The sequence below is a fragment of the Ambystoma mexicanum genome, chromosome 12, assembly GCF_040938575.1.
Source record: "Ambystoma mexicanum isolate Mex_15411 chromosome 12, UKY_AmexF1_1, whole genome shotgun sequence".
NCBI classification, from domain to species: Eukaryota; Metazoa; Chordata; class Amphibia; order Caudata; family Ambystomatidae; genus Ambystoma; species Ambystoma mexicanum.
In genome coordinates, this window is record NC_090936.1 from 773110520 (window position 1) to 773398877 (window position 288358).

Below are 288358 nucleotides of genomic sequence, written 5' to 3' on the forward strand. Positions count from 1 at the left end.
CCAACTTCCAGCCCCAAAATCCTCCACCCTTCTTTCCCCAATTCCCTGAGCCCAGACAACCGAATCCGGGAGAGGGGAGGCCAAGGGTGGAGGGGTATCCAAATCTTCCCAACCAGGGGTACTACCAAAGAAGGGATAGCTACCCTTCCCGGGATCAGCCCAGGGGAGAAAACAGGGCCCTGTATCAGCCTGAGCGGGTTTCCCAGTTAGAGCGCCAGGTTCAAAACATGGCGCGGGATCTGGGTCACATACTGAGGGCTCAGCAGAACCCTCAGATCGGCATGCCGGTGCAGAACGCACCCAACTCTGGACCTGGTGCCCCAGAACAATGACGGGGGCAGCACCCCGATAACTCACCGGTTCCCAGGGAGGAGGCACAAGGGGAAGGGGGGTGTAAAGCCTTGGAGGAAGCTTCCTTCCTCACTTGTAAACAGCCCCTGGAAACCCAGGAACCGGAAACAAAATCTCTTGCCCCTGAAAGTCTGCCTCCTAAGGAGCAGAGGGGGGGGGTAGGAGAAACAAAAGACCCAAACAGACTCAGTTTGAGGAGGAGGTACAGATCTTCCAATTTGAGGGAGAGGGATCCTCAGAGGATCCCGGGAAAAGGATCTTCTCCTTCAGAGAGGGGGGAACTCCTCCCAAAGAAAAATGGGTCCCTAGTAATGCAAATCCAGACTGGGGAGATGTGGAGACTGAACTACCGCCGCCCACCATCTCATCCCAGAACCAACCGCAAGAAAATCCCCTGGTTCAAACCCATCCTGATGACTGCCTCCAAAAAGGGGGGGGCGGCCCAGAACCCGAGCCAGGGGAACCGACAATGGCTCTGATCTCCAGTTGCCAACTTTTTCTTTCAGATTCCCAAGGCTCTCCACAGAAGTCTGCCCAAATTTCTTCTCTTGCAAGGTCCAAAACCAGAAAATTAGCCCACCAGTTGTCCAAAAATGTGCATTATCTGTGCCCCCTTGAGGAGAAGGAGGGAAGATACTATGCCCCGGTCCAAGTACAGGGGCAGGGTACAATTTTGGCGCTGGTGGACACGGGATCTCAAGCTACCCTTCTGTCCAGAAGGGCCTTTGACGAACTGAATGCAGGAAGGGAAGAGAATTACCAAATTCCTCTCACCTCTCTTCCTGGACAACTGCAGAACTTTGACGGGAAGGAAATTCCCGTTGAGGGGACTTCAGACTTGGACATTAAGATCGGGCGACACAAGGTGAAACACCCGGTCATAGTAGTGACTCCAGTGGGCACCCCTTGTTTACTAGGGAATGATCTCCTGAGAAGGTTGTCACCCCTAATAGATTGTGTAAACAAGGTCCTCTGGACCCAGACTAGCCGACCAATAAAATTAAAACAGAGTGTCAACCATGTTAGTTTAAACGGCACCTGCCACATGGTTGAACAAAAATCTGACCAAGTAGAATTCCACTTCCAGAATAACCAAATTCCAGACGTGACCGTAATAGCAGTAGGACAACAGACTGGTGATGGAGGGTCCTCTCTATTTCTGAAAATCAACCTTCCTTCCAGTCTAAAGTGGTACTCCACGCTGGAAGGAAACACTCTGAGATTCTATACTAATCCACAATCAGAAACTCCCACTCCTATAGTCCAGAAAGATGTGAAATCAGCTCAGAACCTGGCTGATATTCAGCAAATTGGAGAGCAGTTGTTCATCCCTGTCCAATTAAATGATGGGAAGGACTCTGTTCTCGCTCGAGTGTGTGTGAACAACGGTAAGAGCTTCATCAGCGAAGCCATGTTCCACCAACTCCCAAAAGACCCAGCCATTCCCACATTCAAACTGATAGACAAATGGGAAATGGACCTGGAAGCACCTAATTCCAAACAGCTCCTGCCAAGCAGGTGTATGCTCAAAATCTCCATTGGCAACAAGAGCATAGTCCATAATTGTTGCGTCGTGTGAGACGTCACTGCCGCCTTTTACTTAGGCAGTGACATTCTCAATCGCTTTGCCATTAGTTTGGACCTAATAAACTTCAAAGCTTGGTCCCGATTAGCGGATAATCCCATGGGCTTTGATGATCCAGAAAAAGCATTTAGGTCAGCTCAATTGCTACCTTATGCAGTTGAAATTCAGATCAAAGAGGAAGTCACCATCCCAGAAAGGACCCGACAATTCTCCCTGGAAGTGAAAGTTAAAAGAGGACAATATCTGCAAAACCCTGATGCTTACATACATCTAAACGCTTCTCTCCAACAGCAAGGGTTGGGGGTAAACCCAACTCCATTAGTCAACATAGAACATGACACCATTCCAATAGAGGTGGATAACAGCGACTTAAAGGGTATTACTCTAGCCACAGGCACCATTATTGGAATGGCGGTTGATGACCGACATTTTTCCATAGATTTAGGTAATGAACTGTTAGGGCCAATCCCCAAGGACTGCTTTGACAGTGACAGTAATGAAAATACAACACCAGACAGGATTTGTACCCGGCATGGGGGGAACTTCCTGGTGTACACTTCTTGCCCTTATGGTAAGGAAGATGTGACTTGTGACTTCAGGAGGGATGAGGTGATTTTCCAGGTCCATGAGGGCTGCCTTTCCCACCTGAAGCCTCCAGTCCAAATCAGCACTCTGACCAGGGACTTCTCCACCCAGCTGGAGGAGGCCGCTGAAATAGCCAAACCAGAAGTATTTCCAGGCTTCAGGCAGATGGTGGAAGAGAGAGTCAACCTAGCTGATGCCTGTGTGACTTTGGAACAAAAGCAAAAGTTGAAACAAGTTTTCTTGGATTTCCAAGATCTCTTTGCGGTAGACTCATATGACTGTGGTCGCACCGACATCCACACAACAACAATCCCCACGGACCCTGGCATGACTCCAGTGTTTGTGAAGCAATATCGCTTGCCTCTCGCATCAATGGAGTCCCTTACTGAAATAATTAAGAACCTTGAGTCCCGGGGAATAATCTGTCCAGTCCACAGCACCTTCAATAATCCGGTGCTGGGAATATTGAAGCCAAACGGCCAGTAGAGATTCTGCGCCGACCTCAGGGAGCTCAACAAACGGGTCCATACTTCCCGATGGCCTCTTCCCTACATTGACCAAGGGCTGGCCCAGATTCAGGGGTCACAGGTATTCACTGCAATAGACCTGACCAATGGATACTGGACCGTGCCTGTCAGCAGGGAGGACCAATACAAACTGGCTTTTACCTTTGGGGGCCAGCAGTACACATGGACCCGGACTCCCTTCGGATACCTCAACTCCGGCAATGAATTCAACGTTTTCCTACACAAGGCCATGCCCGACCTGGGTGCAAGGTGTAACCTGGCTTATGTAGATGATGTCCTCATCAAAAGTTCATCTGTGGAGGAACACATAGCGGAGATCCGTTATGTTCTGACCCAGTTGAGGGCCGCCGGAGCAAAACTTTCCTTTCAGAAAGCACAGTGGTGTAGAACCCGTGTTAATTTCTTGGGGCATGAGATTACTCCTCAGGGTCTCTGTCCCCAGGAAAAGAAAGTGGAAGCACTTCAGAAACTGAAAGACCCCACAACTCTGCGGGAACTAAGGAGCCTCCTTGGACTGACTAATTACAGCAGAAAGTTCATTGAGGGCTACGCAGAGATCACCAGACCCCTGATTCATCTCCTGAAGGGGGGGTCAAGGGGGAATGGGGTCCAGAACAAGCCGAGGCGGTAAAACAACTCAAGAGAAGCCTCTCACAAGCGCCTTGCCTAGCTTACCCTGTCAGAAACAAGGAGTTCTTCCTGGAGACGGGGTTCTCTAATACGTGCTTGACGGCAGTATTATACCAAAAGCATGACAAGGTCAATAAAGTAATCTCCTATGCGAGCAAAACTTTATCCTCTGTGGAGGAAAAATTCAACGATTGTGAGAAGGCACTCCTGGCAACAGTGTGGGCATTGAAGAATTACCGCCCGTTTATCCAGGGGGAACACATCATAGTGGAGACTCCACACCAGCCTCTGCAATATCTCCAAAGTGACAGAATCCGGGCCGGAAATGTGAGTAATTCCCGAATTACTTCCTGGATTCTATCAATGCAAGGCTTTCCTGTGGAGGTCAGATATGGCCAAAACAAGAAGAGTCCCCTCGCACAAGGTCTAGCTGACTTGCATGATTGTGCCAGAGAAAACTGTCTCGAGGACGAAAGTCTAAAAATAAAGGACAACATGGAGGCATACCTTAAGTCCCCCCACAAAGTCTTTGAAGAAGATAAGTGTGAGGGAATGCCCACTGTGTATGTGGATGGATGCTCTTACCATGTTGACAACGACGGGGAGAAAGAACTGGTTGCCGGCGTAGGGAATGCATGGGTGAATGAGTCCCCAGAACCCTCCGCTGGATACAAAATTGGTCCCCGAAGTAGTCAGGTGGCAGAATTGATGGCTGTGCATCAGGCCATCCTCACTGCTGTCCAGCATCAACTCCACAAACTGGTCATAATCACAGATTCAGATTATGTACGGAACGGGTTCGTGGAGCACCTGGTTAATTGGAAAGCCAGAGGCATGTTATGTGCTAACAACAAACCCTTGAAACATGGGAAGTTGATCCAAAACATTGATGATCTGGTCACCTCGAATGAGATGACCATCTATTGGAAAAAGATCAAGGGTCATTCCAAAGTAGAGGGACCAGACAAAACTGGAAATGACTTAGCTGATCAGCTTGCCAAAACCGGGGCCATCCAAGGGGATCTAATTGAGATTGAGTCCCTGTTGGGGGAAATCCAGGTCACTGCTATCACTAGGTCCCAGACAAATGCTCACAACGACCTTTCAATTGCACAATGGAGTAAGGAGACCCCTGATGCTGATTTGATTACCGCTCAGAAGGGGGATCCAATAATTGGTAAATTTTACCAGCACCTTGAGGACCCTGAGAACTTTCCCCTGACGGATACCGATTACATTGGGAAAGAGGACCTAAGGGTGTTGATGAAATGTCCAAAAATGTTCCGGATCCAAGACGGTTTGCTGGTAAGGAAATCCAAAGCTGGCCACGATCAGTGGGTGGTTCCTACCTCATTCCGAAGCCTGATATTAAGTCACGCCCATGATGCGGCCACCGCCGGTCATAGGGGGTTTCACACAACACTGGAAATCTTAAGAGTGGTTGCATACTGGCCACACATGGGCCAGGACCTCAACCAATATTTGAAGGGTTGTCTTGTGTTTGCACAATTTCAGCCAACATCCCTCACACACCGTGCGCCTCTCCAAAAGAGGGGGATGACCCTGCCATGCTCAGATTTACAAATCGACTTTGTAGGCCCCGTGATTCGCTCTGCTAGGGGGAATAAGTACATGTTGACTGTGACATGCTTGTTTACCAAGTGGGTGGAATGTCTCCCAGCCCCAAATTGCAAGGCAGAAACCGCAGCTGCCTTGATGATTAACCACATCTTTTCCCGTTTTGGTCTACCTCAAACGATTGAGTCAGACAGGGGTAGCCACTTCACCAGTGAAGTAATGACAAAGATGTGGGAGATACTGGGGGTCAAAAGGAAGTTGCATATTGCTTACCGGCCAGCTTCTTCTGGGGCAGTAGAGAGATATAACCGAACCATTGTGAGCATATTAAAGAAGTTTGTGGCAGATTCTGGGCCAAGTTGGGATATCCGATTACCTCTGGTCCTAATGGCCATCAGATCTACCCCTTCATCTGCAACCAAAATGTCACCATTTGAGTTGATGACTGGACGCAAGATGGTGCTTCCTCAGCATTTGCTCTACAGGACCCAAGAGCAGACACTGATAAATGCCTCCACAACTCATGAGTATGTGGAGAATTTAAGGAAACACCTTCAACATGCTTTTGCATATGCTCAGCGGAATCTAGAAAGATCAGCTGATAGCATGAAGACCCACTATGACCTGAAGACTTCCAGGAAGGAATATCAGGTGGGGGACCGGGTCTATCTATACAATTTCCAAAGGAACCAGGCCAAACAGCGAACATTTTTGCCTACGTGGAAGGGACCCTTTGAGATTATAGACAAAATCTCCCCTGTGGCCTACAAGATCCGCATCCCCAAAGGCGGTTTGGCAGAGGGGGAAGACAAGTGGGTCCACATAAACCAGTTGAAGTGTTGCCATCCCAGGCACACTCTGCAACAACTGGAGGAATCCTCTGGAATCCTAGAGGGTACTGTCTCAGATTAATTCAGTTCTAACTTAAAATATCCTACATATCGCCTATCAAATTCTGAGTTTCTCAATGTGGGTGTTTTCGTTTTTGAATGCAAAAAGAAATGTGCATGTCCATATGTTTTGACTATAAATTTATATGCCACCCCACTATATCAATGGTGGGGGAAAAATGTCTATGAATAGGTATTGCCGCTCTTCCTTTGTCGTCCTAGGAGAAAGAAAACCTCGAGACTGGCCAAGGAGGACGATCCGGAGACCGGGAGCAGAGACGCGAGGGGCCCGGGGTACCGCCCAATATTCCCATCAGGACCGGCGAGGAGAACCGATCGATCAGTACCGGATGGAGGAAAAGATGCTGAACTGTGCCATTTGCAGAATTGGAAGAAGATTATGCGGACAGACCAGTGCGTGGGTCAAAACCCTTGTGCACCCGACTCCCCATCGACTCAAATTCAAAGGGCAGTCACGTGGGGGGATCTGTTGGGTGTCCTGACCCACGTTTGAGCTATCATGCTGCAACATTTGGTGCTGTGGGCTTAGAAAATCCAAGATGGCCAAAAAGCCCACAAGTGCGCCAGAATCCAGGAGAACCACACAGTTTGTGCGCACACCAAAATGGTTACCTCACTTGCCACCCACCAGTGTAAAGAAAGATCTTTGTTAACAAAATCCACTGTTACTGGTGTCAAAAAGTTGCTGAAATCGTGGCTCACCAGACCACTTTAAAGATTCAACCCTTTTGTGGGGTTCCACATAACCATTTTACTGTAAGGAACCCCATCAAAACAATGTTAAGCAAGGATTTACTACCATGTAAGAACCATTCCTGTTTGGAATGCATTAATCCAAGAAAAATCCCCAAAAATGGGTGCATTACCAGTACTCACCACTATCAGAAAGCCGGCGTTTTAAAACAACACCAGACATTTGTGTAAAACTGAATAAATGAACCCAAAGCAGGCCAAAGAAAGACTTACTGAGGGGTGGATACAATGTAAAGTTATATTCTGAAGTGACTTGAAGGTTTATAACAAGACTGGCTGAGCTGTGGATTTCAGCAGTTTAAGTAAATTTGGACTGAAAGACACTAAAAATCTAAATGTTTAAAAGAAATGAGTGACCTACTTTTGAGTGTCACATAGGTTGCAATTGTTTAAATGTCATAGTTTTAAACTTAGAATCAGCATTTTAGCTGCATATGTAAAAATGGTTAGTTTTATTTGAATGCAGAAAACTGGGTAACTAAAAGTGACATTAGCTGGGGCCTGGCTTAAGGAACTGAATTCTGCCCACCAGCTACCCCCGACAGGAGATGAGACTTGCACAACAGCTGTGTTCCCAGGCCTAGCTGCCTTTTGCTGCTCCCACCAAAAGGGATATGACACTTCTCTGATTGAATTACCTGGGCTCTGCAGGAAATTGAACAAAGCCCTGTCCTGACTCAGGCAAATGTTTTATTATGGGGGCCGTAAAAGTGGCTTCCTCCTGGAAGGAAAGGGGAGAAGCACTGCCTGTGAGAGCAAGCTGGCTTGGCAGAACTGGAAAAACCAGAAATTCAACCTTGTGCTGGGGGGAAACCACACCCCTTTGGGGCCAGAACATAACTCTAAAAAGATGGATCATTCATAGAGTGGACTTGTGAAAATTATTTAAATGATACCATAATTCTTGTGATTTTTCTGCCCACATTTTAAGAGGTTTTTAGAACCGGTGGTATGATCTGGGGGCAAGCTAGCAGTTAAGAGGGTATTACTTCAAATGTATGCATGTTAAAAATCTGACACTTCATCAAGTAATGTCCATACTCCTTGCGCACATGTGTATAAATTTGGGGTAATGTCCGATATTACGAAACCAGTTAAAAAGTGCAAATGTTGCCATTTCTGAATGCAAGCTCCCAGGAAGAGCAGATTTGGACAGGGTATACCTCCTGTGATATGTGATGGGTGCATGTAATTTTAAACAAATGTGTACCTGTGCAAATATGTCTTTTGGGTCAAAATATAGATTGTGTGTAATTTGACAGGGGTGGGTTCTCTGTACCATAAACAGACCTCATCATGATGACACTTCATTTCATTCCCCCAATCAAGGGGAAGAGGATGAAGTGGCCAATGACAAGTGGAGAGGGGTAGGGCCTAGAAAGCTGGCCTCTCCACCCATTTTCAAAACACATAAAAGCAGACAGACAGGACAGATAGGGACCTTCAATTCCATTTGCTGCGGAGCATGCTGCCGGACCATACCACATCCAGAGATCCAGACTTCAAATCTATCAATATCCAGAACCAGAGGCAGAGCAGAGCTGACCCAGACCGCTGTTAGCAGAACCAGAGAGCTGACCCAGATCACTGTGAAGTGCCGAGACCAGACCGGAGTACAGTCCGAAAACCTGACCAAATCCGTGGCGAGGCCCATTCTATTTCTAAATATATTGTGAGTACCTAGCAGAACCGTGCAGAACCAATCTCTTAGTTAAAATAATATAATTCAATCTATTTTAATATAACCAGAACTGTCTCCTAACTGTCACCTGTCATTTTGCAAAGCTGTCACCTGTCATTTCTAGCTGCTAGCTGTCACTTGTCACTTTGATCTTTTAAAATTTCAAATCTGAAAAACGACCTTTACCATATCGCTCATATCTCCGTGACCGTTTGTCTTAGAGACTTTCAGTAACTTTCCTCTGAAAGCTGGGAATCTTGGCTTTTCAACGAACCTAGAACCGCATTCCTATTCCCGATACTTTTGCCGCAATCGCGAAAAACGCACTCGTGAATTTTGCCGCGATTTGCAAATTTCTCCACGTGTGAAAACAGAAGCTTCCTTGCTTTCCTTGCTAAAAATTCGTTTGCCTCTTAAGAACCATCCCTGAATCATTGCTAGAGTGAGCCTGGACTAATATTAACTTGACACCACTCTCCCTGAACCTCTAGAGGGAATTAAAAGCATTTTAGCATATTTTTCACTTCATTGCCAGCACATGTAAAAGCATTTTGGGCCTGTGTTTCAAACTTCTGTAGTCTAAGCTTGCTGGGGTGAACTGAATTACATTTGATTGGATTTCTGAGAACTGTGTGCTTTCCTTCCATTTCCTTGCATTGCATAAAGGGGGGGAGTGGATTGCCAGAGAAAAGTGATTACATTGTTTTGTTGAAATCATATTGAGTATTTTCTGTATTGCATTTTCATTCAACATTACATCCATCTGAACTTATATAAAGCATTCTCTACCACCTTATTCTTTTGTTTCTATTCACAAGTGTGCTAGTGCCAGACTATCCATTATTGATTACTGCGCAGCTTAAGTGTGATATTCAATTATTAATTATCATAAAGTGTGATATATATATATTGTTTCAATTCTCAAATAAACCTTTTAACTTGCAAAACAGAATTACTTCTTGGTTCAGTGGGGTCAGGGGGATTCCAAGAGAGGGGTGTTATATAGGGGTAGTCATCCAGAACGCATGAACTGGACATAAAGATATATCAATAAGGGTTTCCATTCAGTATCCCAGACTAGGCATTGACTTAGCTGTAGTGTTGAATTGAATCCTCTTACAAGTTTCAGTTTCAGCCCGGAAAACAGTAGGAGGTTACTGTGATGTGGGTCTTGTGGGTATTGGTTACGTTGGCTAACATAAGTGTAGGGGCGTTATGGTGATTCTGGCTCAGCAGGTCCGTCCCACTCACTGGCGAGCACTGGCATTTCCCGATGGCGGTGTGATCTTTGGCTTAGCTCCACACTCTTTCACAAAATGACCAGGTTTACCACAGTACATAGATAATTATTTGCGTCTTCTCTTGTCCTTCTCCTCTTTGGTAATGGGTCCCCGAACGGTTCCAATTTGCATTGGTTCTGCCTCGGTCGTTTTCTCATTCTTCCCAGTGGTAATCACAGGTCTTTGGTAATCCAATCTTGTTCGACCTGGTTTGTTCTCCCATCATCGCCTTTCTTTGCTTCTCTCACCTTGGCAGTGATCAAGACGCAACGCCAGGTCTATCAGAGCTGTACAGGTGTCTAGTTGTGGGTTGATCTGTGCTATGAGGTCCTTGAGTTAATTCCTCAGTCCTTGATAAAAAAGGGCCATCCGCTTTTCGTGCGGCCACTCTGCCTCTACTGCCAAGCGGTTGAAGGTAGTCACCTAGGTGATCAGATCTTTACTGCCTTGACAGAGGGCAAGGAGCTCACGATCCCTTATTAGCGAAGCTGCCCTACAGTTAAACGGTTAAACATTCTCCAAACTCTTCTTGAACCCCTCTACCCCCCAGTCATATAGAATTGCATCGTCCTTCTGTATTAGCGGTCTGGCCCAAGCCGCTGCATCTCCCGTCAGATAGGAGATGAGGAAAGCAGTGCGAGACTGATTGGACCGTAATATCGTGGGTTTGGTTAAGAAATGCAATTGACATTGTGTGATGAATACATTGAATTTTAGTGGATCCTCCCATATCTTTCAGGGGCTGCTAAGGGCATGGGTGGTTCTGTTGTTACCTGGACTTGAACAGGACTGGCAGGGGGATGGCTAGTATCAGGAAGCAGAATCCCTTGAGCAGTTAACACTTGTACCATTGTGGCCAACATGGCGTAATCCTGCCTAGTGGCAGCCAATTCGGCCTTTAGCTCATGTAGGGCCCGAGCTATGTCCTCCATGACAAGTTTGTGCTGCCTGGGCGCTAGTCAATACGTGGGTCCGTGCTTCTGTCACGGGCTATCCTCCAGCATGAAGAAGCACAAACTCCTGCCTCCCCTTGATAGTCTTTGCGCCTGGATTGTGTAGAACACAGGCCACCGCGACCACCACAGGGAAAGAGGCTTAGGGTCCACGGGTTGGATAGGTTGGGGGGAGTTTAGGGAAACCGGGTAGAGGGTTAGGGTAGGGTAACTGGGTAGTAAGAAGAGCAAGGGAAGGTATGCTCCTTGGCTCTTGTCTCCGCTGAGAGCCTTATTGTTTTAGGCTGTTGTGCTTTTCAGTGCTGATATCCCCTCACACTTACCACAACACCCCATTGACATTTCACATTATACCAAGAATGCACCAAGGTTACTGTTGAGACCAAGCACTCAGTATGCTTCTGCACTGAGTTGTGCCCCAGCAGTAACTGCGCTAAAATTGTAAGGGCTGATTCACCTCTCAGCACTTCATACTTTTAAAAAGCAATTAACACGTGGCACAAAATGATCCTTCTAACTAAAACATATGCACATCTATCAAATGCTTACATCTGTAAGTTCAGAACATAAATCAAATGCATAATTAGCAGCACTTAGCTCTGGTTTCTTGGTGTGCTTGAGCGGCACGGCTCTGTACTTCAAAGCCCCTGTGATCACAGGCCTCTGGATGGCATAACGCCTAACAAAAGGGAAAACAATTAGTGCATGCTCTGCCGCTATAGCGTCTTCAGAGCTTTCTTTTTAGAATGTTTAATAAGTTTGTTATGAGATCGGGTGCAGGTTCACATGCAGTTAGTATCCCAGCTCCTAATGTCTTAGTGCGGGTTAATCCCCCATGCATTGGCTTTTCCCCAGAAGTGGGCTCAAGTGTCACTGTGGGAACCGGGGTCCCTCCCAGCCTAGTATCATGTGTTTCGGAAGAGTTGCTTGTCACTACGGGAACCGGGGTCCCTCCCAGCCTGGTATCATGCGTATCGGAGGATTTGCTGCGTTCCCTAATACAACATGCACTTATCCTTCGCTTTCGCCGGGCAGAAGGAGTAGCTTTAGGCGAGGACAGGCCCGCGTGGAGTTTGTTTGCTGGAGCTCTTCCTTAGTGCGTCCGCTCAGGTAGGAAGATGAGCGTGAACGAAGATTGGCGGTTCGCGCATGCATGTTGGCGTGGGCGTTGCCCTGGGCATCGGCCCATGAGTTTGCAGGCCCCGTATGCCTGCCAATTCTTTCATGCTGCATCCGGGCTGCTGGGGCTGTATCTGTTGTAGATTAAAGTTGACCTGGATGCGTGTTGAGCTCCCTATGTGCTTCTTGTGGCCTCCTCCCGCAGACGTCCTCCTGCCACACCTAATGCACCTGCAAAGAGGGCATCACTCTTGCCACCACCCTGCGCAGCCCAGTTTTTATAGCTTGCTTTATGACAGGGGTAGAGAGGGTGAGCTGGGAGGAAAGGAGAAAGTGATCACTCCAGGAAAGAGTAGTGGTGAGAGGGATTGAAAGGGGAAGGTCTGAAGAGATCAGAACATCCAGAGTGTGCCTTGCAGATGAGTCAGGCCAGAGAGGAGAATAGAGAGTGAGAGAGAGTCGCAGAGGTTGCAAAAAAGTCCAGAGGAAGGACAGGAAGCATCCAGGTGGATGCTACAGTCTCCAAGAAGGAGGAGTTGAGTGGTAGAGACGAGGAGGGAAGAGGAGAGGTCCGCCCGCTCAGAGAGGAAGGAGGAAATCGGCCCATGTGGCCGATAGATAGTAGCCACAGTAAGGGAATGGCCAGGGGAGAGAGAGCCTGTAGATGAGGCATTCGAAAGAGGATTAGGCCTGAGTAGGAATGACAGAGGCAGGAATCCACTCCAGGAAGATCAGGGCTACACCTCCTATGGAACGGTTGGATCTGGGCACGTAGAGGATCTTGTAGCCATCAGGTAGGAGAGTGCCAAACCTTGTGGACCATGTCTCGAGGACATCGAGGTCAGGTTAATCCAGGAGGCGACAGATGTCAGAGGAGTGTTTGACAGCTGAGTGAGAGTTGAAAGTGGCAGTATGGAGAAGGTTGACGTCCTTGAAAGACTTAAAGGGAGGGTTACAAATCAGAGGTACACCCTGCAGAGGTGTAAAAGAAGCCAGAGGGGGGGCAGAAGAGGAAGGAGGAGAGGGCAAGTTAGCCCAGGAGGAGACAGCAGGGGGAGGCAAGTAAGCTGTGGGGAGAGGGAGGGGACAGTAGGAGAGGAAAGGAAATTGATGAGGCGCTGGAAGCGTCTATCAAAGAGGAGAAGGTTGGCCTGAGGGCCTTGGACCAAGACGGTACCATTCAGGTAAACATTAATGATGATCTTAGAGGAGTGGAAGGGGGCCAGGAGGGCCTCCCACCGGGTGCCACCATTGATGGGAGACGAAGAGAAAAGAGAAATCACAGAGGCCATATGAAAGTCCATAGGTCTGGCAAGGGAACGACAAAAGGGATGTCAGTGAGGGTTTGCCTGGAGGAGGCACTGGTATGGGTGTCAGCGATAGGGAGGCCTGGGTTGGAGACCAGGATGTCCTTTTTAAACTTCTTCCTACCAGATTTAGTGAGGAGAGCAGGATAGTTGATAGAGAAGCAGTTAGAAAAGACAGGAGAAACAGAGAGCACCATAGAGTAATTAGGGAGAGGAGAGAAAAGGGGGTTTGAGGGGGGGAGGCAGTGAGACACTAGGGAAGGATGCAGGGAGGGGTGCAAGCAGACGAGACAAAGAGGGATGAGACAATAATCATCAATTGAACAATATGACAAGAGCTAAGACAATAGTGGAGCAGTTTGCTAATTAATAATTTGCTAAAAAGACAAAACCAAAACAACAAGTAGTTGGTGAATGAGAGCCTAGAGGAAGGAAGAATGCAACGGAACACACAGTAGTACAGAATAGGACAGGGCAGTCAGTGAGGCAAATACAAAAACAACAGAAAACCAACATAGGAGAAATTGGCAAAGGCTTACCTAGATGAGGAAGTAATATAAGGAGAAATACAGGCAGTGTAAGCAAAAACAGTGAAAGCAGAGCCAGATGAGGGAAGGATAAAAGATAAATAGAGGCAATGTAAGCAAACAGGGCAGTCAGTGAGGAAAACAACAGCAATGAAGAGAGATGAATTGAGTAGGCAAGGATACAGCAGAAACAGGACAGTAAGAAAAGCAGTGATCAGGACAGTCCAGGCAGAGCAGAGGGTGTGTGTGAGTAGGAGGGATAGAGGCGGGCATGAAGAAGTGCACCGAAAGCACAAGGAAGTTGCGAGGACACGCGATAGGGGAGCTAGCGAGGAATCGCGCAGTCAAGGATTGAGGAGACTAAGCTGGCAGCGCGAGGCAATGCACAGGGCATGCAGTCAGGAATGCAACGAAGTTGCAAGGACATGCGATGAGGGAGATGTGAGGAACCACGCAGTCAAGGATTGTGAAGGACCATACGGGCAAGCGAGAGGCAGGGAATTGCGAGGAAGTTACGAGGACACATGATAGGGGAGTGTGCGAGGAACCGCGCAGTCAAGTATTGCGAGGGACCAAGCGGCCAGCCCGAGGCAATGCGTGGGGCGTGCAGTCAGGAATGCGAGGAAATAGTGAGGACACGCGATGAGGGAGATGCTAGGAACCACACAGTCAAGGATTGCGAGGGACCACATAGGCAAGCACGAGGCAGGGAATCGTGAAGAAGTAACAAAGACACGCAATAGGGGGAGTTGCGTGGAACCATGCAATCGAGGATTGCGAAGGGACCACACTAGCTAGGGCGTAAGGCAAGCATGGGTTGCGCAGTCAGGGGATCGTGGGAGGAAGGGAGGACATGCGATCAGGGCAGTTGTGAGGAATCTCGCAATGTAGGATAGTGAGGAACCATGCGGGCTGGGAGCGAGGCAAGCGCAGATCACGCGGCCAAGGGAATGTGAAAGAGTGACATGGACAAGCAATCAAGGAATTGCGAGGGTCAGGTGGGCTACGGTGCACACGTGCAGACAATGGGCGGTGCACAGAGGGAGTGGGAGAGGTCACGTGGTTGAGAGGGGCGAGAACGCATGCAAAGCGAGGGCGAGGGAAAGGAAGTGCAGAGCAGCAAGCAAGCTCCCAACTTCTTACCTGGCGGCCACAGATAGGAGGGTGAAACGTCCACACCCACAGTCTACGCCGCAGACCCCTTCATCCCCAAACACCTGCATCGCTCAACACCGTGGCCTTGTCCTACGAGGGCTTTGCCGCAGAGGGTCCCGAACCTCGGATTATATAGGATCCGTAGCGTGGAGCTAACAAACATGTTACGTGGAACGTCGGGCAGCGTCTCTTACACAACTGCATCGCTCAACACCACAGCCTTGTCATGCAAGGGCTTTTCAGGGTGGAGTCAGCCAAAGGGGGAGACTCATCTGCACTCAAAACATTCATTTCCATCCCTTTTGTGGGATGCAAATTGATTAGGTAGAGTAGCAGAACAGAATGCTACTGTATCATATATGAACAATGGCAGAATGGCCAATAATGACACTAATATGTTTCATATCTCTCCGGGGTTCCTTCCCTGCAAACCTTTGCCCCTTAGGTGAGTGGATGTATTAGCAGAACCTTTCGCATGAGGATAGCAACAAGGTTTATTATACCAGGGCAGGGCTCTTTACAATTTTGACTTTCAGCTTTTGGGTGCAGAAGAAAATAGAGGAATTCCCTATACAATCATGCAGTATTTTCTTTGGAACGACCACATAAGATAAGTACATTCTGAGGTATAATCAGTTAGGTGGATAAACAAACAGTATTTAAGATGACACTTTTTTATACTGTTACCATCGCATGAGAACATAATGTAAAACATTCAAAACTTTACATTTCAAAAGTATTTTGGCAAACTGGACACATTCTTAGAAGATTCAAATAATGTTAAAATGGTGCACTGCATCCTTGGATCTGATAGCAGTTTAATGATGTCAACATGTTACTTGGCTCTGCACCCTCCTTTCCCGCTTCTTCAATAGCTTTGGTTACTGGCTCGCGATCAATCCCTTTACTGAGAGCGAAGAAAGATGATTTCGCGGTCTGCAATGCATTGCTTGATCTCCATGGTTTGGTTTGTCTGTGGCAGGGTAATTTCAGAATAGGATTAGATGTGCAGCGTTTGGTTTCAGGGGCTCAACCATGGAGATGTTCTGATTGTGGGACTGTGTTTTTGCGGATAGCTGCCAATTAGAGGACAACCCATCTGGAAGCCAGAGCAAATTACACAACGGGAGTTCTAGAAAAGATCTATAGTTCAGTAAATGCATCCATGCAAAATGGATAAAATAGTAACACGTGATTACACCGATGATATCTGAAACAATACCAAGTTCATGTACCCCAGTGTAAACAAGACCGATTTGTGTTGTCTAATCAGCAAGTATTATTTCCTAAATTATACTGGATAATTCGCACGGAAGCAATTTATTCATGATAAAAAAGCATGCTGCACACGCTCTCAAAATAGCAGAGTTATTGCCCAACGCTACTTCCAGATTCATAAAGTGCTAGATGATTTAAAAAAGTTCGGAATTAATTTTAATACCGTACACTAAACAAAAGAAAAATGTGATCTAGAGAATCTTGCTTCAGTTTTCAATGTGCTAATTATCTCAGAACATAATATTGAAGGCAGGATGATATAACATCCCCAGTGTTTTAAATAAATTAGTACTCGGTTGAAGCCTCTTAATGTTACACATGTATTTCCAATTTTAGAAGGACGAAATGCAGAGTCCTCCTCATCCAACTTTTTACCTGCAGGTTCCGCTCAGATCTATACAAGAATTTTAGCCTGGCAAGAAATCAGACTATTGGCAAGTAGTAATACAAAGAGGGGAGCATGATATTTTGCCTATTTGTGTTGTTCATACCATAATTAGAATAATTTCTTGGCACTTTTGGCACAAGTCATATATATGATACATCTGAATGATACCTGAGGAGTAAGGCTGGGTGAAACTCCATCCTTACTTACTTGTTGCTCGAATCAAATATGAACCCCACTATTTACAGTTCTCAAGGAATCTCGCCTGACTCAATGGCAGTCAATACTCATGCCCATACACAACCCGCTGGTTTGGGCAGACGGGGTTCTTCTTCGGTCACCTAATCAGAGTCACTGAATCACCTGTTGAGATTTGGTGTGCGTTTGGTCATGTAGGGAGCCCTATATAAGAAACAAATCAATTTAATTTCAATTTTGTAATGCAGGTTTTGTTTGGATGCAGGAGTATACAGGTCAAACCCACAACTTGTGTTTTATGGAAGGTTTGGCAGATATTGGAGTCACTTGCTTATCTTTATTGACAGTGCCTTGGATTTGTCTGTTTTTTATCTATATGTGTGATGCTGGTTATGCATGGGATGGAAACAGCCTCCTTGTCCTTGTACTATATACATGCTTAAACTGTGTGTTCTACTTATTGTCTGCCAATGGGAGCCCAGTTTGGACCCCTGGCAGTGCAGCTCTTAATTTTGTTCTTGGTGGATAAAGACCCATGGGATACCCTTAGGGCACCCATGTGTAGGGGTGCACCCCTGCACCCCTAGTGCCTGTTTTTGGGCACGTGTGTGTTGCCCACAGAGCAGGGTATGGGCTGGTGGCAGCTACATGCTGACTTGGCAGTGGCTCTGGGCATCCTTCCTTTTTGGCATACCCAGACCTTGCCATATGAATCAATGCTTCCCACGCAAAGGCAGGATGGCCACTGGTGGCCAGTTACATGTCTTTATACTGAAATATTGTATAACGAACATTTTTATAGAGAATGCACTTTTTTCTTTTTTGGTGGGGCGGGGTGGGTGCGAGTTTGCCCCAAACCTCAAATTCCCACCCACCCCAACAGTTTCCCAAAAATATTTAACCATTTACCCCACCCCTAAATGCATTCTCTATATAAATGTTTGTTATGAAATATTCCATATATATTCTTTATAAAATATTTGATATAAATACTGCATATCCTGGTGAACTCTTGGTTACCTTTGATATTGCCCCTTGTTCCTCAAAGTCCTCAGAAGCCCTGACCCTGTTCCCTTCCCCTGAATGGCTGTTGGGTGGAAGGACAATATATGGCTCTGGGGCTGCCTCCTGACAGACTGTCTGCAGCCTTCCCAGGGAAAGCTTGTTGTGGGTACACCCTTGGGGTGGAGCCTGCATGAATGGAGTGAGTAGTCCATACGCATTCTCTGTTGTGGGTGTCTGGTTTTGGTTGTGTGACACAATGCCTGAGCCAGCCCTGATTGAAACTGGAATACATGCAGTATGGTGCACTGAAAGCCTGGAGAGTAGCCCCCAATCCACATCCTGTGTTGTGGGTGTCTGGTTTCTGGTGAATGGCCTGTATGATCGTGAGCCTGATTGGATGTTGCCTGCATGAATGCACTTGTGTATGATTGGCCGGCTCAGCCCGGATCAGCCTGCCCAAATGGGGAGTGTTTTGTAGAACAGGGAGACACACACTCACCTCATTGTTAGAAGCTGAAACAGGAAACCTGAAGCAGAAGTCATCTTAAACTTGCATCCTGGAATCCAGGAAGAAGTCTGCCACTGCATCTCTTCGTCTAATCCGAAAGCTGAAGGACTGAACCAGAGAGGACCTGGGTAGGTAACCTCTTTCTGTAGCGAGGAGGGAACTTTGTGCAATTGCTGCTCTTCACCCAAAGTGTCCTGGAAGCCAGTCCTCTGTGCTTGCTGTCCAGAGAAGGGATTTTCATGGGTACAGAAGAAGAGTGCCTGAACATCTTGAAGTCAAGGAGTCTGCCTGTGTTGCCCAGGTTCCGGAGTACGGTTTGTGACTGCTGGAAGCCAAGTTGCTGCATATCACCCAGAAGAGGGGGTACCCTGACATAGTGCTGATTGTAACCCAGAGCTGCAAAGGTTCCAGATAATTGAAAAATCCATCAAGCTGCAGCCCTGCCATGACATCGATCTGCTTTTCCACGCCAGAGGCAACCCAGGGACGTTGCTTGCAGAAGAGTGGCTGCTGGTGGGTTTCCACAGCTGGAGTAGCAACCCGACATCAGAGACCACCATGAAAAACCTGAATTTCTGCCTTTCTGACACTTCTTGGTTCCCTTCATTTTCTCGATACTGACATACCAGCAGCTCCTTCTTCCAAGGGGTGGTCCATCCTCGAGGGGTCTCGTAAAGTAAAGCCAAGAAACTCCCCCACTTTGCCTGCCACGGTACTGTGATGAGGAAGAGCATCTTCAATGCTCAGGATTTATCCAGGGGTCCAAGATTTGTCTTGGATCATGATCTTCTGTGGCTTACCAGGTACTTTGGGGTAATGTGATCTGGATCTGTAGAAAAAGAAGCAGACTATCAATGAACATATTTGGACTGGGCTCTAATATTCAACATGAAGTACACCTTAACCTGTCCTTACAGGTTGCCCAGGTGGGGGAGGATCCACACACAGTATTGCCTTTTTAACCTAATGAAAACATCTTGCCTATGCTCTAATTATTAACTGCCTTTCTACAATAATGTTCTATGATGTTAACCCTTACCTAATAGTTCAAATGCTTTTTTAATGACTGTCAGCAGTTGGTGCATTAGAATTGAATTTTCAGTTAAGTTACCTGTTTAGATTTCAAGTACAAAGTGAGCCTTACTTATTTGTATATACCTACCTAGCTTTGTATCCTTTATGGTAGTAATAAAAGGACTGTGTTATCACCTAACATAGTGTGTGGACATTTCATTGTGGGGAACTTGGGAATTCACTGCACCTAAGAACCAGTCTGCATCACCTCCCTTGAGTCTCAGTCTTGGTTGCTCGTCCATAGCTACACTACAGAGAACCTTGGCTGGGGTTCTCTGTGCCTCTACCCCAACTGTATAGGGGACAGAAATACAGTCTTTATAATATGTATTCCCTTTTGTCTGTGTATTTAACAGACTGTTTTGCAGCCATTGTTTTTTAATATTACTTTCCTCTACCCAGAAAGTGTTCCAAGCAAGTATTTCCCTCTGTTCACTTTCTCCTTTTATATCAGCCCACATTTATAAAAAAAAATGTCTAAAAAAAAAGCACCTTTCCCATTTGTATTGCCAGTCCCGTTTGGTTGAGCTTTTGTTGTACTAGCCCTTATGTGACTTGTTTCAATTGTTTCCCTTACCTTGCCTTTAGTCACCCACCAAAACAGTTAAACCACTGTTCCCGTTTATATTTCTTCTTGCTTGTGAAACCTAAACACAAATACCATCAGATTCTTTGATGTATTAGTCAACCAACTTCCTTTGTATGTTTGAGAACTTAATGTGAATCCATGTATTTGTCCTACTCTCTACCAGACCATGGGTCGCTCAGGATTCACTTTAATCCAATTGGTATTTCTCCCTGCCGATTCAGAGTCCTTTTCAGGCAGATAATATTATGTTACCCTGCTGTCAGGAGGCTTCCATCTGGTAACCCTTTAGGAATTCCTTAACCTTCCAGCTTCACTGTTGGGCCTGGGCGACCCTCTCTAGACACTTTCCTACATTGAGCTTGGCCTCTTGTGGGAATGTTCCCTGTGTTACTTTATTCCAGAGCAGCTGTTGCAAGGTTACCAAAACTTGTATTGGATTCAACAACATTGATGAAAAGGTAGCCACTGATTGTGGTCAAAATTTACAAACAATGGGGTTCACACAGTATGTCACCGGCCCTACTCACTCAAAGGCTGTATTTTAGACTGGGTACTTACTAATAAAAATACACTTGCACCTGGCGTTTTAGGTATTCAACCATGTTCTTATCAATCTATATTTACATTTGATATCCAAGAAGGCTTGATAAAAAGCAAGCCTAACCTTAAGTTGACAAACAGTCGTAATTTAAGAAAAATAACTTCCTCTACCATGATGCCTTTTCTTACTAATCTTACTGATCTTAATGTTGGTTCTAAATAAATTATTCTCAATGCTATACATAATACTGCACTTGACTCTCTTGCCCCTTTGTTCACAGGAAAGTGCATCCAAGTACACTGCAAAAAGCTTGGTTCACTGAACATTTGAGAAGTCTCAAAACAATTAAGCAGAAAGCTGAGTGTAAATGGGCCAAAACAAAGGAGGACTCTGATCATTGCCTGCTTAAAGAAGCTGCAGCTAATTATTTGAAAAGCATTTTAAATGCCAAAAGTATATACTTTGAGATGCACATTGGAAAGGTATTTTTTGTATTTGTATTTTATTTGTGTTTTATTAAGTGCCTTAAACCAAAGCGCTGTACATAGAATACAGATCAGTACAATAGAAATGAACAAACAATCAAATCCAGGAAACAATCACTCAAGGATGTTGGAGCAGATGAGATTTCAGAGAACCACAGAATCGAGAATAAACAGAAATAGAAAGGATACAGAGTGGAAGAGCATTCCAGTGAAGGGGAGCAAGAATTTCAAAGGGGGACATGGAGCCCCAAGTGAAAATTGAGAAGAGGAGCGAAAGGAGCGAGAAGGAATATAGAACGATAGTAGTGAAGTAAGATAGCTAGGAGCAAGGCCATACAGAGATTTGTAGACAAAACAAAGACAATGGGCCTCATTACGACCCAGGCGGTGAGGGATTACTGGCACCGGTAAGGGCATCGGTACCGGTAATCCCTTACCGCCCTATTACGAGTTCCCTTTGCGGGTCCTCCCTTAAAGCCTGGTTTTACCAGGCATTAAGGACGGGACCCGCAAAGGGACTTTGTTGCTAATAACGGTACTGCAATTTGCGCTACCATTATTAGCGCCTTCCCCATTCCCATTGAGCCCTTTGGGGGCTCAATGGGAATGGGGAAGGGCCCTGGTGAATGGGGAATTACCGCCCCCGCCATCCTTGGAATGGGGCGGTAATAGCTCCATTCACCAGGGCGGAGTCGGTAAGGATTTTGAGGCAGGCATGGCGCTAATAGCGCCATGGTTACCTCCCAACTCCTAATGACCCCCAATTACATTTAATTTGAGAATGAAAAGGCAGCCGACCAAGTGTTACAAGAGAAGAAGTGCTAGAATCCTGACATGGGGGAAGACACAAGCAGCAAATAGAGAAATTAAGTACTGATTTAAGGGCAGAAAGGCAGGAGTAAGGGAGTCCAAACAGGGCAGATGAACAATAAAAGAGTCGAGAAAAAATGTGAGAAGAAATTAAGAGTTTAGATGTTAATGTTAATGTTAAAGGTATTTGTATCACGCACCATCACCAACGGAATTGGTCCCCAGGCGCTCATGCTTGAAAGGTTAGAAATGGATGAGCTTTGTGAATATTGTAGAGATGAAAGTAGCAGGAACGGGAGGTCAATAAAATATGATAGGAGAAGAAAAGATTTGTGTCGAAGTAAAGACCAAGATTACGGGCCATAGGTGAGATTCAAAGCTTAGATGGGGAAAGGATATAATAGAGGATGGAAGATGGGGAGGACGAGTGTCGGCAGGAAGAAAACATTACTTTGATCTTCCCGGCATTGAGGGTAAGATAGTGAGAGGACATCCAAGATTTGATTGCAACCAAACAAGGGGAAAGATTGTGATGAATTTCAGGAGAAAAAGAGGAGAAAGAAAGAAAGAAATAGTTGGGTGCCATCAGCATAGAAATGATGAGATAGCCCAAAAGAAGCAGTGATAGCCGCAAGATAAGATGTATAGAGGGACAATAGAAAAGGGCCCAGCACCGACCCTTGAGGCACCTCGTGAGCCAGCGAGAACGACTCAGAGGACTGACCCACCCAAAAGACAGAGAATGTTCTTTTAGAGAGGTAAGAGTGAAACCAGAACAACACAGGGCCTGTGAGACCAAAAGATGAAAGAGAAGCCAAAAGTAGAAAGTGATCAACAGTGTCAAAAGTGGCTGACAGGGCTATAAGAATAAGAAAAGAAGAGTGCTTAGAATAGCGTGCCGAAAGAAGCGAGTTCAGTACAGAGACAAGAGCTGTTTCTGTAGAGTGAAGAGGACGGAAGCCAGACTGGAACTGCAGAAAAATTGAAGAATTCGAATTAGAAACAAACATAGAGATCTGAGAATAAACAAGCCGTTCCAGGTGTTTGGAAAGATTAGGCAGTAGAGAGAGACAATCAAAGGACCTGCAGTGGATTTCATTAGAATTGGAATAATAGATGCATGCTTAAATGATGCAGGAAATTGGAAGTAGAAAGACAAATGTTAAAGAAGCAAGCAAGATAAGGTACAAGAAACGGATAGACCTTGGCAATGAATGTAGAGGATAGGGTCCATAGGGGAGGCAGTAGGATCAGCAAAAGAAGGACGTCAGAATTACAAACCCGAGCAAAGTGAGCAATAGAAGCAAGCGGAATAGGAATAGGAATAGAGGGAGGGGAGGACACTTCGGGTGACTTAGAAAGTTCAATGTCATGATAGAGAGAGAGAGAACTTTAGAACAAAAGAAGTGAGCAAAATCAGAGGCAGATAGAGTAGAACTACCAGAACAATCCACAGTGGCAGGAGAAAGAAGATGTGCAAGAGTTTGAAAAAGGCCCCTAGGGTGAGTAGACTGAATTTGTAAAAGATCAGAGAAATAAATACACTTAGTAGAAAGTAGACAGTCATCATGAAGAGTGTGATGAGAAAAATAGGAAGAATGATTGGATGTTGATTTAGTCTTGAGCCACCGCCTTTCAAAGCAACGGAGAAGGTGGCGCATAGGCACAGATGAGAAGAGAGCCAAAGTTGGGAAGGTTAACGAGTGGGATGGAAAGAGGATAGAGGATGGAGTTGATCAAGAGAAGAGGTGAGAGATGAGGAAATAGAGAATGCAGCCTCATCAGCATTAAGAGCTGAGAAAGAAGAGGAAGAGGAAAGAGCAAAAGTACAAACAGTATTAAACAGTGAGGAGTTGATGTTTCATAGATCACGCAGAGAAAAGGTTTACAGGGGAGATGAAAGGGAGGAACAGCCAATGGTTGGTGGGAATATTGATACAGATAGTAGATAATGATCAGAGAGATGGACTGGGAGAGATGATACAGGAGAAGCGGTAAGGGTCAAAATAAAGATAAAATCCAACGAGGAACCAGACCTATGTGATGGAGGAAGGAGAAGAGGCAGAAGGAAATGAGAATCAAGAACAGGAAAAAAAGGGAATAGTGGACTGTGTTGAGGAGAAATGAAGATTAAAGTCCCCTAGCAATACAACAGGGGTGGCGGTTGGTAATATGTAAGACAGAAGATGGTCAACGTCTTTACAAAAGAGTCATTAGGAACAGGAGGACGATAGACAAAAACAAAAGGTTTAGAAAAGAGATTATAGATGAATTTGAACGAGGAATAAGTCGGGAGAACAAGAGGAGAAGAGATAGTAGAAAAAAAGAGCGATAATGTATACCAGTATTCCATGAGTATTGGGGCAGGGAACATGGCATAACGAGCTCTAAGATGTGGTCAATGAGGGAGCAGCTGTAGTACCATGGGGTGGGATCCAAGTTTCTGTAATGCACAGCAAATGTAAGTTCAGTCTTAGAAATAGGTCCAACACTGCAGGAGATGTATTAAAAAAAGACCTGGCATTCCAAAGACCTAGGTCAATGACTGGAGTGTTTCCAAGTCACAGGGGATACATGAGATTGCTGTGATTATGTGTGCAGATGAACTGTGCAGCAGAGTGATTATATTCCGGAGGCATAATAACTGGAACTGAGAACAGTGTGTATAATGTAGCCAGCAATTTGACAAAGTCAAAATTGGAACCAGGAAATGTATTACCTGGGTGAACTGGAGAGATGAAGCCAGGACTAGATGACATTGCTGGTAGTTGTTACACGTGCCACAACTGCACCGCGGACAGCCGCAGACAGCGAGGTCAGACTTAACCATGATTCTTTCACAGTTGAAAATTGTTCTATCAATACCTTGCACAAAGCTAAAGCCCTTAGAGTCACTCTTGATACGACAATGTCTATGGTGGGACATACAAAGGCCACCATTAGTTCTTGTAGTTATTATCTCTGACTTTTAAGATTAGTCCTTTGTTGCCTTTTCAGCATAGAGTTACTATTGCTAGGGCTATTGCCAATTCCTAAATTGACTATGATAATGCATTGCTTGCTGGCATTAAAAAGACAGATCTTAAGTGTCTGCAAGTGGTTCAGAATACTGATGGCAGGCTCGTTGCCGGTGTGTCAGATCCCCATCATATATCAGCAATGTTGAGAAAATTACACTGGCTATCGGTTGCAGCCAGAATAAAACATAACGTGTTTACCATTGCCTAATAATGGGCCTCATTCTGAGTCGGACGGTAAGGGTTAACGGTCACGGGTAACGAGACCGGTGCCGTTAGACCCTTACCGCCCTATTCCGAGTTCCCTTTGCGGGTTGGAACGTAACACCTGCTTTTTGCAGGCGTTAAAAAACCAACCCGCAAAGGGACCTTGGAGCTAATTACGGCACCGTAATTTACGGTGCCGTAATTAGCACCTTCCCCATTCCCATTGAGCCCTATGGGGCAAAAATGGGAATGGGGAAGGGCCCATGGTGAATGGGGAATTACCGACCCCGCCAACCTTGGAATGGGGCGGTAATTCCGCCATTCACCATGGTGGAGTCGGAGAGATAACGGCGTCAACCAAGGCGCTAATAGCGCCTTGGTTAACGCCAGGGTCGGAATGAGGCCCAATGTGTATATGGCAGTTGTGAAGAATCCTGTGGATCCCTCACTGAAACCCTGCCTAAAGTCTCCTCCCAGGTGGCATGGGGAAGCCAGACGCTTCCTGATCCCAATGCTGGGGGTGGTGTGCTGCGGGAGGATCACCTGGGAGGAGACAAGGCCCAGGGTGGTGAGGAGATTCCGTGGGATGAGACACAGTATTTTTCCTCTGATAGGATGATTCTTACCACTGTGTGCCAAAAGAGGGTATGGCTTATTGTCATTTTAATGTCTCTCAACCGCATATCAAATCTAAGGTTGTGACATCAAAGCACACTATACCAAAAGAAAGACCCTTTTTGATATCTAAAACTAAATGCCCTCCTCAATCCTAAGGGTGCAATGCAAATGATTGTGGAAATGTTATCTTCTTTGAACCATCTTCTTTAAAAGTTAAAACCCACAGCCCCTCTATTGAGAGTATTAAGAGAATAAAATCTACCCTTATAAATAATTTAGAAGTAGAAAAAACAAACTTTGTTAGAACAAACTACATGTCCCAGAATCCTAGAGGTACTGAGACGAGGATGAGGGCTAAAAAGGCATGTAGATGTAGGAGTCATGCCATTAAGTCTAGTAGCCATTGTAGGAGTCAGGCAATTAAGGTTAATAGCCTGCACCTTGAAGGCAAGTCCCACTTGGTGCACACTCCAGAATAAAGACAACCCGCTAGGGAAATAGGCCAGGAGGTAAAATTACAAGGATAACAAGGTTTAGTTGTACAGAATACAAATATCAGCAAATGACTCTGCTGCTCAAGAGCACTGTAATTCTTACAGTCAAAAACATATGGTACAAAAATGGGTGCTACTGATTGGAAGCACCCTACACACAAGCCTGCTCCATAATGGATGCCAGGCGGTAACTGGATGGTTCATCCCCGTCAGTCTGGTTCCACGTGGGTCAGATGGGCTCATCCTCACGGTGAAGGTCAGGGCACACATACAATACATTTTTCCTATCTAAGTTAAACACGCTAAGACTGAATATTAACTCATTGTGGCAGGCACCTGGGCGGCATGGGAAATGGTGTCAGGAGAAGGGCGGATAAAATACAATCATGCAGGCCCACACATTTAGGGTTTCATTGATACCACAGTTACTGCATTCAAGGTCTCCACCCTGGGGTTTGATCTTTAATGTATCTCTCCTGGTACCTCGCGTTACAAGAGATGTGTGTTTCTGCAAGGAAGTAATACAGTCGCGCATGCTTAGATCTTCGGTGGACACGTGATGGGGGTTGGGAACTGGCGGTGGCATGCGTCTTGAGGAATGCAGAGGTGAGGGTGTTGAGTCAGTGGTCTGGGGCTGGCTCTGGCCTGGCTGGGTGAGGGTTAGAGGCCTATTGGCAGTTTAGTGGAGATGGATGGACGCAGCACGGAGCCTGATGTTGTCTCACGTTCTTGCAGGGCACATTCCAGTAGAAGATACTAAATATTCACAACACAGAAGAGACAAGGTGGAATTGGACTTCCGTGGGAACAGAGCTCTTGTGTGGCTACTGTATTATACAGAAATTGGGCCCTGTAAACAGGAACGTGAACAGCACAAACCTGCAGCTTATCCCTTCTGGGCCTAATACAAAATGGAGTTGAGGACTATGGGCTTTTGTAGTGCCATGCATCTACTTCTAAGCACTGCAGGGCCTTTTCATGTTGTGGGAAGGCACAGATTCCTTCACCCTTGTATGTTATATCACCTCATATGGTGTTTGCCTTATTTGGAAGTGTCTAGGAGGGTGGGATAGGCTCATTTCCATCCCAACAACCTGAAGCCTATTGCCAAACCTTTGAAGCATGAAAGGCCCCAGCAGGAAAGCACTAGTAGAAGGAGCTGGAACAGGAGTTGGGAGGATGGCAGAAGTAATAGCAGAGGAGAAGCACAAGGCTAGCAAGACACAAGGAAGTGGGAGCATAGAAGGGACACCGGAATGTGCAAACAGCAGATTTCACCTGCAAGTTCTGAGAGGATCCTGTGATCCCAAAACCTGAATTGCAGAGGATGCACAGAGGAAGACATGCTGGAAGTGAAGTTTTCCCCATGTGGACCGTGTTGCTGTGATTGCAGAGCCGTGACTGTGCAGGAGCCCAAGCCAGAGGCAGAAGGCACGCCGAGGGATTCGGGAAGAAAAGAAACTCCCAACTGAAGTGGCTGACCAGAGACACCTGTGTTGGAGAAGGGTATGGTTCCCAAGTGAGCCAGAAGTAGTAGCAGTGGTCGAGGAACTCAGGGAAGCGAAGCAACCCGCAACTGCAGGGACCCTCAAGCTGGTCAGTGAAGCAAGGCATTCAGATTCACATCAAAAGCCTTGCCGGTAACTGTATCCAGCTCCTATGCAACTTGCACTCTGTGTAAAGTGAGTACAAATTAGTCAACATCCTTGAAGTTTAATTCACAATGGAATTGTAGCACTCACGCTTATTCTAAATGCTTTAACATTCACATGGGAAGTGAAAGGCAATTCAATCCATTGTTGAACACTTTTCTGACTTTCAGATTGTTTACGTGTCCTTAATTGAAGAGAAGGAACTCTTGTTAGATCATTCCCGAATACCTACTATTGACGTTATTCAAGTTACAAGTAACCCAAGTGAAAACAACATCAAAGGAACGTCGCATGCGGCCAATTGTGTTTACCAAAAGAAGCCAGAGTTGCATTATGTTAACACGTAAAAGACTGAACTGTATATTGTAACTAGAACTGACATTCTTTATAATTCCAAGAAGTAAGGAGGCTAAAATACTGAAGAGAAGAACAAGCATCACCCAAGCCAGGAAGTAAACCCTTTTCAGAGTAAAACAAGTTTAGTTAAAAGCTGAAGAGCTCTCCGCCGCTACTGTAACGTTGTCAACAGTCAAGTGGCCTATGATACAAGTGTGGCATTATTACCTGAAGCTGCAAGAGTGGCACTATGGCTTCTGGGTAATTACTTGGGCAGAAAAGGTGTGAATAAAGCTGAGGATGAGGAGTTAAAGGCTTGTGAAGAATACTCAGCAGTAATTTGCAACCTGGGGTGCCAAATTACAATTGAAGAGAGAAAGAGAAGTAATTCTTATGAGCAGAAGCAGGCTGTTCTTGTGGCAGTTAGACAGACAGCAGAAACAAAGAGGCTACCGTTTGTTTAGGAATTCATTAAAAGGAAGAGTGCCTTGCCTACCTGAAGAGGTTGAAGTGTCTTCTCAGACTTTGCCTGATAATTCAGAAGTACAAAGCAGTTGTAGTAGTACCTGAACTGTGGTCGTATACAAAGTTGTCAGCAGATTTCACATGGAAATGGTTTGAAGTAGTGGGATACTGTGGGACAATGGTGACTGTTCTCACAGTAACAATAGTAGAAGGGTGGTTGTTAAAAAGGAAGCAGCAACCCAAAGAGAAGCATCCTGACAAATATATTAAATGTACTGCAGAAGCCTTAACCAAATGTAAAGTTATACCAGAAGATGTCCTAAAGAATGGTGTATTATTGTCATTGAGGAAATATTTAACATTCTTTTGTACTATGACAAATTGTCTTGAAGAACAGACAATGGGCCTCATTAAGAGGTTGGAGGTAGCCATGCTGGTTATCCCGGCATGGCTACCCCCAAACTCGGGTCAGGCTCCTGCGAAAGGGGAATGACCGGGCCATTCCGACCTCGGCGGGCCCGGTAATTCCCCTTGCGCGGGAGCCGCAGCCGGTACATCCCCATACCAATTTGAGCCCCCATAGGGCTCAATAGGAATGGGGAGAATGGGACCAGCAGTAGCGTTCATGATGGTACCGTTGCTACCATCCAGTTCTGCTCGCGGGTGCCGCTCTGCACGCCTGGTTTGACCAGGAGTGCAGAGCGGCACCCGCAAGCAGAACTCGTAATGTGGCTGTACAGTGACAACGGCACCGGCAGCACTACCGGCACCGTTGTCACTGTACCGACACAATTGTAATGAAGCCCAATGTATCATTATAACCAGTATTAGGACTGGTGCTATTTTCTTTCCTGGGAATTGGAATGGGATCTTTAAAATCAAGACCAAAGAATAGTTACCAGTGAATTTTTGTTTGATGAACTTCTGCTTTGACTTGGCACTGATAAGAACTGGTTCCAGACTTTTCTTTTCCTTTGAACATTTTGAAGCTGACTTTAAAGACTGGAGAAGGGATCTCAGCCAGGACAGGTGATAGTCATTCAGAAATTGTTAATTATCTTGCATTGCTTTATAATTTACTTTGTGCGAGGGCCAGTTTTTCCATTCTAGAGATTGCTCCCTTAGCCTTTAGACTCGGTATGGAATTACTAGGTAGAGTAGGGCAAGCAAGGCTTTATTTGAAAACATTTACTTTAATAAAATGTCATCATTTTGAGAAAACTACAAGCAGTTGTCCACCTCGCATTACTGACCCATCACATATGGTAAAAACACTAGAGAGAAAGGAACTTTAACTTTAATTTAGTAGACCTGCCAACTAGGTAAATGTCCCTGCACAGGTGCTATCCGTAGTATGCGTGGTTGGACAGAGAGAAGAACTGTCCCTGTCTAAATTAGTTCTAAAAATACTTTGGTACCCAACTCGTCTTTTCTCATTTTTATTTTATTGACTGTTGTACCAATATCTTTCAAAATAATCTTAAACATTCTTTTCATTGGCAAAGAAAGAACACAGAAAGTGGGGGAGAGCTTTCCCTTTTAAATGTATTATCCTAGTTGTTTAGACAGTTGTGTATTTATGCCTCTACACATTCGTATTTGTCATCAAATGGTTTCGGTGGAATAAAGGTAAGTGTTACTACCTTCGTCGGGACAGTCAGTTCAAACATCAGTCACCCTAAAACCATTGCAATAGGAATAGGTCTGATATAAGTCTGATATAGAACATAACTGTACTACCACCACTACCACTACATGTATGCAGACAACAGCATTGAGGTTTGCCTTTGAATGACAAACCCTCTGTTTTACTAACTGATCAGATTACGGTAATTTATATACCCATGAAGCACATTAATGGAGGATAATGTCTCCTACACCCCCACAAAGACTACAAGGTACAGAGGATCGCAGATTACTACAGCCAAAGATAGCAACATATGGTGCATTGTTTATAAAACCACTACTCCTCTTCAAGACTATGATCAATCTGCTACATAAGGCAGACACCATGATCAATTATGACTACTCAGGAAACATAAAGACCAAGCAGACACTAAAGGAACACCTGAATGCTTCATAATAAGCACTTTCACAGGTGTAGCTAAACATCCTGTGTCTGTATTTGAAGATGGCACCCTGTTGAGTAACCATCAGACCAAGGAATGAATGCCAGCATGACGAGAGCTGTGCACTCATGATAGCAAATGAGACACGTGATGAAGTCCATGACTTCATAATGTACAAAGAGGATTATAAAATATGAAACTACGTTATGCAATTTAATATTACAAAGCCAGCATACCAGGCAGGACTTGTATGTCCTTACATAAATAAATACAATACAATAAAGATGAGATGGCATAAAATTAACTAACAGGCACCACACTGACTACTGTGTGTAGCACCATTAGAAAACAGTGCCACACTTTCACCTCCAAGATGGCGGCCGCTCATCATGGAGAAAACCGAGAAACTGAAAACCATGGGTTTGTTGGTTACCATGGTGACAAAATATGCTCACGCTGACCGGCCCGCTCAGTTGCAGACAAGCCGATTAGATGCGGAAGATTCAGTTGCACTGACTCCAGGTTAGACCTGTGAGAAACCTGAGGGTATTCTCACTTCTTCTCCGCTGGGATCCTCTGCGCAGGTGCCAGGGAAAGGCCATAGCTATTGGATCCTGACCCTGGTGGCGGAGAAGCAAGAGAGGATCACCTGTGTGGAGGGTCCTTGGGGATTGGGAGTGAGGTATACTCAGGCGAGATGCGGGAGTCCCCATTTCCATTCCAAGAAAAACCTTCAATTCTAAGGACAGCTATGGGATATTGTTATCCGTGTCCCAATGACCAAGAAAAGGATATGGGATACCATCAGTCCAGACGTACCAGAAAGAGGGCAAAAGGGTTAAAAGTAAGTTGGCCGAGACATGGTATCCTCCTTTCCTCATTGACAATCAACCTAACCCTCCCCCAACCTTTATGGGCTATTATAATCCCGATTCCCTTATTCCTCCACAATAGACTCTTGACAGTACTGGGATGAAGAAGAGGCAACTAAGAGCAATGAAGACTACACTCTTTCACCACTCTGGTACTAGACGAGGAAGATGCCTGCTAAGAGCTGTGTGGATCATGCATTTCCCGTTAATTATGGTCCTGCAGGACTAATGAAGCATTCACACCTGCAACCTCTCAAGGGGCTGCAGGTATATAAAAAGAGACCAGTCCCAGCAAGAGAGAGAGTGACAGGGAAAACAGAGAGACCTGTGTGAGGAGCAGCAGAACGAGAAGACTAGCAGGAGCTGTGGAAAACTGTAGGGAGCGGAGCGCGCCGAGACAAAGTGCCTTGAGACTGGCTTTAAAATTCTTAACCCAGAGTTTGTGCAGCGGGAAGCAGTGCAGCACTGGGCCAATTCCGTAATCGTAAAGATTGGTGATAGTTGACTCTGTGTGTGAGAGCCACGCAAATGTCTTAGGGGCAGACTTAAGACCCCTAATCATTGGGGTAGCAGTGGAAGCAGAGGAATCCTTCAGCGACACCGCATGTGCATCCAAGAGCTCAATAGCAGATGCGTTTCCCGACACACGGGAATCATCAAGAAGCTCTGCATGCAAGAGTGATATCTTGAGGCAACAGTATCAGCGAATGCATTGTCCGTGCTGTTAAACTGTAAATGCGAATTGCTACAAACTGACAAGCTATTGTTAAAGCGAATAGAAGGCTTAAGAAGATAATATCCGGGAACAAACTTTCCCATTTTGATTCAATTAAGTTTTGCACACAGAAAGCGTTATACACCTAAAACGGGAAAAGAAACCTATGCGCTGCCACAGAAATGGTTTGAGTGTTTTCTAAATTAACTAAAGAAATGCTGGGAAACCTTTCAAGAGAAATATAAATGGATGTTCCCAATGAAAGGCACGTTGTGAAGATTTATTGACTATATATTGCACAACAATTTAATTAATATCTTACAGTCAAGTACATTGTGGGCTGAAGAAAGCCAAACAGTGAACTTTGACTCAGGCGTTAGCATAGGGCAAGTTAGGCCTTCTACCATTGTGACATTTGAGTCAATAAATAAACACAGCCACAACCAATTTAGTAACAGCTGTGTAGCTGATAACACGCTCATGAGATACTCATGTAGTGCTTCTAAATAGAGCAGATAACGAGCATTACGGGGCACTCCTGGATCCTCCTTAAAACCTGTGTGTTTTTCACTGTTTTCTTTCATTGATGAAGGGAAAAATGAACACGAGGGACATCCAGCAATATGCAGTGGACAACAGAGAAATTAGGACTCGTATAAGATTCCATTAACATGATGGAGCACCAGTGAACAACAGCACTGGTAAGAGAGGACACATTTTGGCATCTGTTCTAACTGATTATATTAATGATTTTGAATTCATGACGTTGCAGTTCTAGTTAACATCTCTCTTTCTACCCTTCACCCTTGCATTCATTCATCCATTTAGCTGACTGAATGTGTATAAAATGTATGTAGGCATCAAAAGTATGTATATTTTTCCGATAGAGCACTATGTGTGTCTCTATTTCACGTTGTCACTCTATAGAGTGTGCAATGTTCAGAGCATGAAGAACTCACGCTATGGGGCAGTGGTAATGGCAAAAAAAAATGTTTTTTTAAATTTGATTTGGTTTGGAAAAAAACTTTCATAAAAATGAAGAAAAAAATGTCATTTCTCAACATACACTATAAAAGCAAGAAAGTTATATCTCTGTCATGGTGCTCCCGTCAACTTCTTCGAGCATATACATTTTCCTCCCCCATCTCAGGTAATTAGCAGAAGCAAATACACTACATCTGAACAATTATAGTTCCTCAGAGCCTTCTACTCCAACCTTAGTAATTTTTCCACCAATCTCATAGCTGTCAGAGTCATACATTAGTTCCCATCAAAAGCATCTCCCACCATTCATTAGCCATTAGTGATTGAAAGTCTTTAAAAAAACTCTCCAGATAATTAGTTATTATTGTCAGTTTATTACACTCTTCCATCAGGTGATATAAGGATTCACTAGCATGTCTATGTTCGCAATATCTACAATAAGACTGTTTTCTCTAACAGTAGCAGTTCTCTCGCTGGGAGCAGATTTAATAGAAATCTCAGAAATACATTGCTATAATGAGGCGAAGGAAGCTTAGAAAGGTAAACATGAAGTTAGTTAATAGCTCTTCCTTCATGATTTAGATTTAGGTTAAGACCATATTGTTTCCTTTTATCCTGCGTATGTATACAATCCTGCATCTGCAGTTTATTCTTAACCTTGTCCGGATTGACTATGAGCAATTCAGTAGACGTTTCTAATAGTTTTATCCAACCCATACATCCTTCTTTCCATTTTTCCAGGAAACACTGAATCTTAGAGGAATTAATTTTCCTTACACTTTCAAAATGGGGCAAGACATCTGACATCACACATTTCCTATATAACGATAAGATCTTCCACAAAAACAATTGCTCCCATCGACTGTAGGCCTAGTCCGCACCTTATTTTGCTAATCGGTAGGCTCTGAGGAAGTCCCACCACCTTTTTCCAGAAAAGACCTTCCAGCAACCCCCATACTTGCCAGGACAGATTTAGAACCGCTCTGGCTCCAAATATCAGAACAGGGACCACCTTCTGTTTATAGAATGTCACTAAGGGGTTGTACATTTTCTGTATCTATGCAGGGCCTTGGCTTGCACCCCCAAATTCATAACCTTGGCTCCTAATATCTCTAACCACGATTTCTCAATTATGCTCTTAATTATAAGAACCCCTACGTTTATGATTGAATCTCCTTGATCGATTCTTTCTTCTCCTGCATACCATTTGAATCCGTTAACATTCTTTTTCTGGCCAGCGCTCAGTAACAATATTTTAGATTTATTAGCATTCATTCTTAAATTGTTCCCAGTTGTGTAGGTCCAGAATTGGTTCAATCTTTCTCTGTAGGACTACTGGGGTCTGGTCAATGATGGCTAAGGATATGAGAGTCCATCACTTTAGGGGGAAATGCTTTAACAGAGAGATGCGATTACCTCAAGTCAGATATATATAAATTAAATAATATGGGTGCCAAGGGGCAGCCTTGTTTCAGCCCTCTGTATGTTCTTATATCTTTTGAGTACCCCCCTTGTGTTGTCAATCTAACCCGTACTGAGTAGAGGGCCATTATAACTTCCACTAAGTCCTGCAGGCATATCCAATTAAAATGTTTCCCCCACAAGCACTCTCTATTGACACTATTGAACGCTTGTTCAAGATCTATAAATGGTAAATAGTTTCATCATTTTTTTTTGCTCTCAGTTTTAGCATATTCAGGAGAAATATATTCAAATTGGTCCCAACTCCCTTCACAAATCCAGTCTGACGAGGGTTCAGTCACCCTGAGCCGGTCACCCAGGCATTTAGTTTAGCCAGGATTACTCATGCAAAGATTTTTCCCACTATGTCAAGGAGGGCGATAGGGTGATAGTTCCCAGGATCCTCCCTATCACCCTTCTTGCAGACAGGTATTATCAGAGATGTCTTCCATGACTTTGGGACTACACTGCTTATCATAATCTGTTAAAATAAGAGAGCAGTAAATGCAGCACATGGCTCGGAGGCCTCTTTCAGCATTGAATTGGTGAGTCCATCCGGAGCATTAAGATTACTCATTATTTGCTTGATGTCATCTTTATCCCTGTCAAAGGACCATTAACAGGCTCTCTTCAGGGATTTAAACTTTTCTTTGCTATCCAACTGGGCAAACAAGGATGAAAAATGATCTATCCATGCTGCTTCTGACCCTGTATTAGTCATTACTGCCTGTTGGAACGTCCCATCATTGTTAACGGTCCCCACAGGTTCCGGGTATTATTTTTACATATAATTTTTTTTTGCTTTAGATTTTTATTAGCATTTCAAGCACTCCAGGAAAAGGACCATAAAACAGATATTTCTCTTAAACTTAGAAACAGATCCTGGTAAACATGATATTACCCTTACTCCCCTCCCCCCACCTTCCCCTTAACCCAAAAACAATAACAGTGGTATCTTCTTTGAGGGAAGACAAATCAATGAAGTGACCAGTTCACTACCAGTCCTGTGCCCCTTCCAGGGGCTGTCATTCCCAGGCTCGGGGACACAATTTGGCGAGACATCCTTATGTGTCAAGATACCTTTGTACATTGAACTAGTCATTATTGGCTCTCCTTCCCATGGCGACTTTCCCTTTCTGGCCTTCCTTGTGAAGGGTGCTCTGCCTTCCTCCTTCTACTCTGTGTCGGAGTCTACCCCCCTTGCTTTGCGGCCTGTGCCAGAGTTCAGTCCCTCAGTGAACTTCCCATCCCCATTTCTGCCTTATCCCATCCCATGCTGCTCGGAAGCAGACAGATTCATCGTTAACCATGACTGTTAGTTTGTCCATTAAAAACATGTTTTTCAATTTTGATACCCATTCTTCTTTGCTGGGGGTCACAGGGAGACCCTCCCCACCCGCAGCATAGCCTCCCACATTCTAGGATATCTATATATTTCTGAGTCTCTTGGAGGTAAGCCCAGTAACATTGTCAACGGGTCCTGTGAAAGTGTTCCTCTACCACCTCGGCCATCCACCCTCACAGGTTTTCCCAATATACTTGTATCTGTGAACAGTGCCACCACATATAGGCCCTCAAGCCTATAAGGCCACACCTCTTCGGGTATCACGGTGAGGCTCCCGAAAAATGTTTGGATAGTTTGAGAGGTTCTCTGTGCCAACCCTGGAGAACCTTCAAATTATGCTCCATGTTGGCTGTGAAAAGGTTCCCATGGAATACTATTCTGAAGACTTTACTCCACACCTCCTCCGTGAGCTCTACTCCTGCTAGGTCGTCCCAGTATTGTCAGAACCCACGTCTCTCCTTTAAATTATAGGTGTTGAGCACTTTGTACAGCTTAGCTACCATTCCCTGCCTTGAGCCGGCACAGTCGAGAACTTTCTGAAAAGGGGTTAGGGGTCTCTTAAGATTTCTGGTCACACAAGAGACCGTTTAACCTCAGGTACTCGAATACCGTGATCATGTTTGGACCCAGTGCTTCAGCTATTCTTTTGTATGCTATGAATTCTCCCTCCTGGAATAGTTGGCCTGCACTTTCCAGACCTTTCTCTGACCAGTGTTGTGCATTTCGGAATACCTTGTCTCCCAACCTGATTACGTGACCCCATAATGATACCATCTGAGAGGGCCATGTGGAAAGACATTCCGTTTGCACGCCCTTCTCCCACAAGGACCAAAGTACCCCTAGTCAGGGGTGATCGCGTAGTCTGCCCGGGATATCCCTACGTGGTGCCCACAGAAGGTCCCTTAATTTGAGTGATGAGTATCCATATCCTCTAGATGGGTCCAGGAGGTACCCTTGTCATCTTTCGTGTGCTTGAGGAGGACCCAGAGTTGGGCCACTTTGTGATCGAAATGGAAGTTGGGGAAGCCAAAGCCACCTTTCTCCCTACGGAGAGCTTGCCTTGCCAAATGAATCTTTGCACCGCTAGTTGGAGCTCTCTCCACATATTTTCAGGAACTTTCGTGGGGAGAGCTGTGAATAAGTACAAATGTCTCGGTAGTATGTTGATCTTCACTGCCCTCATTAGGCCGTACCATGACAGAATCAAATTGCCCCATCGATGTAGATCTGTCTTAATGTCAGCAAGTAGGGGATTATAGTTTGCTGACGTCAGTGCTGTAGGTTCCTAGGGACGAGCACCCCTAAATATTGGATTACTGTTTTTACTACCCTGATCCCAAGAAATGTGGACTGAGAGTCTAGGAACTAATTGTGTGCTCGGAGGGGAAGCAAAATCGATTCGGATTTGTCAATTTTCAGCCCCGAGACGGCCCCAAATGTGTTAATCAAAGTGAGGAGGGGGTGAGCGACAACTGCGGGTCTACTATATAGCCCAGGATGTCATCCGCAAACAGGGAGAGTTTGAAATTGACCTGGCCCCTTCTTATCCCCTGAATTTCTGCACGTGTCCTCACCGCTATCACTAGAGGTTCCATAGTGAGAGCATATATCAGGGGGGACAGAGGGCACCCCTGCCTAGTACCATGGGTATGATTAAAAGACTCTGTGGGCTCCTCATTTACCTGTACTTTCGCTGTGGGGTCTCTGTATAGGCCTGCGATCCACTTCCTCATATGATCCCCGAATCACATTTTCTGAAGGAGGACCATCATGTACCGCCATTCCACTCTGTCGAAGGCTTTCTCCGAATCGAGGGAAAGCAGGCTAGCATTTAGGTCAGTTCTCCGTGCATAGTGCATCAAGTCTATGGTCTTCTGGATATTATGCAACCCTTGGTGATAGATAAAGCCCACTTGGTCTCCGTGGACCAGGGTGGGTAGTATCCCCTCCACCCTCCTACCAAGCACCTTGGCAGGAATTTGGACTTCTGTATTAAGTAATGATATTTATTTATTTATTTATTTATTTATTTATATGTTTAGATAGCGCTGCAGCCCACGGGCATCAGAGCGCATTACAAATAGACGGACGTAGGAGTTCAGGGAACAGGACAATGGCAAAGCCACATAGAACATTACATATTAATAATGAAGCATTGGCATTACTGGAGTATCTAGGTGTTGAGATCTTATTTGAACAGGAGTGTCTTTAGTTGTTTTCTGAAGCATGAGTAAATGGTTTCCAGTCTCAGTGCGGGAGGAAGTTCCATTTTAGGATGGCTTTAGTCGCGAAAGCCCTGCCTAATCCCATGGCTTTTTTGACCGGTATGACTTGGAGAAGGCCAGTGTTGTTTGATCTTAGGTTACGACATGATTCATGCCACTTGAACTGTTTTTTTAGGTATATTGGCGCTTTACCAAATAAATATCTATGTACCAGGGTGATGGTTTTAAATGTGATGCGTTCCTTGATCGCAAGCCAGTGTAGGTCCTTTCTGTCATTTGTGACATGCTCTCTTTTAGGTTTGCCGGTGATTGTTCTTATAGCGTAGTTCTGGATCACTTGGCATTGTTTTAGGCATTTGCTGCTGGCACCCAATAATAGGGAGTTTCCATAGTCTAACCGGGAGAGAATTGTGGCTTAGCTATGATTGTGCTGTTTTGTTGGCTCAGCAGGGGTCTGATTTTTTTCAGTAAATTCTGGTGATATTGGCAGTTCCTTTTAAGATAGGCTGTGTGGGCTTCTGCTCCCAAGGATGCCTGTAAATATATGCCCAGTGTCTAGGCTTTGTCTGCTGTTTTAATATGTGTCCCTTTGATGTTAAATGTGGTGTATTGTGGGCTTCGAATTTTCCTGGAATAGGATCATCCGAAGATCATGAGTTCTGTTTTGGTGGCGTTTAGGCACATCCAATTATCCTTCATCCAGCTTTCGATGATGTTGTAAATTCTCGAGAGTTTTTCGCTATCCTGTTCATAGTTTCCACTTAGTTCAAACACCAATTGGGTGTCATCGGCAAAGTTAGTGAAAAATATACCGAGTTGGGTCAGCAGTGTGCATAGGCAATGCATGTATAGATTAAACAATAGTGGGGAAAAGCTAGCACCCTGTGGGACTCCACAGTCCACTGGTTTTGGTTGTGAGTTGTGTTTACCCCAGATGATCTTGGATTGTCTGTCCTGTAAAAAGGAGAACACCCAATCTATGGCCTCCTGTGAGCAGTTCCCAGATTGGTTTAGGGCCTCTCAGAGCTTCTGATGATCAAGCAGATCAAAGGCTGCCGAGAGGTCCAATAGAATTAATAGTCCAGTCTTGCCCTTGTCAAGGATGCTCCGCATTTCTGTCTGGAGATCTAATAACGCAGATTCTGTTCTGTGGTATCGGGCAGTACGAGGAAAACTCTGTCAGGCCTTTACCCTCCTTTGGTAACACCACTATTATGGCACCCATCATCGTTTTGGGCAAAGACTCCCCCGTGAGTACTGCGTTAAATACTTTAGCCAACTGTGGGGCGAGGGTGGAGCAGAACAACTTGTAAAATTGCACCGAAAACCCATCTTCCCCCGGCTTGGTCCTTCCCTTCATTGTCTTAATCACCTGGACAATTTCCTCCACCGTTATGGGGGCCTCTAGATTATCTGCCACCTCTCTAGCTAGGCCTGCTAAGGGTATCTTTCCCAGGAACTCTTCAATGGGGCGTTGGTACCGTCAAATTCAGATTTATATTGCTTTTCATAGTAGCCTTTAAAGTCCCACCTATACTTGGGGTGCTGTAGGTTCACCCACCATCATCAGATTTGGTGGCTATTACCATTTTACTTTTCTGGGTTTCCCTCAATTTCCATACCAATATTTTGTCCACCTTGTCCCCCTTTTCATAATATTTTTGTTTGAGGAATTGGAGGTTTTTTTCTGTTTTTGGACAGTAAGAGATCCTTTAGTTGGGTTTTACACCGGTCCAGAACCGCTGCCTGATCCGGAGTGATAGACTTGCCTGGTATTAGGCCTGGCTGAATTTCAGCAATTGTATCCCAAAGGGCTTTTTCCTGCGTGTCCCTTTCCCTTTTCTTTTGTGCCCCCTCTTTTATCAGGACCCCCCAAATGGTGGCTTTAAATGCATCCTATTGTCATGATGCCTACCCCGGGGCATCAGGACCAAGGCCTTCAGCTCCTGGAGCAGGCATCCAGACATTTTTTTAAACCTCAGCAGCCCCGGCTAGGGGCTGTCTGGGTTCAGTCCTGGCGCCTTAGGCGCCAGGCTCATCATAGAAATCAGTCCTGGCGCCATAGGCGCCAGGCTCATAGACTTTACTTACCTGATGCAGACCATGCTGCAAAAGAGTCCAAGCCTACATGAGGCCTGGATGGGACTATTTTCTTACAGGGACTATTTTTTACTCAGGCGTGGCTCTAGGGAACTTCTTACCTGGAACTACTTTGGAGGCTATTTAAACCACACCCGAACAGCAGCACATGCTTTGCGTTATTCTGCATCCAGCAGCGTGACGCTCACCGTGCCTGCAGCCAGCATCCAGTCATCTGCCACGCCCGCGTGCCTGCAGCCAGCATCCAGTCTTCTGCCACGCCCGCCTCGAATCCGGAGCTCCTAGAATAAAGAAGAAGAAAAGGACAAGGTTAGAAAACAAACTTATTTCAAATTCCTCACCTAATTCCGGAACCATTTCATCTCCGGACCTGGAAAGTACATCAGTCCTGCACGCGTCACTTCGCCAGCTCCAGCACGGCGCCATACTCACCAGTTCTCACAGCATCTTTCGATCCGGCACTGTCTCCATCATTTCTTCGCCGTAATCCGGCACCTAGGGGACACAAGAAAAAACAAGGTGAGCCAAGGGAATCAACAAATACAACCTCTTACCACCATAGACTTACCACCGGCGGTATTATTCCATAACTCTCCACATTTTCATATGCCGCATCTGTAAAGAGGGAGAAAAACAACACGTTAACGCATGCAATAGTTACCGGACAGCGTTGGGTAACACAGACTCTTACCTGAACGCCAGCAGCAGCTACGAGACCTTCTTCTCACAAACTCAGTTGCAACTTAAGGAAGGAAGGGAACAAGAGTGAACATCGGGCACATTGAACTCTTTGAACTTGATACTTACCAATCCCGCCAGGGACTTCAGAGTCAATACTTACCGGAACTCTCCCAACGCCTTCAAACCAGTGAAGTAACTGGGATATACGCGCCCCTGCAAGACACGCAGGATGGAGAGCTCATCTTTTACTAAGGGGATATCAGAGGTGATTAGTGGGGGAAAGCGAGAACAGTTGGGAGGCCAACACTGAAACCCACAGGTGGTTAATCCCTGTCTCCACTTGCAGGAAAATACTTCTTCGGGTCCAGCAGACAAGACTAGGCGGGCCAGTCCAGACAGTCATCTCTGCACTACGCATCACGTTGAAGGAGACCGCAGCTGTCTGGGTCCGATCGACACCCCTGTGGGGTCCAGGTGAGCGTAACACCTATAGAATACATGGTCTGACCTCCCCATTATCATTCAATTCAAAGTATTCTATTATGTGGTCTAGGACTAACTTTGAGATCACTGAGTCCTTCAACAGGGCTTTATTACATTTACATCTGCCTCTTCGACCTTGCCCCCTGCCTCCCATTAAGGTGACCCTCACTACGTTATGATCAGACCATGGGATCGGGTCCACCCTGTGGTCCTTCGCGTGGGCTCGCAGAGAATTGTCCACCATGATACAATAAATCCTGGAGAAGTTGTCATGAATTTTTGAGTAATATGTATAGGCAGGGTCGCCCCTCACCGAGGTCGGAGTCTGTCTTCCAGTCCCAGCGCTTGGTTGGTCTTGCGGAAACTCTGAGACGCAGAGTCATCCGTATCCTGGAGAGATTGGGGTGCCATTCTCTTCCTGTCCGTTGAGGGATTTAAAACCATATTGAAGTCCTCTCCTGCGATTAGGGTGCCTTCCACAAAGAGTCTTAATTTGTCCCTTACCTCTTCCCAAAAGGATGCCTGACCTTCGTTCGGGCCATATATCAAAGCCAGGGTCAATAAAGATTCCTGGAACTTTCCTTAAACTAATAGCAACCGACCCTCCGGGTTCCTAATCGAGGCGTCCATTTTAAAACCTATCTCACTGGCCATGATGATCTCCACTTGTTACGCTTACCTGGTATCCACAGGGACGCCGTCCAGCTGGGTTACTCGCTGGTATACTTCTCAGTAGTGCCCAGATGTGGTCTGCGGCGAAGGTTCTGCCTGAAAATACAGGAGGACTGTGTTCAAGACTGGCCGACCGGGGTAAGTATCCTCTCTCCACCCCATATGATTTCAGCCCCTCTGGGCCCTCTCCTCGCCTCGTGGTAGAGTTAGGCGTGGTCTCCGTCCTGCCTTCTTTGCAGGGGCGCGTTGTCTTTCGTGGGCGTGTGCGGTCCAGTTACTTCACTGACTCTGGCCCGTTTGATATCGTTCAGGTAGGTCTTATTGCCGTTCTTTAGTATTGTTGCTATCCTGCATGGCTTTCTTTGTTTAATAATGTCTCTTTTTCTCCCTTAGGTATGCAGAGCTTCAGCGCGGCGAACTGGCTTGGTTGAGCCTCGCTGGTAAATGATGGCGCATTAAGAGCGCTATGATGCGGTAAGTAAGCGCTATGTGCAGAGCTGCGATGTCTTGCCTTTGCTAACCTGTTTTTTCCTTCTTTCCTTGTAGGTCGCGGTGTTCTTCAGCGGGTGTCGAATTTCCGGAGTGGTGCCAGCCGTGAGGCGATCAGCCAGGTAAGCCTTTAGAGCAGTTCGTCATTTGCAATGTCTCTTATGCTTTCTTTAATGTTGCCTCTATCTTCCTCTTTCAGGTCGTTCAGTCCGGGAGGCGTGCAGATTCAAGGAAGCTGTTCTCAGGAGCTGCGAGTAGCTAAAGATGAAGACTGCAGGTAAGATGCTGCTAATGATGTTCCTTTTGTCTCCTTGCAGGTTCTGCGTCTCCGAGGTTCGTGGGTATAGCTGGACACGGTCAGAGTCACGTTGCAAACTGCAAAGTAACGCGAAGCGTGTTGTCTTGCTCGGGTGTGGTATAAATATAAATAGCCCCAACAAAATAGTCCAGGTAAAGTAGTCCCTAGGCTCCCACACCCAAAACTCTGGACCGCATAGCTTGGTTCCTAGGAACCAAGCTATGTGGATGCCTCCATGTTGGCTGACAAACACAATAAAGTAGTTCCCAAGCACATGTTTTTCATGGTGTATGAGCCTGGCACCATAGGCGCCAGGACTGGCCTCAGGAGGGCTTTTGAAGAGGATGCCAGGCTCTAGAGGCCCGAGTCCTGACTCCACCTGGCCAATGGGTTTGCCAGAGGGGGTTTTGGGTGAGGGTCGTGATACCACCCCCTTTTTTCTGTGGAGGGCGTTTTCCAACTCATATGGTTCCGTCGACACTGGTGTTGATGCGTTAGATCTAGCTCAGGTGGGGCCAGTGTGTACATGGTAAGTGTCTTTGATGAGTGGATGCAGGACGGGCAAGGTAGACTGCTCTCCCCACTGCCTCTCTTGGATGTGGCTAGATCTGTCTTTATCCGCTCGTCCCCTTGTTATAGGTTTATTGGGTGATGGTCTCCTTCAAGGCGGCACACGCCCCAGAGACGCCTTCTGGGGGCCCTCACCTTGTATGAGGTCGATTTCTAATGCCTGAGGTTCACTTATGGTCCGGGGAATCCCATGTTAGATTTCCTTGGTTTACATGGTGAAGTGAAGTTTTCCCTTTGCCTTGTCCATGGCCCAATCTCCTGATAGCCCTACAGTTGACTTGAGCTCCCGTGCTTTGGTGTTTTCAAGGATTGTGCGGTGTGGGGGGTCACCCCATTCTCTACTCCTGGTTCTATTGCTGGTATGCCCGGTCTGCCTCACGCGTGACTAGTCTCCTCTCAGTTCCTCCTGGGCCCCTCAGGGTTCTAGACGGCTTGCACAAGGGGTTGGAGAGGGTCTCCTCTCCCTCCCAAGGGGTGTATTGTCCCACTGTGGTCCAGGCATTGGGCTTGTTTGTGGTTCAGGAGCTATCCTGGTGGATCTTTCCTGGGCGGGCACATGCCCCGGGTGCGATCCTGGGGGCCTCCACCCAGGATGTAGTATGGCTCTGGGATCTCTCCCTCTGCTCGATTCCACCAAACAGGTCGGTTGCTGTGTCACTCACCGAGCAGAAGTCGTCGCCAGTGCCTTCATATCCCGTCTAGTTTTCTGTGGGGTCCCATGTGACTAGGTCTCCAATGCGGGGGGAGGCACAGCGCCTCTTCCCGTCCCCCCAAGTCCGTGGGATAACATCTTACCGCTATCATCCCCTGATGGCGGAGTGGTCTATGGGTACTTTCTGTGGCGTGCTCTCCCAGTACCTGTTGTGATGAGGGTTGTCCTGGGTCTGTGGGACTCCCTCTTTCTGGCCCTAGGTTTGGTTGTCTATGGAGGGGCCTTCCCCGATCTCCTCTGAGACCCCGGGCGGTGGTTTTTCTGGGAAATAGTAGCCTAACAGGGCGGAAGGCTTGTGACCCTGGGCCCGAAGCATGCAGCCCATGGGGCCCGCTGCAGGAGTCTAATTGTGTGGGTTCTCTTCTGAGCCATGGGCCTGCCCCAGACCCGAGGCCCACACTCAGTGTTTAATGGGGGGGATGTGTGTGGCATCCCGGCAGCTTATCTCCCTGCTGCCGCCGTTCTGACCCTTGCGTGTACTCCCCGGGCCCCCTCAAGTCTGGCTCCCGGCTGCCGCTCCCAGTCCTCTGCCCGTGGCCTCGGGCAGTTCCCAAGAGTCCCGCTGTTCCTCACCTCGTTAGTGCTTTGGGCGGTGGGTCCTAGTGGGCGGTTGCCCAATCCTCGCTATCTTCATTCCTCTGATGGTGCAATCACCCTGCTTCCTTTTCGAATCACCGCCAGGGCCTCCTTGTGCCACCCCGGGCTCCACCGTCCTGATCTTTTGCATCCTGTTGACCATACTAGTTAAAAATCTGAAGAAGAATGACCATGTCACCACCGAGAGGATTTCCCTTCATTGGCTTAGAGTAGAGGAACGTATAAAGTTCAAGGCCCTCTCTTTGGTCCACAAGTGCCTTTATGGCAAAGCACCAGAGTATCTGAAAAACAGCCTAGTTCTCCACACACCCAGGAGAAGACTACGCTCGGAAGGAAAATGCCTTCTGGTTGTACCCAAGTTCAAGCTGAAATCTGGGTTGGGTAGATCTTTTCTGGTGCTGGCACCCAAATTGTGGAATAGCCTTCCTGATTCTCTGAGGTTAGAAGCAAACCACCTCGTATTCAGGAAACGGATGAAGACATACCTCTTTAGATAAGAATTGGTGGCGTCAGTGGCTGTTAGGTCTTCCGAGCCAACAGCAAGTGTCATTTCATGCCTGTCCTTTGTAGTCTGTGTTGTATTGTTCAAGCGCCCTGATGCCCTCGGGCTACCGGCGCTATATAAAAATAAATACATACATACAAATACATACATACTGGGTGTCCTGGGGGGCATCCTCCCAGGGCACGGGCCAGCCCGCGCTTCAATCGGCCCCGTCGCACCCCCCTTACCCCACGGACACTCCCACTCCGGGCCGCTCGCCCCCAGCCCAGGATCTCTGTGTTCCGGTTGGGTTCGGGGGTCCGGCAGAGCCATACTCTCCCAAATGGAGTGCCTCCTGGGGGGCTCACCGTGGCTCCAGCACAGCGCAGCCTCTCCCACTTGGCACCAGTCTTGGGATCCCTGCTCCATGTGTTCCACGTGGATTCTCTCTCTCTGGCAGCGTGGGACAGCGAGGACCCCTTCTCTGGGTCACAAGGGTCCCCCGATGTCAGACTTTTTCTCTCAAGGGGTGCCGTGTATGTTCACCTCACGGATTCCATGTTTCAAATCCCCTGAGGGGGTCTCCAAGGAGGGGCTCAGTTCCATTAAAGACCCAGCTTAGTTACAGCATGGCACTCAGGCTGCCATTGCCTGTGCGCCCCCTGGTGGCCTCCTTACATATAATTTTTAACTTGTTCAGCATCGTGTTCATCTCTTAGGGCTATAGGCGCGATCAGCCAGTTCTTATATTGCTGTTTCCTGATTATACTTTTGCCCTCCTCCGCACCAACCTTTTTAAACTTCCTGAGATCTAGTCATAAAGATTTTCTTGCTTCCACCACCTCTAGATTGTACACATGCTTGGGTTTGATCTCCCTGTTATCATATTTGGATTTAGCCTGAGAAGAGTCAGACAGAAGCCAAGTATATTCCAGGCCACCAGAATTGTTTTTTAAGTGATTACTAACATTTTCTATAATCCTGGGGACGTTTTGAGGTTTTATCCTCAACCTATTCATCCCTAGGGAAACCTGGGTCACACCATTCATTACCCCATACAGGGGTTCCAATCTTTCCATGCATCTCATTTCCAGTAACCTGTGATCACTGTTTCTAATAGGGATCACCCTAAATGGCACATATTGAGGGACACAATGGCAAATAGAACATACAATCAAGGTGGTTCATGACTGATGTTTGAACTGACCGTCCTGACAAAGTTGGTAACACTTACCTTTATTCCACCGAAACCAGTTGACAACAAAAACGGATGTCTAGAGGCATAAATATACACCATGATACACTACCGGGATAATACATTCACATGTGAAGGCTCTCCCCCACTTGCAGTTTTCTTTCTCTGCCACTGAAAAACATGTTTTAAGTTTGTTTTTAAAGATAGTGGTACAAGGGTCGATAGTAAAAATGAAAACAGACAATTTGGGAACCAATGCATTTTTAGAACTAGTTTAGACAGGGACAGTTCTTCTCCCTGTCTTTCACCTAGATAGGTGCCCCACCACCGCATACTAGGGATAGCACACTGAAACACAGGAAAAGTTAGAGTATGTGCAAGGACATTAGATCCTCCTTGACTCTCTGGCCTGGCTAAACCTCTGTTCTTGTTTTTATGGTGTATGTCTTGTCCTTGCGCTTCTATTGCCATGGGCGATGTTCCAGTGTGTTACAAATAAATAAAATAAATAAATAAATGGACCTAGTTGACAGATCTACTAAATTAAAGTTAAAGTTCCTCTCTCTGCAGTGTTTTCACTATAAATTTAGGGCACTAGACAGGTAACACGCCTTGCCCTGTGTTCCTATTGGTTTATTTTCGTTCCCTCACATATGGTGTCAGAGTGTGATCATAATGAGCTGATACAAACTTGGGATCCACAATGTATTTAGTAGACTCTGACCAAACTGAGGTTGAATCAGAGAGGACTTGGTCTGAGCCTATTCCTCCTAACCGTGCCACTTATACTTCCCATTCAAACCCTGGTTCTAATACCTCCCTCACTACAGAGGAAAGGAGCTTTGATTACTCTTCCATCAAAGGAGCTGGGAAGATTGGAGAAGTCCCTTGGAATCAGTGGCCTTTTAAGAGGGGTTTCCCTGCCTCAAAATAAAGTAATGGCACTGCCAGGATGTCCAAAACTAAATGTCCGTCACCTGTTATGTCCAAAAAGTCTACTTCTGTCCCTAACACTAACAAACTAATATACGTGTGAAGGGTTGTTCTCTTCTCAAAGGAAAAAGTGTTCTTTAGGTTTTCAAACAACTGAAAAGTTCCCAGTCTTGCTGGTTGAAAAAAGTGGTGCAATAATAATGTTCAAAAAGATAAAGTTCTAAACTTAGGTAGCTACTCCTTTCCCCTAGCTTCTTTTTTAGTCTGTGAATGTATTACAAGGAATCTAGGTTACAGCTCAGGTGTGCTATCAGTATAAGATTCCTCTACCTTCAGTGTTCGAGGTGTTGACCCGTGTTTCAAATATGTAATTATCTCTTGTTGGTTTTAGCATCCCAGACTCTTTTGGTTTTGCATTATATTCACTTGGTTTACTCTCCTGCAAACATACAACAGTTTTACATTAGATGTTCATTCATTATTAGGGTCCCAGACCCTCATGGTTTTGAGTGCGGGTCCCAGACTTGCAGAAGTGTGCTGTATTGGTTTGGTTTGTTCTTTTGCCAAACATAGAACTGTCGCTCGTTAGATGTAGGGTCCCAGACCCCTCTAGTTTGTCTCAGGGTCCCAGATGCTTGTAGTTTTGGGTGTGGCTCCCAGATTAGCACCAATATGTGGTATTTGTGTTGTTCAATCTCCTGCCAAAAATACAATGGGTTTTGGTTCGCTGTATGGTCCCAGACCCTCCTTCACCAGCTCCTTAGCTCACCCCTTCAGTTCCCCAGACCTCCTACAGCTCCTGGGTGCTCTGCATACCTGCTTGCCTCCTTTGTGGCAGTCTCTGTGGTCCCCGGGCAGCTGTCTCCTTCAAGGAGGCTCCAGCAGCATTCAGGCATCCAGCGTGGTCTACAGCCCTGCTGCAGACTAAGGTTTCTCTCCGGACGCATGTTCTTCTTCTTCCGCCATTCGTCTCGTGTCCATTTCTTTTTCCTGCTTTGCCTCTTTGGGGGCCGGCTTTCCTATTTGTGCGTCTTTCCAATGCTTTCATTTGAGCTTGAGCTTGAACTGCTGCTTGAACCGCGGTGCGACTCCCACATTGGATGGATATTCTCCTTCAAGCAAATCGCACGCGTCTGAACACTAGACCGCTCGATTGGTTGCTCATGGGTGAACTCTGTACTCCTAGCAATCTTCCTTGTCACAGTCCCGTCTGTCAAACTGTCTGCACATTATTTTGTATTATTAATGGTGTTACGCATGTTAGTTTCACTATATGCATTTTCCGTGCTGCTACGCATGTGGGTTTGATTATATGCATTTTCAGAGTTATTAGGCGGGTTAGTTTGTCTATATGTATAATACTCTATAATGTCTAGTTCTTAAACATTATTATTTAAGTTAGTTTTACTAACTTGTCAGTTTTAGCTAAATCGAGAGAGCGGAAGGTAGGACATATTCTTGGAACAGGGATGGAGTGATGTATAGTGGTTTGATACTGTGTTCCTTGATAATGATCGTCCCCAACCCCATAGGAGGATTTCTTCCCCATGTGATCCTCCCTCTGTGCATCACCCCCAGGGGGACTATTGTGCTATGGATGTACCACATTGGCCTCATGGGATAGGTCTCCCCCTAGGGAAGAACAGATGATATGCTCAGATTCATCACAGCCTGTAGATCATCTGAAGTGTTTTCCTTGTCTCTTCTCAATGTGGTAAATTGATCCACTACCTGTTGTGAGTTCTCCTTTCGTTCATCTACACTAAGTGGATTTTCCCTTTCGAGGTACTACATATTTTCCCTCTCCAGAACTTTGAAGGATGTTAAAGTAGGAATATCTTGGAGAGACTTATCTATGACAAGATTAACTTTCTTAGCATTTCACATCACCAGGTGGCAGTTGTCTCACAGTGAAGGATTAAATGTGCCTGGGTGTCAATTTCCTTTAGACACTTCCAATGTTAATGGAAACCCACTAGACCTAGCTTTCAGACTTTTAATGTAGTCTGTACTGGGTCTTCTGATGCAGAAATTTGTCAGCATATTAAGATTTGTTTTTGGAACATGAGCCAGATAACCTAACCTCTTAGCAATTGTAGACCTTAGCCGGTCACTCATAACCATCTCCACTTGTCAAACTCCATAATTTCTGACAGAGTACGGGTTGTGTTGGGATGCATGTGTAGATTGTCGGCCCTCCCAGACAATTTAGATTGCAGAAAATATATTAAAACATGGAGAATAGGTGAGGATGGTGTAGGGTGGAGGTGCTTTATGGGTGGGACTAACTGGTGGGAACGGGCAGTCATATAGGGAGGAACGAATCAATTTTTGCAATAGAATTAGTAGGATACATTACATATACATATATGCATATATACATGGTAATTACCACATAAAGTAGCATTGCATTTGAGAGTAGGCCTAAATCCTTGCAGGCCAATCTGAAAACACAGAACACCAAGGCTTCATCCTTTGTCTGACATTTACATTTCGATTCCTAGGCACAGCGAGAAACATGCACATACACCCACATCAGCATTCCATTTGAACCACCAGATGTGAAGGAAAATGGGTCCTAAATACTGTACTGATTAGTGGGACACTAGGTTTAATCATGGGGAGGAGAACTGATAAAGTGAAAAGCAGATAACAACATGATCTATGATTTCTGCTAGGGAGAGCCAAGAATTATGCCCATACAGTGGGGAGGGAATGATAGGGGTGCCAACATGTCTGGGATGAGAAAAAGGGCGGCTTTGTTTTGCCGGGACCAGACTGACTTCGAAGTCGACTGCTGTGTTCATGTTGATAACCAGGTGTACATCACATGATTAGGATTGAAGGTAAGGTGGTGCCAGTTGAATGTAACCAATTATGTTGCAGTATCTCAAGATGGACAAGGACGCTACCCATGTGTGGTGAAGATGGGTGAGAAGACAGTAGGACCAATTGGCAAATGAGCTGTATGTAATCATTAGCATGTAAATAGGCAGTAGCCAATGCAGGTGGGGGATTGACACTGCTATCGAGTGTGTCATATGTGATGATTTGTGTGTTTATAACCTGAGTCAGTATGGGATCCATGGTTTTTCATGGTCTCTGCTGTCTGCTAGGGATTGTGTCACACACAGTGCATTGAGACGAACCACCCACAATTCTGTCAGGTAATAATTTTACAGGTTTCACAAACCATATGGGTTCATGAACCCTGTCCCATGGGTCAGTGTCTCACTCCGATCCTTGGAGCATTCGTTTTCCGAACAGTGCCTTCTGTGAGATGTGGTCTTTTCCACCATCAGCTTTCAACGCATCTCTTTGGATCCCTCCCCACCCACATTTGGAGAAATGGGATATGGCAGGACCAACCTCTTCCATAGTTGCCCTCTGCTCCCACATGTCAGAATGCAGAGTTCCTAGCGATCACCACATACCACACACCTATGAACCCTTCCCTTTTTGCTAATGTTTCCCTTTTATCCAATTGTTCCTTCTCCTTCCAGGGCAATGTTCGGTTTAATCTTAACTAATATTAATTTCTCACTTTTCTTGCTCAGATTTGTTACGCTCCTTCAAATGGTTGTATGCGCTCATCCTATCCCACCCTAAAATATGTCCTCTTGCTCTATCACTTCCCCCTTCTCCTTTATTACATTTGTAGCTTTACACAGTAACTTCTGAATCAAATTTTAGGTATATTTGCAATATAATGAACTTGCAAATGTTCCTTTAAAAGTAAATATTTAATTTCTCAGGTTCTGTCCACATTTCTTACACTTTCCTGACAAGAACATGTACTCTATGGGCTATAACTCAACTACATAATACTTGAAATTCAAAAAAGTTACAAATTAGTTTATATTTTGTTTATATTATTTTATTGTCTCATCAGATAAAATGGTTTTCTTTCCTTGTGTGTTAACTAATACCAATTTCACTAATCATTGTTCACCCTTCATCAGGTAGCATTTGTTTGTTTAAATTATGTCAACCCCCTACTGCACTGCATTCCTCACCCAACATGGCCCTCAGACACCCCTTTCTCTCTGTACAGTTGCATACTGGTATGCCCGGCCCCATCATTTGCTTTCAGTCTCCATATACAATTGAGCACACAGATCACTTGAGTTTTCTCTGCAGCATACGGTAACCGGCAAACACACATCCCTGGAATGTTTACCCCTGTCACAGCAATTGCACATTATTCTGCATGCATCCCATTGGAGTACAACGGACTGACTCCACCCAGCAACAGCAATACTGGACTCAAAAGTGAATTCTGTCCAAGTGATCGCGTGAATCACACCACAACATTAAAACACCATGATTGTTAACCGGTGGTGGTGCCCCAGGCCGCCCCACACGCACGCATACATATGTCTGGTAAGAACACGCAGGGCACGTCTTGCTGGTATGGGGTCCCGGCGGCAACTGCCGTCTCGGGACCTCGTTTATTAACGAGCGCATGCGCGAGCCGGAACGAGGCTCACACATGCTCAGAACTATTGCGTACTACGCAACATCCCTCCTTTTCCCCCAAACAAGAAAACAATTAAACATTAACTATAACAACAACATAACATGAGTTAATACAAATGGTTCTCGGCCCGTAAGGACACCGGGTTCATGAAGTAGTATTGGAACCTCGCCGGGCGTTGGCGCCCTTCTCTGCTCGGGTACCTTTTGCTGCCCTCGAGGGGTGGCATGGGCGCCTCTGGTGGGGCAGAGCCCGCTTCATCTTCCGGTGCTGTGGTCGGTTGGGGAGTGCCTGAGGGCACACCCTCGTGAGCCATCGGATTCACTTTTGGCGGGCTGGCCTCTATCTTTTTGAAGTATGATACATTCCTTCTGATAGTCCCTCGCCCGTTGGCTGCTGTGACCATAGACCCTTTTACATGGGTCACCCCTAGTGGTTGTGCCTCATACATGAGGGACAGTTAACCCTCTGGACGTCTGTTTCTCACCAACACAGTGTCCCTTACTCCGATTGTCTTTTCCTGGAGGTTCCTCCGTACACTTTCCTTCTCATTCTTGATCCGTCCCTCTTGGCGGACACAGTCATTGTCGATTACCCCTGGTGTCCACCCTTCCATTTCTGGCAGCAGTCCCCTGGAGCAGCGGCTGAACAGCGCTTCTGCCGGTTCGACCCCGGTGGACTGGTGTGGAGTCGTTCGGTACTGAGGAACTCGAAGAGGTTTTGATGCAGTTCCCCTCCCCCGTTCAACGAGATTCTGAAGACTTTATTGAGAGTTCTCATGAACCGTTCATCTTCCCCATTTGCCCTTGGCCAAAGCGGCGTTACTTTCCTATGTCTGATGCCTCTTTCTTCCAGATACCTGGCGAATTGCTGTCCCTGGAACGGCGGGCCATTATCGGAGCATAGTTCAATCGGGAAGCCATGGGTGGTAAAAATCGTTTCTAGCGGCAAAATTGTGTGGTCACTCACCTTTGAGTCTACTAGTTCAACTTCCAGGTATCTTGACCACTGGTCTACAACGGCCAGGAAGTACATTCCTCTTCCCGTGGATCCAAAATCGGCGTGCACCATCCCCCATGGCTGTTCGCTCCTCTCCATGAATCTTATCGGTGGGCCTCTTTCCACCGGACTGGCCGTTTGGCAAGGAACACAGGCACACACAAACTCGTCCACCCGCTGCTCCAAGTCGGGGAACCACACTTTTAGTCTCAGGCGAGCTTTCGTTTTGGCGGCTCCTTGCTGTCCGTTGTGTGCTAGTTCCAGCACCTTGGTCACCAGAACTCACGGGAGGACAATCTGTCGACCTCGTAACAGGAGTCCATCCTCAGTCACCGAGAGTTCATTGCGTTCCCTCCACATCATCTTCAGGTCCTTCTGTGCATTGGCCTCCCGCCAGGCGTTGTTGGTGAGCACCTCCTTCCACTCACCGTTGCTCATTGCTGCTCTGATGACCTGGAATATTTTGTCGTCATCTAATGCCTCAGCTATTTCCTGCCACGACAGGGCTACCGGCAGAGAGGCCTCCACAACGTTGCAGACCATTTCAATGCAGTCCACCACCTCGACGTTGTCTTCACTATGACCGGCCCCTGGGTGCCTGGACAGGTAATCTGCTGGGTTATGAGTGCCTGGTCGATATTGAAGTCTTACTCCATACTCGATTAATGACAGCATCCAACACTCGATGCGTGGAGGTGGTTTGGAGGATGCCCCAGACATGATTGTTATGAGTGTCTTGTGATCGGTGATAACTACCACAGGCTTTCCCAAAATGTACAATCTGAAATGCTTGCACCCCCATAGTATTGCGAGAGCTTCTCACTCAATCTGAGAGTATCTTCTCTTGGTCTCCGTGAGCGCCTTGCTCGCGTACGCTATGGGGCGCATGTGTCCATGTGGGTCCGCTTGCATCAGCACTGCACCCAGTCCCACGGGGCTGGCATCTACAACAATTTCTGACTCCCTGTCTAGGCTAAAGAATGCCATTGTCTCCTGGCCCGACAATGCCTTTTGTCGTCCACGCCCACGCCACGTTGTTTCTCGTCAACACCCGCAGGGGCTCCGACAACGATGCCATATCACGAATGAACCTCCCGCAGTAGTTTACCATGCCTAGAAAACATCCTATCTCAGCTGGTGACTCTGGGGGGTTCGCCTCACAAATGTCTCGCACCTTCTCCGGGTCAGGAGAGATGCCTCCGGCGTGGAAGACAAATCCGAAGAACTCAATGTGGTCTTTGAAGAATTCACACTTTTTTCTGTGTAGCGTCAAGCCTAGGCTTTTGAGTCTTTCCAGAGCACATTCCAGCCTTTTCAAATGTTCCCATTCCGACTGCGCAAAGACCAGTATGTCGTCTGACATGTTGATGATGCCTTTGAGTCCTGCCAGGGCCCCACGGATGACGTTCTGGAACACCTCTGCCGCTGATGAGACCGCAAAACTAAACCTTTTGAATTGGTATAACCCTTCGTGGGTGGTAAATGGTGTTATGTAACGTGACTCTGGGTGGGGTTCCAGCTGGTGATGTACTGATCTTAAATCGAGCTTGGAAAACACCTTGGCCCCTTGCAGCTCACCCATGATGTCGTCCAACGTGGGTGTGAGGTGTCTTTCCCTCTTGATGGTGGCGTTAGGCAGCCGCATGTCTGCACAGATGCAGACTGCACCCGGCTGTTTGGGCTTGGGCGCCACTACTATTGGGGATACCCACGGCGTCGGGCCCTCTACCCTTCAATGATATCCATGTCGATCAGTGACTGAAGTTCCTTTTCTACTTGCTCACTTGGGCAGAACGGTATCCTTCTGTGCTTGAGGGCTGTCGGCCTCACAGACCCATCAATGTGCAGTCTAAGTGGGTCCCCTTTTAGCTTGCCCACCCGTTGGAATATGCTCTCAAATTGGTTCAGAAGGTGATCAATATCTGTTTGGTACACCGACATGGTGAAGTGTACAATGTCTAAGGCCTCGGAGGCGGCGCAGCTTAATAGGGAGTGCAGGCTTACATTGGTTACAAAGAATCTTGCCTTGATTGTATTCTGCCCATGTGAGGCACGTGCCACAAAGACTCCATGGATTGGCAGCGGTGTATCTCCTCAAAGGTATATATTCTGGCCTTGGACGGTTCCAATTTGGGAGGGCCTGGAAGACCCTCATAGTGTTCTGCTGCTAGGACGCAGACTGACGCCCCTGTGTCGATCAAAACAGGTGTCGGCACATCTTCAATGTTCACCGTGCAAGTCGGTTGCCTTCTATTTTTAGCACCTGTGGCAATGTTTGAGATGAAAAAGACCTCCTCCTCGTCTTCCTCTTCCTCAGCAATATCTAGCTCCTGTACCCCCTGTTCGACTGCCGACACACTCCTAAATCTCCTGGGGTTGCCCCCACTCACTCTTGCCGGCCCCCTTGACATGGCCACCAGAACCGTGGCTCTACACACCCTTGCATAATGTCCAGGCGTGATGCACCTTCCACAGACTCTCGATTTCGCTGGACAGTCACCTGTGTGAGGCAAATCCTACCCTCAGTACTGGCAGGACTGTGGGTTCACAGGTGATGGAGGGCCGTCCACCCTTTTCTGGCCCCAGCGTGCCTTCCCCAGCGCGGGCCGACCAACAGCGAAAGCGTCCTTGCTCCTCCCTTGGCGCACTGCCGTGTCCATCTTAGCACCCCTGTTCTCGGACAGTTCATATGCGCACCCAGTGTCCAGGATCTGTGTGAGTGTCAGGCCTGGCTCTTGAAGGACTTGTCTCTGCAGCTTCACTGAGCTGCACCCTTGTATTAGCTTGTTACGCACCATCTCTTCTTCATTCACCCACCTGCAGGTGCTTGCCAGGTGCCTTAGCCTCGCACAGAACTGGTCCAGGGACTAATCACCTTGCTGCTTCTCCACACATATAGCGAATCAGTCGAAGTCCACATTCGTCATGGGCAGGAAATGATTTTGTAGGGCCTGTTTCACAGAATCGTAAGTGATCACCTGAAGGTTCAAAGAGTCAAATATCTTGTGTACCTCTGTTCCTGCTGAGTACACCAGTGTGGCCACCTTTGCATCGTCATCTGTCTCTCCTGTGGCTCTGAAAAACATTTCTAGTTTTTTTACCCACAGCAGCCATCGAGGTCCAAGTTTAGAGGGGGGCCCTGATGTATCAAATTCTGTCATGGGTGCCAGAGTACCTTGTTGACTGCATGGTACTGGCACAGGCGCACCATCACCATCACCATCTTCCTGTTCACCCATCACAGCGATCTGTGTGCAGGCTGCACTGTGCTGTCAGCGGTTCACTTGCTGTTTGCCTCCAGCACAACTTGCCCCCTCACTAACCTTTTCTCCTCTTGGGCGGGAAGACTGGGTTCCAGCAGCTCAGGGTGATGGCTCTGCCAGATGGATGCTTTGTGTGCCAGCCAGAATGCTTGGGGTGCCTCTAGCACCTTCAGCGCAATATTGCCACGGCCATAAGACCTCTCACAGCCGTGGGGTGTCCAAAAATGTGCATAAATCTTGTCACGGACAGCGCACAAGCACCTTTCCAGGCCACAACCGTCGTGATCGCCAAATTTAAATGGCCGCCGGCTCTCTCTGCGTCAGGTCAGTGACTGCGTAGTGCGACAGATCACCCTCTCCGACATCTGATCGTCGTACAAGGTGTCACAATCACGCACACACGGTACTGCTTCGTCGCCAGGGTTAACCGATGGTGGTGCCCCAGGCCGCCCCACACGCACGCATACATATGTCTGGTAAGAACACGCAGGACACGTCTTGCTGGTATGGGGTCCTGGAGGCAGTATATAATTGGTATACAAATCCCCATACAATTTTGGCATGATAGATATAACAAAACCAAATACACATTGATAAACAGGACACTATAGACTCTCAGAAAACATACATTGTAGGACACATTGTCCCCCTGTCCCCCTTCCTCCCATATGTTGGAGACTTGAGACTGTGCCATGTTTGACACCAGCCATTGTGCCAATACCGCAGCGTGTGTTCAAAAGAAGATACCCTTTGAGACAACCATACTGAATGTATGTATCCCTGAAGTGATGAAAACTTAAGGGAGGAACTCTGTGAAGGAATATGAGAAAGAGCAGAGAAAAGAAGCCAGTGACATCACCAAAAGTATGCACGACGTCCTGAGATACTGACTGAAGAGAATGTATAGATCCTAAAGAAACTAATGAAGAAGTAAAGAATCAAGTGAACTTTTAAATAGAAATATGATTACTCATACACAAAGTGCTGCAGAAAATCAACCGTTCAATAAATGTACAGATGCTGAAATGCAAGGTAGACACACTCATCATAGAAGCTGGCTATACGTAGTGAATAGAACGCAGGCGAAGCCACCATTATATAGAAGCTGGACATCCGGGTTCATGAATTTAGTAAGCCAAGACCCATGAAGCGGGAAGGGAAAACTGTGTCAAAGCAAGAATAAGCAGAATCATTGAGCTGAAAGTCGAGGTTGTCTGGCCTGGAGTCAAGACTGAAGCAACCAAGGTCAGCTATCTATTCTGGAAATGAGAAAGCGTTTGGAGGATGAATCATCCCTTGTTAAGGTGCAAAGAAAGAACACCAAGAGTGCCAAATTTAATTAATTTAGAGCATTTAAAACCTGCAAAATGGACCATATCATGGTCTCTTGTCACTTGAGCCAAGGATGAAAATAGAGTTTGAACCTGGAGTCCCAGAACAAGATAGTGAGTGCTCCCACTCCCATGTATTATAAAAGACAAGGATGCTTTGCAAGGCAAGTTCAAAGACAATTTTCATGTCAGAAAGCATGGGCGGTGAGAGATGCTGGGCTAATTGGGTGGTGGGATAACGTCATGCCCCATCTCCTTGCACCTGGGTCTGGGCTTACGTGCTGCTAAATTAACCGAATGTTCCAGCCATGGCACAAGCATGTCAACCAATTATATTAGTCCATATAATGATGGACCTTATAGTTTGAAGACCAATAAGAAACTGTGTATTTAATGTTTCTGAATCACAATCCTATCTCCTATAGAGAGTATACTTAGATGTTTCCTTTAACCAATCCTGACCCTTGATAGGTTTTTATTATTACCAAGTAGTATGAGGTCACTTCTGATGTATTTTTGGTATAAAAACTATGTTTTCAGTAAAGATTGCTGAGAGACCGAGCTTACATCCATTGATGTTTGTTGTAAACTCCCTATTTTAAATAATTGTTCATAAAACAGTTCTTTGCCATTTTCCTGAGTTGGGTCGGGTTATTTGGACTCTGAATTATTCTGTGTGATCCCACTCATTACATATGCATGTGCCTAATGGGCCCTAAACTCAGTTTGACAAAGCAATCCAATTAGTGAACCATTAGAAAATGCACTGGATCACAAAATTCTCAAGTTGGGAGTGGAAGAGGGCCTTTAAAGATCATAAGCCTAAAAAGGTTAGGGACAGAATTGGGAATTATCCAAAGCAGAAATCCAGATATCCAATTAATTAAAACATAAGGAGACAGATGCCAACAGGTGAGGGAGGAGCCTATAAGCCATTTTGGCAAGGCCCTGACTATAATGGACCAGAGATATTGTAGTGCTTGAAACCAGAGCCAGAGTGCCCACAATTGGGTTTGGTTGATGGAATAAGATGATCACCCTGTTGTTTCCCACACTCTGAGGAGGGTTTTGACTGAGGGAATCATCAAGACTGACCAGAATGCAGAGAGCTCCACTGTCAGATGTCCTCAACATGAATTCCATAAATAAGTCAGCTGATCCCCTTAACATTTATCTATAATTTATATCCCTATAGAATCCAAAATAAATATGGTGCAGATGTTAGCTACGTTTTCTAATTAAGAATTAAGAAATCAGTTTCCTGGGGCAATTGCAGCAACTAACTGAGCTCACTGAATCTGTGATTTACGACTGGCCAGCTGACTTCACAGATGAAGTGGATTCAGAAGGATCTGAGAGAATAAATGTGAAGGCCCTAGATAAATAAAATTTCTAAATGAGCAGATTTTGCCAACCACACAGAAGGGCCAAAAAACAAACGGATGGTGGTTGAGGAAATGGCAATTAAAAGCAATACAGAAATTAAGGTGTTTTACCCTAAGTTGAGACCTGAGTTCAAGAGTGAGTTATTTAGTGATTTTTTACTGCTTTGTCTTTCCCAAAGCGTGTGATTTTCTGACATTCCAAAATAATGATGAAGAGTTTTTTGAATAATACTTTAAAAAACAAACTGACTGAAATGAAGCTTGGAATTTCACCTATGCCTTTTAAAGTCTAAGCCTTTATAGCCTATGTGTCAGAACCATCATTTGGCTGTTTATTGTCATTCCAAAATGGTATTGTTTATTTACTCAATAGAGAGAAATATCTAGGCTCACTGTATTATTTTGGTAAGAATGATATTGTGATCATTCAAATGTGAACAGTGTTTAAGGTGTTTCCCTTCATTGCAAGTAGGACATTGGCCCTCATTATGGACCCTGGCGCTAAGTGTTTAATGGCACCGTAAAAGGCTGCAGCACCATTAAACACTTAGCGCCTTACTACGAGGTCCCTTTGCGGGACCCAACCTGAATGGCTGGTCTAGACCAGCCGTTAAAATAGGGATCCGCAGAGGGACTCTTGAGGTAAGTACGGTACCGCAATTTGCGGTACCATACTTACCGCCTTCCCCAGTCCCATTGAGCCCTATGGGGCAAAAATGGGAATGGGGAAGGGCCAATGTTCAATGGGGAATTACCGCCCCGCCAACCTTGGAATGGGGTGGTAATTCCCCATTTAATATTGGTGGACTCGTTACGATACCGGCACCAACCATGGTGCTAATAGCGCCATGGTTTAACGCCAGTATCGTAATGAGGGCCATTGTGTGTGAATTACCTCAAGAGAGATTTTGAATCAAATTAATTGATGCATTACCTGAGGTATTGAGGTCACCCCAAGTGGTCTGAGTGAGCGCAAAGGGGAAAAAATGACATACTATTCACTTCCATCCCCATTTTTATGGTGTAAATAAAAGTGTTTGATACCACTGCTTCCTGTTTATTATACAGAATATCTGATCAAACAGCTACTTCAAAACAAAGCTCCATCTGAGCCTCAAGGTACATATTGATGCATCACTTCAGTGGGCATCTGCCGCAGACACGCCTATCCACCTGCATGCATCAGAATGCAGCAACGACCTACAACAAGAATTCAGGTCTAGCGGGACACATAATGTTTTGACTTCTTACAGCAGACTAAAAAACATAAAGCACAACAATTCTGCCATCAGAATTCAGTGACAACCGATGACAAAATGTGATCTAGCTGGACACATAATGAGCCTCTTGCACTTGTGCACTCTCCTGACCACCTCAGCAGCACCCATCCACATGCCTGACCTTCCTGGGTAGCCTACTGGAGCTCGGCCAGCCCACCTAACTCCCTATGTTAGCCAAATGCACACATGCATTCTAATGATTCAGACAATTTTCCCATACCTTGGATTTAGGTCTCCCGATGGCTTTCTCACCACAAGCGCATTGAGGCCATACTAATGGAAAAAAAAAGACACTATAAAAATGACAAACTACTACTACTAACAACACAGTTTGTTGTTACTGATTAATAACGCTAGCTCAAAGGGATCCCAGAACGATGTCCATGGGCAGTCAATGGGTGGGTAAACAACTAAACAAACCCCACAAGCTGTGTGCCGCTCATTATATCCCTCCTAACTATACTCCAATGCAATAGTTTTGGTTTATAGTAGCTAAAACTAAAAAAAAGGAAAAAAAAAGGTTGCAGCCACTTCCATTCCCTTCAGGACTTATATGTGGCTGATTTATGTATTTATACATGTATGTAACACCCAGACCCAAGGGTATCACAGCGTTGGTACAGCAGATAGGCAAGCAAATGAAGAGTCGAACGTGGTGTAGAAGGAAGTCATGAAGTAATAGTTGAGAATGCCATGGCGATTCAAGGCATGCGGTTACAATGGGATGCAGCTGAGCCTGGTGGGAGTTTAGTCAAATTTGTGAAAGAGCCAGGATTTAACAAGTTTTATGAAGGTGGTGAAGGAAGGTTCGTTGTGGATATGCGGACGGAGGGAGGGAGTTCCAAAGGAGGGAGCAGTGATGCAAAAGCTGGAGCCACCTGCTGGTTTGGTTCTGTATTTAGGGGTTAGCAAGGTGAGGTTGGAGGAGGAGCATAGAGGGCGAGATTTAGCTCTGCTGGTGATTGTGGGGGTTGAGATAAGAGAGGGCCGCATTTAGGACTCATCGTTGGGCGATGATCAGGATCTTGAAGTTAATATGCACTCTGACGGGGAGCAAGTGGGAGGCTCATCTGATAGAGAAGAAGCGGTTGTTATGTTTAAGGCCAGTGGCTGCTCTGAGTGCCTTGTTTGAAGTAGTTGGAGTTTTGTAAGGTTTTTTGAGGTGGTTCCAGAGAGGAGGGCGTTGAAGTAGCTTAATTTTCAGCCTGTGATGGTTTTGGCCAGGGTAAGGCAATTGGCTAGGAAGAGGAATCGTCTGCTTAGGGTGATGAGCTTAGAAGTGTGGAAGAGGCTGAGCCATTTCTATGTTTGGTCATGTTTAGTTTGGAGTCTAATTAGACACCAGGGGTTTTAACATGTTTGGAGTCTAGGGTGTTGGATCCATCAATGTCGAAGGAGGCAAACGTGGGGTCAAGATTTTTGGGATGGAGTGGGGAGCCTACAATGTGTGGCTCAGTCTTTTGGTCACCAAGGCACAGATTGTGGGTGGCCATCGACTTCTGGATAATGCTGTAGATCTAGTTTACGGTGATTGAGTCTTGGAGGTAGTTGCCCGAGATGGGTAGTAGGATCTGGTTATCATTGACAAAGTTGGTGTAGGTGAGGCCAAGGGTGTATAAGGGGTCAACTTGAGGACTGATGTAAATGTTATAGATGGTGGATTTGATGCAGGAGCCTTGTGGGACACTGAGTGTTACTTGAATGCGATTGGCGGCTGTGCCACTTGAGAAGACTTGTGATGGGCGGTCATTAAGGAAGGATTTCATCCAAGTGCAGTGTTTGTGGGAGAAGTTGACGCGAGGTGTTTCCACAGGATATTGTGGTCGACCAGGTCGAAGGCGGTCGAAAGATCAAGGAGGACAAGAATGGTGAAGTTACCGGTGTCTCGCATGGTATCTAGTTGGATTTTCAGGTCCAGGAGTACTGATTCTGTGCTATGCTTGGGGCGGAAATGGGATTTTCTGGTTCTTAGTAGGTGTTTACACAGAAGTGGTTGGAAGGATATGGCATACTAGTGCTACCCAATTTGCATCTGAAAAATGGGAGTGACAAAAAGAATGACCAAGGAAAGGCAATACTTGTTAGAAAAACACATAAATTGAGATACATACCCACAGAGTTGACTGAATCCCAACATAGCACCAATTTTTCCGGGTTGTAAGTTATTCTGTTCCACTCTGGCATAAGTAACTTATTAGTTCACTGGTATACTCTAACAGTGCAAAACGTATCCCACGATTGCAGTTCACTTTCTAAACTCCATGAAATACACATGATATTACATTTGTACATGAACATGCGCATGGGACTGTAGAGAAAATGTGCCCCCCTCATCAAACATTTTGGCGTGCAGTTTACATGTTGCCAAGAGGTTCAGTTGTCTTAATTTACACGCATACGCATTTTGCGACATATTTCATAAAAAGTGCATATGCTACAATTGACTGATTTTTACTTTCATTTTTTAAACTGTCAGTAGCTTCCCATCCTCTGTCACGATTATCGTAGGACCCTAGAACAGTATTAGAAAGCTGCATTGCTGGAACAGTTCTCCCCATCTTTTCAATCAGTACCATTGCCTATCATATATTAATGAGACATTTATACTTGTGCAACTACTGTAAGTGGTCTTTCCCTTTAGCAGGGGCTTGTATGAACAAGATAATTAGTGCTACAGTTAAGTGATTTCTCTGGAAATTACTGTTTGTTGCCCGAAGGGACTGATCCATTTTCCAGCGTGATGCGTGAAAAGTCTTTACTATGCATTTGCAGAAATGTATATTAGGATAATTGATATCATTTTAACACACAAGCCAAGATACTGCAGTTTCAAATATGTGCATTACCTATAATTATGCTAAATATGACTGGATTTATTTTAATTTCTTCAACCTTTCGTTTGTGTGAAATGTGCTTTATCTCCAAATTAAATGCCATCCCATATGATATTTCACTAAGAGGTATATTTTAAACCAGTTTATTGTCAAGTTCTATACACAGAAGTACCAAGCAAAAATTCCCCTTTGCCCCGTTTCACTGAAAGATACATTTTCGTTTGACGTTGTATTTCTTTGCTCCACAATGGAAGACGAGACCGACACTCCACTACACCGTCATGCTCTAATGGGGCATCCTTTAAACTTTACAGAATCCATTTCTACTAGGCCTTCATTCCAGGTAGTGCGTTTTTTGTTTCTAATGAACGCTGCTGGTCATTACTGTTCATGCAGGCAGAGTAACCTGAGAGGGTTCGCGTACCGCGCGTGCAGCAGTAGCATAGTTAAGCACGTCAGACGTTACGCACTATTTATTGTAAATCTGGATGCCTTATTTGAATGAATTTTCATTTTCCCATTTTCATCCTCATCCTGATTGAAATGGATTATGTACTGTTGTGGATTCTACTGCTACTATAATGTTTGTTTAAAATGCATAAAGCGATCAATACTGACGCTTCTCTGCACTACATTGCAAGCGGGGTTGGGGGTGACAGGGAGAGCATCAGGGATGCCTATTTTTTCGTCTGCTTTGGGGTTGGCCAGGCAGTAACCTTTCTCGTGCAGTGAAGGTGAGCAGTTGATTTGGTAGGTATGAGGGTATTTTGATTTAAAAATAAAAAAATAACACTTTTTTACTGTTTCTTTTAGAGGCTTGAAAAGGTTTAGTAATAAGGTGTCTTGCTTTTCCTTTGGGCCGAGGTTGTTTACTGAAAACATCATAAGTTGCTTTATTAGACTGTTGATTAATTTCTGTGGGATTGTTGTCAACACTTATCCATGAGGAGTTTGGGTCTGCTGTTTTCGGGACGTTTGATTCAATTGGACAGATGACATGCTCAAAGGCTGGAAGACTTGATGAGACGGTTGAAGGTATTGTCAAGATTTCCACACTCCTAGACATGTCATTAGTGAAAAAGTCCTCCCGTTGAGACCGTTCTCTCTAATGCAGATGTGCTTCAATCTATGAGGTGATTTGATCAATCTTTTCCGATTGTGAATGAATTTTTTGCTCAACGGTTTCGAAAAGCTTAAATAAGCTTTGAATAGTGGTGTTTACCGCCACCAACGTGATTTCCAAAAGCCCTGATTTTGCTGGCGTTACAGCTTTTTCTCTCGAGGAGGCATGGTGTCTCGGCGTAGGTAGTATATATGAAGCTGCCACAGAAATGGAAGAATCCATTGATGAACGTTGACGATAATCTGTAGCAGCAGATTGCGGGGACGGGCTCTTTCCTCCTGTAACGGTATGAATTGACACTTCTGAAAATACGTCTTCATTATCTTCATTGTTTTAGGCATCTGAGATTTCCTCGATTTGTTCTAATTGCGGTTTTGGTAACTTTTCTTGTTCAGATTGCTTAAGCGTTTGTAGCATGGTGTTATCAGACACCGGGAGTTCCTCGCCCATCTGAGATTCTACATCAGAAATCTTAGGAGTCTCTGAAAGTTTGAGTTGTAATAACGGATGCATAGGATCCTGTTCTATAAGTTTCAGAGGGGTTTTTATTTCATCAAGCTTCTGTGAGGTACTCTCAGACGAACCATTTGGACCTAAGAGAGGGGGCAAACCTTCTTCAATAAGTTGACCTTTCTGTGGAGTAGATATGGTGATGTTTTGAGGTATATTTTTCAGAGAGGGACAAAATTGCCTATTGTCCTAACTCTCAGCTGGTGTTTTTGGTCGAGATTTACCTCGCAGCGTTAGTGTAATTGTTGTAGATGATGAAACTTTTTTAAAATTATTTTTCCGTTTAGTCGAGTCCGCTCGCAAAGGCGAGCCTGTTTGTGTGACTGAATTTGACATATTGGATTTAAGAGTATAAGTAACATACTCATGATAAGGATGCGAGTAATAAAGCTAATGCAAGTCACGGTATTAGGTTGCTACAAGAGTAGTGTAATTATGCCAGGTAATGTCAAGAATATTAACAAAGTATCATACAATAGCATAAAATAAATAAAATCAACATAAGCGTTTAACCTTGCCGTGTATTGGTAAAAACGCAATAAACAACAAAAAAAAAGGATAATCATAAGAATAAATTCAATTCTCCCCTGGCCCCAAAGCCGCAACTCTGTGGCTAAGCGGCAAAGCGGGACTTGAGGGGAATTGCTTGGGTGCGAGCATGCGGTGCGCGCGCACAGCAGGTTTTATAGTCCCGTCTCTGTAGGCAGCCAAGCCTACAGGAACAAACACATAGAACGTTTTAGAAAGTTCTTTTCGCACTGTAAGTGCTAATATAAAAGTCAATGGCCCTCATTACGACCCTGGCGGAGAACCATGGTGCAATTTGCACCATGGTCCATGGCGCAAAGCTGCCAACTCCGCCATGGGGGTTGGCGGACTTACTGCCCCATTCCGACCTTGGCGGGGCGGTAAGTCCCCAATCCCCATTTACCCTTCCCCATTCCCATTTTTGCCCCATAGGGTATAATGGGAGTGGGGAAGGCGTTAATTACGCCACCGTAAATTACGGTGGCGTAATTAACAAGTCCCGTAGCGCCATGGATTTTTCCGCATGCAAAAAGCAGCCGTAAAAATCGCCATGGCGCTACGGGAACTCGTAGTCTGGCGGAAAGGTACGCCATGCATTACGCGGCGTAAACCCCTTTCCGCCAGGGTCGTAATGAGGGCCAATATAGGTTGATGGAGGGTTCACCTTCTGGTAAATGGAGTCCTTAACAGGCTGGTCTTCCAAAAGGATCCACAATAACGCAACCAAACACTGAAGTAGCAGCAGCAACAATCTCCCGCGGCAAAGCGGGACTTGAGGGGACTTGCTTGGGTGCCCGACTATTGTGCTCCTAGCAATCTGATTGGCTTACCAAGCAAAGGCTGGTACTAATGTTCTTTAAGGGCAACACACAGATGTTCTGAGTAGATAGTTAGATTCCGTTACCACAATCATTTTAAAAGAATGTACATTGCAATTTGGCACTTTGTGACACCTCAATTAAATAATATAAAATAAAATACAGGGGTTGCCATTTTGGGTTGACCTGTATATTACACAGAGAGGTTGCTTACCTGTAGTGGTGCAAATAGTCTTATCTGTGTTCACTAAGCAATTTTGTGGGTCGATGGTGGCCTGTCGCCCATCACTCTGGTCCATAGGGCGACTACTGTGTTTAATACCTGAATATTGTTGTCTATAGTCCCAGATGAGGCCCACAACTGCTGTTCACTCGCAAACCCATTATGGCCACCAATGCAGAATTCACATTTCTGTTCATTTTTTGGGTGCCTTTTGTTTTTCTTAGGTTTGGAGAAACCCAAAAGGAGCTATAATATGCCTGCTTCAAAAATGTTTGTAGTACAGATTCCATTCAGACCCACCAAAATGTCTGTTGCCCACAATGGTGGACCGATCAAACAGGTTTCCCTATTGGCCCTGGCAACCTTCAGAAAGCCAATCTTGTTGCCCCTTACTGGGCCTACAGAAGAAATTCCCGGGTCTTCAGGAGCAGGAATCACAGATCCAGACCCAAGTAACCAATAGGGTGGCCAAAAGCTGATATGTGGTCCATGGGTCATTCTGCATGTGCTCCTTACCTGTATAGCATTTTTGGGCATATTTTAGAGAAACAAAACAATGAATAGATTCACACAAATTTGCTAACACGTTCAGGAACAATGACACTCCTCGCAAAGGTTTAGTGCAACCTGTCCAGCAGTGCCGGCTGTAGATGAGAGCACATTTGTGTCAAAGGAGAATGAATTGTAAAACGTAAGCCGTGGGACGCCTACTTAAACTTTGCCTCCTAAAGTCACATCCAACTTTTCCCCAAAAAGTTGGGTATACATTTTTTGTGAAGATTTTTCAAACAGGTTTGTACGTCACTCAAAATGTGCTTTTGCTATGGGGAGTCCACCTTAGCCATAATTACACATTGCTATGGCTGTACAATATATATACATATGTCGGTGATTCATTTGGGCATCGTGGATGAAACTGCATGAAGTTCTAAAACATATTAAAGCCAGATGTTTATTTATTTGGAACATTTCATGCCGTCCCTCATTAACTTCAATCCTTCACCTGCATCTCCCCCCCCCCCTCTGATTCGTGTATCGCGTCCCTGTACTCCACCTCAGAAAACCTTCAAAGGTGGAGACCTCCTTCACTTGGTTACACTTAACGTCGGCTCAGCCAACAAACACTCCGCTGACATCTGTCTCCTTCTTGAAGACACTGACCTTGACATTCGCGATTCTTATCGAGACGTGGTTGAATGCCAGCTCAGTCACTGCTTTTGACTCCCTTCTCCCTGATGGTTTCAAGGTCATCTCCAAGCCACAACCTCACCGTGCTGGCGGTGGGGTTGCCGTAATGTTCCCTGAGTGGGTTCCATCCTCCGTCATACCCACTCAGCTCTACTCTTCCTTTGAGAGCCTGGTCTGCAAGCTGCTCATCTCTCCCTCCTCCTCTCTGACCATTGCTACCATCTACAGGCCTTCTTGAATCACCACCCTCTTCCTCTCTAAATGGGCTGATTTCTGTTCCTCCCAACTCTCAACCACCTCTAATCTCCTCCTCACGAGCGACTTCAACATCCAATTGGACTCCCTGGTCACGGTTCCATGTGATAATGTCCCAGCAAAAATGATGCTTGCAAAAAAGTCACAAAAAAGGGAGTTTTTTGCCAGGGACATTATCACATTGAACATGCGGGGACACACCCACAACCCCAAAACTTTTTTTTTTCAAGGGGAGTGGGGGTCACCCCCGCAAACTCCACTCGGCTTGATCCCATATATATGGTCACCTTATATAATGTCGCCATGACCTTTTCCCTGCAACATTATGTATGGCGACCATACATATGGGGATAATAATACTGGGTACCCTGGTCACAGCATCCACTCTCTTCCTTGACCTCTGCACATCACTCTCCCTCTCCATTCACCCTTCTGGCCCAACCAACTCAGCTGGACACACTCGGGATGCCCTCATCCATTCTGACATCTCTCTCTCCCCCCTTATGGTCTGACCATTCTCTCCTCTCCTCGCACCTGGGTCCCCTCGGCCCTATGACCGCCCCTCCAAAAGTCCTGCCAACCTCGTTCACGAACATCCGTCTGATGAAGCGAGTTTCAATTGCTGCATTTGCATCCACCTTCCTCTCCCCATCTCTCCCCCACTCCCTGAGTCTACCACTGACCCTTCTCTCAACAACCTCCATTTGGCCATTACCAACACCCTCGACATACTTGCCCCAGTCATGAGGATCAGTCTGACACCTGCCTCCAAACGTAACACCTAGTAGTGCAGAGTTGCGGAACGGAAGTGGCAAACCCCAGGCTCACCCTTTCAAAAAAAGGCCTGCCGCCTGCTCCAAAGGCAAGAAAGACTCTCTATCCATGCCAAGAAAAGAGCCCACATCCAGACACGGGTATCGGGTGCATCCAACAACATGTCTGAACTCTTTAAAATCTGCAGGGAACTACCCAACCCTTCCACAGTCTCCTCCTCCCCTTTTCTGTCCCAAGCCCTCTGCAACGCAATGGCCACACACTTCACCACTAAAACTGTGGACATACTTCACACCCTCACTACCCTTCTGGCCAAACCCTCCCTCATCCATTGCCTCCTATGGCTTCTCACTTTCCTTCTTCCTCTCTCTCCTCCTTTTCCCCTGTAACACCTGAAGAAGTCACCATAGTTGTCTGCTCCATGAAGGTCTCTTCCAGACAAGTCTCCCCTTGCTCCTCCAGAACCATCAAGGACAACATTGGCTCCCTTGCCCCTGCACTCACTGATTTCTGCAACCACTCTTTTGCCACTGGATCTTTCCCATACTCCCTTAAGCACTCCATTGTGCGCCCCCTCCTGAAAAAAACCTTTAGAAGACCCTACCTGTCCAGCCATTTAGTGCCCTATTTCTATCACCCCATTTATTGGGAAACTGCTGGAGAAGTTGGCTTTTCCACAAATCACCTCACACACTGAATTTGTTGGTGGTCTCCACAACCATAAATCTGGTTTCTGCACATTCAGAGGCACGGAAACAACTCTTCTGAACACCCGTGAAGAACTGCTTGCATCTCTGGACTCTAACTCTCCATCTGTCCTCATCCTACTCAATCTCGTTTACAGTTAACCATTCTATCCTCATTAAATCTTTCCACGATACCCCCGGTATCTCGGAGCAGGCACAGGACTGGCTTACCTCCTTCCCAACTGACCGTTTGTCCCAAGTCACTCTGAGCACCTTCTCCTCACCTACTTCCTTCTCCGCCTGTGCTGTCCCCCAGGGCTCAAACCTCTCCCCCTGGCTCTTCAACACTTACCTTGCTCAACTAGCACTCCTCATTATCCTCCTTCTCCGCCAACTTCCAGTGCTACGCAGATGACACACAACTATTCAAACTTCCTGCTGACACGCTTGTATCTTCCATCATCCCTGACTGCCTATCTGCCATCCAGTCCTGGTGTACTTCCAATGCTCAGAGCCTCAACACCAGCAAGACTGAGATCATTCCCATTGGGACCCCTGCTCCCTCTTTTTTCCCCTAATTCTGGCCATCCTCTATGGGCTCTCCCACTGCTCCAGATACCTTTGGGTCATCTTCAACTCCTCTCTCTCCTTCCTCCGTCACCCTCAGGACATTGCCAAGAAGTCCCACTTTTAACTCTTCCTTCTCAAAGGAATTCTCCCTTTTCTCACGTTCCCCCAGAAGCTCAAAGTTATCTGAGCCCTGATTCTCTCAAGGCTTGACTACTGCAATAGCCTTCCCCTGAATCTACCTTCTTCCACTTTACGTCCCCTCCAGCTAATCCAGAAAAGGGCAGCAATACTTATATTTGGCCTTAAACCCAGGGACCGCATCTCTCCTGCCCTAAAAACTCTTCACTGGCTCCCGAGTGCGGCACAGATCAAATTCATATCCCTTTGCATGATCCACAAGGCTGTCTGGGGCCTGGTATCACGCTATCTGCAACTTTCTCTTACTAAATATTCTCCTTCTAGACCTCTGCGGTCCTCTGGCACAAACTCTCTGTATGTAAAGCGTGTTGCTAAACAGAAGGCCGGAGGCCAATCACTTTCTTCCGCTGACTTCCTCTTATGGAACAGCCTCCTCCTTACTCTTCGTCTTCAGCAGGACTTCCTCAAATTCCGGAAGCTTCTCAAGATGTCCCTCTTCACATCCTCCTTCCCTTCTTCCCTCTTCTGCTAATCTCACAGTTGCTGTGATTGGTGACCTGGGCCCTTATGTATCCTTCAGGGACCTGGCCTCCCATATCTAATCACCCCAGCCTCTGCCTACCTCACATCACTTGCCTCGGCATCCAGCGGCCGCAATCCTGCATGCTTGCACTTTCTACCCAGTGCTGCTCCAGGCCACATAGCATTTACCATTGTATGCACTTCGCCTGCTGCTCACCCATGAGCACGGACATTAAAGTACTTACACCCACCCCCACTTTCCCCTCTTCTCGCAACACTTGCACTTTCTGAATACTAACAATGCATAGTGGGTTCTTCTTTATCTTCCACTGTATTTATTGCTTGCAATCCCAAGTACCCTCCCTGTTGCCCTGTGGGTGCTTTGAAACAGAATTGACTTACTGTATGAACGCCTACAAAATGCACAACAAATAAATAAAGTTCCATTCTCGAGGGGAAAGCTATGGCCAGGCTTGAAAAAATATCAAATTTCAATGATACTCTCATGGGCAATTATTGCACTCTTGATGAATCCACAACAGTGTCCATTAAGATATTGGTGCCTCAGCCAACTTTAACTTTTCACTTGTTTTGTTCAAAATCCATTTGCAGTTTTTTTTTTGACAAATCCCCAAATGCTGTGTCCATGCTGCATAATTCAATTGGGTTCACAAACCCACATTCAAATCACAATTCAGCACTGTGATAGATGGATAATCAAATCAGCATTTTGAGTCTGCCAGCGATTTTATGATTGGAAACTCAAATGTGAGTTCACAAACTTTGCAGTGCAAAAGCCTTTTGAGGGGACATATATCAGCTCCCTGGGGTGTCCCATAAGGGTATACAATGCTTCTTCTAAGAACAAAAACCCTGTCAAATATATTCGCCAAGTTTGTAGTTGAGCACATATTTTAATTGCCTTTCAAAGTTAATGTGACGGTTGGTAACTCAGAGTTTGTGAACTCATGCTTGGATATATGTACACAGGGACACCAAATGTCAACATTTGGAACCCTGGAAGGGCTGCAAAACAATGGTGTCAAAGTCATACATGAAAGCTTAGGAAATGGGGAGTTATGTGCTCTGGGGCCAGGGAACTCCATCTTCTCAGTGATGCCAACCCCTTCCACAGCATATGGGGGAATCCTCCAGAGCTTCTAACCCATTCCCAGCCTCTTCGCCCTACCCACCTATATCTCTCTAAAATGATGCAAGATATGCAACTCAGGCTCTGAATACTACACAGGGCTCACACAGGCCATGAGCTTGGCAGGAGAGGTTCACATAGGAGGCAATAAGGAAAGGTTCCAAGCAAAGACAGCATGTAGGCCACTGTGGACGCAAACACTACCATTTGTCTCTGAAGCATGGCACAAAGAGGAAGCATATAGACAGGGGGATCCGAGGTAACAATGCAGGCGAGCCAAGTGGATCACTCGTAGGATATTCATGGCAGAATCAGGAAGCTGCCATGATAGGGGGATCCGATTCCAAGATGGTGGCTACCACTGTCAAATGGTGAATACCGTTTGACAGACATGGCCAGGGTGAGGCTAGGTTGAGAGCCCACCAGCTCTGCACCAACCCAGTATGTTTACTGACAACAGGTTCCAGGCATCCCAAATGAATCCCTTAGTGCCCCAATGCCCTCATGAACTTGATTGATATTGATATTTTATTTCTATCGCGCTCGTACACAATTGTTTTAGAGCGCGGCAAGGGAGGGGAACAGGGGAGAACAAAACAGCGATCTTACTAGGCCCAGTGAAACTGTGAACGCGCAAGTGCATGGGAGAGGGGGAGGGGAAAAGTGCATGGAAGGGGGGAGAAGTGGAAAGTGCAAAGCAGAGGAGACACAGATAAATAATAATAAATACATAAATAATAAAGGCAATAAACAGTGGTAGTGCAGCCAGCAATTTGCAAGTGCTAGGTTTAAGGCAGCAGACAGGGTAGGTCTGATAAGTGCAGGAAGAAAAAGGGGGGAGCTGTATGGGTACAGATACAGACCCCAGTGCAAGGGGTGGCCCAGAGGCAATGTGGGAGGATGGCATGATGAGCAGGTATTTGAGCCCAGAGGACAGCGAATGGCCATGTGCATGGTGCCAAGAGAGAACAGATCAGCAGGGGAGAGGAGGAGCAAAGGCAGAAAAAAAGAGGAAGGTCTTGATGTGCTTCCGGAACCAGAGATGGTTCTCCTCAAGTTTTAGAGTGGCAGGGAGGCTGTTCCAGAGGGAGACCCCAGCCGAAGACAGAGATCCACCCCCAGCTAGTTTGTTTGAAAAACGACTGACCATGAGAGTGGTAGAGGTAGAGGAGTGAAGAGCTCGAGAGGGGAGGTATTTGCGGAGGGATAGCTGAAGGTATTTTGGACGCAGGCCCCAGAAAGCCTTGTGGACAATGCAGAGGGTTTTAAATTTCATCCTTGCATCCACTGGGAGCCAATGGAGAGATTTGGAATAAATGGAAGTAGGGACAAACCCGAGATGAATGAGTTTGGATGGTGGTCCATAGAGAAGTATTGTTTGCAGCATGTCATGGAAGCAGAGGAACAAAGGAGTTGTGAGTCTAGAAATTACCCTCCCATAGCATAGGCGATGTATTTTGCTGGCCGAAGACCAACCACATCATGTATTCAGCATCGGTAGTACAGACTCATGAGGATGACCAAAGTGCGTCCATTTTGATGGAATAGAATTCACCATTTTGTCTAATTTTCGCTTCTTGCTTTCTGTTCAAACTGCTTTGCTGTAAGCTTATTCTATTCCGCTATTTCATTGTTGCTCATGCATAGAGCAAGGCCACAAGATACATGTTGAAACACAAAGCAGGCAATCCGGACAGCAATGCCCGGTCTCCTCCCTCACAAGTCCTTGGAAGTAAGCAACAAGGCATTTAATCACTACGCAGGTGCCAGCTAGTTTCCCTGATGCAGTAGAAATGGTAGGACCGAACAATTAATGGCTTGAATTATGCTCTCTTTTATGGCCCCCCCTTCACCGAGCCCTGTAGAGCGAGTTGACCCCTAGCACACGAATAGAAACTAGAAGATTGCAAGGACTGGAATGTGTCTCCCCCTGCACGCAGCTTGCATGAAAGAACAAGAGCAGTGTGTTCCCTAAAACAAAGAATCATGCCTGCAAGTCTGCAGATTACAAACTGTTGCTAAAAATGAATGTCTGAAGGTGTCATATTTGTCACAATTGTCAATCATGGAGTCCATTTCAAAGGAAATACATTATGGGCAGTATTGAACATGTCATTACTGATAGTGAGATGTTTGTTTTGTATATATGTAACTGTTGTATAATGCTCGCTCTCTTGCGTCCCTCGTGGTCTGGGGACACACGTTGTGGGACGTGAGACCCAGTTGGCCAACTGAGACTATTTGCTTTGCAATAAACCCTAGCTTTTGGGAAATGAACCTTGTGTCTGGCGCATCAGTTTGTGTGTGGTGATTGTGCCTTGTTTCCATACGTGAGGGTACCCTAGGGGCCCCATCGAAATGGTGCCTGAATAGGGACCCTCCCCCACTTGTTCCATCGTGTACGTTGTAATATAAAGAAGGCGAGAGGAGAAAACGAAGCTAGGACGAGACGGTCGAACCGGGATCAAGAGGTGTTCGGGGCGCCCCTGTGAAAGTGATGAGAGACTCCTTTGCAGATCTGTACACAGCTGATCCCTGATCGACGTGTCTGGCCAGAGAACAAGGAGGCGAGGGTACCGAAACGAGGCAGAGTGAGCCAAGATACGCAGACACGACGATTTTTGGTTGCGTCAGAATATGAACGAATTGCGTCTTGAAGAGTCGTGCCCCAATTCTAAATAACCCTGATATTGGTTGAGAGGTGGTTTTGCAAAATCAAACGCCCAGGGTAAGGTTGAAATTAACCAAGGGAAAGGTTAAAACATGCCTTGGGTATTGTCTTCCTGCCTAGTGGGTTTTTTCCACTGCGGTAGACAATCTTTGTTAACTGGCCAGGTCGTGCCACCCGTGGGGTCACCGGCGTATGAAATGTATGTAAAGTATGGTGTAGGGGGGGTAATGTTTTGTGAAATTTGACATAGGCAAAACAGGCACGAAGAAGATTTACAATGGCCAAAACACAGGAGTTATGAGATTTCGAGGATAGGTTATTTGGAAAAAGTATTGCTGCAACAAAAAAAACACACCCTGCGGCATTTGACGTCATTAGAGATTGGAGGGAGGAAGCCATGCTTCATTGGAAAAGCAGGGAGAAAAATGTGCGCAGGCACAAGTCAAAAACAGAAAGAGTGAAAGAGCAGGATGAAAAGGAATGGGATGATAATTTGAGAAAGTCAGAGAGATGTGGTCAGTTGGGGGTAGACAAAATATATCCTCAACAAGAATTGCATTCATCAGATGAGTTCATAAATGAAATATTAACTGAAAAGAGGCAGGAGCGCTCAAATAGAGAGACTAAGAGGATTGCACAAGTGCCTATTGCTCAACTGCCTTCAGTTGCCCAGCCCCTCCCAGCTGCCCAGATCCCAGTGCAGCCGCAGATTATACAGCAAGCAGTGCCACGGCCTGCAACTCCAGCGCCGCAGCAGCCACTCCCCGTTCCCCGTCTGGTTGTTCCATCTGCACCTCCCTCCCAAGATATTCCCCTTCCCCCTCCACCCATTGAACTTGAATTCACTGTGATAAGAGAAGATGATAGAGGGAAAGAGGGGATGGCACAAAGTGAGTGCACTAGAGTAACCCATAGTGCGGTCAGCTAGGAGAGAAAACGAGAGTTGAAAGAACAGGCAGAGATGTATATAGACGGAAATGATGAAATATCAACGCTGGACTCGATGTATGATTTCAGGAAGAATGGTGAAAAGCAGGTACTTTTGGGATGCATGGGAGAATATTTAATGGAGAGATGGAAGCAGTTAATTGGAATGGTACCGCCACAGAAGTTGTGGGGTTTGATTGCCTTGGCACGATGTAGAGAGAGAGATGAAGAGATAAAAGAACATGTGGACAGGCTTTTTGAATTTAAAAATGAACTTAATGATGCTTATGCTGAAATGTTTGCTATGCCGGGGTATAGGAATAAAGATATAAGATGGGATAGGAAAGAGGCGGTGCCATAAGTGCAGCGGCAATTTCTTCTGTCATCAAGACAGACTATTGAAAAGCTGAAAGTATGTACACGAGAAGCGCTAAAATGGAGTCAGTGAGTGTTGTGAACGTTGATTGTGCCCAGGCTGAGAAGGGACAGGATTAATGTTATGATGACACCATAAAGGCATGTGATAATGAATGTCATGAGTGTGGGTAAATGAGGGTGTGAGAGGAGGAGCTTGGGTGGATACTAAGTTATCTGAATTGCCTGGGGAATCATCATTTATTGGCTTAAGTTAATGCTTGCCCCAAGAGCTCTCTAAAGCAACATGCACTGTAGGACTGTGGAGGCAACACATTCAGGAGCTCTTGGGGGTACTCAATGAAGGCCATCCAGCCACCATTTTTGCATTCTGCTGATCGGTACTGGGTCAAACAATTGAGCATTGTACTTTGGCTGAAAGAGGTATGGGGTTGGTGGGTGTCCAGAGAAAGAAACCGGGGATGGTGAGTGTGCATGCGGGGCCACACAGGAAACAGAGGGTTCCATTGGGGACCAGGGAATGGACAATACGGGATGGGATGTTTCGGGAGAATATGCTGAAATGAGATGAAGAGTTTGGGCTGGGTATATAGTATTGGTGGCAGTGTTTGCCTGTTTTAGAGCTGTGATTAGTTTATTTCTTCTCTTTTGTATCCAGAGATACATTTGGCAAAATACCAATGGTAGGGACTGAACCCCATTGGGGAAAAGGGGTACTCTGTAGGGTACGGGATTCCAGTTAACGTATAATGCCCGGTACTGGTTAGAGTATCAGTTTTGGTGATAGGGTAAAGCCCAGAATTAAATACTGACAGGTGGATGACTGCATGGTGAGAGCTCTTATCCCTGTCAGGACCACTTTGTGGTGTCTCTGGTTGTTAAACGTGAGTCCCCTTCCCTCTCAGGACTGCAAAGGAGTAGAGTCAAGGAACACTTGGAAGTGTGCCTGGGTAATGAGGCAAGTGACCATGAAATGCAGATTCAATTGGAAAAGGAAAATGGGCAAATGACAATTGAAACAAGCGGAGGAACCCCCAAAGGAGTTGCCTGCCTATTATATGTTTATGTATGTTTAGGAGTTTGTCCTTTGATTATTTGGACTCATGGCACTATTTGACCCAATGTAATAGACAGACTCAATTCTTGATTGAGGGGACGTTTAACTTGGATAAACTGGAAGCCCTTAGGGGATTTGGAGGTGGAGGTTACTAATATACCAGCAGTACAGTGGGGCGCATTTGCCAAACTGCTGATAGAGGCAACAGCCAGGAGGAATGATCGACTGAGTGGACAAATAAGGTTCCTGAGAGGCAGAAGGGGAACAGAAGGGGCTTGAATGTGCCACCAAATAATTCAGGATGGGGCGATGGATAAAGACATGTATAAGAGAATCAAGAAGATCAGATAGTGTAACGGATTCCAATCGGGCGTCACACACCGGACCAGGACTCTTGTCCTTATCCTCTGATGTAGCGCTTAATTAGAATACTTTTTCTTTATTTTCAACAAATTCAAATTTAGCTGGCACCCAACCCGTCTCACACCCCCCGTTACAAATACCCTTGGTAACAATGGACCATGAACTAGGCCGGTTGGTGGGAATACAATATTTATTTATTCTAAATCAAATGAGATCACACAATTTTAATATTGGGCGACAATCACCAATGGGGTGATAATTACAGAATAAATGATGAAATACACTTATTTTGACCTTCTGTTGTAACATATCTAAAGCACAAATGAATGGGAGCACCTTTTCTATTCGGTAGATAGCACCTGAGTTAAGATTTCCCACTGTAATGCTCCCTCAAGCCCCAATTAGTGAAGAGAAAGGAGCAGAAAGGAGTCAGGGATATCAGGCAGCAAACAGAATTCAAATCCAACCTTCCCTTACAAAATAAGAGGCAAACCCTTTGCAATTGCATAAAATGGCAAATAATAAAATGACTGTGCGCTTGAATCAAGGAGGTAAATATGATTTATCACAGTATCAGGGATGTAATATCACTAGCAACTACAAGGCAAGATATCAACAAAGGCATACAGTTCCAAAAGCAACTTGAAAGTAAGAACCCAGTGCAGCAAAATCACATGTTGAAAAGTTGCATTTTACACTCTTTTTTCAGTTTTAAATGTCAAAGAAATGTTTTTTTTTAAACGGTGAAATAGACAGAATCTGAATGCTGTTTTTGGGCTGGGTAATAGATGCACATCACAGGGACAGTATAGAAGTGAAAGAGTGACTCGACTCTAGCTGGAGAACTGGGTGAGATTTTCAAGGTGAAAGAAAAATCCAGTTTTGGTCAAATAAAGCAGTTAAAAGAGAAAATCGGTTTGGAAAGAAAGGAAAATATTAACCTAAACTAGATTATGAAGAAGTTAGCGCTGCCCATGAAACAGGTTAAGCAGCCACATTAACCCCCTTCACGCTGTGTGTCTCTTTATGTGGAAATGAATTGAATTATTCCAAATATGACTGAGGATTTATGCAAGACAGAAATTAATGGAAGAATTGCGCAAACACTAGAAAGTCAAGGAGAGGATGCACAGAGAATTCTGACAGTTTTGGACAAGTTACCAAGGTATGGCTATGATTACTTAGAGAGTAGGACAGAGACAAGGTATCAAGATGGGGTGGCTATGTGTTGCTATGGGATGGGAAATACAATCCGCAATTGAGTTTGGGATTTGGGACAGCCAACCAAGTTTCTGGACTCAAGGCAATATCTGGTCACTGGTCACCCCGGGGCTCTCCTAGCAGAAAACAGCTGGTCCTGTCTGGTCACAACACAGTGGCATGCAGGTAGTGGGGCAAAAAGCTGGTCTGGTCACAGGATACTCTCCAAAAGGGTACCACAGCATTTCCGCCTTCTACCTGAGTTAGTGGGATTGTGTTATGGGTGTTATGTATGAACGGTGGTTCTGCCTGGATAGGAGGGCCTGAACCAACTATCCCTTTTCTGGCAGTGGAGTCTGGAATCTGCATGGTGGATCTGGAATGTCTGGATATGCAGGCACGCGAAATTCAGGAAAGAGAGCCCTGTCTCTGTGAGCTCCCCCATATATATAAGGTGGGTGACATCACAGGATTTATTGTTGGGCAGAACTAAGCAAGACCTACCCCCAAGAACCAGATAGGTCAGCCTATGTGGTTGCCTCCTCAAGGAGGGGACTCAGTTTATGGGGTTGTGTTTTATGAGGTAAAAAGCCATCCCACAGTCCATTTTTGCAAAAATCAATCTTAACATAAATCACACATTTGTACAGTTCTGGCACTTTTGCAAATTACCTAGACAGATTACATATTTCACACAGAGCATGGCAGTCCAACTTCCAAGTTTGTTGGACTTTATTTCGTCCGTCTAATAATTTCTCATCATTTTCAATGATAAATATTATACCTAAAATTCTATAACTTTATACATGTGTACATATTATCATAAGGCATGTTAGTATTGAATTTCAAAGTGGCACCATATATACATTCCTCAGACTATCCAATTTTCTGCCATTTCCATCCCCAATATGCCAGTGAAGGCTACCACGTCTTAATTTAAAGCCACCAAAATTGCATCTAAACTGCGAAACTTTCGCATTTCTGCGTTGTCCAATTGCAGAGATAAAAGTCTCAAAGTTTTATTAATAAACTAGTCTTTTGAGCCAGATGGCCAGCATTGTCTTCCAAATAAGGGCATAGCTTACAAGGCTGTTCTGGAGTTGGCTTTGAAGCCCCACAGTTGAAGTTGTGGGGCAGTGTTATTTCCAAAAGTCACGCGTAGGTGTCCCAGAATCTATTGTGTTAAGCTGGAGCACAGACACAAGTCTGACGAGCATGTCAAATGCTTCCTCCTTGACCATTCAAAGTTTCCAAGAGCAAAAATTAACACATAGGTGTCCCAGAAATCCACTGTGGCTCCTTAAGGGGATGAAGCCAGCACACAAATGTCCTTGGAAGCCAGCAGAAAAACCTGTTCTGGGGCTTCCACAGTCCAGCTAATTCATTTATTTACATATTTATTTAGGTTTCCTGAGCCCAAAAGGCCAAGTTGTTAGACTCAAACATTATATTATCTTTTAACCAACCCCCCCTTACGTTTTTAGGCAAGGACAGGGCATTAGTCAACATTACACTTTCAAAACAGATATTTTTCTTATTTGCCAAAAGCACATTTTGACACATGGTGAATTCCGCTGGGATGTCCCTTTCAAATTCGGTTTTCTCTTCCATCTGGATTCCAAACCTTGTTTGCAGCCCTAATCAGTTTCTCTTACACAGCAACCTGTTCAAACAAATGGTCCAATGAAATTGACATATGCCCAGAGAGCTAGGGTTTCTTTTTAAGGGTTTCTTTTTGACACTTTATAGCAAAAAGTCAAGCATTTTTCCGTACGGCTGAGCGTAAAGTTGTTTGTGATTTTACAGATTTCTCCTGGCACAGCCTGTCATTCAGTGATACTGCTCTTTTCTGTTGGAGCACAATCTGAATGTGGATGGGCATAGCAGGATCTCATTGATAAAAGCAGTCTGATGTTGAACAGATGAAAAGAGCATCAGGGTGGCCTAATTTTAAATGTAAAATATTTCCTTTTTTTTCAATGGGAAACTTTGAGCTAGCAGCCAAGCAGCGCTGCTTTTCAATTCTCTTCTTTGGTGTACCTAAGAACACACACTGGCAGCCTTTCTCGGTGTGCTCCCTGTTTCATATTGCCCCTTAGGTGCTTGGCAAGACAGGGCAGCCATCATTTTGTAGCTGCAAAACACAGTTTTGATGCAAGGCAATGGTGCTCAAAGGAGCCAGCACAGCCATTTTGCTGGTAACTGCTGAAGTGCAGCTTGGTGATGGAGGGGAATTCTGCTGAGTGGGTCAATGTATCCCACAATAGTGAGACGCGAGAGGATATACTTGAATTTTTCACTAGTATGAGACCAATGACATGGCCGAGGCCAGAGGAGGCACAGCAGGTGGCACCCTTGGTAGAGATGTGCCTTTGGTGTCCTCTGCCCCCAGGATGTCAGGGCCAAGCTTACTGAAGTCTGCAGGTGCACAGGTATCCAGGGAGCTGCCTCTCTTGTATGCCCCCTCTGTGACAAGGGGAAACATTATATATGGAATGGATTCATAACCTTTCAAAGCTCCCGTCAGGCAAGTGCCATCTGATCATGAGGACGGAGAACAGCATCAGTGTCTGGACACTGTCCATGTACTTTGGTCACCCAGGGACCTTAGGACATTGGCAAAGGAGTTACCCAATAAGAGGGAAGAGCCCCAATGATTTGTGGAAGAACTGTAGACAGTAATGTAGTGTTATAGACCATTAAGACCATTATGGGCTGATATGAATCAACATGAGGGTAGTAATGCCACCAGAGGTAAACAGCAATTAGTGGAGCTGGCTACTTTACCAGCCGCCGATTCAGGCAAAGGGAATGCCCTGGTGCAGGCTAGGCAAAGGATAGCGACAGCGGTTACAGTGGTGTGCCCTAGAAAGACTGATTGGTCAGAAATATCAAATTGCAAACAAAATAAGGGTGCATTTCCTGCTGATTACTTGGATAAACTGAAGGTGGTGTTCATTCAGCACTCTGGTATTATAAAGCCAGAGGAGACAGCTCAGAAAGCCATAGCAAACTCGTTTGTTTCTGGTCTGCTCCCAAAGGTGCAGGTACAGCTTAAAAATGTGTGCATAGGCTGGCAGATCAAGCCACTAGCAAAGTAGGTAGCATTGGTGAATCATTGTGTCGCTTGCCAGGAACAGAAGAAGGAAACATTTGAGAACAAACTGATGATATTGCAAACGCAGAGTCTTCAGGGACATGTGCAGGCACAGCATTAAGGAATGGCGCACTATCCGGGGAACCAGGCCTGAAGGGGAGGCTGACAAAGGGGTAGATGCAGAGGTGGAGGCCAGGCGGGTCTGAAGGTATATCAACCTGAAACGTGGGGATATATTGGGAAGCCGCAGTAACATCAACAGTGGGGACAGCTCGATCAACAGCAGGCATGAGGAATACAGGGTCAGCAAGTGCAGGGAAATTGGAAAAACCACCAGGCTCCTAAAGCCATGGTGCCAAACCCTTTGATTTGTAATTATTGTAAGTAGAAAGGTCATTGGAAAAATAAGTGCCCATTTAGACAACACAGGCCATAGCCACAAGGTAATACCATTCACAACAACGCACAAATAGCACAGCAGGGAGGACAGGTCCAAATGCAAACAGCCCCAATTGTGCCCATGTATATGCTTCAAATTACAAATTTGAATGCTAACACGTTCATCCCTGGGTACCCACGAACGTCGGGAGGGCATTCAAATGGGTTCTGACAACCAGGAGGGGAGGGGATTCCAGAAGCACTAATGATTTCAGTAGACAAGGAAGGTCCGTACATGTAATGTCAGGCACAAGGGACACGGGTGACATGTTTGGTGAACACATGGCCAAATAAATATTGTTCCACATGTTCCCATAACAGGAGAAACAGTGGGGGTGGTAGGTGTATCGAATACTACTGTTGTACATCAGGTGACAGAGCCTCTTACTGTCGCTTTAGGGCCCATTGGCCTAAATCAACATGCATTTCTTTTAAGTCCCAAATCACCTGTACATTTGCTGGTGAGTGACCTGTTGTGTAAGATAAGGTGCACTATCTATTGCATACCTGAGTTAATTGATTCTATACTATAGGTGTTGTGGGCCACCGATGATAATGAGGTGGAGTATGTACACATTAATGAACCACTGAAGATAAAGGTTGATCCGTTTAAGAGGTTGCCCTGCACTCCCCATGTACTCTGTGCAGCCTGAAGCAGAGGTAGGTACCAGCCCAGTCATTGAATCATTACAGTCTGGGAATTATTGTCCTGACCAGTAGCCCATGCAATACTCTGATTTTTCCAGTGAACAAGCCTGGGAAGGAGGATTATCGTTTTGTGCAAGACATAAATGCTATCAATGCAGTGGTGATGATTTCCTTTCTCGTGCTGCCAAACTGTTCAGCATTTTTCTCTGTTCCTATGCATAAAGACAGTCAGTACCTGTTTGCATTTTTGCATAGAGGGTCCAGAACATGTGGACCTGTTTGCCCCAGGGCTATATAGAGTTCCCAACCCTCTTTTCACAACATCTAAAGAAAGATTTGGATGATATAACATTTCCAGGGAAGTCAGTGCTAGTACACTACTTTGATGAGGCTTGTAAGGAAGACACCAAGGTATTGTTGAAAGCATTGGCAGAAAAGGGGCGTAAGGCCTCAGAGAAGAAGCTACAGTTATGTGCCCATGGGGTATATTACCTGGGACATGATATTGTGAAAGGGTGTTGGTTGGTATTCGCTTCCCGGAAAGAGACTGTTTATAAAATTCCAAAGCCCCAGACTATAACTCAAATGCAAGCTTTCCTAGGGGCAGTCGGTTACTGCGGACAATGGATCACAGGGATTGCAGAAATAGTCAAACAACTTCAGAGTACATCAGTTTGAACACCATAGAGCCATTACAGTGGATACCAGATGTATGGGAGGCTTTTAGTGAGATTAAATGACTGTTAACTGAAGCCCTGCATTAGGACTCTGATTATAAGAAAGGATTCACGTTGCATTGTCATGAAAGGAATGGGTTTGCTAAGGCTCTTAATACTCAGAAGTATGGTATCCACCATAGACCCGTAGCCTATTATATTAAAGAGTTGGACCTGTTAGTGGGAATGCTGCCCTGTCTACGATTGGTGGAAGCTGTTGCCCTAGTGGTGGAACAAAGTGAGAATATTGTAATGCCATCATTATTATTGAAGACAAAGACTCAGCACATGTCTATTTCGAGAGCTACCAAATATGAGATATCTTTATTGAACTCATCCAATATTACTTTGACTAGATGTTCAGTTCAGCATCCTCTTGCCTACCCCACAGGAGGGAGAGCCACATGACTCTACCTTGCATGACTGTGTGTCGGTAACCTACTGGTGATGCCTCGAACAGACCTCCCTGATGTGTCACTGCCAAAACCAGTATTTTGTGGATGGCTCATGTTTTAGAAACCAAAGTGGGCAAATAGTTGCACGGCACACAGTATGTGACCCAGGGAGATGGTGGAGAGTGGAAAACTGCCCAAAGTAATGTCAGCGCAGATTTAGTAGCACATGCGACTGCCGATTGGTGGCTCAGTCGTCTGTTAATGTTTACACTGATTCACAATACACATTTGGCATAGCCCACGATTTTGGTCAGCCCTGGAAGCAGAGAGGCTTCAATGCCCTTAAATGGGTCACCCATAAATACCAGTTAGTATGTACTGGCCCTTTCAGATGCCATAATTTCGCCAGAGCAGATAGCTATTGTTAAATGTGCCTTCCACCAGGTGTATGATGACCCGTTTAGCTGTGGGAATGATATTGCTGATTGAACTCCTAAATTAGCAGCCACACTAGAGGACAATGATGTGTATGTCGGGCCAGTTCAAACAGTTTGTGAGGACTCTGTATAAAACCCTAGAAGACATTGCGCATACACAAGAGAATGCACCGTCTAATGAGAAGGATCATTGGATCAGATATGGTTGCCAGTTGCATGAGGACTCTTTTTAGCGAGACAAGCAGGGTTAATTAGTAGTTCCAAAAATATTACTGTCGCACCTCCTCAGGATGTACAATGGGCAGGCACATGTCGGCAGTGATGGCATGACAATGCTAGTTGGACATTCATGGTTTGCACCTGAGTTCACATCTATTGCCCAAAATACTGACAAAGATGTGCATTCTGTTTACAAATTAACATGGGTAAAAGTGTGACGATTAGACCGGGGACACACCCTCCCCCTTATGGCCCATTTGTGTGGTTACTGATTGATTTAATTAAACTACCGAAGTACAACCAGTGGCAGTACCTGCTTATGATAGTGGATGTGTTTTCTGGGTGGGTGGAGACCTGCCCTTATTTTGCAAAGATAATGATTCAGGAGTTTGTGGCCAGATTATGAATACCCCTGTGTATTACCAGTGGTCAGGGAACCCAGTTTGTTAACAACCACATTAAAACATTGCTATCTGCATTGAAGAGTCAACATAATATGTGTTGCATTCACCATCCGCAAGTGGCCAGAAGCCATCCCTGTGGTCTTATTTTTTATTAGAAACACACCTAATAAGACAACAGGGTTGAGTTCTTATGAAATTCTCGATGTAAAATCAATAAGAGCCTGTTGCACCACTGGTGAAAACTGTACCAGATAATTTGTTTTTGCCAAATAATTGATGGTTATACTATGTCAAGACATTAATGTCTTTTATCAGTCTCATTCACAATCAGTTTAAAGGTGCTCTGCCATGGAATCAGATTCTCCAGGTCATTCGTTGCAGCCTGGTGTCAGTGCCCTGATAAAGGTTCACCAAAGAAAAAATGCTTTAGCCCCTGGGTGGAAGGTGCCATACCCAATACTACTCACCTCAAACTCAGTTGTAAAGGTTCAGGGTTCAGGGGCACCTAACATGGGTGCATGTGAATTATTACAAATGGATGGTAACCCCTGCAGTGTTGTTCCTGTTGCTTTGTTGATCTGTCTATATGTGCTGGCTTACACTAATGTAGTTATAGGATAACATGACTCTACTGTAAAAGCTATTTTTGCCATGAACAATAACACTAAAGTTGTGACATCGGCTGATGTTAGGGCCAGGCCATGGTATAAGAAACAGTGGATAGTGCTTTGGCAAGTGGGAAACTGCGATCAAAATGTAGCCTGGGAATGTAGGGGGGACCTTTGATTAAGGATTTATACCACAGCCAGTCGAATGTTCTGCGGGCATAGTACCATATCCCTGTTGGGCTCTACTGAATTGGATGGGTGATGAAGATTATTTGAAAGTCTTCAACTCTGAATTGGAAGATCCCAATTCAGGCCCCAACCAACTGTCAGAGACAGAGGAAGACATTCAACTACTAACATACCTTCTACAATTACAGAGAGGCCACCTGCATTGTTCCCGAGCATCACATGTCTCTGATCTAATATACTATTGTCATTCTGTTCTTTTTACTAAGAGAAGGAATACAATTATTTTGAAACTCATCTATTGGTATAAGCATTGCACAGGAACCATGGTGGTGACAGCTCAAAGAGAACTTGGTGGTAATGGAAGTGTGGCTCCAGACCTGGTAAACGTTCCCATGGCTATGCACCAGGTGGTGGTGCCAGGGTATTGTGAATTAAAGGATCTCAGTGCTGTAGTAGGTAAGGGGAAAGAACACCCATCACGTTTGGAGTGTTATTTACTAACAATAGGCAATGGAAAGAATAGTACAAGGTCAGTAAAAGTGTTATTTAATTATACTGAAGCCCAGTGCCAGTTTTCTGAAAATTTAGACAATACAACATGCACTATGATTCACCATTTACAGTTCGAAGACATGGACAAAGGGGAAACTATGAAGTATACACAGGTATAATCAACGCTTGTTGTACAACACTGTGTCGATTATGGATAGGTCTGGCTATAGACATGGAGTGCAAAATGCTACTATAGCCACAGTTCTGTTTATTGTCATTTTGTTTGTGTTTGAGGTGACTACTCATTACCATAATTGCAGAAAGGAGGCTGGAATCTGGTTGGCACAACAGTGAGAGGAGTTGTTTGAACAATGACAGAAAATGGAAGTGCTGGATACAATGTGGATTGGGAATAATGATGCACTCACAACCTGTGGTATATGCAACAGTACAAATTTAGAAGGTCAAGATGACTGACTCAAAAAGTTCACCTGGTTCATATCTGGGGCAGAGCTTACAGGTAGTGTTGCACCCTCAGTCAACTTACCAGAGGTGCTCTTCAAAGACTGATAGATGGGGTGCTTGAAGCAGGAAGAATCCTGGAATGGGACATGACATGTGCAGAGGTGTAGGACTATCGGAACACTCAGCTGGTATCAATTAGAGAAGATGTGCGACGCAACACACCAAGATTGCTGAAGAATGACTGCCGGATACCTAAACATATATACCAATGAAGACTTTTCTGGACGTTTTAGGGAATTTGCACCTTCTTCCTAGAGGGTAGCAATCCCCTTTGAGGATAGGGAGGTGAGCCCACTCAGCAAAACCATCCCTAGTGGTTTGGGAAAGCGGGACCTCACTGGGAGTGAATCCCTGCAGAGGACAAGGACTCTCATTCCTATCAAGAACTCCTATAAGAAATACTTTGTCTCCCTATATGGCAGAAGAAGAAGACACTGATGTTATATCCATAAATAGAAACTTAAACAATACTTACATTGCTCTCGAACCTTTGGCTCAGGGTAATGTTGAACTTCCCCGAAATGCAGTAGCTGATGACAGGCACCACAAACCCTGAAAGTACGGCGCCAAGAGTAAAGGAACAAGCAATCAAGAGTGGAAGGTGATAAATCATACGCAGATATGATTCTCTGATGTTTCTACATCTTGGAAGGGCAGAGCCTCAGTGTACCACAGAGCTAGCGGTGGTGTGGAGAGACCAAGACAAGAGACGCCAGGAGGTCAACATTGAGGAGTGCAATATTGCAGAGATGGGTTCAGGAGAAACCCTGTAGTACCTGGTTGCGTGGCTACACTGCAGCCCTGGTGGTCCTGAGGCCAGAAAATAAGTTCTAAAACCAGAGAGCAATGGAAAAACAAATCGTCTGTTCCCTTTGCGAGAACCGAAGAAAGCACCGAAGCAGGCAAAATAAGGAAGCCAAATGCTTATTCGACAGAGATGTTGACGAGATCAAGGAACAGCAACATCCCCTGAAAGACATCACCCCACTGGAGCGCACCCAAAGTGAAGGTACCAGGGTTGCCCAGGGAGGAGGAAGGCAAGCCAAACAAAACCTGAAAGAAGTGGAATACAACCATGTATGGGTCAATCTGACTCCCCAGAGAGAGAATATCCTAGAGGGTTTTGGGAGCCCTAGAAACCTGAGTATTGAATATTGGCAGAGGCTCAAGAGACAGCCCCAAGAACTATGAAACTCAGAGGGACAGAGGGGCCTAGAGAGGCCCATCGAGATAAGTGGAATGTTGAAAGCTGCAAGTGAAAGGGAACCCGGGAGGGTTCAGTCAGTCAAGCCAAGAGTAGAAACAAGGGGAATGGGGACACTCTCTTTGTATACAATCAGAACATGAAAGAAAGTGACACGACTATTGGAGACGGTTAAGGGAATCATCCCACCATTTAGAGAACTTGAGACATTTGGTTGCTTCAAACACTTAAATGTTTCCTTGAGTAGCCCAGTGAAAGATTGGGGAACTTTTCTTTGATGAACTGTTACAACAAAAATTGGGATTGTGACACAGGCTCAGGAATGATTGGCACAAAGAAGCATGAGCAGAGGGCATAGTAATCTGCCTTATATGTAGTTTATTTTTCCTTAAAGTGGTAGGGCCAGATAGTTACTAGACTTTGGACTAAGCACTATTTTTATTTTTGACTGAAGATGACCACCCTTAGTTTTGTTGATAGGGAGGGAAATCCCTCTTAACAATAAGGATAGGCATATTTTTTTAAGTTAAATAAACCTCCTTGACATGATGTCCTTGAGTCTGATTAATTCTTCTTCTTTGCCACAAAGTACAGTGGCTGGTATTGCAAGGATAACGAGCGTTCGTTCACAGCACATGGGACAAAGGACTATGTGTGCTGGCCAGCAGAATACTGGCTGGGCCGTGGGCAGCATGCAATTGGGAGTGGGCGACACATCATGAAGTATCGGAAGTCAAACCACCCAACAATGCCTCTAGATAGCTGGTCTCTGCTCTGGACTTGACCCCTGATTTGTGTTGTGGTCTTGATTTAAATTGAAAACTATGGCCTTTGCAGCCCCCACCGTTGCAATGTTTGAGTAAATTAAGTGACGGACAGAGAGTGTTGGTTGGAAATTGAGTGTGCTAAGGAAGTTGACAGAGCTGGATATAGTGTAATAGGAAGAGGTTTGTTCCAAGGGAAGAATTGTTGTGTAGAATTAGTGGCACTGCCATAGTCCGATGTTCATTTCACCGTTCATACAGGTACTAAGCAGTTTCCTGTTTTCTGGCAGGCTACTGAGAAAGGAATGGAAAAGGTGTATGTTGAGCTTTTGAAGGGTTGGCCTAAGTTAGTGTTGCATAGATTTCAGGATCTTGACGAAGTGGAAGAAGCAGGCATGACAGATGTGATAAATAAATAGTTTGCACTCTTTGGAAACTGTCTGATAAACATAAACATGCATTTGAAGTGGCTCATCGTACAGCCATGATATGTACTGCAAGGCATGTTTTATATGTGCAGTAAATCCAGAAGTGTTTGAAGTGCCTTACATTACCAACACAGTATGCCTCAAAGTATTCCCTCTTATATTGACTCAGATAATCTGTTGTTGTAGAAGATGCTGTCATCTTCGGTTGGCCCCTGACCATTTGCCCCTCTTTTGCCTGGAGATAGAGCAGAAAACTGTGATGCTACAGAAGGAATTGGGGAGATTTTTGCAAACTCGTGAGGATGATCATGTGTATTGTAAAAAGTAATACTTTTAATACGTTTAATGATAGATAGGTAGATAGATAGATAGATAGATAGATAGATAGATAGATAGATAGATAGATAGATAGATAGATAGTTTATCTGCACAAATAAAAAGCAGGAGTGGCCCTTAGTTCAGGGGGGAATAGAGTACAATTCCCTGTGCAAAGGAAAAACAAGTGAATTGGGAATTAGTGCAGACAAATAAGAAGTATAGTTAAATTAGTTGTGCAGTAAGGGGTGGTCTGTGAATGTTTATGGCCCCTTAGGGGAGGGGAAACAGGATTTATGTTATGATAATGCCATACAGGAATGCGATAACAAATGGTTATAAACGTGGGTAAATGACGGTGTGGGAGGAGGGGCTTGGGAGGATACCCAAAGTGTCACTCCTTTCATATATGTCCATCAGGAAATTTAAGGGGAAGGTGAATTTGAGGCAGGTTGGAATAGCCTGGGTGGTGGGTTAGTGATATATTGTCTGTTTATTGGTTTGCAAACATGTAATAAATGGGATAGCAAATTGTCTATTCTCGATGAGACTCCTTAGTCTTTTGTACTATTTTTTGCATCGATAGTGTCTAGCCCACATAACCCCAAGTGAAGGAGATCACTCCTTTCCCCAAATAGAGTGGCTCATAGGATAAATACCTCAGGGTAGATCAGTTAGGCCAAAGGCAAGAGGAATGCCTGCCGGCTTCCCTGCCTCCCTGTTGGAGAAAGCCATCATGCAGACTCTGAGCCATGCGCATATAAATCATAAGTACATACCCTCCTCCAACCCCCCCTTTTATTTGAGCTCATCCCAAACCTGTGGTAATGTTCTTGCTGGGTTTGAACAAATCATACTAGAGCTGGAAAGTATAGATGGTGGAGATAGTCATGATACCACAGAAAAAGACAAATTGCTTACTCAGTCTTAGTGTCAAGTTCCACCTATACAGAAATAATTCCCCACGTTTCCCTCAAGGTCAAATACAAGTCCGCAGGGTCACAACCAAGTTCCAAAAACAAGATAGCTACACAGTTCCGATCCAGATCATCAGGGTTGCTTCAGCTCAATCGCGAATACCACAAAAGAAAAATAATGTGATCTTGGTGCTAAAATAGCATGTATTGCGCAGATGTTTATCCAAACAAATATGTGGAGCAACAAATTGTTGCGCTATAAATCTATACAATATAATATATTTTATTCTTGGATTAATGTTATAGTTCATGAATCAAATGAACATCCAACAACTGTTTCAAACCTGAAGGGTCTTTTTCAAGGCCACCTATGGGTCAGTTAAGAAGAAGAAATATATGTATCGTCCTAGTGACAAGTTCCTTAAGCAAAGCGATCTGTAGAAGAGTCAAGCATGGACTGGCTGATAGGCAAGCCATTACAGAATATGAGCGTACTCGAAAATGTACAGGGTTGTCCCTAGTGTGATGAATCTGGTGATGTCATCACTCCTTTCCCAGAGGTAGCCTCTCCTCATGTGGCCAAGCGACGGAAGTCGCTACCTGATCCTGACCCTGGCGCTGGCCATGCGAGGAAGGATCGCATGAGGGGAGGTGACCCTTACGGGGGGATATTGGCATCATCAGATGAGAAATGGTATCCCTTAAACCTTTTTAGGGATGTCCCCTCCATTTCTCATGCCTTAATAGCATACTGTGGTAACCCCCTTCAACCTCCCACAAGACTTGCTGCTGGCATCCCACAATATCTTGTAAAGACAAAGACTGACCATCAATCTCATATATATACGTCCTTTAAAGATACTAAAATTAGGAGGAGGAATGGAGTTATGAAGATCACTAAGGCATGGAAGCCCACACCACGCTCTAGTTGTTGGAAGGAGTGGTGCAATTGTAGGATCGTTAAATCCTCAATAGCTGATGTAGTCGCATAAACTGGCAGGACCAGGTGGCACCCTTTGGATGGAGAATGGCTCAGCGAGAACCCAGCTGCATGCAAGGCTCGCAGAAAATAGAGAAGCAGACTGAGTGTTGTACAACACGGAAGGTCTGCAGGTCCGACCGAGATGGAGAAGTGGGAGAACCAGAGCCTTTACGTTGCATGGGCAGTGAGAGCAGAATGCTGCCTCCAGACTGCAGAAGCCAGGTGATGAGTGGAGAAAGGACGGGACGCTCTCCCAGTCTACCAGAGTGTTGCAGCAACCACGAAGACCCAGCACATGTCTATTTCGAGAGCTAGCAAATATGAGATGCTTTTATTGAACTCTTCCAAAATTACTTTGACTAGATGTTCAGTTCAGCATCCCTGTTGCCTACCCCACAGTAGGGAGAGCCAAAGTGTGCTGAAGCAACACTGCTAATCTACTTTTCATGTGACTTGGTGCATTACCACACACTCACCTTGCCACACGCAGCACACCCATTTCTATTGGCACACCCAGCAGGACTGCTCATACTTAGGCACCATTGCACCAGCGGTATAGTGCCCTACTCCCTGTTTTTACAGTTCCAGTCCAATTGACAGCCCGAGGTCAGGATAATTCAAATCAGAATATTTAGGCAAAAGTATAATCAAAGAGCAGTCTGTATGAACAATCTGAGGTCAAATACAGTAACTATCAGAAAACAGACAGACCCAGAAATGCTTGGGTGGGAGCGCACTGGGAAATAGACGTGGCTTTTGCTTTTGTGTTGTTCCCATGCACTGACATTAGCACTCTCTTTGATGCACATGGTGCCCTTCTATGAAATGTAGTTTTTTGGAGGGGATGGTGCTGCTATGTAGATCCCAACTGGCAATGAAGGCAGCAACTGTTTCTACACCTGTTCATTGGCCCAAACCAGGTGGGAAGGTGCTGCACCCCTACAACGAGAAGACAGAGACGGGTAGGGAAATACCATGGAGGAGAAAGTAAAGAGTACTTTGGGAAAGGACAGAGTTTGAGGTGGGAGAGATTGAAAAGGAGGCAAAGAAAAGGAGTTAGAGAAGAGGAGAGTTGGAAAGGGATGTTGTTAGAGAGGAAGAAGTGGACACAGAGGTCTGCAGGAAAACCACAATTGGCCAAGTAAACAGGGTCAACAAATAGCTGGGGTGCTGAGAGGTGGTAGGTGATGGCAGCAAGCCTGAGCTGGGGTGAGGTCATGGTATAAGGGCTAGAGAATGGGAGAGCGATGTTAACCAGGGCCTGGATATTGGTAGGCCCAACCGATTGAAGCCCCTCAGATTGGTAGAGCGAGAGAGAACAAGAAAGATAGAGGCTAACCCCGAGCAATAACAATCGTTCACTGAATACCTAAGCAAGGAGGACTATCTAAGAATCTGAGCCATGATGGGTCATTGAAAATTCAGGGCCTGGGTGGGCCCATATGGGCCACTGCTCGCTGATAGGTAGGAGCCTACAGCTGGCTCTTGAGAAGATGAAGCCTGTGGTGGGCCCTGGAATGATTGGAGTGAATGGATTACATTTTACTGGAATCACCACACTCTGCTGAGGAGTATGATAAAGACTGTAGTCTGAAAATCCACCCCCTCAGATGGGGAAGTAATCATCCGAGTGGCCAAACCCAGGAGCGCCACCATTTATTTTTGACTATCATGCAATGGTCCTGAACCCTGGTACCAGGAAAGAACTGTGAGTTACTTTGTGATTCAGTCAGGCAACTTAACCTGGGGCAGGAACTGTGATACAGTAGGGTACTTGGACTTAAGATAATGTCTCACTCTAGAGCAGGACATCTGTCAATCATTTATCTCACCTGTTTTGTTCTCCTTGAACCCCACAATGTTATATAGAAATGCATCCTTATTGTGTGGCAACATATGACCTTGCCTCATGCCCTGTGTTTCGAACTAAATTAATATTTTTTGTTTGGAACCTATTTTCATCTCAAGACATCCTATAATCCCATCACAAAACTAATTCGGGGGCATCTTTTGACAAGCAATGGCTACCTCACAGAGTAGGATCAATGTTCCTGGTACAGTGACTATGTCTATGCCCTGGAACCAGGGACCTGTGGCCATTCTCTCATACCATGCCCATACCAAGTTCCTAGGGGAATCCAGTCGTGGATTCCTTGCAAACTATTCTTAGAGAGGCACAGGTCCACCCTAATGATGAGGTCCAACCAAATCGAAACAAGTGTCTGGGGTTGCTGTTGGTAGTTTTGTTCAGAGGAGAATTGCCTAGCATTTCGGTGCTAGACTGCCCCAGGGGAGGACAGAGACTGATATGTTTGGGATATTTATTCTCTGTGAAAGATAGTGAGCTAAAGACTCTGGTTAAGGCTCTTGTAACCAGGACTAATGTCTAGCAGAGGGACTCCCAGGACCCCCCCCCCTTGTTAATTTACTTCTTCAGCTTCAGACATGATTGCAGCATCTCATCGCTTAAAGCCTGCCTCCCCATTGGACCCACACCATGCACAATTCTTAAGCAAGTTATGCCTTCCATCGCTCCACTAGTCACTCAAGCGGTTAATGAGCCATTTGGTTCTGAATTTATCCCTTCTTCTCTGAAACATGCCCTGCTTATACCACTTCTAAAAGAGCTGTCTTTGGATACATCCCTCCCTGCTTATTTTCACCTAATTTCTCTGTGACCATTTCTTATGAAACTTGTACAGTGTTTGGCTACTCCTTTACTAAGTGGATTGCTGGAAAACTTTCATTTTCTTTGGTCCCTTTCAATCAGGCTTCCATCCAGGTAAGGGTAATGGAAGCAGTGTTGTTATCTGTGGTTGACAACCTCACCTGCCTTTGTGACCAGGGCAGAGTTGGTGCACTGATCCTACTTGACCTGTTTGCCGCCTTTGATATGATTGAGAATTCCATCCATCTTGGTCACCTAGCGTAGGCAGGTATTACTGGCTCAGTGCTGTCATGGTTTTGGTCTTTTTTATCGGACCGAGTCCAGTCATTTTCTTTGGGTCCCTACCGATCATCCGCAGTCCCTCTGACCTGTGGAGTCCCTCAAGGCTCTCCTCTTTCCCACATTTTGTTTAATGTTTATGTTCAACCTCTTGCCAAGCTAATGCAGACCTACTACTTCCAATGCTATTCCTACACTGATGACACCCAGACCATTGTCAGGCTTGACCTTTGTCAGCAGGACATGGCGACTCAGTTTAGGATATGCCTGGAATCCGTACGCAGTTGGATGATCAAAAACTGGCTTAAGATCAATGGGAAGAAGACTGCTTGTAGTGGGCCCCCCTTCAGTTACAATACTCTGGTCCTCCTCATTTTGGCCCCCTTTGTTACGACCCTCTCTAAGCTTGTTTGCATAATCAAAGACCTTCGCTTCAAGAATTTAGATTATTGCAACTACCTTTATCTTGCACAGCCTGCTTTTTTGATTAGGTGCCTCCAGATTTTTCAGAATCAGTCTGTTAGAGTTGTCACCCGATCGTCCTATCGATATCATGTCACGCCCCTCCTTTGTCAGCTTCACTGGCTGCCAGTACAGATACGTATCCAGTTTAAGTTGCTCTGTCTGGTCCATCATGTTTTTTATCGTTTAGGGCCAGAATACCTTCAATCCAAATTTTGTCTCTATCTTCCCTCTTCTACCTTGCGTTCTCAAGATGTACTTCTCCTTCAAGTCAAGTCCCAGGCTAGGCTGGGTGGCCGTGCATTTTCGGTCACTGTGCATCTTTGTGGAATTAACTGCCCCACCCGCTCAGTGCGACTGAGGATCGTTTGCTATTTCGCTGATTGTTTAAAAACGCATCTGTTTTATCAACATCTGTTATGCTGCTGTTTCTATTTTGGGTATTCACAGCACCAAGTTGCCTTGGGGTGTATGTTGCACTTCACAAATTTCCCTAACATAACATAACATAACATAACATAACATAACATAACATAACATAACATAACATAACATAACATAACACAATGGCATTGTATTCCCATTCAGCTGTGAATACCTCAGGCTGTTGTGTTCTTTTATACCACTTCTAGCCACCCTACTGATATTACAGGAGTGAACCAACCTAATAACTTTTAACTTTTGTTTGAAAAATACTACCACAGACATATAGCCTTATTACGAGGTTGGCGGTAACCCGCCGATGCTGCCGGCAGGTTGTCACCAAACCCATAACACTGATCCCACAGCTTGATATCCCCGTGCCACCGGGATATCACGAGTGGCAGCGGAACGGTAAATCCCCATTCCCATGGAGCCCCAGAGGACCAGAGGACTCCATGGGAATGGGGGCACAGAAGCACCGGCATCATTGCTAACAGTGCTGGTGCTTCAGTGGGAGACATTCTGGTAGGGGCCTGAAAAGCCAGCAGGTCAGGCATGCTGGGGGATCTGTGCCCCTACCGGCATTCTCATAGTATGGCAGTCTGGAAAGGGTGCTGGTTCATTGCTACCAGCCCCCTATTTCTGGACCGCCATACCTGGAATGAGGCCCATATTCAAATACATTGTTCAAACTTTCCCCTTGTTAATACAATGCATCTAACAACTCTGTCATAACTGTGTGGGGAAACATGCATGGTCCTTAACATACTTTTAGGAGGTATTGTTAACCCATGTGATCACCCTGCTGCTATAATGCTCTCTGACGGCACACCAATTAGTTATTCCATGTCCCAACAATAGTAAGATCAGAGCAAATATTGTTCATATAAGTAAAGATGAGGAATTCTTTGGGCCTTAATACGGGGACTTGTGAACCAGCTCTTTCGTTAACAACAAAACAAGTTGGAAAAAAATCAGCATTATTTTAGAAAACCAATAAGCTTAAAAGTTGTGATTTGCTTTTACTACAAGCCACTTCCAAATGATAGAATTAAAAAAATAAATTGCTCAACATAGTCATTTACATTTCCTTTATAAAATCTATTTTCCAGAAGCCAGATATTTCATAAATATATCTCCATCGAAAAGCAAACACATGTTGTGGTTTGTGAAAAACAAGAACATTGTGCATAGTTTCAGCACAATCCACTATTCGCTTTCTTTGGAGAGATTTCTCGCCCAGCCTTAATCAATGTGCACTGCATTTTTGTTAAATTGATACTCATTATTGCATTTAAGTGTTTCTTGTTTAGATTTCTGTGAAGCTTAGCATCTATTTGTGATGCTGAATGCAGACAGCTGCTGACTTGACTGATCCATGCTGACAGGTGATGCATATAAGAATATGCGTTTCTGCTTGTAATTTTGATTTCTGTGAGCATAATGGAATTAGCAATCAATACTTCATATGCATACTTAGTCCCCAGAAATAATGTTGTCCTGTTCTTTGTGGTTGTAATCCTCATAGTCACGTTTTCATATTGTGGCAAATATGTTTTGGCTTACCAACAACCGAAAGCTTAATTTGCTCTCTGTGAGAGGTTGCCATGATGTATGAGGTGTTGCTGTTCCAAAGAACCAATGGGTTTCCTGCTGATCCAGGAGATCTGACAGAGCAATGAGAGAAGGGAAGTTTAGTGCTGCATACAATGTGTATTGCCAAACTATACAACATACTTCATTCATTGTGCTGTATTTAGATTTTAACGATGTCCATGTCAATTTTCATATGGTTGTCAACACATCTTTTGGGGCACCTGTTACAAGATGTGACAAAAAGAGGCTTGAGATATGTCACTTCTTATGAAAATTATCCCTGGGATGCAAGTCTGAGCAAATGAATGCAAAGTTTTCGAAAGCTAAAGCATTGTTACATCTCTGCATAGTTTTGTCAGTTAGTCCAATACTAGGTATCAAGACCAGCATCTTGTTGTCAGGTCTCGGGGCTGCATTCTGTGACTGGCCTGATGGTACAGAAAACTTTTTTCCTGAGAGCTCTTTACCCAGGATAGAAATACACATGGTAAGAAGGGCTCAGACGAAACATCAGGAGGAGAGTGGATAGAATATCACTCAGCTGTAGTGAAAAAGAATGGACAAATATATCAGACAAGAAATCAGAAACCTACACACCGATTGTATTTTGTGGTCAATCTAGCGATCCTGCCACTGACTCTCTGGAGGGCAGCTTCTCTGATGTGGCCAGGGAAAGGCAGAAGCTACCTGATCCCAAATCATGGGGTGGCTATCTGCGGAGGACCACACAGGAGAAGACAAACTCCAGAGGGACAAGTCAATACTCAATCAAAATAACCTAGTAACCATAATTTCTGATGATATCCATGTACCTATACAACATACCCACATGGCATGTTGTGATATAAATAAAGAACATACAGATATTCCCAGTCAATCACAGTATCTTCCTCCACACCCCGCCCCCCCTGGCATTTAGTACTGGGATGAGGAAGAATGACGGAGTAATGAAGATGACTAGACTAGGACCGGTAAACCAACACAGCGGTCTAGTCTACGGACACTGTTCGGCAAGGCTGGGAAGTTTAATCTGCCACAGCTGACTGAACAGAGAGAGAGAGGCAGAAACCGAGTGACATGTTGAATGGTGCTTCTGCTGATCAGAAAGCTGAACGCGAGCAAAACAAAAGGAGAATGATTGTGGCTGACACAAGAGGCGTGTGGGGAAACAGAGTGAATGAAGCACACTGCTCGATTGGCAACATCAGCAGGAGCTGTATGGTGTAGGAAGATACAACACAAGGGCCAGTCAGATGATAGGATGCACACCGAGTCTGCGAACCAGAAAAACCGGGAAGCAGAGATGCGAGAGACACAAAAGACATCTGGTAAACCCAGGGATGCCGAATGGGTTACCGGATCACATGCAAGTGAATGCTATGTTATAGAAGGAGCGCAAGGAAGGCAGAGCGAGGGCTTTGAGGGAATTGGCATCTTTGCACATAATACTGATAAAGGGTCTGAAACCCATTGCATGAAGAGATGAGTCAATGTGAATGCGAATAATGGTGAAAAGAGGGCAGTGCCCAAACCTGAAAGATAGTGTTATGAACTTTGATAAAAGGGGGTCAGCAACCCAACATTGGACAAATATAATTGTTGAGAAAAGAAAGAATAATTGGCGAGGAGAAAAGCCCTGGCAGGTTGGTCCCATGCACACACATAGTGAGAATGAAAGTGAACTTGTATTTATGAAATAATGATATCCTGCCAGGAGAGTAAACCAGGAGTGAGAAAGAAAGCAAACTTGAACCATGTGAAATAACATCATCATGGCAGGAGAATATACCAGGAGTGGAAATCAAAGTGCACTTGGAAATATAAAATTGTAAGCAAGTATTGAAGGGAAGAAGCATATCCTTTTTTGAAAGATACATGAGAAAACCATACATATCCTGGCAGGGGAGTATACTAGGCGTTTGCAGAGGAATAATCACAAGAGAAGAGGTGAACGGTAACCCTTTGAAACCAATGTAAATACAGAATATGAGAAACTGAATGGGAACTAGGATTGAGTGACTTTTTGATTATCAGAAGAAATCTAGGGGAAGGGAAATCCATTTTCCTGGTGGAATTGTGTTGTTCTTTTACTTTATCCACATTAGCACCCTTTGTGTTTTGGAACTCGGAAGGAAACCCATGAGTGATAGCTTATGTTAATCCTTTTGTGTATGTTATATTAAGTTTAGAGTGTTAGGGTCAGTAGAGTTTGGACACAGGACAGAGGATGCTCTTTTTTGTTTAATTTCCTGACACAGACGTTCCTTAGTTTCGTTCAGGCAGGGAAACCCCTCTTAGAAGTAGGAATAGATAGGATTTCTCCCAACCCCTCTTACTTATTTTTATAAATAAAAGTCTATAACCAATACCCAACATGCCACTGAGTCCAAGTCTTACTCTTGATCCCTAACATATCTCAAGTTTTTACAGTACCAGTAGCCAACATCTTATTTAAAAGTGCAAGTGACATACATGGTGTTTTGCACTCATACAGTTTAAGAAGATACCATAATTCTCTGTGATGTACAACCAGCATATGTGTGTGATGAAACTGACCATCACATCTCCCTTTCTCAAGACAGGCCAGAGAGAGAACCAGAAGTCCAGTTCTTTTGCGAATGGCATAGTCATCAATTTAGTCATCAATTTTCTGCAGCATCTTAATTTTTTGTACAATTTCATTTTTGTGTAAGAATTGTAAGAATTTCTTTAAGAGTCCTTGACAATTTTACACAGGGAAGTACATTTCCGTACTATATCTTCTTGTCTTACTTGTAGTGAACTCTGGCCTAATGTATCTTCTTCATTTGCTCTTGATATTCGGATTTCCTCTCTTTCAGGAATCACATTACCTTTCACTTCATACCAGTTTCTGAAATAGCAAGGGTCATATCGTATTTTTGAATGTTTCTCTCTTCACAAAAACTCGTTCTGTATGTGAAGTGCGCATCGAATTTCTCCAGAAACATTACGAAATGTGTCTTGTGTAGTACACACATTTATTGAACTTTTTTGTATAATCTCTGTGTGATCTTTGTGAACTTTTTTAAATTGTTCAACACCAAAATGAACAATTTTCTTTTCACATGAAAAGCCTTTGCAATTATTGCCTCTAAATGTTTTTGTTGTTGCAATAAACGATTGGCATGGACATAATCTGATTTCACACTTCTACAAGGATTTGAGAACACTTGAAATCGAAAACATTTTGTATGTACATTCTTAATCCTGTCTCTTAAAAGTAAAGCAGGACTAGTTATTTTTTTATCTAGCCCCCATTTTAACATTCCCTGCAATGATGTTAATACACACTTTCTGTTAACAGTCTTACAAAAGTCAAAGTGGTTCCACTAGGTTTAGTAGTTGACATGGCTTCTCTCTCAAACTGTACATTGTTCCATACGTGCTCTTTACCATACATTACCAAATTACTTTAATTATAGCTTTGTACGGAAGCCTCAACATTTTCAGATATAGAAACTTTACTTTCCTGAAAAAATAGTTCCTTTTTTTCTGCTGTGTAAACCACATTTTTAAGGCATTCTTAATCTATACATCAGAAAAAAAAGAACATAATTAATACTTAAACCTCAAGAGCAATGTACACACATAGGAAACATTGCATATACAATCAGTTTAGTGTATGCTCTCAGAAACTGTAATTAACTAACACCAGCACAATGCAAAGATTCTACATACTGGTAATTGAACAGTCTAGGAGCTACTACTAGTCTCGGGAGGATAGCTCAGCGGCAACGTGCTCTCCTTGGAATCAAGAAGACATGGAGCAACACAGGTTCGAACCCTGGGTCTGCAATTAATAACCTCTGGTTATTAACCAAGTTATAAATAACCTATCATATCATATCATACTTGTTAGATATAGTTAGCACAAGATACTACAGTTGTGAAATAAAAACATACACTATATCCATTAGACCTAGTTTTCACACAAATAATCTTCTGTAACACAGATAGGATGCAAATATAATATAAAAAGGGAAACATAGCTGATGCATACTGATTGTTTATGTATCCACCCCTTCCTACTCCATACTATTCCATGTACCCATTCAGACCAACTAACTACCTCTGCATATTCAAAATGTATCTTCCTGGTAAGTCTTTCCACTCAATGCTTCTTTCATTAGCTGCACATTGTGTGCTTACTGTTCACACTCTATACATATTCTTCAAAGTAAGATATAGCAGACTGCGTTGGTGTTGATAAACCCAAACAAAAGTTTCCTCGACCAATGGTTTAATGCATTCCATTTTCACCTCAGTTCAGATGCACGCCATTGTATGAAAGAGAGAATGGCTATGACTGTACTTGCACTCAGAATATCTGCTGTAATTAATTAGCATTCGTACACACAACATATAGGCCCTGCAACCTTCAGCTTTCAATATGTTGTGGCTGACAACTCCCATAATTCCTCAATGTTCACTATACCAGCTAAACCTGATTTAAATTGTACAGCAAAACATTTGAGATAAGCAGATTTCAAAACTCAAAATACCGTCATTGGATTGTTGCAATTGAATCCTATTATAAACCCTTGGAGTGACCATCGCCTTATGATATGTAGGCCTAAGGATGTAGTAACAGCAATTACTCTTTTTATAAGTTCAAGTGTTATAATGATACCAACCTACAATCAATAGTAAGCAAGCAATAGGAATGGCACCAGTTTTAGATGTTTTGTTGAAATGAGGGATGCATTTGTCATGTACTGCCTTAGTGATGTAAAGTGGCCATTAATGGTAGCACCTGCAGAATGGTGCAAGTACCTGAGCACATAATAGCAGTGGCTGGCAAATGTCTAATAGTTATACATTTTTTTAAACTATTGTCTTTGTCAATGCTTTTTTCATTGTATACTGCATGTAGCTATGCTGCAGATCCCTAAGGGTTCCACCTATTGTATGCAGCAGCATGAAGCAGGTACCCCATAGTGATTAATTCTACATGCCCCATGCCATGCAAGCATGCCAGGGAATGTGCTCAATTATAATTAAACAGCAAAGTGAGGAGGGATGTGTTCTACTGTGTGAGATACTTTCACTTGGATACAGAATTTGTTGCAGCGGCTGCTGCCTTTTCTCCTGCTACCCCAGCTGCTATTGCTACTGTGCCTTTAAGAGGCTGTCCTTTTAAACACTTCCCATTCGCGAAGTGTCTCACGAAGTGTGGAGGGAAGTGTTCCACAATGTATGATATTTTCACTTGGACAAAGACTTGTTTGGAGCGGCTGCTGCCTTTTATCCTGCTACCTCACTAACCTCAGCTGCTATTCTTACTGTGCCTTTAAAAGGCTGTCTTTTGAAACACTTCCCATTTACGAAGTGTCTCGCGAAGCGTAGAGTGAAGTGTTCTACAGTGTGTGATACTTTCACTTGGACACAGACTTTGTTGGAGTGGCTGCTGCCTTTTTGTCCTGCTACCTCAGCCGCTATTGCTACTGCACCTTTAAGAGGCTGCCTTTTTAAATACTTCCCATTTGCGAATCATCTCGCGAAGTGTGGAGGGAAGAGTTCTACAGTGTTCAACATTTGAAGCAGCAAGCGGTGAGTGACAACTAACCAAAAGAAGTAAGCTTTTATAAGGACACATTCTACATTGCCTAGGTGTAACTGCACTTGGCTAGTGTGCCCTCCTCTCTGAGATTGACCAATACGTCTCCATCTTTTTTCAATCATTTTCACTCATTTTGCTGCAAACATTTACATCTAAAAACAACTGATTGCGCTCTAAATTCCAACTTATACGACAAGTAGCCAATCAGACATTGAAAGACATTGAAAGATCTGGAGTAATTACAGGCGAGTTTCAGACTCTTAAATTCGGACACCTTTGTGTTTAAAAGGACACAGAATACAAATTCATTTTTGAAATTCCAAAAAAAGTGCCTAAAAGGTTTGTGCTGTTTAAGATCAATCCTTTGAGTCCTGCGTAGGCATTTATAAAAACATCCGAAGTGTCAAACTTACTGATTAATGCAACCTTTTGCCTGCACCTATAACGGTGATTTGTGATCGTGATCTGCCGAGGTGACTGCTGGCGTTTACCGCCTTTGAGCCTGTGTCAGCATACACGATATATTCATTTGACTTTCCATTTACTCGTAAACAGCTACAAAGCACATTGATAAAGATAGCTTGTGAGTTCCATGCTGTTAAATGTTACAAAATCCAAAGTCGCAAAAAAAACACGCAACCACTGATATGAGTATCTACAAACTCAACAGTGATTGTTAATAGCTGGGGTGACTGTTGGCGTGAACCGCCTTTGAGCCCTGCATCAACAAAAACTATTTGATTACTTCATTGCTTTCTTGTTTTTATAATCGTTCATGACAACAGTTAGTAAAGTCAGTCTTGAGTCCTGTACTACTAAGAGTCACAATACTTGAAGTCGTAATAGAACCGGGTTACTGACATGACCAACAACAAACTTGAAAGTGAGATCTACTTGCTGAGGCGACTGTTGGTGTCAATCACCTTTGAGCCTTGTGCAGTCACTCTGCATTATATGTGATAATATTGTTGGATTGTTGTGCACCGCTTACCAAACCACCATCAAAAAAGTTTTGTCAATAGAGCAAAGTGTTCACTGATAATATCAGCTTTTAAGCTCTAATGAAATTTGTATAGAAACAGAGTAACATTGACTTCTGTTTTCTTGGACAAAATGTATAATTTGAGGAGTTCGATGTATAAGGATGATTTAAGAGCCCCAGATTACGCCTTCAAACAGCCCAGTAATGTCTACAACCAAAATATGGGATTTACGAAACACACATATTGAGAAAATATTGGAGACAGAAAATAGCAACGAAAATCAAGCTATATGCCTGCCCTCATTTTCTACATGGTTAAACACAGTAAGAAAATTAGATCCATTAAGCCTGCAATGACATCTGGTAAAAGACATTTTAATACACAATTTATGTTCTACAGTTTCTACATCAACAATGAAATGACATATAAACAACTGGGACAATAAAAAGCATATGAGATCACACAGTTTAAATGCTATAGAACAACTCTTATGGACAGCACATCCTATACAGTCAAAACGAAAAGAAACTCAAGGTCCAAATGACTCCTTTCCCCAAGATGTTTTGTCCAAAAATATTGAAATTCCGTGTACGGATCCCATACAAGATATTGCTGGAACCAATAAAAAAGATAATAGTCTGCCAACTCCATCTTCTTTAAAGGCACAAATAAGTACTACAACACCGAAAAGATCAAATATCGATATCAGCACTCCACCGAACAATTCCTCTCCAGAAGAGATTCTTGTTGACAAAAACTCACCTATTAATCCAATGAGACTTCAAGATCCCACAATTTCAGCATTGAGTTTTGTGCCGACATCTTTAGTCAACGTTTTTGAAACATTGAAAGGAGAAGTTAATACTTACTCTGGTTTTCTTATGGAGAGAACAAAGGAAATGAGCAATTGTGATTCTATCTTAGTTGGGACGAATACAGCGTTGCATACTTACTTCAAGGAACATATTGCACATACAACACTGAATGAAATAATGCTTACATTCCTTGCAAGTGAACTTCTCCAACTCAACAATAGTGATGAGTTAATTCAGTCTGACCTTAAATCATTATTGTTCTTACAAATTTGCAGAAACAACTGAATCAACCCAATTTGTCTGTGAATCGTGCCGAGGGTCGATACTCCGTTATCTGCCTCTACCCTTGAGGAATATTTAAGAATGGCACAAAATGCTGATGATCCAGGGGACGATTCATGGAACAAATGTGCGCCGAAAATCTTGGCGCAAGCCGTCGCAAGCGTGAAAAAGCAAGCGCACGCGTGCGATTCATGGAAGGGCCTGCGCGTGTTTACTGCGGGATATGCGCCAAATCCGAGCGTGGCACGCACGGGCGCACACGTCACAGCAACATCCTGAACGTCGGCATACACCAAAAAGGGGGCGGGACACAGGGCGTAACACGCGGAATGGGGAACAACGCTTGAAAAAGAAGGCGTAACTGTGGAAGTATTGCAGGGAAATTCACGGAACGCCCACAAACAACACGTATTCATGGAATCGAATACGGGAAACCCGCGCAAACTAAAAGACGCGCACAGGCGTCAACACGTCCGCCACATGAAGGCAGGTGGAAGCATCCCCACTCTCAGTATAAAAGTGCACGCAAACAGCAAACACGTATATACAGCTTCAATGAATGCCCCATTTGTCGAGACACTGATCGTGGGACACCGCAGGAGGAGGAGAATAGCCAGGCCCCGCATTTTTTTGCCCCGGACCAGCCTTCCTGGGATGCCTGACGACCAGGTCTATGGCATGTATAGGTTTCCACCTCGTATCATCCTAGACCTGGTCAGGGAGTGGGAAGATGACCTCACATCATCCACCCTGTGCTCCCAAGCATTGAGCCCCTTGGAGAAGGTGCTCAATGTCCTGCCATAGTGGGGGGTGTCTCACAGGTCACGCAGTCACGTTGCCTACACCAGGTGTTGGCAATCATGACTGCACGCCCCTCAGTCTGCAGGCACATATACATGCCCAGAACACCCGAAGAAAGGCAGGCCATGGTCCAGGACTTTTACAGGGTGGCACACTTCCCCAAAGTGCTTGCTGCCATAGATTGCACCCATGTGGCCCTACATCCACCTAGGGCCACTGAGCACATCTATCGAAACCGCAAGCACTGGCATTCCATCAACGTGCAGGTTGTATGCGATGCAAAGGGAATCATCACCTCTGTCTATGCAAACTACCCTGGCTCTACCCATGACAGTTTCATATACAGAATGTCTGCCCTGAGCCGGGCCCTGGAAGCTGGGAAGCATGGCGACACATGTCTCCTAGGTGAGTACAAATGCCTGTGCACATGCATGCATGTCACACACAGACAAAAACACAAACCCAACTAATCACAACCATTATCACCTCCCCAGGAGATAGTGCCTACCCTCTGAGCAACCACATGATGACGCCAATCCGGAACCCCACCACACCACCCCAGCTAAGATACAACGCTGCCCATATTGCAACCAGGGGCATAGTAGAGTGCACATTCAGAGTGCTCAAGTCATGCTTCCGCTCCCTTGAACGCTCTGGCAGCCAGCTACTATGTGCACCCCCAGTAGTGTGCAGGATCATTGTGGTAGCATGTGTCCTGCACAATGTTACAACACAGCGGGACATACCGGTGGACATGGTCATTCCCCCACATCCCCAACCACATGCACAGGCACTACCCATGGGAGGGGAAAGGGCACGAGGCAAGGCAGCCCGGACCCAGCTTGTGGCCACATTTTTCACCTAAACTCCCACCCCTGTGGAGTGCACACAAGCCTGGCACATACCAGGTGACAATCAATGATAACAAAGAGACAGTCAACTGTCACAACCTTACCGTCCTGAGAATGTTGACACGGAAGTGCTACATTGTGTGCATCCCTAGCTACTTAAACATAACCAATCCTGTGTGACCAAAAGGAACACATGCAAGGTGTGTATCACACCACCCCCTGTAAAACAGGCCATGGGAATCACTGGTATGTCACCCAAACCCTCCCAACCCACATCACCCTTGTCTGCCATACCATGACATGGCATGCAACAGCAAAAGCCCAACACATGACCAACAAGATACGAAGTGACATGTGATAAATGGAAAGTGGCCCGAGATAATGACGCCTGACATGGAATCAGATTAAATGACTGACCAACAACCTCCCACACATACCAAGTCATACACAAATGCTTTCCACCAGTGGTAGCATGAACAAAAGACTGAATGCCTATTCACATGCACATTGGGCAAGCCAAAATGGCTACTCACTAACCCGTGTGCTGTGTGTGTCTCCTGCAATACACTGCTCAGCACACAGCACAGTGAGCAGCCATTCTGTTGGGGATACATCTTGAGCATCACAACAAAAGGACAAACAAAATAAACAACCTATTGACGCATGTACACAATCCCCAAATGGCAATTGATCATGCGCTGCAGGGACACAGCGTGCCCGAGAAGGCAATCTGAAGGGTGGTGGAGCATTGTGTAACTGTGTGTGTCAGTAGGGACATGCACTCAATATATGCATGTGAAATCAAGTGGCCCTCAGTTTCCTGTACACATCACATGCGAACATTGCCCATGTGTACACCCCAGCATGTCAAACCACAACAATCCCCTGACACCTGAAAAGTAAATACAACACAGGAACAGCCATTGACCAGCAGAACACATCATGTACATAGTACCCCACAATGACAATGTCAGAGAGTGCCCAAACACTGTAGCCCAGGCTTACTGTCCAACAACAAAAGGCCCTCCCTCATTTACACATCACCATGGCCTTCTGAAGAACTGTGGCTGGGGTATGTAGCCTTCGTCCTTCTAGTCTACCTGGCTACAGGATCCCCCTACCCCTTGGTCTTCATGTTCCACCTTGCGTGTAAATAGGGTCCACCCCCCTCAGAGGCCACCTTGACTGGTAAAAATACCAAATCGCAGAGAACTCCAAGGAGCCAAACCCTCAAACCAGGGAAAAAGCCTCAAGGCACAACAAAAAAACCCTGGAAGGGTCTCCAGTAGATGACTTGAAGTAGCAACAAATGTCAAAGCACATGTACAAGTAGAATGATAGAACAACCAAGGTAGCACAGTTCAACAATGGTTCAACAGGATGGGTACCTTTTTCAGCACACAATATACAATGAGGATGCAACAAATGATGGGTAGTGTCACAGATCCGGTCTCCAGGCGCAGGAGTGGCACAAGCCAACCACCCCCTCTGTGATCTGGGTGCCTCCAAGGAAAAACTTACACAGGCTTCTGAGACCCCGGCGGGGAAAGAGGGTCAGGGATCCATTGTTTGGACAGGCATTGGTATTCAGGATAACCGGAAAGAGGGGCAGGAGAGGGGAGTTGGATTGGCAAGGGAAAGTAGGCAAAATCCAAAATACAACTATTGACAATAACACATACTCAATCAGAGAAACCATGTTCTACATGCACATTGTACTAAATGAGTGAAATGCAAGCCAAAGAGAGACTTATCTCTGGGGTGAGTCCTGCCTGCACACTCTCAGGTCCGGTAACAGGAGCAGTTCAATGCTGCAAAGAGAGCGTGAGTTACTAATCTGTGTGTGTTTACAACACACACACAACACCATTCATACCCCCAAACTAAGTGACTTCTCCACAAACAAACACTCTTGTCTGCTGTTTTGCACGTATATATTAGCTTGCCCCCGTGATGGTTCATACACTGTCAATGCAGTAAGGCAGGCGCACGTGGGTGCGCGGTAAATGGAAGACCAATGTGTCAAGAATCACACATGATAGAATGGTCCCTGGGTGAGCTGCTAGATGCGGATAGCGAGGTGCGACTTCAGTACAAGTCGTGTTCTGACAGCCACGGATTTCAATAGGTAGTGCACGTGGCAAATTGCACATGCAAATGTTATGCACTGCACTTGAGTCTGCGCCTCGCTTGGTGCCCCTGTGCGCTGTATTAGTTTCTGGCTAGGAATGCTATTGCGCTAATAACTCAGCTTCTATGGAGCAGGGGGGACTTGAGGATATGTGCGACGGCCCCTGTGTGTGTCCCTGACAACTTGTAAAGCTACTTGGGATTTGTTCCTCAACGCATCTTAGCTGTACTGTGCGCTTCTACAACAATGCCTGGCCAAGCTCCCCAGCACTGGCGCTACTTAGCAGGCATGCGCAAGTGGCCTGGTGGAACGTTGGCTGCGGTGTGGGCCCTTGTGCTGCTCACCTTGCTTGGAGCTCCTGGAAATACGTCTGCTTCTGCTGGACGTCTGAGCACAAGCCCTGTGCTTCTGCTGGCGCACACATGCGCATGTGTGCACCACCCAACGTGGCCAGGTTTCAGTAGTACTTGGCGCCGTGTCTGCTGGGAAAGGTAGTCTGGAGGCTCATTTTCCTGCGGAAAGGGCATAAAAGATATTAATAAGCCTGGAAAGTTCCCTGTGTGTGTGTCTTCATGCTGGTTGTCACTGGGCCATGTTTGAGACCTACATCTGAACTCCTCCCACCATCAGTGTGACTTTGACAGCCAAAGGGTGCAGGCTACTGTCTACAGAATGAAGTGCATCAAGCACATATACAGGGAAGAAAAGAACAAACATCACAATCCACATCAATTAATGGAGATATCAATCATGTACTCACCCAAATTGATTGCACACATGCCGTGGAGAAAACCCACTTAATCACCACTAGGGGTGTTAACACAAGTAGTACAGTAGCAGACAGGCCACAGATATGATGAAAGTCTAATGCCCTTGTGTAAATGGTTGTTACACCGAACCATCCTTGCGAGCCCATGGATAAGGGAAGCAGGAGTGGCATATGTGAGTCAGGACCCTAAGCTGCAAACACATACACGAGACAACCTTGAAGGGCCCAGCTGGAACAGAGTGTGGATGCTTTCAAAAGCCACAAAGCACCACACCATCACATGAATGCACAATAGGCAAGCAATTTTAAACTATATTAATTAATTAAACTAACTATAAAATAACTATATTACCTAGTTAAACTAACTATAATAAACCATAATAACTAATTAAACTAACTATAAAAATCAAAAATGGCCACATACGACCTGGGGGGGGGGAGGCAACCAGGAGGGGGGAGGTACAGGGTGCACCTCAACACCCACATGCGATGATGTTGAGACAAAAAAAAACCCTCCATGGGCTCAACGCCTGCACAGCCCGACCTGTGTAGAAGATAACTTGTCGTCCTCATCACCCTCTGGCTGAAAAGGTTGACATGGCACAGTACCCTGACCACGCCTATGCACAGCTTGCCCCTCGTCGGCAACAAGTCGACCGTGAGCGAGCAGGCCATGGACTGTGCCGCCCGCTGCTGGAGTTTCACCTGCCTAGCAGGGGGGCGCACGGATTGGGCCCCACGTTCCATGCTCTCAGCGATGTTATCAATTGCTGCCCCCTGGTGTTCTGAATTGGCAACCATGGCTTGCTCCCACTCAGTATACCCCAGTGTCGCGTGGCCACCGCATTGCTGGGCTTGACACCTGCGGGGTCCAAGGAGCCGACGTCCTTGTTGGTTTGGCACCGCCCGCGGCTGCAGGACTACATTCCTCTGTTGACGTGATGGCCCAGGCACATCAGCAACTGGTGTGGAGGATGACCCTGCGTCCCGATCCACCACAGGCAGAGGTCCCACCACCGTCTGGCCCCTCAGTGCAGGTGTCGCGGACAGAGGAGCATCCACATCAGAATAACTCACCCCAGACGAATGGACCCGATGCACATCCAACTCGACATTGTCATCAGAGTGATCATCCGGGCTAGACTCATTCCCAGCCCTAGACAAGATGGTCTGAAACACATGTGGGTTCTCATGGTCTACCACCCCACGACTCCCTCTTCTGCTGGGTTGCTGGTGTGATAGCAATCCTGTGCTTGGCATGACAACACCATCCTCTGGCTCCATTGCGTCATCATCTGAAAAGTGGAGAAAAATAAACATTAGTACACATGTCAGAAGCACATAACACACACACACATAGACATCACATTGACAGCCAACACATGAAGCAGACATGTCACACACAAATGAGAACCTGGCATGCATCCAGTGGCCTTGAAATGCAAACACATCCCAAAAACAGAAATGGATGTGTCTAAATAGCAAAGCCTACACAAGTACAAAATGTAGTATATGAACTCCATCAGACACCACCTCTGTCAGGCACATGTCACAGGCAGAAAAGACAGATGGCAACTAAGAGATGCAACACACCATAAGCATTTCTGAACTGCAAATGGACCACTGCTGCAAGTGAATCCAAACACACAATGACACAGGTAACATGCATGTAGACATGCATCACTAAAGCATCATCAGCAATATAGCTCAATCCATCTGCAGCTCGGCCCGTACCGGGTGGCATGGGCCATGTAGATATAGTGAATGTCCCAAGCAAAGCAAGGGCCTGCAACCAGGCATGAGGGATCATAACGCCCAGCATCGTCCGAGGTGCAGGACATGAGGCCTCCACAACACCCCTCAGGGCCTGATTGAGCACATTGGGCTATGAATGTGCCCTATTCCATCATTCCTTGTGTAAAATCTCCACGCCCAAGACCCACCATATTAGCTAAGTGGGCCTGGGCATACACATACTGCACAACAGTGAAACTTCAGGATCATGCCAGTTCCACATAATTTGCGCAATGCAGAAATCTCACCAGCATACACGCCAAACAACAACATATTAGTCAGTCAACAAAAAAGCTGCGGAAGACACATGTGTAAATGAACACTTTAACAAACACATAAGTGAGTACTCGCAATGTTGCACTACACAACATTGAAGCTGCTTGCATATGTACAAGTGAAAGCGTTCAAAAACACCCATTTCCCCATACACCTGTATTGTGAACATGACCAGCATCCAATACACCAAAGCAAGCAGCTACAACACTGCTTGTTTTGATGTATGTGGAAGTGCACACATACACACGTGAAGGAAGCTCCACAGTCATTATAACCCGATTGGTAGGCTACATTCAATCAGCGCCATATGCCAGTTGGTATAAACTGCAGATTGACCTATCAACTTATCTAAACAACCACTAGGGAGTACCAATACTAAGTACATGTGTCACAGGATGCACCTGTGCCTGTGGCATTCATGACAGAGAAGGGATGAAAAACTGACCATACATGCCAGGTCACTTTGAAATTGCATCAGTGAGTAGGCATGTAGAAAGGTGTAACATGGCTCAGAAGTGGGTTGATGCAGTGCCGAACATGTGTACGTTACCAACTACCTACATGAACAAGTACATTATGATGTCTATCAATAAACGTGAAGGCAGTGTAAGGGCAAGTTCAGGCATCACATGCAATATGCATGCAATGGGTTGCATGGCTACAAGCAAACCCCCCCCCCCCCCAAGTGAAAATGCAGGGAGGCATTGCATGGCAGCGAAAGGGTGAGCAGAGACCTGTGTATTGGCAGACAGTGTTGACTAGCGTCAATTGCATCATCTGAGTCAACTGAAAACACAGCAGATGATAATGGCACAGTAAGCAGGACACATGATGAACCCTCAGTAGTACATCCATGTGTGCAGAAGCCACTACACCAGTTGAACAGAGTCAGTGGGCCTAAAACAGGGGGAGGCCTGTGCCCCACACAGACTGTGACACCCTAAACATGTGTGTGATGCAGGACTGAGACATAGTGGGCATGGAATGGATGATCAAATGCCATGACATGCAGGCCATCCTGGACAAGTACTACAATGATCATCCAGTCAAGGACACATAGGGGCACATGGAGCATGAATGGGCACTCATGTCCATGCAGAGCATCTGCCATCTGCACAGTCCAAGTGAGACACCCTGCATCAAGGACAGAGGATGTACACCACTGTATGAGTCTGGCAGGTTGGCTGGTGGAAGTTTGCATGTACACAGGAGCCTTGAACAGGCCATTGCAGTACGCCAACATGATGCACACCAGTGCCATGGTGAAATTGGGATGCAGGTGGAGTTGAGGGGCATGGGAGCATGCCTACGTCAAGTCAAGTGCCGGTCAAGTGGCACAGCGAGTAGAGCGCCCGCTTTGACACCCGTGCAGAGCCTGTTAACGCAGGTTCGAATCCCGGCGGGGCCAAACTCAGCCTTTCATCCTTCCGAGGTCGATAAATGAGCACCACACACCGTGGGTAATAATAAGCAGCGCTCAGATACCTGAGGGTTTGTAGCGCTATATAAAAGCCTAATTATTATTATTATTATTATTATTATTACGTGGAGTACCCGGATGCAGGAAGAAGACACATGCACGTCAGTCATGCTATGACATAGTCCCAGTGCTGAGAGAAAAGACACCCCAGGCTGCATGCAGAAGGGCCAGTGAGCCATGGCAGCCGGGTGACTAGCATGTGAGTAGGGTGCAAGTGTGGTGATGAGGACAGTCCCCGTCTGCTATACGTGTCTAGCATCCTGCACAGCAGGCACGCATCAGTGAAGCATTGCATGACTTGCACACGAGAACCATGTACACATGACATGTAGTGGCAGTCAAGCACAACACATCACATCAAACAAGCAAACCACACATGGCCTCGACATACACGTGACAACACTCGCTGGAAGGGGCATCAAAGTCCAGCATCTCTCCCACTCCTTCGACCAATCCTGCCGGTATGAGGTATGAACTCCACAACAACTGACTCATGGGAAGTGAGGTCTTCCTGCTCAGGTGGTGGCCCACTGCCAGTCACCAGAGTCATGTTGTAATTAGAGGCACGCTTCACCTTAGCACTGTGTCGGAGGTCATCCCAATGCTTTTTGCACACTTGGGCTGTGCGCACCTCATGGTTGAATGCTCTCACTCAATCCGCAACTTGCTTCCAGTGGGACATACGATGGGCAGCCGTAGTGTGACAATTTGGCCCCACTAGCATATCACGGTTGTGGTCCTGCACGTAGTCCACAAGAAAGTCCAGTTCCTGCTTGCAGAAAGGCTTCTTCCTCGACGTGCCGGAGGCCGGAGATGTGTCTGGGGTCCCAGCCTCTACTGCAGGTGCTACCTTCCTCCTCTTGGACATTGGTCCGGACCCTGACTGGCAAATGCCGCCCAGATCAGAATGGGCAGTGGCGCTGGTGGATTGAACCAAGGGAGTGGCAGGTGGAACAAGGACGGAAGCCCTGACTTGCGCCAGTGGCTGCTGGGTGCCCTGGAATGGACCCTGCGCAGCAACATCCGCTGTGCCAGGGTCATTGTCCGGGACTGTCGTGGATGGTAGACCCAGAACCGGGCTGGTGTCAGCTGCATCTGCCCATGCACTTGACAACACCTGGCTGCTCGGGGCAGCAGATGACAATACTGCCCCAGGGACACGCGCCTCGGTTAGGGCAGCCCTGCGTGCACTTACGGTGTGCCTCCTGACCTCCTGGAAATCTTCCTGGGACTCTACAGGTGCCAACGCAGCCTGCGCTGGCAGACCCTGAGCCTGGGTGGTGGTGTCCACAGCTGCATCTGCAGCTACCTTTACCCTTGGGCCCATGGCAGTCGATGAAACGGACTGCCGGGTCACATGGGTGCCAGTGCCAGATGGAAGAACTGCATCTCCTGGAGCCGCAGGGGGTGGTGGCATGACTGCACCAACACGTGGCACAACATCATGCTGAACTGGCGCACCCCTGCCTCTTCCCCATTTGAAGCCACCCTGGACACCCTGGAGTCCCCCTACTCCCTGGTCACCCCGGCCACGTCCCTGACCACGCCCGCCACGTGGAGTATGCCCAGCTGAGGTGCCCCTCACATTTCGTGGCCTCCCAGCATTGGCACAGATGTAGTAGTGCCGGCACAGATGTAGTAGTGCCAATGGGAGGTTTACACAACAATTGTCCTGGGAAATTGGGGTGAAGGAGGTTGGATACAAGATTCTAACAGCACCCCTGCACCTGCAAGGCTGTATGTGACCCAGGTGATAAAGTGATGGGTCACACAACGCTCAGGCACCCCAAAACTGCAGTAAAACTGTGCATGCAACCCCCGGTAGCCCACGTGTGTAGAATTAACCTCCCGCAGTACGCGGTGGCACCCAGGGACACGAAAAACACGTACGCGTGGGACACGCAGGCTACTATGACCTCGAAAATGGTACGCGATACACAGGGGGGCCCGCAGTGGGAAAAATAGCATGCGCGACTCACCGTCTGACTAGCGTGATAATGGAAAAACACGCATAGCCAATACCCCGCCATAAGAAGAGATACGTCCTTGATCGACTGTGAAGTTGTGATGGTGCACAAAACAACACGAAGTAGCAACACACATGTCGGTCTCCACGAAAGGCACGTACAGGGAACTGCTGGCCCCACTCACCTTTAACCAGTGCTGAGGGAAACACCCGTGTGCATCACTTCTCTTACGCGCTAAGGCCCTTTCCTCGGATTACATGCATTAACACGCGTATGTGATTTTTTTGCACGTGCGGATGCACCCGTGCTGAGGGAAATGCCTGCGCATATCACGTCACATACGCGCTTACGCTCTAAGGGCCTTTCCTCGAATTACACGCTGACGTGCAGTTTTTTCACGTGCCAAATCACTCCGTATCAAGATGGCCATGTGACAACACATGGAAGACCACGCTGCTGCCCAGAAGGCCATTTTCCTGCCCCCCAGATCCCCGAGCACGCTCCCATCTGCTGCTGCCTGCCTGATGTTTACATGCCCTGCTATTTGGTGCCTGCACGTCAGCCATCTGCAGGGGTCCAGTTGCTCTGACCACCCCTGCTGGAACAGAAGACTCCCGACTGGTATTCCATCGCTCCACAGCCCAGCCCCAGGACCCAGTTGCCCACCCACACCTCCCTCGGGGGTTGCCATGTCCAACACAGCACCATCTGGCACCAGTGGCAACCCCTCAGCAGAAAGGCAGAGGGCTGCCAGCTTCACTGCCAATGAGGTTGGCATCCTGGTGGAGCAAGTCCTGGGGCATTATGATGCCCTCTTTGGAAGTTCACGCGCCAACAATGAAGGACAGAAGAGGATCTGGAAGGACATCGTGGCTGACATCCACGTGGAGGGGGTGGCAGCCTGCAACATGCAACACGTCCGGAAGCGCTGGGAGGACTTCAGGTCCAGGACCGTCAGCAAGGCCCGGCGCCTCTTGAAGGCAAAGCATGCAGAGGGGTGCCGGGTCTGCCTTAACAACATGCAGATGAGGGTCCTGGAACGCATACACCCAACGCTCCACCTCCAGATCCTTCAGAGGAAGACCCGTCCAGAGTCGAGCAGTAAGTGACCATGCGTACTGATTGGACGCTGTGCATGTTGAGGTGTGGCAGGAGTGTGCAGGTTGGACATATGTCTTGGAAGGCCCATGTATGGATGTGTATGTACACAGACATGAGCCTGCCGCATGTGAGTCCAGTCATGTGTGAGGCACATCAATGGTGTATGTGTTCAAATGCATGTGTGGGTGCACACGTTTAGATTTCTGCATGTACTGTGGCATGGTTGTGGTGTGACACATGGATGCTGGTTCCACCTATATGTATGTGCACAATGTACATGTGCGTGTGTGTGTATTTGACATGTGTGCCACTGTCATACACCATGGATGCATGTGACACCGACATGTAGGAGGCTGATTGGCAGATGTGACATGGATGCCGATGATTTCACTGAGACAGGTGATGGAGATGTACAGATGCATGTATGTCTGGTGGTGTGTGTGCATGTGTTCGGCACTCCCTGTGTTGCATGTGACGTCAGACTAAGCTTCGGATGCTCATGCTGTTGTATGTGTATGGATGCTGCTGTCTGTCGCAACATTCCTGTTAATTTGCACATGTGTATGGGTTCAAATGAAATGTGTGTTGGGGAGTGTGATGCCATGTGTGAAGTTTGACACTGCCACTTATGTGCAACTGTCATGTGTGTATCAGACCATTGTAAAGTGCCCTGATGCCTGTGTTCTGTCTCTCCCTGTCTGCAGCGTCAACTGATGAAGAGGGCGGAGACGGTGCTGTGGAGCACAGCGGCAGGGATCCCACCGCCAGCCGGAGACGCAAGGCCCAGCTTCACTCCCATGTTGTCATCTCGTTGGGGAGTGAGGAGTCTGGTGCCGCGTCCGAGGCCACAGCTGCCGAGGGTAGGTCCAAGAGGCGGAGGTCGGAGGTGGACTCCTCGGCAGCAGAAGGGGCAGATGAGACTCCACAGGGGCCTATGTAGGAAATGGCACGGAGTCATCCAGGTTGGTGGGGGTTTTGGTTGAGGAGGAGGGCGTGGAAGGTCCACGCACGGGCCTGGAGGGGGGATTCCACTAGTGCTAGTGGTGCAGTCCAGGGGCAGGGACAGGAGGCAACACAGGCGGCCACGGAGGTCCTGTGACTGCATCATCCGGCACCAGCAGGAATGCCTTCATCCAGACCCGTTTTCAGGGAGGGGATGCGCACACAACAACTGGCCTTCCTCTCCCTGCCGACGTGGCATCCGGGACCGTGTTGAGCCTGTCCTGGCTGGGGTGGCATCGCGTCAATGTGGCATTCGGGAGGACATGCAGGCTTCTGGTGAGGACACTGCACGTAATTCCGGATGCCTCGTTGACTGCGTCGACCAACTAGGACGGCTCACCAGTGCTGGGTTCCTCCGTGTGTTGGACCTTCTACCGACCCCCTCCTCAACTGAACCCCCTATGCGCCAGTCGTCCTCCGTGCCATCTTCCTGCCCAAGTAACAACTCGACACCCTGTGGACCTGCCCCTGACCCAGCGGCCAGGCTGGTGGAGGACACATCCCTGCCACAGTCGGGAGTCGGAGGTCCAGCAGGGGTGGCCACCAAAACAACTGGACCCCAGCAGGAGGAGAATGTGCAGGCCTCAACAGGCAGGGCACATGTACAGCAGCAGCAGGCTCAAGGTCGGAGCGATGATGGCTCAGGGCCATCAACATCAGAGGGGCAGGCATTAGCCAGAGGGCAGGAGGACCCTGGATTGGGAGTGTCTTCCATGTGGCAGCGGTTAGGCCAGCAAATAGATGCGGAGCGGCGGCGGGCGGAAGAGGCACAGCTCACTATGGTCAGGGTGGAGAACTGCATGCGCAGGGCGTTGAGGCGGGTTGAGTGCCTCGAGGCAACTCGCAGGAAGTTGGAGGAGGCCATGGCTGCATCCCTGCGAGACCTCAGGGACAGGGAACAGGCCCGCCTGCGGGACGTTGAACAGGACTTCGATGATGCCCTGGTCCGGAACATCAACAAGTGAGCCGTTGGACTTGCCCGCCGCCTTTGTAAATAGTTTTGTAGGTGTAAGTTTCCTTTCTATTTTCTTTTCCTTTGGGGCACATGGACTATGCCCCGCCTTTTTGTATATAGTTATTTATTAGGTAGGATTTAGGTTAGGTTTCCTTTGGATTGTTGGGCTCATGGACCCTTAGATGTTCATTTGTAAATAGTTTTGGACCTGGATTTCATTTTCTTGGACCCATGGTGGAATACTTTTCTTTTTGTGAACTCTGATTTCTGTTTGATGGAGGGACTCATTGGAGCCATTTTACTTTGGATTTTATTGTTTACAGCATTCATTTTTTTTTCCTTCTTTGGACTTCCGGACTTGGAATATTTATAATGTTATTATTGTCTGTTTTTGTTTTATTCATTTGTTTTATTCTTCAATACACTTTGTTTTCTATACTTTACTTGTGTGGTCTACTCAATTGTGTTTTGTGCATGTCATAATGTGGTTTTTACACTCATATGTCGTCATTGTGTGGGTCAGAGGGACATGTATTCATGGGCATGCTGGTTATTTATTTTCTATCATGACATTTGGACTTCAATGTGGAGTGGATGGAATGCTTGGTTGGGTGTTTGGACTAGGCTGGCGTGGGGTGGGATTTGGGTGGCTATAATTGCCATGGGACTGGAGTGTGATGATGTGTCGGGTGGGGGGACATGAGTTAGGGCCTGCTGGCAGGTGCCCGTCACTGCTGGGTGGGTGGGGGTGCAGGGGGACATGAGTCGGGGCCTGCTGGTAGGTGCCCGTCTGGGTGGGGGACATGAGTCGTGGCCTGCTGGCAGGTGCCCGTCACTGCTGGGTGGGTGGGGGTGCAGGGGGACATGAGTCGGGGCCTGCTGGCAGGTGCCCGTCAAGGGTGGGTGGGTGACTGGGTGGGGGACATTAGTCGGGGCCTGCTGGCAGGTGCCCATCAATTGGGTGGGGGACATGAGTCTGGGTCTGCTGGCAGGTGCCTGTCACTGCTGGGTGGGTGGGGGTGTAGGGGGACATGAGTCAGGGTCCTCCTGCCCTCCGGCCAATGCCTGCCCCTCTGATGTTGATGGTCCGAGCCATGATGCCTCCCACGCTGAGCCTGCCGCTGCCTCCGACGCAACTGCCTCTGCCAGCACAACGGAATCCGGGATGATGGAATCCACCGGCGCCGTCGTGCACTGCCTGATGATGCCGGCACATCCTCCATCCGCTGGGGTCCAATTAGTGGGGTGTCTACCCCTGCTGGACCTCCGACTCCTGACTGTGGCAGTGATGGGATCTCCACCAGGCTGGCTGTGTTGGTTGGGGCAGATTCACAGGGGCCCCTGGTGGCATCTGGGCCAGAGGACGGCATGGAGAACGACTGGAATATGGTGTGCACAGAGGAGGAGAGGGCTGCAAGTGTGGCCAACACATGGAGGAAACCCCCAAACATGGACCCTCCCAACTGGGCCACGTTGGCACACAGCTCTTCGTGATGAAGGGCTTGGTCCACCCATGAACCATGCATGTCATCACAAATGTCACCTGTGCGCAACGCGACACCAATCAGGACAGACTCCATCCGGTCATGGGTCCCCTCGTGCCAGATGACATGGACCTCCCCCCTACCTGCAGACAGGCCTGGGACGGGGCATCCCTGCTGGTGCATGGTGATGCAGTCACAGTGTCAGGGACAGAGACATGAACAGGCACCTCCGTGGCAACCTGTGCTGTCTCCTGCCCCTGGACTGCACCACTTGCACCAGTGGTACCACCCCCATAAGGCCCCATATGCGGCTCTGTAGCAGCCTCCTCCTCCTCTATGCCCACCACCAACCTGGATGGCTCTGCACCGTCTTCCGCCATTGCAGGCCCCTGTGGGGGCTCATCCGTCCCTTCCGCTGCAGCCGTAGTGGCAGACACGGCACCGGTCCCCTCGCTCCCGTATGGTGGTATTTCCTGGGAGGGTGACTGGGCCTCGCATCTCCGGCCGGTGGAGGCATCCCTGCCGTTATCCTCCACAGCGCCATCTCCGCCCTCTTCTTCACTCGCCGATGTGTAAAGGGAGACTTGAACACAAGAATCAGGGTACTGAACTATAGTCCCCTAGACACAAAGCAATGGCACATGAGTGGCACTGTCAAACGTCACTTCCATCATGTCCCTCCACAACACATGGGTCAGTGCAGGCAACACACATGCAGGAACAGGCATGGCACATGCAACATGCATTGGCATCCATATCCAAGGCACCGTAGTTGCATCTAATGGTGGGTTGATTCTCACATGCACCATGGGACATGCAGGTCACATGCACACGCGTCACCGGAGGGTCATGCATTTGGCTCAGTATATCCCCTGACACAGTGGATACAGGGATGACTAGGCAGTATCAGTGAATCAAAACATTGTCACCAACATGTGTCATGCATCCATGGCGCACACACTACTCAAACACATGGACATGTACATCAAGTGGTCAAGTGGCACAGCGAGTAGAGCGCTCGCTTTTACATCCATGCAGAGCCTGCTAACGCAGGTTCGAAATCCCGGCGGTGCCAAACTCACCCTTTCATCCTTCTGAGGTCGATAAATGAGCACCACACACCGTGGGTAATAATAAGCAGCGCTCAGATACCTGAGGGTTTGTAGCGCTATACAAATGCCAAATTATTATTATCATGCATGTCCATGACAACAGCACACATCTCCGACACCCCAAACATGTCAAATTACAGTCACAGGCATGCATACATGTGTGCGTTCTACATGCTGCTCCACATGATGCATTGTTACATATGACCCATCCATGTGGGTCACACCTGACTGGACTCACATGTGGCACCATCATGTCCCTGCACACACATATCAAAACATGACCCATTTCACACATGCAGCCAAGTAGCTAACTACCAGCACACAGCGACATGCCCTTTTTTAAACATAAGTGCATGGCCACTTATCGCTTGACTCCAGACCGGCCTGCATCCTGAGGATCTGGTGCTGAAGCACTGGCCGAATGCGCTCCAGGACCCTCATCTGCTAGTTGGTAAGCTGGCCCCAGCGCCCAACTGCATCCTCTGCTTCCAAGAGGCGCCGGGCCTTCTTGAGGGTCCTGGACTTGTAGTCCTCTCAGCGCTTCTGGACGTGTTTGATGTCACGGGGTGCCACCCCCTCTGCGTTGATGGCACCCACTATGTCCTTTATGAAAGAAATTGGAGTCAACAGCTACCCTAGTCATTGACGCTTTCAGTAGGATGCTTTTTAAGAGGTCACAGTGGAGCTAATTTAGCACATATCAGTTAGCTCATAACATAAACACGAAAGGATAAAGATATCTTTTTCAAACATTGAAGAATGAGATTTATTAGATTTACACAAGTAAAAAACCTTTACAAGAGTCGAAAGGTAAATTATGCCATCCTTGGCACAAGAAAAACAATTTGTTTGTATAAAGTTATGCAGTAATTGTACGCATAGGTGGGTTAGTACAACAATAGTGATTATGATTACATATACTGCTAATGTTATGGCAGTATGAAAAACTTGTCGACACACACAGAGTTCAGGTGTTTCTGGTACGGTGAGTAGATGGAAAAAACCAGCGGATGAAGGTTGTGGGACCTGCTGGTGATTGCACCGGACTGTCTTCAGGACTGGGGGATTTGTTTTAAAAGAAAACACGAAGAGGTTGGTGAAGTGCCAGGCACCTAGGGTAGTTGAAGCGTCATGGCTAACGTGGTTATTTTGTATGAGGCCAGAATCTGGGTGAGTCACTGGCAGGTGGTTTTGTCCAATATTAGGACAGGAGGTCTCTGGTCTGGTTAGCAGATTGAGCCCCAGGTTGTGAAAGATGAGAACAGATTTCTATCTAGGATGCGGGGTAACCGCGGTCTCTGTAGTCGAGCTTTGTTGGTGGCTGCCGGAGGAGTATGTGGCTCGCGCATGCGTATATAGATCGAGCAGTGCTACTCTAGGTGCCTGGCACTTCACCAACCTCTTTGTGTTTTCTTTTAAAACAAATCCCCACCGTACCAGAAACACCTGAACTCTGTGTGTGTCGACAAGTTTTTCATACTGCCATAACATTAGCAGTATATGTAATCATAATCACTATTGTTGTACTAACCCACCTATGCGTACAATTACTGCATAACTTTATACAAACAAATTGTTTTTCTTGTGCCAAGGATGGCATAATTTACCTTTCGACTCTTGTAAAGGTTTTTTACTTGTGTAAATCTAATAAATCTCATTCTTCAATGTTTGAAAAAGATATCTTTATCCTTTCGTGTTTATGTTATGAGCTAACTGATATGTGCTAAATTAGCTCCACTGTGACCTCTTAAAAAGCATCCTACTGAAAGCGTCAATGACTAGGGTAGCTGCTGACTCCAATTTCTTTCATAACTGTTGCCTTACCCTCTGGAGTCAAGCCCCCTTAGAAAAAAAGAGGGTTCCCTGCCTTATCTTATACACCCACTATGTCCTTCCAGATCCTCTTCCATCCTTCCTTGTCAGCGCACGATGGTGTGAAGAGGGCATCATAATGCCCCAGAACTTGCTCCACCGGGATACCAACTTCCTTTTCACTGAAGCTGGTAGCCCTCTGCCTCTCTGGCTGGGGGTTGCCACTGGTGTCGGAAGGTGTTGTGTCGGACATGGCAACCCCCGAGGCAGGTGTGGGTGGGCAACTGGGTCCTTGGGCAGGGCTGTGGCGTGATTGTACTTCAGTCGGGAGTCTTCTGTTCCAGCAGGGGTGGTCACTGCAACTGGACCCCTGCAGATGGCAGATGTGCAGGCAGCAAATGGCAGGGCACGGTGGCAGCAGGCAGGCAGGCAGCAGCAGATGGCCTGTGGGAGGCTGCTCGGGGCTCTGGGGGGCAGTAATTTGGCCTTCTGGGCAGGAGCGTGGTCTTCCGTGTGTTGTTGCATGGCCAGCTTGATACAGAGTGATTTGGCACGTGAAAAAACAGCACGCCACTGTGTAATTCGAGAAAAGGTCCTTAGCGCGTAAGTGTGTCTGTGATGTGACACACGCGGGCGTTTCCCTCGCTGCGGGTTGACGGGCACACGTGGGTTTGCATCGCTCTGTACATGCTCTTCGTGGGATGCGGTACGTGAATTGCGAGGGTGCACGTGAACTTTTACATGCGTTTTGGCTGGCGCGAGCAAGGTATGTGTATTTCGAGGGGTGCGTGGGTAGTTTTCCATGCATTTTCGATAGCGCGGGAGGCGTACGTGTATTCCAAGGGATGCGCATGGACTTTTACACTCTTTTTCGATAATGCGGGTGGGGTACGTGTATTCCGAGGGTTGCGCGTGGACTTTTCCATGTGTTTTCCATAGTGCGGGCGGGGTATGTGTATTCTGAGGGGTGAGCAAGGAGTTTTCCATGCGTTTTCGATAGCGCCATGTGGTACGTGTATTCCGAGGGGTGCGCGTGGACTTTTACACGCGTTTTCATGCTGGGAGGGCAGTATGCTGGTCCCCTGGCCTTTGCGCAATGTGTGAGATTTGTGCGATGTTTTTGGCGCACGGGGCAGGATTGGAGGCATTACTGGCGCTGCTGCAGAGTCGCTGCACCACTCTGCGCCACGGCTGGTTATGCATGTTAAAATCCATGAATACGCTGTGCGCTGAAATGAGTTTTGGCGCACGCGGCTGGCGCAGACTTCCGCACGCGCACACTGTGTGCCAGCCGCGTGTGCCACTTGTGCACCGAATTCTATGAATTACCCTGCAAGTGTCAAACCAGCCCCAAAGTTCAGGCCTCAATGGATCTAAAGATCTAGAAGAATCCTCTGCTTTACCCCCGGCATCAGCGAAAAACCATAAGATCATCTCTGCCACAGAAGAGTCTTCTGACAAACATCAGTAATCACAAAAAGAAAGGGAGAACAATCCCTAAACCATACCTTTTGAAGTTGTTGCAGTTGATAACTCCTCCAAGAAAAGGGTAGACAAAAAACAAATAAATGCTGGGAAAAGAGTTTTTTTTAAAGCATTGGACAATGTAAAAAAAAAACTGTCTTATGTGCAAAACAATAAAAAGATACTAGATCGGATACCACACAGGTTCCATCGAAAATTATTGAAAATGCCCAATCTTCTAATTTGAACAACACAGACACTTCGACAAAATCTATAGCAGTGATAGTGGTAAACAAAACAACCACTGGGTCTGAAACTGAAGATTCTTCCTTGAAATGTAATAAGACTCCACCGAAAGCACTGAAGTTATCTCCAATTTTTTGTAAGAAAATATACATAAAAACAACAGATAAAAGTACAATTCTGGAGTGTAAGGCTGACCATCAATCACAATCCAGTGAACCTGCAACCAGTGATGAAACAAACTGACTAAGGTTTCAAGAACTACCTCTTATTGAGTCAAGCAGTGTTTCTGTCAGCACAAAGAAACCATTTGCAGCACCCAAAGTGTGATTGAGGACAATAAATCAGATAAAAAAATCAAAAAGCCCTTAATACAAGTAATATTCTGACATACACAAAAAGAATACCGTATTTGTTCCTCTTCTCTTTGTATGATATAGAGAGATTGTCCTTTCCTTATTAAAGAATAAGATACATGGCAGAGCTAATCCTGAAAACCACTGAAGGGGCTCAAGCTCTTATATCATGTGCTAAAGAATGTAAAGAAGAAAGAATCAAAGTTTCAAACATTTCGCCAGAGCAATATCAACAACAAAGAAACTACGGTTCCCTCAGTATTGATACAGATTCTACAGAAAAAACAAACATGAGCAACACGTAACTGAGTTGAAAATTATTACAGTAAAGGGAATAAGTGCAGTCCATTCAAGCAAAAACAATGAACAATTATTATCTCTCCTCCCAGAAATTATAACACCAGTATTCCAGAGATTGACTAAGACAGACTCTCAGCTGTAGACCTCAGATTGCATCAAACTACTAAACTGGAACACACAAGGTCTCTTATCATTCCAGCACAAAGACATTTCTGAATTAGTATTTAAATACCATGATATAGTACTATTTCAGGAAACGTGGTTCACAACTGAATTGCATCTTTATGGCTTCTCAATTCTATCCCAACTAGCCCTAGGTTCCATGCATGGGCGTCCTTCGGGTAGCCTATTGATTGCAATCAAAAATATGACAGGACATAATGCTGAATGCATTAGTAATGAAATACAAGGTATTTTAGTGTCTAGGTGTAACATCAAGTGGGGAACAACAACTAAAGGGCTTTTAGTATTTAACATCTATTGGAATCCCGCATCCCGCACATTGCCCCCCTTTCTTGAAGATCTCTGCCATGTTTTCACTGAGACGAACACTAAGTTCCCGAATTATTTAATTGTCATTGGTGGGGATCTCATTAAATGTTGTGCACCTGTCGCAAGGTTATTTTCAAAATCCACAATTAGCAATCATAACAGTGAGTTATGGGAGCAATTATTCAACAATTGGAACTTACACATAATGAATGGTAACATTAGCTCTGATAGTCCTTCTGCGATAACTTGGTCAAATAAGAATAATAAGAATAATTCCTCTACGATAGATTATTCAGTTGTATCTTCAGAACTATTTTATCGGTGCAAATGGTATAGAGATTCCCCATGGAGATAAAGTGATCATCACACATTACAGATCACTTTCTCCCTAGAAAAATATACAAATATTGGGACTTATGATGCCAAACTCCAGTTGAACTCAAAAGGAAATCGAATAGTACATTCCATAATCAAAGGCCAGCAGCTTAACAACAAATTGAAAAACTTACTTATGCAAGGTTCAACAGAGGTAATAGACACACTAAGTGCACCATGAACAAACAGATTTTGATAGCAAGAGTTTTGCTCGTGTCATTCTCAAAGAATTGAAAAATTTGGTTACCCAACATCAAATTCTATCGAAATTTCAAGTGGGATATAGAAAAGGGCTGTCAACCATCTTAAATGGGTTGTCATTAAACATCCTACAAGCCCAAAGTAAAAAAAAGACAAAGGGCCTCATTACAAGTTTGCCGGTAAAGTAACAACGGTACCGGTAAGCTTGCGGGTATCGTTGTTACCGTACCGGCAAACTACGAGTTCTGCTTGCGGGTGCCTTTTCACCCACCAGGTCTGACCTGGCCGGCGGACCGGCACCCACGAGCAGACCTTGCCAAATGCACCAGCACCATTTTGAATTGTGCCGGTGCATCCTGCCTCCCCATTCCCATTGAGCGGTATGGGTCTCGAATGGGAATGGGGAGCATTTTTTGCCAGTGAGTGACCAATTACCGGATCTGGCGTGGTCATAATAACCCAGTAATTTCCCATTCCCGGGTGCCAGTAAAAAAACAACTCCAGTGGCAGCCGTGCCGGCATTACCGGCATGGCTACTGCTGAAGTCGTAATGAAGCCCAATCTCTTCCAACTTATAAAGCCATCCTTGATTTATCAAAGGCATTTGATTTAGTGAATAGGTCCAAACTATGGCTAAAATTAAAAGCATGGAATATTCCAGAAAGATTGCTACAAATAATTATTGCTTTACACAATGAAACTTCGATTCGAGTTAGAATGAATTTTCAGGGTGATCTTTCTTCAAATATTCATACTAACAATGGGGTGAAACAAGGGTGTCTCCTAGCGGTATTACTGTTAAATTTATATCTTGCAGATTTTGTCTCCTTTTTACAAATCTATACATTTGCTTCTCCCACAATCGGAAATTGTAAAATTCTTCTTTTTGCATACGTCGTTGATATAGCCTTAATAGACAATGCTCCAGTAGGTCTAAAACATCTTCTTTCAGCTATAGAAGCATATGCTATGACTAATGACCTAAAATTAACCCAACAAAATCAAATATAATCATATTTAGGAAACCAAATAATAGGGCTCAGAAAGCAAAATGGCACTTAGCAGAGCAAGCAATTCCGATTGTCAAAAAAGTAAAATATTTAGGAATCAATCTGAGACAAATCAGTTGCTTTGAATTCTAACCCAACAGTTAGAAAAGAAAATACATCAATATATGTGTCAACTGAAAAAAACGACTAAACACATATTGCTGTTTTTCTAAAAAACTATCCAAAGGGAAAAATAATTCCAGCACTGTTATATGGAATGGGATGTACTCCTCATTTGCGTAATATCTACTGGGTCCGCCAAGAATGCCGATTGTGGAAAAAGACACTAAATCTACCACAATCGTTACCAATTATTAAATTACGATATGAATTAGGTTTACATTCTTTACAATCACATTATTACTGGAAAACACTAACAATGCAAATATTGATTCTTGTACCACCAGATTGATTACTATAGGAAGATATACAAAAATATTCAAAGACTCGGAAAAATAACTTTCTCATAAATATACATGATTATGCTCAAAAGATTCTATCACAATGTGAATGCACATCACTGATTTTAATGGAAAATCCAGAGAAAGTGAAAGAGCGCTTAAGCACTCAGATTGGATCAAAACAAGAGCATTGATTGGTAACTTAAAAAGTAATAAAAATGTTCCCTTGTGAGAGAAACAAAGCTCATATGTGTTGCTATACATTAGAAGGTTTCCGAATTCTAAGTGGCAAAATGAGTTGTTACTATTTCAATTAGGTCAGACAAAAAACCATAGACAGATTGAATCTGGAACAAATCTGAACCTGGGGGAATTAAATCTTTGTGGAGAGGGATATCCACAGGATATGCACCATGTATGGATCTCTTGTTCATCTACCTTAATGCTGAGAGAAAAATATTTTTCAGCTCATGTACACGATATTGCTTGCATCTCAACACAAGATTTTTGGTATAGACTATCGTCAGGAAACATAGTCTCATTGTCTATTGCTTTATTAAAACTCCTGAATGAATTAAAATGCATATCTCTTCCATCATAATACAATAAAAAAATGAAATGAATGGTGCAGAATCCCACTGCTCTTTTTACTAAGAAAAAATGTATTGTTGTTTTTTTATTATGTTTTAACATAAATGTTTGGATTAAGTTAACATGATGCAATTTTATTGTGAATTCTGTGTTTTAGATGACTTTTAATGATGTATTTGAATGTACTTCATGAATTGAAAAATGTATAAAACGCACAATTAAAAAAAAACCTTCCCTGACAGGTTTCTATGTTGCTTACCATGCGCATGCACATGTATTGTTTAGAATTACAAATACATCTTTCCCAATATGCTATCATGTCTATAACAGTTTCATTTCTGTTCTGTTGTTAGTGCTGTTTACCATGTAAGTATGCCAAACAGTGTTCATAATTAAAAATAACCTGGCTACCATGTCAGCATGCCAGCTACCAATTACTCACTTTGCGCTATAGAATGCAAATGTGAAAACTAACCATGTTACACTTCATATACACTGACCTTTAATCTGTTGAGTTACCCCCACACAGTGCAAATACAAAAATGGGGCAACAACACCTTAGAAAACCTCACCATTACAATATGATGTCACCATCGTGAGATTATGTCTCAGAGCAACATTAGGTCCAATCAATTCAAAAGCATATTACACTACAAAACATCAACTGTGTAAAATAAAAGCCAGGAACTTACTGAGTTTAAAAGCATATTTAAAGCCACCTACCTCCTTAACAACTCTTACATATGCCCCATGAACTGAAGAAGAAAAGCATTTCAAATGGTTGGAACTATACTTTAAACGCTTCCACTCACACTACATCATGTTACTATAAATGCAAACACGCTATATAAAAGCGTAAGCAACATCATATCACATTTGTATCTTTACAAAGTGTTGGAATTGGCTGCTCAATGATTGTTCCTTCGAGTGGTGCGGCTTGACGCTTGACGATGAGTAGTACTTTCTTCTAGCTGCTGCAGTCTGTTGGTGTTATCATGTCCTGTGCTGAGCCCCGTGCTTTGTGCACCCAAAACAAATAGCTCCTTTCAGGAATAATTGACTCTTTTAGTACACCTAATATTCATGTGCTCAGCCCGCTTGAAGACCCATCAACAAAAACCACCTCACCCCGCTGCAGGTTATCCTCTTTCAAATGTAATTCTTTTTCCCTTCTCCATAATACGTGGTGCAATTGTGAACAATATCCTTAAGCTGCACCGGCTCTGCTACAAATGCCACAGGATTTACTATGTGACATTGCATCAGATGAATTGATGACCTCATACCCTGACACTCTCGGAGTCATCAATGTGTATTTAGATTGTTCTAGAATTGCAACAACAACATGCTCTACGTACAATATCACCAGGCAACCCATGGTAATGGTTAAAGACTTTCAAATTGCAAAATCTGCTGCCGCCAGAGCTTGTACACAAGGGAACTGTCCCTGCATCACTGCGTCTAGGAGTCCACTGTAATACGCTAAAAGTTTGTGGCCTAGCAATGTTTGCTGGGTCAGCACCTCTGTCCTAACCTGCCCATTTGAATGGGAAAACAGAAAAAATTAATTTGGGGTCACCAAGACTGGAGCATTGATGATCACAGCCTTGAGTTCCCAAAAGTAAGTCCCCATTTTCTCAGACCACTCTATTGAACTTTTCGTCTTTTGTACTTTCTGTAGACTGCAATAAGGGACTCATATGACTAGAGTAATCAAAAATCCATTATCTACAATAGTTACAGAGCCCCAAATACTACTGCATTTGTTTCAATGTGACTGGCTGAGGTGTATTCTGAACTGCGTTGGCTCTCTTTGACATTACCTTTCTTCCTGCGGGAAATATTACTTGCCTCAAGTAAATTACCCCTGTCTGACAGTATTGCAATTTCTCTTTGTCCACTTTGTACCCCTTCTCCGCGAGCAGGGTGAGGAGCGTTATTGAGTCTCCTCGACACTGTTCCTCTGAAGTACTGCAGACTAATAAACCATCCACGTACTGAATTACGGTAATAGACGCATGTAAATTCCCCAAATACATATGAACCACCCTGACCACAATACATAAATGCCATGAGGTACTGAGAATCGGTGTGTAAGGGAACAGAGAAACATTTATTTTTTAAATCAATTACCATGAAGTGTGTTGACCCAGAAATTCCACCTCAACAATATTACTGATGGAGCACAAATCCTGGACAATCCTCCAACTGGACCTCTTCGCCTTCTTCACAGGATAGGTAGCCATTTTGCATGGGGACACAGAGGGTTGTATTATGCCTTGCTTTAACATAGTCGTAATGGTATCATGAATCCTTTCATCTGCTTCCTTGGACTGCTTGCCCCATGATAATATCGCAACGAGTTTCAATTTTATCCTCAATGCTCAAACACTTTTTAGCAGCCCCACATCATGAGGATTGCTTGCCCACAAATGGACCAGCACTTTTCCCAAATCCTCCTTCCAAAAAGATGATGTATTCTTAGCAATGAGCATGGTCTGTGATACTTCCCTCTGCTCTATCGCTAGCTGGTAATGTACCCCCAATTTCATAGATCATCACCTCATAGAGAAACAATGCAGTATGCGCAGGAAACCCCCTAATCGTACTGCTGTTACAATAGGTCTGAAAACATGCTGCTTCTCTTACCGGATACAACTCTGGGGTGAAGCGTACAATAACATCAGAGATCCCTGTGGGCTGCTCTACTCCTGGTACATATTAGCACCTGGGAGAGAAAAAGGATATCCCCTGAAAACACTGGCTCCAGTATAGTGTGCAACTGTTTCTTGGGGTAAAGGATTCTTTTCCCATATCTGCACTGATGCTTAGGCTGGCATGGTTGGTGGGATTCCAAAGGTCTGTGAAGCCCCAGTCACTGGGTTCTGTTCAACGTATGCCTGCTGCAATTGCACAGAGCCTGGGGCATATGGCAGGGTTGGGCCTGCATCTGTTGAGCTCCCATCTTAAAATACTGTGGCTGTTCACGACAATAACTTGACACGTGCCCCAACCTTCCACACGACTAACACTGAATCCCATAAAAACCTCCATATTTATGTCCTGTTGGCCCATTAAACCGGGGACCCAGTCCTCCGACTCTGCCAAATGACCCACTTCCCCGTTGAACTCATCCTCTGCCCCTCAGAAACCCTCTCATTTGCCTTGTACCGGTAACATACCATCCACCCAACCCTGCGTTATACCCGGTACACTGTGTCCCTGTTGTCCCGTGTGCCCCTGCTGTCCCTCCATAGAAATTGTAATAATGCCCCTTCTAAACCAGCCAATTTCTTTTGAACAAGCTTATCCTATGCTTTTTGTGCCTGATCTACATTCTCCCTCTCTTTTTCCTGTCTTCTCTTGCGAGAATGCACAATGTGTGCCTGTCTTTCTGGCCAGTTCTTGGACTCCATCCCTACTACTTTATCTAAATTGTGCTGGACTTCTCTTGGAAGTCCCATCATCAGCATGTGTTAAACAATCACCACTTTCCTGTCCCATGCTTCTCCTCTTTTATCAAAATCCCAGTTCTTAGAAATCATAACTGATGGAGGCATTACCTGTGTCCCCTGGAGTAGCTGCTGGGGAAAATCGTGGTATGAACTCAGGGTCTGTGTACTGTGAGAAACCTGAAGGTGTCTCACTTACTAGTTCCTGGGGATCTGTCATCCAGGTTGCCAGGACACAGCCATTGTTATTGGATCCAGTCCTGGGGGTGGGCCAGTGCGGGAGGATGACCTAGATGGGGGGACCTCAGGGAGTGGAGGTGGGACACTGACGGGTGAGATGTGGTATCCCCTTCCTTATAACACCATTTCCCCATCCTACTCCTGTAAGATAATCAAACACTCTACCCACCTTTTTCCAACACGAACCATTTCGCACGCCACGAAAGATGATGGACAAACACCTGAGCCATTAACCTGACATGTCTCAACGCAAGAGTAAGGCAAAGTCAGGCAATTGACCAGAATCACACACATCTGACGGCTCTTTCCCTTCCCCAAAAGGATAAAAAGTGGAGTCGGGGCACAACATGGGTGCTCACTCTGGGAACTCTGGACGACTACCCTATTGTTGAAACTACTATTACCAGAAGGCCTTGGGAAAGGTGGGGAAGGGGTCAAAGTGGTCATACAGGGCTCTAGTAAAATCCTCTGTACAGTCAAAAGTATTTGACCATCAGATGATTGTGAAGCTAAGGGAAGTGAATCATGCATCGTAACAGCTGCTCAAGAAACTGTGTGATTGACAAAGATGTCAAGAGTGAACCCGACAGAGAGATGCTGATAAAGATGGGACGAAGCAGAAAGTCCTGATAAACAGTGTGTTGACAAGAGAGAACCCGGCAGAGGGTTGTCCACAGTGAACTGTATAAAACGATATTAAGATTTGTGAATTTCACAGATGAGATTGTGTTGAAAAAGCCGTAGTGAACTCAACGGAGGGAAGACAAGCGCTCGAGAAGGGTCTGAGCCAGAAAGAGGGGGATGCTGGGTTGAGAAGCCACTCCCCCACCGACACGTGAATGCAACAGAGAAATCTTTTGAATACAAGCAAGGGTGAACTCGATAGAGGAAGGCTTATATTCGAGAGAGGTCTGAGCCCAGAAGACGGGGTGCCAAGGGTGAAGAAATATCACCTCAACTAAAATCAGGAAGGAACTTTTGTTTATTATTTTGAACTCAGAAGCAAGATACTTAACTACAGATGGTCCTGATATTGCAAAGGACCTTATGGTGGATCTGAGCCCGCAAGAGGTGGATCCAGGGGTGAAAAGGCATCACCCAATGTAAAAGCAGAAAGGAACTTTTGTTTATTATTTTGGAATACATCTCGTCATCGGAGGCATGTGACTTTTTGTAGAAAAGAGACTTAACCAGTGAAGGCTTTGATAGCTGAGAGCAGAACTGTTGGCTCGTGCTGGGAAAGTTGAGTGAGTGCTGTGTTCAGGAGTCCCGCCTTGTCCCGTGCTCAAAACGTAGGGATGGGAGACCCCCACTACCACATCCTGACTTATTATTTGTGAACACTTCTTTCTTTCATGTGAACCTTATCCCACACTCTTTGTTTGTATTTAGCGTAAGAATTGGCAATAGTTTTTTCTTAGTATAGGCCCTTTTATTTTGACAAAAATACCATTAGGACTGCCTTATTATTATTTGATGGTTGTAGTTTGCTCCCATCTTAGATTTAGGTTTAGATTAGGTGTTTTTCCAACCTGCATAAACAGTTTAATAAACACCCTTTAACTGTGATCACTTGTGTCTGTCTTTACTGTTGCCACAATGAGTTCCTTACAGCACCCCTTTCTGAGTGAGAAAGGATAGCATCCATATGGAGGTGGTGCAGAAGAATTTTGTGCACCCTCCCTTTTCAGCCCTCTGCCCACAATTTCAACATTATGGCCCTGCCTCCTTTTTTCATACATCCTCCATAATTCCAAGACATTTAACCGCTTTTCAAACTTTGAGCAATTGTGCTTTGCAGTTCAAAAGTAATGCAGATTATCCAATTTCCCTGTGACACAGGATCCCTCAAAAGGCCAGGAATGTATAATTTTCCCCTTACTCTCCCCCAACCATTCCCTATGATATTTTAAAATGTTTGCCTTATAGCAGGGCAACACATGACACAAATGATTCAACAGAGTATACATACTCCAGCCAAAGTTATCAAAAAATTGTTTCATCAAAATCTGATACTGAGCCAAACCTATGGCACGAAAGAAATTTCCACACAAGAGCTCCTGTTTTACCCTTGCCCAATTCCTTAGTCACACTTCACAGTCTTCCACTGAACTCGCCTATGCCACAATTACCTCACTTCACTATATACTCCAATTCTACTTCTCACTCATACACAAAAGGCATCAACTTTTCAAAAACACTCCCTAGCCAATATTTCTGGGCTATCCTCACCACTCGAGCATAGGAGGGGTGCAATGCTTTCCACTAGAGCACTGCTGCTCTCGCACTCTTCATTGCTATTATGATTTTATCTAGTACAAAACCATATTTACTTGACAGTTCCCCTTCGACTAAGCAAGAAATTTGAGGCACGGGGCTCCGCCCACATGGCAAATACAAAAGAATGTTAAGGCCTACTTCAGAAAGGTATCTAAGGTATCTACGGTTGGACTTACCCTAAAATACCATGCCACCTTCAGGTGGGGGCTCCAGCCAAATAGACAAGCTAACTAAAGAGTATCAGGACAATCAAAGAAACAACCCCTTTTTACCCCTATTTCCCCCTTGTGTTACACCCCAAAGCGTGTACTCATGTGAACCTGAGGTGCTCTGACATGTCGCTTTGTCAAATTGTTCTGCACACCTAAGCCACGGCACCACATCTCTGGGGTGCAGACTGACCTTTAAGCATGATGCCATCTGCAGACCTCTTTTTAACTGTGCAGGGAAGACTGGTCCCTGTCATGAGGAGCCACAGCTGACAGGTATGGACAGAAAACCCCTAACTTCTCGGAGCGCCTGGGCTCCTATACTGGCTCGCCAAATGTGGGGATGGGCCTTTAATCACCTCAACCAAAAACATATAAATTCTAAACGATTGTAACACAAAAAGTAACACATCTCATCCATAATTAATTCCATTCAATTCAAATGGATTTGCAGCACTCCCCCAGTTCACTGCCATCCTGCGTCATCAATATGGTGTGCGCAACATGAATCCTTCGTAATAATGGGGACCCTCCTTGACCACCAAGACATCCACATCAGTCAGGTACTGGGACAAAGAAGAGACAAGCCAGAGCCACACATCCTCTGTTTATTGACTCATACAAACACAGACACCACTCTGATACTGGGACGAAGAAGAGGGATGGCAAGTACCAAGACCGTTATGCAGTAGAGGAACATTGCCTGCACCTGTGGCCAAGGGGTGATATAAATGGCCCGCTCAAGTGAGGCTACTGAGATCGCCTGTGGAATGCTTGCAGGAGAAGCTGGAAATGAAGCCAAGGAGATGCGTGCCCAAAGCGCCTACAAGCTGCTGAATCATTGTAGTGGAAGCGGATTGTGGTGGGAGCATTCAAAAGGCCTCTGGTAGCAGAGCTGGTCTACATACCTTCTGGAGAGAGAGAGACTCCTCCTCTGTACAACTGAGGTGGCAGAGATCATGTAAGAGAGGCGTACTGAGCCGGGAGCAGTGACAGCCACAGCGAGCCTGCTGCTGCTGAGAACAGCACCTGGAGACAGCATACCCAGTGAGTCAGAGAAGCCTGAGTGACTCTGGGACACTGTGATGTGGACCGCATGGTTGCTGCAGGTCAGGTCTCTAGCGATTGAGCGAGGGACCTTTTGAGCAATATGAATGCCAGTCAAGCTTGAACTAAATACTTTAGATAAGCATGATAACTGACTGAAACATGCAGCACAAAAGACGAACATCACTTGGAAAAGCTCCATCTGATGCAAAGTTAAAACCAATATCAAGAGCTTCTGAAACACAACAACAAACAACAGCACGACTTGCTAACCAGAGGATAAAAAGCAACTTTCTCCGAGGGAAATGAGCAAACTGAAGCAAGACTTGCCAACAAGAGGACAAGAGCAACATTCTCCGGGGCACATGAGACACCACTCAATCAGGACACTGGAAACCCTGGGTACCGCAGCTAGTTGATTATAAAGGAAAACTTGTATGATCTGAAATCAAGCAACTGAACTCTATGATATTAGTGAGATTGGTGAAAGGCAACCATGCCAGAAGAGATGGGAAGTATCACAAGGAATTGTGTTGTTTTGGAACATTGAGAGACTTGAAAGCCTGGGGAATGGAACCCGTGTTTTTGTAAACATGAACTATCTTGAATCTTGGGGCAGGGAAACCCCTTTTCCAACTAAGATATGGAAGAAGTTCTGAATTTTTATTTTGAACACTTCTCAGATTGTATATAATTAGATGGGAGGACAATTATAGGTTTTGGACACAGACAGGCATTTGCTTTGGACTTCCAGACACAGACAATCATTAGTTTTAGGTAGGTAGGGAAATCCCACCTTTTTCCAACCCTCTTTTGTTTTAATAAAGTTTATAGCCCAAACTTTATGCAGTTGTCTGTATCTACTTCATGATGACTTCACAGTAGCCAGATGTCATACTCATTCATTGCGGAGGTAATGATTTGGGGGAATGTATGATGCATGTCTTTGATCATAAAACAAGATTTGGAAAAATTCACACCACCTTTGCTTTTTCCAACATAATTCAGTGGCAAACACCAAATCTAACTCCAAAATAGAAAAATCAGGGATAAAAGTGAATAAAGAGATCACAAACATATGTGTATATATCCAATAACAACCCCCAGTTTTACATGTCTAATTTTTATAGACATGATGGAATATATCTAACTGATGATGGAAATGCACTCTTCCTTGAGAACATTAGGTCAAATATCCAACTATGTAAAATAATTACTATCAATATACACAAGAACAGTCCTTTTAAGGACTACCTATCACACACATATGTATACATGTAAATATGCAAAGCAAACTCTTCTTTTGCAATTACTGCATTATCACATTTATACCATGACCACATAATAAAAAAACACAACACTCACACTACACTTTCAAGACAATTAAATACCTTCTATAGGTGGCTCTTAAAAGAGCTGGTGTGTTTCATATCAAAACGATACCCAGAAAATAGCATGCTACTCAGAGAACCCTTCTCCTTCTCACATTCCACTACTGAATTCCTTCAAAGAATTCAAAAAAATCTGACAGCATTTCTCTGTGCTCTTTTCTTAAATGGTTTATTAATTTTCTTTTGCCAAACATATAAGTATTCTGTGATCCCAGTCAAACATATCTGTCCAGAGCTTGAACACATACCTCTTTCTTTAAACACTCCGTCTAAAGTAAAATGGCATAACCATAAAAAATGTAGTTAGTCAATGCTTTTCACACACTTGACCTATATCTTCCATATTACTGTTAGTTCCAATCTCAAAAATACATTTTCCTCCACAATCTTATGAACAGTCAGATTCATCTCTTGACAACCCAGTGAAGGAGTTGCAAAATCTGTTGAAGAAATTGTCTCAATTTTTCCACACCCAAAAAATATATCATAAACGTCCACCAAGAGTATGCATACAGCCTTCAACTCCACATCTGCAAATAACACACCTTTCCCTGAAGAAAATATAAAAGAACTGCCACCTTCCAATACCACACCTTCAATTGGCAAATCACACATTCTTTTTAGACTCAAAATCTCCTTGGTCTAACTTTTTTCCTTTGATCGTCGAATCAATGTTACAACATACACAGGTTGCATCCTTGAGTGTGGCTTCCATAGCAGCTGTTATAGCTGTGGATATCGAAGCGCACTGCAAATACATGACATACGATTAGTTGGCCTATAACCGCAGCTATTGTAGACCACATATACTACCATGGCTACACGACAGATCTAAAACAAACTTATTTAAACTGTTAAAAATTACTTTTCCAGTTTTTTTCTGCTGTTTTCGGGGTATCTACAGCTTGTAAACACTGCTGTGACCACCATTGGTTGCTGAGATCCCTGTGACTATGCGCAAGCCGCGATAGCAGCAGATATGGAAGCGTGTCGAAAAAACATAACATCCAATTGTTTGGCCCATAACCGTGGCTATGGTTGACACAGTATAACTGAGGCTACACAACCAATCTGAAACAAACATTAAAATGACACTTGCCAAATAAACAACTCCATGCCACGCCACAATCAAACATTGCCAATTTATTTAAACTGTTAAAAATGATATTTTCCTTTTTTCAGCTTTTTTTGGTTTCTACAGCTCATAATTGTGGCTATGAGAAGTGCGCTCCCATTGGTGGTAAGATTCCAGTGGTTACCTGCCATTTCAACCACATGTGCGATTCTCTCAGCTTGTTACCCATAGACGTGATAGTCCCGCAGCTTCACAGTCATTTTGTGATAAAGCTTAAAATGGCATTTAGAAGGAAATCCTACTTTTTAAAAGATTGTTTTTCGTTTCTCTACCCTATTACCGTGGCTACGAAACCATGTCTACTAAGTAGGCACAATGACACCTCCCAGGGCTCTGCAACATGGCTCCTGATTGGTTTGCATGATAACCGCAGTTATTTCACCACACCCAAAGGAAGTTCATATGATTCTTTCATTGCTTTCTTTTTTTGTTTTATACATGTTCTTCCTTGGTCCTCCATTTACCATCATGTCAGGACCATCCAGTGACAGCAGGGATGACTACATCCAACAAGTCATCATCCCACCAAAAGATGATGATGATGTTGTCTGGGTCACCTCTGCCTCACCACCCTGCAATAAGACAATGTGCATTATGATGGCATCGCATAGCTGGAGTTATTTGCTGGTGCCAGAGCACTACAGCTTGAAGGAGATGGAGTCGGTCTGCAGTACCTTCTGCAGAAAGTTACTACAACCGGGACCGCACAACCTCCCATTTTAGAGCCTGGCCACCTCATCCAACATCTGGTGAGGGTCTACTGGGATGAAGTGGATGAGCCCTCCGGGCAGACTCTGCAAATGGAGAAGGTCAAGGCCCACGGACCCCAAGCAGCCAAACAGGTCGAGAGTGCTGCATCCACCTCCTCACCTGCACCACCATCACCTGAGCCACAACTCCAGCAACATCCGGGGCCACAAGTACAGTGCCTTCAACAAGTGGGACAGTGGCCATACCACCGGCAACCCAAGCTGCTGTCATATGCCCAGCTATGAACCTGAGCGAGTGTATGATTTTATGCTTCGTTTGCCACAATAGGGTTCCTGCATGAGGTGCTACCCTAGACAAGTGGGCAGTTGCTATCGCAAACCGCGAACACAACTGCCAATACTCGGATTTTCTTTTTTTATGTCAATGTTATGCCCCCTTTTAAAACAAAATTAGAAAAATACAAAACCAATACAAATATATATATATATATATATATGTGTTTATTTGGTATCCCTTGTTACATGATCCAGATCTAATGTTCTTTGCATCTCAGTTCCCCCCTCCTCCTTTGACCCCAAAGGCTCTTTTAAGAACCACCATTAAAGCAATTAAAAATGGAGAAAAAAATCACAGTGATAAATGGATTGATAAACCGTGTATCATCCATTTTATACAGTGTATGTCACTACAACCCTATATTTTGACCCATTTTCCCATAACCATGGGCTTTAAGACTAAACTACCCAATAACCACGGTTATTTGATGGAAATCGCACTTGTGCATTTTTATTTGTTTGAGTACCTGAATTGCCTCCCATTGCACCCAGCTACCCTCCAAACACCCAAACACATTCTTATCCCCTCCTCATAATGCCATAGCAGTGCCTGTTCATATTCACTCAATCTTTCCTCTGACGCACTTGCATTTCACATATTTAACGTTTTTATCATGCTAATACAGCTGCGGTTATAGCTGCGGTTATTGTAAATTCCTTTGACGGAATCTCATTAACTGCTGCATCCTAGACTTGATAATTTCACATGGTATCATCTTTCCCCTACCCACCTGTAGCCTGATGCCATTTCATCAATGTCCCTACTCCAAATGCCTTTTTTTCCACTTTTCATTTTCAGCTAACACTGGATTAAAGGGGAGGTTTGCTCAGAAATGTTATTGTCCCAATCGATTAGGCATGTCTTTTTAAGCATACTGTAATCAATCTTAAAAACATTTTCCATGCATCTTATCTTAGATTTTCTCACATTTAAACATGCGAAAGAACAGGTTGGGCACTGCCATCTTGTGCTAATCTTATCCGTTGATACAACACCCTAAGTTCAAGTGCCCTTGCGGCAAGACTACATATCCCCTGCCCCTCAAACTGACATCACTATACACTGATGCCCCTTTACACAACGCCAATACACGTCTCGTGTCAACGTCCTCTGTGCACAAGCTATTGACATGTCTCCATGGAAATGCCAAGACTCCTCTTTCCTCAACAAGTAGAAACAGACCCTTTCCGATCACATAATTTAGGAGTTTCTGTTTCCTTTGTGTCAGTGTATTTCGTTTCAAGCCTCTGTGACTTGTTTGTGCTCTATTCAGCCATCTTCCTAGTTTGACACCCTGCGAACAAGTAGTTATACTATCTGAACTGATTAAACTCAATAGTTGCTTTTTATTTATACATTACTTATATTATGTGCAAATGTCTTTCCCAAACCATTTTTAAATTGTACTTTTACAAGGCTTGTTTTTTTACATGTGTGAGTGTGACATTTCATAGTTTGTGCCTATTGTTCATGTTTTTGCACTATGGGTTTTTGTAACATGGCAGTGTGTTCTCTTCTTCTTTGACAGTAGGCCTTGGATACAAACACATTCTTATTTTTCTGACTGTTGATTTTGTACTTATTCAATATTCAGGAACTATGGCAACAATACAGCCATACCAGTACAAGCCTGAATATTCAGAGGAGGAATTTATTGAATGGGAAAGAAGGGGAAATGATGGGGAATCGGATGAGAGTCATGATGATCAATCACAGGAGCATGAACCCAGTTGCTTGGAAGACATTTCCACCTGGGGCACCTGCGATGGTTGCAAGGGTATGCCAACCGAGGTGTAAAACTGCTGCTGCCCAGAAAACTCTGGATGCTCGGCCTACATATCCAAATAAGACACACTGCTGCTATGCGTTACCGAACTGCATGACTTCAGGGCAGTCTGCCTCACAAGATCTGTGCTGCGGATGCTGATGGTCCTTATGCACGAACTTTGAGCAACAGTTCTCGCTCGTAATCCAAGTAATGAGTATGTTTACTCTAGATCTGATGTATGTTTGACAACTGAGATGGCTTACATTTGATGTTGTTCTCTTACATCTTTGTAACTTCCATTGGTCACTGATAAATGTTTTTTTCTGTACATTGAACACATTCCTCATACTAATGTAAAATGAGCGTGTTCATCAGTAGATTTAACATCCAAACAGTTACATTTTTTTCACCTTGAACTTACAACAATATTGCCAGAGTTCCATAACTGTCCTTGCTTCAATGGGTGTTTATATTTGTAATTGTTTGATACTTCAAATAACAAGTACTTTATCTCGAAAGCTACTTTTTTAAGGGAAACAATGCTATCAAATGTATAGTGTGTGTCAAACTAAATATGTACAGTTAAGGCAACAGTGGAATCAGCTAGACACTTGCTTAGACAATGCAGTACGTTAGTATCCCTCTATGTGAGGGACTATCATAAGCTTGTGGACTATACTTCAGACCAATCTTGGAGCCTCATTTATGGAGCAAAATCCCTAGTCATGACTGTGCTGCATTCCACATATGGCAGAGTTGCTTTGTGAGACACTCTATCCACTGTGGACTTGCAAACATGGAGGGAAAACTGGACCTGTCACTCTTGCCCTGTGTACAACGAACCTTGTGGTTACGCCTGTTAAAGGGTGGTACATATAGATGAAATTGATTGTTTTAATTGTTATATTGAATTGCCTTGTTTTTAATTTTTAACTTTATAAATTTGTAAAAATTGTAATATGTGCAATTATTTTGAAGAGTATAGTGTAAAGGTCAGGTCTGACAACAAACACTAAATAAGAAAAATCAAAACTAAAAATAAGTACAGTTATCTGGGTTATTCTAGTAAAGAAATTCTGTTTCTTTTTTACAGGTGGTACAGGCTGGTGGCCTATTGTGCGTTTACATGGTGGATTCATGGAAGGCCTGGATTCCGCGTTTGACCAGTAATAACTGCATGTGTCGTTCAAGCCATTCGTGCAAAATTCCCCAGTGACAAAGGACAGTACAAGGGATTTTTACACACAGTACGGCAACCCTATCAATACAATTTGTAGTTTGTTTGTGCCATCTACATTATCAGAGTTAATATGGATAGTTGATTGAATTTGTCAGTAAGTCAACAACACGTCCAACCGTCTAGGAGTTTTAAGAAAGAAGTTTGATGGTTTTTTGTGCTCGACTCATGCCCATCCACCCCATTCCAGTATCAATGGCAGTTCGAACATATGACCATTCGCTCCCTCAGGGTTTGGGGGCATGGGTATGAGAATGTCAAACATTGGAATCGAGGCTTGGTAGGTGTCAACGAACACGTCACATATTCACATACACACACGCTATTCTGAGCCTTATTTAGTTCACTAGGGAACATCTCTGCAATCCACAAGTTATATCACCATAGAGAAACTTGTTACCTGGTTTGCTCAGTAAGGGTTGGTCAACTATTTTGTTCTGTAGTTTCATCGATCGCTGCTCGGAAATTTTTTATTGTTTTATACCCAATGTACACCATATTATCATTTTAATTTATCTCACTATTACAAAAAGGCTTTATGTATTTGATATCTCTGGAATTAGCACATTTGATTGCAGACCATTGTATCAGAATGTAATGTTTCATAGTTCATGTTTTGAATGCATGTTTACATTTGGTGGGTCAAAGTTTATTGAAAGGACTAGTAATATGATACAATTCATGGTATATCAAGGAGTTCTGGCTAATTTCATCGCTGTGATTATTAGACAAGGTTAATTCATTTTTTATTTTATTTAACACTAAGCTTACAAATAAAGCTATATGATTGTTGCTTTTCTCACAGTGATACTTTATTATTTTTAATAATTATTTTTTATTTCTTTAACAGATCTTACGGACATTACAAGAATGCCTTCATGTATCGTTTTTTGATTGCCCTAATGTGAGCCATGTCAAAACTCCTGGCACAGTCCTGCATCTATTCCCAAAGGATTTAGATTTAATACGAACATGGCTGTCAAATTGCGGATTTCCATTGTCCGAGATTGAAAGCAGAGCCAAGGATGTCTTGGAAGAGGTGAGTGGTAATCAATTCCCCATCTTCAACATGCACTTTTAGACAATATGTACAAAGCATCTTACTACACTAAAAGGCGTTGCCCTTGACACCTTTGAAAATTACTTACAAATGCAGTTCCAACTAAATTTCAGCACACACTAGCTCCGGTGAGTAGTGGACAAAGAATTTGTTAAGTATGCTGGTATATAAAAAGAGTGATCTCTATACATATGTCTTATAAATAATCTCGCAATTTAATGAATTAATGTGGGGAAAAGATAACATGATTATTATTTTTGACTTTTTGGGAAATATTTACATCGATGATATGTTACACAAGTTGCACTCGTGACTCAAAGCACTGTACTTTTAAAAAATGTCACTTCAGACAACTTTGTCTATCCCCACCTTTTCGCTTAATTTTTTTTACATTTTTTGGTTAACATGTCTTTCTTTATGTACAGCTCACTGATGCAAGTAAAGACCTTCACCAATGAGGAAACCACAGACATGTCGATTATCCCAATGGTGAGGCCAAGCCATACCGACTTAGCCTTGTTTTTGAGCGTTGGATGTGGTAACATTTATAATACTAACGTAACATTTCAATTAGACTCTTTTCTAATTACATACATAATATAAAGGAGCACGATTCAACATTGATCATTAGGAGTCAACAGCAACATCACTCACCAATCAAGTAATTATACTTATAAAGTAATTTATATGCGACTGAACAAAACATGCATGTGGCCTATTTCTAATTGAAACATATTGAAGTTTATTATGTATAATATTAGTTATTGACAAGTTGTGTCTTGTAGGAGTGTCTCTCAATATGGTCCATCGTCTGAATCTGATGTTTTCTTCTTAATTTTGCTTTTACATCAATATTAAAACAATTACATTGTTCCTCATTTGAAACCGGACTGGAGTATGAGGCATGCGTATATAGAATTGGTGCTATTTGTGCATCTACTTTATTTGGTTTGAAATTAAAAGTGTTATAGATTTCAAAATACTGTTAGAAAAGTGCAAAAAATTAAATCAACAACCTTGTTTTATTTATCGCCCATAGACATGCAACAACGAAACTAAAACCTCTCCAAAAACATTATATGAAACTGAAATGCATGTAACCTTTCACTGTATGAAAGTTTTCTCTTTTTGTTAATAATATTTAACTTCCTACCCAAAGCAGAATACATTAAAATGAAACCATTACAGTGCAAACTAATTTGGGAATGAACATTTTAATCACTATGTTTTGCAGGATGATATCACATCAACTCCATGTGACAATGTGACATCTCGGAAGGTGATAAGGTGAAATGTAAAATATATATGTTGAAAATGTCACACATTCCAAGTGTTCAAAGTAATCTTGCTAAGAAATTTCAAATTGTTTTACAAACACTAACCATAGCATTTCAGGATGACATTTATTTAAAACAACATTGTCGAGAAGTACTTTGTGAGATCAAAGATTGTACAATTATATGTGCTTGACAATTAACTTTTTTAAATCAATGTTTTGTTCAAGGAATTTACCACTGAAGTGGCCAAAATGGAACAGTCATATAGAACAGAGGTATGCATGATATAATCTGTAATTTCATTCATCATCATATTTGATTGGCATTTTCATTTTTATTGTTTTGCGTACATAAAGTAAATTCTATTTGTAGATATGTATATGTATATGTACAGTTGTTTCTTTGAGTGGAAAAACAATTTGCTGACATTGTTAAAATGCTTTTTTTCAGCGTGGTCTTGTGGTTGGCACATCAAAGTCCACTGTTTCAAAGAAAGTAAAGAAAACAAGGATAACAAAACGGATCAGTTTGTTTAGAAGTTTTTAAGTGCATATTTTGCTGATAATAAGCTTTTTTGTTTTTAATTCATATCTTCTGTATGTGTGATATAAATTGAGCATGTTTTTATTTCAAACTGTTAGAGGCCCAGGAGGACGAAGAGCATAAAGACTCATGTACATCAACAGAAATACATGATGTTGCTTGCCAAACGGATGTCACTATGGAGCAACTACTTTTTGAGGCTCAACACGGTCCAGTCAAGATTCAGAGTTGTGATGCAGATGTCCAGTGGCTGGAAGATGAATGTAATGTCACCAACAAACCACAGAGAGTAACCATGGATCATTGCTACAATACAAAATGTCACTGAGATGAAACTGAAGACAGAGAAGATATATCAGAAATGTTTGCAGACCCGATGACACAATCCACACTCTCTAAAAAACGTCCATCGATGAAACATTACATTATTGCTGTTTCTCCAATTCATGCAAAAATATCACAGCTCGAAATAACTGAAGCATCTTTGCAATTCATTGACGAATCTGCTCATGATCTCGACTTCAATTTTCCTACTTTGGGGAAATTGTCCACCACCATTGAATCGCAAACCACAGTACTGCAGGATGAATGGCTTTTAAAGGTGCAAAATACATTGATTTCAACTGCTGCCTGCTAGAGATTATACAAATGATTAAATGTGATCATAAATTAAATAGGAGGCTATGTGGGAGCCATTGATTTTACTTGTGTAGTCAAAGGCACCAACCTGAAAATGCAGGCCAGCTGTGTCCACACATTTTCATGGTCAGCACAACCATGCTTGGAAAAGTGCTTGCTGTAAATGTACTTTGTTCATCTGCTTTGCTGTTCAGTGGATCAACGTTCACTAAAATTTCAGGTTTCTGACAATTTGTAGGACTTAAGTTCCATCCGAAAACACAGTACTATAAATATCAGATGGATTTCTTGTTCACCACTATAAACCGGCCTGGAAACTCAATCAGATATCAATTGACAGTACACTCACTGGCAAAAGGGTCATGCTTGCTGGTGACGGACAGTGTGACAGGCCAGGATTTTCCACTAAATACTGCACTTACCATTTTCAAGACATTGAAAATAAAAATATTGTGAGTTCGGTCATCGTGCAGGTGTCTGAATGTACTTTATCTGTTGCCATGGAGAAACATGGGTTCATTAAATCAATCGAACTTCTGGAATCCAGGGGAATGCAAATAGGCCTGATAGCCACTGACAGGCATGTTGGAATAGCAAAGGCCATAACAGAGCATTTCTCACACATACAGCATCAATATGGTGTATGACACCGTGCAAAATCAATTTCTAAAAAAATTACATCTGCTGGTAAAAAACGGGTTCAGTAAAACATTTTAAAGTGGTCTCAGTCTATCAGCAATCATCCTTGGTGGAGCTCCAAAGGTTGTAATGGATTTGTAGAAATTCTGCTTGAAAAGTGGCGTTCATTGATGCACCATTGTTCCAACATACACTCATGGAGATAAAACATACATTATCATGATTGTGGGCATGGACCTATGACTATGAGCAGGAGAAAAAGTGGTTGATGTCAGGTTCCCCTCCTCACGCAGCACTGGAGAAAATTGTGTACAGCAAAATGCATTCGAGACACTTGAAGGGACTCACCGAATTCTGCCACAATGAGGATTTGGAGGTGTTCCATAATATGTGCCTAAAATACAGCCCAAAAAGTTGTACTTGTGCACAATGAGAGCTTTGGGAGGTTACAAGCAAAAACTGCAGGAGCTTCCCGAATGCTTTGTTACCACATGGCAATTACAAAATGCAGCAAACTGTGGGTGGCCAAGCCAATATTCCAGGAATTGGAGTTTAAATTTGTGAAAGATCTGACATTGAATGTGCCGGCCATGCATACACATGTAATGGATCTGGATTTTGTTTCCAGGGCCTGGACTATGCCACAGAACATTGCAAAAGAGGCTTGTCCTGTAAAGCTTGAACTTGTTGAGAGGTTGACTTTTAGATTTAAATGATTTGTAGCTGTCTTCACAAATATTTCACAAGCAAGTTTCAATATGTTAACCAATGTTTGGCCACTCTATCGATTTAAAAAATAATTTAATGGTTTTAAACTTGCAGTGTTAATGTTCAATAATGTATTTTTATTTCTTTATTTGTGGCAATGTAATCATGTTAAATATGCATAAATGGTTTCACGTTACCTTTCCTTTCTTTATGTTGCTTTTCCTCTGTCATTGTATACATATATATATTAAAACCTAAAATGTCAACATGATTATTTGAAATATGTGACTTTATTTCAAAATCATGGAAAGATTTTGGCGTTTGAAATTCTTGAGATATATGCTTTTTGATTCTCTAAATCTTTTTTAAAAGTCTGTGTAAAATGTTCATTACGACAAATTAAAAATCATCTGTAAATAATGCAATCACGTATTTGAATATTTACAATACAACAGAAGCAGAATGTGTTATTGACATTGTTCAAATCTATTGTGAATACAGAATAACCGCTGCCCGGCCTGCATACCAAAGTCAATGATGCTTCCAGACAGACTGTCACAGGCATCACCTTTGTCGCTCTTTGCCATTCCCTCTCCTGACATATGGGCTACCCACATGGTTTCTGTCCTCACCCATTTCTCTTCGTTGACCATTAATAGTAGCACCAGATGGGAAGTACTCTTGTCTATCAGATTGGGACCCTCTGACTGACCCTCACCACCTGCAATCCATGCAATTACTGGCAATTTGGGCCCTCTTCCCCAACCATCTTGTCATGTACAAATATTCTGGGTCATCTTCGACTCCGCTTTCTCCGTCACCCCACACATCATGGACACAACTAAGAAGTCCCACTTCCAGCTTCACCTTCTCATAGGAATTCATCACCTTCCCCCAGAATCTCAAAGTCTCCAGATCTCTGGTCTTCTCCAGGCTGGACTAGTGCAACAGCATCTTTCTCAATCTCCCTCTTTGCTCCCTTTCGCCCCCTCAAGCTAATCCAGAATATGGCTTCTAGACTTTTTCTTGCCCTCAAGCCCAGGTAACACATATGTCCTGCCCTAAAATCTCTGCGCTGTCTCCCGGTGGCTGCAAGGATCGAATTCAAGACCCTCTTCATCATACAAAGATGATCCATGATACCAGTCCATACCAGCACCCCTGCACCCCACTTCACTGCCATGCAGTCCCCTGCTTGATGCCACACATACCACCCTTGAGATCTACCTGTACTAGCACTAAGCCCGAGGTTCTCCTCCTTTGCTCCCCTTAGCACTTCCCTCCAGGGCCCTCCTCCAGCACTTGTCCACCCCTCTGATCCTCCTTCCATCTCCTTCACCAGAACCTCTCCACAATGTACTTGCTTAGGCAAATGCCACAAGGCCCAGTAGGACAAATAACAGTATATTACTGTTTTGCCATTGTTATTATTTTCCATGTTCTGTTCCCATCGAGCATTGTGGCGATTTGAAATACAATTCTTTTGTGTAGATCGCCTTACAAATGCTCAATAAAATAAAATAAAAACTAGATTAATATTGTTAACTGCTTCAATTCAACACTACAGCTAAGTCAAGGCCTAGTCTGGGATGCTGATGGAAACCCTTATTTATATATTTTTATGATAAGTTATAATCTGGATGATAAACCCTTATATAACGCCCCTCTCTTTGAATCCCCCTGACCTCACTGAGCCAAGAAGTAGGTTTGTTTTGCAATTTAAAAGATTTATTGGAAAAATTAAACAATAGATATATATCACACTTTTATAATAAATTAATATTTGATATCACACTTAAGAATATGATGTTGATCAACAATGGATAATCTTACACTAGCACACTTATTTTATTACTTAGGAGTTGGTATGGAAAGAACAAGGTAGCTGAGAATACTTTTATGATTTCAAGGAATGCAGTGATGGAAAAATGCAGCACAGAAATAAACTTGATATGAGTTCAACAAAAGATAATATGATCACTTTTTCTTCGACAATTCACTCTCCCCCTATGCAATGTAAGGAGATGGAAGTAACACACACAGTCTTCAGGAATACAATCACAGTACAATACAAATTCAGTTCCCCCCTAGCAAGCTTATAGCACAAGGGATGATTTTGAAACACAGGCAAAATACTTTAAATGTGGTTTGCAAAGAAGGGAAAGATATGCTAAAAATGATTTGAATTCCCTATAAGAGATTCAGGGTGGGTGATAGCTACCTTAAATTAGTGCAGGATCACTTTAGCAATGCTCTATGAATGATTGTCAGATTGCAAACGAATTTCAGCGAAGGAAATCAAGAAGCCGCTATTTTGACAAGTGAAGAAATTTGAGCAAAAACGCACTTCTTCCGAGTGCGTCGAGCGCGATTACGGTTCAAGAGATACGGACGATTTTATGAAGGTGGTTTTTCAGAAATGAAATAATGATTCAAAATGGCAAAATGACACTTTTACAGGTTTAAAATCAGAGAAGGGACACACGATTCCTATGATGCAGTTCTGGACAGGTTCAAATGTTTTGAATCAGATTATTTTAAGCTAAGATATTGGTTTTGCACAGTTCTGGTTGAGTACTCACACTATGAATTTGAAATAAGCTGTCAGGGTCTGGTCAGGTTGGGACTGGACTCCAGGCGGTTGGTTCTGAAGTCACAGCTATCTGGGTCAGCTCTGCTCTACTGGTCTGGTCTGGATCTCTGGTTCTGCTCACAGTGATCTGGTCTGGTCTCTCTGGATACAGCACTGCTTTCTGGGTCTGCTACCGGTTCTGGCAAAAGTTCTTGGCAAGAATCCAACAGCTCGCCCAGCTGTAGAATAGTTTGGTTGGATTGCTGGATTCTGAAGGCCTGCTGAAAAAGGATTTAGCTGGTGGTCCATGCCTCTCTGCTTCAAGTTCTGCAGTGAAGTTCTGGATTCTGGAGTTCTCCGTCAGAGTGCTGCGCAGGAATTCAGTTGAAGGTTGGAAAATGAATATCCCTGTCTAGCTTCCAGTGGCTCTTTTTATGTCTTTTGAAAATGGGTGTGGATGCTAACTTTCTATGCCCATCCCACTCACGATTTGATAGGTCAAGGATTCCTCTTTGACCTGATTTGAGAAGGGAGCAGTGAGTCAGAGTGAGTCAGAGTCTTACAGTCTATTAAAGAAACGCCCCTTTGCTTTTACTTAGAAAATGAATTTTCATAACTAAACACATTTCCCAGATGCACAAGTGGTTGACATTACATATACACATCATATATCACATAAGGTAGTTTCTGTTCCAACTCTGATGTTTCTAAGAGCTTGGATTAAGAACTGACAACATTTTGCGCTTTTTGGTTGGTTTACCAATATTGGATTTTTACCAAAAATGACACAGATGTACCCCGCCTCTCTCCACATATTCCAGTAATTTTTCATTTTTCTAGCGTGAACCCCATGTCTGCAATCTCCATAATTCATGGGGTTTTGCCTCAGAACATGGTACAGAGTTCTAACACCTCTTAAAATGTGCACAGAAAAATCACAAGAATAATGATATTAATTATATAATTTTGACAAGTCCGTACTATGAATTATCCATCTTTTTAAAATTATTTTCTGGCCCAGAGGGGTGTGGTTTCCCAAAGCACATGGTGGAATTTCTGGTTTGTCCACTTCCTCCAACTCAAGTTGCTCACAGAGGCACTGCCCCTCCCCGTTTCTCTCAAGAGGAAGCCATTTATGACCCCCCCTAATTTAACATTTGCCTGAGCCAAGGAAGGCTCATTGTTCAGTTTCCTGCAGTCCCCAGCTGCTCCTCCCCTAATCCAATCAGAGAGGTGTCATCTCCCTTTGGTGAGGGCAGGAGAATGCAGGCCAGGCCTGGGAAGAGAGGCTGAGCAAGTTTCAACTCCTGTCGGGGGTAGTTGCCAGGCAGAATTCAATCCCTTTAAGCCAGGCTTCAGCTAAATGTCACTTTTGTTCCCAGTTTTTCTTCATCCAAATCAAACTTACAATTTTTACACATGCAGGTAGAATGCTGATTCTAAGTTCAAAACTATGACATTTAACAGTTGCAAACTATGTGACACTCAACAGTAGGTCAATCATTTATTTTAAACATTTAGATTTTAGTGTCTTTCAGTCCAATTTAACTTAGGCTGCTGACATCCACAGCTCAGCCAGTTTTGTTATAAACATTGTTTTGGGCTCTTCATCTTTCCAGATTGTGTATGCACACAAGACTGCATTCTGCCAAATGTCTGCTGGTGTTCATTGAGATTTTTGAATATCCTGCAATGTTTAAAATAGGCGTTTTTAGCTTGCATTTCAGAGAAACAAAGGTGGTTTAAAAGCGCTTTTGAGCTAACCGGCCCTGCTGTTTTTCCCTGGGCACCACCTTTTACCCATGGCGCTTCCGGTCCATCACGCTCGCACTGGTGGGTGGCAGGTTAGGCGACCATTTTGGTGTGCGCAAAACTGCGCGGTTCTCCTGGATTCTGGCGCAACGTGGGCTTTTCGGCCATCTTGGATTTTCTAAGCCCACAGCACCAAATGTTGCAGTATAATAGTCCAAAAGTGGGTCAGGACACCCAACAATACATCACATTCAATTCCCAGCTGGCAGAAATGGTCACTTGAAGTGAGACAAAAGGCTAGAGGCACACTAGGTATAAGTACAGAGTGTTTTAAAGCCTCAATTTGTGGTGAGTGTGGCTACTTAACATGCAAATAAACACACGGGAGACATATGTAGTGTGAGCGTGCAATCTCACCCAGTATTGCTTAATATAACACATGACTGCTTCAGGTGTACAAGTGAGCATGAACAGACATGCAGGAATTAAAGTAAGAGGTGTACAATATATGCCAGAAATGTAGGTAGTGAACAAATGAATCAAGGGTGGAACAGGGACTTAGTAATGAAGGTCTGTAGTTTTGTAGGAGATTAGGTGCAGGGTATGCTTTGGGCCATGAAAGAGTGCAGGAAGAGCAAGAAGGGGTATGGAGCTCCTATAGCCCTAGAGGTAACAGCAATACATAATTTTCTGCTGTGTTTTCGCTCCCCTGTTGAGGCACACACGTGTGCGAAAGCAATGTCTTATGCTGTATCTTTTTTAGTGGTGTTCATGATCCAAAATGTAACCTTACCCTTGCTTGCTCAGAACACTGAATCCAGGCTGGAATTGATATTTGTCCTTGAATGAAATGCACTAATATTTTGAAGGACACATGGGCCTCATGATGACTCTGGTGATAGCCGTGCCGGTAAGTATGCCGCCGGAGTCATGCATTTTCCGATGCCCAGGAATGGGCAATACTTGGGCATTACAGCCCTGGTAAACCCGGTAATTGCCCATTCCCAGGCCCTGTCAAATATTAGTCCCCATTCCCATTTGAGTCCCATTGGACTCAATTGGAATGGGGAGGCCAGATGCACTGGAACCATTCATGAATGGTGCCGGTGCATCCGTCGAGGTCAGACCTGCCAGGCTGAAAGGCACCCTCTCACAGAACTAGTAGTTTGCCGGTCCAGAAACAACGGTACTGGCAAGCTTACAGGTACCATTGTTTCCGGACCGGCAAACTTATAATGAGGCCCAATATGTCGAATAGCCACAAAGAATTGATAACATTGTCTATATTGAAAGTGGGCCTACAAAACTTCAGTTTCTATTTCTGGGATCTGTTGTTCGGAGCGGTTGTTCTGCTTGACATCTTGAGAATGGAACACCCTGAAATTATTTAAGAAGAACTTTACATAATATTTGGGCGATTGACAATGGCACATGGGCTGTGTGCTTGATTACTAAGTGTGATGGAAGAATGTACTTTTTGATGAAAAGAATGCACATCGTATGTTATGTTATGTTGAAGCGTATGTATAGTGTAACGGTTTTATAACACGGCACACTCCAGCCTGGGACTCCTTCCACTGAAAATTAATGTGGCACACTTTTTATCTCTTATTAACCCTTGGTTCTTTATTTGAGAAGGCCCCCAAACCGTCTCACGAAGTCTGGGTTTCAGTGGATTGTCCCTTGTGTTCCCTGTCTCCCCCTTATATATATATATATATATATATATATATATATATATATATATATATATATATATATATATATATATATATATACTGATGTTTGCTCGTGAAAAGTAGTGAGATTTGAGCAGGCAGGTTATGTTCATGTTTTTGGTAAAAAATTACGCAGTAAGATTGAGGAAGATCTTATTACGTATGAAGAGGAGATCAATCAACGCAAACACAGGAAGTTTATCAGAGATAAAATTGACTATGAATCAGGTCGCATTTTTACTTTTGCTAAGCGATTTTATTCTCTGCGTAAAAGCTCCACCATTCTATCATCTTCTAAACAATTGGGTGAGGCGGAAACTGTCTCTTCAGAATCTGATGTTTCTGCGTCAGAAAATGATGAAATGCCTACAAAACTGAATTTTTTAGACGAAATGAGACTTTTATGTCAAGACGGCAAAAACCAAAAGAGGGGCAGAGGCCGTGGAAAGAACAGAGGAAGAGGAAGAGGGAGAGGAAACGATCAGAAGTTGTTAAAAGGAAAAAAACCCGTCGAGGTCGTCGTGGGAAGCGGCTCAGAAGTACAACAACAGGGCAGGTCGATGCGCTCTGGGGCGAAGTAGCAACTACAGACAATATGAATTTTCATCGTATTGTAAACATGTCCTCCCACACCCTCACGGGTCCACAAGCTTCATTACTTTCTTTAGGCTTGAATTTCTGTCCTACCACCCAGTTTGACTATGTTCAATCACGTTTGGACTTTGATAAATTCTTACGTAAAGTCAGACTAAAAAAATTCTTCTCTCTCAACCCTCCGCAAATTAAACCATCTGTGCCACGTCTTGGCCGTACTGACCTTCATATCTCTGATATTTCGACTTTGACAGACTTGGCCTGTCTCCAAAATGAATTATTTGATCCCTCCACTTTTGATCCAGTTGACTTCGATATTGATCCCAACTGGGATGTACGTACTAAATTGAAAAATAAGTCTAAGTTTAACCCACAATTCTCAGTAGGTAGTTGTATTGAGGCATTTCACGATCTATGTGTGAATGACTTTCGTAAACTTCGTAAGAAATCCTGTAACAACAAACAGAATCTTACTATCTCACAACGATTGGCCCTTAATGAATTGCAGAATCTGTCTAATATTGTGATAAAACCTGCCGATAAGGGCTCCAATATTGTTATTCAGGACAGGGAATATTATGTGGCTGAGGCTAACCGTCAGCTACGAGATCGATGCTGCTATTCCAGGCTTCTTAAGAACCCTTTTGTTGAAATACAGTTGGGGCTCACCACCCTATGTACCAAATGGGCCGAGAAAGGCCTTATTGAAGATGAGATTGCTAAGTTTTTGGTCCCTGTGAGTTATACCATTCCTACTATATACTTTCTGCCAAAAACTCATAAGTCCTTGATCCATCCACCAGGCAGACCGATTGTAACCTTATGCGGTTCCCTCCTTGAACATATGGCCCAATTTATCGATGAGACATTGTCCCCGTTGGTGTCAGTCCTACCTTCGTATCTACGCGATACCAAGGACTTCTTGAGTCATATCTCTGATATACCTTGGGAGGAGGGTCTAATGTTGGCAACCTTAGATGTTGTCTCTTTGTATACTTCTATAGATCACCCAATTGGATTGGCAGCCTGCAAATACTTTTTGGACACTCGTTCTTTGAATTATTTGGGGCACAATGGTATGATTCTGGGTATGCTTTTGTTTTGCTTAACTAACAATGTATTTCTTTTTGAGGGTTCTTTCTATCACCAAGTCAGGGGCACTGCCATGGGCAGTACCTTTGCGCCATCATATGCTAACCTTACTATGGGGTGGTGGGAGGCTACTTTCTTGTCTGAGCTACTTTCAGTTAGTTTTTCTACACAGGTTATTGGTTGGTGGCGGTATATCGATGATATTTTTATCATTTGGAAGAGAAACGAGAACGAGTGGGCATGCTTTGTGAACAGCATTAACACTAATGTCGTGAACTTGAGATTCACTGAATGCCACAGTTTTACTCATATTGTGTATTTGGATGTCAATGTAAGATTGGATAATTTAGGCATCCATACCTCCCTACACAAGAAACCCACCAATACTGGCCTGCCACTCCATGCTACGAGTTGTCATCCTCCCTCTTGTAAAAACAGCATCCCTTATGGCGAATTCATTCGCTTTCGGCGCAATTGCACAGACATTAAGGAATTTGATCATTGTTGCAAGGTGGCTGCAGCTGATTTCCTACTTCAAGGATACCAAAAAAAGATTATTGAGATGGCCTTTTTGAAAGCACGGTCATTCTCTAGAGAAATGTTACTACACAATTCCTCTAGTAGGATAAAAAATCAGGATCAGGACGAACCACGCCTTATTATTACATTCAATAAGGCCTCATGTGACGTCCGTAAGATTGTTGCAAAACACTGGCATATCCTTAGGTTGGATAAAGACCTTGGTCCACTACTTCCTAAATGCCCCACATTAACTTACAAGCAGGCACCCTCATTGAAGGACAGACTGGTTTCCAGTTATTTGCCCCAGAAAAATTCCATCAAGAACAGTTGGCTACCTGCCCTACCTAAGGGTTTTACTAAGTGCCAAAAATGTAAAGTCTGCCCTCATGCAACCATCTGTAAATCTTTTGAACATCCGGTCACGGGCATGGAATTTAAGCTGAAACATTTTATTAACTGTGAGACCCCGTTTGTGGTTTATGTTTTAGCCTGTCCCTGCCGGAAATGGTACGTGGGATCCACGACATGTATTCTTAAGCTCCGTATCTTACAACATCTTAGAGCTATTAAGAATTTTGATCCCACGTACCCTATGGCTAAACATTTTAGGCGGGAACACGACAGTGATGTCCGTTTACTTACATTTTTTGCTGTTGCTCATGTACCGGTTGACCCAAGGGGAGGTGACCGCACTTTAAAATTAAGACAGCTCGAAACCAGGTTTATTCTGGATTTTGACTCTAAGTATCCCAACGGGCATAATGTGGACGAGGAGTTATATACCTTTGTGGGAACTTAATTGTATTAATTATATCAGTTTCTTTATGTACCTACATACGCCTCTTATTTCTTTCCTGTGCCATGTCATTTGATCTTGGCCTTCTGTTAATGATATACTGCTTCGTGTTCTCTTTTTCTCTCATTTTACTTATTTGTAAAAATGTTTACTGATCTGGCCTGGAATTGCACATTCTTTTAATGTTTGTTCACTTATTTGGTGAACTTTGGCTGTCATGTCCCTATCTTTCTTTTGTCTTTAGGGGGTTCGAAGTTCGTGAGTTCATGATTGTATTTGTACCCTGAAACTCTAGTGGTTGATATTGCTCCTCCATTGCCCAACTGTTTGTATTTTTTTCATAATAAGCTCCAATACCATGCTATGCACTTGCACTGTATTATTACCATATCTTTTTCAACTAGGCTATGCTGCTTAGAGTGATAAGTTTATGACCTCTTGCCTTTGCACTTTACACAGCAGCCTGCAACTTGCTTTTATCTTAAAGACTGCATTCATTGATTGCTCAACTATGAATAGTGCACTTGCACTTTATGTTCATCCAACCATTCTAAACAGGCTGTGCTGCTAGTGTGACAGGTTTACGATCCACTGCACTTGCACTTTACATTGTAGTTCGCTACATGTTTTATTAATAAGGCTGTATGTACAGATTATTTTTAAATCCTTAATGTTATGCTTATGTTAACCTTGTTGATTAGGCTACCTGGCTAGAGTGATATGTTTAGGATTCAATGCACTTGCACTTTACATTTTTGTTTGCTACATGTCTTTATTTTTAAGGTTGCATCCGGGTTTGTTCGAGCTGTGTTCCTATCATGCATTATATATTATATACTGCCATTATTAGCGCAGATATGCACTTGCATCTCTTAAATGTATATCTTATATATTTTTCATGTGGGTTTTTAATGCACTATGCATTTTATTGCTCTGTCCAAGCTTGCACTCTCTATGGTTAATGCAGCATTTGACTACACTCTAAAATGGCCGCCATGGTGGCTTGCATGGTTGTGAGCCCAGTTTTGGTGACAACATGGAAGAAGGACCAATCTGCAATATCTACCTTCATTGTTTACTCGTCCCCCTAACGTGATCAAGCGCTCAGGGAAGCGCGAAACGCGTCGTTAAGGACACTGCCTAGGCGTCCTGTATTGTCTGCTGTGTGTGCTTGCCTCATATATATATTTTTGTACTTTCCATTAAACTCAATCTTTTTCATCTAGTTGGATTCGAGTTTTTTTTATTTTTGTTGGGATCTACTGACTTCATGCATGGAGTGCAGGTTTTTCTATCCTCCATGTGGTAACAATATATATATATATATATATATATATATATATGTATATATATGTATATATATATGGAAAAACAAGGAAAGGTGCGCATTTCAATTCTCTGCATGACCTTCCAGGCCACTGGTGTACTCCTCCGACCGGTTTCTGTGCCAATACACGTCATCAGGGAGGCTGGGTGGACTTGCAGCTCACCGCAGGTGCAGGTGATAAGAATCTGCTGCAAGGGCTACTGGTAGATGTAGTCATCTGGTCAGCAGAGAAAACGCTCACTCCAATCCCACAGTGGAGAAAGGGGGGGAGTGTAGCTCAAGTGAGGCACTCCAAAGCCGGGCATATATAACCCTGGTGCGGCACCTTGTCAGGTCTTGAGGATTCCTCCCCTCAAGGTCCTGCGAAAAATGGAAAAACAAGGAAAGGTGCGCACTCCAATTCTCTGCATGACCTTCCAGGCCACTGGTGTACTCCTCCGACCGGTTTCTGTGCCAATACACATCATCAGGGAGGCTGGGTGGACTTGCAGCTCAACGCAGGTGCAGGTGATAAGAATCTGCTGCAAGGGCTACTGGTAGATGTAGTCATCTGGTCAGCAGAGAAAACGCTCACGCCCAATCCCACAGTGGAGAAAGGGGGGGAGTGTAGCCTCAAGTGAGGCACTCCAAAGCCGGGCATATATAACCCTGGTGCGGCACCTTGGCAGGTCTTGAGGATTCCACCCCTCAAGGTCCTGCGAAAAATGGAAAAACAAGGAAAGGTGCGCACTCCAATTGTCTGCATGACCTTCCAGGCCACTGGTGTACTCCTCCGACCGGTTTCTGTGCCAATACACGTCATCAGGGAGGCTGGGTGGACTTGCAGCTCACCGCAGGTGCAGGTGATAAGAATTGCTGCAAGGGTTACTGGTAGATGTAGTCATCTGGTCAGCAGAGAAAACGCTCACGCCCAATCCCACAGTGGAGAAAGGGGGGGAGTGTAGCCTCAAGTGAGGCACTCCAAAGCCGGGCATATATAACCCTGGTGCGGCACCTTGTCAGGTCTTGAGGATTCCACCCCTCAAGGTCCTGTGAAAAATGGAAAAACAAGGAAAGGTGCACACTCCAATTCTCTGCATGACCTTCCAGGTCACTGGTGTACTCCTCCAACCTTTTTCTGTGCCAATACACGTCATCAGGGAGGCTGGGTGGACTTGCAGCTCACTGCAGGTGCAGGTGATAAGAATCTGCTGCAAGGGCTACTGGTAGATGTAGTCATCTGGTCAGCAGAGAAAACGCTCACGCCCAATCCCACAGTGGAGAAAGGGGGGGAGTGTAGCCTCAAGTGAGGCACTCCAAAGCCGGGCATATATAACCCTGGTGCGGCACCTTGTCAGGTCTTGAGGGTTCCACCCCTCAAGGTCCTGCGAAAAATGGAAAAACAAGGAAAGGTGCGCACTCCAATTCTCTGCATGACCTTCCAGGCCACTGGTGTACTCCTCCGACCGGTTTCTGTGCCAAATACACGTCATCAGGGAGGCTGGGTGGACTTGCAGCTCACCGCAGCACCCCCCCTTTTCTCCACTGTGGGATTGGGCGTGAGCGTTTTCTCTGCTGACCAGATGACTACATCTACCAGTAGCCCTTGCAGCAGATTTTTATCACCTGCACCTGCAGTGAGCTGCAAGTCCACCCAGCCTCCCTGATGACGTGTATTGGCACAGAAACCGGTCGGAGGAGTACACCAGTGGCCTGGAAGGTCATGCAGAGAATTGGAGTGCGCACCTTTCCTTGTTTTTCCATTTTTCGCAGGACCTTGAGGGGTGGACTCCTCAAGACCTGACAAGGTGCCGCACCAGGGTTATATATGCCCGGCTTTGGAGTGCCTCACTTGAGGCTACACTCCCCCCCTTTCTCCACTGTGGGATTGGGCGTGAGCGTTTTCTCTGCTGACCAGATGACTACATCTACCAGTAGCCCTTGCAGCAGATTTTTATCACCTGCACCTGCGGTGAGCTGCAAGTCCACCCAGCCTCCCTGATGACGTGTATTTGCACAGAAACCGGTCGGAGGAGTACACCAGTGGCCTGGAAGGTCATGCAGAGAATTGGAGTGCGCAACTTTCCTTGTTTTTCCATATATATATATATATATATATATATATATATATATATATATATATATATATATATATATATATGTGTGTATATATATATATATATATATATATACTGATGTTTGCTCGTGAAAAGTAGTGAGATTTGAGCAGGCAGGTTATGTTCATGTTTTTGGACAAGCTGCCAGTGATTGTGGAATAGTGTGGTGACTTCCTCTTTATGCTGTTTGGGGACGGCCTTTAATTCATTGATTTAAATACATTTGAGAACTGTCTGTTTCTTGTTCTGAATTGTCCGGTAGGGAATGTATACTATGGAGCATTAGATCAGCAATGCTGGCTTAGTGTAGAAGCCATACATTAGCCACAATTTATCTTACACATGAAACATGCATGTACGGATGGTCATTAATTGATTATTTACAGATTGGGGATTTGTCCTTTGTTCTGCCAGAGTTGGCCTCTTCTCCTTTGACCTTGGGAACAGGCCACCAAAGGTACAGACCAGAACCAGCTGCATTTGAAAACATGTTTACAGGTCTTGCAAATAACAAACAAGGCAATGGTGTGTGTTCGTTCTTCATTCACCATTTTATAAAGTAAAGTAATATAATATGTATACTGCTTAATTTTTTATTTTTTATTTGTTTTAAAATTGAATACACCATTTTTTTCAGCAAAAACTAAAACGATACAGTTTACTGTGCGCATTTTACAGGGTACAATTTATAATTTAAATCAACTTCTTATTGCATTTAAAATGCTTTCTTGCACATTTTAATACACGTATAAGTCATGTTTGTGTAATTTGAGGGAAGAAAGGAACATTGTTTTAAACTGTTTGCTTAAGGGAAATGTTTGTGAGGTGAAAAGGCTATGCGCAATCCGTTTTCTTTAATAACACATCTTTCAGTTACAGTCAAACGTACACTTTTCTCACCTGGTTTTGGGGCCGTTCCATTACTTCGGTTTCAGAATAATGCTGAAACCCTGCTGGCGTTTCTTCCCGGTGTAATGATAGGCTGGAAAGTTAAATGGAGGAGTCTGGGTTCCTCAAAGTGCCACAGGAAGCTGGGCGTTCCATCCCTCAAGTCTGAAGGGGTGATAGGGATGCAGGAAGGTTGAAGAGAAGCATGCTGACAGTTAAAGATAGGGGGTTGGGAATTGCATCATATGGGTGGACCAGTAATTGCGTGGTTTCGAATTTGCAGTCTCTCCTGCCCCTTACTAGGCACTGCTTTAGGAACCGCCCTCTGCTCGAACGCCCAGGACAGCTGTTAGCCAGAACTAACCAATGACACCAGGACAGGAGCAGCTTACACGTATGATCTTTAGGGCTGTGCTTTCAGAGAAAGGGAGGGGTTCTAAAGGATTATCATGTGCTCAAGATGCATGTCTCCAATGGGGCATCAGCTACCATCTGCTATGTGTACAAAAAATGGGGATTAAAGGAACATGGCCTGCCTTTCTGAGGTTGACTGGTGTGTACCCTAATATTTGGAGGAATTCATTTTCTTCCAACTGCGAGAACTTTCTACAGCTGTTTTTGCTTCCCAGTGATTGTACACCAATGTTCAACAGAAGTAGTAGGGGTCTGGTATACGACAAATGATATAGTGCTTATTCTTGCAAGTATGTATATGTTTGAATGCGCCCTATCACATTTATACCCCTCCACCGTTCCTGCTTCCGCCTTGAAGCTCGGAAGTGAATTCCTGAAGCACTATACAAAAACTCCCAAAAATGAATCAAATGCAGAGCAAATGATGGTCGTACTGCATATGGTGGAATGCGCTAGTAAATGATGTCAGTGCTTCAGCACAACAAGCACATATCTGGCAAATTGTGTGAATATTCGTGCATACGATTTCAATACCTGACAAACACAGAACACGTGGTCAAAATGAACAAGTCCAAGCCACTGGCTGTGCCAATATAGTTTTTTTTTGCTCGCATTCGTATGATTGCAGGTGCGATGTGCCCACCATACATTCAAGTCCGCAATCACAAGCAATCCTACGAACACACGACTGGGATCTCAGGTTCACTGCTGAAAACTCATTTCTGCTCTGACGTGTTATGTTCTATTATTAATTTCAACTAACACGCAGAGAGGGCCACAACGCATCGGGGGAGAGCATTTCATGGAGACACACCATGTCAATGGGGAAAATGCAGAATAGACAAGATTTTGAGGGGAACCAATTTCACTATAGGGCTCACTTTAGAGGGGAAGGAAGCACACGTTCCAGAAGACATACACACATTGCCAGTGGGATTTCCGGCTTTTAAAGGATACATTTCTTTCACAAATGAAAACATGTTCAGGAAGGGGCTTTGTGGCGGGAAACCCCTTCAGGAGGGGACTCATTTGAGTGGCGGCAATAGCAACGGCACAGTATCTCGGGTGAAAACACATTCTCATGTGGCACTTCCATTGAGGGCCATAGTTTTCATAGATGAAAGGACTTTACAAAAGAGCTATTTAAGGGGTGGCAATTATCAAAAGAGGGCACTTAAGCATAGCTGGGAGTAAGGTCCAAACATGAAATGCATTGTTGTAGAAATACCTACGTTCGGAGGGCAGCAAGTCTTCAGCAAGGGCCAAACATCCTCAGGAGATGAAAGGATGATCAATGCTGAGCGATTGAGCCAAACGATATAGGGAAAACGGGATATTTCATGATGGGGCTGCAGGCAGGTGCATTCCATTAAAGGCAACATAAATCCTGTTAATAAACTTCACTTAAATCCAAGAGTCACTGAAGCAGCCGGAAGTTCTTCAAGTCTTGGTTAAACAACAATGGGTTAAAATGAGAAGCACATTGCCCCCTTGAGCGGCCAGAATTCGAGTTCAAGAGTAGGGTTTGCTAGAATGTTTGTGAGACTGACAGAGTAAGTGTGTAGTCAGAATGACATGCAAGGACAAAGGTTTTATTGGGTTCTTTAGGTTCTTATTTGGTCTCGATAGACCTATTCATTGCTTTTGGGACACTGGACAATTGGCTGCTTCTAGATAGGTAACACTATCTGGGTCTACAAAGAAATGCTCTGAATTGGAAGGATTTCTACCTGACCTATTGTGTCCAGCCAGCTGGCCTGAGTCCTTATGAATCATGTCCACTGCATCTATCCTGCAGTGTTGTAGGCTTGCCATTGTCACTGCTTTCATTTAGTTTGTGTGTCCCCCCTGGACAATTTGGTAACATTGCTGGGTCTTTGCTTGTACACACATTGGACCACACGCACATGGTTGTCTGGGGATCAATGACAATAGCAACAAACATCCCACAATTCTGAATCGTGCCTGAGGGCAAAGGAACACTAGATGTGTCAAAACGAATGGTGTAGATAGGTTTAAATGATAAAACCCACCCACTTTTTACCAGGGCCCAACCTGCATCATTACATGCAGCGGAGGAGATGAGTGTGGAGGGGGGAGCTGCTGCTGTTCATGAGTTTTTACCGGTATATAAAATAACTGAAAACAAAAAAACACAAACAATCTAACAGGAAGCAGAAAAAAAGTACAGGATGAAATTGAATGCCCGATGCCCCCATCAAACATAGGGCTCTAACGCCAGGGCTTAGATAACATTATGTGAGAGCACTGCTTCATGAAGCAGTGGTGGATGTTAGGTGAAAATCCTGGATTGTGGTTTTTCCACATTAATAGTTTTACCAGGCTTTGGAATGTGTGTATTCACCAGTTACTTTTCATGCAGATTACTCTTATTTGGCAGAAGAGAAAGCATTTATAATTCCCATTAGGTGGGTTCAGGTATTTACATCACCAGAGATCGTTGTGCATCCTGCCTGCATGTATCTTTGGATTCTGACAGTGACATATATTTTGTTCATCTTAATGCAGAAGCTAAAATGAATACCATTAAGTTGGCTAATAATATTTAAAATGTTGTGAAGCTGCATGCATTCATTTTGATGCGGTGAAATGTATTGCTTGTGCCAGGTAGCCTTCACTGTAGTGGTTTTGCAGGAAATTAACTTGGGCGTCCATTTGGATGACTGTTTAAGAAGCGGGAGACCCAGACCCGATAAAAAATAAGGCATTTGACATTCTAGATATATTCTAAAACACCGTGCCTATGTGAGCTTTGGCCTCTTGAGGAAACAGAACAACCAGTGAAGAGATCTGACCATTGAAGAGAACATTTCATGTGACAAGTCTTCCTAGTAACTCTGAATGTTTGAATAATTCACAATGCAGTGGTTGCATTTGGGTTGAAAGCCCCAACACATCCCCAATCATCAATCTAATCTTCCAAGGTAACAAACTAATCACAAAGTAAACCCCGTTTATTTGTTTACATGTTTGGATATTTCATATTGTCTGCGTGTTACACATTTGAACATGGGTTGGGTTTTTTCTAGTGCTTGTATTTTTTGTCACATTATACACAAGCCAAATGTCCATGACGAACAATGATTCTAAAAATTTGCCCTGATCTCAGTTTCTTTTGTTGTGGGTCTTGAAAACTCAGAGGAGATTTGTTTGGGTGTCAAATCCTTTGACATTCTAGTATAAAGCAAGGGGGGATTTGGTTGAATTGGGTCTTAAAAGTATACAATACACTATGGATAATCAAGCTTTTAACTGGCCTGCGGAAGCATGCAAAAGAAAATGCTTCATTAAAATAGATGCATTTCCTTTCATTTTAGGTTGGTCAGACCCCCACCGTTGTTCCATCAGTATGTGGTGCTTTCCCACCCTCTCAAGAAATCCTGAGTAGACCACTGTTGAAAAACGCCTGAAACTAAATGAGGGTAAAGCATAGATTGTGTTGGTCCAGAGTTGTGGCCTCCTTGCTCTGTTAACTCCAGTGACAATTGTGAAAAATCTTTGCTCACTAGTCAGATCTCAAGTACACCGCATGGGATCTACGTGATTATTGTGACCCCATTCTGGAAAGAAACAGTCCACAGGTTGGCAGAGAAAGGGATCAGGATAGATGTGGAATCAGTATGGGCATGCTTGGTGGGTGAATTCCCTACACCACGTCAATTAAAACATATAAGTAAACTGAAGGACTTGGCATACATACTTGCCAAGCGTAGGATAGCCATGGGATGGAAGGCAAGCAACAGACCCAGGTTAGAAATATGGTGGAGAGACCTCCAGAAATGGACAGAAGCTGAAATGGCAGTGTGGCAAGAAGCAGGAAGTAGAGGAGGGGAGGAAGAGGCAGAAACCCTGATAGCTTGGAGACATTTAGTGGCCACACTATACGGGCCTGCCCAGGACTGGTCGAGTGACCAGTAAACTGTGGAGGATGAGGGAAAAGGAACCCCCTTGGAAGAGGAAGATGCGGATGGCGAAATTTAGTGAGCTCGTTTTGGGGGGAGGGAAAAGGGTAAGCCGTTGACACTGAAGGATATATGTATACTGTGAAATGTTAAAATATGTACTGTAAGTTTTGGTTGTAGTTAGTTTGTTTATAATAAAATCAATAAAAAATGTTTTCCAAAAAATATATTGCGACCCAAAAAAATTACAATGTCCGAAAATCTGCATGCAACCTTTTTTTCTGATTGGACTGCTTTTTTTGTGGTTGCTTTAGTGTTCAAATCACCTTGGCAAATACCTTTTGACATTATGATTGGACTACAACAATTAAGTGATAACCCCTGTTTGGGTGTGTAGAAGGCTGGTAACAGAGCGCTTGTCCTAGCCTAAGGTAGACCTGAGTGAAATGAGGAGCTCAGCGACAGCTCAGGGCCATTACTTGCCCTTTATTCCCACCAACAAGGTGGTGATCACTAGTCACACCCGGTAATACCTCTGGGATGCGAAAGTTCTAAGGGATAGTTTGTGCCAGCTGTTGGGCTCAGTACACAGTGCGTATGCCCAATCTCCTGTCAAAAAAGCCAAAGGTTACCACCGTCAGGGATATTATAAAAGGGAGTATGTCCTGTTTCTATCTCTATGTCATCGGTGCATGCTATATGGGAGCATGGGCGGCCATGAGAAAGAGGACTTAGGGTGAGGAGGTAAATCTGTGGGCTAGGTACGGAGGGTGAAAGCTGCAGGGTGCTAGGGCAACAGGGTGGGGTTCCAGATAGGGAGTCAACGAGAAGGGGACACCTGAGGGGGGGAATGGTGAAAGACAAGGAAATGTGCTAGTTTACTAGGGGAATGCAGGCGTCCATTGATAAGTTCGGTCTGCATTCCTGTCGCCTGATTGGATCAGCACACTCCACTGGAGCAAAGTTACTTTAACTTGGCCTTCCTTTTATGGCCTGTGGGATGTTTTTATCCACGCATCCAAGCCCTACCTCAAAACTGTGCAGTACTGACATGGAAAACATCATGATGGCCAGAGATTCCCAGAAAATGCCCAGGGAAGTGCATGAAGAATAGGCTGCCACCCATTTTGCTGATGTTATGGGCACAGAAGGGCACTGCCTAAAACCACCATTGGACTACCCACACAGTAGCCTGAAACCATTGGGAATGGCAATGCTGATTGCCAAAAGCAACCTAGAATTGTGGGGAATTCATTTTCTTAAATCCCAAAAATGGGTGCATTACCAGTACTCACCACTATCAGAAAGCCGGCGTTTTAAAACAACACCAGACTTTTTTTTTTTTTGTGTAAAACTGAATAAATGAACCCAAAGCAGGCCAAAGAAAGACTTACTGAGAGGTGGATCCAATGTAAAGTTATATTCTGAAGTGACTTGAAGGTTTATACAAGACTGGCTGAGCTGTGGATTTCAGCAGTTTAAGTAAATTTGGACTGAAAGACACTACAAATCTAAATGTTTAAAAGAAATGAGTGACCTACTTTTGAGTGTCACATAGGTTGCAATTGTTTAAATGTCATAGTTTTAAACTTAGAATCAGAATTCTAGCTGCATATGTAAAAATGGTTAGTTTTATTTGAATGCAGAAAACGGGGTAACTAAAAGTGACATTAGCTGGGGCCTGGCTTAAGGGACTGAATTCTGCCCACCAGCTACCCCCGACAGGAGATGAGACTTGCACTACAGCTGTGTTCCCAGGCCAGCTGCCTTTTGCTGTTCCCACCAAAAGGGATCTGACACTTCTCTGATTGAATTACCTGGGCTCTGCAGGAAATTGAACAAAGCCCTGTCCTGACTCAGGCAAATGTTTTATTGGTGGGAGTCGTAAATGTGGCTTCCTCCTGGAAGGAAAGGGGAGGAGCACTGCATTTGAGAGCAAGCTGGCTTGGCAGAAATTGGGAGGGGGAGAAACTGGAGACAGAGGCTGAGCTTGAAGAAAGTGGAAAAACTGGTTTCTGTACCATGTGACCTGAAAAGACACACCCCTGTAGCCAGAATATGGTCTTAGAAAAAGATGAATAACTCATAGTACGGACTTGTCATAATTATTTAAATGATACCATAATTCTTGTGATTTTTCTGCCCACATTTTAAGAGGTTTTTAGAACCGGTGGCATGATCTGGGGGCAAGCTAGCAGTTAAGAGGGTATTACTTAAAATGTATGCATGTTAAAAGTCTGATACTTCATCAATTAATGCCTGCATGCCTTGCACACATTTGGGTAAATTTGAGTAAGAATCTGATATTGGTAACCTGACCAAAAAGTGAAATATGTTGCCATTTCTCAATGCAAGCTCTCATGAAGAGCAGATTTGGACAGGGTATACCTCCTGTGATATGTGATGGGTGCATGTAATTTTAAACAAATGTGTACCTGTGCAAATATGTCTTTTGGGTCAAAATATAGATTGTGTGTAATTTGACAGGGGTGGGTTCTCTGTACCATAAACAGACCTCATCATGATGACACTTCATTTCATTCCCCCAATCAAGGGGAAGAGGAGGAAGTGGCCAATGACAAGTGGAGAGGGGTAGGGCCTAGGAAGCTAGCCTCTCCACCCATTTTCAAAACACATAAAAGCAGACAGTCAGGACAGATAGGGACATTCAATTCCATTTGCTGCGGAGCATGCTGCCGGACCATACAACATCCAGAGATCCAGACTTCAAATCCATCAATCTCCAGAATCCAGAGAGGCTAGACCAGCAGAGCAGAGCTGACCCAGACCGCTGTTAGCAGAACCAGAGAGCTGACCCAGATCACTGTGAAGAGACCCAGACCAGGCCGGAGTCCAGTCCAAAACCTGACCAGATCCGTGGCGAGGCCTAATTCAAAAATATATTGTGAGTACCTAGCAGAACTGTGCAGAACCAATCTCTTAGTTAAAATAATATAATTCAATCTATTTTAATCTAAGTAGAACTGCCTAAAAGCTGTCACCTGTCATTTTCTAGCTGCTAGCTGTCACTTGTCACTTTGAACTTTTAAAATTTCAAATCTGAAAAACGACCTTTACCATATCGCTCATATCTTAGAGACTTGCAGTAACTTTCCTCTGAAAGCTGGGAATCTTGGCTTTTCAACGAACCTAGAAACGCATTCCGATTCTCTATACCTTTGCCGCAATCGCGAAAAACGCATTCGCGAATTTAACCGCGATTTGTAAATTCTCTACGTGTGAAAACAGCAGCTTCCTTGCTAAAAATTCGTTTGCCTCTTAAGAACCATCCCTGAATCATTGCTAGAGTGAGCCTGGACTAATATTAACTTAATACCACTCACCCTGAACCTCTAGAGGGAATTAAAAGCATTTTAGCATATTTTTCACTTCATTGCCAGCACATATAAAAGCATTTTGGGCCTGTGTTTCAAACTTCTGTAGTCTAAGCTTGCTGGGGTGAACTGAATTACATTTGATTGCATTTCTGAGAACTGTGTGCTTTCCTTCCATTTCCTTGCATTGCATAAAAGGGGGGGGGTGCATTGCCAGAGAAAAGTGATTACATTGTTTTGTTGAAATCATATTGAGTATTTTCTGTATTGCAATTTTCATTCAACATTACATCCATCTGAACTTATATAAAGCATTCTCTACCACCTTATTCTTCTGTTCCTATTCACAAGTGTGCTAGTGCCAGACTATCCATTATTGATTACTGCTCAGATTAAGTGTGATATCCAATTATTAATTATTATAAAGTGTGATATATATATCTATTGTTTAAATTATCAAATAAACCTTTTAAACTTGCAAAACAGAACTACTTCTTGGCTCAGTCGGGTCAGGGGGATTCCAAGAGAGGGGTGTTATATAGGGGTAGTCATCCAGAACGCATGAACTGGACATAAAGATATATCAATAAGGGTTTTCATTCAGTATTCTAGACTAGGTGTTGACTTAGCTGTAGTGTTGAATTGAATCCTCTTACAAATCATTGATAAACTGTACATGCTCCAGAACCTAGCAGCTTTCCTTCTCTGAAAGCTGGGCTCCCACAATAATGTGTCTCTTACCCTAAGGTGCACACACTGACTTCTCTTGCACTGCAGTATCTAGCAAAAGGCACTCTGCCTGGTTTAAAATGCAGTCAAAGGCTAAAGTAAACCATTGTTTCACACTAAAACATTGCAATTGGCTGTTCCATCACTCGGTGTGCTCACCCACACCATCAAGCTTCTGAAACCACCACCATCTTGCCATACCCAATGGGCGGCACGTGATTTACTTGGCAGGGTGAAAAGCTCAGCATCTATCGTCCCCTGCGATTAGATCTATTTCTGTTTTTTCCTTAATTTCATGGCCTTGCTTGAAACTGGCTCTTGCCTTCATAACCACGTTATCTTTCATTCAGCTAGCTCACTTGTCAATTCTATCCTCACAGCAGCAAGAGGCCTTGTGGGCACAGGTTTTGCCCTCTATACATTTGGATAAATAGAAATAATAAAGTTCAAGACCAGACTACCAAACCATCTACATCTTTAGGACACGATTCATTGAATTACTTGCGTGGTAAATAGGGACATTGCGCGCCAAGCTGCATGCGAAATTCCGCTTGTCAAATCATGTAATCGAATGTGTGTCATTTTGTCCTACTTTTCAGGGACTTCGTGCAGGCTCGGGATGTCTCTGCGAGTGGGCGAGTCCCTTGCGCGAGACACCAGGCAGAGCATGGGCGTGGGTTGCACAAAGGCTAGCGAAGGGGGCGCAACTCGTAAAATAAGGAAGAACAACAGAAAATGTGGGCGTTATGAGGGAGTCCCTTTGCACGCCCACTATTGCGTGGAACAATACTTAATCAAGGATCCGACCACGCAACCTCTCGGCCGGGAAATGGCTATGCAAAGCCCTCATACTATCTGCCACCTGAAGGCAGCTGAGCAGACACTTGCATATAGGATTCACCATGCAGAGGTAAGATTGGGTGTCAGATTTAGGGGTGCGTGCATGCTTCCGGGCTTCCAGTCTAACTCAGTTGTGCGTGTATGCAGTGTAGCAGGGTAAAGGAGCAGTTTACAGGGGTTTACATATTGTTGGGGTGCCGGTAACAGTTACGGGGGACCCAGAACAGGGTCCCTGACATGCAGGACCGCTTGCAGTTGACCCCACACACTATTTTGAGGGTGAATGTATGAACACCTGGCGAGCACACAAAGGTAGCTGTTACTGGCTGCTTTTGCTTTGTGCTGGGGTGTTCCTGCTGCGACTTGCATATACGGTCACTTTGCGCTTACAATTCCATTAATACGTGGAATAAATTCTGCATGCTAGCTCGTGCAGAGGCGTTCTCGGCATGCAGGCTTTATGGGATTTCTGTGCAGTTTTTCATGAATCAGGCCCTTAATGTTTGAACCCCACTTCCCTGGCCGTCTCTGCTACCATTCATACCATGCGTCACGTGATTCTGTAGCTCTCTGTGCCAGTAGTAAGCAAAGCTCAGATGTGCTGCCACCTGTCTTGAATAGCCTGGAGCATCAACTGACACTGTTTTCTGAGCCATCTCGAGCAAGTGAGACATACAGGGAAATAAGGGTGCCAATAGCAACATACCGGCACCCTTTCTGGATCGCCACACTCTAACTCTGCGGGCGGGGGCCATTACGCCCTCCTGGTTTGACCTGCCGGACACAGCAGCCCACGCCCGCAGTCTTTAAGGAAGCACTGCACCAGTAACAACGGTGCCAATGCCTTTCTGACCCCATTCCCATGAACTCCTAAGGGACTCCATGAGAATGGCCACTTCCCGAATCTGCCGCCTGATATCCCGGGCTCCCAGATCTTGCCTCTGTGGCACCGGGATATCAGGTGGCAGTCTCGGTGTTCAACAACAGCGTCAACCCACCAATAGCACCGGTGGGTTACTGCCACCCTCGTAATAAGGCCCATTATTGTGAGCTAAAAACAAGGGATACATGAGCAGTTGAAACCTTCTCTCAAATGATAGATCCAGAACTCTCAAGGTTCCTTTGCTCTGCGTGAGAAGGGCATCCAACTGTTTTTTCCCTTTGAATTTTTGCAGCTATAGTTTTTTCTTTCCCAGTTTAGTTTAAGAAAACTACAAATTCCTAAACCTCGATATAGACCCATTACGCTCGCAATTCCCAGGTAGCACTTCTTGTTTATCTATGAGTGATTATTCACATGTAGAAATCATGATTCTGGGCAGATAATGACTTAGCATAAATACACGGTATCTAGTGCACCCATGCAAAATATGTTATGATATGATAGTCTATTTATAACGTGCTTAGTGCCCAGAGGTTTCAAAGCGTGGTCCCAGGATCGAACCTGTGACTCTCCGTGTGGTCTTGCTTCCAAGGCGAGTACATTGCCCCTGAGCTATCTTCCCTATACTATGTGGCAAAGTGTCAATTGTATGCTCCATCTCCCATTTTAACAACAAAGTCAATTGCTCATTTTTACCTTGCTTCATGCCGGATTCCATTAAACCTGGGCTGCTCAGCGTTGTCTTGTTTCCAAGACAAGCAAGTTTCCCCTGTGCTATCCTCCCACATCACAACCTGAATTCTGAGATACAGTCTGACACACCCACCTCATACATGCCAAATGACCCATGTCATTCGGCTGATGATGACGTAGCTCTGCTTTGTTTCTTTTGCATTCTGGGACTTATAGTTTTGCTTTCCCCATTTTAAATCCAGAAGTACAATTCTCAGAATGCAAAGAAAAAAACAAGAAACACACAGGGCATGTTGGCACTTCGTCTTTAAGATGCTGCCACAATAAGCATTCATCCCAATATGCCCCATTCCATTTGGGAGGTGCCAGTCCAGTGCTGATTTTAACTTTGCATTCTGTGACTTGTATTCCTAGGTTTAAAGTGGGTCAATCTAGGAGTAGAACTGCAAGAATGCAAAGTTAAAACCGGGAATGGACTAGCATCACCTGATTGGAATGGTGCATGTTGGCATTTATGAATACTTGTTTATGTTTAAGAGCTCCACTGCCCATCAGCGACACATGCACAGATATCAAATGCCTTTACTTTTAAAATAAAGAATAAAAACACGTTTCAATCAAGGTACAATCGGTCCTCCTTTTATCCATCAGGACAGGATGCCGAGCCCTGCAGCACACAATCTTGTGCATCCCAGTTTCGTCCCCCTTAAAATGGACATGCCGTGCAATGCCCCTTTAGCAACACACGGCACCCTAAATTTGAAAGGTTGCCCCTGGGTGGGAAACGGTTAACACGCGTTACTATTTTGTGAGCACTCTGAACCTTGTCACATGATGAGAGAGGCTTGTAACCTAGGAGATGGAGATTGGTAGGTGGAACCACAAGAGGGGGCTCTGGTCGAAGTTTCCAGTGTGTCTGATGCCGGGGACTGGAGAGCTAAGGAAAAGGAGTTCCTGTTTCAGCTAAAAGGTTGGGCTGCTGGTCTTTTTTTTTATCCATGGCATTCAGCACTAAGTGTCACAATTAAGCACGCCCGGAGGATATTTGGAACAAGCTGGGATGGCATCTGCCAGGTAAGGTTGCGTTTCTTTTCATTCAGTCGCTGGTGGGAAAGTTGCGCTTTATTATAGGGTAGCCAGGCGTGTTTATCCTAAGGATCGGGGAGGCGCGGGTACCTTCTCTCCGTGTCTTTTGTGTGTGCCGGGTCTCCATCTAAGAGTCCTTGCCGGGCATATCCTAATGTGTGGAGGGTGGGGTGCTTCCGAACGGGAGATTGTGGCACACAGATAGAGCCCGGCTTCAGAGCAGATGCTGAGCTCCGGCGCTGGGGAGCATTGTGAGGCGTGCAGCGTGTGGAGAATAAGCTTACAGCACAATGCTTCTGCATGGGGACCGTGTATCGCAGAGTGATGCTTCCAGCGGCGCCGGGGCAATTGGATTTCTGGCATCCTGGGGCTGAAGCGTATTCAAGCTCGCGTTGTTTCCTGTTGTGTTTTTAGTAGCTTAACCGCAGTGGCAGGTGAGGCTCTTCATATTAGCGTGCGCCGTCCTTGAGGGTGCTAGCGGGGGTTTCCGACATGCCTAACAACACGTATGTGCCGCCAGCGTTCCGTGTGGGGGCAGTTAGCCGCCCGGCTGTCTCTCCCTCTCGTTCAACCTTTTAGCTGCGTCGCTGGTTCCCCCTGTACGCCCACCCCTGTACACATTGTAATTGCGTGCTCTGTGTATGGAACGGATGGAGATGTGTATTCTGTGAAGCCTTCGTTCGCACAGTGAATACGTCATGCTTAAAAGCATGTGTGCGAAAAGGCAACTTCCCCCCTCCCCGTTTCTCAGCATAAGCCTCGGTTCTGGGTTGGTGTGAGAGCACTGCCACCACCCCTAATCGTTTGTGAGGATGGGTTTTGACAGGAAGCAGCCGCCCTGTCGCTCTTAAGTTTGCATTCAGCACGTTGTGGACCCCCTGCCCCCTCCCTTTTCTGTAATCTTATCGATTCTCCTAACCAGCAACCATTCCTTTCCCCCGTATTCTTTTTTTGGCCGTGCAACCATTGTTTCGGAAGGAAGAGTGGCTGTGCTGCACCTGCCACAGCAAATGGACTCCGGGAGCGTCCGTGGAAGTCCCGCGCCGGGTTTAGTCGCGCGCCTCTGATTCAACCCGGGGGAGGGTGTCGGGTGGTGGAAAACAGAATTAGACACGATTTAGAAACGATTCCCGGGTGATAGATTTTGTTTATTTCATCTAAATAGTCATGGTTGGTACATTTTGAAACGGCAAGTCGTACAATTACCGCAGCTAGACATACGCATGGTTGTCAAATGCCCCCATGTCATGTACGTTAGATGGCTCTTAATTCTTATGCTATTGCTGGAAACGATTGTGCAGATGGACTGTGAGTCATACCATTTAAACATATGCACTGACTCTAACATAAACCACAATGCATGTTTTTGAAAAAAATATCTGTACTTCGCGGTGGACATTACGAGAACTAATATACCCCACAAGTGGAGACCTACGAGCTAGTTTCTTGCAGAAAAGGTCTACAACTGCCCTGCCTTTAACAGGGACATCATTTCACCGAATGGCAAAGGTAGCCGACGTGATGTCACACGAACCTTGACCTCTGATAACATCACAGGAAGTCATGTAATTCTACCCCACCCCGACGTGACATCACAGGAAGTGATGGAACACAACCTTTCACCCCTTGACAAAACAGGACGTGGCATCACATAGCATTGTTTCTAAGAACACTGCGAAAAATATGGTTAGGATATCACTGCAATGTGATATACATTTCATACAAGAATGGATCCCCATATGTATCGTTAATATCAGTGTGGATAGGCCCATATTACCAAATTACTGTGAATGCAATCAGACATCCAAGGCCAAATGAAAATGATGTGTTATTATATGGCACTTATTTATATAGAATAAATATACATTCAATATCACCCAATCTGTGTTGGTACTCATTTATCACCCTCAGAAGGAAGAAAGGCTGAGTTGGCCATGGCGGGATTCGAACCTGCAGATCACACACACATTACTGCAGCAAGCACTCAGCCCATTGAGCTATCTTACCAACTATAGTGGTCTGACCAGCTATAGTAAAATGAGCAATTACATGTCTGAATGTTCTCAACGTTAGAAGCAAATTACACTCTGTAGTGGATACCATTAAACTGGTAACTGATATTTAACAGCAGGCCAGTTCATCTGCAGATCTGGTGCAAAATGACCACATGTCAAGCCTGCGTGGATCTACTTTTCAAGCTTCAGACGTTGGCCTCACATGGCACCCCATAATCTGCGCACTCGTTACCTCATACATGCAATCAAACATCCTGAACAGCATGCCATGCAGATAGGAAAGATAGACGCATTACAACATGGCATTCATTGTGGTACAATGAAATCAAGGGCCACTTTATGTGCTATGGTCAAACATTTCTACACTTTACACAAGATTTTGTCAAGTGACGGAGGACACCAGGATGGAATGTCTGATGATCATAACAGAGACAACAGCAGAAAAAGCATGCTATAACTGCAACTTGCAAAAAGCAAAATACATAGGCCGAAATGGATGCTTATTCTACTCCAAATGCTTTTTGTAAGTTTTTGTCTGCATTGTGAATTTGAGGTGTTTAAGAACAGACTAAATCAATACTCTCCCCTCACCCCCTCGAAGTGTGCCTAAAATAAACTTTAAATGAATTCCAGAAAGACAAATTATTTGTTATTCCTATTCCTTCTTATTTAGGGTCATGGCTCAAAGTGGTACACTTGTGGAACCCCCTGTTTTTTTAAAAAGAGGCCTGGACATGAAAGCCAGACACTCCAGAAACAAAGAGCCGCATGGCGCTGGCCTCAGCCGAGGAGCTTCCATTTAAAAAAAGGGGTTTAAAATACATTTTTTAGGGGTAGGAAGGGAGACCCCAGGGGTAGCAAGGGAGACCTCAGGGGTCGCAACTGTGACCCCTAAATGACGTCCCTGATCGTTAATCTTTTCAGTGGGAAGACAGACATGGCGTGTTGCAATATTTGGCATACATAGTTTGTAACAACTCTGATTAAAATACCCAATCCCTTTATATTGTATTTGACACTTTACTCTCTTAACCAGAGCAGGTTTATCACATTTGTTTTGTCCTATCTATAGATGAGCGATGCTTTAGAAAATTAACATTTGAATAGCAGCTGATGAGGACAGTGTCAGTAAGCAGGACGTCTGCTTCACCTTACCAGGCAGATAGGGGCAGGACCAGTGAACTGCGAGCCTGCCCGCAACAGTACCAGACAAAGCAAAATACAAACTGGACCATTGCACCTACCCCTCACCCCGCCCCCTGCCCACCTGCAAGTTCCTCAAACTGGGCAAGTCACATTTCTCTATTTCTTTCATTTCCCAACATTATTATGACCTTACTTTTGGGTAAAGAGTGGACAGCCTTAGTTGCAGCATCACTCCCACTCCTCCCACATTGGCAAGTCTCTGTGGACACGTGGCTCATCATTATGCCCTGTGTGTGGGACTTCTTCTCCTGACTGAGCTAAGGGCTTTGTTGCACAACATTTCAATGTGTCTTGAGCTTGAACTTTGGCCAAACGTGGGGTCCCATTGCAAAATGTTTGGGGACCCCCTTATCTACAGCTGAGAAAATGAGGGTGCTGCGCATAGATTCGAGTGCAAATCCCAATGGGTGATTACCCTGGTTTTAGGACTGAGGGCACATAACATGAACCCCCACCTTTCACTGCATTCATCTTTAAGAATATTCTCTTCCCCACAGCAGACACCCACAAAAGGGGTAAATCATGTCTGTCATAGACTAAAACCTTTTAAAGATGTCCGTTGTTGGCTAGCAAGTATGTATTTAAAGTGAAATTGCCATTAATCTGTTAAGACAGATGAACATTTGAACAGCCACACTATGTGGCATTATTCTGTGGCAAAATCCTTTCTTAAGCAATGGAGGAAGGGGGTGACTAGCTTCAGATTATGAGACAAGTGTAGTGCCTCTGCACAGCAGCACAAGGAAAGGCAGCTAGCAGGAAGCTAAAAACCAAAATGACCACTTAATGAGCACTATTCATCTTTCTTTGCCAGAGTTGCACTGTGCCACCTTAAGGTGTGGTGGGACATTTCAATTAAAAAGCTCAAATATCTGGATGCTGGTCCTGCCATTGAGGAGCTTCTAAGGTGTGAGGCCGCTGGTCATCTGCTGATTTTTACATAGGATTATTTGTCATAAGAGTTTACATTTTGCCATAGGAGTTTACATGCACCCTTTGGCTGTTGTCTACTTGAGAGATCCCAGAGTCAAGGATATAAAACAGTTTTAAGTTTGGACATACCATCTGTGCTCAGTGGCATATTTAGGCTTTCTGCTGCCCTAGGCCAAATAAGTGCATGCGCCCCCTCAACTTTACCCCATCTCGACCAGACATTGAACCTTCACAACATTCTGCCCCTTTAACAAACTCTGTCCGAGTTGTCCAAACTACGCCCCATCACCCCCTTTTTGTCCCCCATTTTGGCTTCATAACATTATAAGGTCGTTTTTAAGGTTGCAAGGATTAGAAAGATATTGCTTCCTCTCTATTCATTCAAGCATGTCATCTTCTATGTTATGTTAGTTGAAAGAGTGTTTTCAGATTTCTGCTGCCCAGGATTTGGAGAAGGTAGTGTGTTCTACAGTTAAGTGCACTAGAGGTAATTGTTATGACTAATTGTCTACTTTCGGTCAGGCCCAAAAACAATCTTTTAGAGGAAGTGATAAGGACATAAGTTGCCTGCCAACTGGACACAAGTGAGAGAAGGATGGAACTGGGCATTTTTGTTTCAATGCTAATATCTGGTTTCTCTCACAAATTGCCTTCTGTCACTAGACTGGTCTGTAATATTAATGCACCATAACTACATCTCTAAATCCGGTCGGTCTTGTCAAATGGTAAGGTTTACATATTAAATATGTGCACGTGGTACAGGTACATCTTATAAAAATGATGAATACAGTGAACTCAACCCCTTCTCATGGCTTCTAAGGGGGCAGCCAATGTACCTCCAATCCCTTGGGCTGGAATGTCATTAAAATATGGAAACATCACAAGTGAAGTTTGTAAACTCTGACAGGGCATAGACACCTCAGTAGAGTAAAGACAGTTGAAGAAGTTTCTTGGAATCCTTGGCTGTGCATACACATGGTGGAGTAATGGATAAGGGAGACCCTGAGCATCCATTTGTGGGAAGCAATAGCATTCCTCGAAGCTGCACACTGGAGGTACCTTTTTACAAGTGAAATGATACATACTGTTTACATCATTGCTGTGTGTGCAATTGCTCAAAATACCCAACACTCCAAGAGTAAAATTGAGCAATGGATTGGGTGTTCCAGCACAATATTACCTTTTTTGAGCGTTATTTAGGCTAAGGGTCTTGCCAGATTGATTTGTGGGTATATATATCATTTCTTTTTATATCGCAACCTTGTCCTTGTACATCTCTGCCTTATTATGCTGCTACAATTGCTTGCACTTGCACTTTATTCCATTTGTCAGATTGTCGCAGTCTGCATTTCTATATATGCTGTCATTGTCACCATGGCCTTGCATTTTTGCACATCATTTTGCTGCTATAATTGTTTGCACTTGCACTTTATTTTTATCTCATTGGTACCAGAAAGCCATACCTATGTCTAGCCATTATCTGCATTTCAGTGATATGTTTCTCTTTTAAACATGGGGTTGTGACATGGTGTATTTATATTCTTATTCAATCGTATGGATGGGTTTTTCTCAGCTTTTCTAATTGTGGGCGGTAATACTATTTATTCTACTGTGTATAGATTATGATTTGCTTTTTTTATCAATATTGAAATTATATTGGTGGACCTATGGAACCATGGGTTGCTTGGCATGGAATACGTGGTCCAGATTACACGTCATGTACACTTTGACATGATGTGCGTCCAGTGCATTAATCACTGTTTTGCCTTTTGGCCCACATTGCCGATTATCCGTGCCTTTCCACTCCATCATGGCCGCCGCTCATTCCATTTTTCCAGGCACCCATTGAGCTCCATTGAAATAGCAAAAGGACTACACTTGACAAACTACTAATATGCTCCAGTCCTCTGTCTCTTCACGTGATCAAGCACCCAGTTGAGTGTGAAACGCGTTGTGTGTGGGTCGCGCTCACGGGCGTCCTGCCTCTGTTTTTGCTACTGCATTCCAGCCGTATTTTTTTACTTGTGGTTTCTTTTATCATGAAATATTAAAGAACATCTTTTTTCAGACCTATATTTTGTTGTGATCTGTGCTCTTTGGCTTTCATTGACTATGGCTATTTAATCAGCTGCGGAGAGTGCGTGCGGTTCACTCTTTCCTCTTTTTTCTGCAATATATATATATATATATATATATATATATAGATATAGATGTCTCTGATGTAGTTTGAAGTACTGTTTCACAGTAAAAGTCCCAACTTGTATTTACAATGTAACTTATGTAAAGATTACTTATAAACATCACAGTTATGCATTGTGTGATATACTTTGCAGTTGGGTCTCCTGGTAGTACTGAGCGTGCAGCAGAATGTCATCAAAGGCACATGATAAACCCAGCATGGATGCCATTTGCCTGCTTAGCACTGAGCAGCTTCTGTAAAGATGGCTGAATGGATATCTTTATTGGACACCTTTACAGATGTGAAACAGTGTGTACTTTTGTCACACAGTTCTCACCCTTCTATGGCTTGGGGTGTCCTTTCATAGGTTTTTTGATGCACTTGCACATTCACATTTGCACTTGGCCATTTTAACTTCTATGATCTGTTTCATGCTTGCACCTTTTGGGCAGTCACAGACTTCTGAAATGTGGGGCCGGGAAGGAAATTAGTGTTTTCTTATGAACATCATTTCAGTGTCTCCTGCTTGGGTAAAGCATAGGCAAGTCTTTAATATTGTAAAATGATGCATCATTTTTAACCTTTACTTTTCTGAAGGGGGAAATCCCTAATTTTGCCAATGGTATAAAAGTGCATGTTGTGGATCTAAATATAAAAGTGATTGCTTAACTCATCGTTGGGTGTATTGATTAGAAAGAACTCCAAAAATAATGTGTAGTGGCAGCAATAACATCAATGAGGTGTTGCCTGTTTTGCATATTAAAGAGCACATATGAGAATGATCAAGGAGCTTAATATCCGTCATATATGCCTGAGAGTTGTTTGACTGAATCACTAAATACCTAAAGCATGCTGGCTTTGGTATGCATTTCCTTTTTAAAACATTGTTTTTGTTGTATAAACAAGTCACCCTAACCATATCCCTTTTGTAAATATCAAGCATATGTACAAGTTTGACCATCAAAGACTTTAGTTATCAGAGAGGAATGACTTCTAACAGATCAAAATTTTGTGCAGTGCTGTGGATCAGTCCGACTCAGAGAAACAAAATTGGCTTTATATTTAAAAAATGACAACCAGTAAATAGAAAATAAATTGCAGTAAAATGCTGCCCCTCTGGCCATCTGCAGCCTTAAAGGTCTAGTTGGCCTTGTTGTAAATATGCCTATGTCTGTGCTCACTTTGTAATATCACTTGAATAAGCTGGTGATAGTCTTTATTTGTCCTATCTGTAATAGGTTATTTGAGATTTCATTTTTCCAATTCTACAGTAAGTGGCTACATGTACAGATGTTCAAAGTTGAAACCTATAACTGTTGGCATGATTGCAGGATTCTGGGTATTGTTCTGGTCTTCCTAATACATTTAGAGAATGGTAATTGTTGTGAGCAATATTAATAAACGTAATATCACGTTTTTAGGTACCGCTTCACGCTGAATTCCTCCTGTTTCTGAGAACTCTGTTAAAAGCTCAATGCACAATTTAATCACATCTCAAATTAAGATGTTCTTTTCTATAAAAATCTTCATCTCCAATGATTAGGATTTTTACTTCTGTATAACGTAAAACATGTGTGCCATAATCTGTGATGAATGTCAGCATACGTGTATTCACATATTGCCGGTGAATGGGGTGGCGGGGCAGAGGAAGAGTCAGCCCATTCTGGCGAGTGGTGGTTTTGTGGTTTGGAATATTAAGGCACAACTTCAATTCTGAGTCAGGAACAATATGCTTTCCATCTATGTATTTATTCTGGTATCAAAGACTTTGGTTAATGGTTGGACAATTATTTATGGCAAAGTAAAATGATTTCTACTGAAGTATTTATGTGTGTGTTTTTTTTTTTGTTTTACTGAGCAGTGACCTTTTTGGTAAGGTTAACCACTATGAGCAAAGAAGAAAATCAATATAAGGGAATCAAATACACAAGCTTAATGGAGATACAACAAATATGAAAGTGAAAATGTTAACACATTCATTAAACATTTGTAGATAAAAATAAAACGGGATTATCCCTATAGATTATTGGATACCTCAAGATATTTTGCCTTCTTTAAAGGTGTAACATGCCCCCCGATATTAATATATTTAGATTTTCTCTGTTAATATAGGTAAGTAGTCCTAGATAAACATATTTAATCCACTCCAGTTTCCATTGCCTCTTGGAGGCTGATCGCTCCTAGAGTTTTTCGTGGGTGAGTACCAAACAAACATAGTCATAGTTACAAAATGTAAACAATTAATTCTCTCCTTTATCACTTTTATCATGTACGTTCAGTCCTGTTGTTCCAGAGATCACCATCTGAAAGATGTTGCATATTTTAGAGAAGACAGTTAGATACGCAGTATTTATAGAAGGTAGGACACTTTGCAAATATTTGCACCAGCTTGGAGTCCAGCGATTAATACCTGAAATGCTGAGTACTGTGAATTTAGCCAAAAGGAAACCACCTCAGTGAAGCAGAATACTATTCGCATATTGTATTCTAATTCAAGTATACATTCATACATGTTTTCATCTCATGAACTTCAGTTTTAGATCCCAGTTCTAATGTCAATTTCCCACATCATCTGTTCCCCTCTCTACTAAAAAAGTATACCAGTGGTAATAGAGGGAGCGTTATATTTTGTAGGAAATGGGAGGCAGATTTGCAGTATGGCATCTCATTAAGTGGCCAGAAGGCTTAGCAAATATTCACGAGTAAGTCCTTGATTGCTTGTAAGTGTAAAGTCAGAAACTATACACAAGTAGAACCCAACGGTGCACACCACCCAGGTAGCGTATTACCACTGGTCCTAGGTTGCACTCAAGGAGACTACACAGTCCATAATGGCATCACATACACTTTGATAACACATGCATTCAGGAACACATACACAGCAACAGGGAGAAACCACATGCTACACATCTCCCTTCTTTATCACCGATCACTAAAAAACAAAACCTGTCACTCGCACAAAATGGCACACACATTTCGCTGAAATGCCAGGGACACACCAAAAATAAGGCATAGCTCTCAACCTTTTTCGATGCAAAGGCGGGTGAAATCACCCGATTTTGTGTTTGGCGGGTGAGAGGCCCATTGAAATGAATGGGCGTGCACGAGGCTTGGCGGGTGACTCACCTGTTTACAAGGCGGGTGACACCCGCCAAAAGCGGGTGAGTTGAGAGCTATGAATAAGGCTACCGCCACCTGACAGGATGTGGGGGTTAGTTAAACCAGTACCTGCATCCACAACCAAATTAGAGCACGCATCCATGTTCAACCCCCATGGCTGGGCACAAAGGAACACAATAAAAGCATCTACAAGAACGTCTGAGCACAACCAAAGAAGGGGCGAGCAGGAGAGTGGTCTGTACTGAACAAAGATGAGAAGTGGTTTTGATCCAATTTAAATGCAGTTGAATATCTTGTCTGACCTCAAGCCAAATTGGCATATGAAAGCGAGATGCAATGTTTTAAGGCAATCATTTACTCTGCTAATATTTATTTATTTTATTGGGCAGTTGTATGGTTCCTATACATATATTAATATTCACATAGAACTGTGCGATTCATGAAATCAGGAAAACTCCATTCTGCCCAATGTTTACTTCTCCCCTTACGACAATTGTGCAAGAACCTATCAGAGTGTTTTAAATGTAAAGCGGTGGACAAGTCTGTAGTTGTAGTGACTTAACAGACTCCAACAGCAACAAAAAAGAGAGACTACGGGCTTATTTAAGGACACAGAGGTTCTGCCCTACAACAACCAAAAAGTCAAAACTTAAGAACCAATGTGTCATTTCTCCTTTGATCCTTCTCTCTTAAGTTCTCCCTCTTTACACTTTCGAAAACAAGAGGTCATCCAGACCATGGACCAAATAGGTACTGGGTAACTCATATGTATTTAAAAATATTTTATTTTATATATATATATATATATATATATATATATATATATATATTTTATTTACCACAAAAATACATTCAACAAATATATATGTATACATCTCTAAAACACAATTATTTACAACCTGATATGGTTAAAAAACATTTATAGTATTATATAAACAAACATACAGCACATTCATATATTCTTTTGCTTATACCTCAAGTCAATATTTTAAAGTGGTTGATGCACCTTCAGTGGACCACTTACCACTAGGGGTGAAACAACCTTACAATACCAAATAGTGCAAAAAGTGCAAAATGCTAAAAGTGCAAAATTACTGCAATAATATCACAATTTAACCAAAACAATTGTAGTGCAAACCCACCGTTGGTTTTATAAATATAAAGGAACCCTTTTACTCAGACTCGGGACCCTTAGGACCCCTAACATTGGGATATAGTACCTAACTCCTTTCTACTGAAAGGTAACCCATACTAAATAGCTTAATTCTTATAACACTGTTAATAAATCACAGTGTTCTGTGCCCAACATGTTTCATCCTATGGGAGCAGTTTTTTGCTCAGATTGTGAGGACTTCTTCAGGGGAACCAACGAAATCCCACTACAAACTTGAAAATGCTGAACTTCTATCATTTAAGTCCTGATTGGTGTTAATGTTTTCCTGACCAGGTATATGTGAAACAATTGTGACTCCTTCGACTCCTGCTTTCGTATAGAGTTCTTGGGTCAATTTGCTTTGAGTCCTTGATGGAAAATAGCACTATTCATGCTAAGAGGGAGAAAAAATATATAGAGAGAAGGAGAAAACACAAAAAGGAGAAATAGAAAAGTAGCGGTTAACATTTATGTAAAAAGTAGGGCTACTAAAAAGTTTCAAAAGCATGTTATTATGCTTTCTACACACTTACCATGCCCCAGTTACTATATTTATTCTGCGCATGGGAACTTGCCAGGTGTCCTTTCACTGGACTTCACCCTATAGAAAACATCACAAAGACTCCATTACACATTATCCGCATGTGACTTCTCATGATCTGTCTTGAAGATAACTCTGAATCTTCCAAAAAAGCTTAAACCAAACGCTTGCCGTCCGGTTGAATTTATGATAGTCAATTTAACCTATATGCGTACACTGGTACTCTAACCTTTGTCTTGAAGACAATATGCATATAAAAAAATGTATATAATAACCTTACTACAGTTACTAATTAGGCTCTTTGTTCTTAGGCTACAATATTTACATTATGTCCTCCAGATGGAGGCCTCCTCTGTGGGTTTAGCCTTTTCCCACTTTATATATGAAGGTTACATTTAGGTGCCGATCTTGCTCGTTGCTTAGCTGTTCCCAAGTCAGTGCCTGTATTATGGAAGAGTGTTCAGTCTCTGTTAAAATAAACCCATGTATGGTTTTAATTTATGGCTAAAATTAGCCTGCTCATAGCCTGACCCCAACTTTAGCACACAGTTCCTTTATGGTACTAAGCTTGTGCTTACCTTAATCAGTTCAGAAAAAGCTGCGCCACCGGGGTCATCTGCCTGCCTCTCTGCTTCGGGTCTCGGAGCTTGTTACTGCCTGCGTATTACGAGGTTAAATAGCATTCATAGGTAGTGGGTATTTCTCACATGACCATACGTTTAATGGTCACGTGATTGAGCAGAACGGCTCGGGTCGACGACGCACCCGACCAAACACCTCTGATTGGCGCAACGCAGGCGTCGACGCCTGATCGGCTCTATCGTACCGTCCTGCCGCAACATCCGAGAGTCCTCGAGGCAGGACAAAGAAACCACTGCCTCCATCGTTGTCAACAGCCCCGCATCTGCAAGTCGAAAGACCACAACTACAGGTGAAGATCGAACTGTGATTTTTAAAAAAAAATATATAAAGTGACACGTGTGCATGTCTGGTTAGTCACTGGCTCATGGATTTTGCCTAGTTAAAGTGTGTTAATCGTGCACATATTACAAAACCGGCAGAAATGAATTTACATGAATATAATTCGACGCAATGTGAAATAGCAGGATGTTTTCAGCAGCACTTGGCCCAATCTACTTGCTCGTTAAGGCCTACCTCAGATGAATTTGTCAAAAAAATCAGCCATTGTTCCCTACTGAATAATTTTTTATTATTTACACTTGTGCCAACGGAAGTGTTTTTCACTTGCATTTAAGCAGTCCAGTGTAATGTATTGTGCCCATGCTCCATTGAGATAAAGTGCGCTACCATTGGTGCTGTAATCACTTTATTTTTAATATTGCTCCGGTGTTCACTTATCCTTAATTTAACTTTCCGTTCTGTCATACCTATGTAGATCTTTGGACAAGGACACCAAATAGAATATACTACATGTGATGAATTGCAGTTGGTAAAGTGTTTTTGTGACCACAGTTTACTCCGGCCAATATCTACCTCCGTTGTCCTTGAGGTAAACTGGCAATTCACACACTCACCACACGGTAAATGTCCTTTTATCGTGGGGAGACCCCAACTTTCCGTGATCTTTTGTTGTCTCTGGAGTCGTATGGAGATATCATTTTTTGTCAGTAATTCTCTCAAATTGGATGTGCCTTTAAAGGCACAAAGGGTTTTTTCCAAAGGACGTTCTCCCCTTTGTAGAATGTGCCAGTTCCTTTTGATAATTCCAATTACTTTATTGGACTTTGTAGAACAAGTGCTCACAAACACCATCTTTGAATTGCTTGGTTCTTTGTTTTTATATTGCAGAAGTGCTTCCGGATTATTGTATTTGGATCTCTTCAGTGCTCTCTTCACGATTTATTTCGGATATTTTCTGGTATGCAATTTAGTACAGAGAGCTTCGGCTTCCATCAGGACGGTGCTAGTCTGGGTACTATTGCGTTTTAGGGGTAGAAATTGCCCAATGGGCAGATTCTGCCTCATATGTCAGGGATGAAAACGGTCAAAGTGCAATAGTGCATTTCTGTCAGTTGGTTTCTTAAACTGTTGGACTTGGAGTATGCTCTTTTCAATATCCACGCTGATGGTAATATCTAAATAGTTTACTGCAATGTTGTCACAGGTCGAAGTAAATTTAAGATCTGGGTTCTGTGTATTAATCCATTCCATGAACAAAGAAAACGAAGATTTTGTTCCATCCCAGATAATTAAAATATCATCTATAAACCTTCTCCATAAGGAGATATGGTCAAAGAAAGGGTTGGAATCTTGATAGATGATCTGGGTTTCAAAGTACTCTACATACAGGTTGGCTGCTGTTGGAGCCACTGCCGAGCCCATCGCTGTACCGTGGATTTGATGATATAGATCTTGATTAAACATAAAATAATTCTTGGTCAGCGCCATCTCTGCGCACCACAAAATGAAGCTATTTGGGGTGATGCCTTTGGTCCTCTTTGTTAATAATGTCTCTTCTAGTACCGATAGGGTGTCTTTTTGAGGGATGCATGAGACAAAGAGACAATATCCAAACTAATCAATAGTTGATTATCTTTATCAAATTTCACCCCTTCTATCAAATTGATGACTTGTGACGTGTCTTGAATAAAAGAAAACATTGTTGTCACAATAGGTTGCAAAAATGTATCTGCATATTTTGACAATGGTTCCAATAACGAGCAATTCCCAGAAACTATTGGGCGGCCAGGGGGATTTCTTAAAGATTTATGTATCTTGGGGAGTGTGTAAAAGATTGGTGTTACTGGATTATCCACTCTCAAGAATTCATATTCTTTTTGATAAATCCATTTTCTCTCTAATGCTTTACACAAATGCAGTATGGCATCTCATTAAGTGGCCAGAAGGCTTTGAAAATATTCACGAGTAAGTCCTTGATTGCGTGTAAGTGTAAAGTCAGAAACTATACACAAGTAGAACCCAACGGTGCACACCACCCAGGTAGCGTATTACCACTGGTCCTAGGTTGCACTCAGGGAGACTACACAGTCCATAATGGCATAAAATACACTTTGATAACACATGCATTCAGGAACACATACACAGCAACAGGGAGAAACCACATGCTACACATCTCCCTTCTTTATCAGCGATCACTAAAAAAACAAAACCTGTAATTCGCACAAAATGGCACACACATTTCGCTGCAATGCCAGGGACACACCAAAAATAAGGCTACCTCCACCTGACAGGCTGTGGGGGTTAGTTAAACCAGTACCTGCATCCACATTCAAATTAGAGCACGCATCCATGTGCAACCCCCATGGCTGGGCACGCAGGAACACAATAAAAGCATCTACAAGAACGTCTGAGCACAACCAAAGAAGGGGCGAGCAGGAGAGTGGTCTCTACTGAACAAAGATGAGAAGTGGTTTTGATCCAATTTAAGTGCAGTTGAATATCTTGTCTGACCTCAAGCCAAATTGGCATATGAAAGCCAGATGCAATGTTTTAAGGCAATCATTTACTCTGCTAATATTTATTTATTTTATTGGGCATGTGTATGGCGCCTATACACATATTAATAATCACATAGAACTGTGCAATTCATGAAATCAGCAAAACTCCACTATGCCCAATGTTTACTTCTTCCCTTACGACAATTGTGCAAGAACCTATCAGAGTGTTTTAAATGTAAAGCTGTGGACGCTTCTGTAGTTGTAGTGACTTAACAGACCCCAGCAATGAATTCCCCACAGACGTGTCACTCTCTTCCTAGATTTTCCATACATTTATTGTCCAGACATAATTTGACCTTAAAACACAATATGAGATGCTGGAACACGTTTAGGCAGTCACTCTGCTGGTTCACCTCTTCATGCCTGTTGGGCACCTATTTTGAAGGGAGTTTGAGAGAACAGTGTACCTGATCATGACTCTCACTTAACCTTCTCTCGTCACTGGAATAGTCCTACAGAAATCTGAGTTTGAAGTGTTCATCCTGTTACTAACATACAGAGACATGTGTGCCATACACAACAAATTGTATTCACATTTTAAAACTACCCGTGCCTCCATCCATGATATTGTCTGCAATCTAATTTTACTAGATTTGTTTGGTCCTTATAGAGGCATTAAACATAACATATTAAACGGTCCTCTGAAAAGAGTTCGATTTCTGTAAAATTCTTCAATTGGATTGGGTTCTACCTATCAGAATACATCCAGTCAATTTCCATGCATCCTTTCCTGTCTCCAGAGATGAAATGCCCCAGGGATCATTAATTTTTCTAATCCCTTTTAATTCATTTGCATGTCAACTTATATGCTTCCTTTGGATTCTCGTAATAGACCTACACGAAATCAGACAGCCAGTGCCATTCGATCCAATGTGTTTCTCTCAGGTAAGTCCCAGCGGATTTCTGACAAATGGTTTAGGATGAAAGTCAGGAAAACAGACAGACATTTTACTCTTCAGTGGGGGGACTGATATTTGGTCTTACATCAGTCTATTTGAAAGACATGCATGTTTGACCATCAAGTGACTGTAGAGAGAAACCTAGGTTTGCCGTACAATGGACCTTTGTCACATGTGCCCCAAGTAATAATGGTGGTGCCAAGATTCTTTCTTGCTAAATTGAAGTTGTCCAAGACTAATGTGCACATCTACCAGAATGCTGGGATTGTCTTCAATGTTCTATGCAAGCAGTGATTTTTCAAGTTAATAACAAAATATTTGGTTCCACCTGATTTGCTTCAGCCTGTATCCACTGCAGTCCGATACAATCTTCGATTAAGTCCAGTAACTAGATTCTGAGCCACTAGTGGCAAGCTCACCATTTCTGTAAGACAACTCTGAACAGCAATCATCCTCCACTTGCTTCCATCTTTGTGATGTATTGGTTACCCAAGGTTAAAAAAAAGGTTAGCTTTGGAGACATAACCTTCAAATCATCCTCGTGACCTTATTGTGAAACTTCTCAAAGCAACATTGTGACATTGAACATGAATTTTAGTTAAACTTATTAAAATTGTTTTTCCCCACGGGCACAATTTGTTTGAAATTATAACCCCTTATGTTATACGCTGTGGCATGGTCACATAGGTGGTAATCAAGTGCTACACAGATAAAGTAATATACTGTACCCTAGCACCTGGCACATATTTTATGTGCAGAATGGAACTATCACAATAAAGGATCTCAGACCTTAATAACCAGACAGACTCAAAGAATATGGCAAAGTACTACTTTATTGTCAGCCCAGATAACGTAGGTAAATCTGGTGATCATACAACATGCATATCACTCACTCTTGTCTAATGTTTGATTACACCAAGACTTTATATGTCAGCTATGATGTCATCCTATGTGGCAAACAACAAAACCTATAGAGTGATTGTAAGGGTTAATAACATCATTGGACACCCCTTATGCCTCGCACTCCCCCTAACATACGTATAATACTGAGTGTAGCAAAATACCAACAAGGGATTGGCTTTTGCAACACTGTATAGCATGCTGCTCCATAACCACTCATGATTGGTTGGCATAGTCCCCCAACCTTGGACATTCGGCTCGCTAGCAGCATGTGAATTAAACAAAACTCGGGTGCAGAGAGCAACGTCAGTCCACTGCCCACTTTGGTCAATTAGTCTACCATCTCTCATCAGTTAGGCCACAAGCCAAGACTTCTCCTTTATAGTTGACCTTGCTGACTGTTTTCTTCTTTAGGACTTTTAAGGGAGTCTGGGTTCACCACTATCTTCGTCTAAGGACTCATGAATAGACCAAATCTTCTTTTCTTGCACCACATGTGAGTAGACCACAAATTTGTCAATTTCCTCCTTTTATTTGCTGCTATTTGATTTAATTGTGCTGGGTGCTTTTACTCCTCTTGGCCTCTGGAGTCTTGGTCATTCCACCTTCCATATGCTTTTTGCATCTTTATTGTCCACTACTTGACACTTAAATATGTTTTTGCTTCTGCTTAATCTAAGAGAAATGTGCCCTTCGTTCTTATCTTATCCCGGTTAACCGGTTCTATGTCCTTTTTCCACTTTCTGAAGGTCACATATAAAAAAGACCAATTTATTTCGATTGATTTTATGCAGTGCCCAGAAAGTGGGAAAAGGACATGAAGGAGGCCTTTTTTGTGTAAATTCGGAGGGGAAAACCCCAACACCCTGCTGCTCCACACCACCACTAACCATCCCACCCCCTTCCGCCTCCCTGCATACAAACACATATTCGCACACAATTATACACACACAGATACGCACACACAGACACACAGACACTTACCCAGCACTGTCAGCCCCTGCGTGCACCCGTGTGCAGCAGGGGCGTGTCAGTTCAATTTCAAAAGACCTCTATGGTCACGGAGCAGTCTTTCTAAATCGATTATTTGTTTTCCTTTTGGAAAAAAAGGTCTTTTGATCTAATACTGGTTAACTCCCTTTGTACTTTCCAATTATGTCCTGCTGCATCATCCTTAGTTTTAGTAAAACAGATATTGTTTGTTCTTCACACAATGCTGTTTCTGCAGCGTAATCCAGTCCTACAGCCTCGGTTTGTCCTTGAGGTAGTTTCAACATGATCTGACATCCATCTTTCCATCATGGCTGCTCTATTTACGTTTTAGTTTCTATTTCAGCAAGCTTCTATATGTCTTATCTACCATTCGTTTCTGCATATGTACATTTGTTAAACTTCATCTCATCTTTTCAAAATAGACGATTTCTTCATCTCTTTACACTCAATTACTCTGTTACTTCAATTGCGCGTTCATTCTTTAAGTATCTGCATATCGTTTCCATACGTCCTTGTGTCTTCCCTTTATGACATCACTTTACCCATGTCGGTCTGTTCTGACAGCTCTTCTATGTCCATTGGTGTATGTTGACATCTTTCTACCACTTCAGTACGGGGGTACATTTGATATGGCTGTCTGAATGCATAACTTCTCTCATATCTTTGATGCTGTATTGGGTTGATACTTGGTGTCACACATAGTGTTCCCTTGCTGTTATTCCAATATGCCAGAGGTGAGGGGTTGGGCACTAGAGATTACATAACCTGCTCCTCTTCAATACCATGGTACATACCACATTCAGAGACGCACCTTATCTCACAAATGTGGTTATGGGCAGTCAGAAAACATTCCTTAGGAAAATGGAATTGATTTTGACATCTAGATTTGAATTCAGTTGCTGACATTTACATTTGTATTCCTTTGCTGTTCCACACCCAGGTCTCAAATGCATGTGCAGAGCCTGAGCTCTTCAGAGCCTCTCTAGTTCGTTTGAACTACAATTCCCAGTAAAACCAGGCCTTTTTAATGACATCGATCCACTTCTCTACCATAACGTGTATCTTTAACATCAAGAATTGATTTTGACATATAGATTTGAATTCAATTTGCCACCCTTAATTGCTGGCATTTAATTTTGTACTTCATTTGAACTACAATTCCCAGGATATCCGGGCAATTTTAGTGACATCAGTGGCCCATTAGCAAGCTGGTACCTCCGCCTCACATAATTGCCATCTCTGTGCTGTCTCCAGTTGCTGCCATTGGTTCAGGCAATTGCCATCAGATAGGCCACCATGGCTTGGAATCTGACCAAGACATCGACACACAGGAGCTGGGAGGCCATGGGGTTCTCTACTATTTCCCCTGAAATCAGATTGAGTGTGTCCCAGTCCCTCTCCTCGTAGGGCTCAATACTCCAAGCAACCCAGTCCACCAGGGCGCACCTTTGAGCTACTCTTTACTCGGCACATGTTCTCTTTTTGCGGCACGGGGTGGAAATTCAAGATCTTATCATAGAGACCTCTCCGGACCTCCTTGCCATAAGAGAGTCCTGGGTGAACATAGCTAAACTCTCTGATGCCACCCTGGTTATCACACCTAACTACCAAATCCATCAAGCTGATTGTCCCATCCAAAGAGTCAGGGTGTTAGCAATTCTGATTAACAAACCGCTTACATTTCATGTCATTCCCCACGAGTCCCCTGAAGGCTGCAAAAGCCTTATGCTACAATGAAAATGAATTAGAACACAACTTTGACCATCCTTATAATTTGCAGACTCCCAGAGATATGCCCTCCTTTGAGGAACAATTCCATAATCTGCTCAATAACATCACTATAACTAACACCCCAGTGATGAAACTAGGAGATCTTAATCTCTGGGCAGATGTCCCACAAGATAAGCAAGCTGTGCCTCTTCTTACATCCCTGAACATCATTGGATTCTCACAAGGGTTCAGTGACCCTACCCACACAGGGAGACACACAATTGATCATAAACACCACAGTCTCTCAGCTTGGATGCTGTACCTAGACACTTGAAAAAAAACTGAAATGTCAAAAACATTACACTGCAGAAATTGTCCAATGTGAATTATGGCCAGGTTTTTCCCAATCCGTTAGAATTTCCAACGATCTTGCCTCACATCTGTCACCATGAACTGTGCCATCGAGGCTCTTGCCCCAGAAAAATCCAAGTTGGTGAAACCTGAATACAATAGAAACTCGTGGTTCAGTGAAACCATCTTGCTACTCAAACACTTGAAAAGGGCTGCAGAGAGGGAATGGCCCTCCACTCACATCATCTTGTTATATAAGAATCAGTAAAAAAAATTAAAGAGGGCCATTGTTGAGGCAAAATCAACCAGTTTCAATAACAGGATTGCCCTCACCAAATACTGCTCTAAGGAGCTTTTTTCACCCCTGTAGGAATTTGAAGGCCACTCTGCCAATAAACCAGAACCCAATAAAGACTCTACTTGGTGGCACATGATCTATGATGAATTCTCCCCCAAAAATCACCGGACACCAACAAGCAATCCTTTCCCAAAAAGGGATGCACTTAAACAATGGGAATCCTCATCCTCCACCCTCTAGCTCCTCAGCTTTCCAAGAAAAAAAGCACCTGTAAAATTTTAATTTAAACAATGCACTGAAGCTGAAATTCGTAAGATCATAGCTGAAATAAAACCCACCTTCTGTCTCGCCGACAGATGCTCTTCTAGTGTCTTCAAGGACTGCTTTGGTGTTTTGGCCCCATAGGTAACTAAACTGATTAATCTTTCCACCGAAGGTAATGACCCTACCCCATTAAACGAAGCATGGATTACACACCTATTGAAAAAGAACAACCTTGACACATCAATAGCCAAACACTACCGCCCAATAACAAATGATGCCTTCCTCCTGAAGATCACAGGCCGTGAGGCATACATCCAGCTACAGGAGTTTATTGAAAGCAATAGCATTCTTGGCCCACGGCAGTCAGGTTTTAGAGCTAGATATGGCAAGTAGACTGCCATGCTGGATCTTAGGTCCAATCTTGCCATTGTTGGTGACCAGCTAAGAGGAGCAGACTGCGTGTTTCAGCATGGTAATACAATGGATAGCATCCTTTCAGGGGCCACGGAATGCAAGCGTTGCTATGGATGAAGCCAGTTCTGTACCTGTGGGGTGCCTCAGTGCCCTGTATTTCTGCCATGCTGTTTAACATGTATGTTATGCCCCTCGTTTCTCTTGGATGACCTGGGTGTACAGGACACCACCTACACCAATGACACTCAGGTTGTCCTTGAGTTGTCAGGCATTTCTACACAGGACTCCTTGGCCGTTACTTCCATCTATGAGTCAATCCAGGCCTGGTTGTTAACTCATTCACTTGCCCTTAATGCAGATAAAACAGAGCTGCTGATTGTCGCCTAAGGGCCAAAACTCAAAAAAACTCCATACTGACTATGAGATTTTCACAATCGTGGGAAGCTGAATTATAGTGGCCAAGAGCGTCTTTCTTCATTCTGAGCTCAAAATGAGACAACAGATTGCATGCTGTTGGCCCGCATGTGGTTCCAATACAAATCTTCTTAACCACATTCGCCCTTACCTCTCTCTCACTAATAGATCTCTGCTTGCTATGACCCTTGTGAACTCACACTTAGAATATTACAACAACCTGTTGCTAGGTACTTCACCTAGCAACAGGTGAAGCCAATATCAAAGGATTTCAAGTTGCTCAAAATGGTGCTGTCCGTGCGGTTCACGGGCTATCACGAAGAGACCACATTGCTAATGCAAGGAGGGACCTCTACTGGCTCCCTATAAAACATGGAATTGTGCACAAACTCCTTAACTTGACCCCAAAATGTTGAAAAAATGAGGCACCTAAATACCTTTCAGATTGCCTCAAATTCTGCCATCCTAATCACAAAGGATTAAGCTAGCCAGATTTGGTGGCACCCGTTTTGATGTCCAGGCTCCTTCAGCTTCGAATCAGCTTCCCCTGGATCTGAGAACAGTAAATACACTCAAAGAATTTAAGAGAATGACTAAGACCCACCTGTTCAACCTCAAACCAGGTTGAAACTCTCTCATGTTCTACCTCCTACCTGACCATTCCACTACTTCTGTTGTCTGTCTGGTCCTTATTTCTTGTGTGCCCTGATGCCCAGGGGCAAGTGGCGTGTTATAATAATTTAAATAAATAATTAAGAATAGGGTGATATTACAGGCATGTAAAAGTAAGATCTGGAACCTCTCCACGCATGCTGTTAAAATATAGTTGGCTGAATTTGTGTTTTATTTTATCACTTACATGTTATAAACTCAGCTCTTCAAACAGTGATTGGGCAAGATAATCTCACATGAAACACTTATGCTACTCTTCCTAATAGCCTCCAGACACACAAGATGTTCACCTCTACTTTAACTTCTGATGTAAATCATGTTTGCTCTAACCATGTGTGTTGATCTTCAGTAAAGTGTGTCTTATTTTGTTTCTGAGCATACCATTGACGCAACAATCTATGCACTTTCAGGATTGGTTATTTTGTTCTGGTTTCTTCATCGTGTGTCTAAAAGCAATGTTTGTTTCTATTGTTTGGTGTATTAAGTGACCAAGACTTATGCGTTGGTTTTAAAATTGTCCTTGGTTTGCCTTTGGCTAAGGGAAACCTCTTCTGTGCTACCATATGATTTCTGTCTCCAGAGTTATAATGCACTTGTTATGTTATGTTAATGGGATTTATACTACAAACTGCTGCCATTTGCATGGTCGCCAGTTGCTCTGTTTGATCTGAAAATAAGAGGAAGGGGTGGGTTTGTTAGTGAGAGTACAGGGAGAGCTCACACGTGCTTTTGTTGGATTTGTAGTTTTAGTTTGGAAAAACATGTCACCCAGTGTGTTTATGTGAGCTGTTGAAGGAGGTGTAGAGTTTTCCGTTTGGTGTGGGTTTGAGATGTTGTAGGTGATGTGTTTCGGTGGTATATTTGCTTGTTGAATGGTGTGTTTGGAGGAATATGCAGAGTTTTAATAGGGTTAGTGGAGTAGAAGGGGGGAGATCCTTGTCGCATAGAATTGAATCCTCGTCATGCAGCTTGTTTGGAGAGTAAACTGAAACCCACTGTGCAGCGGTTAACAATGTTGGGTCTCTCTTTCATTGGTCGGCCAATTCACATGGATTGTGTGACCTGGAAACCCTGAACCAAGACCTGGTACTTCGTTATGAGATACATTTTGATTAGTATATTAATTCTTCATCAGACGGGCACTGCTAATCTAATGTCCCCTCTGCTTATACAGCCAAGACACACAATTCTGGGAAAGAAATAGGCAGTGTCATCAAATCTCGAATTAAATAAGGATTAAAGTCATATCCAGACAAAAGTGGTCTCGATCTTTATGCCTGGGAAGTAATTTTTCCATATAGTTTCTGATATGTGCCGCAAAAAAAAAAACACTCAGTTTTTGGCACGCTTCATTTACCCCTACATTGTGCTGTACCTCTCTGCGTTAGAGCTAAATGCTTCTCTTTGACCATGGGCCTTGGCATGGTCTGTTAGGTAATTCAAAGAGCCATGTTTTAATGCTTTCCTTAAGACCAGGTGTCCATCTATTATGCGTATTTCATTTTTTAATATTGCTTGGGTTCGCGACATATGCCATAGCTACATCTCTGGGTTCTTTTTGGTTCTTAGATGGCATTTATTTTCTTGCAGGAATTCTATTCCTTGCCTGTGAATTGTTCTGTGAACAATGCAAAGTGTTTTGAAATCCCTTTTTGACTGGTAGCCTGTGTAGGGATGTTAGTGCTGGTGTGTTGTGTTCTCGCTTGCTGAGTCTTAGGAGGTGTCTTGCTGCTGCACTGAATTTTCTGCATTGCTTGTGTCACTGTTACATTTGTCCAAGTGAAATGGGCACTGTATGAACACATAGGTCCTTGCCTATGTATTAAATGTGCCTTCATTTACAGCACAGCAGTGCGTGTAATGCCCTTTCTCTACTGTTTAACGAGGGACATGTTGGGGGACACACTTTTGTAATTGCTACCAGTTAATGTTTGAGGTACAGGTGGAGACAGTCTCTCTGTGCTAGGTTAGCCTTGCTCTCAAAAGGGGAATTTCTGTAATGTCATATGGAGTATGGCTGGCATAGGATGCTTGCAACATTTTGCTGTTGCTGGATTTTAATTAGATTGGGCACTACTCCTGTTGCTTACCAGGCTCTACCTCATGTTTGATGGTGTCCTTGCATTTTATTTCGAATGTCTCCTTGGATTTATGGTTGTTGCCTTTCATGCTGACAGGCTCAACTCTGTTGTATCTGGGTCATGTGTCTGCTTGAGTGCTTCTCTTCTGACAGCATTGTGTCTCTTTTGGGAGGTTTTGATGTGTGGTAGTTCTTTGTTTTATGTGGTGTGTTGATAAGCACCATCCCTGATTACCTCCAATGGTATTCTTTTCTGGTGATGTCTCTGGAGTTGGGATCATTAGCACTTTGGTGACTGGGCTGTGATAAACATTTTCTCCAGCAATTTGGTGTCTCCTGAATTGGAGGTGGGACATGTGTTGATGGAAAGTTTTGTTTATTCCTGGCTGGAAATGTTACGAATGACAGTTATGGAAACTCTTGTTGGGCGGCTGAGAAAAGTAAGGTCCTGTGTAAACTCAGGTTGGGAGATTGGTGTTCATTCGTTCATTCTGGAATGAGCCACCACCTCCTTGATCTTGTGCTTCAAAGTTGGTTTCATCACAGGGAGTTGACGTGTGCTTTTAATTAGACCTTGAATTCCTTTCACCTTTGCGCCTGTCTTGGTGGGCTGGCTGTGGGGTGTTTCATGTCAGGGTGCTTATTGGTTTCCTGCGCTTATGGATGAACTGACTGTATTTTGGTGGTGAGCGCTTCAGGGTTGGACAGGTAAGGCTATGCTCTTGACTCTTTCCGACATTCCTGCTTGGACATTGAGCTGGTGGCAGTAATGGGGATACCATTTATTCCAGTCCGATCTTAGATCTTTGTTATAGTTCATGGCTCAATACTGTGCAGACGAAGAGGGATGTGAAGGTAATTTTCATTAATTAGTGGTAATCTTAATTACTCCCAGTCCACTCTTCTTGTCACAGTACTGATGTCCACCTCTCCCTCCCGGTGGTTAGATTGTCCTGGTCACTGGTTATGGACAGGGTTACTATGGGTCACTGGGACAGGTCATGTGCGTTATACGATCTATATGGGGGTGGGTGCAAAGGAAATCAAAATAGAAGTAGTTTTGGGGAAAGGGCTCTGTCAGAACTCGGATCACCTTCATGAGTGAGTATTGTGATGAGGAAGAGTTGGACTACGAGTAATGAAGATTACCAGTAGGTAATGAGAACATTACTTGTTAGCCCTTTTTCTGATCAGCAGTATGCTTTGATCACTCTTCTATGATGCCAGAGGTGCACAAACTATCTCAAAGTCCATCCCAATCTTCCATCACGTCTCTTAACGTTACGCATATTAATCTTTGTTTAACTCGCTTCCCCTTTCCAAACCTCTTTTCCCCTTTTTTTATTCCTCTGCAGACTAAGGTCAAGATAACCCTGACAAGGGTACAATACATCACTTCCATAACAATCTTTGTTAGATCACTATGCTAGTGACTGATGCAGTATGATAAATATTAAACTAACATAAACTATGTTCGATTGAAATTGTATGTGTTGCAGTTGATGATTTTGCAGTGTATTTTTCTTTTGGGCAGGAGGCGTAAGCACCTTAATGATGAAACTGCTTTCATCCGGAATAGACTAAAATTGTGCTACACACATTTTAGAGACTTTGTGTAGTTTTTTAAAATACATTCTGCCACAGTATATGACAATATACACCACAATAGCAACACCATGCTAATCCTTTTTCACTACTACACGGCCTCAATCCTCACCCTCTTCCCATTCAGTACATTTCCTTATCAATTATGGTGCACATTTCACATATTTCTATTTGTAATCAATCATCTCTTTGCATTGTCGTAGGTGTGTACTCTTTCTATGAAGTTCAAGTGCTTTAATTTAAACCTGTCATTTCTAGAGACCTATTTGATCTGTGTACAGGTTTCTGCCCCTTTTTCCTCTTCTAGTGGAGTGTCCAAATCTTTCTCCAATTTTTGAAATGATACCCTTTTCTGCCTCTACTGAGAACATTCGTTTTAAGATTGGAGTCGTTTCAGTTTCCTTCATGAAATTCTCCTCTTTTTTTGGGGGTAGTCTTTTTTTTTATCAGTCTTGCAAAGTATAAAATATACCCTTTTCCCATATATCCTCCTGCCGATTTTTCAAAAGTCAATAATGAACCATTTTCAAGTCAATAATGAACCATTTTCAAATAAACCCCCAAGTGATCTGCACTTTGCCCTTAAAGTTGTGGTGCTTCCCATGTTTGTGATTATATTTCTGATTCCCATCCTCTCAAAAACTGGCCTGCTGCCTGCTCCAGAGGCAATACAAACTCACTGTTATGTCCAAGAAGAGAGTCCACATCCAAGCCTGCATCTCTGCGGCCTCTAACAACACAGCCAAACCCGTTAAAGTCTGCAATGAGCTGGCCAATCCTTCTGAAGTCTCCACCTTCCCTGTTCTCTCTCAGACCCTCTGTATGGCTCTGACTACTCACTTCACCACTAAAACTCAGGACATCCTGTCCTCTATCTCCTATTCCTCTCCCTCTACGTCTCGAAACCGCCCTCTGGCCACCTCTCCCTCTCCTCCTCCTTTCTCCTCTTTCTCTCTGACCACACTGGACAATGTTTCTAGACAAGTCCTATCTATGACATTGTTGTCCAAACAGGTGCTCCCCTGCTCCTCCAGAACCATCAGTGACCACATTGACCCCCTCACTGCAGCCTAGACTGATCTCTGCAATCACTCTTTCACCACTGGATCTTCCGCTCTCTCCTTATGCACTCCCTTGTGCACCCCCTTCTTTAAATGCCTTCTGCCGATCCTTCCTATCCGGCAAACTATCACCCAATCTCTATCACTTCTTTCCTGGCAAACTCCTGGAAAAGCCGGCCATCAACCAGCTTGCTCTCCACTCTGAATCTGTTGGTTGTCTCCATGACCATCAGTCTGGATTCAGAGCAGCCAGAGAGATGGAAACTGCTCTCCTGAACACCCGTGAAGATCTGCTCACTAATTTTGATTCCAGCCTTCTTTCTGTCCTCATCCTCCTTGACACTTTGTCTGCTTTTGACATGGTCAATCACGCCACCCTGATCAATAGAGTCTGTGCAAATCTGGGCATCATGGATCAGGCCCTGGAGTGGTTGAACTCCTTGCTCCTGGACCGGCCTTCCAAGGTCCAACTTGGGTCCTTTCTCTCCACCACCTCTCTCCCTACATGTGGTGTTCACCAGGGCTCTATCCTCTCTACTTGGCACCTGTGGCCTACCTGATCTCTACCTTCTCCTATAACTTTCAGTGTTATGCTGATGACACTCAGCTTTCTTTCAGGCTCCCCTCAGTGAGCTCTCCTCTCTTGCTCATTCCTGACAGTATGTCCATGATTCAGGATTGGTGCACCTCCAACGATCTCTGCCTTAATGCCAGTAAAATAGAGATCCTTCTTATTGGGACCCCTGCTCCCGTCTTGCCTCTCTCACTCTGGCCGCCCTCCTTGGGCCCTCTTCTTTAGTCTTCCTATAAGGCAATAAACCTTGATGTCATCTTCAACTCCACCCTCTCCTTCTCTCTTCACATCACAGACCTTGCTAAGAAGGCCCACTACCAGCTGCACCTCCTCAGAGGTATTCTTCCTTTTCTCACTTTCCCCCTCAAGCTCAACTGGGCCTCATTCCGGGTTTGGAGCTAACCATGGAGTAATGCTCCATGGTTGCCTCCGAAACCATCCCAAATCCGGCATGGTGAATGGAGTAATTACCAGTTCATCCCAGGGTTGGAGGGACCGGTAATTCCCCATTCACCTTTTGCCCTTCCCCATTCCCATTTCTGCCCCATAGGGCTCAATGGGAATGGGGAAGGAGGTAATTACGGCACCGTAAATTACGGTACCGTAATTACCTCTGAAGTACCTTTGCGGGTCCCGTACTTAACTCCTGCTAAAAGCAGGAGGTAAGGAAGGACCCGCAAAGGGACCTCGGAATACAGAGGTAAGGGATTACCAACATCGGCACCCTTACCGGTGCCGGTAATCCCTTACCTCCAACCTCAGAATGACCCCACTGTCTCCAGAGCCCTGTTTCTCTCTAGTATATACTACTGAAACAGCCTCTTTCTCAATCTGCCTTCCTCTTCTCTCTTCCCTCTACAACTAAAGATCCCCGGGCCGCGCTTAATTAACTGTGTTACAAATAACCATAACCAATTTACAATCTAGAACAGGACTGCAAGACTTGTCCTTGGCCCCAAGCTCAGGGACCATATCCCTCTAGCCCTGAAATCCCTCCACTGGCTCCCGGTGGCTACAAGGATAAGGTTCCAGACCCTCTGCATTGTCCACAAGGCTTTCTGGGGCCAGGGACTGCACTACATCCAACTCTCTCTTCCAAAATGCCTTCCTTCTCGAGCCCTTCCCTCAGCAACCTCAAACTATCTGAGGATCAGACGCTTCTCCAGACAGAGAGTGGGGGTAGATCTCCCTCCCCTGCAGGTGCCCCCATCTGGAATGTCCCCCTACCCCTCTCAAACTTGAGCCGGAGCACCTGAAGTTCCGGATGTAGTTCAAGACCTTCTTTTATCTCCGCTGCTTTCTCTCCCTCTCCCCTGCTGACCTATCTTTCTGCTGGGCCGGCTGGTTGCTTAGCTACCCTCAGAGTCTCACTGGGTACCAGCTCTTCCATGATCAATCTCCCCTGTACTGCCTCCGGTCCTGCGGCTCACTTAGGGGCTGTAACTGTACCATACAGTCCCCTGCCTCCTTGCACTTACCCAGAGCTGTGCTACCCTGGCTGCACTTACTCAGAGCAATGCTGCCCTGCTTGCACTTCCTCCTTCCCTTTCCCTGGCACTTCACCCATCTCTCTTCACCCTGCACTTTGCGTTGTCGCACTTGCACAATCTGAATGAAACAAGGCCAAGTAAGAGCATTTGTGTTGTCATCCCTCTGTCTTCCCTCCCTTGTCTTGCCAAGCCTAGAAACACTTGTGTACAGACGCGTTATAAATGACATATCATATATCATCATCATATCATCACCATCATAAGCCGGTCCGATAGCACAGCGAGTAGAGCGCTCCCTTTGACATCTGTGCAGAGCCTGCTGGTGCAGGTTCGAATCCCGGCAGGGCCCAACTCAGCCTTTCATCCTGCCGAGGTCAATAAATGAGCACCACACACAGTGGATAATAATAAGCAGCGCTCAGATACCTCAGGGTTCATAGCGCTGTATAAATGCTACATTATCATTGTGTATGTTATCAGTTCCCATGGGTAATTCAGTGCAGTAATGGTCTTGTCTGGAGCTTCAATACCATTCTCGCCTACTTTTGATGCAGTACCGGGACTATGCCTGTGTCCGCTGTTTGATCCATAGTGTCCCACAACAATTCAAGACCTTGTCTGTGTTGTGGGAGGGTTTAAGAAGTCTACTCATTTCTCCATGTATGTCATTTCAGTTCGCACATTATTGCAGCCGGGCAGTCATAACATGCTGTTGGAAATCCAGGAGACCTAGGCCCCCTTCTTGATGGGATCTGCAGAATGTGGCCAGTTCTTGCTATTCAGTCCATCATTTGCCCAGAGCAATTCTGCTACTTTCGAGTCTAACATTTGTAAGAAAATATGTGTAATCATATAGGGGATGTTTGTGAAAAAGTATAATGATTTTGGGAGAATAACCATTTTGCATAATGCTGTTCTACCCATGATGGAGAGAGAAAACCTTTTCAAGAAGTGTATGGTGACTCCTAGATGTATCTGTCTATATCTGAAGAAAGAGCGAAAGGGTGCTCTGCCGTGTGCATCAAGCTGGCAGTTCAGGATGATTTCATGGATTTCAAAGGTCCTCGGTTGGATAAAATGTTACTATCTGCAATGTAACAAACCTTTGGAAGCTGCATATCCTTGTATTCAATGTGTCGTTTTAAGAAAAAACAGATAATAGCAAACACTAGTACATTGCCACGTCACAAAAACTGTTGAACAATTTTATCAAAATCAGAGGGCAGCAAAAGTGAAATCCAACAAATGTTTAATCCTCTGACGTCAGAGGAATTGATGTCACACGATAGTAGGCCACAATGAAGATTGTATCAAATGAAGGCAGCAGCATGTTGAGAAATAGAGACTGATAACCGGCACAGACCAGGTAGCCACTCCACCCTGCAAAAGTTGAAGGCACCGTTCATTTGAATCAATCAGAAGTCGAACTGATTGAATCATATGAATTATAGGCTGTGCAAAGCAGTCCAGAGGGGATTCAAGGAGCCTCATTGAAAAGGTCAGTGCTACACTGCATTCTCAAAAAGGTATGCAACTTACACCCTAATTAAAACCATTCAGACTGTATTCACGCAAATATCAAGTTGGACTTCAAAGAAGTGATTGTAAAAATAGAGGAAAAAGTATCCTGTGGTAAACTGAGTGCAGGTGGTAACCAAGAGCATTGTTCTGTCAGATCCTGTGTCCCATTGTCTTTGATGTAAATTCTTCTATTGAAAGTGATCACTGTGGCAAAGTCCCCTTCCTAGAACTTTGTCTCTTCACCCTGAGCCAGGCAACTGAGGGAGCTGGATACTTAGCCAAAACAGTAACAAAAAATATGCATTTACCATAATGCCCCTCACAAACAGTAACAAAACCCGAACCGGATCCAGGAAGTGGAATTCAGGACCAGGGATAGGGGAAACCTGGGAAAATACTGAACTTTGTTAAGCCACAGAAGACATCCAGAAAGATGTCTCGGGGTCCAAACGCTGAACTTATACAGGCAAACCACCCTCAGATGGACCATCTCCCAGAATGCTCTTTCCTCCCAACTGGAGCTTACGGAATGGACGTGAAAATTAAATTACCATTTCATGCAGAGGGAGGCCATAGGAAAAGCCATCAAGGACAGGAAGATGCCAGGGGAAACCTAAATACCCCTAGAGCCCCCGCCAACACACTTGCCTTTCCAACTGCAGAGTAGCAGGATAACATCCACAAGAGCAGTCTGTTCAGCTTCTCCCTAAACACAGTTTCAAAATGTCTACTAGGGCTCATATATAGTTATACCCTTCCCTTCAGCCTCATTCTGACTATCGGGAAGTGAGAGAGCCCAGCTAATTCCAACCTTAACGCCCTTAAGGCTCACAGCTGCAGACATCGACCCTAGTTCCAATCAGGGAGTTGAGACATGTTGCTCTCCGAACCAGGCAGCTCAGTTCAGTGTGGCGTCTAACAGGAGGAGGCGGCTCCTATTTGGAGAAGGCTGCAAAGGGAAGACTGCCGCAGGCAAGAGGTGCTGCAGAGACTGACGTCAGATGCAGAGGGAGCTTCAGCAGTGGCAGAGCGGAAAGAGAGCAAGATGTGATCTCTATAGAAGACAAAGTGGAGAGACAGGATCCTGTCAGGATTTTATTGCGATATTGGAAAGGGAGCCAAGTATCCAGAAGCAAGCTAGTCGACTAGAGGTAGGCGGTTCGGAAGAGCTAAACCAGGTGCCAGGCAGGCCAAACAGACAGCAGCAGTGTCCATGGGAGGCCAGGGAGCCTAGTGAAAGTTCAGAGAGGAGGTGGGAAGAACAGTCAGGAAGGAAGGCTAGTAGGGATATTTTTTACCGCTGCTCTCCTGGCTGACCCCCAATACCAGCTGTAAGTGAAACCCAGGAGTCCTGCAGAATATCGCGCAAAAGTTTGGTGCATCCTGGAGCATATATTGATATGGATTAGTGAGGTAACTCGTCTGGGACTTTTGAACCGTGACCGCCTAGGCTCGAAAGCCTGACTGCTCAGTATGAGAATGAAAAACTGAGTAAGAGACATTTGTGAAAGAAGGTCCTACTATATTTTAGAATTTCTTTGGTTTAACATCATGTTTATTTTTAAGTTGTTTCACCGCTGTACACAATCCCTAATAAAATTGGGGAACTTTGACCTCCTTGTCTTGCATTGCTTCTTGGTCCCAAATTTACAATCTTTGACATCAGGTAACGTATAGTGTGGTCAGTGCCATTATCTCGAGAGGATAGCTCAGCGGCAACTTGCTCTCCTTTGAAGCCAGACGACACAGAGCAATACAGGTTTGATCCCTGGTTACGCGCTTAGAAACCACTGGGTATTAAGTGCGTTATAAGTAACCTATCATGTCATATCATTTTAATGAATTGAACAACAGGATATACATTAATATATATTGAGGGAATGGGACCTCTGTTAAGAAGTTACCTGCATCTTAATGTGAGATGGTAGCCTAGTTCTGCTAATGTTCTACTACCAGCATGTATATTATGCTATTGCACTGTAACCATAGCAAAGCATATTATTTGACCCGCTCTGTCCGCTACTACTTGTCATTCTCAATGCTGCACTATGAGTATGTAATCTGCTTTAATGCTGCAACTGACTATGTTTAAAGCTTACCTGTGTCAAGTTCAAGCTCACTGTAACAGCGCCACAATGCTCCAGGGCAGTTTCTGTGTGCTTGTTAAATGCAAATAAATAGTCAAACATCCCCAAAGCCAACCTCCGAACACTCCATCATAAATACATCTATTTTCACACGAACAGCAAGTCCATGCAGCAATCGCCAAAAGGCAGCGGGCAATCGGCACAAACAAAATGGCAGGCTCTCTGCCCATATTTCCATAATGCAGATCAGCCAGACGGCAATTCGTGCTACGACCCATGAATGTGCAATTTAGCAGCACAATTACGAGCAGGCTAGGATGAAGCTGAAATCTGCACCCTCATTGTGCGTCTAAATCAAGATGGAATCAGAATGCATTACTTTAATTTGAACCTTCTTACATCAACATGGCTAATTTCTTGGAATTTAGTTTTTACCTCTTCAATACTTGAAATATGCTGACTGCTATGAAGAACCTAGCTAAAATAGGAAGCTAAAAATACAACGCTGGGAGCAAAAATCTGCAACTCCATTTCCTGCTGCCTGCGAAACATGACACGCATCCATACTCTCTGTAGGCACAGTTTGAATTTTGTCTCGCCGCATGCCCATTTAATATTCTGATGAAATGCATTTCTTTTCAATAGACAAAATGTTGAGTCCGTTCCCATTAGGCGGCCTTATTTTGATCCGAAGAGATGCGCCGCTGTCTGCATTACTGTCATAAATCTACCTACTTTGAAGATATTTGTTTGTGAGATTGTATCCGTGCATGACTCAATTAATAGGCTGACGGCAGTGCAGCTCTGTCTGGTATTATACTGGTAGGCTCAATTTATTTTTTCATCCGGAGGGGATGAGCAAATGTTTATGACAGCTGTTAGCGCGGCAAACTACTCGGTTAAATGTGTAGTAGACGAGAAAAATAAGGTCAAACCCATCAGCTCCCATTAGACTACAGATAAGCCTGGCCCTAATGACTATGCTCTGTCCAACACCAAAACCGACACCACCACAACCCGGCTACCCTTCCTCAAAAATAATCCCCTGTGAAACTGCCACTTTGCCAGTAAGCTGCTGCGACTGCTCACGCGCAGTGAGCCTAGCTTTAGACTTCCGTTTGAGAAACCCTCCCACACTCAAACTTTCATTCCATTCAGACTCCCGCCATGATATATTTCGGACTATAGCTGAATAGCTTCTGGGTTAACAGCTTGCTCTGACATGGGGCAAGCCTCTACTTTGCAAGTCCAGTTCCTGAATCAGCCTTTCATCCTATTGGGTCAAAACATTTGGAAATCACAGCTATTTTTACAGTGGATGGAAGTGGGAGGAGTCCAGCCTGAAGTGCCACACCTGATATTATTGTAGGCCTCATGGGCTGCAGCATGGGAAGCTTTAGCCTTTGGGTATTTACTCACCTTCTTGACGAAAGAAGGGAGGTCAGTGGTTCTTCTGATAACCATTCCAGAGAACACTTTCACCTAATGGCTCCCCCTCCCTTATGGCGCTAGGTTGTGTTCATCGCTACAGTCTGCCTATGTAAATTCACTGTAATAATTTCAAGTGTGCGTACTGAATAGCTAGTGCACAAAAGCAAGCCTTGTGTATATGAATTGAAGCCGGAGCAACTCCGATTTTGTTTAATGTAAGACAGTCTCTACATGAAATGGATTTATACTAGTTGTTTCATGAGTAAGTACAAACAATCCTACAATGTATGCAACAACCTGTTACTTATAGATCCCACTTTTGTAGAAGTAAACCCACTTGTGCTCCTTTTTGTTTCATCTTAAATCATACACCAGTAATGAGGAAAGACTAAACCGTGGATTAATCCCATCTGTCCCAAGATGTTTGAAAATGGCAGAAATTAGTTCACGCGTTGCAATTAGGCTGTTTGAGTACATGTATTTTCAATTCCCTGATATGTGTCAGACCAACTATTTTAATTTGTTTAACAAAGCCAAAACTTGTAATTACTGCAACCATGCTTGTGTTATGTGGTTACGGGAGATACATACCGATATCACGTGAGATGGTCGGTAACACCTGCGAAAGTCAACACGCATCTGATGAGTCTGGCAACAAATTGATTGTCTAAATTGCCATGGGTGTTGTCCAAATAGACCAGGTTGTCTGTGCATGTCAATACATTATAATGGACAAATGGATCCTTCTTGTTGCGCCAAAAACAAACATTTCTTAATAGTGATATGGTACAATTGTATTTCTTATTAAAAATAAATTGTATTTGTGTCATCATTCTCCATCATTCTCATGCCTGCGAATACCTTGTTGTCCGATTAAATTGAATTGTGTTCATTCAATTGATTCCTTGTGAAATGGAATTACATTCATTCAATATGTATCTTGTTTTCCAAATTAACATACTTTCATTCAATTGATTCCTTATTAAATTGAACTACTTTCATTCAGTATGTACCTTGTTTTCCAAATTAACATACTTTGCTTGTCCGGATATTTGTGACTTAAGTTACACACATTTTCTTCTGTCTTGTTCTTACTATTACTTCATAGTAGAGTTGTTTTCCAATCTTGTGTTTGTTGTCTATTTGCTTGAGAAAATGTTTATTATCTCCACTTCTGTCCTCACTCTTAACCTCTGTCCTCACTCTTAACCTTAACACGTGTTTCCCCGTCCCTATTTTTGACGGTTCATCAGGAATTTTTCAGTACTACTTCAGTTTTGGTGCATATAAGGTATCCGGTATGGTATTTATAATTGGACCCTTATTTGTAATTGTTAGCATTTACTTAGTGCAAGTAGCCTATAAGAAAAATGGTTTAAATCAATGGTTATAGCAGCCAATACTTTAATGAACATGTAATTGTACTCTATGTACTTGCTCACTTACTTGTCTGTTATTTGATTTCCTCCCTTGTAATTGTAAGCATGTATAGCTTATTTTGAATTTCATATACCAAGATTTTCGGTTGGGATTCCACTTCATGCGTTTTGTTTGATTTACCTACAAAATAAGTAGTGTAGCATTGGTTAATTTCTTTCCTCTCCTTCACTTCAGTTTCGTATAATTTAAACTATGAATGTAAACAATTATTTATGCCCGCTGCACGATAAATAACAATTCCATATATTCTTACCTGAATGCTGGCTTTAAAGCACTCGTTTTGGTCCCGTTTGCTGTGCTCGCAGTGCGATTGCCACGGGACAACTAAAATGGCCAGGATTTATACTTGCGTGATGACGCGGACGTACACGTGATCGAGTCATCACGTTCCTGGCCATTTTGAGTAGGGATATGTCTGTTTTTCTTGTCTTAAAGTGTCAATGACGTCGTTTTCACAATAAAACAATATTTTAGCAAAACCTGTTTGGTTATGTTGCCTTATCATTATAATTGAATTGTATCCTCAGTAAAGCATTATTTTGAAATACCAAATAGTTTTATTGTTGCCTTTTTGAATGGTTACTGTATTTTTTCTTTTCCAAACGTTGATATCTAGTTTGTATATTTGAACACTAGATTTGTTTTAAAAAACACATTTTATGCAATGTTTTTCTTATTGTCAGCCTTTATAACTAAAATTAGCACTCTTATGGTTACTTGCCTAGTTGTTTTTAGAATTATACTAGTTGCGTTGTCCGGGGTTTCGAAGGCCTTATACATAAATGTAGATTATCATTCATTATATTCACCAATGCAGTTTCTAGGCATCACTTACTGGTTTAGACTTCCACATTTCTGATTTCCTATTTCTCTTTGTAGTCTAAAGTTACGTACACATACAAAGGGTTTTTCATAATTGGCATGCACAGTCTTAATCTTATGGTGCACCTTATTCTTACAAAGTTTCATACCCTTTCTTTACATGGATATATACATTTATACAAACAGTTAATTATGACAGTAATTATTGTTTGATACCAAAATGTTCCTGAAGTATTTGTCATTTGTATGTAAAAAACAGCTTGATCATATCACATTGTTCAAAGAAAATTATACAGTTCTGTGTCTGTGTTAAGACCCATGTGGTATGTGTCCATAATACATATCCAGTAGGCTTCTCTTTGCCTCAGAAATGTTTCCACATTGCCTCCTCTTGGGGGCATTTCAACCTTTTCAATTACCAAAAACCGTATATCACTAATTTGTTCAGGCTTGTGATGTTCCAGAAAATGGAATGCCAAAGGCGATTTGAGATCCTGATTTTGGATAGCCCTAATGTGTTCTCCAATTCAAACTTTATGGAGTCTTATAGTGCTTCCTATGTATTTATTTCCACAAACACATTTAGATCCATACACCACTGTTTTAATATTGCAGTTGATCAGTTGCAGAATATGTCTTATATGTCCATTTGCTATTTCAATGTTTGTTTTTGCATTGTCCGAGTATCAGCACTGCTGGCAGTTACCACATTTGTAGTTCCCATTTGTAGGTTGTTTGAGCGATTGCGTAGGTTTCAAGGAGATCATTTTTTGATTATACATAAAGTGTGAAGGACTAATCATATCTCTGAGGTTTTTTTGATTTGCCGAATGTAACAATAGTTTCATTGTCAAAAAAAGATTTTAGATCTTAAACCATTTTTAATAGGTTCCAATATTTTTTTTGGTCCTTTGGTTATCTGTACTGTAAGTAGTGATGAATCTCACGGTTTTGTATTCCTTAGAGCTATCCATTTTTGGCTTGTTTTGCAACAAATCTTCTCTTGTTCTTAGTTTGGTTTTGTGTACATTTCCTAAAATGAGATTGACTGTATCCTCTTTCTCTGAATTTTTTTATAGTTGTTTGTGCATGCTTTTCAAATTCACTTTCCAATGTACAGTTTCTGTTTACTCTCAGACGTTCCCCAAAGTCAATACATTCTCACATAAACTGGTATGGTATATAGTTTCTTTCATCTTTAAGACAGTACTGAAAAAGGAGAATCCATCATGTTTTCAGATTCATCATACCAGAAGTATTCCATGACTAGTCCATCCCATCTCCCGACTGATGGTGCGGGGACTTTGTTGAATAGGATAAGTATCTGTGGTGGGTCAGAAGATGGAGTCAGACACTTTGAGGACATTCTGTACTCTCTTAGTTAAAATTAAATAATATGGCCTATCTCGCCCTATGGCTAAAGGGAATACCTACCTATTTAAAGAAACTAAAGGTGCTTGTCCAATGTCAGGAAGTGCAAAGTAAATATGTCCTCTGTCCAAACTAACCCTGTCTGACCCTACCACTAAATATTACTAAAGTAAAGAGATTGTCTCTTCTTCACTTGCACTTCTCTTTGTTCTGGATAGTTCTTTTATATACAGGTTTCCTTTTGGATTGTATGCTTATTAACATAATTTTCCTTGATCGTCTTTCTTACCAACTCTTGTAGTTCCTCAAGATAATTCTTGGATCTAGTGCTTTCTGTGGTCCTCTATTTGTAGTACTTTTCCTTATAAACTGAAGAGCATATATATGGTGACAGAAGTGTGAGGAACAATTTGATTAGCATTTTCCAAATTATTTTTACTTATATTTCCTCACAGGCTTTCTTTGATAATGATACTCTCTGAGGCTCCCTGTTCTTTTATCCTGTGCATTTGTGAGCCTTATTTCTTATTTCTCGTTATGTTTCATGATTACACTTTCTCCAGGCTTCAACTTTTTATGTATAGGGTTCCTGCCCTTCCTCCCTGCAGTTCTCTTCACAGTTTTTGTTGGCTCCCTACCTTGCTTGTTTAAATCTCCTTCTTATATCTTGCTCATTTTGTTTTTTTAACTGGAGTCATCAATAATACTTGGATGTGTTCTTCTCCTCATATATTCCCTGTCTTTCCCTACCAGGCTATTAATAATTAGTTCTCTTAGATTTTTACAGCTCCAATCATTTAACTTTCTGGTTATTCTTTCGTCCTTAGGACTGAGACAAGTTCCTTTACATAGATTGATTCCCTGCTGACCCCTAGTTGTTCACAATTCTGCCCAAAACCTCTCGTTATAGTGGGAAGAGTTGCAGGGCTAATCTCTCGCTTGGGTAATGCTTCTTGCTCTCTTTTCTTTTCTTTGGATTCCCATTCTTGGTTCCTCATTGGATGTATGCCGTCAGCAGATGCTGGTCCTCAGAAGGTGTTCAGACGTTCTGTCAAGGTAGTCTCAGCACTGTTATTTGGGTGTCCTACCATCACGCTGCATGCATGGACGCGCCACTACCAGGTACCTCTTCCTTTTCCTCCTGTTCGTACCGCTTCGTTTGCGGTCCTGCTCACCAGAGCACCGGCATCTCACATTCTGCTGCTCTGGTTCTTTGAAACACAGGGGCTCTGTGATCTGCTTGGGTTCCACCTCCACAAGGCATGATGAGGTCAGGGGGCTTTCCCTGTGCATAACACTCTCTTCTATATCTGCTCTGACTCGTCGCAGTTAAATACATGTCTCTGTTTAAAGACATTTCTTGACATGGATTTCTTTTTACATTGCCTTTAGCCAAACAGGAAGTAGCCATAGTATTCTTCATAGAAGACGGTCCCATATATGCAGCTATGGTAGTTTCCTTGGGGAGTTCCTCACAGGAACAGGAGTCCTTGCCCCCAAAGGGGATGTTTCTCCCAGTGAGGTCTCACTTGCCTAAGCCTCTAGGGAGAGTCCTGCGGACCGGGCTCACCTCTCTAGCCTCACAGGGGATGTCTCCCCCTCGGAGAGAAGCAATGAGTCCCTGGGATTCATCACATATCCTAATTCACTTTTAAAATTATTAATAAAGCTTGACCATTCTCATCTTCATTCCAAGCATAGAGACTGTAGGGAAATCTATGTGAAAGAAAAGGATGCAAAATAAAGTTTTCCATTTAAAAATCAAAATCTGAGCTGTAATCTGCACACATCATTTGAAAGACAGGTACGAGGAAATGTGCAACATTAGCAGCCCACCTATAATATGACTGTACGTCCAAAGTAAAAGACAAGGCATAAAAAACAACCCTTGAGTCACATGAAAGAATCCAGCAATCTTTTGTTAATGAGAGGATTGTCCAAACAAAGTACAGCATTTGATAGGAGAGGAAAAATTGAATTTGGCTTTGCATTGTGTATTTGTCCTTTACAGGACTGGGAATCTGCTTTGTAAAAAGAAACCTACAGTAATATGAAAAATATAGGTTTCGGGAAAGACTTTGATTACAAAGAAAGTTTTGTTGCTCTGTTTTAGATGACAATTGAAACATAAACAATGTGACTTTAAAGGCTATAATTGTAAATGAAAACTTACTGAATGAAAAGAGACCTTTACAGCCAAAAGGTGTGCTTGTTACAACCAGGTACTAGACGCAGGATGGCTTTATGTTATAAGACGAATGTGTGAACACTGGCCTTTGATGCTCACAATAAAACCATATGACTTTACCAGGACCCTGGTTCACAGATATCTGTGTAGATAATAAAATCAATTTACAACTTCCATCGGTCACAGGGTCTGCACAAAATAACTTTGATATACAACAAATAGGCTCTCTGCAGTGGTCCCCTCTCAAGTAACACAATTCTGAATCTTCAGCTGAATGGAAAGCAATATTTTTGAATGTTTATTTAATTATGTATATTGGGCAAATGTGGATATTTCTAACAGAAATGGCACGCACTGTGATTCATATATCCTAGTGTCTGTGCCAGAGAGCATGTTATTCTGAGCTGAAAATTGACTTTTTGTACAAATATATCGGAGGCTGAAACAAGAAAATCTATAACATGGCCACCATATGTTGTGCTGGGATGAAAATTGCATTATTTGTTTCCTCTAATCGAGCAGAATCTGATGAACTGCTTAGTAACATGAACACATTTGAGGAGCATGGTGTTTTAGAAAGTAACAATTGTTTACTCTAGAAATCTCCAAGATGACATCACATAAAATGAGTGGAAAACTGGGTATGGAAGTTAATCCCATCAGACTGCTCTCTTCATTAATATGCCCAATGGGTATGGAGAGGCTGGACTCAGTCCTTTACATGGTCTCCACCTGTCTGTGAGACAGCCAAAAGAAATGCATATGCAAGTATAACATTGAGGGCAAATAATCCTGAGCGCAACAATATTGTAAAGGGGAATATATTAAATTCCAGCCTTTTTTATTAGTGCAAGTACTCAGGGCACAGAGTAGCTAAATCAACTATATATTATGAGAAATGAATACATATTTAAGAAATGTATTTGTTCCTGCAATATATATTTGAAAGAATAGGGCCTATGGTGTGTATAAGACATATCCCCCTCACATCCTTCTCTGTGCAATGATGAAACACAGAAGTAGTATTCTGGGAGGGGAGTTGAAAAAGGATTTCTTACTATGTGCAGACCTAGACAAATAATGTTATTGAAGTTACATCACCAAGCAGAGTCCTATTACTGGTGTTGATGCATTCAAGGTAAAGGGGAAAAGGTTATTATTGCTGACGGCGCGAGTCCTGTGGAGTCCCAGTCTGCCCAGGACTCTGATACTGAGAGGAGCTGCTGCTACTGCTACAAAGTGCTGTACTGGCCCTTTATCTGTTTGACTCCACCTTTAAAAAGGTGTTGCAGGCGCGAAGCGCCGCGCGAGTCCCGTGGAGTCCCAGTCTGCCCAGGACTCTGATACTGAGAGGAGCTGCTGCTACTGCTACAAAGTGCTGTACTGGCCCTTTATCTGTTTGACTCCACCTTTAAAAAGGTGTTGCAGGCGCGAAGCGCCGCGCGAGTCCCGTGGTGTCCCAGTCTGCCCAGGACTCTGATACTGAGAGGAGCTGCTGCTACTGCTACAAAGTGCTGTACTGGCCCTTTATCTGTTTGACCCCACCTTTAAAAAGGTGTTGCAGGCGCGAAGCGCCGCGCGAGTCCCGTGGAGTCCCAGTCTGCCCAGTCCGCCTCAAGACGGCGAAAGGCCTGGGGAGAGCGAAATCGAAGAAAATTGTCAGCAGTGGACTTATGTCTGAGCCGGGTCCTCATACACGGCAAAGGACGCTGTTCGAGCGGCGGCAGTCCAGATTACCACGGACTATGATTCCTTTGCCTTCATCCAAGGCTAACGATGAGGTAAGCGTTGAAATGCTGCTAAATACTGGGTTGCAACCTGCCATACCTACGCTACATGATCTTGCATCTGCGTACATAGAGAACATTGCCAAAGGTATAAGTGTTACAAGTGGAACACGAAATAAGGACAAGGACAAGGATCTATTAACTGTACACTCGTATCAGGAAACAGAAAGTGTATTATCTGAACCACAAACCGCATATTCAGCGGGAGAGGGAGCGGGAGCGAGAGCGGGTCAAAAAGTCGGTATGCCAGCTTCCCATATTAATACGACCGGCTCGCGATGTGGGCATGAACTTAATATAACCATCGACCCCACGCAGGTTGAATCGCCTTTTGATGTCACAGATGCGGAGCTGATGGAAATACATGTGCCAAGGCGTTCCCTCGAGCAAAGAGAAGTGGCGTTCTGTCCGTCGTTACAAGACGACCAAACACAATGCATTGTGGTTGACGAAGTTCAGCGGCCAAATCTGAAACTGCAAGGAAATCCAGTGACGGGAGTGAAAGCAGCATGCACCGTGACATCGATTAGTGCTGCCTCGAGTTCCCACCTAGCAACCCCACTACCATCTAGAACTTGTGTATGTAATTATTTGCCGGCGAAATGCTCGCAATGCTCAGACACAGCGTTTTCTTTTCCGAAGAGCCGTGACGAGATATGTCAATTGGTGTGTTTTGAAGCTAACCACAACAAGGTCATAGACCCAAATGGGGATAAGCGAGATAATGAGGAGTCCGTGAAATGTGGTTCTCAGGACTCAATTAATTCCAAGGCTACTACATATAACAGAGACGCCACATACGATGGAGATGCCATGCGGTGGAAGGAGAACGCCGCAGGTATAGACAGGTTGCAAAGAAATATGTCAGAATCTTTAAAAAGCAGTTCTGAGGCTGTTGAGCGGGAAGCCCGTTTGTCAAAACGCCTATCTGAAGATTATCAACAAATCAAAGACAGATTGGTTCAAAGTTTTTCCCACCAGGACATAAGACATACTGCTATAAATGAAGACCAAATGCCACCTCTTAATAGTGTGCGCAAGGCAGAGGCAAGCCGTTCGTCATCGAACAGAGACAGAACCAGTACCCCACAGTTACACAATAAGAGACTAATGGCTTGTGCTAAAGGGGGCAGAGTGTCAGCAAACCTGTCGGTGTCCCAACACGGCTTGAATTCAACTGAAGAGAAATTAAATAGTAATGGGGACGTCTCAGTAGTCTCCAATGATGACATCGAAAATCTCTCACAAAAAGCCCACTCACCTAAAGATAAGTCCACCGAAAGCGCAACGAAGGCCAATATATCAGTCGCGGCCTCAATACAAATACATAATAAGGTTTTAGCGGCTACGTCCGTGGCGCTTCTCCCCTTTGTAAAATTGTATGAGTCACTAAGTGAAGCCATAAAAGATCAAGGGGCAGTGATTGCTAACTTGGATCATAAACTATCTGCTTTGAATCACAATTTTGATTTATTACAGCAAAAGAGTGAAATAGATGCTAACGTCTCTATGCAATGGCAACATAGATTAGGCGATTTGGCAATGAATGACCATAATAAGTCTGCGAACTTGATGGACGCCATTTTGGAATGTATGAAATGGTTTCGCCATCTTGATGCATCTCGTTTGTCGGCGCCAACTCCTTGTTCCTTCCGACATGAGTGTCAGCATGTTACTGAGAGAGCAAAATTGCCTAACAAAGGAATCCAACAAGATTTGACGAAGGTCGTGGTCATTGATGCTCCATCACCTGAGCTAGCTGTTTTAGACAATCTAGCTGGAACAAGTGTGATTTCTGATGTTCCAGTGATGTCCGCCGCTAAAATCCAGGAGCAAATTGGAGAGGGTATGATCGCAGACTCCTGTATCACTTTAGTGCTGCCTGAAGAGCATGCAGCACCAATAACAAAAGAAATTCTGTGTAACACATTTGGGATCTTTGTGGGTCCCGCTAAGACATTAGTAACTCACAAGGAAAACACTGAGACTACCAGCAAGTCAAAGGAAGTGAAAAACAAACGTCGACAAAAACAAAATCCTGCAAAAACCAAGCAGTTTATACGAAATCTATCGACACCTCAAAAAATAGGCCTCTTCCAGCGAGCACCCGTTGTAAAGTCTCATCCTCCCATGGGAGTAAAAAGTATCCAACAAGGGGAGTCAAAGAAAGATGAGCTTCCAACAGTCGGACAAATAGCAAATCCAAAAAAACGGCAAAGACTCGACTCAGACTTGAAGAAAACGGAGCCTACAAAAGAGTCAAATGAGGTATGTGAATGGTCAACATACTCAATTGATGACGATGAAGAGACCCCAAGTGAAATTAATGAGGTGGGCTTTGTTGGTTCCCCGCGATCAACAACTGTTGTTCCCGACCTAGAAAATCATTCGCCTTGTAATTGTAGAGCCAAAAAATTAAACAAGGTTACGGAATTCACTGACGAACGAGTCTCAAAGTCTACTGTGCCGAAAATAGACACGTGGATTCCAAATGCACAGCCCAATGGTCTTCAACACAAAAATTCTCCGTTAAATAGTACCTTAAATCCAAAATTAACTAAAGCGCAAAGGTCAAAACTTCCAGTGCAAGAGTCAAAAGTGCGCTTCGATAAAAAGAGTGTGATGAAAAATCAGTGTGGGAAAGTACGGATTGAAAATATCTTCCCTGATGGGAATGAAGTAAACCTAAATAGAAGTAATGTAATGCGGTTACTTCATGTAATTCCATCACTTCGTACTATCTCGTCAGAAGACATCAGAATAGTCGAATATCTCTCAGAGACCTGTTCTGATCAGGTACTGCTACACATCCGATCACAAGCTGTTGAAAAAACGTTACTTTCGGCGAAAGATGATCTCTTAGCCTACGGTTTCCAGGTATCATACCAGAAAGAAGATGCTAAAACACAAAGGACAGAGAGTACAGCATCAGTCGAAGATCTCCGCACAACCAACGAAAAGCGAAGAGACATTTTAAAGGAGGTATTCAAAATCCAGCCTAATGAGTCGAAACACAATGTACAAGTAAAACAAGGTGCAAATTTGGTAGCACGTCGTCACAAGTAACTAGGTCAGCAAAATGAAAAGATAACTTGTGAGCTGATCTCATGGAACACACGCGGATTCAGTCATTTGCTATGGGAGTCACCATTTTGTATGGACAACACCTTTGCAATATGCTTACAAGAAATGTGGCTCCGTGCCTCTCCTGCAAGAGATGGGTATACTTTATTACTCAATCCTGCAGGCAAAAATCAGTTTGGCCGTCCTTTCTCTGGGCTTTTAATAATGCTGAACAACTCCTTTGGATGGGAAATAAAGAAAACATACATGCCCAACCTGTTTGTTCAAGGTATGTTGTTGGAATTCAAACCTGTCATCTTTGATAACCCAAAGAAATTACTTTTAATCAACACTTATTGGAATCCGAAGATGATTTCAACTAGTGCGTATTTAGAAGCAATAACTGCAGTCATCGACGACAGTCTGCTAATAAGTTACAAATTACAGATCATCATATGTGGCGACCTAAATTGCTCATGGTTGGATGAGAATCACCTGCTAAAAAATGTCACAAATGACCTAGGTAATCCTAACGCTGAGAGAAGACGTAAATGGACGACGGCCATGGAAACCCGTGACTGCGAAATGCTAAATGGGTCGACGAAAAGTGACAATCCGCCTAAGTCCACGTGGCATTGCGGCCACAGGCATAACATTTTGGATTATATATGGATATCAAATAATGTGTGGTCTGACATTGTGGACTTCGAAGTCAAAAGGTGTTCTAACAGTGACCACGACCCATTACATCTTACTTGGAAGTGTGATAAGTACACGCCTGAAGTAACATATGAGTCTGCGGTCACAGTCAATCATGGAGGAAATAGATTAAGAATGAATGCTGAACAACTAACCAAATTCCACTGTGGCATTAAGATGGGAAACTTATCGCCAAGAAGCAAAATAAATTTTGCTCCATTATTAGCAGAATTTCGTCTTAAAAACAAACCTGGACCAAAATTAAAGGAGCGGAAGCATGTCTTTAGCCGTACAGTGTACAATGAAAAAAAATCTCTACGAAGAGATCTTAGACAGCTTAGGAGACAAAACGGAACGAATGCCTCCTTGGAAACTAAAAAGAGGAAATCAAAATACAGAAATTGGCTAAATTCCTTTGCTTCTCTGAGAGATCAAGAAAGAGGAGAACAAATGCTAAAGTTGATCCTGACCCATAACTCAAGAGAAACTTGGCAGATCCTAAACAATGGCACTTTATCTCAAGAGCATGCGCAGTTAAATGGAATTTCGAGGTCAAAATGGGAAAAACATTTCGCCAATGTTTTTGGTGTTGCATCAGCTGACACATTGAGACAAGCTGCCGATTGCAGTGGTGCATGGGATGTCACCGAGAAGGCAGAAGACATCATTGCTATAATTGGCCATCTAAAAAACTCAAGAGCCGCTGGACCCGACAGCATAACAAACATCATGCTGAAGGAAAAAAAAGAAAATTGGTCGTGCTTTATTGCGTATTTGTTCGATCTGATTGCAACTGTGAAAGAAGTGCCAGATTCATGGAGAACAGCTGTTGTGGTCCCGGTGTTCAAGAAGGGCAGTCGGGACGACCCTTCAAATTATCGCCCGATTGCCCTTTTGGACACCATTGGAAAAATTTTCGCTATGTGTATCCAGCGTAAATTATCCAGATGGGCCACTGACGCGAAGCTTTTAGACTGTAGACAAACAGGTTTCACCAAAGGGGTGGGTACTGAGGTGAATTTGTTAATATTAAATCTGCTAAAACTGGAAACGTTGAAGAACAAATCAAAGCTCTATCTGGCATTTATTGATATGCGGCAGGCCTTCGACTCAATAAATCGAGTCAAATTATGGGATAAGCTAGCTAAGTGGAACTGTCCTCTCGCACTATTAAATCCAGTGATAGCCCTGCATTCGAACACTACAATGCGCGTACGCATGAATGCTCTAGGGGAGCTATCAAACAAAATACCCACAAATAGAGGCGTGAAACAGGGCTGCCCCTTGGCGGCTCTATTGTTTAAACTATATATCTCAGATATCGCAACTGGACTCAAAGAAGCGGCATGTTTTCCGCCAAAGGTGAACGGGCAACATCTAAGTTGGGCGATTTATGCTGATGATATTGTGTTAGTGGACCGCACACAAATTGGCCTACAAAGGCTCCTGGTTAAATTTGAAGAATACTGCGATGTCAACGAGTTAACAATAAACGAAAAAAAAACAAAGATTCTGATTGTCGGCAAGGTACAAACCAATAAAGATCGATTATTTAAGTGGACAATTGCCCAGGAGAATATCGAAATAGTGTCATCGATACGTTATTTAGGAATTCTCTTTAATAACTCTATAAGAGAATGCGATTGGTGGTGTGACCTAAGAAATCGTATGGATGGCTTTGGAGCTCAGGGAGCTCGCATACATGCTGACTATGGAAAATTCTCATTAACTCCAGTGTTGACATTTTTTAAACAGAAAGTTGTACCAGCAATTACTTTTGGGTCAGAAGCTGGGTGGAACCTGAATGCGCATTGTTGGGACATTCTTGAGGGAAAGTTTTGGAGACGTGTACTAAGGCTACCCACATATGTCTCAATTAAAGCCATCAGACATGAACTTGGCCTCGATTCCTTGTATACAACGGTTTTATGGAAGTCAATTACATCGGCAAGGAAAATGCATCTGAAGGATCCAGCACCGGCTTACAGAATTCTGTCAGCAACCACGCAACGACAGTATGGAGGTTTATTAAAATGTTGGGTCGTGAAAATTAAAACCATTGTTGACTCTGCAAACATCAAGTGGGATTTGGTGATGGCGACACCACAACTAGCTAAAAAAAAACTACGTCAATGGAGTTGGATACAGAATGTAGCTGACCGTGGGAAGATGAAGACCTCACTAGCTCTAGGAACTGCGGAAAATAGCTTGGATAAGTTACCTAAATATCTAAAGCAATTTCCATCTAGATACCACGGGAATAAATTCCTAAGACTACGTCTAAATGTCTATCATACCAAGGAAGTGCTTTGGACAAGACATGACGTAAACACAATAGATAACATCTGTAGATTTTGCAAAACATCTGATGAAACGTTGAAACACTTAATCACGGAATGTGAAGCACTAGTAAGTGCACGCTCAATAATGTTAGGAAAATATGCGCCTCTCAATGGAAACTCGGAAGAATGGTGGTTTAGAAGGTTAACCAGTAATAATGTTCAGCTAACTTGTGCAGTGATACATTTTCTAGAAAAAACTTTACCGAGCAATGAATCGTTGTGAAAAGGTCATGGCGAAAAGAATGGTTCCAGAGAAATCTGGGGTGCAATCCTGAGGTCTATTAAAGAGGACATTTTTGTAGCGCTGCATCTGATTGGCTTGGTTGTGTTGTGTAATAAAAAAGTTGATAATAAAACAACTACAATATTACAATAGAATTTAAAAAAAAAAAAAAAAAAAAAAGGTTATTAACGGCTCTCCCTTTCCCATCTTTAAGTTTTCCATTGAAAATGAGAAAGGTACACTTTTACATGGTAATGCAATAGAAGCACCATTGAAGGGAATCTAGTGAACAGCCATGTTAAACAAATATTGTTTTCTTTACAAGCAATTTACAAGCAGAAATGTCAAGCAGCAGGTATTTCAATTGAGTACTCTATAACACTGTTTGAAATTCTGATATGTCCATTGAGTAAGAGGCTGGGGAATATATTTTCAATAAAGGGGAAGCTGAGAGACTTGGGCATGGATATTCCAATCACACATGGTTTTATTGAATGAAAGCTTTATCTGGAGTCTGCATTCATTTTCCACTTGATAGTAGATGGGCACCCAGGGTAAAACAGATGCATAGATGGTGATGTGTGTGTTTACAAAAGCCTTTTCAAGTAAATGTAGCATAGAAAAATGATGCAACCAGTGCACTGATCATTCGTCTTTGAAGTTGGAATTTCATAGATGCCTGCTTTTTTTATATTTCAAGTGATTCAATTATTTCAATCTTTATGTATATTTGGGAAAGTGTGTTTGTATGTTCGGGTTTGGCTCCAGCCCCATAACAGTTGGTGGGCTAAAACTTTGACTCAAGCTTGGCATGTCAGTCTGGGGTGCACTGGCAATAGGGAAATCTGACCAACCTCACTCATTTGCCATGCACAGGGTTGGGGCTCTGGCCCTGTGCTATCATTATAGGCGATTTCAGGAGATTGGCGATTTTGCGACTTTTACAAATATAGGAAGTTAGGACACAAGGTTGCACACTAGTCTGTGGTGTATTGGCGAAAGTTATATTTGACCAACCCCACCCATTCACCCTGCAGAGGGCTAGAGCAGGGTCCAGCCCTGTGCTATTTTCTTTTTTTCCTATATAGGAAGTTATGACACAATAAAAATACACAAGGCTATAGCAGACCCCCACGTGCATGTCAGCTACAGACTCATGCAACAACGGTTGGTACCACTAGTTTATTAATAAACAGACCTTCTGTGCAATCCTGTGTGTTTGTTGTCAACAACAGGGAGGGAGTCTGCAGGGGATCGATATTGTTAAATTGAATGTCCCAGGTTCACAAAAATAACTTTATTAAATTGAAGAAAAGTGTGCAGGACTGATTTGGAGTGGGTGGAAACTAGTTGTCACCTGATTAAAACATCTTAAAAACATGGCTGTGCAGCATGACAGTGTGTCAGGTGAGTGAAATATTTGTTGTTCAGTCTCTTTTACATGAATCAATGACAACCATCTATCAACATTAATAAGAAATGTGATTCCGACATGCTCTAAGCCAAAACGATCTCAAATGAATATGAACCAAAAAGTTCAACACAATGCACCCTGGAGAAAAAAAAAAAACATAAATATGAATGTAGTACCTCCTGTTAATCTGCAGTCCATCCTTCCTCTGCCTAGTGGCTATTAGGAGTCAGTTTTTCCATTGTGTATTTACTTAATTTGACTTGTGAAACAAAACTACATATTCCAGCATGCCTTATGCCCAGTTTCTGGTTGTTGCAAGGCTCGAATTCAAATCCCTTTTTGTATCATCCATAAGGCTGTCTGGGACAGGGAAACCACACTGCCTACAATTGACTCTTACTAAATACTCACCCTCCAGATCTCTATGTTCCTCTGGCACCAACTCGCTGTGTGTGAAGCGCTTCACTAAACAGCGAGCTGGCGGCCACTCTCTTTCCTTGGCTTGCTCCCTCCAATGGAACAGCCTCCCCCTTCTTCTTCATCTTGAGCCAGATCTCCTCAAATTCCAGAAGCTCCTCAAGACCCTTCAGTTCACCTCCTCCTTCCCTTCCTCCCTCCTTTGCTAAACCCCACAGTTGCTGAGATTGGTGATCAGGGCCTTTATGTGTCCTCCGGGGTCCTGTCCTCCCACACCCAAGCTCCTTCAGCCTCCGTCCACTCCCAGCACTTGCCTTGGCCTCCTCTGGCCTATGCCACTACTGACCTGCACTTATTTATGGACAGCTGACCAATCTCACAAAGTCATTTAACAGCTGCTTACTCCCTAGCACTTCCCTCCTTGGTACATGTAGCACTTATCCCCCACTCCCACATCCCTTCTCTCTCTCTCTGCACGTGTACAGTCTGAATGCTCACAAGGCCTAGTATGTCCGCCTCTTTCTTTCATTGTTATATTTGCTTTTCATTCCCATGTTCCCTCCCTGTTGCCCTGTCGGTGTTTTTAAACTCAATTTACTTGATGTATAAGCACGTTACAAATGCACAATAAATAAATAAATGAATATACTTACATTGAAGGCACGTTATTGCAGTGAGTTGGACGCCAGTTCATGTCTGGGCATTCCGACATGTCAGCAAGGCAACTAGAGTCTCCGGCAGCACTCCGTGTTGGTAGTATCAAGGTATTTCAATCTGTTTACTATACCTTTCCATGTTCCTTTGGTGATTATTTGTTTGTCTACGTTTGATTTGTTAATATTCCACCTAGGAGGGACACTTGCCGCCTCACACTAATCAGCAAGATGTTAATGAATGTGAATTGGCCCACTTCATGGTCTACACCAAGGAAGACATTGTTATCACCTATCAGGCATCAAAGCCACTTGGAAATAGTGACTATGGGGGTCTAAATTATCAACAGCTATCACACCGTGTTGGGTGGGTAAAGATGATCCTGACATTAAACAGGTCTGTGAGTGCTGATGGATTCTTACACTACTTCTTGTTCTGTCTTTATTGGTATCATGTTACCCCACATCCCACATTCTTTTCCTGTGGGTGAGGCTGCTCCTTTGAACACTATCATAGCTTCTGTGGCCATTGAGAATGAGGCTACATATAGTAGCATGACCTCTGATGGCGTTTGTTTTGCTTCATCATTGGCGTTGAGCTTGAAGCCTCTAGTAATGGTAGATACAGTCCCAAAGAAGACATTTGGTGAAGGTTGTGCAATGCTTGATCTGCCTTCAGCACCTATATACATCCTACCATACATAGACCCCTCTGACGTCAACAGAGAGACAAGGCTGTAGGGTATAATTTAGGTATTTCTTCTGACAATAGGCTGAATGGTAACATTTTGATACCAAATGCTATCTGAACTGAGATTGTGGATGTTGGTGGTAATTATATCAATCAGAATACAGATGTAGGTTGTGATGGTATACTTAATGGCAGTAATAATACTCATGGGAGTGACCCGTTAATTTCATTGGACCTAGTTTCAGGCTGTGTTGCTATACCTAGTGATAGCAGTATAGCCGTGTCTGACATTCATTTATCAACCCTCAAAAACACCATAAAATAGTGACACTGATTTATGTATGGCTTCATGTGAAGCACCTGTAGTCTTCTTAAAAAATGTTGGGCTGACATGCGCTCTCCTTAATACAAGGTCACTGGCCAAACATGCAGTTGAAATTGCCAACTATTTTATTGATAATTATATCGATATCATGGCCATCACAGAGATATGGTTTACGAGTACTACTGGTCCTGATTTAGCCTTGGCTGTACCAAATGGCTGTCACTATTACCAAAGAGACTGACAAGCAGGCGAGTGGAGTGGCTATCATTGTTAATAGAATATTGACTATAGATGAGGTATCTATTGAGGACACTAAACTTTTCAGGGAGAACCCCATATAATCCACCGTAGTGGTAGCTCTACCTTTTAATGGGTATGAGTAAGTAATCTAAACTAGAGGTAGATAGCTCTTATCAACAGTTACACACATTAAATCAGTACTGTTACTCAATATACAAAAATATTTATTTATCAAAGCATAACATTTATGTTAATCAATTGACATTTGTTAAAAAGCACTGTGTAAAAAATACAATTCTGGGGTGACAATGACAAAACCTTATTACATAGGTAGTTGTCTAGGTGACTCAATTTGTGATCTGCCTCTGAAAGTTTCTTGGTCGTTTCAGAGTAGATTCAGTCCTTTAATTAGGATTATTTTATATGGTTATCTCATTAGACCACTTTAGTACAGTCTTTTGAGGAACCAGAGGGTATGGAATTTTTCTTTGCCAAACTCCTGGTCAACCCTTGTGTCACTTTTTAATTCTGTATAGACCTCCCTCTGATTTCCCACATTTTGAGTCTGAACTTGTGTCTAGTTTTGTATTGTTACTGAAACCCTCTTTTAATTTTTTACTGTGTGACTTCAATAATTGGTTAGTGAGAGTTCTCATCCCACTGCTGTTTCACTGAACCAAGCCCTAATCAATCTGTGTTCCAGCAACACGTTATTAGTCCTACAAATAAAGAGGCTCCTATTTTATATTGGGTATGTGCCCATGGTTTATCTCTGTGCAATTTTGTTGTGTTACCTTGACCATGGTCTGATCATTGCTCTGTCAAATTTTCAATTGCCACTTCAGACCTTAAACCTAGGGTGTGTGCTACTAAAGCTATGGTAACAAGGCATATTGTTTGCAAGACTACTGAGGACTCTCTCTCCCCGTTATTGCATACTTCTTCAGAGAATCTAGCAACTCTTGATTCTGCATAGGATATTACTATGCATTATCCTCCAATCTTTTGCCATGGACAGAATTGCCCCACTAAGAGATTATTTATCAACAATATTACATACTGGAATCTTGGTTTTCGGCCAGACCTGCATAAATTAAAATCTGAGAAGAACAAATGTTAAAAGCGATGGCAGAAAACCTTTAATTCAGATGATAAGACATCTTTTCTTGAAGTAACCAGTCGGTACAAGGAAGGTTTAATTACAGCTAAAAGAGATTTTTACAAATTGCGCATCAACTCTGCAAACTCTGATTCTAAGGAGCTGTTTCCATTGTCGAGAAATGGAAACCCCTAATTTGAAACCTCAGAATCCAATCTCCAAAAAAAGGGATTGGAACATTTCCATTCAGAAGGTGCTATGATCAATCCTCACATAATCCATGCCTAAAGTCTCCTCCCAGGGGGCCAGTGTAATGGCTTGTTGTAAGAATCAACTCTCCTCTCCTAAAGCTATCCAACATATTGATAAGGAAAGGCATCATAGTCTGTATAAGGATCAGAACAACAATACTCTCCCTTCTGAAATGTGTGATCTTTCCTCTAGGATAAACTGTGAAAATTAGAAACACATATTTATATATTCAGGTCCATTGTCTAAAGATATGTTTTGTAGATAAAGTGAGTTAACCAAAACTTAAAAACGTGAGGAAATGAAGCATGCAAATAATGGGGACTTCAAGTCCCATAATACCAGAGGTACTGGGACGATTAAGAGGAGCTTGGAGGCACAGAACTGAAATGCGCAGTCTAGTGTACCTAACAATCTACACCTGAACAGCAATTGGGATTATTTAAATCCTCCTCAGGTGCAGATGTGAGGGAGTAGCAGTAGTACCAGTAGAAGGAATTATTTCTTGCCATGTATGCAGCGAGGTAAGAGCAAAGATGCCAGGCCCACTGTTGTGTTTTTGGCGGCTAATTGTGCTGAGGGAGACGTAAACCAGAGATGTTCGAACTGCAGAGGTCGCGCAGTGGGTGGCACTATGGATGCAAGTTGCCCTGTGAGAGAAAGGAGCTCTACACACACTGTGTCAGTGTCTGGCGAACACAGAGAAATAGGGTACAATTAGGAGCACCCACATTGATGTGGTGGCTCTATAATAAGACCATGAAAAGGAACTAAGCAGAATAGAACACTGCTTTTACATACTATTAAGATTAGTACTTCTAATAGGAATAGGGCAATATTTACTTCACCCAAATATACCTTTTTGTACAAATGATTACTTGAAAATGTACACATTATTTTTTATTTCTAACACTCAATATAATGGAATGCACCAAGCATAAACCATAACTGTACATCTCATATTATCACTTCTATTCAACTGTTCATAGAGACTGGCATACACCTAGCGCTTATTCTAAAACAATATCTCACCAAACCGTAAGTACACTGTAATTATTTCTTTATTATTATCATTCATTATTTAAACATTTTTTATAAGGAAAAGGCAAATTCATTTTCATTTTGACAGAAATGGCAGACACACTTGAGTGGTTATAGGAGAACTTCCCAAAAGAAGAAATGAGTGACGATAACATCTATAATGGTATACACTACATATTTTAATATAATAATGTAATTTGTACAGACCTCACTGAAATAATGTTTTTTTTTCTTACAGTTCATAGTTTTCATGAAGAAACCACGCCCCAAATTAATTATACACAATCCCAAGAATCACAAAGACTGGACATAATCAAATCATGAACTCGTCTGCAAAATTGGATGAATGAAGTAATGATTTTAAGGAACTTTCACAGTATGTCAAAAATCATGTTGTTCAACATTTTCCCTCTCACTGTCCTTCTTGCACCTGTCTCCCTTGTCCCCAGCAATCCCCATTACATTCCCAAAATGTAAATCAAAGATGCTTTGATGAAACCTCACTCCCTTCCTCCCCTGACCATTATTGTACAGAAATTCCTAATTCTCACATTTATGATTCCCATTCCCATACTGCATCCCTTTAATACTATAAATGTGTTGTACGTTGTTGTGCAATATTTCTTTTTTTTTAAGCCCAATTAATAGTCTGTGAACTATTAGACTGTCCAGGGTTTCCGCACTTAAAATGGAGGTGCCCCCGGACACGTGAGGTGTCCGGACATGTCCGTTCTCCCATGACGCACTTTAATTAGTCCGTGGACAGCACGCCTGTTCTACGAGCACCCAATTGCATACACATTGTGATTCCATCCCAATGGGCGTCCGCGAATGGCCGTGGACGTCCCCCGACGTCGTCATGTGACCGCACCCATACGACATGACAGCGTGATGGCCTGACCGCAAACGGTGTCTGCGTTTTGCAGACATTTTAAAACTGCATTTTCCTCCAATCAAGGGTGTTTCAAGTCGAAACATTACACTTCCAGTGCTCCAAGACCCATTCTTAGTTGATCTGGCAACATTTTACAACTTTCCAAGGCCTATTTGCGACTAGGTTGTCCACAGACAGTCATGCAGTCCGCGGACAGTTCCTCTGAAGGGACCCACACTTTACTTTGTCATTCTCAATCTGGCTATCCAGGAGAGAGTGTCTTGCAGCACCTGCTTTGGAAATTCAATCCAAATCCATTTCATGGCATCTGTCATGGCCATGCCTCCTCACCAGCCACCCCCACCACCACCATCACCATATGGAGAGCCTGGAAAGAGGAACAGGCACAAAGATAAAGAGGAGGATGACGAGGAAGACAAATATGAGGTAGAGGAAGTCTCAATCACCTGTAGTGAGCCCTGGGTGTAGTGGTTTTCCACCACCGTTGGAAATGTCCCAAAGGCTCAGACAGCCAAGGTTCAATACATTCAGTGTGGGATCATACTGAATCACGGAAAACCAGGGTTGTACTCTTACAGGACCGCCTCAAAAGCTGCCACACCAGATCAAAGCACTCTGGTGCTCTGAAAAAGGTGGTACCTTTTTCATGGAGAAGCAGGCTGTCGGCCTCTGCATCATCTTCCTCATCTGCTCCTGTAACCACAAAGTATACTCCTTTGGGGAAGACGATCTCACCAGCCGCCTCTCAGGCTGTACAGATTTTTCGAATATATGACGATTATGAATGAGTCGTTTCACCTTGAGGAGCCCCTAAACGTTTACCGCCCATTAAGAATATTGGGCAGTGAAGCAAGATCGACAGAAACATGTTGGCTGGATGTTATAATTAATCTGTACATGAACAATCGGGTTGATGTTACAATTGTTGTATTTCCTCCATTTTACACATATTCATATAGCATATGTTTACTGCTACTCCTGGTTTTGGGACATTTGAATTCCATTTTGTTAATGGTGCTATGAGTTTGGACACTTCTTTTTTGAGTAAATGTTTTGTGATGTAGTGTTCAGTAAATGTTGTGTAATGTATGAAATAATGTGTTTTTAATTGTTCATTCAATAAACTGATCTAGTTACCCCTGGTTGAGAAGAAGAAAAAAAAACAGCATTTGTTTGTTGATATACTGTTATTAATCCATCGAGTAGGCTGTGTTTTGACACCTTTACATTGATTTGTCTTGACTTTTTGAATTTGACAGTAGAATAGAGTGGGCAGGAAAGTTAGCCTCCTGGGGGAGAATATCAAGGGGGAGAGGAACATAACCTGCATTGCATGTGGCCAATTAACTGTTGGAACAAACAGCATCAATGGGTGTTGCATCCTTATGAAATCAGTTGTGAATTTTACTAATGCTGAAAGTCAAAGACTTTGCAGATGTTTGAAATAACCCACATTGTAGAGTATTTGTAGTACTGTTAGAAGGTTAATCCTGGCAGGAGAGTGCACCAGGAAAATAGATTGTTAGTGGTAGTTCTGGTAGGTTAGTGAACCAGGAAAAAGATACTGAATAATCACAGTGTGGTATAAGTGTGGAATGAAAGTGGTAATGCCACTCATGTGTTTGATGAACTGTGCTAAAACCATCCTGACTGAAACACTGTTGTATATAATGGAGGAGTGTATTAGTTGTCTTTTTAAAGAGAAGAAGCATCCTTTTGATCCATTCATTGGAGGAACTTTATTTCTTTGGAAGACAACTACAACACCAAGTGAAACCCTCCAGAAGGGAAGAAGCTTTGTATTGGAAAGAGAACTTGGCTATTGGGAGAAACCTTTGTGTGTTATATTTTGAAGTAGACATTGATTAATGGCTACAAGAATATGTGGTTCTAATTGTTATTTTGTTGAACTTAAATAGCCATATGAATACCTGAATTACTTTTGTTGTTTGTACAAGTGTGAGGGACAGATATCCTTATGGGTAATTCATGGATTATTTGCGCCGAAAAAAACGGGATTTGTGCGCCATTCTGCCCACAAATCCCTGTTTAACAAATGGGGATTTGCGGGCAGAATGGTGCACAAATCCTGTTTTTTTTTCGGCGCAAATAATCCATGAATTACCCCCCCTTGTGTATTAGAGTATTTTCCTTTAGTCTTAGATTCATAGGCAGGGAAACTCATATTGGGTTCGGCAAAGCGAGGAGTTTATCACACCCATTTGATTTAATAAAATGGCTTCTTATAAAAATCCTTTATAAAGTTCTCCACCTCGCATTTCTGACCCTCACAGCGCTAATGGATAAAATATACACTCTGAAGCTGGCTATTGTCATAATGCGAACTACAGTTTCCACTCCTCCCAATTGCTGTGTGGGTGTTGCAGTTGACATTCCACCTTTGGAATCCTCTACTGTAACGGTACAGGAGGTTGTAGACAACATAGCCTCACTTAAGCCGACAGTTTGCAAAGGTGACCTTTGTCAAGGAGTGTGCTGCTTCCCATATTCTATCGATTACTACATTTATTAATGTCTCCTTTGGCACTGCTTCTGCATCTGCTGCGATTAAACAAGGTTGGGTAACATCTTTGTTGAAAAGGCCTTCCCTTGTTCCTAGCCTAGCGACTATTGGCCAATAACGAATGCTCCTTTCTTATTGAAGATCATTGATAAAGTGCTATACTTACAGCTACAGTGTTATCTGGAGAAATATAGTCTACTTGGTTGAAGGCAATCTTTGCTTAGAGCCATTCATGGCACATAAACTGCCCTTCTAGGTCTGAAATCTTGTATGCTTTGGGTCATAGATAAGGGAGGCATGGCCTTTCTTATGTTCTTGGATCTTTCAGCAGCCTTTGACTTGGTGGATTATAACATCCTGACCGATAGCTAATTTCTTGGTCAATGCTGAACGCTGGGTTAATTCTTTCTTATACGGCCGTTGGGGTAGAGTCTTCAGTGAATCTGCAGTAGACATCCCAGTTGATCTAGTGTGCAGAGTCCCCCAGGTCTCTTGTATTTCACCTACTTTATATAATCTCTTTACAAAGCCGCTTTTCGACCTCTTGGATAGCCTCAGTGTACTTCATTCCAAATATGCTGATGACACGCAGGCCCTGTTATATCCCACTGGGGATTATAGGCAGGATAGCACCAATATCAATGAAAAAACCAATATCACTCGATCCAGAGTGGGCATTCAAGAGTTTGGCATTAAATGATTCCAAGACTGAACATCTGCTTGTCGGTGATCAGCAGAGACTTGGTAAGCTCTCACAGGAATGTAAAGAGTTTGGTTGTGAGTTGTACCATACCAGTGGCAGGTAAGGTCAACACTTTAGGAATGTACCTTGATGCCACTCTTTCTATGAAGGCTCAAACCTTCTACCTCGTATTATTTAAAGCTGCTTTGTCGCATACTCCCTTTTATCTCTAAGGAGAACTGTGCAGCATCGGCTTGTGCCGTTGTGGGTTCCAAGATCGACTACTGTGGCAGCCCGTTGCATGGTTGTGCTCAGTGTAACATCTGTAAACTGCAAGCTTTGCAAAATGCTACATTTAGAGTTTTAATCAACTGAAGCAGAGTGATCATGTTGAGGAAGCTTGCAGTGCACTGCATTGGCACCCTGAGAAGGAATGTCTTGCATTTTGAGTTGTCACCATAACTCACAAATGCCTGTATGGCATACGTCCATCATATTTCTAGTCCAGACTTGCTTTTAAATCTTATGTGTACACGCTGCATTCAAGCAATGCCTGCTTGCCGCAACACCACATGTTAATCTGGGAAGAGCAGGCAGTTTGGCCTTCAACTCGTTTGCTCCTAGCCTGTGGATTGATGTTCCTCCCGACTTGCATTCAATGCGTTCTCTGTCGGCATTTAGAACAGCACTTAAGATCCTTCTTATTAAATTAGCATTTTTTAACCACCTTTCTATTTTGACTCACCCTAACTTTGTACTGCCTCTGTCTTTACCCCGGCATGGTTTTGCCTTCATACGTCAGTCTTTGTGGCTTCTCGTATGCTCGTTTGTGGCCCTTGTTTCTCTGGTATTTTTGTTGCTCGTATTTGTTACTGTGTGTGCCATTTGTGCATCTCTATGCCTACGGGCCAAATGTGCGGCACACATAATTAAATAAATAGGTGAATGTATAATTTAGAGGTTGCTAATCCTTAAGAATATGTAGGTTAAAATCAAACTCCCACCACAAACAGGTAGACACGGTAACTTTGCTGAAAATAAAACTGCTGTTCAAACGCCATCTTATCAAAGGTTCCAATTCTGTGTCCCTCCGATCCTAATTTAGTTTGTTAAATTCATAAATACATTTTATGTCTGGTGAGTACGGAAACGTATATGAGTATGTGTGTAAAAGGGTTTTAGGCTCTGTAAAATATCATCTGATCGAATGTAATAATTAATAATCTGTATTAAAGAATCCAAACTCAGAATTGAGATATCATGCAATTAATGTTAAACCTAACACACAATAAGCAGAGAAAACCTGCTATATTGTAGACTTTACTGAAAACTAAATGAGAATGCAAAGGAGCTTCTGGATTTGTGGTGTCACGTGAAGGGGGACATGCATACCTGTACACCTGTGTGACTTGAATGTTAGTATTCTGCAAGAAAATGATACACAGAAAGGTATTACAAATCACATCAGATGGTCTTGTACATTTGTGAACAGAACTACACATTTGGGTTTTATTACAAATTGAACTGAATTAAAGTGAACATTTTTCTCTTACAAAAAAAATCTTGTATATCCAGTGGCAGCTGCTTTCATAGGGTGGGGGGGGTGCCACCCCCCCACCAGAACCCCGGTGTGCGAGATCATTGTTGAACAAGTTCACACTTCTGCAGAACAGATTCAGAAGTTCTGAATCTGTTCTGCATCAATGTGAGCAGCAGCACGGCGTGGTGGCATTGTATTCACAACAAATAAATAATTATCTGCCATCCGATCTGTGTCTTCATGGCTGGAACCGGGGCTGGCTACCACAGAGGGGCGCGTCCCATTTTACAAAGCTTTTGTTACTGTAAAGTGCGTGGAGAACGTAGCTTCATGCACTTTACGTAACCCATCACAATCTGGACTGCTGGCGGGGCGCTAGAGGGGTGGCCCTTCCATTATTAATCACTGTGCGCAAACAGTGCCCCAGATATGATCCGAGAGATATACAGTTAGGCTGATAGCAACAAATATTTACAGAGTGTCATTGGCTGCTTAGCAGCCAATGACATTTGAGTGTGGGTGGGGTGATGATGATGGGCATTGGGCGTATGCGTGGAACGGTGCGTGTGTGCTGCCATCTTCTCACTTCATGGACGGTGCTGCTGAGTGTGGACTGCGAAGAGCTGCCCAGAGAGCAGGCCCACCATGTGCACAGCCTACCTTTCCAGCAACTCTGCCAGGTAAGTGAAGTTTAACTAACTTCTTTGTGACTGCCCTGGCCCTTCATTCCTCAGGACAGTGCTCTGGCAGGACAGTCCTCATGGAGCCCTGGCCTGGGGGAGTCGGGCCTAGTTGTCCGCGTCGATGCAGGGCCTACCCTAAAGGGTAGGCCCTGCATAGACGCTCTGGTGGCTCATACGAGTCTCACCCAAGTAGTTTACATGGGATTCTCAAGCAGGGCCAGTCTTGCGCGGGGCGCACCTGGCACTGAAGACCAGCTGCCATTCTGCAAACATCAAGCATGAAACAGCAGCCTCTCTTCTATTCATCTGTGGATACAACCGCGTGTTGGTGCACTTTGCAATCAGAGAGGGTGCGGGTGGGTTTCATGCTTCTGTTTACTTTTCTCCAGTCCATTCTCGAGGGGCACTTGTATTAAATAAATAGAAAGGTCACCATAAAATGCATCCTTCTCCCGGGACCCCTCGCTTTCCAACCCAGTATCCCAGCGCTGTGTTGTAGTAAGTGTATGTGTGGGTGCCAGGAGTGCCGCCGCAAGACTGCCCTTTCATGCACAGTTTTTTACGTTGCCATCATATGGGTACTTTGAGGTCGCAGGGGTAGGGCTCGCTCGGGACACAGCCCCCCAGTGTCTGAGACCCACCCCTCTGCACAGTGCACCCTCCCAGCCCCACATGCCTGGGCACTGACTGGAAGGGAAATGGACCCTAATTACATATTTAACTTTCCACAAACTCAGGACGTGCCTCTTATTCAGAGAAGGCGCAGTCCACCTCCACTTGCCCACAGGTTAATTAATTTGTGGTACCACTGTTAGCAGTATCACCAGGAATATTTATCATCATGAGCTAGTATCCAGAATTGAGAGGTTTGCAAGTGGTTTCCAACTCTACTCTACCAACTCCTTTACCATTCCTTTTTCTTAGCCCTACAACTATTTGTTTTCTTTAAATGCCTCTTTGCTCTGAGCAAGGCAGGCAGCACAGGACTAAAGCCTTGATTTTCCCGAAACTGTAATCTGGCAAAAACAAGTCTCCCCAGAACAAACTGAAAGTGCATGGCTCAGTCGCCACACAACACTGACATGAAGAGGCATGCATGCGAAATGGAAGACTGTCCTGGGTGAAGAATCTGCAATTCTCAGCACTCAGAGACTGCCTTCCAAGATTAGAACATCCCTTCTCAGGCATTTAACCACATTAAAGAAACAGGGATGACATGGGTGACACTCACATTGGGGTGTGTCAAATGAACGCGTATCCTTTTTCTTTGTCCCAGCAGAACATTTGGCATGGGGTGCAAGTACCGCTAGATGGCTGCAGGCACAGGAGTCAGTCTTACATGGGAGTTGCAATAGTCTGTGGCATGTGTCTTAGAAGTTTGACTGTGGGGTGGTGAGAAATGGGAAGAGTGTATGAAGCCGCATGCTGTGTGAAATGATGACTACAAGCAGCTCATCATATGACACACTTTCTTTCGCTGTGTTTCAGGCTTGATAGTACAGTTGTAAAACATAGATGATATTGTATAATGTTCATAATAATTTGCATGCTGGTAATTGTAGGCTTCCAGTCGGACTGGGGGAAAAAAATCTACAATCCAATTCTTTCATTGAGCATGTTATTATATCAATGTATTGTCAGAATGGTTTCAAGTCTTCTACATAAAATATATTATGATTGTAGACCTGCATTGTTGTAGAATACTTTCAATCATATCACTTAGCTGCCCCAACCCTCAGTCCTGTCAGACACATCCCATGCAGGAGGTGGGTTCCCAGAGTAACTTTCTCTGAGCAGAGGACTGAGGAAGGCACAGCAATGAGTGGTGGCTGGCCCGTTTCAGGGATTATTCTTCCTGACACACCCCCCCCAGTAAGTGTGATGTGTGAGTGCAATGTTATCAAATCTGCCAAAACGAAAATCTAAATCATCTTTCTTTAAACTATTTAGCTAAATACCACAACCATGCCCGCCCCAACCAACCACCACAGGCAGGTAACCTTATGACTTTGATTAATGTGTTGTCTTTCTTGAACGCACAGTAGTAAAACCCAGAGGAGTTTTTTATATGAATATATCACTTTCCATCTGGGACTTGTAGTGTACAATTGATAGATGTGAATGCAATGCTGCAACACCTATTTACGGCCTATTTCTGGGAAACAAAATGCATATGAAGTTATGCTAAGTTAGAAAATCAGGAATTCGCTGGTTTGCATTAAATGCTTCACTGGGATCAAACATGTTTCCACTTTGGCTGTTGGCAGTTCTGGCACCCCCTTGATTCTCGCATCGCCTTGATTCTTGCACCCCTGTGCTATGCTTCCTGATGGCCACCATGATTGCAAATCGTTTGTTGCCGGGCCAGGCAGGGCTGGGGGGCCTGACATTGACATGTAGGGGCAGGTTTCCTCTGTCATCTATACTGCCCTCTGAACTGCAATCTCACCTCCAAATGCTTCATTTAGGCGGAACCTGTAATGCTCATCTAGTGGGAGAGAGAATGTGATGTGTGTGTGTGTGTGTTTATGTGTATGGTGAGGATTCTGCCTGTCTCGCTGCACACATCTTTTCATGAGATTGTCATGATGCCTACCTCCAAGGAGCCAGGTCCGACCCAGCAACCCCAGAGGCAGGCATCATTCCCCCCAGGGAAGTGCCAGCGGGCCCAAGCTGGGGCCCTTTGGACACAGTCCTGGCGCCTTAGGCGCCAGGTTCATGTTGGACCCCTGTCCTGGCGCCTTAGGCGCCAGGCTCATAAAGCTAGACATGTGTTCAAGTGTTTTAATGTGCACTTACCTGATGCAGACCATGCTGCTACATCCAGGCCCTCTTGAGGCCTGAATGGAACTACTTTACCTGTGGGACTACTTTCCACCTGGGTGTGGTCGGGGAAGGATACATACCTGATCGGTGGAAGGATACATACCTGGAACTTCTTCCAAAGCTATTTAAACCACGCCCGATCAGCAACTCACGCTTCACGTTGTTCTGCTCCTTGCAGCTGGACGCTCACCGTGTCAGCTCCTGCATCTGGACTTCAGCCACGCCTGTCAGCATCCTGGGTCACCTGCAAAGGGAGATAAGAGAGAATTGGGGAGAGAAAGAAGACCTTACCTGCTAAAGCTGCATCACGGAGACATCACACCGACGATCCTGAAAGGGAAGACATCATTTTTAAAAGCATTTCGCTTCGATCGCTGCAGCGCTGCATTTCACTCACCTTTCCTGGGCACCTCCATCTTCAGCAGCGATCATCCGGATCCGCAGCCACTTCCCAGAGCCTAGAGAGAAAAAGACAAGAAAACAAGGTGAGAGAAGGAAGGGAATAGGAAAAGCTCAGTTTCCTTCTAAGACTTACCTGTTGGGTCATTCCCATTTCATTTCGGGTCCTGCCGCTTCCTGGCATTCCGGACCCCGGCCCCTATGGGGAAAAAAGACAAAGACATTGAATGAGCGAATGCAAAGACATTAACCAAACGCTCATCCAGAATTTACCTGTCATTTACTGGAACTGCACGTTTCACTTCGGGTCGGCGCCATATCTCCGGCATTCTGAACCCCGGCCCCTAAGGGGAAAAAGACATAAGCGTTAGCGCTTCTGCAATAAGACAATGAACATTATTATTAAGCTTGAACTTTTGAACTTGCAACAGAACTCTTACAGCGCCTCACCTGAATAGTCAAGCTTATTTTGAACTCCCATCAAACCTCAATCCAGTGAAGTAACTGGGTTTCAACGCGCCCCTGCATCAGAAGCAGGATGGAGAACTCATCCTTCCAGACCCTAAAATGAGACTTCACGGGGAATCGTGGAAGGGTATCGTGGAGGGTTGGAAGGGAGTGGGAGGCTTGAGCATTATTCCGTCAGTAGGTAATACTCCCTTTTCACGCACAGGGGAATATTCCTGCGAGCCAGAAAAGCCAGAGTAGAGGGGCCCTTCCTGTCCATCTTCAGAGTCCTGCGCTTCACCATTGAAGAAGCATCAGCACTCGAAGCCAGACCTGCGCCTCCGTGGGAATCAGGTGAGCGTGACAGGGATATAAAGATGGTCTGGATGTGTTAAGAACGTTTTCATGAATGTTACACAACCTACATTCTTATATTAAGCACTGTTTTATTTAGGCTGAGTCTCCCCGCCAAGCCCCGAGCCTCCAAACCAGGACATGCTGCGACTCGGCGAGGCACACAGCCGTTAGAGTTAGGAAAAATCTTGCATTAATTAAGTGGTAAACAAGTAATATTTTAGCTTAGTTTCTCCCCTTTCAGTTAATGCTTAAAATCCCACATTAGTAAGCGCATCAATGCATATGAATGCCAGAAACAGCATGACAAAATTATATTTTTCCATCATTAATGGATATCTAAATCTACCCCGTACAATCGGTGGCAAGGGAAGCCGGGCGGAACACAGTACCTTCAAAATGGAAAGGATCCTTCAGCGGTGGCAGTTGTTCCTGGTAGTTGGTGCAAGTCATGGCGTCGTCCAGAGGAAGAGAAGATCTCGACGTGGAGGAAGGCTGAAGGTCGTTGCACTACTAGGGAAGAAACCAGCCGTGGAGTTTTCCGGTTAAAAGGATGTTACTCCTCTTTCGCGGTAGAGGTAAAAAGTGGTATTCCTGATGCCGGGGTGTTTGACATAGGCAAGGCGGCCACGAGATGCTCCAGGGAGGCGAAAAAAAGCCAAAAACTGGTTGTCCCCACCAGTCAAGGGAAGAAGACTCTCCGGACTTGGAGATCTCCTCTGTCATTGGGAAGTGGTGAGACGGTTCTGCAGGGCTCCACCGGTGGTGTCGTCGTGGCAGGTCGGCTCAGCTTCTCCCTCTTCGGCTTCTTAGGTCCTGTGGCGACTTCTGAAGTTCCAGTCCCCAAAGCCCTGCTTTTATGCAGCAAACCCCCATTCACCAGTCCTAGCTGTCACTCAAACATGCTAAGTGGTGAGCCGGGGGGCTCACCACTGGGCCAATCACACAAGAGTGCGACTTGAGTTGTCAAGGCAACTCAGTCCAGGGTGCCTAAATCCCCCTCCCACACATCCTGTAGACCCAGACACAGTGGCACCACTTTGGAGGGCTTCTGTGCAGAAGCCCGCCAAAAGTGGAACAAAGGCTCGACTCGGGTTCAGGGTTACTGAAGTGAACCCAGACGCCATTTTGGCGGCAAGTTCTGGCAAAAAATCCCAACCGGTGAATTAATATTAAATAAATAAGCCGGCGGTATCTTTAACATTGCACCAAAAAGTGGTGCATTAAAATCAATGGGAAATCCCATAGGGAAATATTCCGGTGGAATATTTCCGTGGTATCCACTGCCACCAGCCAGAAACTCGGCGAGGGGGGACGGGACAGTACCCCCTCGACAAACAGACCCAGGGGCAATCTAATATGATGGTTTGTACTGGTTCTGCTCACAATTTAAGACTAGTAAAGTCAATGGTGACTTTACATGCCCAGGGAGACAGTAGTCAGTCCCAGGGTATGGAGTCTATGTTTGGGGGTCACTATGACACCCCTGTGTTACTGCACTGAGGGTGCTGTGTAACACACATACAAAAAACAATGATAGCCTATGGGGAAAAATACCCCAAAGCCCATAAGCACATTACAAGTCACAGGAATACACTCAAATCATGTCCAAGAGTGAGGGTAAAAGAGTCCCACTCTTGGCAGGAGAAGAAAATAAAACCCAGCAATCCAGCAAAGCTGCTGGGGGACTCACTAGGTTAGGAAATTCAGCCTAACAGAGAATTCTCCCGAACAGAGGGTAGCCACAGTTCACCCATTGGGTGTCACTGGGGCGTCCTTTCACAGTCGTCCTTATCTACAAAAAAAAAGGGGGGAAGACTCGAACTCAGGATAACCCGAAGCTTGCATTATATCAGAAAATCAGAGGTGAGGAGGAAGGGGAGGAGAGGGAATCAGACTCTTCACAAGTGGAAGAGGATATAACAGATATATCCGACAGTTTGCAACGCCCACAAATCATTATGGCCACTCGGCAACAGGTGCAGGAGTTAGTGGCAGCAGTCCAGAACTTGAACTTAGAAGTTCAAAATCTCAAAGGCACAAATGCCACTTTACAGCAGAGAAGTGCAGAACGGGACCCACCTACTACGGATCTACCTCCATTACCCCTAGTCTCAGGGAAGTTTGATGGGACGCCCAAGAGTTTAAAGGAGTTCTTGGATGCTTGTAACCTGCATTTCTCATTTCGTTCCCAAACATTCTCTTCGGGGCATGCTAAGGTCAGGTTTATGATTACTCACATGTCAGGCAATGAACTGGCCTGGGCTACCCCACTGGTCAACAGAGCAGATCCCGTGTTACAAGATTACGAAGCATTCAAGACATTGATGAAACAGACCTTCCTACGTACCAAGAGCACATATTTGGCCTCCGAGGACCTGTTGGACATCAGACAAGGGAACTCCGACTTAATGTCCTACATCACGTTGTTCAAACAAATAGCCGCAGAGGCGGGTTGGCAAGAACAGGCACAATACGCCATATTCCGGAGAGGTCTGGGACAAGAATTAAAGGACGAACTAGCACGTATAGAAAGACCTCTCACCTTCACAGATCTCATCACAGCCACATTGCGGATAGATTTTAGGTTAACCGAACGGCAAGCAGAGCGTCGAAAGACAAAGATGGGGATCCCTATACCTCCTGTTTCCCTCCCTCTGACATCACCTTCCTCGACACGCTCCACTCGAGAAGAGCCTATGCAGATAGGTACTACCCGCGCCCCTCTCACGGTTGAAGAACGCAGAAGAAGGCAAGAAGGAAGCCTGTGTATGTACTGTGGATCTTCGAACCATTTACTTCGAGACTGCCCAGATGTACCCCTGAGACGCTCGGGAAACGAGCACCCTCGGTACGTTTGGGGACTCACTACCGAGGGAATAATCTTAGTCCCTTTGTTACCCTTTCAATCACTACCTTGGAAGGTAGTAACAATGACCGACTCATGGTGATGGCAGTTACTCTACTGATCGGCAAGACCTCTATTCAGTCCCAGGCCCTCCTGGATTGTGGGGCCGCAGGCAATTTCATAGATACTCAGTGGGCAGAAAGCCACGGACTTATTCGAGTAGCCAAGACCGAGGATCAGAAGGTAGAGGGTGTCGATGGCGAACCATTAAGCTCAGGCCTGATCACTCATTCCACAGAGGTCTTCACCGTGTGCATCATGGAACATTCTGAACATTTATCCTTTGACATTATCCGAGCAGCTCACTTCCCTCTGATCCTGGGCATGGGTTGGCTTCGTCGACACAACCCTTCCATAGATTGGACCAGAAACCTTCTAAGCTTTCACTCAACCTTCTGTAAGAAGAACTGTCTGCCCAAACCAACCTTTGCAGCAATACAAACAGCCAGTGGAGTAGAATCTAAGACTATACATTGTTTACCCTCCTTTCTCAAAGAATACTCAAAGAATACACCGATGTAGTGACCGAGAAAATACCTCTTGAGCTTCCTCCTCACAGACCTGAAGATTGCAGGATTGATCTACATCCTGGGGCCTTGGTCCCCTTTTGTCGGATGTTTCCTTTGACACTTCAAGAAAGAAGGTATCTGCGAGAATACCTAGATAAGAATCTGGCCAATGACTTGATTAGGCCTGATTAGGCCTTCTAGATCTCCTGCAGGGGCCTCTTTATTCTTCATCCCCAAGAAAGACACACTGGAACTACGCCCGTGTATCGATTACAGGGGGCTAAACAAGGTAACCACAAAGGACAGGTATCCCATGCCACTTATTTCCGAAATCATTCACGCCGTTCAGTCGGCAACAATATTTACCAAACTAGATCTACGGAACGCTTACCATCTGCTTCGTATCCAATCTGGGGATGAGTGGAAGACTGCGTTTAGGACCCCCTTTGGACTTTACGAGTATCAAGTAATGCCATTTGGCCTTGTCAATGCTCCATCCATTTTCCAACGCTTCATGGACAGACTCTTTTCTGATCTCTTGGGACACTCAATCATCATCTACCTAGATGATATCCTTATCTTCTCTCTCACCCAAGAAGAACATAATATCAATGTCCTGGAGGTGTTTCACAGATTACAAGAAAATCATCTCTCTGTCAAAAAAAGTGTGTCTTTTTGGCTAAGTCCATTTCCTACTTAGGTTACATCCTTTCCTCTGAGGGCATTGCCATGGACCCACAAAAGGTCAATTCCATCCTAGACTGGCCGTCTCCTAAGACTGTTAAGGACGTCCAGAGATTCCTTGGCCTTTCTAACTTCTACCGAAAATTCATCCCAAATTTCTCCCAACAGGTACTTCCAGTGACCACTCTTCTTAAGAAGTCCTCCTCTCCGTTCCAATGGCCCCCCCAGGCGGAGAAGAGTTTTCAACAGCTCAAACGGACCTTTTGTTCGGCTCCTGTCTTAAGACAACCCGATCAGCACAGCCCTTTCATTGTGGAAACTGACGCCTCTTCAGCCGCTGTAGGAGTGGTTTTACTACAAGAACACCATGGTAAGGAACACCCGGTGTCTTATTTTTCCAAAACCCTAAACATCAGCCAACGTAACTACTCTGTTATAGAGCAAGAATTACTCGCCATGAAATTAGCCTGTGCTGAATGGTGCCACCTTCTCCAAGGTGGGGAACATCCTTTTATCCTTCGTACGGATCACAAAAATCTGCAAGTATTACTCCAATTTGAATGCTATAATACCAGGCAGGCAAGATGGGCACATTTCTTCGCCCAGTTTGACTTCGAGATCACCTATATCCCAGGCGAACAAAACCTGGTAGCTGATGCCCTGTCCCGACGCAGTGACTATCTGTCTGAATCGGAATCCACGACTGAGTTGATGTTTTCTAGGTCCCAAAGAATTGGAGTTATTTCTACTTTTTTACAACGAGTCAAGGACGATTCAGGAGGAAGATTCGAGGACGAAATGCATGACAACCTGACTGAGTACGTCGTTAAAGACGGACTTTATCTGGTAAATGACAAATTGTACCTACCCACGCCAGCTTTAAGAAAGATCGCACTATCCTGGTGTCATGACTCCAAGTTTGCTGGACATTGTGGTATTCGTTGCACTCAAGATTTTCTAGTACGACATTTCTTTTGGCCCAACATGAGGGAAGATACCAAACAATATGTCCAGTCTTGTACCACCTGCCTTCGGAACAAATCCACCATGCAACAACCTCTGGGATTGTTGGAACCCTGTGCCATTCCTACTGGACCTTGGACCACTGTATCTACCGATTTCATCGTTGATTTACCAGAGTCGCAAGGTTGTACCTGTATAATGGTGGTGGTTGATTCCTTCACCAAGTTGGCACATTTCTCACCCTTACCCAGAGTTCCTTCTGCCTCATGTATGGCAGAAATCTTCTTGAAAGACATATTCAAGTTACACGGTCTACCTACTAAGATAATTTCGGACCGAGGCAGCCAGTACGCTCTCTGAAAAGGGTTGGGCATAGAGAGAGCACTCACCTCGGGATTCCATCCGCAATCTAACAGACAGACGGAACGCCTCAACGGTACGTTAGAGCAGTATCTCCGGTGTTTTGTTAACCAACAACAAGACAATTGGGTCCAGTTACTCCCGATGGCAGAATTTTCTTACAATCACGCTAAACACTCTGCCCTCGGAATTAGCCCTTTTTTCTGTATTTATGGTTACCATCCCCGCACCCTACTTCCATTAGCTCACATAGAGAGCTCAGCTCCTTCTGCCGAAGCCTCATTGACAACAATCCGAGAGGCACATAACAAAGCTAGGCTGGGATTGAAGGAGGCCCAAGAAAGAAACAAGACCCAAGCGGATAAACACCGTAGACCATTTCCTGAATGGGGTGTTGGTTCTAAGGTACTCTTGTCGACCAAATTCCTACCACATTGGGTATGTCCCTCAAAACTGTCCCCTAGATATATTGGGCCATACAAGATCACTCGAGTCATAAACCCTGTAACCTTTCGCCTACAGCTACCGTCAAGCTTACGCCGAGTTCATCCGGTGTTTCACACTTCTCAACTAAAGTCCTTTGTTGAAGATAGATGGACCTGTAAGACAAGCAACACTTCAGTACCTAAAGATCCTTCTAAAGATGTCTATGAGGTGGCCCAGATATGTGACTCCCGGTATCAGTTAGGACGCTTAGAGTATCTTATTCACTGGAAGGGATACCCTACTTCAGAAAACACCTGGGAACCTAGATCTCATCTGAATACCCTCCTACTGTTATACAAATTCCACCGTAGTCATCCGAGCAAGCCAGGAGGAGTGGACCATAGGAGGGGGCATACTGTCACACCTCAGGGAACCTGGCAGCTTTGGGCTAAATGGAAGCTGCGTCCTCCATAGCTGGTTCCTTCACGTACGACGAAGCGCAGAGTACGGGTCTAGTCTTTTTTTCTACGCATTCCGACGCCAGTTCTTTAGCTACTCACTTCAGGTGTCAGATGCATTGCAACGAACAGTATCTCTGATCGCCTGCGCTGCCGTACTCCTTACACTTCGCTCCTCAGTGTTTTGTCTCCTTACCGTCTCCTGTCTCCCCGTCCTCCCTTTCTAAATTTCCAGCTTTTCCTCTCGCCTCTGTATCCTCGCCCTTCCTCCTTCTACTTTTCCACTCCTGTCTTCCACCGGTCCCTTCCTCCCGTCTTGTGTAATTTTTCCCTCAGGCTTGCTTTCTTTCATTCCTTTCCACTCCGCCCCTTTCCCCTTTTCCTTTTGCCTTGTCATTCTGTTTATGGACCTCCTTCTGTTCAACGGACTGCCTAGCCTCTTTCCTATTGGCATTTTCTTGTACTTCTAGTGTACCGACTCCTGCCTGTCCTACGGATTTCCTGCCTCTTCCTGAATTGAATTGTTGCTACCGGAACACTTTACCCGTGTTTCTCAGACACTCTACTGCTGTTTATACATCCAAGTTTACCATCCCTGGAATTTCCTGATCCACTCATCTCTTCAGCAGAAGTATACCTTACTGGGGTTTTGTATGCCTCCGGCTTTTTCCCCACTGTTCAACGGCTGAGGAGGGTAGCCACAGTTCACCCATTGGGTGTCACTGTGGCGTCCTTTCACAGTCGTCCTTATCTACAAAAAAAAGGGGGAAGACTCGAACTCAGGATAACCCGAAGCTTGCATTACATTGGAAAATCAGAGGTGAGGAGGAAGGGGAGGACAGGGAATCAGACTCTTCACAAGTGGAAGAGGATATAACAGATACATCTGACACCTATACTCTTTAAATACAAATCGTAAAGTGACGTGGACATGGATGTGATGAGAAGTGATATTAAAAGGCTTCACATGGAAATTAAATGTAACATATTGAAAAGGCTGTCTTTTAATTTCAGGTGCAAAATTAAAATGGCCTCATTTGCTCTAGGAAATGTAACCTTCACCAATATGCATATGTTGCTAGAGGCATGACTGTACATTTCTATTTCCTGAGAAGGAGTCAGTTCTAATCAGGACACTCTGGTGAGCAGCAAGGGATTTTATGAGGGCCTGTTCTCTCAGATAAGCAATACAATGACCATTAGCCTTGGGATAAGAAAGGCTAATAGTTTTACTCTATGCTTAAGTGCACATTTAGGCTGCACATCCTGGAACAGATGTTCGAAAAGAACAGAAACTTAAATTGTGAAATGAAATTTAGAATTATATGTGTGTAAATATGTGGCCATATGTATATGTTAGAAATTACGCTTTCCCCAATAACCTTTGAACCGTGATACTTACCGGAGTGGGACATAATCATTTTAAAGCTTATCTCGATGTGGTTCTTTTGATTCAACTTCCAAAAAACCCTGTTACAACCTAAAATGCATTTCTAGAACACCAGAAAGTGTTATGAAGCTGAAAATTGGGGAGCTGGTGGCTTATTAAATTAGATATAAGCATCGAAAACCTTTAGTTGATGACTGTCATAATGTATATGTAAAGTGTGCAAAATGGCATTCGAACCTGCAACCTCCTGCCAAGAAAGGAGTCATCTTAAGAAGACCGGCATGAGCAGAGGAACACAACAACATATGTTATGTTTTTTAGTGAATTCTTTTTTGATCATGTAGGACTTTTTCAGTGCAAGACTGCATGTGTACAAACAATGTTAAATGAAAACTGGTGGATGGGTTCACACTTTCCATCAATTGAACTTCATCACTCTGAGGGGCCTTTCCTTAGAGAGGGTCTGGACCTTGGAGGAGGAGAAGGGGATACATCTCCAATGTAAATTCAGTGCCAAAAATTTAACATCTCCTGATTTCGATATTGCAGAGGTGTGACTTAGAGGGTGAAAAGGCCTTGCACTATGGGGAAGGGGAGAGCTGCCTAAAAAGCTCCAGGACAGACTTGCCTAAAAAAAACTATCCGGGCAGACTGCCTGATACTACCTGGATTGGAATTATGGAAGATTGCTGCAGGATTAACTTTGCCTGACAGCAAATGGGAAAGCCTAAAAGCTATCTGGGCCCTATGCCCAAGGAGAGCCAAGTAGAGGGATGGATGCTGGTGGCTAACTTTGAGTGAAGTACCTGACCAGATCCCTGTGTTTCCACAAGAGAGGGTCCTGAAATGCTGCTGACTTTCCTGCATGTTGAATCCAGAGAAATCCAATGTTTCTTGTCCAACAAGACCAACTGTTTGGGGATTTGTTTGATTTAATACCTTCCCCTTAGTTAATCATTGGGGGTATGGGTGTAAATCCTTCGTATATTTGATCAATAATAATTTAATGAATTCCTCTATAACTAAACACGGCAGGGTGATTTTTTTTTAACATTCGAAAATAACACTATTTTTCTTGTCAACCCCAGACATTCCTTAAGGAAACGGGTATCCTGGCCCAAAAACAAAATTCCTAACTGCCACTATTCCTTAGATCTGGACTTTAAGCAGAGGGGCACTGAATGTCACAGAACGTTTGGGTTTGGTGCTGGGTAAGTGAAGTGCTTTGCTAAGTGAAACCAAGTGTAATTCCTAATTAAAAATGCACACTAATCCCTGAGAGTGAGTTTGTGACCCTGCGAAAAGAAAGATTTTGTTTTGCTTTGTGGGTGAAGAAGGGTTATGTTATTCCAAAGTAGTATCAACAGTCTGTTGTGATTTCAAAACTGCTAGCATTTTCTAGTGTGCAGAGAAACTAGATATACACAGCCCTGCATGTGTGAATTTTCTTTTGAACACAGGAAAATGTTGCAGTTGTTTTAAATCTAAACCGTATCAAAGAATGCTAATTATCTGGTAATGTTCCAAGGTATTGGTTAATCATTGTAACATAAAGGGGCTCGTGGGACAAGAGGATGGAGCTGTTTAACTGGCCTGTGTTCCCTGTACATGAGACAACAGTACATTTCAAAGAAATGTGTATTTTGTATCAAAGCCTTGTTTTGTGCCAGAGATAAGGTGGTGTGTGTAATAAATTAGCGCACATATTCAAGGAACCTCTTATTTAGTACATATTTTTTTTTCTGCACCCCAGCTTGCTTCATGGCTCATTGGTGGCACGGGGGAGGGATCTGCGTGACTCTATAGGAGTCAGGGACAGGCTAGCTTAAACAAAATCAAAAATAACAGATGCGCTGTGTGGCACCTAATTGGGGGGGGGGGGGTTTGAGGGAAGAACTCGCCATATATATATCGCTACATTACGGGCATGCAATAATTTCAGCAGTACTTGGAAAACGCCTAATCCAAGCCAAAAGTGTTGGCTTTGTCAGTCAATCCGAAAAATTGGAGGAACAATTGACTCTTTATTTCTCATAGTTATTCAAGTAAGCATTGTCTGACAATAACTAAATGAAAGCAGCAATTACGCTGAATGTTTGGCATGCATTTTTCCTTTTGCCTTGGTTGACTCAGGGAGTCGGTGACATCTTGTTTTTTGGAATGTAAAGCAACTAGCCTTTAGGGTACGGTGTAGCTGCCTCCACACTGCAACTCTGCCATGCTTCACAAAAGCTAACAGCGCAGGAGTACAAATAAATAAAGCAGAAACCATGTATTTGGTCTGGAACTTGAAAGCTCATATACAATCCCTTCAAACAGACTTGTGTGAATTTCCCCAGAGGCAACGGTTTCTGCTAAAAAACGAGAGTTTAGAAAGAATTGAAAACAGTTGTTGCAGTATGCAGCGGATGCCTCAAAGAATCTGCAGTTTTGTCTAATGTATTTTCTCTGTCAAATTGTATTGACCACAAGCTACGTGTGCACAGGCTTACACAAACAATATTATTTTACAGCAGGCTAGTGTCAAACCCCAAACCTCTCTTCTTCAACTTTTAAATTAGGTTATATACCAACTGTTGCGTATGTGCATTTCTGTATTGCAGTTCACATTTGCAATAGCTCCCACTGAATACTACTAGGCCTGGTTGACTTTCAGTGTTCCACATTTATATATTTTACTAATGCAAATTGTGGAAACAAAAGCGTAATTGGCTTGTGAACGAACATTTTGATTAATGACAAAAAACGAGTCCAATCTTTGCGAAATGATACTGTTGTACATTCGTGTGTGGACATTATAATCCTCTTCTCTTTGGACACTGCAGGCTTTGCTTATCTACAGTTGAGACCCCCCTTTTTAGAAATAGAGTTCTCCAACTGATTTAGGGGCTGCACCCAAAACCTATTCCACTAGAGGCATTTCATTACCTTTGAGCACATTCATCGGTTCCATGTAATAATGTCCCCGCAAAAATGTCTCCTGACATAAAAAGTCGCCGTTTTTTGCGGAGACATTATTATATTGAACATGAGGGGGACACCCCTGCAACCCCCGTTTTTAAAAAAAAACATTTTTTCATTTATTTTTTACAAGGGGTATCCCCGCAACCCGCCCCCATACATAATGTCACCATACATAATGTCACCATTGGCTTTTCCCAGCGACATTATGTATGGGGACATTATTACCTGATACCCATTCATCGCATCACCTCGAACGAAGAGGATTCCTTCCATCATCACTGCTCCGCCTGTGCATATTCTGCACGAGCAAAATGTATTCACTTTAAAAAGAAAGTGCTAGTTGTTCGCGGTATGTTATACCAATGATGTATATTGCACTTTCACGTGTATGTGTTTACCACTATGCACTAGTGCATATATATGTTTTTAAGTTCCATGGCTGCCAAAAATCTTCTTGGACGCATTTTTCTGCCTCCCAAGTCAAATTTAGCATCTGCTCGGCTTGGATGTTCAAGCACTGCCCATTATCCAGCATCTGGGACTGTGTAGCCAGCACCTAATCCTTCTAACACATTTCTTTTGTTTTCATCACAGCCTTTATGAGCGTGAGGGGACATGTCCAACGGAAAGACCACGCCGTTCCAGTTACTTTGCAAATCTGTGACGGCTTCCAGCTCACACAGAGTAGCACAATAAAGCTCCCTTTTTAGGGGCCGATTCATGGAACAAACGTTCGCCGAAAATCTTCGCGCATGCGGAAAAAAACAGGCGCACACGCACGCGTGCGATTCATGGAAGTCCCTGCGCGTGTTCACTTCGGGATGTGTGCCAAACCCATGCATGGCGCACAAGTCACTGCAACATCCCGAAAGGCGTGCGCGACGCGCACAGTGAAAGCGCACAACCTCGGCGCATACACCAGAAAGTGGGCGGGACACGGGGCGTAACGCGCGGAATGGGGAACAACGCCCCAAAATAAGGGCGTAACTGGGGATGTACTGCAGGGAAGCAGACGGAACGCCCACACGCACTCGAACCACACGTATTCATGGAATCGAATAGGGCAAAGCCACGCACACGAAGGCAGCGCATCACAAAAGTGGCAACATACAGCAATTGGGCCTGTGCGAGCGGGGCACGTGTATTGCGGGGGTGCGCGGGAAGCAACACACGCGATCGAGCGGGGTACATGTATTTCGGGGGCGCGCGGGAAGTTACACACGCGATTGAGCGGGGTACGTGTATTTCCGGGGTGCGCGGGAAGTTACACACGCGATTGAGCGGGGTACGTGTATTTCGGGGGTGCGCGGGAAGTTAAATACGTGATTGAGCGGGGTACGTGTATTTCGGGGGTGCGCGGGAAGTCACACACGCAATCTCATCAGGGTACGTGTATTCCAGGGGTGCGCGGAGAGTTCCACACGCAATTCCATCAGGGTACGTGTATTACAGGGGTGCGCGGGAAGTTCCACACGCGATCTCATCAGGGTACGTGTATTACAGGGGTGCGCGGGGAGCAGCACACGTGAATTGCATGTGTGGGTCCTCCCAGGTGTTCCCTCTACACCCTCCACGGCCCCTGCAGGTGGCTCACACCACAGGGGCCTACCCAGCACATGTCCTGCAGGCACCCCATCCACCATGGCCATGCCCACCAGCCAACCCACATGTCAACTTGCACTACCGCCCACCAACGCATGTCCCCCTGCACCCCCAGCCACCAGGGGCACCCTCCACCAGGCCCCAACCCATGTCTCCCACCACTCTCACCCCCCAGCAGTGCAGGGGCACCCACCACCAGGCCCCCACCCATGTCTCCCAGCACCCCCACCCCCCAGCCACCAGGGGCAGCCTCAACCAGGCCCCCACCCATGTCTCCCAGCACCCCCACCCCCAGTCACCAGGGGCAGCCTCCACCAGGCCCCCACCCATGTCTCCCACCACCCCCAGCCACCAGGGGCACCCACCACCAGGCCCCCACCCATGTCTCCCAGCACCCCCACCCCCTAGCCACCAGGGGTAGCCTCCACCAGGCCCCCACCCATGTCTCCCACCACCCCCACCCCACAGTCACCAGAGGCAGCCTCCACCAGGCCCCCACCCATGTCTCCCAGCACCCCCACCCCCCAGTCACCAGGGGCCGCCTCCACTAGGCCCCCACCCATGTCTCCCACCCCCCAGCACTTTGGCACCTGCCAGCAGGCCCCCACCCATGTCCAACTCATGTTCCCCACCACCCCCACCCCCCAGCCACCAGGGGCAGCCTCCACCAGGCCCCCACCCATGTCACCCACCACCCCCACCCCCCAGCACTGTCGGGCAGCCTCCACCAGGCCCCCACACATGTCTCCCACCACCCCCACCCCCCAGCACTGTGGGGCACCTGCCAGCAGGCCCCCACCCATGTCCAACTCATGTTCCCCACCACCCCCACCCCCCAGCACTGTGGGGCACCTGCCAGCAGGCCCCCTCCTATGCCCAACTCATGTTCCCCACCACCCCCACCCCCCAGCACTGTGGGGCACCTGCCAGCAGGACCCCACCCATGTCCAACTCATGTTCCCCACCACCCCCAAACCCCAGCCACCAGGGGCAGCCTCCACCAGGCCCCCACCCATGTCGACCACCACCCCCACCCCCCAGCAGTGCAGGAGCAGCCTCCACCAGGCCCCCACCCATGCCTCCCAGCACCCCCACCCCCTCACCACCAGGGGCACCCACCACCAGGCCCCCACCCATGTCTCCCACCACCCCCACCCCCCAGCAGTGCAGGGGCAGCCTCCATCAGGCCCCCACCCATGTCTCCCACCACCCCCACTCCCCAGCCACCAGGGGCAGCCTCCACCAGGCCCCCACCCATGTCTCCCAGCACCCCCACCCCCCAGCCACCAGGGGCAGCCTCCACCAGGCCCCCACCCATGTCTCCCACCACCCCCACCCCCCAGTCACCAGGGGCAGCCTCCACCAGGCCCCCACCCATGTCTCCCACCACCCCCACCCCCCAGCACTGTCGGGCAGCCTCCACCAGGCCCCCATACATGTCTCCCACCACCCCCACCCCCCAGCATTGTGGGGCACCTGCCAGCAGGCCCCCACCCATGTCCAACTCATGTTCCCCACCACCCCCACCCCCCAGCACTGTGGGGCACCTGCCAGCAGGCCCCCACCCATGTCCAACTCATGTTCCCCACCACCCCCACTCCCCAGCACTGTGGGGCACCTGCCAGCAGGCCCCCACCCATGTCCAACTCATGTTCCCCACCACCCCCACCCCCCAGCACTGTGGGGCACCTGCCAGCAGGCCCCCACCCATGTCCAACTCATGTTCCCCACCACCCCCACCCCCCCAGCACTGTGGGGCACCTGCCAGCAGGCCCCCACCCATTTCCAACTCATGTTCCCCACCACCCCCACCCCCCAGCACTGTGGGGCACCTGCCAGCAGGCCCCCACCCATGTGCAACTCATGTTCCCCAGCCAACATGTCATCACAATCTAGATCCCTGGTCCCTATGGTCAGCCTCCAAATGCAAAACACCCACCCGAGTATTGCATCCACCCACTCATAATTTGCAATTACATCACAGAACACCAATTGCAAGTTCTGAAACAAACACATTTCCCTCACATACACCCAATGGGTGTCAGTGAATCTCAAAACACATATCATGAAATGCATGAAACCAATGAGATATCACACATTGAAGTTCACAAAAAAAATATGTATTAAAGGAAACATCAATAGAATCAAAAATGAAGAAACAGAAATGTGAATGTACAAAAATTAAAAGAAGCATGTCCGTGAAAAAAAGCAAAACCAAAAATAAAATTCCAAAGTAATGTTGTCCAAAGTCAATGTCTACAAAACAAAATCCAATGGGAAATAAAAAAGAAAGCCATTGCTCCATGGTTAAAATGTGAAAAAAAAATACAATCCAACAGTGAACTATGTACATGGGAACAAGCCAGGGTCCATTATCCCAACAAAAGAAAGGAAACCTATCTAACTACACTAACTAATAAAATAAACTATATACAAAAATGTGGCCAATGTCCGAAAGGTCCAAATAAAATCAAAACAAAAATGAAACCTAACACTACCTACATAACTATGTACAAGGGCAGCGGGCTAGTTTCACGGCTCACTTGTGGATGTCCCGGGCCAGGGCATCATCGAACTTCTCCTCAATGTCCCGGAGGCGGTCCTCCTCCATGGCCCGAGGGTCCGCAGGGCCGTTGACATGTCCACCTCCAAACCCCTGCGGATTGCCTCGCGGCACTTGGCCCGCCTCAGGGCCCTCGGCATGGAGTTCTCCGCCCTGACCATTGTGAGCCGTGCCTCTTCCGCCCACTGCCGCTCCGCATCTATGGCGTGGCCCAACCGCTGCCACACGGAATACACTCTCTGTCCTGGGTCCTCCTGCCCTCCGGCCAATGCCTGCCCCTCCGATGTTGAAGGCCCCGAGCCTTCATGGCTCCCACCACATTGCTGCTGCTGCTGTGCCTCTGCCCGTGCACTGCCTCCTGCTGCCTGCACATACTCCGCCGGCTGGGGTGCAGTCGTAGATGTGGCCACCCCTGCTGGACGTCCGACTCCCGACTGTGGCAGGGATGCCTCCTCCACCAGCCTGGCCGCACCGTCAGAGGCAGCTCCACAGGGCTCCCAGGTGACTGATGGGTGGGAAGATGGCACGGAGGACGACTGGCGTGTAGGGGGTCCAGTTGAGGAGGGGGTCGTAGCAAGCCCCATCAGACGGAGGAATCCGGCCTGGGTGACCTGTCCCAGCAGGCTGACGTGGTCAACGAGCCATTCGAGATGACGTGCAGTCTCCTCATGAAAAGACTGCAGGTCACCTTGCATGGCCCGTTGACGCAACGCCACACCAGCCAGGACAGGCTCAACCCAGACCCGGATAGCCACGTCCGCAGGCAGAGGAAGGCCAGTTGACGTGAGCTCATCCCCTGCCTGAAAACGGGTCTGGATGTAGGCATCCCTGCTGGTGCAAGATGATGCAGGGACAGGAACAGGGACAGGAATGCACACAGGCACCTCCGCGGCGGCCTGTGCTGCCTCCTGTCCCTGGTCCTGCACTGCACCACTAGCACCAGTGGGATCCCCACCTCCAGACCCCGTCTCTGCTGCTTGCACGGCCTCCTCCTCCACCAAACCCCCCACCAACCTGGATGACTCTGTGCCATCTTCCCCTGTTGGGCCCTGTGGGGTCCCAGCTGCCCCTTCTGCTGCCGAGGAGTCCAACTCCAACCTCCGCCTCTTGGACCTCCCCCCGGCAGCTGCGGCCTGGGACGCGGCACCGGACTCCTCACTCCCCGACGAGATCACAACATGGGAGGGGAGCCGGGCCTTGCGTCTCCGGCTGGCGGTGGGATCCCCGCCGCTGTGCTCCACAGCACCTTCTCCGCCCTCTTCATCAGTTGACGCTGCAGACAGGGAGAAACAAAACACAGGCATCCGGGCACTGGTCAATGGACACATACACACATGACAGTTGTACATGAGTGGCATTGGCAAACCTCAGACATGTCATCACAATCCCCAACACACATGTCATTACAACTCGCACACATGAGCCATACCACAGCCATATCGCAACTGCCACCACCATCCATACACATACAACAGCATGAGCAGCCAAAGGTGAGCCAGACATCACATGCAACACAGGAAGTGCACCACACATGTACACACACCACCACACTTGCATGCATGTGTACACCTCTGCCAAGTGTCGCAGTGTTCAGACGGGCATCCATGTCACATCTGCCAATCAGGCTTCCACATACCGCTGTCACATGCATCCATGTTGCATCACTGTTGCACCCTTGTCAAATACACACACATGCACATGTACACAGTGCTGATACATGCAGCCGAAAACAACATACATGCGTGACATCACAGACATGTCTACTTACATACACATTCATCCAAACATGTGTGCCCACACAACTGCATTTGGCATTCAAGCCTACACACACAAGCACCATCCATGTCTCACACATTCCAGCCCTCGCATGTGTTAGCCCCATGGCCCTGTACACCCCCACCCATACTCGACCCCATACAAACAGATTTGCAACCTGCACACTACTGAATAATCACCACACGCACTGCTCACAATCAGGATGCATGTACACTCACCGCTCGACTCCAGACGGGTCTGCCTCTCAAGGACCTGGACGTGGAGCCCTGGGGATATGCGTTCCAGGACCCTCATCTGTTCTTCCGACAAGTGGCCCTGGCGCCCCTTGGCATCCGCTGCCTTCAAGAGGCGCCGGGCCTTGTTCAGGGTCCTGGACCTGAAGTCCTCCCATCGCTTCTTGACATGTTGTAAGTTGCGGACTGCCACCCCCTCCGCGTTGATGGCAGTCACGATGTCAGTCCAGATCCGAGTCCGTCCTTCCTTGTCAGCGCGGGAACTTCCGAAGAGGGCATCATACTGCCCCAGGGCTTGCTCCACCAGGACACCAACTTCGGTGGCACTGAAGCTGGTGCCCCTCTGCCTCTCTGGTCGGGGGTTGTCAGTGGTCTCAGATGGTGTTTGCCCCGACATGACAGTAGTGGGTGGGCAACTGGGTCCTGGGGCTGGGCTGTGGAGCGATGGACTCCCAGTCGGGAGTCTTCGGTTCCAGCAGGGGTGGTCACAGCAACAGCACCCCTGGCTGATGTGCAGGCAGCAAATGGTAGGGCACGTAGGCAGCAGGCAGTCAGGCAGCAGCAGATGGCAGGTGGGAGCGTGCTCGGGGCTCTGGGGGGCAGTAGTTCGGCCTTCTGGGCAGGAGCGTGGTCTTCCGTGTGCTTACGCGTGGCCAGCTTGATACGGAGTGATTTGGCACGTGAAAAATCTGCACGTCAGCGTGTGATTCGAGGAAAGGCCCTTAGCGCGTAAGCGCGTCTGCACGCATACGCATTTTCATTGGACAGAAGGCCCCTCAAGCGCAAGCGCCCCTGTGACGTGACACGTACAGACGTGCATGGGCATTTCAGCGCGCGAAAAAATGCACGTCCGCGTGTAATACGAGGAAAGGGCCCATGCGCGTAAGCGCGCGTGGAAAACTGCACGTCCGCGTGTAATACGAGGAAAGCCCCTTAGCGCGTATGCACGGCAGCACGCATATGCGATTTCATTGGACCAAAGGCCCTTAGCGCGTGAGCGCGTCTGTGACGTGACGTGCACGGGTGTTCCCCTCATTGCACGTGATGACAGAACACACATGGATTTCCACCAATCGCGTGTGAAAGTTCCCGGCACCCCGGAACACACCTACCCAGGCTAATTACGTGTGGAACTTCCCGCGCACCCCGAAACACACGTACCCAGGCCAATCGCGTGTACGCTCACTCCCCTCCGATCACACGCGATGACACTCGGACCTACAGTCTTAACACGTATCCGAATACGGGGAACCCGCGCACGGCAAAAGACGTGCACAGGCGTCAACGCGTCCGCCCACACGAAGGCAGGCGGAGGCGTCCCCGCGCATAGCATAAAAGTGCGCGCAAACAACAAACGCGTATATAGAGCTACGATGAATGCCCCATTTGTCGCTGCACTGATCGTGGGACACCGCAGGAGGAGGAGAATAGCTAGGGCACGCATTTTCGCACCACGGACAAGCCTTTTTGGGATGCCTGGCGACCAGGTCTACGGCAGGTATAGGTTTCCACCCCATATCATCCTAGACCTGGTCAGGGAGTGGGAAGATGACCTCACATCCCCCACCCTTTGCTCCCAAGCATTGAGCCCCTTGGAGAAGCTGCTCAATGTCCTGCATTTTTTGGCCACAGGGTCATTTCAGCGGACCACTGCCATAGTGGGGGGGTCTCACAGGCCACGCAGTCACGCTGCCTACACCAGGTACTGGCAATCATGACAGCACGCCCCTCAGTCCGCAGGCACATATACATGCCCAGAACACTCGCAGAAAGGCAGGCCGTTGTCCTGGATTTTTTCAGGGTGGCACACTTCCCCAAAGTGCTTGGTGCCATAGATTGCACCCATGTGGCCCTACGTCCACCTAGGGCCATTGAGCACATCTACCGAAACCGCAAGCACTGGCATTCCATCAATGTACAGGTGGTATGTGATGCAAAGGGAATCATCACCTCTGTCTATGCAAATTGCCCTGGCTCCACCCATGACAGTTTCATATACAGAATGTCCGCCCTGAGCCGGGCCCTGGAAGCTGGGCAGCATGGCGACACATGGCTCCTAGGTCAGTACAAATGCCCTTGCACATGCATGCAAGTCACACACAGACAAATATCCAAACCCTAATCATCTCAACTATTATCACCTCCCCAGGGGACAGTGCCTACCCTCTGAGCAACCACATGATGACGCCAATCCGGAACCCCACCACACCACCCCAGGTAAGATACAACGCCGCCCATATTGCAACCAGGGGCATAGTGGAGCGCACATTCGGAGTGCTCCAGTCACGTTTCCGCTCCCTTGACCGCTCTGGTGGGCAACTACTCTATGCACCACCAGTAGTGTGCAGGATCATTGTGGCAGCATGTGCCCTGCACAATGTTGCAACACGGCAGGGCGTCCCGGTGGACATGGTGGTGCCCCCACATCCCCAACCACAGGCACAGGCGCTGCCCATGGGAGGGGACAGGGCATGTGGCGAGGAAGCCCGGACCCAGCTCGTGGCCACATTTTTCACCTAAACTCCCACCCCTGCGGAGTGCACACAGGCCTGGCACATACCAGGTGACAATCAATGATGACAAAGAGACAGTCAACTGTCACAACCCTACCACCCTGAGATAGTTGCCATGGAAGTGCCACATCGTCTGCATCCCTAGCTACTTAAACACAAGCTATCCTGTGTGACCAAAAGGCACACATATGACATATGACATGATATGGGCCATACACAAGTATTCCAAGGCGCAATGAGGCAGGGAGGGGGGAACAAGGGAACACAGAGAACGGTACTACTAGGCCAGGTGTCATCGAGATCGTGCAAGTGCAGGGGTAGGGGGAAGGGAAAAGTGCAAGGGGAAGGGTAGGGGGGAGTCCAGTACAGGGGAAGTAGCCCAAAAAAATAATACATAGGTTGCCTGGTGGCAACTGCAAAGGTAAGTGCAGACAAGTGCTGGGAAGGGAGGGCTGTAGGGATAGAGAGACAGTACTGCAGTGCAGGGGTTGCCAGGGAGGCAGTGCAAGTGGAGAGTGGCTGGGCCAGGGACCGAGGTCAGTGAGAGTGGCCCAGTTGCAGCTCCTGTGCAGTTCCAGTGAAGAATTCTCCAAGGGAGAGGCAGAGAGTAAGCAGAAGCAAAGAGGAAGGTCTTAAGGTGCTTCCAGAACTGGAGATGGTTCCCCTCAAGTTCAAGTCAGGCAGGAAGTCTGTTCCAGGGGGAGGGCCCTGCTGCGGAGAGAAATCTACCCCCAGCTAGTTGCTCTGAGAAGCGGATGACCCGGACATGCAAGGTGTGCCTCACACACACCTGCAAAACAGGCCATGACCATCACTGTCATGTCACTCAAACCCTCCCAAACATCAACATGACATGGCAAGCAATACCCATACACCAACGCAGTAACGATAAGGTACACATTGCCATGTCCTAAATGTACAGTGGCATCGGACAATGATGCCTGACCCGGAATCAGATGAAATGACAGACCAACAAAATCTCCCACCCAAAATAAGTCATTTCCAAATGCATTACAACAGTCGTAGACGTAACATCACAATGAATGCCTGTCTACATGCACATTATGCATTGCAAAATCAACACTGCAGCTCATGTGTGCAGTGTCCTACTCCTGCATCACACTGCTCAGCGCACAGCACAGTGAACAGCCATTGTGTGTGATGCACACCCTGAGCATCACATCTAAGTGACAGACCACATCAAACATCAAATTATGCATGTACTGGATCCATAATCGGTCACAGAACATGTGCTGCCGGGACACAGTGGGCACCAGAAGGCAAACAGTGTACACATGGATATGCAAGAGTGGGAGTACATGTAGTGCATCCGAGTGCAAGTGTGTGGTTCTGCAAGGACATGCACTCCACATATGCATGTGCACTCAAGTGACCATCAGTGTTCCCTACACATCACATGTGAACATCCACCATGTGTACACCCCAGCATGTCAAACCACAACTATCCCCTCGCACCTGAAAGGAAAACACAACACATGAACAGGCATTGATCAGCAGAACACAAAATGTACATAGGATACCACCATTACTATGTCAGAGTTCCCATCACACTGCAGGGCAAGGCAACTATCAACAACAACCCCCCCTCTCTCACAAATGACCATGACCCACTGAACAACTGCACCTGGGTCATGGAGCCTCCAAACCTCAATTCCACCTGGCCACAGGATCACCTTTACCCTTCGTCACCATCTCCCACCTTGTGTGTAAAAAGATGCCTGAACCCTCAGAATCCACACTCATTTCCAAAATCACAAAATCCAAGGCATAAAAACGAACCCGAACACCCTCCAGTAGATGACTTGACGTAGCAGTACCTCACAAAGGCCAAGTACTACCACAATGATGCAACAACCAAGGTAGCACAGCAAAACAATGTCACGACAGGATGTGAGATATGTGTGGTACATGACATAGGATGATGCACCATGAATGGATGTGTACTGTCACAGGTCCCCTGTACAGGCGCGGGAGTGTCACGAAACAACCACCCCCACCATGTCCCGGGTGCCTGCAAGGTCAAACTCACACAGGCCCCTGAGACCCTGGTGGGGAATGAGGTTCAGGGATATGCAGTCGGGACAGGTGTTGACACACTGGATGACTGGAATGAGTGGCAGGAGAGGGGAGGAGGAATGACACATGAAACTAGGGAATGCATGAAAATGTACAACCTGCATGAACACATACACAATCCAAACAAACTTGGACATCATTGTCATGGCCTTCTGTAGTCCAGGCTCAGGAGTGGTACGAACCAACCACCCCCTCTAGGGTTTTGGCGCCTGCAAGTTCGGGGCTTACACAGGCATCCGCAACCCCAGTGGGGAAAGAGGGTCAGGGAACGTTGCTTGGATAGGCACGGGAAGCAGGAACACCGGGTAGAGGGTACAGGTTTCAAAATTGCATAGGATCACGGGTGATTAGGGAGAAAAAACATACCAAATTGAACAACACATACATCCATGCATCAGTACACTCCCCAGCAAGCCTATGCAGAGCAGTTCGAAAGAAAAAGAACAAGACACTTAGCTCTGGTTTTGAGTGCTGGCCTCCTGCCGGCGCACTCTCAGGTCCGGTTACAGGAGCACTGCAATGCTGCAAAGAGAGCCACAGTCAACAACCTGTACGTGCCAATTACACAAAAACACAACACCAAACATGCCCCATAGCAACAAACTACTCTACAAACAGACAATCTGTGCTCGATGCTTCGTACCCATATATAACATCACCCCTGTGACGGGTCATACACAGTCAATGCAGTAAGTCAGCCGCTGGTGGGTGCATGGCAAATGGAACACCAATGTGTCACAATTCACACAACATGCAATGTTCCCTGGGTAAGCAGACAGACCCATATAGTAAGCCATGACTACAGAGTAAGTTGCATACCACCATGACCGAAACAAAGTTGGCAGTGCATTTATCATGAAGTACGTGGAAAAGACATGCACTGCACCCGAGTATGTCCCTTGCTGTATGTCCCTGTGAGCTGCCCCTTTTCATGTCTCGGAAGGCTACATGGTTGATACAAGTGCCTCAATGAACCTTGGTGTACCGGAGGGTATGTGCCACTGCCCCTGCATGTGTCCCAGACAACCCTACTATCAACAGCCATCAGTCCACAAACACATCTAAGCTGCATTGTGTGCTTCAACACCAATATTCGTCTAAGCTCACCCTCAGTGCTGTGACTAAGCCTGCATGTGCAACTCGCCTGGTGCAAGCTTTGCTGTGTCGTGGCCCCCCTGTGATGCTCACCTTGCCTGGAGTTCCTTGGAACATGTCAGCAGTTCTAGGATGTGGGTCTGCAATCACTGTGCCTCTGCTTGTGCACACATGTGCATGTGGGCACCAACAAACGGGTCAAGAATTCCGTCGTCCAATGGGCCATGTCTGCTGGCAAAGGTGCTCTGGAGGCTCATCCAACTGCAGAAAGGGCATGAAACACATGATTAATGCTTCAAAGTCATCTGTGTGTGTCTCATCAGGCATCTCATTACTTGACCATGTCAGAGAGTCACATCACAAATCACACCATCAGTCCGTCTTTCACCTCCAAAGTGTGGAACACTATCTACAGCATGAATTGCAACAAGCACGTGTACAGGAAAGATATGAAACATACTACACAATGCATAGCAATCAATGTCCACATTAATCATGACACACCCCATCTAGCAAAAGCTGAACAGTGGACAATGACACCTAAATCATGCCCACTAGGGGTGTCAACACAAGTCACATAGCACCAGACATGCCACAGATATGACAGTCCAAAGCCCTTGTGTAATATTCTGTAACACCGAACCATCCTTGCGAGCCCATGGATAAGGGAGGCAGGAGTGGCATATGTGAGTCAAGGACCCCAAGCAGCAAACACATACACAAGACAACCATGAAGGGCCCAGCTGGAACAGACAGTGGATGCCTTCAAAAGCCACAAAGCACCGCACCGTCACATGAAAGCACAATAGACTAGCAATTTTAAACTAACTCAACTATTAACTAATTACACTAACTATGGAAAACCTACATTACCTATTTAAACTAACTATCAAACAGAAACTTAACTAACTAAACTAAAAGAAAAATCAAAAATGGCCACATACGACCCGGGGGAGACGGGAGGCACCCAGGAGGGGGGAGGTACAGGGTGCTGCTCAACATCCACATGCGATGATGCTGAGCCAAAAAAAAAATCCTCCATGGGCTCAACGCCTGCACAGCACGACCTATGTGGGAGATAGATGGTTGTCCGAGTCTGGCTCATCCTGTAAAGGAGGACGTGGCACAGTAGCCTGGCCACACCTAGCCGCAGCAAGTCTGCCGGACGAGTGAGCCTGGTTCTGTGTGGCGATGTTGCATAGGTCTGCATGCAGAACCTCACGTGATACACGTGCTTCCTCTTGCAAGGTAGCACGTGTAACACAGAGTTCCTCCTGCAAGGCCTGGCTGGACAACCGCTGCACCTCCCGGCAAGCCTGTAGCTCAGCCGAGATGGTACGCTCAAGCTGTGCAAACCTCTCCTCTGCCTGCTGCCTCTGGGACATCATAAGGACACCCAGAGTGGATCTGAGGGAAGCATACTCCTACCTCAGGGCATCCATGTGCGCCTCTGCGTGAGCAGCAATTGCTTGACGCAGAGACGACATTTCAGCCTGGCGTGCACTGTCTGAGGCCGCCATGCCCAGCCTGAGCGAGCGGGCCGTGGACCGTGCCGCCTGCTGCTGGAGAAGCACCTGCCTAGCAGGGGGGAGCACAGATCGGGCCACACGCTCCATGCTCTCAGCGATGTTCTCCATTGCTGCCCCCTGCCGTTCGGAATTGGCAGTCATGTCTTGCTCCCACTCAGTATACAGCGGTTGCGCGCGGCGACCGCGTTGCCGGGCTTGACCCCTGCGGGACCCAAGGACCGGGGGTCCTCGCTGTGTTGGCACCGCCTGCGGCTGCACGACTACATGCCCCCGTCGACGTGATGTCCCAGGCACATCAGTGACTGGTGTGGAGGGTGACCCTGCGTCCCGATCCATCACGGGCGGAGGAACCAAGACTGTCTGATCCCTCAGTGCAGGTGTCGCAGACAGAAGAGTGTCCACATCAGAATCACTCACCCCTGACACATGGACTTGATGGTCATCCAACTCAACTTGGACGTCAGAGTCGTCATCAAGGCTGGACTCATAGGCAGCCAGAGACAAGATGGACTGCAGCACTTGGGGGTTTTTGTGGCCTACCACCCCACGGCCCCCACTAGTGCCGGGTTGATGTGGTGTTACCAACCCTGTGTCTGGCATGACAACACCATCCTCCGCCTCCATTGCGTCATCACCTGAAAAATAGAGAGAAAAAGGTCACTACACATGTCAGAAGCACACGACACACACACACACCGACAGCAAAGGCATCCGGCAGACATGTGACACACAACATATGACCTGGCATGCATGCTGGGTCTACTTTGAATAGCTTCTGTGATCAGACCTGTTGAAAGGTGGCAGTTTCCATGGAAGTGGGTCTATGCAGTGCAGAAAATGTGTACGCCACTCACTACCTACATGTACAAGCACTCCATGGTGTGTGCCAGGAAATGTGAAGGCAGTGCAATGTCAAATTCAGACATCACGTGCATTGTGCATTCAATGTGTACCATGTCTCGAAGCCAAGCACCCCTCCACCCCAGTACCAAAGCAGGGATGCCTAGCATGGTATCAAAAGGCTGACCATACACCTGTGTATTGACAGGCAGTGTTGACTGGCATCAACAGCTTAATGTGATACAAATTACAACACTGCAAATGATGCTGGGACAGTGGGCAGGACACATGATGAAAACTCCGGAGGCCGCCCACGTGTGAAGAAGACACAAGAGTTGGACAGAGTCATTGGCCATTGAACAGGCTGAGGCCTGTGAGCCACACAGATAGTCAGGGCCTAAACATGTGTGCAACGCAGGACTGAGCCACAGTTGACATGGGGAGGCTGATGAGATGGCAGGCAATGTATGTAACCAAGGACTCATATTACAGTGATCATCCAGTCAAGGACACATAGGGGCATGCGTGCAATGCACATGGAGCATGAATGGGCACTCATGCCCCTGCGGGACATCTGACCCATGCACAGTACAAGTGAGATACCCTGCATCGTGTACTAAGGCTGTACCACACAGCATATGTCTGGCAGTTTCTACGCTGGAAGTTAGCATCTACACAGGACACATGAACAAGATACTACACATTGGCAAGATTGAAGCAGACCAGTGCAAAGGTGGAACTGGAGTGCAGAGTGGCGGAGGAGGGGCCAGGGAGCATGCCCACATGGAGTCCCGCATGCAGGCAGAGGAGACAAGCATGACGGTAGCATTGCATTACTTACACATCAGAACCATGTACGCGTCACATGTAGCAGCAATCATGCACAACACATCTCACAAGTGAAACACACATGTCCTCAACAAACACGCATCAACACTCACTGGACTGGGCATCTCTCCCACTCCTTCGACCAATTCAGGTGGTATGAACTCCGCAACGAAAGCCTCATGCGGAGTGAGTTCTTCCTCCTCTGGTGCAGGCCCACCGCCAGTCACCAGAGTCAAGTTGTAATTTGAGGCACGCTTGGCCTTAGTGCTGCGCTTGATGTCATTCCAACGCTTTTTGCACTCCTGCGCCGTGCGCACCTCATGGCCGAATGTACTGACATGTTCCGCAACATGCTTCCAGTGGGTGTCACGTTGGGCAGCCGTTGTCTGACTATTGGCACCCACTAGCATCTCACGGCTGTGGCCCCGCACGTAGTCCACGAGGAAGTCCAGTTCCTGCTTACAGAAAGTCTTCTTCCTCGACGTGCAGGAGGTCGTGGCTGTGTGTGGGGTCCCAGCCTGTGCTGCAGGTGCAACCTTCCTCCTCTTGGACTGTGGGCAGACCCTGGCTGGCTAATGCCGCCCTGACCAGTATGGCCAGTGGGTTCGGTGGATTGAGCCAAGGGAGTGGCAGGTGGAGGGATGACCAAAGGCCTGACTTGTGTCAGTGGCAGCTGGGTGCCCACTAATGGACCCTGCGCAGCAACATCAGCTGTGGCAGGGTCATTGACCGCAATGGTCCTGGTTGGCAGACTCACAACCGGGGTGCTGTTGGCTGCATCTGCCCCTGCACTTGCCAACACCCGGCTGTTCTGGGCAGCAGATGACATGACTGCCCCAGGGACACGTGTCTTGGTCTGAGCAGCCCGGCGTGCCCCTATGGCTTCCCCCCTGGCCTGTTGGAGATCTACCAAGGGATCTTCAAGTGCCAACGCAGCCTGCGCTGGCAGACCCTGAGCCTGGGTGGCGGTGTCCAGAGCTGCACCTGCAGCTACCACTACCCTTGGGCCCGTGGCAGTCGATGGAACAGACTGCCGGGTCATATGGGTGCCAGTGCCAGATGCAGGAGCTGCATCCCCCGGAACCACAGGGGGTGGTGGCATGGCTGCACCGACACATGGCACAACATTGTGCTCAAGTGGCGCACCCCTGCCTCTTCCCCCTCTGTGGCTGCCCTGGACACCCTGGAGTCCCCCTACTCCCTGGTCACCACGGCCACGTCCCCGACCACGCCCGCCACGAGGAGTACGCCCAGCTGAGGCGCCCCTCACCTTTGGTGGCCTCCCAATCATGGCACAGATGTAGTAGTGCTGGCACAGATGGAGTGGTGCCAATGGGAGGTGTACACCACAATTGACCTGGGCAATTGGGGTGAAGGGGGTGGGAAGCAAGATGTTAACAGCCCCCCTGCACCTGCAAGGCTGTATGTGACCCCGGTGATGTGGTGACGGGTCACACAACGCTCAGGCACCCCAAAACTGCTGTAAAACCGTGCACGCAACCCTGCAGCCTACGTGCGTGGATTCAACCTCCCGCAGTACGCGGTGGCACCCAGTAACACGAATAACGCGTACGCGTGGGACACGCAGGCTACTATGACATCGAAAATGGGTGCGATACACAGGGGCACCCGCAGTGGGAAAAAGAGCGTAAGAGCATGTGCGACTCACCGTCTGACTAGCGCGATGCAGAAAAACACGCGTAGCCAATACCCCCGCCAAAAGAAGAGATACGTCCTTGATAGCTGTGAAGTTGTGATGGCGCGCGAAACAACAGGAAGCAGCAGCACACGTCGGTCTCCACGAAAGGCACGTACAGCAAACTGCAGGGCCCGCTCACCTTTAACCCGTGCTGAGGGAAACGCACGCGGACGTCACGTCATTTACGCGCATTGGCCCTTTTCTCGTATTACACGCGGATGTGCAGTTTTCCACGCGCGCTTACGCGCATGGGCCCTTTCCTCGTATTGCACGCGGACGTGCAGTTTTTCACGCGCGCTTACGCGCATGGGCCCTTTCCTCGTATTGCACGCGGACGTGCAGTTTTCCACGCGCGCTGAAATGCCCATGCACGTCTGTACGCGTCACGTCACAGGGGCGCTTGCGCTTGAGGGGCCTTCTGTCCAATGAAAATGCGTATGCGTGCAGACGCGCTTACGCGCTAAGGGCCTTTCCTCAAATTACACGCTGACGTGCAGACCACGCTCCTGCCCAGAAGGCCGAACTACTGCCCCCCAGAGCCCCAAGCACGCTCCCACCTGCCATCTGCTGCTGCCTGACTGCCTGCTGCCCACGTGCCCTGCCATTTGCTGCCTGCACATCAGCCAGGGGTGCTGTTGCTGTGACCACCCCTGCTGGAACCGAAGACTCCCGACTGGTATTCCATCGCTCCACAGCCCAGCCCCAGGACCCAGTTGCCCACCCACTCCTGCCTCTGGGGTTGTCATGTCGGGGCAAACACCATCTGAGACCACTGACAACCCCCGGCCAGAGAGGCAGAGGGGCACCAGCTTCAGTGCCACCGAAGTTGGTGTCCTGGTGGAGCAAGTCCTGGGGCACTATGATGCCCTCTTCGGAAGTTCCCGCGCCGACAAGGAAGGACGGACTCGGATCTGGACTGACATCGTGACTGCCATCAACGCGGAGGGGGTGGCAGTCCGCGACTTACATGTCAAGAAGCGCTGGGAGGACTTCAGGTCCAGGACCCTGAACAAGGCCCGGCGCCTCTTGAAGGCAGCGGATGCCAAGGGGCGCCGGGGCCAGTTGTCGGAAGAACAGATGAGGGTCCTGGAACACATATCCCCAGCGCTCCACGTCCAGGTCCTTGAGAGTCTGGAGTCGAGCGGTGAGTGTACATGCATCCTGATTGTGAGCAGTGCGTGTGGTGATTATTCAGTAGTGTGCAGGTTGCACATCTGTTTGTATGGGGTCGAATATGGGTGGGGGTGTACAGGGCCGTGGGGCTGACACATGCGAGGGCTGGAATGTGTGAGACATGGATGGTGCTTGTGTGTGTAGGCTTGCATGCCAAATGCAGTTGTGTGGGCACACATGTTTGGATGAATGTGTATGTAAGTAGACATGTCCGTGATGTCACGCATGTATGTTGTTTTCGGCTGCATGTATCAGCACTGTGTACATGTGCATGTGTGTGTATTTGACAAGGGTGCAACAGTGATGCAACATGGATGCATGTGACAGCGGTATGTGGAAGCCTGATTGGCAGATGTGACATGGATGCCCGTCTGAACACTGCGACACTTGGCAGAGGTGTACACATGCATGCAAGTGTGTTGGTGTGTGTACATGTTTGGTGCACTTCCTGTGTTGCATGTGATGTCTGGCTCACCTTTGGCTGATCATGCTGTTGTATGTGTATGGATGGTGGTGGCAGTTGCGATATGGCTGTGGTATGGCTCATGTGTGCGAGTTGTAATGACATGTGTGTTGGGGATTGTGATGACATGTCTGAGGTTTGCCAATGCCACTCATGTACAACTGTCATGTGTGTATGTGTCCATTGTACAGTGCCCTGATGCCTGTGTTTTGTTTCTCCCTGTCTGCAGCGTCAACTGATGAAGAGGGCGGAGAAGGTGCTGTGGAGCACAGCGGCGGGGATCCGACCGCCAGCCGGAGACGCAAGGCCCGGCTCCCCTCCCATGTTGTGATCTCGTCGGGGAGTGAGGAGTCTGGTGCAGCGTCCCAGGCCGCAGCTGCCGGGGGGAGGTCCAAGAGGCGGAGGTTGGAGTTGGACTCCTCGGCAGCAGAAGGGGCAGCTGGGACCCCACAGGGCCCAACAGGGGAAGATGGCACGGAGTCATCCATGTTGGTGGGGGGTTTGGTGGAGGAGAAGGCCATACAAGCACCAGAGACGGGGTCTGGAGGTGGGGATCCCACTGGTGCTAGTGGTGCAGTGCAGGACCAGGGACAGGAGGCAGCACAGGCCGCCGCGGAGGTGCCTGTGTGCAATCCTGTCCCTGATCCTGTCCCTGCATCATCTTGCACCAGCAGGGATGCCTACGTCCAGACCTGTTTTCAGGCAGGGGATGAGCTCACGTCAACTGGCCTTCCTCTGCCTGCGGACGTGGCTATCCAGGTCCGGGTTGAGCCTGTCCTGGCTGGTGTGGCGTTGCGTCAACGGGCCATGCGAGGTGACCTGCAGTCTTTTCATGAAGAGACTGCACGTCATCTCGAATGGCTCGTTGACCACGTCAGCCTGCTGGGACAGGTCACCCAGGCCGGATTCCTCCATCTGATGGGGCTTGCTACGACCCCCTCCTCAACTGGACCCCCTACGCGCCATTCGTCCTCCGTGCCATCTTCCCACCCATCAGTCACCTGGGTGCCCTGTGGAGCTGCCTCTGACGGTGCGGCCAGGCTGGTGGAGGAGGCATCCCTGCCACAGTCGGGAGTCGGACGTCCAGCAGGGGTGGCCACATCTACGACTGCACCCCAGCCGGCGGAGGATGTGCAGGCAGTAGGAGGCAGTGCACGGGCAGAGGCACAGCAGCAGCAGCAACGTGGTGGGAGCCATGAAGGCTCGGGGCCTTCAACATCGGAGGGGCAGGCATCGGCCGGAGGGCAGGAGAACCCAGGACAGAGAGTGTCTACCGTGTGGCAGCGGTTGGGCCACGCCATAGATGCGGAGCAGCAGCGGGCGGAAGAGGCACGGCTCACAATGGTCAGGGCGGAGAACTCCATGCGGAGGGCACTGAGGCGGGCCGAGTGCCTTGAGGCAATCCGCAGGGGTTTGGAGGTGGAGACGTCGACGGCCCTGCGGACCCTCGGGGCCATGGAGGAGGACCGCCTCCGGGACATTGAGGAGGAGTTCGATGATGCCCTGGCCCGGGACATCCACAAGTGAGCCGTGAAACTAGCCCGCTGCCCTTGTATATAGTTCTGTGATGTAATTGCAAATTATGAGTGGGTGGATGCAATACTCGGGTGGGTGTTTTGCATTTGGAGGCTGACCATAGGGACCAGGGATCTAGATTGTGATGACATGTTGGCTGGGGAACATGAGTTGCACATGGGTGGGGGCCTGCTGGCAGGTGCCCCACAGTGCTGTGGGGTGGGGGTGGTGGGGAACATGAGTTGGACATGGGTGGGGGCCTGCTGGCAGGTGCCCCACAGTGCTGGGGGGTGGTGGGGAACATGAGTTGGACATGGGTGGGTGCCTGCTGGCAGGTGCCCCACAGTGCTGGGGGGTGGGGGTGCTGGGGAACATGAGTTGGACATGGGTGGGGGCCTGGTGGTGGGTGCCCCACAGTGCTGGGGGGTGGGGGTGGTGGGAGACATGGGTGGGGTCCTGGTGGAGGCTGCCCCTGGTAGCTGGGGGTGGGGGTGGTGGGAGACATGGGTGGGGGCCTGGTGGAGGCTGCCCCTGCACTGCTGGGGGGTGGGGGTGCTGGGAGACATGTGTGGGGGCCTGGTGGAGGCTGCCCCTGGTAGCTGGGGGGTGGGGGTGCTGGGAGACATGGGTGGGGGCCTGGTGGAGGCTGCCCCTGGTGGCTGGGGGGTGGGGGTGGTGGGAGACATGGGTGGGGGCCTGGTGGAGGCTGCCCCTGCACTGCTGGGGGGTGGGGGTGCTGGGAGACATGTGTGGGGGCCTGGTGGAGGCTGCCCCTGGTAGCTGGGGGGTGGGGGTGCTGGGAGACATGGGTGGGGGCCTGGTGGAGGCTGCCCCTGGTGACTGGGGGGGTGGGGGTGCTGGGAGACATGGGTGGGGGCCTGGTGGTGGGTGCCCCTGGTGGCTGGGGGGTGGGGGTGGTGGGAGACATGGGTGGGGGCCTGGTGGTGGGTGCCCCTGCACTGCTGGAGGTGGGGGTGGTGGGGAACATGAGTTGGGCATGGGTGGGGGCCTGCTGGCAGGTGCCCCACAGTGCTGGGGGGTGGGGGTGCTGGGGAACATGAGTTGGACATGGGTGGGGGCCTGCTGGCAGGTGCCCCACAGTGCTGGGGGGTGGGGGTGGTGGGAGACATGGGTGGGGGCCTGGTGGAGGCTGCCCCTGCACTGCTGGGGGGTGGGGGTGCTGGGAGACATGGGCGGGGGCCTGGTGGAGGCTGCCCCTGGTGGCTGTGGGGTGGGGGTGCTGGGAAACTTGGGTGGGGGCCTGGTGGAGGCTGCCCCTGGTGACTGGGGGGCAGGGTGTGGTGGGAGACATGGGTGGGGGCCTGGTGGAGGCTGCCCCTGCACTGCTGGGGGGTGGGGGTGCTGGGAGACATGGGTAGGGGCCTGGTGGAGGCTGCCCCTGGTGGCTGGGGGGTGGGGGTGCTGGGAAACATGGGTGGGGGCCTGCTGGCAGGTGCCCCACAGTGCTGGGGGGTGGGGGTGGTGGGGAACATGAGTTGGACATGGGTGGGGGCCTGCTGGCAGGTGCCCCACAGTGCTGGGGGGTGGGGGTGGTGGGAGACATGAGTTGGACATGGGTGGGGGCCTGGTGGAGGCTGCCCCTGCACTGCTGGGGGGGTGGGGGTGGTGGGAGACATGGGTGGGGGCCTGGTGGAGGCTGCCCCTGGTGGCTGGGGGGTGGGGGTGCTGGGAGACATGGGTGGGGGCCTGCTGGCAGGTGCCCCACAGTGCTGGGGGGTAGGGGTGGTGGGGAACATGAGTTGGACATGGGTGGGGGCCTGCTGGCAGGTGCCCCACAGTGCTGGGGGGTGGGGGTGCTGGGGAACATGAGTTGGACATGGGTGGGGGCCTGCTGGCAGGTGCCCCACAGTGCTGGGGGTGGGGGTGGTGGGAGACATGGGTGGGGGCCTGGTGGAGGCTGCCCCTGGTGGCTGGGGTGTGGGGGTGCTGGGAGACATGGGTGGGGGCCTGGTGGAGGCTGCCCCTGCACTGCTGGGGGGTGGGGGTGGTGGGAGACATGGGTGGAGGCCTGGTGGTGGGTGCCCCTGGTGGCTGGGGCATGGGGGTGGTGGGAGACATGGGCGGGGGCCTGGTGGTGGGTGCCCCTGCACTGCTGGGGGGTGGGGGTGGTGGGGAACATGAGTTAGACATGGGTGGGGGCCTGCTGGCAGGTGCCCCACAGTGCTGGGGGGTGGGGGTGCTGGGGAACATGAGTTGGACATGGGTGGGGGCCTGCTGGCAGGTGCCCCACAGTGCTGGGGGATGGGGGTGGTGGAAGACATGGGTGGGGGCCTGGTGGAGGCTGCCCCTGCACTGCTGGGGGGGCGGGGGTGGTTCGAGACATGGGTGGGGGCCTGGTGGAGGCTGCCCCTGGTGGCTGGGGGTGGTGGGAGACATGGGTGGGGGCCCGGTGGAGGCTGCCCCTGCACTGCTGGGGGGTGGGGGTGCTGGGAGACATGGGTGGGGGCCTGGTGGAGGCTGCCCCTGGTGGCTGGGGGTGCTGGGAGACATGGGTGGGGGCCTGGTGGAGGCTGCCCCTTGTGACTGGGGGGGTGGGGGTGCTGGGAGACATGGATGGGGGCCTGGTGGTGGGTGCCCTTGCACTGCTGGGAGGTGGGGGTGCTGGGAGACATGGGTGGGGGCCTGGTGGAGGGTGCCCCTGGTGACTGGGGGTGCAGGGGGACATGCGTTGGTGGGCAGTAGTGCAAGTTGACATGTGGGTTGGCTGGGGGTCATGGCCATGGTGGATGGTGTTCCTGCAGGACATGTGCAGGGTAGGCCCCTGTGGTGTGAGCCACCTGCAGGGGCCGTGGAGGGTGTAGAGGGAACACCTGGGAGGACCCACACGTGCAATTCACGTGTGGTGCTCCCCGCGCACTCCTGTAATACACGTACCCTGATGGAATCGCGTGTGGACCTTCCCGCGCACCCCTGAAATGCGCGTACCCTGCTCGCACGGGCCCAATCGCCTGTGGAACTTCCAGCGCACCCCTGGAATACACGTACCCTGATGGAATCGCGTGTGAAAGTTCCCACGCACCCCTGGAATACACGTACCCTGCTTATGTCGCGTGTGAAACTTCCCCCGCACCACGAAATACACGTACCCTGATGAGATCGCGTGTGGAACTTCCCGCGCACCCCTGAAATACACGTGCCCTGCTGATGTCGCGTGTGAAACTTCCCCCGCACCCCAAAATACACGTACCATGATGAAATTGCGTGTGGAATTTCCCGCGCACCCCTGAAATACACGTACCCTGCTGAAATCGCGTGTGGCACTTCCCGCGCACCCCTGAGATACGCGTACCCCCAATCGCGTGTGGAAATTCCTCCGCACCCCTGAAATACACGTCTTAATGACGACAAGACAGAGCTCCTCATCCTAGGTACACAGCAAAGACTTAACAAGCTGAACCCCATGTTCAGCTCCTTTAATATCAACAGAAATTCCATAAAAGTTTCCAAAGATACCAAAACTCTCAGAATCTACCTCGATTCCACTCTCTCCCTCCACAGAAAAACTAATGCAGTTGCTGCCGCCGCCACCTACACCTGCAAGTTGATCACAGCATGTCGCCCTTTTCTTTCCACTCATAACTGTACTATCCTTGCTAGGACTCTGGGCATGTCCAAACTGGACTACTGCAATGCACTGTACCAAGTCACTAATAAAGGCAACCTTGACAAACTTCAGATCATACAAAATAACGCCATCAGAGCAGCCCTCAATATCCCTAGATCAGCCCACATCTCGGAGATCAGGAAGACCCTTCATTGGTTGTCAGTCACCCAAAGGGTTTCACTAAAATCGCTTGCCCTGACCTACAAATGCATGAATAACCTGGCCCCTATCTATCTCTCTTCACGGTTCACGAAGCACACCCCAGCTTGATTTCTAAGATCTACCCTTAACCAGAGCCTACTGATCCCTAGATACAAGCTCCAAACAGCCGGTGTGTCTAGTTTCCCAGTTCTGGCAGCTAAATTGTGGAACTCTGTCCCCCTTACTATCAGAAACCTTCCTTCCCTGAATCTTTTCAAACACAAAGCCAAACATTAGCTAGTCACTTCTGACAACCGAGCCGCACTCTGAAAACGTGATGACCTATGCATTGCTGTTCAAATTACCAATGTGTTTGATCACCTTGTGCAACTTAAACGCTACCTGAAATGTCGTATTGCCACTGTTTCTAAGATAAGCGCCCGGTAGACTCTGGGCCTGGTTTGCGCTATACAAAATAAAATAAATACAAATACCATTTAGTTTACCATATTCTGACAATTTTTTATCTCCAGGCAATCCCTCTTTAGTTGTAGAGATGCGGCAAGTACCTGTTAGGTATTTATCTAACTTTGAGCATTTTTATAAAAAAGATACTATTTGAACCTAATATTACAAGTGTACATTGGATCTTCCCCATCAGTCCTCCACAGAGGCTTAGTTTTTCATTCAGAATGTAATGAAGGAAAATAAAGCTGCAATGATATTCTTATGGCTTGACCTGTTTCTTTAAGGATTTACATGCTGTCAGGGAGCTTTACTATACAATGTGTTTGTTTTGCAAGTAATGTGACAAATCCAGGGAGATCGTTGGAGACAGGGTAAGTGAGATCCCTCTGGAGGGGACTGACCCCTAGGGAACAGGGGCCGTGAATGGGTTATAGACAGTGAAGGCTGGAGAATTCTTTAACTGGAGGGGCATAAATATTTGTCTGAGATATGCCAGATTGACGAAGCATAGCGAGGGAGCCCACAGCACTCAAGAGGGGGTCGGAGGGTGGTCCCCCGACAATTTATTTTAAATAATGGGTGAAAATGTTGCATTTTAGAGCACTCTTTTTAGAAAAATTGGGTAAAAAAGCCAAACAGTTTGCAATTGGGTTTTGTAGGGTAACTCATGAAAACAAATGCAATAGATGCAAGCCACCAACAGTGCACAGGAGGATTTCGCCAACACATTTTCATGATGCCTTTTCCCACATTATGTGCCAGTATAATACATGTTCACACTGGCTGTGCCCATACATTTCTATGCTGACTGCAACATTATACCCTATTATTGCCATATAAGAACATACTTCAGTTGGCTGTACCATTAAAATGCATGCCAAAGTATCAAAACATGTCCAAACTGGCTGTACTAAAATACCAGTCGAGCTACATAATAATAATCATGCTTGCTTTATCAAAGATGCCCAATACAAAATGTCATACCGCAATAAGAAATGGCTAGACTAAGTGCATAAAAGTGACGGTCCTTCTTCATATTAACACTTATCATGCTTTCTTTACCAACGATGCCCAACACAAAATGCCATACCGTAATACGAAATGACTGAACTGGCTGCATTTAAATGCCAGTCTAGCTACATAATAACACTTCTGCTTGTTTTATCAAAGATGCCCAATACAAAATGTCATACCGCAATAAGAAATGGCTAGACTAAGTGCATAAAAGTGACGGTCCTTCTTCATATTAACACTTATCATGCTTTCTTTACCAACGATGCCCAACACAAAATGCCATACCATAATACGAAATGACTGAACTGGCTGCATTTAAATGCCAGTCTAGCTACATAATAACACTTCTGCTTGTTTTATCAAAGGTGCCTTATACAAAATGTCATGCCACAGTAAGAATAATACCACTGATCCTGCTGGCTTTATCAATGATGCCCAATGCAACATGTCATGCCTCAGTAAGAAATGGCTAGGCTGGTTGCATACAAAATGACAGTCTTGCTTCATAATAACACTTATGCTTGATTTACCAAAGAGGCCCAATACAAAATGTCACACCACAATAAGAACTGGCTAGACTGGCTGCATTAAAATGCAAGTCTAGCTACATAATAACACTTATCATGCTTACTTTATCAACCATGCACAGTAAAATACGCCATGCCCGCTCCATGGTGTGCCAGCACCTTGCAGTCAGACATCATCACAATAATGATGAATGTGTTTATGTGTGATTGTGAGGTGCTGGGGGGGCACTGGGGTATGGCATGTTTTCTTTTCTGGCTATCTATGATAGATGGCCAGTGAAAAATGAACATGCCTCTCCCCTGGGTCCCAAGCTCCTCACACATGCACACAATCAATGTGGTTATGTGTGTATGCCAGACCCTGGGTGACCAGGGGGCGTGGATGGTATTTTTACTGGACATCTATCATAGATGTCCAGTAAAAAAAAACATGCATGTCTCCTGGGCCTCACAGCACCAAACACACCACACAATCAAAGTTATTATGTGTGTATGCAAGGCGCTGGGGGCTGTGCAGCAGGTATGGTATTGTTTACTAGACATCTATCATAGAGGACCAGTAAAAAAATACCATGCCTGTCCCCTGGGCCTGACAGAGTCAAACACACAAACACGATCAAAGAGATTATGTGTGTATGCAAGGCGCTGAAGGGCCCGGGCGGGGCGGAGTCCAGGCATGGTATTTTTTTACTAGACATCTATCATAGATATCAGTAAAGAAAATAACATCCCTGTCCCCTGGGCTCCACAGCACCTCAGACAGAGAGCTGATTTTGGCTGGTGGGGAGAGGGTGTTCTGGGGAAGAGGAAATCGCTGACGGGCCCATAGGTCAGCGCTCACCCTCCAGAACTTGTAAAACAAGATAGCTGCACCATGTGAGGACAGGGGGTGCAGGATTCACTTACTCCAAAACGACTCAATAATGAGGACTCAGTAAATTGGCAAAGGGAAGTCTGTTTAATGAGAAGTACATCAAACAGAGAAACAAATGGAAATCAGCAGCATTGCGATCACCTGTCTTGCTCTGACTTCCTGTGCCTGGTGTCCCAAGTTTCACCCTGCCTCCCTTCCATCAATCAGTGGTTTAGGGCGATGTGTCAATTAGTTGGCTAAGGATGGCCCTGAAACTGTAGTCTCTTATCGGGAAAAGTTATGGCATCCTCGGGTCCTGGATGACATCAGGCGATGGTACTTCTTCGCGCCTGGCCGGTCATGTGTTAGTTCATGATGAATCTGCTTCAGTTTCCAGCTTTTAGTGCATTTAATTCTGTGTCAGCCTAGCCACCTGCATGGGCCCCCCTTATCTTGACCTTCATGAGGCAGGCTGGTATGCTCTGAAGTTTGAGTCTTGTTAGCTGACGCTCTCCTCCCTTTCTCTGGGTGACCTCGATTTCCTAGGCATGAGCCGCTCTTTGCTGAGTTTCGATTCTGCTCCTTCTCTGCTGGGTTTCGAAACTTGGCCTGTCAGGCCTCTGGCCACCCGGGTACATTTCTGCTTTTACAAAATGGAGTCGCACTTGTATAATGAGCCTTATTGAGGTGGATATATGGTTGGCGCTTGCCGCTCTATCTTCTACTAAGCTTTGCAAGCAGTATCGATTTCTTAGCATCTTCGTTTCAAGCCTATTTACACACGTTTAACAGGTCGGTTGCTTCCGTCCTGTCACGTAGCACCGTTTCCTCACATTTTACCATTGTCTCTTCTCTGTGTCTATTACATTTATTTCGTAGTTACTCGCACTGGCGTGCTTGTCTTCGATAGCCGCTTTTGTTCATTCATGAGTCTGTTCAGGCCCTTAAGTCAATTCAACTGGCCTTCCATTAAGGCTTTTGGGGTCTCTTCGTGGACCGTATGTAGGTGCTCTTCATTCCGTATCAGTGGCTGGTATGGCTGTCTGATAAGGTACCGTGCTGCCCAGGGTTGTCTGGTTATGGGTGCTTCAACAGGTATGGATCTTCTGACTGGGCAGAGTCCTAGTGGAGCTCTTTGTAGGTTCATTTGCTCTTCATACATCACATAGCTTGGCGAGTATGCTCCTGGTACCTTGAAATGAGGGTAAGGGGTGCAGGCTTTGTCTGGGACCTCCTCTACACTCCCCCCTCTGGTCGGTTCATTAACCACTTCTGAAACCTCCTTTGCATTCATTTCTTTTGATTCTTCGGTGTCATGTTCATCGTCTTCAGCGTTTGTACATGATGGTGTGAATGTGTGAGCCTTTGGAGTCCATATTTTTATCACTCCCTTCAAACTCCCTGCTGTCTTCACATGTTCGTCTTTGTTCCATGTCATTAGCTGACATTGTCCATTTGGGCTGCAGTAGATCAATTTTCCTTCATACCTTCTTCATTTCTTAGGGTATGTGAACTTTGTTCCCTCTGGCGCAAATTTGCTGGCTTTCACAAAGTCTCTTATTTATTCATCAGTTAGGTCTCTGGGCTTCCACCCTGGCTCGACATCAACCATTATTTTCATCCCTATGGCTTTTTTTCGCAGTTTTCTGGCACTGTGTAATGATTATCTTGATAACACAGAATCCTAGCAATACCATTGCTAGTAGAGCTCCCAGAAAACTTGTATATATCTGCCATCCATTGTGGGACCCACAAGAATAGGTCTCCAAACCAGCTGTCATCGTCCACTTCATCACTTTCATTAATCATCTGGTTTTTCAGGCTTGTGAACATGCTTATGGCCTCTGTTAGGGTTCCGTTTTCTTCATCGTGTGATGGTGCAAATGTGCAACATGATTCTCCGATTTTTTGCACAAACACCTCCATCCATTGCAGTGATCATGTCGAGCACATATCTGTTCCAGAGGGTCATCAGTCTGATTGCTCTCAGCTCTTCTTTGATCGCGTTGAATCCTTTTATCGTGGTATTGATGGTCTGCAATAACTCCCATCTGGTTATCTGCAACCATTTAGCATTCACTCCAACTTGGATGTGGGGCAAGAGTAGTGTTGTGAATACTGTTGAGGTGAGGCTGAACAGCCTGTGTTCATACAGGATTGCATGGAATGCCTCTTCTGACTTGGGAGAAAAGTAATTTTCCCTCTTCATCCTGGATACCAGTTCCACAGATCTCCTTCTTCTTAGATGAGCATCTGCTTTCGGGAAACTGTCCAACTTCAGGTCATTCTTAGGGATCACTAGCGCGGGAACATGAACGTTCACTAGTGTGCATATGCCTCCCCAGTTTTTTGGCAGCCTTATGTATGCCTTGGATCCACATGCCCAGTAATGGTCCATAATGCAGTTATTATTAAGTTCCTTGTGTCATTCCTGGAGCTTCAAGTCTGCAGTTTGGATTCTCTCCCATCTTCCTTGTGCCATTGTTTCTAAAACATAGTTTTGGGTTCTCCAGTGGCACTATCTGCAGGGGTCCCCCTCTATCTTCGACCTATGTTAGTAGCTTTACTAGCTTTGGCCACAGAGGTTTGCATAAGCTTTGCAAATTCTCTATTGCTTCCTTGCAGGCTCCAAGGACTATCCATGCTCGGCAGATTACTACTCCATCCTACCATCCATCTGGGGAGACCACTGTCCCCCAGATCTGCATTTGGCCTCTGTTCCTCCAGATTTGAGCCTCTTCTGCAGTCTTCCCTTGAACGTTCAGTCTCGGGTTAACTTCCTATCTTATCCCTGATCCTTTGATGCCAGGGTTTACGTACCTGATCACATGATTTCTGGTGTGTGCTCGGTTTCTTGTTTTAATGTCCATGATGTAGCCATCTCCATCCGGGTAATCCTTTTCGTTGGCCCATATCAACAAGTCATCTTTCCCCATAAATTGTCCTCTGGTGTTACACATTGCTACATGTGACATACAGTGTGCTATAGGGACATCAATTTCTACAGCCACAAAGATCTTGGATTTTCACTTGTTGTATGGTAGGAGAGCACAGACAAAGCATTCTCCTTGCGACTGCCTTCGTCCTACTTCCTTCATGTGCTGGTGCCAAGTGTTGTTTCCGAGATGGGCTGTGCTGTCCAGGTAATCATTAAGTTCATTTTTATCTTCGTGTGGGCTTCTCTTGATTCTCAGCGTTCTTCTGTAGTTTGCTATGACTATGTCTCTAAATGCGTCTGTGCTGCTTTTCTCTGGGTGTCTTGGTGGAGCAGGCTGCCTCGACTGCATTGCTGTGATAGGAGAAGGTTTTGTGTTTCTCTTCCTCTCCTCTTGTTGTTTTTCATTGTGGTCTCTAGCCGCCATTGGCTCATCATCTCCTCAGCGTGGGGCTGAGTTATAGATCTGGTGCTTGTTTGCAGTGCTCGAGCTGGCGTGTTTGTCGTAATAGTCTCTGCAGTTCTATGTTCCATCATCATCAGGTTTTCTTGGAACTGAAATGACTATGTAGGGTCTGGGTGCTTTCGTAGGCCCCAGATGTTTATTATCTGGTGGGTGCACTGAGATTGGGGCACTTCGCGCACCAATAAAGAAAACAGTTCTGATTGTTAATGACACAAAAACAATAATAATAACTATACATATACACATAATTGTTCGGAACAACAATTTTCAGTTTCTTTGCTCTGACTATGAAAGGGAACAAATAGTCTATCAGCATTTGTGTTTTCCCTGTGAATTCCTTTGTGGCTACTTCTGTTCTTTTAAGGGAATTTGCTATGCTCTCTCTCTCTAGTGTTTCACTTGGCTCCTCTTGGGTACTTCCACTGTTTTCTGGACCTGATTGTTCGGCAGGCAGTCTCCTCTTCTCTGCTGCCTTCGTTGGAGGCCCTGTAGCCATTGACACTTGCCCTTGTCTGTGTGCATCCTGTGTGTGGGTGCGTGCAGTGGTCAGTGCAGTGTTTTCATTCATTCCGTGCTGACCCTGTCTCCAGCTTTTCTCTTCATTTGTTACCTCAAATGTGTCTAAATCATTGCTTATTACATTTAAATTCAGTTTGTTATTTTTATCATCAGGTTTTCTTGGAACTGGAATGACTATATAGGGTCTGGGTGCTTTCGTAGGCCCCAGATGTTTATTATCTGGTGGGTGCACTGAGATTGGGGCACTTCGCGCACCAATAAAGAAAGCAGTTCTGATTGTTAATGACAGAAAAACAATAATAATAACTATACATATACACATAATCGTTCAGAACAACAATTTGCAGCATTTTTCTTCCAGGGGAGCGGGGGCGCCCTTCTGTTGGTGGTAAAACCAAGTTACTGTTCTGGGCCCCCATTTTGAATGAGTTCATAGTCAATTATTTATTCCTTCTTTTGCTCTGGTGTCATATTTCGAGAGTTTGTTACTATTAGAGGGACGCGTGCTTCTCCAAATGTCCCCTCTCATGTGAGTGACAACGGTAGTCTCTGGGTACTCAGTACAGTTCCTGTGCTAGACTATGGAAAAGGGTTAGGCTAGCAACTTTGGTACATCACATTCATTATGCATATTGTTAATAAGTGAGGTCCCAATGCACGCCTCGAATATGCCTTGGTCCTGAGGACATGCTGGAACTTGCTCGATGTGAAAGGATGAAAAGATGGAACTGCTAAAAATCACACAAAAATAAAATGTTGTAAAAATAAAAACAAAAATAAAAATAAAAATGAACATATGAAAAAATAGGAAAAAATGAAAAAAATGAAGGAAAAGGAAAATAAGATGGTGAAGTTCTTGTGTCCACTCCTTTCACTCTGTCTCTCGGCGACAAGTTGAAGAACAGTGGCTCTCTCCTCGATCTGCTCCACAGCAGAAAGTTTATTGGGATCTTCCTCTTCACAAGGCTCTCCCCAACAATTGATGAACATAATTACTTCTCAGTTGCGCTATGATGGCTCTCAGGAGCTTGTTTAATTGTGCGTTCTTTACTGGGTCTCTGAGGAATGTGGGTACATCAACATTGCTGGGTATACCCACTAGTTCTGGAAAGTTCTCAATGAGTTGAAAGAAAACATGGTATGCATATCTGCTATCTTCTGGTGACAACGACATTCATTCTGATTTTCTGGTCTCTAGATCATATGCCTTTCTTGTGACGTGAACAGTCTTTACACTTTCCTGCTGCGTGGATTGTGACCACATAGCTCAGTTTGTACCACACTCGGTTTAGGAATTTGTTGTTTCTTGGATCTCTGATAAAGGTTAATGTATCTCCCGACGAGTCCTGGGCATTCCTCTATGATGCGGAAGAAGAGCGTGCATGTCAGTTCATCAATGATCACTTGTGGTGGAAGCATCTGTACCCTTATCATTGTACTCGGGCATTGCAATGAAGGCTTCCGTGACGAGAGTCAGTAGTTGCCAGATTATTTTCTTGTTGTCCGGATCTTGGATAAAGTCTGTGACACTGGCTCCTCTCCCTATGAGTGATGGGTATGATAGCACCACGAGTTGGAAATAGGTTAGCACATCCCACTTGATGTACAGAGTGTCCGTTATGTCCTTATTTGTCTTTAATGGGGAACCTGTCCACACCTTGCATCCGGGTTCTTTGTCTTGGTTTTCTGCTCATGCGTCCTTCTTCCTCGCCATGGATCTTGTCTGCACGTGCTGAGGTTCTTCCCCATTGTCTGTGGTTTCCTTACAGTTGGATGCAGCAGGAGGGCTCTCTCCTATAGAGGGTTTAATGTCAATCATTCCATAAGGGACTTCAGGAAGATGCATGCCCTTCTGCCCTGGAGCTTAACGGTGGAAGGCCTGCAGTCCTCTACGATGAAAGGGCCCTTAAATCTTGGCTCGTCCCACCTTTTCCTGGTAAAATTCTTCATAAGCACACTGTCACCAGGGAAGATGATGGGCGCATGTACACCTTGCTCGGTGTCTGCTTCAGCACTTCCTGCGGTGTTTCGTGCTGCGCCGTCCCCTTTTCACAGTCGCTGCAGCTGGCCTGTAATGACAGAGGTGCTGGATGTCATACAGTTAAGGTACTAGTCGGCTGGGCATCACAACTAGCTTTATCTCGGGGGGTAACAGGGGTCCTCATCCTTCTGCCTGTAACTATCTTTTGCGGCGTAAGATGATGGTCGGAGCTGAGTTGGTTCCCAAGTGCATACAATGCCAACGGTAGACAGTGCAGCCATCCCTTTTTTAATGTGAGCTTCAACTTGGCTAGCCTCTCCTCAAGCAAGCCGTTGATCCATTCACATATCCCGTTCCCCTCAGGATGATACGCCGATGAGAATTTGTGCTTTATACCAAGCAACAAGCTAATCTGTTCGAAAACTGAATTTACAAAGTGAGCCCCGTTATCTGATCTCATTACTTCGCACACCCCCCACCTAGAGAACACTTCCCTCAGTAGGAACTTGGCAGCACAGGTAGCATCTGGGTGTGTACAGGGATCTGCTTCTATCCCTCTAGAGAATGGACACACCACCACAATTAAATACCTGTACCCGTTGCACACTTGGATCATGTCGACATAGTCGATATTCAAGTGCTGGAATGGTCCATTTGGTCTGGGAATGATTCCTCTCATTACTTTTAATGTGTGCCCAGCGGTGAATTGCTGGCAGATAATGCAGTTCACCATGAAAAATGCAACATACTCTGCTAAATTCGGTGTGAACCAGTCTTCTGTGAGTGTTGCAGCAAGATTTTATTTTGTCATATGGATGGGGTAGTGTAGTTGTTCTAATACTACTTTTAGCAGGGCGACAGGCATTACTGGTTTACCAGTGCTGTCTTGCCTCCATAACCCGTCGGAGGGGTTTAAAGAACACCCTTGACGCTTCCACAAATTTTTCTCCTCCTGAGGTGCCTCCCCCTGGTGCTCCATTAGCTGAGTCTGCCCCATATTGCTATAGGCTTCTGGTGTGGCTCGCGCTACCATCATCCTCTTATTGGTACGTGCCACCGCCACGTCCATGATTGTTTCAGTTTTGGATGCCATGCGCTTGGCTTCCGTGTCCGCTTCATGATTTCCACGTGACACGAAATTCCTTCCATTGGAATGTTCGGCGCATTTCACGACCGCTATGCCCACTGGGAGCTGTAGTGCTTTTATCAGCCTGTCCAATAAAGCTGCATGTGGCACTAGCGTGCCGTCTGCTCGGAGGTAGCCCCTCCTTTTCCAGCGCGCTAGACCTGCATGTACTGTGGATGTCACATAGGCTGAGTCACTGTACACAGTTACTTCCTGGTCTGCATGATTCTCAATGGTGAGTATCAGTGCCAGCAGTTCTGCAGCTTGCGCAGAATATTGAGAGGGTATTCGCGCACTCATGAGTACTCTAAACTTTCCATTCGCTAGGTGTTTTACCACGGCCACGCCTGTATACCTTTGTCCATCTTCTTGGTCGATTCTCAAAGAACCGTCAATAAAGATAATCTCTCCACTTGCCAGGGCGTTTTCCTTTACCCTGGGGATCTCATCATAGAATTCTTCATAGTTCGCACAGTCGTGTATAGGTTCTCCCTCTGTGACTGGCTCAGCTATAAATGTAGCAGGGTTCACAGTTTTACATCAAACTATTTTGATCGATGGGTCAGAGATAATCACCTCATAGGCGGATGCTCTCTGAGACGTCAGTGTGCCCTTTGGCTTCTCTAGTATGGCGAACAGCGGAAGTTCACTGTTCTCAAAACGGCTGAAAGCCACAGTTGGGGATTCACAAACTTCTTACTCCATGGAGCAGTGTCTGTTATCTACAAAAAGAAGTTCGACGTATCACGTCCCCCGCGAGAGCGATCCCGGGATACTGTTTTTTTAAAAAACAGATTCAATCAGAGGCACTCCGTGGATCGTGCTACCTGTAATTTTGAGATTTACCTAGTGAGTATATTGTATAATTATTACTTTGGCTATAGCTGATGACTAAAAGACCAGTGATCTTCATGAAGGATCTGTTATTTTACAGCTTCTAAAACAAAGAGGACAACTCCGCTTGGGGAGCGATAACCATACCATTTGACTGGGCGTTTTGGAGATTTTCTCTCTATTACTGTTACACAAGTAAGTGGATGCCTCGAATTCGTCAGCATTTTCACTTTAAAATCAATAAGCAGACAAACCATTGAGGGCAATTGTTTCCATAATTATATCTTTCAGGGAAAAGTCAGCCTCTTGAAAATATGAGTTTCTTTGAGAAGTCGGAATGACTTGATGCAGAGTCATTGTGGCCATATGTTTATAACAATATGGTAAGACCTTTATTTACAAAAGCAGGATATGATGATACATTACATTACAGGCCAATATGAGTCTAATACCAATATGTGTTGTATACTAGGACAGAAGATAGAAGAAACAAGGCATCAATTTCTAAAATAATTGGAATTTTGCCGTCAAATTAACCAATCAAGGTTAGAGAAGACTCCAGGATATTGATCCCTCGAGTCAGAGAGGTATGTAATTAATAACATGCTTTCTGACCCTTATGGGGATAAGGGTTACACAGCCAGTTTAATTAATGGACTAGTAGTGTGAAATGAGGGAGTAATATAGTGCCTCCTTTTTATCAACAGGGTACATCGTCTTTACAAGAAGACAATGGTTTGGTAATACAGTTTCATCTTAAATAGAATCGACACAAGATACTTCACACCCCTGAAAAATGTCCTACATTGTTGTGCTAATGGGACATAAACTTGTACAAGTTAGGGAATCTGGAAAGTCAAAATATGAAATAGCCAAAAAAACATCTTAGGCTAAGGGAACTCAGTGTGATTAGCCCACAAGTGTTTGACCAAATATCGAATTTAAGATGAGAACCTATTTAGGATGATTCACTTGTGTTGTTTTAAGGTTGATTGATTGTTTTATGTGTAATGATCATTTGTATGATGAATTTTTTAGTAATTAACTCTGTATGACTAATAAAATTTGTATTTTCTGAATATTAGAGTATTACTTAACTGTTAGATAGGATACCCATGTGTGTTTGGCACCTTTTAGGAATCGAACAGCGAATGTTCAACATACAATATCATGGAGCACCCCATCACGATGGATGACTCCTTTGCGATAGCAAATGCGGCAGCAGCTAGATTTTGTTTGCATGGGAAGTGGCCCTTTATAACTGGGTCCAGACTCCTGCTGTAATATGCTAGGGGCTTGTACCCCAGGAGGTTCGCTGCGCGAGCACTGCTGTCATAAAATTACCATCGGAGTGTGAGATCAGGTAGAATTCCTCTGCATAATTGGGAATCCCGAGAACTGGGGCCTTACAAATTGCCCCCTTGAGTTCTGCAAACCCTTTCTCCATTGCCTCATTCCATTCAATTTCTCCTTTTGTTGCCTGGGCTTTCTTCAAAGCCTGAAGCAAGGGCTTGGTATACGAGCTGTAGTCGAAGACCCATGCTCTTACATAATTGCACAGGCCTAAGAAGCTCTGCATTTGTTTTATCGTGCGCGGCTTGGCCGTGTTCATGATGGCTTCAGCCCTTTCTGGGGTTACCTTTTTCCCCTCATGAGAGATTGGTTGTACAACACCTCCTGTTGACAGTACTGCAACATTTCCTTATCAACTTTGTATCCCTTCTCAGCCAGTATAGTCAATAGCTGGACTGAGTCGCGCCTGCATTGCTCTTCAGTGGTGCTGCAGATCAGAATGTCATCTACATACTGCAAAACAACACTGTCCACCGCAATATTGCTTAGGTCCATTTGCAGGGACTCTGTTGGAAATAGACGGGGACTCGCAATACCCCTGTGGCAATCTCGTACTTTTCAGGCGCATTTGTCTGAAGGTGAATGATGTCAGGTCTTGAGAGTCATGGTGCAACGGATTGAGAAAAATGCTTTTTCCAAATCGATCACCGTGAAATATTTTGCCTCAGTGGGTATATTACACAGTATTGTGGATGGATTAGGGACTAGAGGGAACTCGGCGTCAACTATATCGTTTAATGCTCGTAAATCTTGGATTAAACGCCAAGACCCTCCCTTTGATTTTTTGACAGAGTAAATCACTGTGTTGCAAGGTGATTCTGACGTAACTAAGATGCCCTGCTCCATCATGGCGGAAATTGTCTTCGCAATCCCTTCATCCGCTTCTCTGGACATGGGATATTGTCGCGCTCGTGGTAAAATTGCTCCTGGTTTCAGTTTAATTTTCACTTCACCTGCCCCCTTCACGAGACCTACGTCATAGGGCCCTGTGGTCCATACTGTGGCAGGCACTTGGGCCATGTCGTCATCAAAGTATTCTGGACGTACTAGCGCCAACATCATGCTCTGTGGCACCTCCCGTCTGATCATTTTGACCCAAAATGTGAGACTTACTTCCACTTTCATCTCCTGTTGGTCAGGGTGCTCTTCGAACAGATCGTCATCGGTGACGTCAGTCACTCGATACACTTCCTCAATGGTGATAATCGCACAACATTGTCTGTCTTCGTCATCATATCCTTCGACCAATACCACTTTCCCTCGCACTGTGGCAGATTGTATCATTAAGGGAAATACTTGTCCCTCCTCTTCGTGCATGGGTATTCTTGGTCTGAACAGAAACTCATAGGGGTTCTCATAGTTTTGTCTGCGAGGCATGGCAGTCCCGCCATAAGCACCGGCACGCCATATGCAAAGCCTTCTGGCTCTAACGGTTCAGATCTCATGGCTATACGTCCTGAGTATGCTTTGATAATTTCGCACACGTTTGAATAATGCATTCCTGGAGTGGAGCACACTATACTATTCTCGGTAAACGAGATGGTCATGTTTAATTTAGTCATCAGGTCTCGGCCCAGAATATTTATTGGGGTCTGACGTGAATATAATAGGGGTACATTCATTTCGTGCTCTCCCACTGAGACTGGGAGTGCGTCGGTAAAGGGAACTCTGCTATGAGCTCCAGTGAAACTCTGAGTATCTATAGCCTCGTCGGAAAATGTGCCCTCTCATATGCACGAGCGCGTAGCACCCGTGTCCACTAAGAGGGAATATTCTTTACCCCCTATGGTGACATTCACCCTTGGTTCCCTGTTAGGGTCTGGTGTCACTGATAGGATAGAGCACATCAGAGTCCCCCGTGAGCTGTCCTATTTCATATATAAGTTCGGCCCACTGTATACTTGTTGATTTACCCCAGCCCCAGGGTGAACTTCCCCTCCGGAGCTAGTGCCCTGTGACATATGCAGTGGTGCCTGCTGGGATTGTCCCTGCGGCAAGTTCCCCATGTTCGGTGGTTGAACCACATGCTGCACACCTTGCTGTACGCCTGATGCCTGCGGCTGCACGGTGTAATTTTGTGCACCGACCTGTTGTGGGATGGCAGGCTGATTCACCATGCCTGCCCCCATCCCTTGGCTGTTTTGCCACATGCCTTGGCTTTTGCACATGCGTGCCACGTGTCCTGTCATTCCACACAGCCAACACGCTGGTGGTGGTCGGGCCATCTGTCCCTCTGGCATAGCTGGACCACCCATCTGCGCATTCTGAAAGCCATTTTGATTATTCTGAAAGCCTCTCTGGGTACCTTGAAACCCTCCTTGATTACTCTGCCATCCTCTTCCTCCAAAACCCCTTCCTCTTGGGCAAAATCATGCGTTACCCTGATTATTCTGCGATGGGTTGGTCGCTTGTTGTGCGCTTGGTTCGGCTGGGCTGGTGAGCATGGCTCCCTCGAGAGCATACTTCAACAGCTTCTTTTGCACCAGCTTCGCCTCCTCGTCCTTACGAGTTGCCTCCTTTTTCCGATTATTTTCTTGCAACAATCTACATTAGTGTGCAATTGTCAACTGTATTTCGGCCCATGGTTTTGCTTCTACTCCTACCAATTTTTTTAGCTGCTTCTGCACCGGTTCATGCAACCCCTGGCATAATATGTGGTAGAATACAGGGATAGATTTCGTCCAAGACTCATGCGTTTCGAGCACCCACGTGTCTTGAAAATTATGGATATAAATCAACGGGGCCTCTGACTCTTTCATTTTCTGAGTCATTATAGCCCCCATATCAGTAGTGTCTGGATATAGCGTTCGCAGCGCTTTCCACACTGCTGCCCTAAAGTTATTAAATGGCGTTCCGTCATGGGAGGTGTTAGTTAGGGTTACCCTAGGATAGCCTGCCCATTTCCATACATCATCTGCATACATCATCTGCTCTTTCACCAAGTATGGCAATTAGGAGGCCCTTAATGTCCCCTATAGCTAAGGTGACACCCCCCGTCATTTTCTATAACTCGTGTATCCACTTTCCGGGTCCCGATGCTAGCATTGGAAGCTTATTTTTAAGGTTCTCTAGGTCCATGTGTGGCCATAGAATATATTGTGGTCTTGCTCTCCCCTTTTCTAGCAACGGGAATTGGAATGCACAGTCCTCCTTCTCTTTCCCCATAGCTCTCCGGTTTATAGCCGGGGTGGTATTCCCGCCTTGCCGTCTACCTGGCAACGCCCTTAATCTGTCTGCTAGGCAGGTGCTGACGCCCCCTCGGTCCCTTGGGAGACGTTTTTCGCACCGTCTCCCTTCTTCATGTGCCACATCCTCCGTTTCCCCACCGGAGTCAGATTCTGAATACTCCCAGTTTACACAACTACTTGCATCTTCTTCGTTCTGCCCAATCTCCAGCCTGTCTAGGGACAGTCCACTGCTCCCACTACTTCGGGTGACATCCTCAGTGTAATATAGCTGAGTGCTCTCTAAGCGCGCATCTTCCCTTCCCCCATCAGATATCTGCTCTAACCCCATCTCATTGTTTATTTTATCAATCGTTTCCCTGATGTTTCTGGCGTCGAAGTCATCTTCAATAATTGTCCTGCTTGTACCTGGTACCGCATCGCTTGCAGGAAAGAATTCTTCTAAGTCTTCCTATTCTACTGTAGGATTGTTTTAATCACTTCCCGCTCCCAATATTCAAATATTTAAGATCCCGTGCCCTCTGTCTCTGCCTACGTTCTATTTCCTCGTCTATTTCCTTTCGCTTCTTTGCTTCTTCTCTAGCCTTATCTACTTCCCTCATCTGTTCATTTCTACGTTCCTTTGCCCTTCTACTTTCCTCATCTTCCCGCTTTTTTACTTTCCTTTCGTGCACTCTCCTTTCTTCCTCTAACCTTAACATGTTCTGCCTGTACTTTTTATAGGCTGCGTATTGTGTGCGACTGAGCGGTATTCCTTGCTCTTCGCGATATAGTTGTTCTCACCTTAGCCTATCTTTCTTTCTTGTCCTTTCATCCCTTTCTTCCATCCCTTTCTCTCTCCCTCTCTCCTTTGCGTCTCATCAGACCTCTGCCTGGGCTTCAAATCATCACTTCCTTTTCCATCCAAATTCAGCAATATTTGACCTCCCAACCATTTGTCTTTCGTGAATGCTATCTCATCACCTCTACCTTCATTTCCTTTATGATTATTTCCCTCTTTCTCCTTATCTGGAGGTGCACAACTCTGTGCCCAATCTTTCCCTTCATCTTCGCATCGCTCTTTGTCCCTTGAAACTGCGGAGGTGATATTCTTTTCCTGTTCTTTTCCCTTATTATCGTCACTACTGTACGTAGGCGACTCATATGCGGGGTTGCTATACCCCGTGGCTGCCTTAAGTTCTCTTAGTGGGTAAAGACCCTCTGACTTACTTCCTTCAATGACTGGCTCAAGCGGGGCTGGTGGCGCGGTAGGCGTCTCACCTCCCTCTGTACATACATTTAGTATCCAGTCTGTGTGTGGTTCTTCCACCTTCGTTTCTTCAAACATTTTCCACAATTCTAGAACAGCAAGACATTTCTCTAACTTCTTGCCTGTATATGTGGCGTATAGGAAGGTAGTCATATGCTGTAAAACAGCCTTAGAGAGTGACCCATTCTGGGGCCACAGCATAAACATCTTATTGGCGGTACCCTTGACCCATTCCGTGCTGTATTTCTTTAGTTTTGGTGCATGCTTGGGTAGCAAATGCGCAAGTGGGGTAACTTCCTCCATTTTTAATTCCGTCACTAACAGTATTTATACAGTTCTTTAACCTTCCAATAGTATGAGCGAGCACCACATACGCAAGCTCCAATCCAATCTTTTTCTGCCAAAATTTATACCACCAATTTACGCAAAACCCATCAATTCAATGGCAATTCCCTCTTAGTTACAGAATCGTGTAAAGCCAAAATGCATTTCAACCAATCATTAATACAATTATTTTACATTTGACATACAACAAGACACATATGACAGACACTCGACTGACCAGACGAACACCAGTTGGACACACGTATACCTGCCTTCTAATCAATACCCCGACATGAGGTGTAAACGAACCCCTTTGATGCTGTCTTCAATCGTCACTGTAGCCTAAATTGTCGCCCCACTGTGGGCTATGAGTTCACGTTTCTTCTAACCACTCTTTAAAGCGCAGGAATAAAGTGAATCCTTAAGTTTTTATCTCAGGTGCCTCACTGGTAATCCTTACATTTTGTCTCAGGTGCCCCCCTGGTAATCCTTACGTTTTGTCTCAGGTGCCCTCCTGGTAATCCTTAATTTTTATCTCGGGTGTCCCCCCCAGTATACACTCTTTATTTCTTATGCTCAAGTCATTACCCCCTATATATATATACAGTCTTCTCTACTTCTAGCTACTTTATTTTTTCTCTGCCACCCTCTGTTACCTTTCCCTTACTTACTCTAATGCCTACAAGACATTTGCCAAAGTAACAAGTTTGTTGTTTCACTCACCGATCGCATCTTTTCCTCTCTGGAACTTCGGGATCATCGCCCCTTCCTCTTCCTGCTTTTAAGGTTTTCGTCCGATCCGCTGCCCCTGGGAATGAAAAGGGTTATGCCTGGAAAGGCGGGTTCCTTCAGACCCACTGCAGATTTTCAAAATTTTACTCTATCATTGTCCACGGGGAGCTTCTCAGTCTACTCAGCCGGAATGGCGAAAGGACTCGTGATCTTACAGAAGGCCTAGAGTTACTTCATGCCGTCGGTCTAAAGGTGTCTTAGTATTAATGATCAATAATTCAGGCCGAAACCATCCTCACGCTACCAAGTGTTCTGGGGAAGAGGAAATCGCTGGCGGGCCCATAGGTCAGCGCTCACCCTCCAGAACTTGTAAGACAAGATAGCTGCACCATGTGAGGACAGGGGGTGCAGGATTCACTTACACCAACACGACTCAATAATGAGGACTCAGTAAATTGGCAAAGGGAAGTCTGTTTAATGACAAGTCCATCAAACAGAGAAACCAATGGAAATCAGCAGCATTGCGATCGCCTGTTTCGCTCCGACTCCCTCGAACCTCAGTCGAACAGCAATTCTTATAGGCAAAAATCATCATCACTGACGTCTAATTCTATAAAAAATCATCATGCAATATAATTGGTTAGGAAAGGTAACTTAAGTATAGGTGTTAAATCTGTATATGATAATAGGGCATGCAGATTGGATACCTCTTATCGGGTGGGCGTCTACGCCCATCCCTCTACATCACGCGTGATAGACGTCACTACAACTACAACGTCCTATTGGTTACAATATCTATAGGACTCCAGATAACTTGGTCCATTGTGATTGGGCAGGTTACACCCCTAGACATAAATTTCCACTTTTAATTAGCAGCATGCAGAATGGACACCCCTGTGCCTGGTGTCCCAAGTTTCACCCTGCCTCCCTTCCATCAATCAGCGATTTAGGGTGATGTGTCAATTAGTTGGCTAAGGATGGCCCCGAAACTGTAGTCTCTTATCGGGAAAAGTTATGGCATCCTCGGGTCCTGGATGACATCAGGCGATGGTACTTCTTCGCGCCTGGCCGGTCACGTGTTTGTTCACCATGAATCTGCTTCAGTTTCCAGCTTTTAGTGCATTTAATTCTGTGTCAGCCTAGCCACCTGCATGGGCCCCCCTTATCTTGACCTTCATGAGGCAGGCTGGTATGCTCTGAAGTTTGAGTCTTGTTAGCTGACGCTCCCCTCCCTTTCTCTGGGTGACCTCGATTTTCTAGGCATGAGCCGCTCTTTGCTGAGTTTCGATTCTGCTCCTTCTCTTGCCTTTGGCTGGGTTTTGCAACTTGGCCTGTCAGGCCTCTGGCCGCCTGGGTACATTTCTGCTTTTACAAAATGGAGTCGCACTTGTATAATATGCCTTATTGATGTAGATATATGGTTGGCCTTGCCGCTCTATCTTCTACTAAGCATTGCAAGCAGTATTGATTTCTTAGCATCTTGCATTTCAAGCCTATTTACACATGTTTAACCGGTCGGTTGCTTCCGTCCTGTCACGTAGCAACATTTTCTCACGTTTTACCATTGTCTCTTCTCTGTGTCTATTACATTTATTTCGTAGTTACTCACACTGGCGTGCTTGTCTTCGATAGCCGCTTGTGTTCATTCACGAGTCTGTTCTGGCCCTTAAGTCATATCCACTGGCCTTCCAT